At 46.5% G+C, this 243,793-nt stretch overlaps 2 protein-coding genes and 1 long non-coding RNA gene across 17 annotated transcripts; 2 read left to right on the top strand and 1 right to left on the bottom strand.

Moving 5' to 3' along the window:
* The first annotated feature begins 10,374 nt into the window (after positions 1-10,374).
* On the top strand, positions 10,375-163,213 carry FMNL2 (formin like 2). 11 transcript variants are annotated; one of them, XM_037397776.1, is made up of 29 exons: positions 10,375-10,664; positions 91,219-91,302; positions 101,262-101,342; positions 104,742-104,818; positions 106,846-106,929; positions 108,572-108,724; positions 110,152-110,271; positions 119,891-119,999; positions 121,233-121,309; positions 123,680-123,773; positions 137,109-137,183; positions 141,086-141,196; positions 142,439-142,588; positions 144,570-144,671; positions 145,596-145,911; positions 146,354-146,554; positions 147,720-147,740; positions 149,934-150,058; positions 151,301-151,503; positions 152,669-152,903; positions 153,564-153,632; positions 153,803-153,883; positions 154,239-154,368; positions 154,544-154,707; positions 154,975-155,076; positions 155,575-155,673; positions 156,284-156,407; positions 158,124-158,258; positions 161,061-161,168. In XM_037397776.1, exons 1-28 carry the CDS (start codon positions 10,548-10,550, stop codon positions 158,213-158,215), a joined length of 3,396 nt encoding a protein of 1,131 aa, XP_037253673.1. In that variant the 5' UTR covers positions 10,375-10,547; the 3' UTR covers positions 158,216-158,258; positions 161,061-161,168. The 11 variants fall into 11 exon arrangements, with proteins under 11 accessions (XP_037253673.1, XP_037253675.1, XP_037253672.1 ...); XM_037397778.1 differs by lacking the exon at positions 158,124-158,258 and adding an exon at positions 159,579-159,625 and having other exon boundaries at positions 10,407-10,664; positions 161,061-163,213; XM_037397775.1 differs by lacking the exon at positions 158,124-158,258 and adding an exon at positions 159,579-159,672 and having other exon boundaries at positions 10,408-10,664; positions 161,061-161,169.
* A 2,159-nt stretch (positions 163,214-165,372) lies between these two features.
* Positions 165,373-192,163, bottom strand: PRPF40A (pre-mRNA processing factor 40 homolog A). 5 transcript variants are annotated; one of them, XM_037397159.1, is made up of 26 exons: positions 191,553-192,163; positions 190,023-190,160; positions 187,047-187,127; positions 183,903-183,933; positions 183,650-183,672; positions 181,623-181,724; positions 181,408-181,518; positions 180,835-180,955; positions 179,554-179,578; positions 178,879-179,193; positions 177,877-177,985; positions 176,849-176,913; positions 176,050-176,214; positions 175,233-175,341; positions 173,719-173,869; positions 172,857-172,990; positions 172,349-172,463; positions 172,100-172,203; positions 171,809-171,925; positions 171,157-171,294; positions 170,457-170,552; positions 169,416-169,502; positions 169,230-169,326; positions 169,062-169,123; positions 167,799-167,933; positions 165,373-166,603 (listed from the first exon to the last, which is right to left on the bottom strand). In XM_037397159.1, exons 1-26 carry the CDS (start codon positions 191,913-191,915, stop codon positions 166,511-166,513), a joined length of 3,087 nt encoding a protein of 1,028 aa, XP_037253056.1. In that variant the 5' UTR covers positions 191,916-192,163; the 3' UTR covers positions 165,373-166,510. The 5 variants fall into 5 exon arrangements, with proteins under 5 accessions (XP_037253056.1, XP_037253057.1, XP_037253058.1 ...); XM_037397160.1 differs by having other exon boundaries at positions 172,100-172,191; XM_037397161.1 differs by having other exon boundaries at positions 181,623-181,700.
* Positions 192,164-192,306: 143 nt separating this feature from the next.
* Positions 192,307-193,544, top strand: LOC119152218. The gene is made up of 2 exons (XR_005105716.1): positions 192,307-192,416; positions 193,217-193,544. It is a non-coding gene; the product is annotated as an uncharacterized LOC119152218 (long non-coding RNA).
* The last annotated feature ends 50,249 nt before the right edge of the window (positions 193,545-243,793 follow it).

The raw sequence follows: 243,793 nt of genomic DNA, 5'->3' as shown, positions 1-243,793 counted from the left end.
TGGCTGCAGAGACCCAATACCAGAGGGGCTGGCTGCGGGAGGGAGGGAGCGTTTTCTCCCCCACCCTCCAAAAATGTTTTAAGTGCTTAAATCTGGGGCGCTGAGCGCTGTGTGGGGTTCACTGGTGCTGCTGGGACTGAGTTCACCAAGGAGAGAGCTGAGAGCATCTCGATGCAGTTAAGTGATCTGGTACTGAGACTGTGGGTAAAATACCTGATATGCTTCTCCTCTGGCTGCTTTCTGGGGGTGACCAGGCTCAGCAATTGTCAAGATTATAATTTTGAACATGTTAAGAAAATTTCTTCAGCCCACGCCCACAGATTAAGCCACCATCAGAGATGAAAACACCTCATTTTTGGTGGATGTGCACCGAACTGTGAATACCCTGCGCAGGGAGGATGAGTTGCTTTCAGCGCGTGGCATTGCACCACCCTGTCATCCCACTTGATCTGCCATTTCCCAGGTGCAAAATAAGCCTTTTTATGACACCATCTTTTTTTTTTTTTTTTTTTTTTTTAAATCTAAATTAATCATAGGGCAGGGACTGCAGAGTGTAAATCTCACTGCAGCATCGAAGGGGTTATACTGATAAGCCAGCAGCTCCACGTGGAACAAAGCTGGCATTTCAGGGAGAAGACAATGGATTGTATTTTCTGTGTTCATTTTAGTCATCCATTTGGCATTGAGACTGAGGTCACCCACCCAGTCGTGCACTGCAGCATCTCTGTTCTAGCTAGCAAGGAGAAGCAAAACAAAGAGGAGCTGAGTCGGCAGGAATCAGATAGCAATCATGTATGGAAAAGTGCTCCGTTAAACGGCTTTTAGATAACGTTGTTGCAGTCCATTTCAGGACACTGTTTAAAATCCTTCCGAATAAGCATTTTCTCTGACACACATCTTAGCACTTTGCATGGCCACTGGTCACACTCAATTCCCATTTCACATCACAAACAATAATTACTAGCTTGGCCTGGTTTTGTGGCTGAATGGTATGATTTGCAATGCAAGCATTCAAGCACCAGCCAAAAGGATGTAGCGACTGCTATCCATCTGTAAATATTTTCTCTAGCAACAGCTTCATTTCCTTTGAAACATTAAAAAGGTTGTAGTTCTAACATGCATGCATATGCAGGCACGTGCCTTACAAAATAAACAGGCACGCACATACGCACGTCTCGCTTCAGCCTGAGTTTTGTGCCATGCAAAGAAGAGGCTCACTTTTGTCACCCCGTCCTGTTTTCTGGGAAATGTGCTTTTATTATGTGACCAACAACTTGGAAACCTGCATTCTCTGTCATATGGCTTCATCCCCAGGGAGCTGGTGCCTGGAGCTCCTCCGCCTTGTCAGCCGAAAGTGCAGACAGTCAAGGACGAGGTGCAATCCTTCTGGCGGCACAGCTGTGCAGGGAGCAGGGGAGAGCGCGCAATGGGCCCCAGAGCCATGCTTCAGCCTTCGGTCCTTGCTTTGCTCTGACACAGATCGGGTGTGAGCTGCGGGGACTGCTCCATCACCACGCTTTTCCAAGCTCACCGAAGCAGGTGTCTTGGTGCCAGCTGGGTGCAGCCACATGCACAGAGAAGGGCCCTGAGGTAGGGGATGCCCTGAGGCTGTCCCTGAACCCCGGCCAACTGACATGGCAAGCATTTCTCCAGATGCAGGAGGATTTGGGATGCACCTTTCCAAGGCTATGCTGGTACCCCTGGCAGTGCTACCACAGCTGCACAGCTGTAACCATCAGACGTAGCTGTACAATGTGCCAGAAAGTGGTGGGGCTTTGGAAAGTCTGTCAGCTAGTATCTCCAAACCCTCACAGCTGATTTCTTAAAAAAGCTATTAAAGATGCAGCAAGTCTTCTTCACGCTCCCTGCATCTAACATCATTTCACTCATGTCTGGGATCAGCCAAAGCGAGCCTGTCTGCCTTCAGTCCCCTGTTTCGCTGAGGCGGTAAATAATTCAGTGTGAACTCCTGTTATCCTTGTCTTGTAACAGAAATGGAGATGTTTAGAGTTGGCTGGAAAGGGGAAATTTTTGTTCTCTGGGAAGACCTGCCTTGGTGACCTTTTGTTTAATTTCACGTCGGAACAAAACCTGGCACTGTGGGACCTGGAGGGAAACGGACCTGCCCACATCCCAGTCTGTCGTGCCCCTGCCTGCCTGCCAGCCACGGGTCAGGAGCCAAGCAAGAACGTGTCCAAGTGTCCAGCTCCCAGCAAGCTCACCGGGCAGCTGAGCAACTCCACATCTGTGTACCTGAGCTCGCCTGGCAGTGCTTGTTGCTCCCCCGAAGAACTATCAGCTGAGGCTGATCAATCTCAAACCAGTATCCACGGTACAAACAGGCCCTTAGAGGCAAAGACAGTCACGCCAGTTTAGTGCAAATCAGACCTGTGAAGCCTCTGATGCCAGTTATCATCCTAATGACCCTCCACGCACTGTGGGACCAGGTGGGACCTCACAGGACACAGCTACATTCAGACCCCCCGTACCCCATCTCCACGTGGTGGCCTGGTTAGAGCGAGCAGCGGAAACCAGAGCTCACCCCCCACACTGTCCTCCAGCTGTCGGGGACTGTGGACATGGAGGCAGGCACCTCTTTCACTTGGGGAACGCAGAAGGATCCCTAAATTTAAAACCAAAGCAAAAAGAGGGTCACGGTGCCGCTCGGACAACATTGCCCTTGTGTCCGTGGAGCCCCCCGGGTGCCCCGACTACATGGGGAGGAGGGAGCTGAGGTGGGGGCTGGCGAGGGCAGCTCAGTGCTGCTGGGAGCTTCAGCTGCAGGGAGACGTCGATGAAGAGAGAGCTGGTGAGGTTAGAAAATGTGCTTTAAAACACAAGGTCTGGAAAAGGTGTTTCCAGTGACTGCACAACTCCAGCTCTTGCAAATCCTCCCCCTCCCCCTGCCTTGCTGGAAGACAAATGTTATTAATCAGTCCTGTAAATTGAAATCCGTATTTTTCTCATGAGTTCTGAAACCCATTTAAGGCCTCTAAACAGCTTCTATCAGCTGAAAAAATTAAATTAATTTTATTCCTCTTGCCTAACCACCCTCAGGAGTTCTTTGTCAAGAGCTTTTGGTGGAAAAACAAAGGAAACTTGTGCAGCATTTGTGTCCAAAGCCTGCATGGCAGCACACCGAGGTTTTCTCCTGCGCGGGTACAATGGCCGGCATTGTCCTATGGCTGTCGTTGGGAGCGACGAGCCAGCTGAGGGCTGAGGAACCGACTGAGCTACAGCCCCACTGTTCCACACACCGATAACTGCTCCGGGGCAGGGGGGGGAAAGAAAAAGAGAGAGACAAATCTTTTTGCAGTTAATAACGACAGTCCACGAATGTTAGAAAATGCCCCCGTCTTAAAAAATTATTCTGATCCTCCTGTCCTAGCTATGGTTTTGACAGCCAGTTTAAAGCTGAGACAGGCACACATACACATCGAGTCTGGCCTCTGCCTCCGAGTTCGGAAAGTGCTGCTTTACACTCAGATATAAGCTTTATTAAATATTGACTCATTCCCTCCCATTATTTTCTGCTCCATTATCTCAGTTTCATTAGTATTTACAAATCTTTGCCTTTCTGGGAATTCAGAAGTTGTGTTTTGTCTGCTTGCCTTCCTGCCAATAAATCATGAATGAGCTCCCGGCCAGGGTGCATCATCCCAGAAAATAACACTTGTCTTACATTTTCTCGTGAGCGAGATGGCATCAGACCGAACGCTGAGATCCCTCGCCTTGCTCTGGAGCATCACCATCACAGGCTCTTCCCCCAGCCCGGCCTGGGTGGGCACGTGCTGCAAGTGGGGGCTCCCGATGCTGGCCGGGGCGCCGAGGCATGCCGGGAGCCCCCCAGCCCTGGGTGCACGCCTTCGCGGGCCCGTGCTCTGCCTGGGGGAGTCTGCACCCCAGCCTTCGCACCCCGCTTTAAAGTGCGACACTCATTATTTACAGCATGTTGGGAGGAGGTGGGGGGCGAGGAGATGGAGGAGGCAGGGTGTGTGGGTTGTGTGCCAGCTGGGCTCCTCGTGCTCGGCAGACCCCCTGTCTCCTTAACTCAGCTGGGTTGGCTTGCCATGGGCTTTAATGTGAGTGGGTTTGCAGGCTGTGAGCCCCCGGCCAGCATCCAGGCCCCCCCTCAACAGCTCACCCCCTCCATCAGGCAGCCCAGCCCAGCAGCAAACCTCATGGGTGCTGTCTGAGCATCTCCCAGTCACAGCACATCCTGGGACCTTCTCTGATGTACACAGATACATGGTTTTCAGTGCGCAGGAAAATTCAGCCTTAAATTGCATTAATTTCTTGAAGAAGTGTAACAGATGAGCAAGCACCCTGTGTTTGCAAGTGCCTCTCTTGGGGATGTGTTTTAAAAGCAGACACGCTCTGTACTCCATCCCACAGAACAAATGCTCATGCCATTTTCTGTAACCGATTTTTTCTCCAAACAGTAGCAAATCATCCAGACTAGCTGTCCAGAGAAGAAGAATCATCTGAGCTTTGCTGAAAATAAATTGGACTGGGTCCTCAGCAGGTTTGTTCATAGAGCCAGGCAGGTTTGCACTCAGCTGAGAAGAACAATCCCAGTTTTGCTGAAACAGCATGGCCTCACCTTTAAAAATGATCAGGCTCCTGCACTGCCCCGGGGTCATGATCCAGCCGGGGGAGCAGAGTGGCCTGCAGCACCCTCCTGGGCTGCTTGCTTGGAGGCTGAGGGAGCCGGGCTTGCTGGAGGTGTTTTTCCAGGAGCCATTCCAGTGCTGACCTGGGACAGAGAGCTGCTGCTCTGTGCCGGACTATAGACAGGGGAAGGTGGGGGTCCTGTGCGCATCCTTCCCCAAGGTTCACCACCGAGGGCACCTGGGTCCGTGTGCAAGACCCTCAAATGCAGCTCTCAGCCTCTGCAGCCACCGGGTGTTTGCAAAGGGGGAAGGTGCTGTGAGACAGGACTCAAGAAAGAGCTGCTGCAAAAATCAGCCCTTCATCGCTGTCTTGTGATCCTGCACATGCTTTTCCTATGAGGCTTCCCTCCACAGGAGAGGGAAGGGGTCACAGGCTGCTTGCCCCTTCCCTCACACAGGGGAGAAAAGGGAAAAGGAGGAGGGAAGAAGGAAGAAAGAAAAAGAAAGAAAGAAGAAAAAACCCCCAAAAGACCACCCTGCCACTGGCTGACCACTGGTTTTAACAGATGGCAGCAGCTGGGACCAGGACCAGGTGTGAGTGCTTAAGGACAGCATCAGGCCTGAAGCCATCAGTTGACACCTGTGGTCCAAGCCCTACCCTTGAGTCTACCAGGTGGGACGGATGACTCCGCAGCTCTGCCCTCAGCCTAGTTATGGACAGAAACCAGCTGTGGGCCCCACCGAAACGGCAAATGAGTTTGGGGGCCTTACTTCACCTCTTAGAAATCTAGGTCAGTAAACCAGCAGTGGCAGAAACGGGGCTGTTTGGCATTACTGCAGCTTTTCTGCTAAACATATCTGCTCAGCTTCCTCTGAAAATCACACTCCCCGGACTAGCGAGCGCTCTCATTGCTGAGCCCTGACCCGCGCTCCTGGTGCCACGCTGCCCTCGCACACACGGCCCTCGCTTACCAATTAAGCCTATATAATTTTAAGGAACAACTCAAAAGTCAGAAGAAAGGTGCAAAACTGCTGTGCTAAATATTTCCATGTGTTACTTCTCCTCAAAGCTGAGAAAAAGCGTACGTAGGTACTGTCGGGGTTGCACTTAACCCTCTTGCGTGTTGCTGTGTGCCATTGCATGCTCAGTGCTGGGCTCGCACACAGCCTGGCCTCAGGCCCGTCAGTCCAGTACCACGGCCTGGGAGGCGTCCCCACACCTCAGAAAGGAGCAACAAGACTGAAAGGATCGATCGGTCTTGGATTGAGCGGGCGTAACCCTATGCACCCTCTGGCAGGAGATCCAGGCATGATATTTAGTGCTTGCTGCTGGTAGAGGAGTGGTCCTGAGCAGAAACTGGGGCTGATCTCATTGCTGTTGACCTCACAGTTTGCTTTGATGAAGCTGCATCTGATCTGCACAAACAAGTGTTGGAAGTAAGGCCGAGGACATCAGCACAGTTAAACCAGAGCATAACTGCTGCAAGTAAATCAGATTCCAAGTTAACAATTTAATTTCTAGCAGACAGAGAAAAATCAGAGGGCTAATAAGATATGAACCTAATAACTCAATGTACCTGGACTGAGCATTTCCATCTGTTATCACAAGCTCAGATCTCAGCACAAGATGCAGAAACAGCAATTGTGCAATGAGGATGTGGACACAGGCGTGAAAAGCGAGAGGAGGCAGGTGGCCATGCCCACCTGTGTGGTAGAAAGCAGGATCAAAGCTGACAAGGCTTTATGTGCTGATGTACAGGTGGCTGCAGAAAAGATGTCGATATGGCAATTGGTAAGGTCCTTCAGAATGATGGCAAACTTTTCAGGTTCCAGGTGGTTTTTAGATTTGTATTTAATTCTCAAACAAAATACATGCTGTTCTAAGATAACTTACAGTAACACTAATGCCAACAGGCCTGACCATTATTTTGCAACTTATATCCACAATCTGTTGAGGCTAGATAAGGCATGTTTCTTGTATTTGTAGGAAATTGCTATAAATAAAAGACTAACAGGCACTGGAGCAGATAGCAGATACGTTGTACTGGGTAAAACATGATGAAACGAAGTGAAACTGCCTCTTCTTTAACAGTGGATGTGCATGAGGATAAAGACTATCAAGTCTTTATTTCCCATCATCAGGAAATCCCTGCAGAAGCTGATTTTCTTTGAGAAGACTGTTCTCAGAAAGCAGCCTTTCTTTTTTTCTTTTTTTCATTTATTACAGAAAAAAATCCTCTGTAGTCTTCTAGTCAAGGTCAGCTGTTCATGTGCTGCAATCAATAATCTCTTCTTAAGTGTACGCTGCTCAGCTCTCACAATGGAGTTTATGGCTGTGCTACATCTTTATCATGAATGAATACTACCTTTCCACTGCTGAGCTAGGGTCTAGCTAGTTATGAAAGCCTGCTGCTGACCCGCCAGCTTTGAGAGCATTCTATCAGATCACCTGGAACTTCACTGAAATGTCAGCTCAGGGTCTATCTGGAAATGCTGAGCACTGGGGGGAAATGAGGTTTCATAAACCACTCTTCCTTTCCCTTCCAAGTTTCTTCCATGGATAGCTAAGTAGACAATGGTTCGGGGGAATTTAAGAAAGTCTCGGCCCCAAACTTCCAGCTTTGTTTTAAGGTAGAGATTTTGGTGACAAACGGCAGTACCACTTAGCTTCAGTGAGGGCTGGGAAGTATGTGTCTCATTCTCCAGTGACATTCCACACATGACCAGGCACAGAGCCCTTGCCAGGCTGGCATGGCCATTAACCCCGGTGCAGACAATGCCTTCCCTGGTGGCATCACCCATTGTGAATCGCCCAGGTGCCTGGGATCAGCTTCGTAAATTACGCATTGTGTAGCTGGTTATTTAGTTTAAATAAACACATGTAAAAATGAAGGTCTTGTTTATTAATTTTTATCCTGGAGTAATTTCTTTAATTTAAGTGTGAGCCAGCTAAGCAGCTTTTTTATTTAGCAATGCTGCCACGCTGATTTTGACATTTGCAAATGTCGACATCCCAGTTACAGACTACAACAAATTACTCAAAAATTGTCTTGTTCTCCTAAAAGAATTCCTTTGCTTTGCACTTACTGCACTGATGTTAAACAGTCACCCTACGCATGGATGGTTAGTTTCATTACAAATTTTGGAAGTCTGGTTTTAAACTTATAGCACGATTTAGAGCTGCCTTTGGCTTCTTGCCTAAATGTAAGCCAAAGAATCCAGTTTGCCCTGCAATTATCCTAAGCTTTCCCAGGTATGCGTGGCTAGCAGCGGCTCCCAGTCCCCAAATGTCTCCTTTTGTCCAGAGGGATTTTAAAAATGTTAAGATGATTTCCCCGATTCAGAAAACTAAGGCTCTTGAGTGCTTCCATGGTGGGAGTTATCGACTGGGAAAACACTGGGACTCCTGATACTGGCACAAGTTTGTTGTTGTAGGTAATTAACAGCAACACTCAGGCTTATGTGCAAAACTGTGTCATATTCACTTTCCCGTATGCAATATAAGGCAAAAGTAACACTTTCCTACACCACACAACTGCTGTATCCGGGATGCTGAAGCACCGTGTTTTCTGCTGGGTTTGAAAGGGAGCTGAGGGTTCATTTCTGATTTGCAGTGCTCAGCTTCAGGCACCTGGGACCCCTCTGGGGTGTCTGTGAGGTCCTGCTCTGGGACATGAGCCTGGGACTGGTCAGCACCCAGCACAGCTGGCAATCTGCTGCCGGGAGAGTGAAGGATCCTTGGGCAGAGACTGTCTTCAGCATCCTGTACCCTGACCCTCATCTGTTATCTGTGATAGTCTAATGCTCTCTTATCTCACAGCAGTGTTGTGAAGCTTAATTAACTAATTAATCTTTCAAAGAATTGTGATAGTCTTAGATAAAAGACATCAGGCAAAGTATCTCTTACTATTCCTTTCACTATCGACAATAACATTGTTATTAACACCCAAAGAACTGTCTAAGGTTTTAAAACTTTGTTAAGGATACTGCAAAAATTTTAGGCTTTTAATGAGGCAGTTGTACGAAATTCTGACCTGCCTCTCGGGTAACACCCTCCCCGGCGCCCATGGAGCAGAATCCTCACTTTCAGCATTGCTCAGGCTCCCAGACCAAGTCCTGCACTGGCTGATGTTCTGTGGGCAAGGTGCTCTGGTGTGGGGGTGTAAGCCAGGACAGGGCGTGTCGCTCACCATCCCAGTCCTGAATATATGATGTCTTTTTAAGATTAGAATGAGAACATTCAATTAGTAGCGGGTTTAGAGCACACACAGAGAAAAGCTTACTGTCACTTAGACACTGGGTTTTGACAGCAGGATTGTGTATGTCACAGCACATGACTCCCCACGCATTGCTTTTGTGGCAGCTTCGGAGGCCATGCCTCTAGCGCAACTCTCATCCTACATAACGTAAATTAAGACATGCTCATTTTCTAAACAACAATGCCTATTGCTCCCCACCCCCCCAAATTAATCTCCATGTGGACAGTTACCATGTCCTACCAGGCTAAGCCAGAAATACTCCCACATCCCAGCAGATAGGTATGGATGTGGCCAAGTCCCATCGCAGGGCACACCGGTACATTTACCGTGGGCTGCCAGGTAACAGCATCAACAAATTGTCGTGTAGCTTGATTCAAGAGATTTACTGAATTTCTTGAACTAGCTGGCAGCAAAAGGCAGAACTTCACAGATAATCACTGAAAGCCTTTAATGATGTTTGCAATTTTATCTGTAATGGTGAGCTGGCACAACATGGAGCCCCAGAGCGGTGTGTGCACAGCCCTGCGCTGGGGTGCCAAAGCAAGGATGGAGTGAAGGCAGTGATGACCAGGAGGAGAAATGGCAGCAGGAGTGTTGTCGCAAAGGTGATAGCTGAGTGGAACTCCTTCTTTCCTGGAAGGATAATCGAATGTTAAAATAAGACAGTGGGATATGGATCAGCAGGGCTCTTGGGCTGCAGAATAAAAAGAGATGTAAGCATAATACAGCCCAGCCACCAAATGGGTCAATACCTTCTGGAGCCGAGGGAATTGCCCACGATCTGGAGGAGGTGCCGAGGCACCACGCTGCTGGGGCTGGGGTATCCAACACCGTCCCTGCACAGTGGCCCAGGGGAAAGCACGGCCAGGGTCTGGTTTGGCCACCACGATGCCGGAAGGCAGCGCTGGAGAAGACTTGCAGGGAATGATCAAAAGTGGAAAATAACACCTGAAGAGCAGGCAGCTTTGAGGCACTCGGGAGAAGGATGCTCCCTGATTACGGCAAGGCCTCGCCTGTGGATCCGTTCGGGTGGTGTCACCCCGCACCCACGGCCATTTATCGGCCCGCTGCCCCCACCTCAGCGGGTGCAGCCCGGTGGCAGGCGACGCCCCCCGGACCTCTCAGCGGGGCCGGAGGCGCCCCCGCGGGCTCGAAGGCGCCGGGCCCCGACCCGCGGAGGGTCCCGGACAGGCTGCGGCCACCGCCCGAGGCGGCCGGAGCGCCGGGCCCTGCGCCCCACCGCACGCCGGGCCGGGCTGCTCCCGCGGGGGGAGGCGGGGGCCCGGGGCAGGCCGCGGGGGCCGGCGCCGCCCGCTGAGGTAAAATGGACGCCGAGGGGGGTCGCCCCCGCCCCCGCGGGTCGGCGACCGGCCCCGGCCCTCCCTGCCCCGGGCGGCGGCGGGACTACGAGTCCCAGCGCGCCTCGGGCCGGGGGCGGAGCGGGGCTTTGTGCGGGCGGCGGGGCGGCATGCGGGGGAGCCGCCGCCGAGCCGCAGCCGGAGCCGGAGCTGGAGCCGGAGCGAGCCCGCCCCGGGGGGAGGGCGGCGAGCCATGACGGGCGGCGGCGCGGCGTTCCGCCGTCGGTGCTAGAGGGCGACCGCGGGGCGCGGAGCCCGCCTGGCGCGGAGCGCGGAGGCAGCGCGGAGGGGCCGCCGCCGCCGCTGCCGCCGCCGCCATGGGCAACGCGGGGAGCGTGGACTCGCAGCAGACGGAGTTCAGGGCACACAGCGTGCCCCTCAAGCTGCCCATGCCCGAGCCCGGCGAGCTGGAGGAGCGCTTCGCCGTCGTCCTGGTGAGTGCCGGCCCCATTGTCTGTGGGGAGCGGGTCGGGCCGCCGGGGAGGGGGCGCCGCGTTCTGCCCGCCGGCCTGCGCCAAGGGGCCGGGGGAGCTGCGGGGCCCCGCGCCCGGCCGGGGGCGTGCGGGGCGGCGGCGGCCGCGGAAAAGTTGGGAGCGCGGGAGGGAGCTGCCCCGCCGCGCTCCCCCTCGGCGGGGCCGGGCCGGGCCGGCGGCACAGGTGGGCTCGGCGGGGCGGTGCCGCCCGCACCTCGCGGCCCGGCCGGGGTGGCGGGACGGGGCGGCGGAGCGCGGGGAGCGGAGCGCGGGCAGGCGTGTGCGCCGGCTGCGGCTCTTTGTCTCGGGATCCCCCGAAGAGCCGCTTTCGCCCGAGCCCGGGCGGGTCTCCCCCGCCGCGGGGCTGCCCCTCCTGGCGGGCGAACCTGCGAGGAGCCGCCGGTGGCGAGAAGCTGGCGGCGGGAGCCCTGCGGCGGCCCGGCCTCGGCCTGGCGGCTCCCAGGAGCCCGGGCTGGCGCCCCCCGGCCGGCTGTGAGGCGGCGCCCCCCGGGCCCCGGCCGGCGGGTGCGCTGGGCTGGGCCCGGGGCCGGGCTCCGGTTGGTGTCTCGCTCCCGTCCCCTCACCTGAGGAGCGCTCCGTGCTTGGGATCGCCTTCCCGGGAGGACTTCCCAGGGAAGGGCAGCGCTGGGGCAGACAGCCTGCTTCCCTCGGGTGGCCGCGGAGTGCGCGCCGGGCATCGCGACCCCTCCGTTCTTCCGGCTCCCTCTGACTTCTGAGCAACGTTTATGTGAAAACCAGGGGCTCAGGGGGGAGCAGGCGTGAGCCCCATGTGCGTGCCATGCCTGCGGTGCCTGCCGTGCCGTGTGAGAGCCGCGAGGCCAGCCGCTGCTGCCAGAGTAATTCCCGATCGGATACTAGTGCAGCCCCCCCAGTATCTGAAATACTCTTGGTGCTGAGCGAGGATTCGCAAACTGGTGTGTGTTGGGGATTATTTCTGGTTAGACCCAATTAGATTATCATGTCTAAGAAAAGAATAAGCCTATTCAGTCAGGAACCCCCACTGACGAGCCAAATGACAAGTGCGATGTTACGATGATTAGGCAGAATGGAAAAAGCCCGATCGCACATTGCTCTCGTCGGGGAAACCCGTGGTCTCTCTACAGCTGGGAGATATCCCCGCACGCAGCGCGTGGCTCGGAATCGAGTCGTGATTCATCCTAACCTACCAGAAGGGTGCCTGGCTTAATGTGTGCGCGTGGTCAGTGGGAGAAAATCAGTGGTTTTGTGTTAGGACTGATTGATTGGATCAGTACAGGGAAGGGATGTCACTTTGGGAAAGGAGAGCGAGTTAGGTGTGTATAGTGTAAATATGGGAGGTAACAGGGCTGTGCCTGTAGTTTCTTGAGGTGCTTGAAAGGAGGAGGTGGCATCAGTTTTTAGAAGACGGACTTAAATTAAGGGTCAGAGGACGAGTGCTGTAGCTTTGCTGGAGGGAGGAGAGGGTGCCGGATGGTCCGCTCCCATTGGGAGGAGCTGTAAGATGGGGCCCGGAACAGCCCAAAATTGCCTTCAGCCTGTTCTCCAAGCCAGCCGGGGATGGCTGGTGTTTGCTGCAGCTTCCAGGAAATATCTGGCCGGTTTATGACAGAATAAACTCCTAGGCTGTTATTACTTTGTTTTCTCTGTGGCTCTGAGGGGAAGATGACTGTGCCACTGGTCAGACCCCAGAACGGGGTAGGCAGTAGAACAGCAGGGATTAATGAGAAAGGAATGGTGGCTGGGGAAAAAAAAGATGAGGAATGTTTTCTGTAGGGAGAGAGGATTAGTCAGGAGATGGGCATATGAAGGAGGAGATGCTGAAGGTTAAAGGACTAAATCTCACCTTCTTTGCATGCTGTCTTAAGAAATTAGCCTGGCACAAGCATTGCTCACACAGTCTGAGAGCCCTGGTGAGGTCCCGAGGGGCTTTGTTGACAACAGCAATCTTCATATCACTAATGAAGTTTCCAAGACTGTTTTTGGTGTTGATGAACATGCAGCTTGCTTGAGTTGTAGCTGTGTGTGGGGATATACGGTCATCACGCCGAGCGGTTCATTTCTCTTTCTGTATGTAAAGAGTGGGGCTGTGTGGGAAACGTTCCTCCTGTGCAGCCTCACAAAAGTATTTTTTTCTTCTCACCTTGTACAGAACCAGCACAGTGAGCCATAGCCCTCTAAAAGAAGTGCACGTCCGTGAGGAGAGCACAGGTTGCCCACGTTTTTTTCCACAAGTGCCATGACATTGCCTTGTTTTATTTTTTCCACTTCACATGTAGTCTCCTGACCTTCCACAAGATCTTTGTGGTCCCTTCAGCAAGGAGATGGATGAGCAGCGGTGCGCCTGGAGGAGATGCGCATGTGTGCTAGCTCTCATTTGCTGGGTTGTTAGCAGATGTAGTCTTGAGGAAGGTCTCTGGTGAAGTACTTTGTCCACTCCAAACATAGAGTCACCTTGCTGCCTCCTTGGTTAGCCTCGCTCTTTGAGGTCTGAGGTGCATAAATTGCAGGAGATGATGGGAAGTGCTCCAGGTCATGCTTTTTTGGTTAAGCTCTCCAGTGTAACTAATAGGCTCCTCCAGTCTGTAACTGTGCCATTGGCATTACTGAGGATGCGCTGAGCTTGCCTGTGGCAGTGCCTGACTGAGGTGAAGGACAGCAATGCTGGGTCTGTCTGTGTCACACCTCTTGGTCTGCTGGGCAAGTAACATGAGAGGATTTTCCTAGTGGGTCTGTGTCTTCTGGTGCTGGTTTTGGGATTGCTGTAGTAAATGTGCTTCTCTGGCTTGTTTGTTGTATTGAGATTCATATGCGTCTCTGCTAGCGAGGGCTGGGGTCTGTTTGTTTCAGGAAGACATCATATTTGATGGGATAGTCTTTGAGGAGAAAAAGGTGGAGGATAACCCAAGGGAGATCCAGGTTTCTGTCTGCAAGCTAAACATTTTTTTTTCATCCTCTCAAACTGATGTGAGTCCTCCCCTTTTGGTAGGACGTGGGAAATAATTCCCTTGGTTTCAAGTTTATGCAAGAGTGTAAAGTTCAGGGAGGTGGTGGTGTGTTACTGCCACCGAGCTCCCAGTTTGCTGGTGGCGGGTGCTGGATATACCAAGAGGTAGATTCCAGCTCTTGCGCTGACTCGGAGCTTGCCAGCCCTGGCACAGCCCCTCGGCTCGGTTGCCTGTCTGCAGGAACCTCCCACCGTTGTCCTTTCCCCAGCATGCTCACTTTTCCTCCTCAGCTGTGTTGGATTTTTTCCCTGGCTTTATCGTATGGACACATGGGACAAGTGTGCGTGAATTATGAATTCTGGTAACAAACCCTATGTTATTGCATAGGAAACCATTGTTCAGCGTGTGCAAGTGCAGTCACAAACCAAGTGCCCCGAATGGGTCTGTAGACATTATGGCACCGCCATCCAGTGCAGCGAGCTGTGCGTTTGGAGGTGTGGTGGTAAAAGCCAGGCGTCCAGCGCCTGCAGCAGGGTGGTCTTTCTCTGAACTGGTAACGGGGTTGCACGTTTGCAAATGACACGTGGTTTGTAGGAAGCAGCCAGGACAGAGTTGGCAGGGTAAATTGTTGCCTAATGAGCTGTGATTGACATAATTTGACTGCTGGATTACAAATCTGCGGTGAGGTTAACAGGAAATATCCTCTTACCCCCACCAAGTGGTGTTTCATTTTACAAAGGAGTCTTCTGTGCCCGGTCCTGTAGGATGGAGGGAAGGGTCTGAAGGGTGAGGGGAGTGTGGAAGGAGGAGGTCTTTCTGCCATCCCACTCCTGGCCCTGCTGTGCTCCATCCTCAGTTTAACGTGGTAGTACCTGCCTGGAGGCAGGGCATCAGCTCTGCTTCTGTTGAATGAACCCAAGGCTTTGCTAACAGGAACTTCTTCGTTCCGATAGAATATCCTTCTTCACAGTGGATTTTGTCCAAGCATCATTTTCCATACCAGTCAAGGGACTTTTAGTGTCTATTGCTAAAGAATTTGAAAGCTCAGTGTGAAAACTCTCTAACGTTTCCCAGCTGTTTTCCATTCCTCTTCCTGGTCATCTATCAAATATATTATGCATTTTTTTTATAATATATATGGTTTAGAGTCTGCAGATTAAAGAGCTTGATGTGGTTGCAGGAGTTACCTGCGAGGTAGTATTCGTTCCCTCACTTTGGTGGGGCACTGGGGTCCTGGTTGTAATTCCTAAATTTAACAGAACTCTCTTGGGTCTAATTTCAGTTGAGACCCTGTGCTCCCGATAGGCATGACTTGTGTTGGTTTTGTGGAAATAGAAAGCAGTACTGTGGAAGCTGAGAGACACTAGATTAGATTTAGGAACCACCTCAGGGAAAGGAGATTTCAAAAATTCAGATACTGAAAAGTCCTTCTGTGTGTTCTTCAGGCCTCATCTCTGACATGGTTCTGCCACTGGGCTCTTTCCTTGAGGTCTTGTTTAAATGATTCAAGCAATGACACCTTTTGCTTGAAGAAACAATCTAATAAATCATGCTGTTAAATATATATATTTCTGACAGGTTAAATTTATGGAGTGAAGTAGTACTTGGTGGTGACACATCCATCAAGTTGCCTTGTACATCGGTAGATGGCATTTGTAAGTTTTTCCATCTAGATGTTACAGAAGAGTATTTTTGTAAAACTGATTTTTTTTTTTTTTTTTTTTTGTGAGTGGAATACAAGGGTACTGTGGTGGATATTTAGCTAGGAGCTAGTTAGTCACGTTCCTAAAATTAATTTCAGATCCTGCAAACCTGGAAGACTTAAAAAATGGCTAAGCTGATGTAGGTACATGTATTTTTCTGTGTACCATTTTTCCATACAAAATAATCCCCTTAATTTATTGGGCGATAATGATGGAGGTATGAACCCATTCTGTCAAACCGTGTGTGTCACTTGTTCATAAGCTCTGAATAGCCTGAGAGAAAGTGGTGGGCTTTTTGTCACAAGACCCAGGTGACAGGGCTAGCTGTTTGCCCCCAGTGGGGCTGAACCTGCGCCTCGCCTCTGCCTGTCCCGGCGGGGCTGTCCTGGGAAAGGGGTGCTGCGGGGGGTGCTCGGCCGGGCGCCTTGGGTGGGTGTGAAAGCCTGAATGTGCAAACCCAGTTAAGGTAATGATGGCAGAGAGGTTTCCTAATCTGCTTTGTGCTGTGTGCTGTATAAACCCATCATCGTGTCATGTTTCCTTCCAAATTACTCCCTGCTTTTGTCTAAGGTGAATAACAACAGGTCAATCAACTTCTTAAGGTGGAAAACACAGCGGGGTGAGAAATGTACACATCCATGAGCCTGGCAGGATCGTTGTTTTGTTTCGGTTTTTTTCCACTTTAGGTGTGGGCAGTGTTTTTTTGCCGTACAGACCCTGCTTCCCACCCGCAGCTCCTGTGCAGTGCTGGGCTCGGGGAGGACCCCGCAGCCACCGCACATGGTGGCCCACGTCCCATGTTTCTTCTGGGGAGGGGCCGGGCCTCTGCGCAGTGCTGGTGGGGTTAGCTCCTGGTGGGGTAAGGTCCTTGCCATGGCTGTGCCAGTGTCCTGAGACTGTTGGCTTGTCTGCAGCGACCCTTGGGCTCACAGGGAGATGCTCCTGTGGGCACTACGTTCCTCCAGCCGAGCATGAGCTAGCAGACCCCCTGCCCTTACCCTTAACCTGCACCATCATCTTTCCTCCAGTGCCCTGAAGCTTTATTAAGCATCTCTTAACAACTTCCTTAACCTTGTGTGCAAGATAAAGGTGTGGTTTTGTCTTCACAATCAAGGTCACACAGAGCTTGGCCCGAGGTGTTAGATGGTCTTTTCTGTGGTACTGGGTGTAGTGGGTGATGCTAGGGAAAGAATCTGAGAGAGGTGCAAAATGGAATTCAAAGTTTACAAGGTGATCTTAAATAAAACACTAGCTGTTGAGTTGTTTTTTATTGATGATTGAATGACTTAGAGCCACTGGAGTCTGCCTTTAATCTTGAATTGAAAAAAGAAAAAATTGCTTTAGCTTCTCGTGCTGTGTGAAAAGGTGCTAAAGTCTACAGAAACCTTTTCTTTTTTACACACACCCCCAGTAGCAAAACTCAGCAGAAACATGAAAGGAATCAAAACCATTTGATTTCCCCCATGCGTTTGTTTGAAAGTACATGGTGGTACTTGCTATTTTTATTGTATTTTTGCATCATTTGACAAAGATTGTAAATTATTCAGGCAACTTTTTAAAGAGTCCAAATCTTTTTTGAAATAAAGCAGCTATCTCAAGGTATGCATGCTAATTATCAACCCATGTTCTGTGCTTGTATGGCTACTTCAGAAGGGGAGTATTTGTCTCAGGTGGGGTTTTGGGTGCTGGGTGCTCCTTACAGTTGCAAAAGGGACTGGTCTGCTGTTTTGTCGTGGATCAGCACCGCCTCTCTTTTTAACAGGGCCCAGGCAGTCTTTCGTTGTCATTTTGAGCCTGGCATCTGCTGAACACAAGATGTTTTTTTTTCCTAGTTTGTTGGAAAAGGTGTTTTAAATCTGTCATCTTGGTCTGTCAGTTCTGAGCTAAGGGAGTGAAAGACCCTACAGGAATAGCTGGGTTTTCCCCTCATTATTTGTTGCTTGGAATACATCCTAAAGTCAAGCCAAGCTTTGACATTCACTTTCTGATCTTTTGTTTGGTCTCTGGGATGTTACCAAAGGCAAACCTAGTGCCAGTTCCTGCCTTTACCCCCAAATAAATTTTTAATCTTGAGCTTTCAGCATTTCTGCTCATTTTTCAGTGTTGTAGCTGTTCTTCTTCCAACTTGGTAACAGAGAAGTGAGAATGAATACAGCCTACTGTTCATTTTTAGAAGTGGAAAATCCCTGTGATTCATTGCAGTTTTGCTTTTGCTTTTCTTTGCTGACCCAACTACTGGTCTTCCTGCAGCGTGTGACACTTGCTTTTGGGCAGCAACTTCCTGAGCGAGAAGTGGCCAGGGAAGGGTCCTGGGGAAGGGTTTGTCCTCAAGTGGCACCATCGCCACTGACATCCAGATGAAATGGTCCCACATCAGCACTGCCCAGTGCTGACTTGTAGCATGGGGAAGTTAAATCGGTGTCCTGGGTTTTGGTGCAAATTCTGCTGCACAAGTTGTTGTCAGGACTTGAGTGACGACCTCAGTGGAGCTTAGTGCCGTTTTCACCATGGCTCGCTGGTGTGCTCTGGCGTGTGAGGGGATGTGTGTGGCAGATGTCGGCGAGCACATCTGGTTAGGCACAAGTCCGAAGCTTCGTGTGAAAGGGTGTTGTCAACTTTTTGAGCTCCTTTTAAATCAAGGTGCTAACAGGGTACTACCACATAGTGTTCTTAGATAACAGGAACTGCAAATTTAGAATTGTTTAAAAAATGCTAAGATCTTTGTCCTGCTTGTAGTTTTCAAGGGTGGCTTTCCAGGAGAGATGGTGGAACAGGGCTGGCAGTAGCAGCAGCAGCCCTGCAGCCTGGCTTGCAGACCTCCTTCTCAGCTTGATTCGGTCGGGCAGGGAAGGCTGATGCCCGGCTGCTCGGAAGGAGCCATGGAGGAGCACATGCAAATGCTGCCATCATGACCTTGCATGAAGCGGGAACTGGAGAGCTCTCCACAACATGATGAAATGAATTATGCAAAACATGCTAATGCATCAACACTCTTCGGCACCAGCTTATTTTTAAGCATCTGGGCTGCTTCTTGAGTTTGAATTAAGCACATTATGATCACAATCAAAATACTTCCCAGTGCAGGAAGCCATAAAGAAAACCACAAGAGAAGCGGTTGTTTTTGCTGGTCCCTTCTGGGTGCTGTGTCCTCGGGAGGTGTGCGTGAGGGCAGGAGGCATGACTGTATCCGACAGGCTTTGCAGGATGGTGGTTGGTCCCCTGGGAGCGCTTGTGGATGGAGCATGTCCTGCTCAGCAGGGTTATCTCACAACTGGGAGAGGTAAACATGATTTTCTTTGGTATCTAGAATATTAGAAGTTGAAACTAGCTGAGGAGCAAACCGTAAGTTGCCTGTTCTGAGAGGAACAGTTTGAAACGCGCTGCCAGGCAGCAGTGAAGCAGCCGTTCCAACCGCTGGAAGACTTCCGCAGCGAGCAGTGTGCAGCCGCATTTTAGACAAACTGAGCTGAATTATTGTTTGTTTTCTTCTTTGTTTGTTTGAAAGTGTCCATTTGGGAATTTGGTATGGGAAATAAGTGACACCAACTCATTCCATTTGATTTGTGATTATGTTAAAAAAAATTATAAAATCTAGCCTGGGCCTCCAGCAGTTACGAGCTGCAGCATCACTGCAACCAAAGACCGCAGCCTGCTAGTCAGGTAAAAGCACTTTCAGCCGCTGTTGCTTAAAAAGCAGTAATTGCCCATTTATCACATCCTGCTAATTTCAATTCTGAAGGGTCAGCGTAGTAAAACAAGCAGGTTTTTAGTGCTTGGACTTTATATGCTGAAGGGCTGTGCTTTTACCCATGCAGCATCGCTGCTGAGAAATGCCATCTTCCCAATTACTTCTGTAAAGGGCTCCCAGATCTGTGGGTGGCAAAGGTGCGTGATGTGCACCCCTGTTTTAACTAAATATTGTTTCCCTTGCACTGGTTGTTTTGACCTTGATCATCTGCATTGTAGTTCTAATAACTCAAGATGCAGAACATGGTATATGGATCTATTGGAAAACATAAGCTTTAGTTTGTCCCGGGCTTTGTGACTTCCTAAAATAGTGTTGCGCTGCCTTTCACAAGTGTTTTGTTGCATAAAGGCTTGGATAATTTGTAACTTGCTCTACTCTGTTATAACTAACATACTGTAGAAATTTGATGTGTTGGTTTTCAATTTACCATGGGATCTCTAACAAAACAAGTGTTTGTCTTCTGTAACTGGGCAGCGTTAAACATATATTTGGGGAGGATATTCATAGAGCAGCATAATAGACGTATTGTATTGGAAATGAATGGTCCTCAGACGAGTGCTGTGCGATACGTGGACCTCCAGGACTCTGCATTGCAACTCTTGAGAGCAACTGTGTGTACTTGATCATGAGCTGGAAACGTGCCCAGCCGCTTCCCGACTGAAGTGTTGGAGAGGCAAGTGAGGACACCTCCCCATGGACACCCTGCGGCCATTTTCCTGGGAACTGTCCTGCGGTGTGCTGGGACCGCTCGGGTGGTGGCAGCCTCTGCAGCCTGGTCTGTGTCCCAGAGAAAACTCCTGTGTCGGAAGGGTCCTCGGGAAAATCCTTAAGAGATACGACTTCTCTCATTGTGTTGCCTGAACAGCACAGAGAGCACAGTGTTAACTGTGGCTCCTGCCCTTCCAGAAGTTGTGTCCTGGTCCAGCGGGCAGAAGTGCTTAGTGATGGGGGCAGGAGCCTGCAGAGCTGCCCTTGCCTTCTCTGATGTTTGTGGTCTGCTCTGGCCGCTCTCCCCTGTGCGGATGTTGGCTGAGGGCAGAAGTTGCTCCCGGACAGAAGATTCTTGAGGCCTCCCAGAACATTTGAAGAAGTCGTCTTAGGTTTTTTAGTGTGTGTTTGGGTGTTGTGGGAGATATCTTAAAATACAAGAACTAGTGTTTTGTTTTGTGGTTTGGTGTGTGGTGTTTTTTTTTTTTTTTTTTTTTTAAATATACATTATTTGGCCAGAAATCATTTTACTATAAAAGGACTTGGGGTGAATATAGATTGTACATCTGTTACTTGTTTGTCTGCAAAATGACTGTACCGTTGAGGCCAAAAGCGAAGAATAGAGGGTTGCACAAATTGGCAAAGTTTCTGGAGTCTTTCAGAAGCCAGTAATTAAAATGAAGCAGCAAATTGTTCAATCCAGAAATTCTGGTTGTTCATCCATCTAATGCTCTGGCATGTCCCTCTGCTGACTCCTCTTGTCCTGCTTTCCATCTCATCAGAGAGGCAAATGAATAACACTTGTCTACCTCCGGCAGTTTGCAAGCCAGCTGTTGTGGCAGAGGTAGGTGGCACCGTTATCGAAAGGGTCTGTGAAGCAATGGAGATAACTTGGCAGAATTTATACAGTTTTCTGACAAACGTTTCCAATCATTTAGTGTCTTTGGGAGTGCTTCAGAGGGCTTCCTCAGCCTTACAAATACAGAAGATCAAATAAATTAACTATCACAAATATTTAACTTAAAGCATGGTCAAATAGGAGCTTTGATGTTGCATATGTCTATGAGGGCCTCTGTCTATCTGTACGCTCTCACAGATACGTTAGGTCAATGTTTATTTTTGTCTCTTCTCTCAGACATAGTAAGCCTAATACTGCAAATCTAACTAATTGCGTTCCACCGTCATATGCCCGGTAGCATGCCTGCCTCAAAACAAAATATGGCGTACAGAGTTTTACCCTGGGGGAGCTGGTGGTAAGCAAACCATTGCACGGTGTAGTCACAGTGATGAGGGCTGTGGGGTTGCTTGGCATGCCACCCCTAGCGTAGGTCATTTTCTGTTGCATTTCCATAAGGTGCTGCTTGATGGCCAGCCACACTCTTCAGGTAAACTGAGTAAGTCAGTTTGACTTAGTGATAATTATTAAAGTGCACCATGTATTGAGCCAGGAAGTGTTTGGTAATGATTCTAATCCTTTTGTGATAGCATCTAGCTTACTAGGTAACTCTGATGAATGGTTGTGAATCTTGTTTTCTAAAAATTGCAGTTTCTTAAAATAGTCTAGGAGTTGTCATGTCTTCTCAGCGATCCTCTCCCAGCGCACAGGGAGTGTGTCTGCGAAAACGCAGTTCCGCTCTATGTCAAAGCTTCAAGTACAAATACCTGTTCTCTTGATCATGTAAGTGAATATCTAAGTGTGGCAAATGTACAGTATTCTTTTTGGTAAATAAAACAAGAACTTTTGTACTTTTTGCCATTTTTTTATCTATGAATCTTTCACAAGCCTTGCAGTGCTGCAGAGGAAGATGAGGCGTGCGAGTTACACTCATTGCCTTTTGGAAAAGGAAGCCTGAATTGCTGAGCCCCCCAAAACTGAGCAATAGGATAGCGATTAGAAATAAAGTCTCCCAACATCCCAGCATTTGCTGTAACCCCTGGGAAAAGAAAATGGGAATGCTGACTGCCTCCCCCTGTGAACATGTGCTTGACACATTGGGAAGCCTGCTGTGTCTCTCCAGCTAGCGTGGGGATCTGGGACCTGGCAGCTGGCATTTGGCTCTTTGAAGTCACCTTTGCAGATCGATGTCAGCTTTCCTTTAAAGTCTTTCATTTGTCTAGCTCAGTTACACAGAAGCTGAAGAGCAGCATTTTAGTTTATTTTCTGGTGTTTCAGGGCATCTTTTCTCCTTGATGTATTTAAGAAATCTATATTTATATGGGTTTGGGCTGGGACAGAGTTAATAGTTTTGTTTGCTTCTCACCTTGTCTTCTAGTTTTTAATTTTCTATTGTATTCTGGAGGTGAGATGAGGCTTTTGTCCCTCTTTGTGTATGCACATGTGCATCAATTGAAAATCTCTTTATGATGACCAGAAGGTGTATTTCAAAGATAATTGGCCTGTGAGTCCCGATGATGGTGGGAGAGGTGGTATTTATCCACAGATGCTTCAGTCTGAAAAAGCTGGTTGGCCATGCAGTCTGCTCAGCGCGCCCTGCGAAGTTCTGCAGCACCAGTGCCACCCAGAAGACTTTTCTTTTGGAGAAGTAAGGGCAGTATCAAAGCTGTGATGGAGCTTGTTTCAGGAGAAAACAAGGATGAAATAAGGTCATGAGGGTCTGAAGAATCATCTTGATTTGGAAATTAATTCTGTGTTTTCTATCGGTAGAAAAAAGACAAATTTCTTCTTTAATGTAGAGATGTCTGAGCAGATGAATGATGTATACAAAACACTGTGGGAAGATGTGTGTTGTTTTTTTTGTAAATCCTTTTATATGAGAACCTATAATACGTGGAATAGATAGTCAACAGTATTTGCCTTGTGTGTGTTTACCATGCTGAATACATTAATGAAAAGTAAGAGATTCATCTGGCTCGGATCAAATGGCAAAGAATGGGAGAAAGAGGAGTTTACGAAGCCATGTCTCAGACTTCGTACAGATTAAAACGAAATGACATGACTGACCTTTCCTCCTGAGCGAGGCTTCTCTCTCGCATACAGCGAGTCTGCAAAAGCTTTGTACAGCAGATCGTTGGTACCGTATCGTTATCACAGTTGTCCAGCTCTCTGTAGGGTTGCTTGGTATGTGAGCAGCAGAGATGTTTTCCAGGAAAAGCTGTGCCATACGCCTGTAAATCCAGACTGTTTTTCAGACCAGAAGGCAGGTGGGCTTTCTCTGTATTAACGAAGGATTTTGGCAGAAGATTAAGTGCTTCAATTAGAATATGAAAGAAATTGTGCAAGAGTTTACATGAGCCGAATCCTCCCGTGTTCAGCAGCAGCAGGATCCTTCATCAGCAAGTGTGATGCAAATGAATTTGTTGTTTCAAAGAGCAGGGTAGGAAAACCACATCGCAGTTTTCACGTGCTGTTACCACTCCTGCATCCTCAGATACTGCAGTAATTACAGGGGCAGTCAGTGTGTCATGAGCATGCTACATTTTCAGTTACGATGAGGAGATCGGACACCTACAAATGTGAGAGAGGCAAAAATTGATTAAGCATGAAATTCTTCTCTGGCAGTGAATTCTTGGCTGGCTCAGAGATAAAAGGTTGCACAACCGAAAGGGAAAAGGACTTTTACTCAGAAAGCTCAAAGCTATTGTTTGGTTTTGCTAATTTTACTTCTGATGGCAAATCTTTGTTAAAAGTGAATTATTCCTACTGTTTAGCAAGTGGAGTGGAAACTACCCAGATGCACTTGTAAGGCATTCGGTAGATTGTTAAAATTGTTTTTGGTGCTCTGAGGAAGCGGTGTTCCTTGAGGTGTGATAGCCCGTGTAGACCGGAGTATTCCTTGTGTTTCTGGTGCAAAGCATGGTTCTTGTATTGAAATATCCCAGGCAGTATACATAAAGAAGTGTATAGATGCATTAAAACAGAAAAAAGAATACCGGTTGTAAAATATTTTTAAGGTAACCTACAAGCTTATTTGGGTACATTCTCCCAGTTGCTACTGCTGAGCCAAAGCGTATTCCGCATTTGGAATTCTACTTGCAGAAAAGACATCTGAGGAGAAAACCACCTCCTCTTAATGCTGGAGAAGTTCCTATTTGGATTTATTCTGTCTTCAGAAATAGTGTGTTTAGGAATTACTTGTTAAGAAGGTATTTCTCGTGGGACTCTGCTGCATCAGTGATGCACGTGTAGCGTCTGCCCAGTCGTGCCCTTCCCGGTGGGGCTGGTGGGAGAGCCGTGTTTTAACGCGCTGGTGAACCATGAGCACCACAGGTTTACTGCAGCCAGAACTTCTCTCACAGAGGTGCTAGTGGGAAACAGGGCATCTTTTGCTGAGCTGTAAAGCAGCATAGCCAAAACAGTGATGAAGGCCTTGAATGTGGCTGCTGTTATCCTGCTGAGCTTCTAGCGTGGCTGACCTTGTGCTGTGTGATGCCGTGGATGTGTCTGCCCTTCTCTGTGGAAGCTGTATATGCTGACTCTCCAAGGCTCAATAATGACCTAATTTTGGTTTCTAAGTTGCTGCTACTTACTCAAGGTGCTGGGGGCCTGGCTGTGGGCTGCTTCCTCCTCTTTCAATTAGTAGAGGTTTTTAGTTTTCTGCTTATTCCCTTGATGAGCAATTTTTGGATTGAAACTTTCCCTTTCCTCACAGGAGCAGGGATCAGCAGCTATTGCAGCATCTCAGTGTGCTATAATAATAATAAAGGCATTAGACAGTGGTTAAAGGAGAGCAGATCAGTAGATTTATGTTTTTTTCTGGCCAGACGCCATCCTTGGAGATATCTGCGCTCCCACAGGGATTTCTGAGAAGTTGTGCACAGCTGAGAGCAGTTTGGTCCTCAGCGAAGGTGGTAGTTGGCATCGCTGTTCCTGCCACATTAACTGCCAGGGCAGGACAGAGACTTTTAAAAATGATGGAAAACTTATATGTTTGCATCTTGCACTCCAGTTTTACCAGGTGACATCTTCTGGCTACCAAGCAGTGCTGTCTGGTGGGGTGGCCTTCGCTTCTGGTGAACTGCCAGACTTGTGGAGCAGGAGAGACCCTGCAGGGCTCTTGGAGGGGTTGCAAGCATTACTTATTACTCGTGTGGGAACCTTAAAGGCATTTTAGTACTTTCATGAGCGCTGGCCTAAATACAGACTTGGCTTTGGGTTGCTGCGCTTTGTTTGTGGATCCATGCAGTGATGTGGGAAGTGTTGTGGTCTTGCATGGAAAAGTTAGCAGGAGCTGGGCGGCAAGTGGGCACATTTGGTATGTTTATTAGAAAAGCAAAGGGCACCCTAGCTTCATTGCAGGCATAGATTTTTACATCAACAGGACACTTCAAATGCAGCTGAGGAACTAACTTAGAGAGCAGCCTGCTCTGTCTCCCCTCAGTTGTCTTTAGGGCATTTCTAACTTTGTGGGAGGGAATGCGGCTGAAGAAATATCAACATGCCATGAGCAAGTACGCTTCATTAGGGAACACAGTTTAAAATTTTTGGCATTAGTAGGAGGCTGAACTGTGTTGTTTCTGTCTTGTTTTTGTGCTTGGTCATGGATGGAGGGAGGGATCTTGCATACTGTGCATTTGAGCAGCAGGGAACAATTTGACAACATATAATAAAAATTCATCATAATGATAAAGCTTGGGGGTGGGGGGGAAAGCTTGGGTTTGCTGTCCCCTGACTTGCTGAAGCAACTCTCCCTTGCTGGGCACCCTGAGATGCACAGGAGGCTGGTGTGGTGGTGGGAACCATTGCTCCTTTTCAGGGGTTGCCGCAATTTAAGGAAGTGGTGTTTAACTGTGTCTTCACCAATGCAGTTATCCTGTCTGTCAGCTGAGGATGCATGTCCTGTGATAAGTGATGTGATCTATTATATCACGTATTTATCACACTAAGATTATTTTTTGACTCGTCATCCTTGTTTATTTTTGATAGGAGCAGCCTGTAGCTTACAGAACAGCTAAGCTTTTTGAGCGCTGTCTGTGTGTTTTTGTCGTGAGAACCTGATGGTGTTTGCACATTGTCTTCATGGTGTGCGTTAGTGCAGCATACAATTTTGCAAATCTCATGTAACTGTGATGTCTTTTTTTCTACTTTTCATGTCGCATTATGATCTCTGGAAAATGTCATCAAGTGTTTCAGCCAAATAAGAAATCAAAAGACAAGCCATTTTTTTAGGGTAATTGCCTGTCATTGCTGCTCCCTCCCCAGAGAGTAGGAGCATTTGTATGGCTGTGGGCTCTGCCCGGTGCAGGGCTGTATCCCGCAGGCTTATTCAGGTGTTAAAATTGTCCCTCGGGTCCCCTGCAAGTGACCAGACATGTGGATATAGGCTAACGCTGACATGTATTTGTCTTAAAAGCAAGATTTGTGTCTCCTGAATGCTTCCTCCTGCCCTGCTGGGTGCAGGTCTGAGCAGAGGTCGGATGGGGCTGGGTGGTGGTGATCAGGCGGTGTCACATCAGGTGGGGTGCAGGGGAGAGCGGCAAGGAGAGGGGACGGCCTTGGCCTCCAGCAGGGAGGACACCCTTGCCTTCCTGGCTGGCATTGCCACGGATGAGGTCAACTTGCTCAGAGATGATGTTCATCATCTCTGTGCTGATGAGTTGTGTGGTGTGTGTGGTTTTTTTTTTTTTTTTTTTTAAATTGCTGGGGGACTGTATGTATCTGAGCACTCAATGTGTAAACAAGGTCAGACGAAGCAAATGTCATTCCCCTGATCTGATGGTATTTGCCCTCTGAAACGTATGGCTTGTTTGTAACATCTGGTGGATATCGGTTTTAATTTGAATGCCACTGATGTTTCTCAAAGATGCTTTTCAGTACATTCAAGGGCCCTGATTTTGCTCGTGTTAAAGGCTATTGCACTTCCAGAGGGATACATGACCGTGCTGGAGGCATGAAAATTGGGCTCTTGGTTTATTTAAAATTATGCTGTCATGTCTGGTCATGCTGGGAGCAAGGAGCAACAGCAGCAAAAGGCACAAACTTGCCGGAAATCTTTGCGTCTAGGTTGGTGGGGACTGTTGGTGGTTGTGTGCCTGTAGATGCAAATCTAATCTTTTGTCCTAATCTGGCAAATTTAGGAGGAATTGATGGACTCCAGAGGTGGTCTTCTCCTCCTTCTCAGTCAAAAATACAGGCTTCCGTGCAAGTGTGGTAATTATCTACGTTACAAGATGGGACTAACAGTTTTTGTTCTCTTGTCTGGATGCATGAGATGAATTTAATAGCCATGGTTCTTTCGGAGAGCTTTACAGATGCAGCTGAGGGCTGAATTTGGTCTTGTATTTTCTTATTCTTAATCTACAACAGTCTGCATTCCTAAATTAGAGCAGATGTGCACTAGAAATGTATACTAGGAGGATTCGGAAATACCCCAAGCCTGGAGTGGGGAGCAGGGGGTGTCACGGATGGCTGGCTGACAGCCAGCACAAGTCCCTCCATCCCACACAAATGGTGGCAAGCATTGCTGCCCTTCTTGTCTGGTAGGGTCAGGTAAAGGACCAATTCCCCCTTTTTCCCTTTCCTCCTACCGTCAGGTTTTGTCTGAAGGGGTTTATGTCAGGGCTATTCCCTCTGCTATCCCTAAAGCACTCCTAATGTGGATAAAACTGCTCCCGTTTCCTGGCCTGGCTCTTGTAAGAGATGCAAAAGCCTTGGGTTGAACATTCAGCCTGAAACAAACTCAATATAGAGACTTCAATGAACAAGTCATTGCTTGTCACAGTTAAAAGGATCTGGAGATAAGCTGGCAAGAAGGACAGAATAATAAATCATGTTGTTAGCCTAGCAAGATGGACTTGCACAAATTCAATTGGAAATTTAGGAGTGAAACTAACTCCTGGGTTTTTACAATATATCTCCTTACATAATAGGAATAGCACATATTTATTTCTGAATATAGCGTATTATATATGAGCTTCTGTAAAATGAAAAGGTTTTATTTTACTTTAGATAAAACAATAACCATACTTACAAACCTTTATGGACAGACTTCCTTGTATTGCGTTTTCCACTGGATTCTCTTATTTAGAGTCATAGAATGGTTTGGATTGGAAGAGACCTTAAAGATCATCTAGTTCCTTCTTTCTGTTAAATGCTTAAAACCTCAGATTATATGAAAATATAAAATTTTCATTTTAATAGGCAACATCTTTTCCAAAGATTTCCCAGAGTCCGTTGCTTGTGGTAGCACCGTATTGTGCAGAGGTTATGTTACATGAATAACCATTTCACTTAGTCATACACAATTTAGGACCTATAGAGTTTTGTACTGTTCTGTTTTGTACTGGTTAAATCATCTGGAAAACCTGTTTATCCTGTATTTTTTCTGATGCTAAACCAGTCAAAGTTGACATAAGTTTTCTTCAGTGTGTAGCCATGAGTGCTCAGGAATGGTGTCCCACCTCAACAGAGCATCTGTGGTCAGTGTGGGATGTGTCAGAAACAGCATAACTGTTCTAAAAACCTGGTGCACGAATTCCAGATGATGAGAAATTCTCTTTACCCAGTAAGCTTTCAGTGTGCCCTGCCTGAGTGTAGTTGATTTAAGCCTTCTTTCTAAAGACTGTAATATTATAATAATCCAAAGAATAAGCCCACAGCACGGGTTTTTCTCTTTCTTTCTAAACAGATACTGTTACTGAGAACCAGGTAAAAGCAGATATTATTTTAGGGGCATGGAAGTAAAAAAAACAACCCAGCCTTTTATTTTGAAGCTTATGTGCCAGGGAGTATAATTCTACATGGGGATACAGGAGCTCTGTTTCAGTCTTACATGTCCCTTTGCGCTTGGCTCTGCCTTGTGGCTGATTTGCCCTGCTCACAGGTAACGGCGTGTGGGGTTTTGCCCCTGCTTTTCCTCTGCTGTCCTGGAAGGCAGGTGGGGAGTTAGCTGGATGGTGTGCGCAGAAGATGCTAAAAGGCTGCCAGGATGCAGTGACCTTGGTACCAGCTGGTGTTCGGGGTCCGTTTCAGTACCAGTCTGGTACCAAGACAGTCTGGTAACGGTGAATGCAGTTTTTCAGGCTGGGTGTCCTGCCTGTGCAAGCAGTGACAAAGCAGAAACTGTGCTGAGATCATGCAAACACTCTTACTGCTGCCAGCCCGAGCTGTTGCCCTCCTCCGTACTATAGTCCGTGCTGCATCATGAGCCATCGAGGCTTCACTGTGACTTGGTGCCTGTGACTCTTATGCCAAGAACTTGCGTTGATTCATATAAGGGCTGGTGGGTTTGGTAAATTGCAGCATGTTGGTTTTGGTTTTTTCCTCTGTTAGTTCATATTGATAGTGAAATCAGTATTGTATTGCCAGGGCTGTGTGTAGGAGACTGGGCAGGCTAGTGTATGGGAGAGGCACTGGTGGGCCTGGGAATAGCTGACCTGACCTCTGCTGCTGGAGGAGTTTCTGTGCCAGGATGGTGTTTTCTGTTAAAAATAAGGAGTTGAAGCGCATGCACACTCGGTGCATCCCTAACAGCCTCCTGCTTGCTTGTGCTTCCATTTTGATGACGTATGGTATAAATGTCATCGCAGTGTTCTGTAAAGCAGGGGCCAGCTGACTTGGGGTGGAAATGACAGACTTGCCATTCTGGCTTCTCATTGAAGTATGCCGCTGTAATTCATAGAAGCGAAAGCAAAACTGAGGGTCTTTGGAACAAGGGTTCTCACTTCAGAAGCAAATTGACAGGTTGTGTAGCAAGTCCATTGCTGCTCCAATCGTAAGTATTACTGGAATGCTGTGTACAGTGGTCACGCTCTTAGTAAGATTTTATAGTTGGAAAAAAATGTAGGAGAAAATTCTGTGGGAGAGCAGTCTGGGCGCATGGTCCAAGGGCATTTAATACTAAGAAGCAGTTACCAGTAGAAGAGATTTCTAAATAATGGTGAAACCATTTACTTATACAGGAATTTTAGATTAAATTACTTAGAATCAGAGTTTCTGGCCATCTTATTAGAAAAGTTAATGTACTGGCATATACATCATACTGGCGTTCAGTGTAATGGGGGCAGTAACTTGGATTACATGGGTACTTTTTTGCTTTGTGTGTGAACTTCACGTTTCCTCAGGACTGCATTACAGCCGAAGATATGTTGTTATCAGAGTTCACATGCTGAATCCTCAAAAGCTGTTCTTTTAAACATCAAGTATTTTAATTTATGAATCGGGAAACCAGGAAAACCTCAAATGAAATTTAATAAACTCCATTATCAGTATTTATGTGTAAGATGAATTGAGTAATAGAAAAAACAGAGCTTTCTTTGTGTGTTCATTTTCTTCTTGGTATCCTTGAAATGAGTTAGGAGGGTTGAGTGCAATGGAGACGGTACTTCCAACAGAAGATTTTATGCTAATTGACAGCTAATGGATCAGCTGCTTTCCAAATAAAGACTGAGAGCTGGCACTCTAACATTCTGCTAGAGGAAGTTTGATAATCGTTTGGAGTAGAAATCCAGGGAGAAACAAAGCATTGTCCCATTCTAGTTCTACATTTGAATGTAGATGCTAAAAAATGCAGTAAGTTTGTAGGGGTTGGTAATTTGACAGTAACATGCAAGACATTTGGGATGGTCAGAAAATTACACTGCCCCAAGTCAGGCATGTAGCTCACCAGACCAAATGAGATTTTGTCTCTGAAAACTTAAAATTGAGTGAGTTCCAGATTTCCAGGTAGAGTGTTTTTTTCATTTTAACACATGAATATTAGAGCTGGAAGTCCACCAAAGGTGCAGCTAGTTGTTTACATTCGTGAGGGACAGATGCCTGGAAAAAAATGCTGGGTAGTAAATGAAAAGCCTTTATATTAAATGTTGTTTTTTAGAGGAGAGTTCTGCAATCTGTTTTCTAGGAGGTGATCTAGGAAAAGAGGTCTGGTCCTGGGGAAGGAGCTGGGAGTGAAACCAGGCTGTCTTAATACAGGGAGCTAAAGGGAGCTAGGGAAGAGCAAGTCTCATCATCAGGTGCTCTTTACTAGGTTGTGTGCACTTGAAATGCTGCAAAATGTGGGTGAGAGGAACTGCAGGCTGGGTGTAAATGTTACGTGTTGTGCTAGGAAGGACTGGAGAGATTGCTGCTAAATACAGATATGACCAGGTAGTTCTGCATTTTTCATGTGCTTTTGTAATTTAATGGCGTTATTAATTTTCATTAGGATTTTAATATTTAGTCCAGAGAACAAGTGAGCTGTCTTAGCTTCGCTGCGTGCAGGAGCTGGGCTGCAGGTAACCCCACCTTAGGGGTCCAGACCTCTGTGTGGGGTCTGCTCTGGGCTGTGCAGGCAGCGTGCCGCCAGCTGCACCGCTGGCAGGGCGTGCGACCCCCGCCGTGTGCCAGCCTGCCGGGGTGCGGGGGCTCACCCCTGGGCTTCTGGGGCAGGAGCGCTGCGATCGATCGGGGCAGGCAGGGAGATGGGCCGCCACAAAAGCAGGGTGCTGAGCTTCTCAGGACACTGCTGGGTAGATCCCGGCCCAGTGCTTGTTTCTGACCTGAGGTGCTGGCTGAGTCGGTAAGCATCAGCACAGAGGCTGAGAAAATAGGAACAAGCATGGGGCAGCGCTTGTCCTTTGCTAACTGTGCTGGTCCCGGAGGGGCTGAGGGACAGCCCGTCGCCGGCCCTTTCCAGTCCCCAGCTGTGGGCTTATCCCCAGCTCTTGCACTGGGAAATGAATATTCGCTAGCCAGGGGGCAAGGGAGCATTGAGGAACACACTGTGTGTGAGGGAGAAGCTGTTTAATTACATAGCACATTTCTCCGTGAAATTATCCAGTAGTGATTATCATTACCAGTATGAGTGTGCATCAGTGCGGTATCTTTTTCCTCCTTAACTGCTTCTCAGGTTATTCCAAAGCTCTTAAAACCAAGAAAAAAAGGGAATTCAATTGTTTCCAAACCATAAGTAACCTATGAGTAAGTGGACCTACTATGTGTTATTTAATACTCATGTTGTTCATCTCTCACAACAACAACTTTAGCAGTTTATTTTACGTTTGAGAAGCCTAAGAAAGGATTTGCTTTTGTCTGTTCCTTTGGCTGAATTTCTCAGGTATGCTGGTCTTAGGTACATACCCCTTCTTTCGATTTCTTTGGTGATTATGGAAGGGTATCTCCCTCTTCCTTTTCCACCTGGTGTGTCACGGTCCATACCTGCCTTGCCTCTCTCTTGCCAGGAGAACACAGTTTTTCTTAACCTTTTAAAATGAGTAGGACTCCTGAACTGTATGTGTTTTGATGCCGTCTGCCCATCTCTAGCTCTGTAAAATCTTTCCTTGTGATGAAGTAACTTGGTTTTGCCATTGCATTTGGCATCTCTCATCTCTTCATTTTCTACATCCCAACAGTTTTACAGACTTTTGTTCTTCCTTTATGCTTTGCTCAAACTATAGTCTGAGATTTGATGAATTAAACTCCCCAATCTTCAGTCTCATTTGATCTGAGGTGGTTGGTGAGCCCATCACAGTCTCTGAGAATGCTCCTTTATGTTGTATATTCTCTTCCTTTGACTGACTGGCCACCTGCCTTCCAGTGGTCCATTCCCTCTCTACTCCAGACTAGTTTGGCCTGTACTTGTCGCGTCCTTATGCCCAGCTGTGAGGCTCACAGCTTGTTACTCCTTCTGCAGTTTTTTATGTTGCGTCTGACTCCTTTCATCTGGGCAGAGCTAGAAGAGCTAGTTTTTATCTTAATCCTCATCTGTCTCAGTCCAGTTTTTTTGCTCCCAGATAATATTATCCCCTGGTTGTCTCTGTTCAGTATTCTGCAGGTTTACTTGCATGTCCCTTAAGTAGCTTACGTATAAAAATGAAGATGATTTTCTAGTAATTTCCTGGCTTACCCAATTAAAATTTAGTTGTTCCAGTAATTCAGCGTGAGGGTTATTTATAGCACAGTCAGCTGTGGAGTCTTGGAGTAGCCTGGAGCGCTCAGGCTCACTTTGCTCCATGACACCCTGGCCAGGGGAAGGAGCAACCACACATGAAGGGACACTTGTGACTTGCTTGGCTTCTTGCAAGTTTGTCTGGGCAGAAAATGCAATATATTTTATCGGCTTATAGAAATGCCTTAGCCTGTATTTTCATAGCGGAGCGTGTTGCAGAAAGGCATCAGTGGGCTGCAGCATGACTGGCAATGTGTTGGGAGTTAGCAAGGAACAATGCAGCCAGGCAAACTGTTCTCAGCTGCGCCGTTCCCGCTGGATGAAGTGCTGGGGCTGGCTGTCATTCCCCTTTTGCCAAGAGACCTGGTTGGAAACCAACTTAAACACAGCTTAATGTAAAGAAGCGTGGCTCTGGCCCACAGATGTTTAAAATGAATCATGCTGCTTGTCTTTATTTCTCAGCTGGGGTTAACTCCTGGACTATGGAAAATAAAAATGGTCTTTTTATTGCTTTGGAGGCTGCATTGTTGAGCTAATGCCATGGATGCTTGGTGATGAATACTGTAGTACCAAACAGCTGTCTGAGAGCAATACAATTGTGAGGCAATATGCAGTTTACACGTCCAGCGAGATGATACGATTGAATCCCAAATAGATAAACAGTGCTTTGTGTTTTCTCCATGTATTTTCTGAACAGGGGCTTCTCTTCTCCATGATTTCCAAAAGATTAAAACTTTGAGAAATCAGTAATATTTTAGCTAAGCAGCACAACACTCCCAGCAGTACTCTTCCCTGCTAGCTTTCTTACCATAAAACTCCGTAAATTTCTTTGAAGGCAGTAGCATTAATGACATTTGGCAGCTCAAAAGCAGCAATAATAATCTTTCTGGTCATTAATATAGGGCATGGATTAGAAAAGCTTAGGAGTCCTAAAAGCTAGGATGTTTCTAGGCTCTGTCAGCCCTCCCGTTTGTTTGCCTGATGCTTTTGGCTCTTACCCAGGTGTCTAACAACGCCTGGCCTTTCAGGTAGTGTGCTTTGACAGACCTTGACTGATGTAGGGATACAGGCATAAATACAAGCATACATAATTCAGAGTTGATTGACTGGTACTTCTATTATGGCATTAGTTGAGAACACTGGTAGAGGTGGTTAGTTAAGACAATTGAATGGATGTTGTCATGAAAATCGTTTTAGCAAATGTTTTGAATGTAGGCTAAACCATATTAAAATACATTAAATTCATTTTGACATTGCAATTTCTTAAACTTTCTCGACAGCAAACCCAAACCTAGGCTTATCAGTGCAAAATGATCCTTACTGAGAACTGTTTATCGACTCTGCACAGTAATAAATCTTTCTTCGTAATTTTTGGCAGTCATTGCCTAGACTCAGCTGTACAGCAAGGAGTTAGCACCGCAGTCTTGTCTCTGAAAGCAGTTGTTAGGGGAGATGGGACACAAGTGGTTAAGGGCAACTTAAGAAAAATTAGGGGTTGAAGATGGATGAGATGCAGTGAAAAGACATTATTTTAAATGCTACCCACACCTTCACCAATATGAAGCTTTATCTGGTTTGGCCTGTTCGTGGAAATTGCCCGGTGGAGCACAGTGAGAGGGGCTGTACTGAGAGATGCTTATTGTTGTAAGTGGAAGGTGTTAATCAGGAAAATGGGGCGTTCTCGTAAAGTAAATTAATTGCAGTTCAGGTTTTCTGCGCAAAGAGGGACAGTCGAAGTAATTTCACTCAACTGGAGCACAATGTGGGTAGGCATCTTTTTGGTAGGCAGTGTATTAGTGATACTTACTGTGAAAGCACCCTAGTTCAAAGAGTTTCTGTAGTCTGGTGCATATTTTGCTGTGCTTCATCCATTAACACTTTAGGACAAAAATTTCACCCTAATTAGGCCTTATTTCTCACTGGCCATCTGTTCATTGAGCCCTCTCTAAATCTTCCTCTGCTGCAAGCCCTCCTCTGGCTGCACTGAGATCCTGGCTGTCTCTCAGCTGCTTTTGTAAAGCAAAACGGACTGAGCTGAAACAAGTTGGTGTTGAGTCTTCCTACACCAAACCTGTGAGCAACTTGTACTGCAGAAGTGTTTTTGGATGCACTTAATAAATGAGTCTATCTGGACAAAAAGGACCTGAAAGACACACATGACAGCAAGTTAACAAACAGCCATTGAAGACAATGGCCTTTTTCCCCAGCTTCAGACTGCACGTCTCTCTGGCTCCCTTTTTTCTGTGTGAAATGCCAGGGTTCTTTTCTCTCCCTCTGCTGCCTTTTAAAATCTGGTTTTCTCTCCAAAACCTTCATCTAACTCTCATAAGACTAGTGCTTCTGGGACATCTACCACAATATTTTTTGCAGGCGGTGCATGCATAGATTAGTCCGGCTGATCAGCTTTTCCTAAGCGCGGTGGGAAATCTCTCTGGTGTTACTGCTTAACAAAGAGAAATGAGAAATCTGGGAAGGTTTCACCTTCCTAATCTGTGTTTTGTGTGACAGCCCCCTAAGCTGTGCTCTGCTCGGGTGGATAGCCTGTGGTTATATACCGAGGTACAGGTATACTTTCTGCAAATGCCCTGCCTGACCAGGTCTCAGAAACCTTCCTGTCTAGCTAGCATATTAGATCTGAATATGCCTGTAATCTTCTGGCCTCAGGGGGCTTGAGACATATTTAATAATAATTTTTTTTTTTGTAATCTGTGTAGTTCCCTCTGCCATTGTGTGTTTTACGGTGCTAGCATTAATACATTTTAAGGAGTGAATCCTCCCTGCAAAGGCAGGCTGGGCAGTTGTGTATGGTGCTGAGTCTGTCTCTGCTGCTTTGGGGGTGAGTTTTGTGGTAAGCACCCCCTTGTCTTTTAAGGGAGTTACCATAATTTTAAGGCCAGTACCAAACTTGCAGTGAATCTGTGATTCTGCGATTTTTTTTTTCCTTTTTTTTTTTTCTTTCTCCTAGCAGCTTTTTAGTTTCTTTCATAGTTGCTGCAGATGGAAAAGGAGCTGAAAGAACAAAAAAGAAACAGTTGAGTACCAAAAGGTTTGCAGGTTGTTAGGCATAGTGAATAGTAATAGCTGGTGTTACCTTTTCTCATAAAATAGAGCAGAGTGAGGAAATACAGATCTGACAAAGAAAGAAAACCCTAAATAAAGCTTTTTATGACATTGGATTAGAAGGCACGCTTCTGTCTGGTGGTGTTTGTTTTACATGGGCCTTGTTCAGTGGGAGGCAGCAGTCCCGCGGGCAGGGCCAGGCGCACCTTCCTCTCCTCGGGCCTAGGCCGTGCCCCGTGCCAGGCCGCCTTGTGGCTTCCCCTGCGGAGCACAGGGGCCCTCTCTTTCCTGGGCGTGTACACCGTAAGGTTTCGGGATGGTTAGGCCACCCTAGTGGGACTAACAAGGATGGTTAGTTTCCGTGCTGTTAGTCCACCTCCGCACACCGGTGTAGCACATATTTTCTTTTTGTGGCATCCTTGGGTGAAATTTGTGGCTCGTGACCCAAAAGTCCTCTGCAGCCATGTGGGGGCTCTGCATGTCCTCTCTGGGGAAGGGCTTGGACGAGGTGCTGTGCCAGCCCTGTGTCTTTCAAAACCCACGTTACACGGGGAGATTCTCGGGGTCAGTGGTCTAGCTGTCTTCCTGCTGACTTGGTAGAGGGCACCAGCTGGAGCAGCCACCTGCTCTTACCTTGCAGCCAGTTTTGTAATTATCTGCCCTCGATACAGACACATTCCTGGGGCTCCTCGTTCGGTGCCCTGAGGTCCTGCCAGCACTCCAGAGGAGAGGGGCTCTGAAGCAACAGTGACGGTGCAATCCCAGAGCATAAGCAAGCTGCAAAAGAATGAGCTATTTCCAGTTTTCAGGAATAGTAGCGGGGTTTGGTGTCAGTAGGTAATAAAAGCACTTACCCTAAATGAATTTATTATGTCTGACAATGTTTGTAGTCTCAGTTTAGAGTGGTGGCGATTTTTCTCCTTGCTAACAGTCTGTAAGAGAGAGTGAAAGGCACTTGCTGTTTCTGTGAGGTGAATGCGCACCTGGGCTTAGCAATCTCTTATCTGGGAGTAGTTTTACAATAGAGTGAACTGTGCTTTGGTCAGTTTTGCCACCTTTTGTTTGTGATCATCAAGGCATAAATTTACACTGCGCAGGGGGTCCAAGCATGCATTATTATTATTATTGTTTTTGTTTTTTCTTCCAGCAATGGTTTGAGGTTAGCCTTTCTCTTTTCCCAGGCTGTTGCAACATGCTGTCCCATTCTTTAGGACATGATAGATGTTAGCATAAGCATAATACTTTTTTCATAGTATCATTGTGTATCTTATAACTATAAAACTATATAATAAGTTTAGGGATACATATGAAAGGTTTCTATTTTCTAGCCATTGCATAAGAGTTAGATCTGTGTATATGCAATTTATAATTTATTTTCAGGAAGGATGGAAATCTTGTCCCTGTGGTAGCTTCTCTTGAGTAATCAGTTTCATCCTTCGTATTTCCTGTGTTTTCTTTTTTAGCAGAATACGGTCTCTTTAGAAGAGTTCAATTTACATTTAATTCGTGTTCAGTTCTGTATATATTCATGGTCGAATTCTGGTTTTAGTTAACTTATAGACAACTTCATTGACGTCAAGAGAAGCTGGATGCATGTAACAGTATGGCTCTCCATGATTTTATGCATTTATTGCTTTCATTTTGGCTCGCAGATACAGATCTCTGGTGTCTGCCATTACAAAGAACAGATGCCCCTCATTTCAGACCCAAATTTATTCCTGTCCCACACAGATCTGGTTAGTGTTCTTGCCCTGTTATTGTTGTACGCTGTGCAAATGGATTTGAAGTGGGAGGTCAAGGAATCAAGAGTAAACAGTACTGTATGTTTAAATTTTGCAATATTGTAATATTAACAGTTTCTTACTTTGCTCTTTCCACGTTCTTCATTTGGGGTTCTTATGCTTGGGAGAAAGCTAGAGACTTGGTTCACATTCATGTGTTTGTATGTGTGTGTGTATTTGCCCTGTATTTAGTGACATGTTTCTGGGTGCTGGGATACACATCAAATGAAGTGGCTTTAAAAGCACAGGCTAATTTCTGCTCCCTGGCTAGGTGCAGGTTCACAGACTTGCATAGATGTCAGTGAATTTGGAATTGCACCTTTTGTCTTTGCTGCTGTTCTGCTTCTTTGATCCCTTATTTCCGAAGTGGAGTGAGCTGTGAGTGTGCCTGTGTGCCCTGTAGGTACGGCATGTGGGCTGGACAGGGCCAGGGCCAGCGGGACCACCTCTTTGTGTTCGATGTGCAGTCTCCGCACCTGGTGGCACCTGGTGTGGGGGCAAGCTGAAAATGGGCTGTTGGTTCTCCTGATGGGATGCTCTGAACTGTGAAGAGGAAGCCCAAAAGGAATAAGCTCTTCAGCTGGCCTGAGGGTAACACCTTCCAAACAAAGTATGGCTCGACTAAACATCAGCCCTCCAAAATAAATTAATAAATTAAAAAAAAAAAAACCTTTTTAACACTCCAAAAAATTTAAATAATACTTTGCATCTGACTTCCTGAAGAAGTGCAGGAGGGGATTTGCAGAGTCGTGATCTTGTTCCTGTTTGCGCACTGAAAATCTCTCCAAGCTGCCGGGCTCTGTCCTGACTCGACCCTTGCCTGTGTGGGCCATGCCTGATAGATGCGGTGGCTCTTTCAGTTCTTGGCATCTGCAGAAGCTGCTGGCAAAGGTGGCATTAGTGCCGTCTGTCGTGCCGATTTCAGCACAAATGCTCGCAGGCTGCGGTACTGGAGCATGCTGCGTGCGCCCTTGTGGCAGTCGTTGGTGCTGGCACAGGCCTCTTCACCAGTCATGCCGCTTCGTGCCCTTGAAGCACCTCTCTGCTTTTGCCTTTTCATGAGTATAATGGGGATTTTGGAGAAAGCAGCAGAAATCTCGTCTTGGGAGCCATTAGGCGTTAGGATGGGTGTAGGCACTTCAGTCTCACATCCCTTTAGTGTGATGCACATGAAGATTTGGTAAGGCTTCTGCAAGACATGTGGGCTGGGATCTGGGGAAAGCAGCAGAGCCGTAGTACTGGTGGGCTGTGGTGGCGGTGGGATGGCCACGGCACAGCCTGGGCTGCCTACGACTGCCTGATGCTTGTGCCTGTTCTGCTCCGGACATGCGTGCTTGTGAAGGGATCCTGGGAATGGAGGGGGGAGCTGGACCAAGTCAGAAATCGGCTGTCTCCTTCCCTTCTTCTCTTTATTGCTAGGGGTAATTTATAGATGCTGATACAAAAGCTCCCTGTTGAAGCATCACTGAGTTTAATGAAGTGAGTTTGCTGTGCGTGGAAATGAAATAAAACCCCTAACAAGTCAGAAACCTTCAAATGAACAAGAGTGATTAAAATGCTGTATTCTGAACTGCCTGGGATTCTGAGCCATTTATCAGATACACTTACTGATTAACTAGAGTCCTAACTAAAAACTAAGGCTCAGCAAGATTTTATTTAAAAAAAATAGCAATAAAAGAGGATATTGATATTGACAGGGTAACATCTTTCCTGAACCACTTTTCCAGAATCACACCATAAACCTGTTGGTGCTTCCAAGGCAGACCACATGTCTGAACATATACTTTTTGCATTTTTTGCGCTGGGATAGCTGTAAATACCTGCCTGCATTCACAGGAGCTTCTTCCTTCTCTGAAATTACAGCTTCAGCACTAGACTTGCCTAAACATATTCTTGTCCCCAGAGCTGCTCATGCCTTGCTGTGCAGCTGACAGGGGAGCCCCGGTGCCGAGCGTGGGGAAGGAGGGATGCTGGTGGGGGGGTGCTGCCGGGGCTGCCATGGTGTGGTGGCACGGCTTGGCCAAAACCATGGGGGGAACCGAAGAGGTGTGGGTCGGGTTTGGAAATCTGGGCTCTGTATCTGGGTATCTGCTTTGGGAGGTGAACGCTGTAATACCCCGGCCTCAGTTACAGCCGAGAACCTTTAAAGTCTGGAGCATTAACATATTAAGAATTCTCAGCTGTAAAGATAAAAGAAGCTTAACCTTCCCTGATTGCCCTCAAATTGAGAAAATATTGTAGTGCACGTAGCCATCTTAATAAAACATTGAGAGATCTGAGGATGAAAAGTAAGATGTGAGTGCAAAATCATTACTGTAAAGTCTGAGTGCAAAACCTTACTATAAGGTAGGTGTAGTCCTTTAAAAAAATAATTTATTTTGTAGTCCTTTCAAAAAATGATGTATTTTGTGGAGCCATTACAGTGAACTCAGGAATGTTAATTTCTGTATGATTGTCATAGACAAGGGGTATTATCTGTAATAATTATGTGGATTGCACATCCAAACATGCTGGCAAAGAGCAGAAATAATATTAGCCTGGATTCAGCCAAGCACGCTGATTTAACTTGATGAGAATGACATAGTTAGGCCCGATTTCAGACTTTAAATCTTAGTGAAACGGGCAGTTGGGCTCATGCTCAAGTCTCCGCCTGCACCAGAGCTTCCTTAGAGATCGCTAATTCTGCTTTTATTTAAGCTGTGTAAAAATGCATGAAAGCTGGGGGTGTTTTTGAAGAGAGGCAGTGAGTTCTGACCTGGGTGTTTGGCAGAAGCATGAACTGCTTTTACAGATGTAAGAGCATGGAGGACCTCTAAGTAACTTGAAGAAATGTAAACCACTTTGAATTTGAGTGACTTGAAAACAGTTTTGTGAATTCTTCTGTTTCTCCAAAGGACTTTGTATTGCTGGATTTTGGGGTATTTTTAGATGCAGACTGCTTCGCTCCGGTGCTGAGAGGAGGACGCGGCTTTGACGGGCTCTGTGGTTGCACAGGCTTGTGCTCTCGTGTGTGGTTGCATAGGTGTTTCCTCTTCTGGCAGATGAAGTGAAAGGGGGAAGGTGAGCCTGGACTTCTTCAACCCCTCTGGTTTAGAAGAGACGTGTGGTCAGTTTTGTTGTATTTCCTACTGGACACCTGGAAAAAGCCTTTTAAATGTGTTTCTGATTTGTCACTAAGTGTCCCCTTTGTGGAGGGAACCTGTAGGTTACCTGGTGCGGAGGCTCTGGGAGGCGTTGCTTTGGCTCCTGGCCCAAGGCAGTTGATGCGTAATACTGGATCCAAAACCAGTGGGGAGATTTGCAGTGGCAGGCTGGGAAACTAAAAGTGAAAGAAAACCACAAGCCCTTCTGGTCTGTAGACAAAATTCCCCTTTGCGGGGATTGGGGCAGCGAGGGTTTGGGTGGTGAGGGAGCTGGGGGGAGCGCAGGGGAGGAGGCTCTCCTGGGCTTTGTGATCCTTGCAAGTGCTTTAAAAGACCTTGGTCACAGGGTGCGTTGCTGGATGCTCACCTTGGAAAGAAGGTGTATACCAGCCTCACGTTTTCCCCTCCCTTTGGTTGATTATCTGAGGGATTTGGAGGTTGAGGAGGGATTTTTTTCCCTTTGCTCAGCCCCTGCCCTCAGTGAGACTGGGTGGGAGCAGGCTCTGCCGGCTGCTGCCTCCTGTACTGCCCTCCCACCAGCACCCCTGTGCTCTTCTCCCCAGGGCTCGGTGGGTGACAGATGCAGAGTGGCCAAAAAAAGGTAAGGGAGAGGGACAAAAGTCATGAAGGTAGTATTTGCAGATCTTCAGCATCACTAGTGTTTCCCACCATCACTTTTGAGATTCTCATCCAGTTACCTCCAGACAAGGGTAATTTTCACACCAGCGTAATGTTGTGCCAGGAGCCTGCTGACAGCTGATGGACCAGGCACGAGGCTAGAGTCCCTAGACGGGAAGGTGTTCCGCACTGTAGAGGGATTTCAGCTGGTCAAGAAAGGTACTTTTTTGGTGGAAATCTGTTTGCATTTAGAGGCTGCTGCAATGAAAAAGTCCCCCTTGCTGCTGCCCAGAATGACAATTAATGAATGACTAAATTACCTTGCTTGCAGGTTTCATTAAACTCTTTGATGCAGTTGTTATCTGTGTCTTTGCAGCTCACAGTAAACTGGGCTCCCAAGGGAGGGCGGGTGCTCCAGTGAATGTGGAGTGGGTTTGCCACATCCTACAATAACTGAGGGTCAAAATAGCTAATTAAGGAATAATTAACAAAATGGCCAAGGAGCCTTCGTTACTATTGGTGGCAGTAATGTGGTGTCTTCCCAGTTGTTTCTTCTTGTACCTTCAAGTCCCTGCACGATGTGGCTCTGGGTTTTGTCTTCCCCTTGTCTGAAGGCAGGGCAGGGAGACAGTTGAGTGGAGGGTCCTCTCCTGGGATGGGACAGACAGCCCCTGTACTGCCGTGCTAGGTACATGTTGGGTTCCCAACAACATGATGGGCCAAACTCTGGGTTCTGCTCTGCTCCTGCACCCTCGCTGGAGCTAGCAGGAGATGCTGCGGCTGTTGGTGTATCGGCAGACACTGAACCGGCTTCTTGAGTTAACTTGAGGAAGAGGCTGCAAGGGGCCTGTGCGTCTCTGGATGAGATGGAAGGAAGGGAAGGGGCATGAGAACTTCCTTCCCCAGATTTTTCATAAGGCTTCAGTAATGTTTTATGGTCAACCCAGAGCTGCAGTCTGTAGGTGTAACTCCAGTGGCTTCAGGATTGATCCCTGGGGATAGCAGAAAGGGGGTTTCAGTGGGGTGGCTGAGTGGTGTGGGCTCTGTTCCAGAGACACCCCTATGCCCTCATGCTGCAAAACCTCTGACTGGCCGAGTACAACATGGCAGAAGCACGCCTGGATTTTCTTGTTGTTTTAGAGATTATGTTAAGTGTTGCTTAAATGAAAAGGCTTTATTTTTTTACACCCACGTGTGTGTTTACTTCCTTGTCATACCTTTTGGAGTTGAAAGGGCTCTTTCATTAAAAAAAAAAATCCCCTGCAAACCAGCCCTTTTGTTGTGGTTTTGTATGGTGATGGACCAGTGAGTATATGTCTGTGTTTCCAGTAAGAGCTTGGCCAATCCTGGGGTCCATGGGCTCGTTTCTGTCCTTGTGCCACAGAGTCAGCGTGTGCTGGTGACTTGATGACAGTTCCTATGGGAGTGGGTTATGGATCCTTTTAATGAGGGGAGGAGAAGTGGGCAGAGGGATGAGGGCTTCAGCTGAAATATGTCCAGGATTTCGAGGAAAACATGATGGTGCAAGTATTTGAGCAGTTGTTAGTGCTCGTTTGCACTCTGTTGAACATCGCTGCCCCTGTTGTACAGGTTATCACTAATAGCGCTGCTCTTAAGTAAGGTGAGGGTGGGAACAGACAGACGGTGACAATGATGCCAGCTGCTTACTGGGTCTGGTGCAGGCTATAAAATGAGGTGTAACAGACCTTACAGCTTGGTTTCCAGAAGCAGTGTGTAACATGGGAACAGCGTTTCACGTTGTCTGTCGCACCTGTCCTCCTGGGAGCCTGTGCCGTGCTCAGGCTGTGTAAAAACGCCTTGTTACACCCTGACAGTAAGTGCTTCTGTCACCCTGGGGGACTTCGCAAGCAGGCACTACACCTCTTGGGCTGCTCCTGTCAGGGTGTCTTGATTAAATTTTTCTCCCTTCCTTCCTTCCTGAGTGCCTGAGGAGGCACAGGGATGGTGTCTACCACGGGGTCGGAGTGCTTGGTGCCTCATGCTGCCTTGGCATTGCTACATGATCTGTTAGTGTTTTGCTGGACCACCTCCAGCCTGCCTCATCAGGGGACACCTCTCGGTGGCTTCGTAGGTCATGCTTTGGCAAGTGCTTTGGTCCATTTTCATGCAGTTGATTTTTGGCAAATAAGAAGATTGTGACTGTAATAATAAAGATGTAATCCCTTAGAAATACAAGACCCTTCCTGGTAGTACTTGAATGTTTACTTCTGTATTGTTTCAGAGAAATTAAAATAAACTCTGGTCAGTTTGGAGGGTTTGTAGTGAAGGGCCTGTCTCTAAGATTTGCTCCTGGAATTTGTCATTATAAAATGCATGAAAAAACCCAAAAGCATAAAGCATGCATCTGTGCGAGTGCTGCAAATAAATGAGTGTAAGAAAATAAGAGAGAAAGCAGGTTAGTGTTGATACTATTCTGGAGGCAGTTTTGTCGTGTGTGTGTGTGTGTCTCGTGTTTATTATGAACAAGTCTCCTATTGTAAAAATTATGTCAACAAATAAAGGGAAATGTCATTGTCTCAGATTGATGAGGACCAAGTACCCAAACCTCACTGACATCCTGCACATGCTGGATGTTCAGGAGTGTTCAGCGAGGACTGCAACATGCCAATCAGATTTAGCATGGGAGCTGCACAGTTAGGACCCATGCCCAACATGCCTCAAATCACATAGGTAACTTAAGCCCCGATGATGCAGTGAACCCCCTGTGTCCTTGTGCAGCTGGTTCTGGTGGTGTGTAGGAGGATGTGAATTCCAGCCTGTGACATTTGCAGTGTGGTAGGAGACTGGGGGGGGCTCAGGGACTCAGCGACACTGGGGCTGGGAGGGACCTGAGGATGTCCCTGGTCCTCTTGCTCAAAGCAGGGGCAAGGCTATAATCAGACCATGAGATATTATTGAGCGTGAGAAGAACACTGCCTTTGTGCTGCTGCTATGTTTGCTGATATTGAAGAAAGAATGCAAACAGGGAGGGCTTTTCTAAAACTTTATTTTTTTTTTCCACTTTGGCCCAGTTTTTGGGCCTTGGGGATGCTTGTTCTCCTGGGGTTGTGTCTGGGTGGTTTACACTGCTGCAGAACATTGCTTGTATGAAAACCTTTACTGCAAATGAGCCAGCAAACACATTTCCCTTTAAAGATTAAAAGGGGTGGGCGGGTGGGGGTTGGGAATGACGATGATGACGTAAGGAATTTTGGAATTAGCTCCAGTGGACAGAAACTTTCCCCCTCTACCCCATCTTCTGGTTACGTTGCAGGAGTCCCTTTCCCAGAGTGCAGGAGGACCATCAGCCAGTGCAGCCTCTCCTGCTTCATCCTTTGGTTTTACCTGCGGGAGCACCTTACGCATTCCTTTAAAAGGTCTGGTGTTACTGGAGGTGCTAGTCTCATCTCAGTGCTGCGGCTCCATGTGCAGCTGCCCGCAGTTAGTGTGTTACTGGATTAGGCGCACATCTATATCCTTGGCTGGCACTAAGCGCTGCGTTGCAGAGTTTTTAAGATTGTTTTGGATGAGCTGCGTGGCATCATGCCACGTTTTTTCCAGGCCTGCTGTCGCTCAGCGCCGGGAAGCTCTTTCTGAGCACTAATAACTTCCTGCACTACGTGCAGAAGGACCGGGGAGGCATTGGCGGGACAGGGACGCTTCCCTGGGTTCACCTGTGCCCATCCCTTGATACTGCAGCTGCAAATGCAGCACGTGGGCATGGAGGAGTCCAGGCGAGTGTGCTGGAGGTGGCAGGGAGGGCAGAGCGAAAGGCTGTGCAACTGTAAACATTCAAAGAGGGCAAGTTATCAGCCGCCTTGCAGAAAGCTGAAAGAATGCACCAGACATTAATGCTTTTGCTGTTAAATCTTCGGAGTACCTGGGGAGAAGATTTCAGTCTAGCACTTCCCCAAAGTGAGCGATGCCTTTGTTTGGCTACCTCTGTGCCCAAACAGCCCTCTTGGGTTTGTTTGTAAAGGGTTTCTAGATGTCTGCCTGGGAAATGCTTGGCCCTCGAGGGTACAACAGAAAAATGAAGGGTTTTCATTTGAGCTGTATGCCTCTCCTTTCTTGCTTGTAAATTGCTGGCGATGCACTTTCTTATGGCTTTTAAGCCTTTGGGATAAAACGGGAAACAATCAGAGGTCAAGTGAAAAAAGAAATAGTTTTGCTGAAGAAGTAAAGAATGAGGCTGGGATGTAGGTCAGATGCACACAGCACAGGACTTTCAAGGCTATTTTCTGCAGCTAAATTGTACTTAGAGACTTTTTGAAGTTCACATCTGGTGAGCAGATTTAAGGTACAAGCCTCCAGTGTTTGCATTGTAGTTTCTTTGCTTGATTTCTAAAAATATGACCTGGAGACCTCCCTTTTGGTGAAAATGTTGAGAATCTTGCAGGGCTACTCTCCCTTGCAGATTGCAGAAGTGGCTGTGGAGGCTTCAGAAATGCAGCAGGCAGATTAAGGCTTCCTGTTTTCAGATTACCAACCACCTGCCGCTCTGATTTTGCAAGTCCAGGCCTGGACAAGGGGCCAGAGAGCCTCCAGGAGCATCCTTGGAGACCTTCGGCATGTCAGATGGTACAGCGTTATCTCCCTGTGACCCAGCCACCCGGGAGGGGTGTGGAGCTGCCTGTTGGCAGCCTGGGAAACAGGGGAAGGGATGGGGGTAAAGTCTTCAGGAGGAGAGGAGCGCTAGGAGATCATACGCATGGGTTATGCTCGATTCTTCCCTTGCTTCGGTGTTGCTCTTGTGTTTGATCTCGCTGGAGTTGCTCCAGGCTTGCGTCAGAGTAAGCCCCAGCTCTCCTTTCCTCTGACAGAAATCTGGAAGAGCTCTGTTTTAGGCAGCAAAGCAGCAGAAAAATATTTATAGACAGGAAGGGAATCTGGTCTCCCCCCACCCTTTGGCAGAATAACTATCAGTTTCCTTAAGATACATGCTTGGCAGCAGTGAGACGTAGTTCATCCCAGTGAGTGTACTTCTCCTCAGCATTCATCAGATGTGAAATGTCATGGATTTGTCATGTAATTTAATTTCTTCCATTCGGGTATATGTTAGGAATGAAGTCGGCTGAGGAGATTACAAAAGGAGTATTGATGCTGTGGTCCCCACACATATTTCGATGGGAGGAATGAAATGCCAGTCAGCTGGCAGTGCTCACTGCTGTGCAGCCTGGGAAGCGTCTGGGACTTGTGAGTTGGACCAAGAGATGTGATATGGACACCCCAAGACACTGGGAGGTACAGATGTTTCTCCAGCTCTGTGCAGGGCTGTGTATAGGTACAGGGTCTCTCCAGGCAGCCAGGGCAGAGCTGTGTAGAAGCCCCTCTCCATCCCAGCAAGCATCTCTACTTGTAGCCTGCGAACGCTGGTTTAAAAATATGTTAGAGAGAATCAATAAAAGCATTGTATTGGTTTATTGGGTGGGTTTTTTTTTTTTGAAACTGTCACGTTCCTCCTATAAATTGTAGCAGTAGGTTCACGTTTTATTCTGCCTTTGCATTTAAGAGAAGACAGGCTATGACTTGATGGTGGTTCTGTCACCACTTGTAACATTTGAGGAAAAATCCTGCATTGTTTCTTCACATTTAATAGGAATATTATTCACCTTGAAGCAGTGGCAATAACCACTCCTTTCGAAATAGATGAGAACTGCAGTGGCTTTATAGGAAGAATTAGTGCAGTAAAATACTGTTTTATATGTAACAAGGATCTGGTTTGCAAAGAGGGATGCTGTTCCCTTCATGAATAGAAGTTATTGGCCAGATCTGTGGTGCCACGAAGCCTGCAGGGAGCTGGGTGCGGTGTCTTCCATCAGCTGAGATCTGTATGGCGCCAGAGGCAATTTTATCTTTTGGCTGCTGGGACTGGGAAGGAGGCTTTAGTCCCCGCTCCTCCTGCGGCTGGTCTCAGCCTCAGCGAATGCACGGACTACCAGCTCTGCTTCACAGGAGAGCACAAAGGTTTCCCAGCTGCCCAGCAGGAATGTGTGTGGTGTCAGCCCTTGAGGAGCGGGTAGTGCTTCGGAGAACAAGATCTGAGGCGTAAGCGCCCTGGGGAGGAAGGTGCAGAGGAGCAAAGCAGGAGCCAAAGCTGTGATTTGGGTGTATGGTTTGCAGGGAGCCCCGTCCTGCACCAGTGCTGTGGGTGCCAGTACGGCGGTGGGCGCTGGGCTGGCCCTGAGCCTGGGGGTTTCAAAGCAGACCCCAGTGGGCACCGGGGGCTTCCCGGTTGCCTGGGGCCGGTGCCGTGCAGGTCTGGAGGCAGCAGCATGGGGCTGCTCCCCTGCGCTGGCTGCGCTTGGCAGGGCTGGCTTTGTGGGACCCTGCGGGGCAGTGCCATGCGTTCCCGGTGTTCCTGCGGAGGGTGGCTGGGGGCTGGCTGATGCCCTGGAAGCGCCTGTGCCACACTGTGCGTATTCCCTGTGAAACGCTCCATTGATGGCTCTCCAAGGCTGCTGCGGCTGGCCCAGTGGCGTGCGCGTTATCCCGGTGCGGGGAGCCTGGCAGCAGGGGCAGGCTGGGCAGAGCCGGCTTGGCCCCGGAGCTGTGTGCCAGCCCTGGGGGGAAAAAATCAGAAAATACATGATTGAGGGGACAAATACGGGTTAATGTGGACATGTGAGGACGCACTAAGTACTTAGTCATAGCAGGAACAAGTGGTATCTCAGACAGGGATCAACAAGTGTGTAGCATTTTCTATGGAAAACTTGGAGGAAGTTATTTGCTTTCCTGACTCACAGGAGAGGGAACGAAGGTTGTGAAAGCTGGGGTCCCACGCTGGCCGAGGCATGTGACAGCCTTGACAGGCTGGTGCCTGCCAGCCACAAGGCAGAGGATGAGCGAAGGATATGTATCTATTTATTTATGTTTGTAATGCAATTCAATGTTCGGCTTAAAGTTGTGTTTTTATATGAATAGCTTTAGTGGCCTTCACATGAAGGCAGAATCCAATTAATCATTGCAGTCTCCTCCGTGCTCGCTTGCCATTCAACTTTCTTACTTTCTGGACTCACTGCTCCATGAAGCTGGGGGTTGGGCACCGCCTGGATGAGGATTTTTGAAGATGAGAGTGCGCTGCAAAGGTGAAAAGTAGATCCCCCAGTGTGTGTTGTATTTCCTGAGGCAAAATACAGGTTACCCTTCTGGGACAGACCATCATTTGGTGGGAATTGGTGTGGCTGCATTCATTCCAGCACACCATTATCCCTTTACACCAGATAGGGATCTGAGTATGATGGTCACACACTGTGTAGTTAATTGGTGTAGCTGTAGCACTGTAATAGTTAGTTAATTACTAGTTTATGACCCCCTTGAGTTGCCTCAGCTCCTGGCATTGACTCATCATGTTACTGCTCCTGGTGTGGGGTTTTCCTGGTGTTGGGGAACTGCTGGGGCAGCAGCGGGGAAGTGTGGTCGGGGTCACCTTGTGCAGCAGGAGAAGCTCCTGTGCCTGAGTTGCTGCTCAGTGCCCGGAGGAAGCACCTGGTACTTAAGGCAAGAAAAGGGTGACAGGAAAGACCTACTCTTTACAACACTCCCACAGCTGGGTGTTCTTGTAACGGCAACCTCCGCTGAGGGCGGCCGGTGGAGCCTGTCTCGGGGGAAAGTGATTTCAGTGCTGCAGCTCCTGCCAGGTGGATGGTGGTCACTGCTGACAACGGCAGCAGTCTTCCCCAGACAAGTGCACAACCTGCAGTCACAGGCGCCTTTTCACATGCTGGTAGGCTAGTTGTGTGTGTGTGTGTTTCTGTTTGTTTATAGTTTCTTTTTTTTCTGGTTAAAATATGTAGCCATTTTGATGCTGGAGAAAGAGAAAGACACTGAGCATTAATGCAGGTGACCTTGCACAGCTGTGCTGTGGGATCCAGGGCTTACCAGTCCTCCGCAGTCCCTCCTCCCTCCCCCATCCCTGCTTTTTCCTGCACAGTTCTTGGGAAGAGATTTTCATCTGTGCCAGAACATGCAGGGATTTAGTGCTTGGGATGCATATCCCCCTGGGATTAATTTAAGGCTTGTTTTATTAGTGACCTAATCCATATATGCATCCATTTCCCTGGCTGGTGGATGCGCTACCCAGGCCGCCTCATTCAGCTGTGGTTTCTTCTTGCTGCAGCTCTGCTGTAGGAGACTGCTGGACAACTGGCATGACTGTCTGTGACCACCACCAGTGGGTATATGTAGACCTTCTGTTCCCCGTCTGTCAGACGTGACGGGGTGTTGAGGGAATACCATGAGAATGGGGACGAGAAGACTCTTACCCTGCTGCCTATGGTCTAGCTGTGCAATGGCCATGAAATAAGAAAAGTCCCATAGCTACAATGATCGGCTTTCCGCTGTGGGTATGCCCCTTGGCTTTCTTCTTGGGGAGGGTACGTTTTTTGAGCAATGCCATTGTGTGTATCACCAAAGGTAATACTTGCACAATCCTTCCCGGCAAGGGAAGCCGAGTGCAGTTTGCCTGATGGAGCCCAAGTGGAGGAGGTTTATATATTAAATACCTTTTAATTAAAGGTGAGGAAACCAAGATGTGGAGAGATTAAGGACCAGTTTTCTGAAGAAGCTCAGTGGCTAGTCAGGACTGGATTTTCAAAAGAGCTCAGCTCCTATTGAAGTAGCAAATGAACAACCGGATTTTCAAAGCATCCGATCATGTTAGATGCTGAGCCCTTCCAGCTGGACTGTAATTGCCGGTGGGAACTGCCCACCCTGGGCATCAGGAGGGTGTTCCTCTCCTGCTGTAGTCGGTAATGGAGTTGTTTACATCTGAACTAGCCCCTTGTAGCATGGGGAGAGGCAGGCGCTCAGGGCTGTGAGAGCTTTGACTGTATTAGTTTTGCACCGGTGGGGTGGGTACCGGACATGCTTGTTCCACTGCATTGGGCACAAAGGACTGTGACCTGAGGTGCGTGTCTGTGTGGAGAGGCCATGTCCATAGGGCAGGCGAACCCCCAGCCTTCCTATGGTGCTCTGTCCGCTTCACCATCATCTACGCTGAAGTTCCTCAGTGTTGTGTGAGCAAGAGGGCTGTGTGGATACTTGTAAGCAGATGCTTAAACCAAGCCTCTACAAGAGAAGATGTTAAAGTTATTGAAGGCACTGTAATTAGTTTGGTGCCTTTATTAAATCAGTACTGGAAATGTTTTAGGTTTCCCCTGAAAGACATTGGATTCTATGAAAAATAAAAGGATGTGAAATAGTCTGTAAGTGGTATGCCAGATCATTGCTGTTAAAAAATACTGAATCTGAAGAACAGAAAGTGATGGAGACATCACGAAAGCTTTTCTTCCACAGTAATTACCTAGTTTTGAGTGGAGACCCTAGTACAGCAAAACTGCCCAAGGAAGGAAGGAGGAATATGGTGTATATTTCCCCTTTATATTCTAATAAGAAAAATGTGTAGGAAATTGAAGAAAACGTATTTTCCTGTGAAGATGCTTCAGCTCATGCTGTGTATGCGCAAAAGGCTGCTGTAGGAAGCTCCGTGTCAAAGGGGAATGACAAGGAAAAATTTTCCATTATGCTCAGAACTTGCATCCATATCCAGCATTAATTGCAGGGTGGCAGGAGGACAGGTCATCCCTGCTTCTCCCTCACATCCCTTGTCCAGAGCAGCGGCACGTGGCTGCTCTGCCCGAGGTTGGGCTGCTGGTCACGCTGCAGCTCAGGTCACTCTGTGCTGACTTCCCACGCCTTCACCCCTGTGGCCCTTCCCATGGCTCCGCTGTGGACCAACTTGTGGACTCCGCCAGCTGCAGCCATCCTCGCTTGATGTGGCCGCCTTCAGATGGCTTCCATCAGCTCAGCTAATGAACAGCACCGCTGGTTTATTGCAAAGCACATGGAAGGATGCACGTGGAAGTTGCCGCTTTCCCTCTGTGGCCTTTCCTAAAATCATAAAATGAAATCCTGGGTTCTCTGTCATGGCACAGATGCCAGCAGTACTTCTGCTGCACTGCTCCAGTGCATGCGCACACCCAGCGCTTTTGAGAGTGCTTTTTTCTTCTCCCACCACCCCCCCTTTGTTGCCCCCTCTGCCCTTTTTTGGCCCCCTTCCTGCCTTTTTGGGTGAGCCCCCCTCCCCTTTTTGGCCTCCTGTTGCACCCCCCTCTTTTTGTCCTCCCTGTCTTCCCCGCCCCCCACCCTCATCTTTCTTTCTTCCCCTCAGTTCCCCCCACCCCTTCTTTTCCATGTGTACTTCCTAGACGATAAGGAACTGAGGAACGTGCAGCATGGAGGAAGGCTGCGTTAGTCTCCTGGTTTCCATCCTGAGAGCCACCTTGCATGGCACGTCCTGCCCGAGGAGCAGGGCCTGTCCCGCAGCTCTGCCCCATGCCAGCTGCCAGCAGCCCCAGCGCAGCCCCTGCACTGGAAAGGGGTTCCCTGGAGTGGAGCAGGCAGGGTTGTCTCGCTGGCAGCTCGTCCTTTGGCAGGGACGTGGTGCAGTGCTCTGCTCACCTAATTAATGAGGTAAACTGAAGAATGGGGCCACCTCGTTTCATCTTTCATCCTGGTAGCTCCTGGTGCTGCTTTGCACGGGGGGGGGCGGGGGGGGCAGCTGTGAGAAATGCCATCAGCACCCCTCCATTTTCAACCAGGAAGGAAAAGCACATGCTCCTTGTGGAGGGACAGTTTTTGGGGGTTGACAGGACCGCAGCAGAGGCGGGTTGGGTGAAGCAGCATCCGGACATGCCGAGCTCCTCTGGTGGAAAGCCCAGCCATCGGCCATCATGCGCGGCTGGAGGAGAGCTGCGGCGTTTGGCCGTCTCCGGCCAGCTGGAGGCCAGGGAAGCTGAGGTAACCCGCCGCATTGTTTGCCATATGTTTCCAATCAATGTTTTTTTGGCTGCATCTGAGAATTAGCTGTTCTGACCTCACTGCGGTGCGAGGGCCGCGAGGAACACCACCGCCTTCGCCCTGCGGCGCTGGGCGGCTGGGGGCGAGCAGGACATGCCAGCCCCCGTGGTGCCCTGCCCTGCACGGCAGGAACCTCCTTTTCCCTGTATTGCATGATGCACGAAAAAACTCACTGAATCAATTACTGTGTTGTTATAATTTCTGTTTGACTGCCTGGAGGAGACGTGTCTCCCCGAGGCAGTAAGTTACAGCTGGGAGTGTCGGTGGTTTGAGGGGCACGCTACCGTAGGTCACTGCTGCTGAAGGCCCCAGTGCATGGGGCTGGTTTGCTCCCCAGCGGCCATAACCCACTGCTCTGGGCAGTGACAGGGCGAGCTAGGTGGGGATTTTGGCAAATCCGCCAAAGAACAAAGGAGGCAAAGAGAAGAGGAAATTCTCCAACAAATCAGAAGTTAATAGCAAGTTATTGCAGACTTGTCAGAAGCAAGATCAGGAAGGAAAGCCTTTTTCATGTGATCTTTTTTCTTCTCTTAAACTCATAGATGCCAACCTTTTACTTTATGCAGGTGCATAAGCAGCAGGAGCCCAGCACAAAGAGGTAGAAGGGATCTGAACCCGCAGAATGGAGCTAGGCTAAAGAAAACACCAATATGACAATATTTCCCGCTGTATTTAGGGACCAGGTTTTTCTGCAGGGCCAATCTTAAACCGACCTGTGCAGTCACTTGAGCAGGTTCAGCAGTGCGGTACCATTCTGCAAGCTGGGTTAGGAGCTGGGGGGAGCAGAGGACCCGAGGTAGCCCGTGTTCGGTGAGAGATGGCAGCTCGTTGTGGAGGCTGGCTGCCTGAGCCACTGTGGCTGAGCGGCTGCTGGAGTGTGGTGCGTGCTGGTCCCTACTGCGATGAGGTTGCCGTGGGTGAGCAGGGGATGTCCATGTGGGGAGCAGGGTCTGGCATTTCTGAAGGTGGGTGGAAGCCCTGCTGCAGCCAAAAGCTGCTCAGCCCCACAGCCCTGCCTGCAGCATGTGGCGTGGGGCTGTGCTGTTAAACATAATTAATTAACTTCTCCTTAAAGGACTTGTATGCAGAGCGGTACATCTGGAAAACGCTCAAGTGTGTCAGTGGGAAAGGGCGAAAATAGCTTCACTGCTGCCTGCTCTTGCCTTTACGTGAGGAGGGCGAAGGTGGCTTGCTGCTCGTCGGCCGTGTTGGATTCAGTGTCACGGGTGGCAGCTCGTCCCCCGCTAGCTCAGCCCCCTGTGCAGGGCTGCAGCTGTGGGTGCTGCAGCTGGAGGAGAGCTCCTCTGGGATGGTTTCATGCCAGATGTGTTAGCGTGGGCCAAACCAGTCTGACTGGCTGCAGTGCGTAAAGGCAGATCCTGCTCTTGCTCTGTCCCCTTTGCTCTCATTTAGACTAATCCTTCCAGTCCACAGTGCAGGACCAGTACCCACCACCTTTCTGGGCACCCTTTAAGTGATGCAGGTGGCTACCACAGCCTTGTTAACCTCTAATGGCCGCCACAGCTTGTGCTGTCTCTGCAGCATCCCTGGGTCTCCAGCAGCGTACCCGCTCCCATGTACCTGACCCTGCCTTTCTCCATTGCACCGTGACCGGAAGGGGAGCTGTGTACAGCTCTGTGCTTTTTTTTAAAAGTGCTTTTTAGCATGAAACGTTTACCATTTTCTTGTTCTCCAGGGCTAGACACCGTACACAGTCCTCGCCTGTGTGATAGCTGCAGTTACGGAAAGGGTTCTTAGGCTGAACTCATGACCCAAAGCTCTTGTGGGTGTAGGACAAGCTTGTGTGAATTGGAGCGCGCAGCAGCGGCAGCGGCCAGCTTCCTGCTCTCCAGCGGTTATTTGTCTTTGCTTTATATACAATCGCTGGCCGAACGCTCTTTTTCAGGTTTTAAATTGGAGGAGGATTTCTGAAGGTAGTGTGTGTTCTGAAGGCAGAGCTGATGTGTCCAAGAGTTAAATGATGCCTGGAGTACTGAAGCACTGAAAATTTTCCATAGATAATAAAGGAGAAGTTACCACAAAAATAGCTGTTATTAAAACCAGTCACAAAACAAACCATCAGGATATTTTTTTTTTATCTGATAAGGAAAGTAAGTCATGAGATAAAATGTTAGACCCAGGCAGTGATATCTTAGCTTAATTTAAGCTAAGAGGGATTGTTCTCTTTTCTTCTCAATGGCCAGGATTTCAGTTCTCTATTCAGACTTTTTACAGATTTCCAGGCTTGGTTATAATTTAAGGGCCACTTCCCATCTTGTGTAAGACCAGTCATAACTTCATGGAGCAGTTCCTGCCTCTGTGTGAGCTGGATGGCGTCTTGCAGGAAGAGGTCCCATTCAGCGACGAGTCTGACTTAGTCCCACGCAGGGAAAATTCCCAGTGACATCAAAAGGAAGTATATGGGGAGCAGGGAACACGGGATCAAACCCAAGAGATTATAATTTTATATGTAAATCTGTTCTGATGAGTACTGAAACACCTAAAAGCAACAAGCTGGCTAAATAGTCATTTTGCATATTGCATTTATTTATCTTGTAGGTGGTTCACCAGTTTGGAAGGAGGGTTGTGTTTCAAATTAATTTGTATAAGAGCCTAAGGTTGCTTCAGTTGCTCCTTACCCTCTCCTCACCTTTTGTTGTCTTAGATGGCAGTTTAATTGGAACAGGAACAATATTTTTGCCTTAGCTGGGGAAACAATGAGCTCAAGCAGCAACAGCAGCCATAATATAAGAGCCAAATCAATTCCTGATGAGTTCGCATCACTTTTCATCGGTTGTGGTCTGGCAGTTTGGTTCTTGCAGAGCACAAATGACATGTATGGATGAGTAAAGCTGCTCAGCTGCAAGTTGCTTTGGAACTTTCTTAGCCTTGAACTCCTCGGACCGTGAGCATTGCCCGTCCTGCTTGCAGGGTTGTGCCCCTGCTTTACTGGATGCACACAGAGAGGTTTGAGCTCTCTAGATGAAAAATGCTCTTGTGAGTGCCATGTGTTGTGAAAGCCACCACCAGGGCAGCACAGCACCTGGAACAAGATTCGGTGGAGCCAAGGCAGCACGGAAAAGTAAACAGTACCTTGCTGAGAGCTCGGTCTTGTGTCGTGAGTTGAGAGGTGGTGCGGTGCTCGGTGCCGGGAGCAGCTTGGCATCAGGCCTGTGCTTGGCTTCAGCAGGCAGAGAGGACCAGCAGGGTGACCACCTCAGGCTACTCCGTTTCTTTAAATAGCAGTAATACGGCAACAGGATTTTAGGGTTACGTTTATAAAGGATGTAACAGAGGCAGCCTAGTGGGATGTCTTCAGTTGCTACTAGAAAAAGACAATACCTTGCCACTCAAGGGAGTACAAGTGTGTGCTGGGCAGAGCTCGGTGTTCTTATGCAGTGTTCTTAATATTGCAAGAACAGGTTTACTTAAAAAAAAGCTTTTTATTACCTCTTTCTAGTTGTGTTTGGTTTTCATTTCCACGGTAATTCTTTAACCACAGATTTGTATTTTTGCTGCATGAATAGCTAAGCAGAAGGATGCCAAGAGCCTAACTTAAAGTTGTTATTCTGACTTTTGTCCAAAAAGTAATTGTTTACTTTACCATTGCAAATATGTACACATGGCACCAGCAGCTGGCTGAAATTAGTGTGGGCCAGATTCTGCTTTCATTGAAGGAGGTATAATTTCAAAATAGTCCCTTCATCTGGATTCTCATTAGGCAAAGGCTCTGAACCCAGGAGGGTTGTAGGGATATGTGGTGTGCGTGTATACACAACCTTTTTGTCTTAGCCTATGGTAAACCAGCAGAATATTTTGTTCATACTTTAAAATGGGGTTGTCAGCATTTTTCTGATATTTTATGGAAAAACAGAACAAAATAAGAGCCTGTAGTCAGACACAAACTCCTCTCTGTCTTCTCTTCGACCCAGATGCCTGGATCAAAGCTTTTTGGGCTGCCAAGGAGGGTCAGCGAGTTTACAGGATTTATCTAACGGAGCAGCTGGGACGCAGCACACATACTTTGTGTACTCCGCACACACGGCACATGGGAAGTAACTGCGTGAATACTGAAACACTTTTCTTGCACTTCTCCTTAACAGGGTAGTACAAAATGATTGGGGTTAGTTGCGATGGGAAAGAGGAAATGTGTTCGGTGAGTGAAAGCTGATGCTGGATCCGGAGTACTCCAGAGCAGCAGTTTTGCTTTTTTCTGGCTTACTGGGAATACTTTTCTCCTGAGCACATTTACATGCACACCAGGCATTACTCTTAGAACCCAGGTGTATTCCAGAATTACTTGGATAAATGGTGCTGCAGTAGTTGGTATCTGAGGTGAGCTGTGCATGCCACAGCCAGCCAGCAAGTGCTGGTCCCACTGCCTTCAAAGGAGACTGGATTTCTTACAGACCACACGCGTGTATATTTACAGTGCTTAGTGGGTTTTTTTTCTTCTTTTTCCTCAAGGCCCCTACAGTTTTCGTTTATTTTTGTATTGGTGGAGGTGTGGGATGCTGTGGTCAGGTTTTCCAGTGCTGCACTTACAGTTGGGACTGCAGGTGTGGAAACTTCAGCTGCAGCAGAGGCAGTCGGCGCTCATCGACTGGGCTGTGTGTTGGAGCAGCGGTGCTGCGATGCCCGGCTTACACCTCCTAGCATCCCGCAGTGACCCACCGAGCAGAGCCATCCTAACACATTAGCTTTGAAAGCTCTTTTCAGAGCCTTAAGGATTGTTAAACTTTGAAGGCAGCAAAACTGGTGTGGTAATTATGTAAATAGACTTAAGGAGAGGGTCAAACTATGGGAAAGAAATTGAGAGAAAATGCACCTTCCTTGGATGGTGTCGGGGCATGAGGCTGTATTGCAAGTATATCCTGTGTTTTCAGAGTTTTCAACATAAACTTAGGACTTCTTGAAACATCCTACAGAACTTTTGGTGATCCTGAATAACTAAGTAATCTTCAAAGGAACATTTGTGCGTCTCCTCTCAAACTCTGTTTGGCAGAAAGCTCTGCTTGAAGAAATATTAATAAAATGGTGCGTGATTCACATAGGCTTTGTGAACCTTAATTGATTCAGGTTTATAAAGAACTTTGATCCAAGAATGAAAGGCATTTAACAGATGTGAACAATTTCAAGTGACAATTATCCTTTATTTGGAGGTACTCCCTTGTTTTGCTGTAATTAATTTGTATTCTTCATATACAAGCAGTGATGGAGATGATTTTTCCTAGTTCGTAGATGACTCCTGGTTGAGTTCAGGCGCTCGGGATGAGCCTGAAACGAGTGTCTGCCCTTGCTGCACCTCTCTCTACACCCACACGGTCTGCTCGCCTGGGCTCACCGAGCATGTTAAAGCTTGACATCACTGTTCAGTCCCATCCTGATTTCGCAATAATAAAAAGCAGAATTTGGAGAATGAGCTGCCAGTTTTAATAAGCACTGAAACACACCCAGCCAAGTTTACTTTATTGTTCTTTGGGATACACAAAAAAAAATATTGTTTGTACAATAACATATTTTGGAGGGTTTGGCTGACTCCAGCCTTTCCTGCCTCCTCCTTTGTTTTCCGGATGCATCAGCAGATGTCCATGAAAGTGCTAAATCTGCACCCTGCCTGACCTTTACCACTGAGGAAGGTAAATCACTTCTGGCAGGAGGCTTCCCAGAATATCTCCAGAACGATACTATTGCTATTGTAAACAAATCTAATTAAAGAGGAATCTTAAGAAGGTTTGGTTTTGGTGTGGGGTTTTTTTTTTCCTCCCCCTGTTAATATTTTAATTGGTAACCTATATCATCACAGTGTCTACGTGGATTTTTACACTTTGGTGCTTTCTCAAGAGGTGAAAAATTTGCTAATGATTTAAATTTTAGGGAGTTTGGTGGTTGTTTCTTTTAATGACATTTTATTGGGGCCGAAGGTAATGTTGAGATTAGGCCACCACAATGAGAAATTATATTAATAGTATTGAGTCTGCATTTGGCACGTGGTAGTGGTAGACTTCTCTGGGCTCTCCTAACCTGGTTCCTGGCACTTCGGGGCCAAGAGAAATTTTAGCTGGAAGGAGAAGAGGATGAGAGCACTTACTGAAGCACCCAGCCTCAAAGCAGTGGATGTCGTGTCTCTCTCTGAATACTTCTCATCAGATGGATCTTCTGCTATTGCTGTATGTCCACAGGTCATTCTTCTGTCAGTCCTGTCACTAACAATTCGGCTACTACTTCATCAGCAATTAAGAAAGCCTCCTGGGATGTAAAGATAGGTTCATATATCTATATGTGATTACCTAAATAAGTACATTTCCCAGGGGCATGTCTTTAGGTTCTTAAGTACAGATGTGGTCCACAGCTGACTTTGAAAGGATGTCCTGGCCATAGTCCTGACCCTGCAGCATGTTGAAGTGAGCCTTGCAGGGTTCCCCTGAGCAGGAGGGGAAGAGGGGGGGAGCCCCAAGTCCCCAGGTCCTGTCTTCTGCAGGTGTGATCCTGGGAGTGGCTGTGTTGATCTCCAAAAGGATTCATCTGGAATATCTTACAAGTCAAATTTTCCACCGTCTCTGTGATGCAGGTTTACAAAGTCAATTGCAGCTGAGCGAGTTGTTAGATGTCAGAGCAGGGAACGGTGTTTGCCTGAAGTGCTGGTTGGGAAAATGACCCGGATGGCAAAGACTGCCCGCTGGCTTTCCTGGGAGTTCTTGGCATGCACTATTTGCCTGATAGCTCTTGACCCTCAGACATGCCATCAAATTTTTCTACTGCTTTTTAAAAAAAATAAATATAACCCCACTATTTTTAAATTGTGACATGTACTTACTAACAATATGAACCTCAGCATAACTGTAAGACTTTGTACTTTGGCTTATAACAAGTCGTACAGGAAACTATTACTAACGCCCATTTCAACAGGAGTCGTGTGCCAGGAAATCAATATAATGCATTTCCAAATAAGAGCCACATTCTGCATGAGAACTGAGTAATAAAATCATGACTTAACACAGAGATAGTGTTGGAGCCCTTTAAAAGTGTGGATTATTTGCCATGGGGAACAGCAGCGCATGCAGATACATGCACGGAGGGTGCTGAAGGTGATGGGCTTCACATTTGGTCCCCACCTCCCCTGAATGCTGTGTCACATCGCTCCCACAACTGGCATTTCATCTGATTGTGCTATTCCCTGGCCTGGGATGGGGATGGAAGAGTCTTTTGGGAGCTGTGCCTTGGGGAGCATTGGATGTGTCTTCTGCAGACGATCAGGGGCAGAGAACAGTGTTCTTGTTCATCGGAGAAATCGTGCTTAAATATCCACAGGGAGTTGGGTGGCAGTCCTGTTTCCTGGCCCAGGATGGTTGCAGATACCCTCTAGGCTCACCTTTGGCTCAGCACTGCCTAATGCCAGATTTTTGCCATTGCCAGGAGCTCCTGGGCCCTACCGCTGCAGGAACGTTTCCAGGGATGTGAACTCCTGCTTTGGGCTCCCATTAAAGAAGCTGTGCAGTCTTGTCCTTTACCCCGAAGAACAAAAATAGTCCCACTGGATTTTGGGGCTGAAGTGGGGATTCTGGTGCGAGGAAGGTCCATTCCCCCTCTGTGTTTGTAGAAGCTCTAAATCCGTAGGGATGGGACTGAGAAGGCAGGGTCGGTCTGTAAGCGCACGGGTGCTTTGCATGTCCGTTCTCCTGGGCGAGCTTGGCAGTGGCTCTGCAAAGCAGGAGCTCATTGAGCAGCGCAGGATGCGCTTCTGTGAAAGATGAGCTACGTTAGAGGGCTTTGGGGAAAAGCAAGTGAAAGCTTTGAAGTGCAAACTGAAGATGATAAAGATGTTGGGGTGCGGTGTGGTGGTTGGAAATTTGGGGTGCGATAGGTGCCTTGTTTTGGCTTTGCGGGAGGGGGGGCAGTAAGGGGATTGTTTTCCAGGCACGTTGAGGCATCTGCGCGGTTTTGGCTCTGGATTCCCTCTTATGGAGCACCCGCGATGGGGGAGATATGATCGAGATGCTGCGCTTTTTTTTTAGGTCTTAAGACTGGCCAAGTTTATTATGAGAAATATACATGAAATTTGCATAACTGGCAAAAGAAGACTGTTTACTGAATCCTGAGAAAACTGCCTGTCTTTTTATTAGCAATGCATTCTAATGACTTAACACACAGCGGGAGCTCCCTCCGGGTTAGTTTTGGTGTGCAGGATGGGTCCCTGGGATGCGGTCCCTCCCCATGCTGAGCCCCGCTGCGGGGCATCCTCCTTGCGTTACCCTTCTTCTGGAGGCCGGGGATCACAGCGCCGAGCTGCAAAACTCGGGACATCGGAGAGCCTGAAAAATGCAAAGAGTGGCTGGATGTGGATTAAAATGTCATAATGAGGGTTACAGAGCTTGTTTTACTGCTGTGTTTTGAGGTTGCATTTGCACCCTGTTGCTGCTGCTGTTCCTCCGTGTGGAGCTGTGCTGATGGCTGCCTGTGCAGCCACCTGAACGCTGGTGCTGCTTGTGCCCCAGTCACCGGTTGCACCGTTTGTCACCACAGGCACAATGGCTGCTTTGCTGTCGCACCGCTTGGTGTTTTTTTTCACAACTTGTGTGATCAGTGATACTGAAAAACTGGAGACAAAGCTCTCTAATACCCGGTTTGGAGCGTTACAAAGCGGGCTTGCTTTATTTTCAGCACCAGGTGCACAGGGGATAAGTTCCACCCAACGCGCATCCTGACTTTGTTCACTGTTCATCTTTATATGGCTGATCTATACATATTAATGATGTTTCTGAGAAACTATTAGCATATTCATTACAGTTCCATAAACTACTTATCATATCTATACTCTTACTACGCATATGTGGCCTAATGGGTCCTCGGTCCTCGGGTGGTTGTTTGGGACATTTTCATCCTTTCTTTATCCTTTTCCTCCTCCTCCTTCTCTTCTTCTCGTCCTTTTCGTGACCTTCTCCTGGCCCTGTTTCAGCACTCTTGGCTCATGTCTTGGCTTTGGACTGGTTCTTACCTACTTAGTAGCTAAACTGTACAACACAGCGTTCTACTAGTAGCTAAACTACATAATACAGTGACGTACAGCTCGACCATGTCATCAATGCGTAGCTGCAATGTTTATGGTTAAGCACACTGGTGAAATTCCTCCGTTATCATTAGTATCTAGCATGTTTTTTGGACAGAGATTCACGTGATAAATAGGTGCTGTAAGTGCTTGGCTGATGCAGCTTGGGTCAAGACATTAGAGGAGGAGCATGCCGAAATGGATTCCTGTCTTTAGGATACTTTGGATTTGAGGTGGGATGGGTGGCTGTCCCATCTCTACGTACCAATAATGAGTCTGAAAGCTCAGTAAGACTGTCAGACTCCAGTCAGAACAAAAGTAAGCTTAGTACTGGTAAATGTATCCCCCTTAAGACTGTGTTGAAATCAGGTGACGGTAAAGACCAAAAAAATCAGTTTTAAGATCTGCTTGGTACAGCCCTTAGGAGTGTCTCCTGACTTTGGAAGGAGTCGGAGTCCTGCTGTGTCCTGACCTCATTTATATGCTGCACCCCCAAGGACATTTGCCATTTTAGTAATTTTTACTGAGGTACCATTAGAGCATTTAGAAATGGTCCCTAGCATAGCTGGGATGTGGGAGCAAGGAGCATCCCTCGGTCTGGCACATTCACATGCAGAGTAACTGCGGTTGTTCCTTGCACAGGGCAGCAGCATCTGTGGCTGCCAGCATGGAGTCAGACTCCCCAAGCTTGTTATGTTTGACTGAAGAGCGCAGGGTGGGAAGTAGTTATTGTTTTAATAATGGGCAGGATGGTTCCCGTTTTCTGCTATGAAATCGTAACAGGCCTTGAACAATGCTAATATCTTACATCAGTCATAATTCCCTAGTATTCCTCCCTTAAGAGCCTTTGCCAGGCGCCCCACAGGTGTTTGGTACAGGAGCCAGCCATCTCCCTCCCTGGGCAGCTCTGAGGACCCGGAGGTTTTTATACCTCAGAGCAGAAACTGGCAGTGACAGAGCCTTGTGTATGGAAATCAGCAATGGAAGAAAATCCCGGGATGAAACAGGGTAATGCAGTTTGAAACACACCTAAATGGGGAGATGGCGTGTCTTGGATAACAAGGGACTATAATTAATTAAACCCACTTAGGCAGCTTTCACAGGGTTCTGATGACAGTGTTGCAGCCAGGAGAAGAAAGGACACGTGGCTTGAGATGGTATCTGTAAAACCCCGATACGTGTGTCGAACTTTATTAATAGCTTTGCTGTGTTGCGTTGGATGTTTTGATGGATACCATGAGGTCCTAATCGGTAAAACATGTTTTATTACAACAGCCCTCTGCCCTCATGCTTGGCTTTCTGCAGAGACAGTGTTTGTCAGAGAAGATGGGAAGCGCAGGAACGCTGAAATCCCCGCAGGGCTACGCCCGGATTGCACTGGCGTGAGGTTTACATGGGTGTATCTGCGAGGAGCTGAGGTCCAGCTGGACGCTGGGCTGCAGTCCCAGCCAGCCGCCGTGCAGCTTGCCCTGCTTCCTTTGCAAGCCACAGGCTGCCTTAGCTAATAGGCTGTGAAAGCTCCGCTGGCTTTTTCTCACACTTGCGAAGCCGCGTCCTTCGCAGCAGGGCTGGCAGCGCCGGAGGTGCAGCAGGTACCTAGGCAGAGGCTGGAGCGGCGGCGTTTGGCTGCACCAGGAGCTGCCATATCCCTCAAACGCACTAATGGCCTCGTCTCTGCCTGGTGCTGCTTGATGGGCAAAATAGGCGCCTGCCCGGGTACCTGGTGTAACAGCACAGCCGGGGCTCTCTTTGCTCTTTGTATTTTTATAGCGTGTTCTGGAGGTCCTCAGCCTCTTGCCCGTTAGGGATCCCATGGTCACGGTTTCAGTGTGCCGGCAGTCGTGCTGGCTGCTGATGGTCTGTAGGGGGGAAGGGAAAACCATGTCAGATTTAGTTCAAATGCAGTTCTGTTGTTTATGTTATTTCTCGTAAAAGTATTTTTTCTAGTACAGCAGTGGTCTTTATCCTTATAGACATAAGTACACATGGTCCTGCTTTCGGAGCAGTTTGTAGCAGTTTCACAGTCGCTTTGCCTTGGGTGCTTTTTAGCACAGAACTGTTTTCTCAGGTTTTTCTTCCCATGGAAGGTTATCGGAGGGTAGCGTAACTCCCACTGTCAGCTCAGCCCCAGCTTGCTGGGAAACCATGTCTCGCTGGTATAAATATTGTTAAACTGCAGAAAACACTGCACAAGTCTCTCCCCTGTATTTTTTGTTTGTTAGTTTGCGGGTATCTCAGACTGCGTTTGATGAAGATGTCCATCCCTGCCTCCTGCTGCTGGCTTACCCTTTCTCTTTTTAAGTAGTCGAGTGATACTCAGTTTTGGGTGGTTCTGTTTTTCTTCTGACAAATGGTTTTGGACAAAAGCGTGTGTTTCTCAGGGTGGTGGTGAACTCGATTGCACAAGCTGATTAATCACCAGCAGCAGCAGGAGCCCAAAGCGCCAGACCGGGGTGCGGGGCTGCGGCTCTGGGGGAGCTGGCTGCTGGGTCGGGCAGGACCCAGTTCCTGCCTTCCCGTTAGACTGAGCAGTGCTCTGACACTGTGGCTCTTGCAATATGTTTCCAGAAGTGATTTGATCGCTTCATTTCTGGTATCGATAATAAGGATTACCTTTAGCCTGGAAACCCCGAGCACTTGGAGTACCTCACTAATCCGTTTTTAGTGAGAGAGGTGTTCTTGCTGCCCTGTCACAGACGGAGGCGCAAAGGGAGATGCAAGAAATACATTAAAGAACAGCGTTGTATTGTTCTCTTTCACAGATGGTTATTTTTTTGTCCGGCATGACCTTTTGTGTCTGATCCTGTGTGTCTTCTGATATTGCTTTGTCATTTTAGGAATTACAGGCTCTTCTTTTGCATGTAGATATCTTCAGCTGCCAGCACTACTTTTGGACTGCGGGGTGAAAGACTGGAAGCTGTTCTTTCTCAGCATACCTGCTCCAGTTTGCCATGCTGCAGCTAGCAGAAGGAATTTGCAAGTGCAAATGAGCATAGCCACAGATCTGATGATTTTTAGAATGCCCTCAGAAAACTGGGGGTTCCCCCTGCTCAGGAGAGCACTGCCCGGGGATCCCTGCTACTGCTTCAGAAGTCATTTGCTGCAGACTGTTGACCATTAGCTCCCTGATGTCTTGGGAGTGAGTGCGTCTGCCTGGAAGAAGCATTAATTATGATGTTTTGAGTTATGTGATTTGGGAATTGATGATGTTTTCTGACCCTGTACGCTATAATGTATCTGATTGCTTTGTATTTTTCTTGGCAAAGCACTAGGATGGGCATTACCCAGCCAGATCCTGCATTTGCTCCTGTGGAGAGGAATTAAGATGGATGTGGTGTTCAGAGGATTTCACACTGGCTTTATAATATTCTCTTTCTGTCTCATTTTAAACCAACAGCCCGTAATTTTAGCTGGTATTAATTATGTAGCTGAGCAGTAAAACTACTCGTTTTAATGGTACGAATTGCAGTTAATGGGAAATCCTGGCTGTGAAATCACAACGTTTACCTCCAAATGTTTACATTCCCTTTTCCTAATAACCTGGCTAGTCAGCATTTTGGGCAAAGCGGTGGTGAGGAATTCCTCCTTGCCTGGCCCAAGGACGTTCAGGGGTAGCTGGAATGAGCAAATGGCTTGAAATCAGGTCCCTTTCAGGTGAAGGGGTAGTAAGGTTCCATTTGCTTGCAGGGGCTGAGTGATATTCTTGTTTAGCTGCCTGTTGCTTGGTGTCTGCACAGCCCGGTAGCATGGACCCGACACTGCAAGGGAACCGCCACAGCCCACACAGAGGTGAGCGTGCCCTGCAGGTTCAGCCCCGCCGGGAAATAAAGCCAAGGCAAGAAATTGAGAAAAGCGGTGGTTTTCATGGCACTGCCAGTTTTGATGTCATGAGGGCACTGAAGCAGCGATGTGGTTGTTGTTTTGGAGGAACTACCAAGGAAGGAGGGGCTCCTGTGCCCCACTGGTGTTTTTAAGGATGGGTGAAGCTCTGTGCTGGGGGATTGCCACTTCATCGCAGGGGGCCGAGCTTTGCCCCTGCTCATACCTTTCCTGATGATATCCATTCATTTAAGAAATTAATTTAAGATGCTGACCTGGATGCCTGTGAAGAAGTATATGTTTGTCCATGGCCGGTAGTGGTGGGTGTTTAACGGGTGTTGGGTGTTTAGTATCAGTGCACAAATTGGCCTGAAAGTGGGGCAAACCCCATTGGTGCTGATGTCTCACTCTTCCCATACTCTTTTTCCTGCAGAACGGCTTGAAGGAGTACCTGACTTGCACACCTGTTTTAGAGGCTGATTTTTTTTCTTTTTTTTTCTGTTCTCTAACAGGCATTCAGAAAGCAGGATTTCATGTTGTTCTTTACTATTACCGTTTTTCCTGGGACAGTTTTGCCTCTCCTAGCCCTTATGGTGCTGGCCACACTGCTGTCTCTGATGTCAGTGTGGTAACCCTGCATCTTCAAGGTTGTGAAACTTGTCCTTGTTGCCTGGATCCTGGCTGAAAGCTGATGGGCAAGATACGAGCCCAGGAGGGGAATTTATGTCAGGTAAAATTAAATGGAGCCTTATGAGCACTCAGCACATTTTTGTATTCCTACAAATCACAGCAATTCTGTGTTCAGCATTTGTGAAGCGAAGCAAGGCAACCTGCAGCCTGCCCGTGCCGGGGCAGCTCTGCGCCCTTGGCAGCCCTGGGCGCACCTTTGTCCGCGGGGTGAGCCGAGGCTGCCCGGCATCCAGGCACTGGGGACAGTCCTGGCCAGTGCCACCCCACAGCAGCATCCAGGGCCTCGTTCAGGCTTGTTTTGGGAACTGGGGTGGTGTTGGAGACTGCTCCCAGATAAAGCATACCAGGATGAGGAGAAACACAGTGTTTTGGAGACAGTCAAGGTCCTGTACTCCTGGGCGAGTGGATGGCATGGCAGCCAGCGGCATGGGTCACTCGAGGTTTGCCACCATCCTCCGACTGCCCTGGGTGTGATGCCCGAGTGCTGCTGTCACATCGACATGGCCTCCTGCTCCGTGATGGTCCAGTGGAACCATGTGTCCATCTGGGGGGTGGCTGATCCCATCTGCCTCGCAGAGGGTGCTGGCAAAGGCCATGCACAGCACCCACCTGCCGCTGGACCCACACCCTGCGGTTTTGCCCCTCCTTTTTTGCTGTCCAATTTTTTTTTTTTCTTTATCTGTGCTTGTTTTGCTGTCTGTGTTTGGACAGAGGAGCTGTCTCAGCAGCCACTTTTGGCTTTTAACTTGTTTATGTGTTTTGGCATAGGGAACTAGCAGTGCTCGGGTTGTTTGCTTCTCAAGCACTACAAGGGGATCTTCAGCAACAGGTTTTGATGGCCACTTTCTACGAGGAAAAAAATATTTTGAATATTTCTGTTGTTGTTAGGCTTTGCAAACATTTAGAAAAATAACGTTTTGGCCTTGGTCTTCCCTGAAGTGAAACCTCCCGGTCTGGGAGCCCGAAGCAGGGAACATTCCCCCGTCCCTGTCCCAGAGGGATGCTTGTGTTCCTTCTGTGAAGTGTGAGCTGGGGAGGAAGCCGGGAGGCAGGTGAGGAGGCAGAGCAGAGCCTTGGCATGGCCAGAGGTCCTCCAGCAGCCAGGCAGGGGGCCTGTCACCGGCTCTCCTGGGGCGCACATCACTTCGTTCCCCACTGCCCAGCACTTGTGTCAGTGTGAGTGGCTGTGAGTGGTGGCGGAGGGTGGGCACCTAGAAGCAAAAAAGAAACATTCTTCTTTAAATACTAGGTTTGTTTTGATTATTTTGCTGCCTTAAAGAAAAAAGTGGCCAGTTAGGCCTCAGACACTCTGTCTTGATTATGTTATAATTTTACTGGCAAACCCAAAATATCAGAGATCTGCAAAATGAAGGCAGCACTAACTGATGGGAGCACAGGTACCATACACCGAACGCACTCCCTGATGGGTGCTGTGTACAGACCAGCCTGGATTTTTGCTAAGCCCCTAGCAGAGGCAGTATTTTTTTCTTCGATCCATGCAAAATTTCCTCACTTCCTGGTAAAACCATCCTCATTCATACGTTGGCATCGCATGGAATGCCAGCTGCAGGGAGAAATTCCCATGCGGAGGAATGCTGGGGTCCGTGCTCAGACTCCTGCTGCTCCTGTGAGCTGGTATTTCTTTCAGGGGATGTAAATCTTGTTTCTAGGCATGAGCCAAACTCCTGACTAATGACTGTGAGGCATAAACATTGCCTGTGGGCAAGGGCGCCTGACTGCCTTCTGCAGAGTGCCCTGCAATCCCTGCATCCATTCTCCTGGTGCCGGTTCGGTGCGTGTCGGGGCAGGACCTCTAGCAGCCAGAGCCGCAGGGTAACGAAGGGGTTTTCTGGTTTTCGAGGTGGCTGGGTCCTCCTATCACCAGCACTCATGCTGACTTATTTTCTGCTTGCAAATATGAGTTCTGCTCATTTTTTGCCTTGCTGACGGGGAAGTTGGCTGCTTTGTAGTTTGGCAGCTCCTGCTGGTGGTTTCTGCTCCTCTGAGGAGACTGATTAATGCAGGGGTTTTAATTGTGAACCAAGTCCTGTTTCGGTGACCTATTTCCCAGCTGGAGCAGTCCCAGCCACTCTTCTTGTTCCTCTGTGGATCCTTTGTAGACTGACAGCTCTTGTGTCAAGCTAGCATGAATTTGTATTACATCACCGTTTCACTTTTGGGGTTGGATAAAAACTTGCTTTTACAGTAGTTGTGGCAGAGTCCTTTGTACCACTGGTTCACCCGCTTTCCCCGCGCTCTGCCTGGGAGCGTTAGCAGAGTCGGTGTCAGATGAAAGTACAGAAAATTGCATATTCTGGTGTGTGTGATATTTGGGAAGATGAGCCTCTGGTGTAATTTTTAGGACCCTGACTCAACCATTTCCTTAGCTGATTATGTTTAAATCACAGCACTTTAGTTCATTAGAGAAATAAGACATGACCACTGCATTTGAAGATGGCGCTGAACTTCCCGTGTCTAGGTGGCTGTGAGTCTGAGAGTTTTGGCTGGAATTCCTTGAATTCTGTGTAGATTTGAAAGCTAGAGACTTCTGACCATCGCTTGTCAGAATGTGCCACGCTGGTGATTTGAGCTGCTGCCCCCTTCTTCGGTACACCCGCATCCTCAGCAGCAGCACCCACCCATCCCACCAAACTTAGCTGTCTGTGTATATTTTTACTGGAATCTATTGTGTGAATCAGTTTCTGCTGTTTTGCTCAAATTTAAGGATTTGTCATCACCTTGAACTGCGAGGTGTTCCTGACGTAAATCCTTGTCCACCGAATCAACCTTGTACCTTAGCAATGTAAAATAAACTGCTGTTTAAGTCCATGTCAGCCCAGATTCCCCAAACAGCTGCCTGGAGGTATGGGAAAAAGCCGTGTCCTGGTCCTGGCCTAATTCAATAATCATTATTCATGCAAAGTCAGTGTTGATGCTGCATAATTTTAAAAGAAAGTTCAAAGCAAGCCTGTGGAAACCAAGCTTTCTGCGTGCTGCTGATCATTTCGTCTTGCCATCCTGGGTTCCTACTTCTCTAACGTCTGTATGGGTGACCTTTGAAATAAAGGTGCCCTGGGGCTGGCCTTCAACTCTCCTGGTGGGTCTGGGTGATGGTGGCCACCAGTGAAGCAGCTGTGCACTCGTATCATACACACCAGCATGAGCTCCTTTGAAACACACATTTAAGAGGGATTAAAGGTGTGGCTTTGTCTGATATTACTTAGATAGCTAAAATACAGTAAGGGAAACATGGGAATAAAATGGATTGTGCGAAAGCCTATTAGGATTGAGCCACTGGCCTTCTCAAGCTAGCAGAGACCTCACTGACCCAAGGCAATATGAAGATGTTTTTGTTATAAAATTGGCTGCTGCTCTTATGTGAGGTTTGGTTTGTGAAGTTCGGTTTGGCTGTGTTAATAGATTTACTTACCAGTAGCCCCAAATGCCCTCACTGTGTGCCAGCTCAGTTGGGGCATCTTTGTCTGTAGGAAAATCATCTCTGTTGGGCATCCATCCATGCATGGTACAGAAGAAATGATGTCTCTGTTTCAGGCCTTTTAATCCGTGCTGGGGTTAAGTGATCCTCTGTGTATGTAAGGGCAGTACGTTTAATTGCTTTTCATTTCTGTCATCATTTGAAGCATGGAGAGAGAGGTTTACTTCTCTCCCATGTCTGTCTGAGGAGGTGTGAGGACCTGTGCCCTCTCGCCATGCAGGAGAAACTTAGCCCAGTCCTTTACCCAGCCAAGTACATCAAGCAGGGAAAACTTCCACGTCAGGCATCCTGAAATACAGACATCAGAGTGACAGTGCAGTGCTCGTTTTCCACCCTCATTAGCTTAGCAGAAAAGGAAGACTAATTAGCCTGTGCTGTGCTCAGTGTGGGTCTGCTGTGTGCTGTTCCTAGGAGCAAAGCCAGCTTCCCTCGCTGCTGCTGCCCTGCGCTGCGTGGCTGCCTGGGGATGTTCAGGCAGGCTGCCTGCGCACCCATCCTGCGCGGGTGCGGTGCTGCAGCTCCCACTGAGCCTGCTCTCTCTGCTGTGTGGTGGTCTCCACATCTCCCCCCGCCCCGATTTCACCCTGCAGGTAGCCCCCCTGTGCATATACAGAGGCTGGTTGGCGTTGGTGCTTCCCTGGGCAGAGAATGAGCAGCCCAGCGCGATGTAGCAGTCGTGGGGCACTCGAAGGCTCTCTCTGAACTTCTGAATTTCAAGCAGTGTCTGTGGAGCGCATGCGAAGGGCTGCACTGGGGATTAAGAAAGGGTTTTCCTTTACACTTGCCTGTATGACATGCCCCCATACCCTTCTTGCAATGTTAATGAAAATAGTCAAAATACTGAGTGATCTGGTAGGTCTTACTGTTCCTCTTGAGGACCAGGGGTTGTTATCTTTTATAAAAATACACAGTTATTATTTGAAGCATGCTTTATGATGCTTGCTTGAGTTTCCAGTGCCATGCATAATGTGGAAAGTGACTTGACCACAAGAGATAGCAATTCATGTTAGCAATATAGAGCCCAAAGTCATTCCTGTAATGTATGAGTTTCAATTGATGCATAAACAAACATACGCAGTGAATAGGCAGGAGACCGCACGATCAGAAAAGCTGAGGTTCCTTTTGTAGTCATTTCCCCAATGTGTTGGCCTCAGCTTCATTCTTTGCTGATGTTATTTTTGGTAACTTGGTTGATTAAACATTAGGATGGGATTTGTCTCACTTCTCTTTAGTTTTAAACTCAGGTATTTTGTCTCAGCTCTCCATACCTCTGTCCACAGTCAGTGCAGCAAGACAGTCATTAATTACCTGTCCTGTCATGCCTCCGAAAGTTTAGGCCACTAAAACCTGAATTTAGGTGCTTAATTTTAAGTCGGTAAGTTTTTGGAAACTTTCACCCCAGTCTTTCTGTGCCTATTGTGTACTTTTTGTGGCAGAGGTGGGAGGATGCAGATGTCCTGTGGATGTCCCGACGATGCTGTGGCATACTGCGGTGCAGGAACGCCAGCGCCTCTGATCAAACGGGCTGTTTCACACTGGGAGTGTGAAAATCCTGTTTGTGGGACTGCTGCTGGTACTCTTCTGCTTCATCTGCTTTCAAAGCTTACTTCGTGCTTAATGACAGAAGGCTGAGCATATGTTCCGAAGGGCCGTTATTAGGAGCAATTGGTTGCAACCTTGGTAATACTGGGATTTACAGTCTCCCAGTAATCTCTGGTGCCCATTAGGGCTGAGAAGACGCTCCCGAAGGTGGCTGAGGAGCTGGAGCCTTCTGAAAGCTTGTGGCTGGCTGATGCTCAGCCATCTCCGATTGGGGATGGGGCTGCTGGTGGCACCCTGCCGGCTGGGACCTGGCAAAGGGCTGGTGGTGCCACCTCGTCATGGGCTCTCTATCGTACAGAAACACCATCCAAGAGAGCCGTCACCATCCGTGATTGCATTTGTATTTGTTATGATGGCTGTGCCATCACTTCCCCAGTCCTGTGGGATGCTGGCACCCTGCTCCAAATCAGCGGCAGCATGGGCTGGAGGGTGCCGGCCAGACCCGTGGCTCTGCATTTGTTTCTGGTGCTCGCTCTTTTCCTGTGACTTTGTGCTGCAAGGATTAACCTGCAAGTCATTCTGGCCATCCCTTAAGAGGTTCCCAAAGAGCTGGAAGGGCAGGTGAGGAGCATGGGGGAGGCTGAGGAGAAGGGAAGCACCAGGGCGAGATTTCCCAAAGCTCTCTGGGTGCATGCCCTGTGACATTGCATGGGCCCCAAAATTCAGATCCCATAGAAACATTTCAGACAAGGCTTCTAGACACCATCATTTATTTTTAAGAGCTGCAGAAGTCACGGGCCAGTGTAGTATTCAAGCACTGGGGCTGACATGCCACCCCAGTGGAAGCACAGCAGCTCCAGGAAGCGTATGGCTCCCAGGCAAGGATCGTCTCCATCGTGGGCCACGAGCTTTTGTTGGTGGTGGGACCTGTGCCGAGGCTTGGAAAGGGAGCTGACCCGGCTGCTTTCCAGTACGCTCTATAAAGCAAGTATATCTGAACTCAGACATGTGAATTTGACTTTTTTTTGACATTTCTTCCCTGAGGCATCATCAACCGTGGAAGTACGTAGTAGGGACCTGGCTGATACCATCTTCAAGTTTTGGCAGATAAGGATAATGAAGCGTGAGTATGATAAGGATGTATGATTGCTGGGAAGAATATAGTTTTCCTTGCCAACTCCAGCTAAGGGCAAGGGCTGTTTGTGATCTGGAACATGAAACTTCCTCTGGGTCTGTCTGTCAGAGAAAATGTGCTTTGCTGTGGGGTTGGTCCTGCTTCTCCCAGCGCCAGCAGATCCTGTGAATTTTCCCGTGGTGGTTCATGTGAGCCAGTGATGTGCTGAGGTGGTCCCAGCCCTGGTGCAAGGTGGGTTGCACAGGGCTGGGTCCCGCTGGCCTCTGAGGATGGCGGCTGCACAACCTCTCTGGGCAGCCTGTGCCAGCGTTGGAGCGTACTTACTGTATAAAAGGGGTTTTTGTTGTTGTTGTTTTAATGTTTAAGTGGAATTTGAGGTATTTCAGCCTGTACCCACTGCTTCTTGTCCCAACGCCATGTTGGGGGCTGGTTCCTGTCATTGTTGGTACTGGTATGGAGATTAATTCTGCTGGTCATCCCAATCATATGCTGGCTGAGAGCTTTTGCTCGCATGCAGGCTCATTTTCATTCAGTGCCATGCTCTGCTTTGGCATGAGCCTGTGAGCTGTTTAACCTAATTACCATCCCAGGGACCGTCTGAGCTCCCGGCGTGGGAAGCCGAGGAAAGCCGGAGCTCGATTTAACAAAGATATCTTCATTTCAGCACTTCTGAAGAGCTCTGACTGTGGTGTGTGCCCAAATGACTTAGACATTAAAAAAAAAAAAGACTTCCAGCCGTGTGCGCCGTGTATGATGGTGCCCTTGCACCTAGGTGCCACTTGGGGTGTGTAGCAGGCTGTGCAGGTCATAAATAAATGCGCCTCCAGGTGAAGGAATTATGCAGCATGCAACAGTGGGTAAAATGTTACCGGAAAAGAGACTCCTTGGAGAAACAGCTGAAAATAGCGATTTATCTTTCGGTATTTTTAAGTTCAAATCTGTTCTGTTTACTGATTCTGCTGCCAGCCCGCCCTGCTCCTTCTGCCTGGGATCTGCAAGTCAAGGTCCTTGGTTATGTAGTCGAAGACTGAAACGTAACCGCATCCAGCTTCCTCCTCCGTAACCATCCTGACGCTCTCACTCTTAAGTAATTAAGAGTCAGTTTATAGTTAGCAATTAAGGACAGCAACTCTGCCTTAAGGAGGCCAAGGAAGAGCAGGGTAAGTTTCCCATTTCTGCGCTGGGCTGGCTGTGGTGGCACAGGGGTGCCGCTGAGCTGTGCGGCTCTGGTTTCCATGGGACAGTACCGTCCCTGCTCCCTGCCAGTATTCCAGTGAAAGTTAGGAAATCTGCTTCAGCTATTTTAAAAACTGGGACTCTCCATTCAGTAGCCAGATTCACAGGCCGATGGACACAAACCCATACAGCCTCCTCATGTGGAGTGCAGTGTTTAATCTCTTATGGAGTGCCTGGAGGCTTGTTTACTGCTCCCAGTAAGAACTGGGCTGTTAAATGGTGACAGCTAGGCTGGCTTGAGGTCTCTGCTGGTGGATCTCATCCTGGCGGCGCTGTGCTGCATAACTGATTTTAAGGGATGATTTAGGGAGGAAACGCTGGCTCTGTGTTGGAGATAAAGGCAGGAGAGGCATCATCCTGGGTTTGTGTGACTTGTTTGAAGTGAGCTACTGCCGCATAATGATGGCAGCTGTGTTCATGCTGCACAGAAGCTGGTGAGATCTGCTAAAAAGATGGGAAGTATTTTGTTGTGGGTTTTGTTTTTTTTTTTTTTCTTTTTCCTAGAAGTAATGATTTTGGCTGAGTCTGTGTGCTTGGGTGTGTGTTGCATGGGCAGCACATACCTATGGGCTGGAGAGAACTTGCAGACCCCCTTCTCCAAGCCCCTTTTGCAAAGTTCAGTGATGCAGGTAACCTTGGCAGTAACATTGAAGCCTATTTGCATGACGTGCAGGTCTGTAACCGCTCTCTGATGAGGGGCATGGCTGAATGAATGTCCTGTCCTAACGAGGAGGTCTGATTCTGGATGTTAAGCTGTCAAGCTGAAGATGCTAGCTGTGCCCACGTGCAGCAATAAAACCCCGCAGGCATGTTGCTTTGCACTGCCCTGGCAGCTCCTTCTGTGCCCTGTTGCAGTTGTTAGGGTCCACATGTCGGTGTGGTCGCTGCTTCGTAAATCCAAAGCCTGCTATAAAGGAAACAGGCAGTGCTGCTGTTTTTCCAGCCGTTTGCTGAGCCAGCCTAGCGGGTTGGCACTTAAGTGAGAGAGCAAGTGGTCGGGAGGCAGCTGCCCTCTCCATGGGCTGAGGAGCAGGCACAGATCAGCTCCTCGCCCTCCTCCTTCCTTTCCTGTCCTTGGGTTCAGAGACATCTAAAAACTCAGCAAACGGCCTTCTCTTGTTAATGGGGCTTAATCAAAAGAGCATTACCGCTTAATTTGGAGCTCTTAAAGAGCAGCAGAGCTTTCTGGAAAGGCATTAGATAGCTTAGCCTCTTTTTTTTTTTTCTTTTTCATTTCCCCCCCCCTTCTTCTTTTGTTGATATTTACAGTGTCAAGGTCATAAAAAGAGAATTTCAGGAGGGACATGGGAGGGCTGTGTGCCCTGAGCTTTCTTTCACAGGGGTGAGGTATTTGCCATTTGCCTGAGAGTATCTCCCAGGAAACCTGGTCTGGTTCTCCCAGGACATCCTGTCTGGATGGTTGTGCAACAGCCTCCTGCTCGCTGTTACCTGATTTAATTTTTCAGGACAATGACCAAGCATGTAGGGCTTACAGGGCAGCAGGTCAGATTTTCAGCTGGTGTGGACTGATGCTGTCACCTTGCTGGAGCTGAGAGCCAGAGGAGCAGAGCTGTAGTGCTTGCCGGGAGCTTGCAGGGGGAGAACCTTTCCAGGTGACGTTGGGAGCTGGTTGACGTTGCCATGTGCTGTAGGCAGCCCAGACAAAGGTCACCTGCAGCTCCATCCTCATGAGGGGAAGGCGGTTGGTTTGGATCATGGCTGGGGTGGTAGGTGCTGCCTTCGCTGAGCTCCGCACCGAGGGTTTGTGCCAGCCGGGCTGCTCCTTGTGCTCCTGCGCTGGAGCAGGACCACTGACCTGTGTGCCCCTGGTCAGGGTTAAAGCCTGGGCTTTACAGCATCTTCCCGAGTAAATGGAAAATATTCTGGTTAACTTAGAGAGAGACGTTTATGATCAAGTAGCAGGCAGCTTCCAAAGCATAAGCTAGACAGTGATAAAATGTGTGTGTGTTCTTCTGATATCAATGTGGCCTGAGTTTTGTGAACACCCGTGGATTTTCTCCATCTCTTTGACAGTGAGGGAGTCTTTTTAAGCGCCGTGGGTAATCTGCTTGGCGTCCAGCTCCTGCTCCACCAGCGCACAAATCCTGTTTCCAACCTGCCCACCGTGTGCTGGTGCCCTGGGAACTGCAGGATGGCCCTGGAAGGCATCGTCAAAGGGACATCGGTATTGAGGCCATTGAATCCTGTCCTGGACAGCCAGCATCCTTGGTGTGCTCCAGGCAGGAGATGTAGGTGTGCGGCGTGGCTGTGTAATGCTCTGTCATGTTTCCGGTTGCTCTATAATCTATAAACATTCATCAAAGGGATTTTTGATGAAATACAAGTTTTGTCTGTTTACAGTCTTCGAACACCAGGAAAATCATGAGGTGGATATCTTGGAGGGTGAGCAGGTGAAGTACCTCTAAGATGAAAAGATTAAATCAGAAACATATTTGTGGATAAACAAAGGCCATTGTAGTACATGTGTTATCATGAGGTTAGAAATCCTGTGGGAATCAGTAATAAAGATGACCCTGGGAGCATGACAGGAGCTAGAGGGAAATCCACCAGCTGGCACATTGGAGTAAGCCCTTTGGGCAGTGAGTATTCTCCTTGTGTCCTGGCTCATCCTATCCATGAGGAATCAGAGGATAGCTTTTGTCCTGCAGTAAGGAGTGAAGCTAAGAACAGAAAATAATAAAAGAATAATATCCATTGCAGCAGGTGTGCCGTTGGATTTAATTTGCGTGCAGCACCTGCACAGAGTTAAGCCCTGTTTGAATACACAAAGTGGTTTTAGCTGTTTGTACATGGCATGTATAAAGAATTAAGCCTGTATTTCTGTATGTAGGTACCTGTGCATGGCTGGTACAGATGGGAAGTTTCCAGAAATTTGGTATTAATCTCCTTACAGAGAATAAAATAGCATCCGGAATTGCCTCATCATTTTCCAACATACATGTTTAAAGCAAGATAACTTCAGTGCACAAGTCTCTGAATTAACAACACTTTATTCGGTTCCTGTCTGAGCGTGGTGTTAGGTAATGTTTATTGTAGATGAGTCACTGACTTACTGTGAAAGTTTATTAGACGTGAATTAGAAACCATGCAAGGAAAACTGAGGTCTATGAGGTGTCAGTGACTGGCGCGCACTGGGAACTTCAGCATGCTGATCATAAGCAGGAGCCCAGAAAATGCAGTTAGGGCTTTATTTGGAAAAAGTAACTGAGCAGAAACTGTTACGGGAGAGTTCAAGCATTTATCGGTCTAACATCTACCTTTAGGACCGGTTTCGGGATGGCCACAGTAAAAGTGCTTAAAGAATAACCAATGTGTGTTTCCCCGAAGTGGAGCTTTTCCAAGTAGGGTTTCGTCCCATGCCTGGGAGCTCAGCGGGGTTTCCATGAGGCTGTGACCCTCTCAGCGTGGCACGGCCAGCCAGCATGCCAGACTGTGGTTCTTTAATCCCACATTTTGGGGAGGAGAACTGCTGGGATGAGGGGAGTCAGCTGTGTCCACACTTTGTCCTTGATGCTGCTTATATTGAGAAGAGCATCCTGAGGCTTCGGGATTAAAACCCGTGCGGGACGACTGAGGAAAGTTTGTGCTTGTAAAAATTCATTTACTTAAGCAAAGAGCTGGTGGCTTTGTAGCATCTTGGGTTGCTCTGCTTGCCTGCTACGGGAGCTATTAGTGTGGCAATAAATACTTGTAGTGAAAAATGATGGAGACTGACATAATGAAGATTTTGTTTCTAGACAAACATAAATGTCTGAACTCCCAATGCAACTTTGGTTGGTTTAGGACAAAGTACCGTGTACCGGGACCGGGTTGCAATAGTGAATTCTGGTTCTGTGAGAGGCAGGGCAGTGTTTTTGCAACATACATGCACTGTTGTGGTTGCGTTCAGGACAGCGTCGTGTGTGCCCTCGTGCAAGGAGCCGTGCACAGCATGTTGGCGTTTCGGCAAACCTCTGTGCAGCACTTGAGACCATTTCCCCGCTTGCAGCCACTCTTCATTTATATTTCATGCCAAGTTGTCTGGCAGGGCGTGTGCTGCGTAAACACTAATGTATTGTTCAGTTTGACATCTGTAGTGCTGTAAAATGTCTGGAGCAGGGAGGATGAGGAGGAGGGAGGGGGAGCTTGCCGGCAAGGGCTACCCAGGCGAGACACGTTCAAAATTAGGACACAGCAAGGGCAGCCGGTGCCCATCAAGGACGGGTTTTCTAGGAAGGGAACAAAGGGAGCAAAGACAGAGGTGTTTGCTCAGCAGCCACGCATGATCGTTGAGTCAGATCCTGATGCCTCATACTTGGCAAATACTTGGAGCCTAATACTTGAACGCTGAAAGGCAATGAAAAAAATACTTCAAGAAGGTTACATAAAAATGTGACTGGTGAACCAGCAAATATCAGGGCTGATAGTTTGAAGATGCATAACTTTTAGGCACTTAAAATTATTCATATGATATACATGTGTATATGTGCGTGCTTGTGTGTCGTATGTTTTTACTGACTCTTATTGTCAACCCAGGCAGACGTAATGTAAGGGAGCCTTGGGGGTCAGTTATAATGGAGTAAAAGACAAAGCAGTCTTGCTGTATGAAGTATTTCTCATTATGGCTAGAAAGTCACACGTCTGTGGTTTACTTTGGCTTCCCATACACTCTTCTGTCGGGCTGTGGTGGTGCCTGCAGTAGTTAGACCTGTAAATATTTCCAGTATAAACCAAAGTTTATAACCTGCTGTTAAAAACGCACTTGGGGTTGAAGCTTGGCGTATGAGTGCCTTTTCTTGTGTTTACATTTTTACGTGTAACAAACTTTCAGATAAATTCCTTGCACTGTTCATCAGGTACTTGAGTGCAGAAAAGAGACATAAATTATTTGCCATTTTTAAAAAGTGCTTATCACTTATCTACATCCTTCTGGGGAGGGTGAAGCAAGCCGCAGAGACCTGGGCTTGCTGGCGATATGGGAGGACTGTTGGGCAGAGAAGGGAGCTCAGCTGTGTGCAGGGGAAATTAAAAATAGGTACTGAAGGCAGCTGCTGCTGAAGTGAACTCTGAGCACCTGATCAGTGAGTTCACGTCTGCTTCAGAAGCAGAGGAGTTTTGTCTGAGACATGGTTTTGCAAGGAGGGCTCGTGCTGACATCCGTTGGAGACATAAAACCTGGGACCGGGATGGGCTCCAGGCTTTTTATCCCTGAGTTCATTTATTTTTCTTGGTTTATCCAGCCCTTAATATTATTCAAATGAAGATTTTGTTTCTAGACCAACATAAATCAGGGAAGCTGCCAGCCTGCACTGTTTCCTCCCCGTCCTAGGACTAAAACACAGTCGCCCTGAGGGTTTTACATGCTTTTACTTTTTATTCATGGTCCGTTTTAGATGTGCATCAACCTAAGCAGGGGCAGAAGGGTGGGCTGGGACAGACCAGCAGCCTCACTATTGCACGTACGGGTGCCTGTGCGCTCGCCTGTGCGAGGGATGCAGCGCTGGTGCACATCCCGCAGGTGATGGGGAAGCGAAGGAGATGGAGGCAGCTGGGTTCATCACCCCGCCGGAGCAACCGGCCACCCACCCACCTGCCGTGTGAAATAGTCTGTTCTCATGTTTTAAGTGGAATTTCCTGTATTTTTGTGCCCACCGTATGCATTACTGTTTTATTCTGCTTTTGGGAAGCTTTTATGCATATGTTTGTGTGTTGATGGTGTTTGGATTTTGCTGTCTGGTTGTTAGGGTTTTTTCTGTGGGTACTTTAAAATAGAATAGTTAAATTATCAGTATGCATTTGCATAAGAAACTTGCTCTGAATAAATTACATATATTTACATCCATATGTGTATGCATATAGGGGAAAGGGTGCGTTCATATATCTGAAGCTGTTCAAGCTTTCACTGAATTCAAGCTTTTTTAGTTGTGCTACCACACAAATCTAGCAGCACAATTACGCTCTTCAATGTGATATGTGTTCTTAAAATGGTAGGTTGAGAAAGGGAGTGCTTTCTTTTTTTGTCTAATGTACACTAGTGTGAAAAATACAAGTTCTTCTGTGTTTTAGAAACATTCTTACGGATTCCTGAAAGAAATAGCTATGTTTTCCTTCCTATATAGGCCTTTGGCAGAGCGATAACACAAGGGCAGGAGAGGAAAAAGAAAGTGTACATGATAACACAACCCCCGCTTTTTCTTATTTTTGTTGTCTAATTCCAAAGCACTTCTTTCACCGTATTTTTGTGGGGAGGAAGCTTCAGTGATGTCAGAGTCTATTTTTGCCGAACACCTTTAGCACAGGTACAGCACTAAGTTGAAGAGTTTCTGGGCAGCACCTTGCCCTTGGAGGTGTGGGGACAGCGGTACCAAGCTGGACAGTGTGGGCTTTGCCATTTCGCTCGTCTCTGCTGAAAAAGCAGGATTGCTGCTTGCCCTGGCTTTCACCGGGGAAGTTTCCCGCTTGTACGTGTGTGCACGACCAGGGTGATAAGCGCTGGACTGGGGTGCAGCTGAGTGCGGGCACAATTGCTCCTTTTTTTGTTTCCCGTGGTTTCTGGATAAAGGATTTATCCCTCTGTCGCTGCTGAAGTGGCTTATTGCTGCCCTTTGAACCCTATGTACATGACCCATATATTTATGGTGGGAAAAGACTTTTTTTTTTCTATCAAAGAAGTGCATGTAGGATAATTTGTGATCATCCGCTGCTTTTAAAATGGCAGCCAGATGACGTTGAGCTGGGGTTTTGTTACCCAGTGAGGTTGCCTTTGCAGACTGCTGTGACACGCCATCGCTTTAGGTGGTGGGGAAGTCAGGAGTGCTCCGCACGGGAGGGGAGGTCAGAGGTACTGCGTTCCACCAGCCCGCCGCACATCACTTCTTCCATCCTCTGGGACGTCATAAAATGGTGCTCCGGAATGTTCAGGATGTGTAAGGGTAGCATCCTTCTCACATCACTGATGCGTTGATTGGGTCATCACGGCTGGCTCCTGCCCAAGGCATCCCCTCGCCACCCAGGCTTTCCCTGGGACAGGGGCGCAGGGCTGGGGCCGGTGGGAGGCTGGTGGAGATGCACTGCAGGGTCCCTGGGAGCCTCCGTCCCCTCCCCCGTCGCGGGGCTCTAGGAGTGAGCCCGCTGCAGGGTGCCTGGGGCTGACCCTCCGCCTCTGGAAATCAAGGGGCCGTTACGCAGCACCACTTCAACTTGCCGGGGAGGTTTGCACCTTTGGAAAGAATGTGGCCTTTGAACCAGCTGTTCTTTGCAGCTGAGATTCTGTAGTCATCTTGCATTCACAGATGGCAGATGGGTTTTGGCAGCCGATGATAGGTGCTGCTACCCTTAATTTTAATTTTTCTTTTCAACAGAGTGGTTGATGAACAGCAGTATGGTTACACAGGTAGCTCTGCAACGTTTGCTCTTATTTCCGTAGGGTTTGTAGTGAGCAATGTCACAAGGGGGTGGGATCCTCTAATTTACAGTAAAGCTTTTTTTTCAGAGATCTGCATAAAAGTTTAAGAGAACAGCCACAACCTATCAGCCCGTTTGGGATAATTGTCGGGATGCTTAGACTTCATCCCTCTGTACTGCTGTGTGCCAGCGCAAGATTGAAAAAGGTTTTTATATAAAACTGGAATTTTATTTTATAATTTTATAGATTTTATTTATAAAAGAATGGAAACCCTTGTCTTCCACCATCTCCCTGTCCTGCAACACCCAGAGCCAGGGTGAGCACCGGGTGCTGTGGTCGCCTGCCCCGTGGCGAGTACACTTCTCGCCCCAGGTGACTGGGATCACGCAGGCTGACCACAATCTGTGCAAGTCCAAGCACAGCCTTTGGCGTATTTATTTTGGTTCTTGAGAAGACACTTTCTCAGACATTTCACTGAAACTACTTTAATTTTGGATTTTGTGGTTTGCCTTATCAGTATTGAGTGCCTTTGAATGATTTAATAAAGCCCCGGGGCTTGCTTGGAGCAATCTTCCAGGCTGGGTGAGTCAGCGGTGAGTTGGGCTTTGAAGCTTTTGTAGCATGAAACTATTTTTCAGTGGTGAATTAATGAGGTTTCAGCTTTTCCAAAATGTGAAACACATTAGGCCAAGTCTGAATTTTTTTAAAGGAACAAACAGCTCTGTGGCAGCAGCACTCGTCCTCGGCCACCAAAACCTTGGAGAAATTTCCTAGATGAAGTTTCAGGAGCAGCGTCAGAGGCATCGTGACTGCCCAGTTAGACCCTGCTGGCTGTGTGCTTCCACCTAAAAGGGGTTTGTGACCCAGGACACGACTGTGGCCGTGTTCACAGGGGGATGAACCCACAGTGACAGGGGGAAATGCTGGGACTCCAGCTTGCACCTGCAGCTTCGTGTGCAGCAGTCTCTGTGTCTGTGTTTGTACAACACCCAGGCTAGTATTTTTAGCGTGGGGATTAATCTCTGTGAAGAGCTTTGAAGTTAAATGCTAATTTGTTTTGAATATGCAAATGTCAATGCCGATAAAAGAAATCAGAGAAGCAAAGTGAAAGGCGCCGCGTGGAAGCTGCGTGCGGCCAGACGTGGAGGGGCTCAGGATATCCTGGAGAACCACAGTGATGGTAAAACACAGGCATCGAAACAAGAAACAAGCCTCTTGGCATCTGAGTGTCACACTTGCACATGGATGTCGTCCACCGCTGCTGCGTGGGGCAGGGACACCCGGCTCGCTCTGGGAGCATCTCCTGGCCGCGCTCCATCAGGATTCAGGGCTGATGTGCTGCCAGCAGAACTGCTGCTCGCGGGACCCGTTGTCTGTAAACACTCAGGAGGTGACTGACCTCCCAAGAAGTATTTACCCTTCCCTGCTGCTGGATTTCTGGATGGTTTAGTCCTTCCTCATCTGCTGGGGAACCGCAGGTACTCACAGTAGTTTTCTGGATCCCAGCTTTTCCCTTCGATGTGTGAAGTGGACGTTGCTGGATGACCTTCTCAGGCCCACCAAGGTGTACATGGGGAATCATGGAGTTAAAGAATTTCCTATGTTTTTTCCCAGTCGTGTTTCTGAGGATGAGCTCTGTGCAAGTGTCCCCACCACAGCCCCAGGCCATGATGACCCCCTGCACCGTGTCCTCGGAGTGGGGACGCTGCAGCCCTCTGTGGGTCACCCTGGCGAGCCTCATCCTGCTCTTCGTGGTGCTCTCCCTGCGGAGCCAGGGCGTGTTTAGGAGGAGAAGGGACTTGTGCAGTGAAAGCATTGGTATTTTTAGATCAAAGACCAGTTTAATAAAAAAAAACAGAAAAGAAGAAGGAGGATTAGAACAATAAGTACATTTAATTTTAGCCTAGCTTGAATTGCTCATAAAGTCAACGAACTTTGAGATTGCTTCACTTGCCTCTAGCTTTCCTAAATAAACACACCATAGCAGGACTCAAAAGTTAAGTAGCACAGAAAATTGCAAAAAGTTAAATTTTAATATTGTAGAAGAATATTAAGGGCTGTTTTATGGGCCAGGTCCTGGAATTAAATTTTAATACTGTACAAAAATACTGATGGTTGTTTTAGTAGGCAGCTACTGAAGTTAGCAATAGAATTTTTTCTTAAGGGTCAGAGTTAGGGGCAGGGCGAGGGATGGGACGAGGGGGTCTCCTCCTGGGCAGTGCTGTGAGCTGACCTTCTCCAGCGATGGCAGGTCGGGTGAATTTGGGGCCAGGGTCTGGTTTTCCCCCAGGCCAAACAGACCTGATAGCCACCGAGCTCCTGCACTGCAGCGGAGTGATCTGGTCGGTGTGTGTTTCACCAGGGAAGGGTTTTGAGATGAGGAATGCTGTACCAAGGCTTTAGATGTTGGATCTTTAGTAGACCTCAAGTCAGAAATAACTTAGGTGATGGGATGAGTAAGGAGGCCTCACTCATGACGGCTTTGTGGCCCTGAGTCAACATCAAGCAGCCACTGTCTCCTTGGGGTTGGTGATCCCAGCAGAGGACAAGAGCTGAGTAGGAGCGAGTCATCCGTCATAGCGCAGGCTGTACGGGATGAGTACAAGCCCCTGGCTTGCGCTGCTGCCTGTGCATGCTCTGTTCAGTAAAGAAGATGTCTCTTTGTAACTTTATAAACTGTTTTCTTTTCACGCTGACTTAATTTAGGAAATGCGAGGGAATACTTTACAAACTCTGAAATTGTATCTGACGAGGGGTGACAATGTCAGTGTCTTTATGAATACACATGAACAGAGCTGAACTGCCTATTATGTTGCTTTCCATTCTCTTTTTATTATTTTTGGAATTTGGTTACTTTTGGATCCTGGTTTTTGGGAAGATGTAGGCACCTCACAGTGCCAAGAAGTAAACCTGGATCCGTTCAGGAGCTGGTGTTCCGTTCTCAGGCTTGCTCTAGCCAGGGAAGGGGGCTGCTCTGTCTCAGTTTTACAAAGGTGGGAGGTATGGATTTGACTTATGAACCAATTTTGGATCTACTTTGTAAGAGCTCACTAGATGTTAATAAAAGTTTAAAATAGTTCAGGCTGTGCCTTATAACAGCACTGGCTGCAACGCAGAAAAAATTAAGATTGCAGCTTATCATGGTGGAGACGGCGGAGATAAAACGAGGAGAGCTGGGGGCAAAATGCAGTAGACATGGCTGTTATGAAATGTTGTGAGGAGTTGAGAAGTTTAACTGATGGGCTGGAGAATAAGCTCAGATTACGAAATTCCAGGTGGGGATAGGGGGTCCTTGAAGTCTGCAATTGCTGGAGTAACAAGCAGAGCTTTGATGTCGGTATGTAAATCTGAATCTAATTTACAAGGGCCAAGAATATTCTAAATGTATTAAAGCCCTGATCTTTTTCATCAGTGCTGTTGTGAAGCCAAAAGCTACCCGGGTTTGTTTTTCTGTCTCTCTGGTAGTAACACAAGTCAGGAATAACCTCAATCAGAGGAAGGGCGGGAGGAGAAAGTGAGCTGGGAATTAGGTCTCAGGAATATAAGATGCTCTGCTACATCTCATAGAGGAGTGGGTATTAACCTGCACCCTTCCCTGCAACTCTGGAGATAAGGTTTTCTTGGGATGACTTTATTTCGTTTAAAGTTAATAGTGTCATTATGAAAGTGGGAAGTTTAATTCTTCGCTGAAAGGGCTGCCGAATTTTGCCTTCCTCCAGCTCTGAAGTTCACAGCACCGGCTGGCTCGCCTTGCCTTGCCAGGCTGGGCTCCGCTGCTGTACCAGCGCCTGGAGCGACACAGGGCTGGCTTGTTCCATTGCCGTCCGGTGGGTAGGAGTGGGCTGGTGGAAGTGTCTCATATTTTAGGGGTCCACGTGCTCCAGTTCTTATGAAGGCATGCAGGGCTGTTCATGGGAACAAATGGATCAGGAGGACTCCGTTGTGTTTGTTGCTAGCACATTAATGTCATGATTCATAAATAAAAGGCGTGTAGGCTTACAGATGATAAGATTAGTAAGAAAGAGCAACAGCCTAATGCTATTAATTAGGAATGCTTTTGCTTTTGAGTCAGTCAACTTGCTGCTATATTTGTTTTCCAAAACATGGAGCCTTTTAATTCTCATTAAATCAAGGAATAAGTTAGAAAAAATCCAGCCCAGTCGTCCCACCCCCAGCACCTAGCGTGTGGTGCTGGTCCCAGTGCGATCTGGTTTGCAGCTCAGCCCTGTAGTTACAGACTGGTCCTTCTGTTAGTGGAGCACAAATGCTGCTGGATGTGCTGGTATTTCTGTAATGTGAATGAACTCAGCTGGTTGGGTGCTTTATCCCTCTGCAGTGCATGGGCTACCATGTTAGCATTTTCTCTGGATATTGCTGATAATACGTGGTGCTGCAGGAGCGCTCTGTGTCCGAGGCCTGGGGTCACCACCTGTGGCCACCGGCAGCTCCATGGGCTGAGTTGGTGACCTTTTTCTGTGGAAGGTGACGACATGCAGATCCCCCAGGGCCAAGGGCAAAGCCAAGCACCATGGCGATTGTGCCAGACTCTTGCAAAGCAGTCTACAAAACCAGGCTTTAGTACCAAGAAGTGGAAAGGGGGGCTATGCAGTTTCCGTAGTGAATTCAGGTGCTCCGTTGACTCAGAATCTAATTTGAAAACTGTTTTTCTATGGAAAATTCTGGGGGACAGAGGTAAGAAGGTTACAACGGACAAGCCAGCTGGTTACAGTTTGTGGTACAAAATTTCTTTGGCTTTACCAGGGCAGCAAAGTGCAGCCCGCTGCTGTACCCTGAGCTGGGGAGCGGCTGGGCTCTGAGCAGGAACACCGTCCTTCCAGCCGCTGCTGGGGGTGCCAAGCTGAGATCCTGCACCAGCCCTGCTTTCCTCCGCCTGCTCATGGCCAGGAGATAACGCTGCTGTGGGGAAAGAGAGAGCGTTTTCCTGCCCTGTGCTGTACCGCTGCTCTCGCTGTCACACTGAGATGGGTGAAATCATCTCCTCGGGCTGAGGCCGAACTTCGACGTGTCCTGGTACACAGCGCTGTTACCGAGTCATCTGGCCCTGTGCTTCGGAGACGGTCGGGGCTGCCAGTTTGGATGGAGCTGGGCTTTGTTTCATAGGTTAAAAATACATATATTTCCTTGATGCGCTGTTGGTTTTATTTTTAACTCTTAAGCAATTTAATATTTTGTAGGTCTGCTAGTATTTCCCCCAGTTTTCCATCTGCTACTGTGATTAATTTAAGTTCTAGGTTTGTAATGCCAACCCAGAGCAAACGGAATGGAAACCTTACCTATATTATTTGGCACGTAGCAGTAGACATGAATAACTTAGGAATTTGTGGGGAAAAAGAGAAGTTATGTGTTTTTGGAGCCAAAATATGATTGGAAACCAGCCCTCACAGACAGCACAATGCTGGGTAGGATCTAGCTGCAGTTACTTTTGAGTGCAGTGCTCCAGATTTGTGTTTGTAGGTGTTTCTGAGGAGTCGGAAACCTCACTCGGAGGCTGTAAAGTGGCAGTGCACACCAATTTCCTACTGCCTTGCAGACATCGAGGCAGAATGATGTGCCAGAGGTTTGTTGGTTTTTTTTTTTTTTTTTTTTTCCTCTCTTCAGCCCTAGAAGCAGTGTGATGTAATGGAAATCTGGGGTCTGGTGAGGAAGGTAGGACTCATTTCCTAAGTCTGTGAATCTGGCGCGGGGAGGAGTGGAGCAAAGCTGCAGAGCTCACCTGGGCACAGATGCTCAGCCAGGACCAGTGGGCATCGGTGTTTTACACAGGTCTCTGTGACCTGGGGTAGTGATGAGGTGCAACAGGCAAAACCCCAGACGCAGGGAAGTTGTGCCATGGCTACTGCACGGTCCAGCACGGGAGCCATGGCACGGCCCCAGCAGCTTCTCGGTTCGTGCCACTGTGCAGTTTGTCAGACTCATGACACTGACTTGAATTAAAAATAACTTGACCAGAAATGATTATTTTAAGCTCGATCGCATTCAGTACAAGCCATACAGGCATGTGCATGGGGCCAGCCAGGGTGGGGATGCAGAGGGGCACAAGACAGTGGGGCTGCTTCAATTGCTGTTGCCACTAAAAGAAATTTGGTCTTTCACGGCCTGGGATGGGACCCTACTGGAAGGTGAGTACGCAGTGTAAAGGTGCAGCTCTTCCTGAGCTGGGTGAAGTCTGTGCTGCTGGCAGAGGGCCTCCAGCTGTGTAAGTGCTGGTGGTGACACAGGGGACAGTAAGGGACAGCCTGGCTGGGGACACAGGGGGAGAGGAGAGAGTGAGGCCATCCCTTCTGGCAACAGCAGGGATTTAGATCGTATCAGGAGTGGGATAGTTATGCTATCAAAGCCCTTCAAAGCATGAACTCTTAATAAGGGTAAAGATGGAAAGAGAAATTGCAGGTCGTAGACCTGTAGTTCACTAAATAACAGCGGTATGTGTGAAGCCCATAGCTGTTAAGAGCTGGAAGTGGCCAGGAGGCATTTGTGAGTCATTTCACTGATTCACAGAGAACAAGAAATGCAGACTGCTCGTGCTTCTGGTTGGTTATGATTAGACTCAAAACTGTTGCAACTGGTAGGGTCAAGCCAGCCAATTCAGTAGCCGCCTTTGCCATAGCTGCTGATGCAACAGCTAAAGGTTGTGCAATTAGATATAGTACACTTGGATTTCAGAAAGCCAATTGGTATAGTGCCATGCATAAATATAAAGAAAATATATTACTTCCCATTTCAGTAAAAATAACACGTAGTTTTCCAGCAGGGAATGGTTAAGGGTAAGACCGACTGAAGAACAGCATTAGTCCAGGTTTTAGAGAAGGGATGATTTACACCTGTGTTATGTTGTACAAAGAAACAAGGGTTATTTGGTACAGCCCTGATGAAGGTGTTTGCTGAGTGGGGGCTGGTGTCCTGGGGCACCGGCCTCGAGGCTGCAGGAGATCTGAGCCAAAGGACAGGGAGCTCCGGGGGATCACAGACTCACAGGACGATTTGGGCTGGAAGGGACCTTAAAGCCCACCCAGTTCCCAGCCCTGCCCCGGGCAGGGACCTCCCCTAGCCCAGGCTGCTCCCAGCCCCATCCAGCCTGGCCTGGAGCACTGCCAGGGATGGGGCACCCACAGCTGCTCTGGGCAGCCTGGCCCACCGCCTCGCCACCCTCACGGGGGAGAATTTTTTCTAACATCTGATCTACATCTGCCCTGTCAGCTTAAAGCCATTCCCCCGTGTATGGCTGCCTGCCCCTTGCAAACAGTCTCCACGCTCAGGAGATCTGATTCAGCAGATGTCTCATAGATGGGGACAAAGGTGTGTGTGGTGCAGAAATAAGCCTGCACGTTGAGCGGAGAGCCTCAGTTGTGAGTGAGAACGCCTTGCAGTAGTTTCCAGTAAACTAGTGCAATTTGATCCGGTTGCTAAGAAAGCCATTCAAACTGATTTATGTATAAAACATTAAAGTTAATGTCAAACTGACTCTGCCAGCGTGAAAAGCCCTGGTCCAAGTGCATTCCCTCCTGGTCCAAGTGCATTCCCTTCTTACCGCGTGAGAGATGAGGCCAGTGGGGCAGCAGAAGCAGTAGTTTCCTTCGCAGTTCTTTCCAGAAGAGATGAAGGAAGGACTAGAGGGGGTGCTGGGGTGGACCCTCCGTGGCGGGTCCTGTCCATAGCATGGTAATGGGCTTGAGCACAAGCAGGTTTCAAAAGTGCTTTAGATCTCTTACTGAGAAGTGAGTAGGTACAAATCATCCGCTGCTTACATGCAGGCATTTGAACCTGGTTGCACACAATGTATTCATAAATAATTTTACCTGTTGGACGAGGGCAGGGGGCATCCAAAGTGGATTGCAGAAATTGTTGAAATACATGAAATGGTTGTGTGCAGCAAACCGTCGTGGAGTGGAGGAGTTCACATTTTGGAATGAGATCAGATTTAATTCATTTCGAAACAAGATCAGTGGAACCTGCTGCCTGGGTCTTGTTTTCCCTGTTTCAGGCTTTCATCCATACTGAACTCTTGCCATGACTGAATTCTGCAAAGGTTTCCAGGCAGGTTTCTTGTCTGAGCGCCAGCCTGGTTGGGTAAGCTGATTAGCTGTAAGGAGATTAGAGCTTGACAAGGGGTGTATTGCAGGTAAACAGTGAAGCTCTTCCTACAGCTGAGATTTAGCGTAGCTATGAAATATGTTTGCATTCTCAGAGGTAAGGAATGGTGCTTGAAGAAGCCCCAGGAAAAATACCAAGAAGTACATTAAAATGAGGAGTAAAACTGATAAGGCATATGGTGAGAGACTGAGAGGAGAACCAAGCCCAGATACAATCAAAGCCTATAAATACTGTCAGCATGACAGCACAGATGAGCAAAAGGAAGAGCGTTTGTTATCTGATGGAAAACAAGCTTTAGGAAGAGCAGTCATCACAGCAGTAGGGTGGTGGAGGGGATCCCCAGGAGCGGGTGGCGCTCGTCAGCTGGGATGGAGGGAATGAGGTCTTGTGGAATGATAGCAAATACATCTGCGACATGCAGACAGTGAGATCGGCTGGAGACCCGTGCTGTCCTCGCCTCCCTCGGTGGGCATGCACGGACCAGGAGGTACAGCTGCACCAGAGGGGTCCCTCGGGGGTCTGCGGTATTCCTGGTAAGGAGAGACGTTTGCTGTCACACCAACAATGTGGAAGGACAGTGTTCGGGGCATGCATCGCTGTTCCTGCCTGTGCTCCAGTGCTTTTGGTGGTAGCTGCATTGTGCCAGTGCCCCGGGGATGCCCTCAGGTGAGGGGGACCCCTGTGGCAAGCGTCATGCGGGGCTGCTCCCTCCGGGCATGGGGGGGAAGGTAGGTGGCTGCAGCTGGAGCAGCCCCAGCCCCACAGCTGCCTGCTCCCAGGGCTGGGCTGGGAGCCTAGCCTGCCAGTTAGCCAGGCAGCTGGGACGTGAAAGGCCTGGGGAGGTGTGGGGGAAGGTGGTCCTGCGTTATACCCAACTGCTGGAATATGAGCGGGGAAAGTCTTGTCTTTGCGATGGGGATGTAGCGCTCAGCCACAGAAACTGCTGGAAAGCTTTGCTGCTGGTGGCCAGCCGCTGTCTCTCAACCTCTTGGCTCGCCTTCGGAGTCCCCCATCCCCCAAAGCTCGCCTGGTTGTTGTGGTGCCCGTCAGTGCCACACACGCCATCCCTGGCACAGGGGTTGCCCTTGGCTCCTGTGGTCCCTGCCTGGGGACTTGCATTTTGATTTTATAGCGTGCTGTTCAGGGTGAGCAGTCTCAGGTGGCAGCAGGCTGGGCTGATCGTAACAGATGCTCTTGTTGGGGTCTGTGGCAGCTTGGGCTGTCTGCATCCCTACTCTTCCGTTTGTGCAAGGAAGAGGAGGGCTGTGTGAGTCCAGCTGTAGCAGAGCATGGGTCCAGGAGTGTTCCTGAGGATCCCCAGGGCAACCTAAATCTGTAAAACTGCCTGTTGCAGAGCGTGTGAAGACGTGTGCTTCTAGAGCAGAGTTTCGGTTCCTAAACACCAATTTATTGATTACTGCTTCACTGCAGGCTTATTTAGCAGCCTTTGTTCTGGCCTCTTTCTGTGCCTCCCGCAGCTTTTTTAAAACTAAGCGTGGAAGGGTAGTGCCTGCTGGCACAGGAGGTGTGCGCGGCACCAGCCTGGCCCGCTGCGGGGTGCAGTGCTGCAGGGACCGGCCGGCGCTTTGCTCCCATCCCGGCAGCAGTCTGGGATGGGCTGCTGGAGGCCTGCGGTCCTGAAGGGTTAACTGGGAATAACTGGGGCTGCTCTGGGAATGCGGGCCGGAGGGCCCAAGAGGTGCTGGAGACCAAGAGGTGCTCAGCAGGTTTTTCATTCAGCCACTTCACCCTTGCAGGGGTGATAGGGAGGCTCTCCAGGCTTGGTGTTTGTGAAGCTCTTGGCGTTCCTGGGTTCTCCAGGAGTGTAAGCACGACAGTTATGCCATGCATTTAGAGACACGGCTCCTGGGAACACTGCCGAGGGAGCGAGTAGCCAGCCTGTGCTGCCCTACCCCAGGCAACTGCCCATGGAAAGATATCTCAACTGACATCAAAGGAGCCAGCGAACGATAGGCATCGTCTAATTGCTGCCTCTCCCCTGCCTTCTGACTCGTTACTGCAGGTTGTCATTCACAGTCTTGGGATTGTGCTGTTTGCATGTGCAAGTGGGCAGCAGCAATCCTACCTCCGGGATCTGTGGTACCCAGATAAGGTCGCATGGGGTGATATTTAAAAACCCGAATAGTGTCCTGCTGCTGAAATAATATGAAATGGCATTTCAGGGTTGTGTTTGGAGAGAACTGGCTTTCTGTAGTCCCCAGCGTGTGTATGTGTTTCCCTTACGAGTGTGCTCAGGTGGGGGCAGGCAAAGGGAAGAGGGGACGTGGTGCATCACGTCTGGGCTGGACGGTGGCTCCCACGCTGTGGCAGCATGGGGAAGCCCCGTCTTCCGTCCTCTCCTCTGGATGGAGGTGGCTGCTCCTGAGCTCCAGTCGCTCACCTCCTCCTGCATCCCAGCATGGCCCAGCACCGAGCCCTGCCCATCAGTGCCGTGTGATTCACTGGTGCTTTGGGGGCCAAAAGCAACTGTTAAAAGGAATGTTTCTGAATAACCCTGTCAACAGGAATTCACATAAAACAATTAAAGCAACCACAGCCGCGTTGCCTTGGTTTGCTCATGCCTGACTCCGCCGGAGCCTGAGCCCGCTGTGGTCCCTCACGTTTGTTTTTTCTTTCTCCGCAGAATGCGATGAACTTGCCGCCTGACAAAGCCCGGCTGCTGCGGCAATATGACAATGAGAAGAAGTGGGAGCTCATCTGTGACCAGGTAGGGAGGTCCGGAGGGCTTTCGGCAGACATCTCCTTGAGAGCACCAACTGGGTTTCATCAGCACTGTCCCTGGGCTTGGAAAGGGACCTTGCAGAGGACGAGCATTTGAATAGTTTCAGACACTCATGTCTTTGGTCTTATGCTCCGTTATTGGTAACAACTTACAGAAACCTTGCAAAACCCCCTTTTTTGCCACAGAGCGATACTTATTTCCACTCTGATGTTACCATCACCCATGTGCCCGTTTCCTCTGTGTGGTGAATGCTGCTTATTTTGCCCAGCACAGGCTCAAAGAGACTGAGCTTCAGTCACCTCTCAGCAAGTGGTTTGAGTTTGGTCTGTCTTGACCTATGTAACATGAACAAATGGTCTCAATCCAGTGGCTTTCCACATCATGAGCCCTTGTCACAGTTGGTGGTAGCTGTCGCCTTCAGGGAGAGGCGAATGATTCTGCAGCCTGAACTCCTCTTTGTGTCCAGAGGCTGAACAACAACCTCAGATTAAGCAGCACCAGATGCTGGGGCATCTTTTGTGTATGAGCTCTGCTGCGGCATGCAGACTTGGCAGCAATATAGAACAATTGACAGGTTGGCTCTGCTGTGACAAATGAACAGAAATGGCATTATTTAGAGAAAGTGAAGCATGCAAAAGGTATGATGTGCATTTGGGAGCCAACAGCGAAATCAGGTTCTGCCATAAACTTCAAAAGTAATCGCTAAGGAAAGTAATTGATCCAGGACTGAGAAAGTAGGATGTTCCCTTGAAATGTAAACACAGTGGTACCAGGATGAGAGTTTGGCAGAAGGTGCAGTCATGCTGTGAAGTCAGGAGCATCCTGATAAATAGATTTGTGGGACTTTTCCTATTTAGCTATTACAGTGGGTGGAGCCTATGGTAAAATCCATCTACCTTGAAGTAAAGCTGAATAAAGACTTACTTGTTTTTTTTCCACGACTCTTCTGTGCAGAGAATGTAAAGCATTGAGCTATTTAAAGTTTCAGTTTAGTGAGACACTGAACAAATTGCTTAATCTATGGTAAGTGATCTGTTTCATGGATGTTTGCTTAGAGCATGCACACTCCGAGCAGGCACGTGTAAGTGTGAGCTGTGTGCTGGAGCCCGCATGCTGTCTTTGCACCGAGTTGGCAGCAGGGCAGGCAGAAGCACTTTGAACACTGCCTCGATGTGCAGACTCCCGCTGCAGAGCTGATCCACCCTTTGCAACGTGCAGCTGCTGCTGATTCACTCCTGAACTCTGCAGTGAGATAGGAGGGATGAGCAGATGGAAATGCAGGGAAGGAAATTTGCAATCTGGAGTAATCATGGATCTTAATAGCTCCTTGCACAACACTGCGTCCACCCCCGGGTTGGGATGAGTCTGCTTCCCATCGCTTGGAGACGGTAGGCAGAGCAGCAGTGCAGCACTGCGGAGCCCAGCACTGCGAGGATGCCAGAGGGACGGGAGGTGACAGTGTGCCACCCTTCCGGGGTCCCGCCATCCGAGGGGGGATGCTTGGGCAGTAAGGGGCTGTGTGTCTGTGGCAGCTGCCCTGGCATCCCTGGTGGGTGCTTGCCCAGCCTCTCTGAATTAGATCAACCTGAAGCAAGTGTCTGTGAAAGCACCGTAATATTCATACGGGGTGTGAAATATCGATACCTGTCCGCATAATTATGGTGTATGGTTGAAGGTACTTCCAGGAATAGATTTTGTACCGAAGGTATGTTTTTAGTGTGGATGCAAATTATGACTGCTGTTTTCTATTGGTGTCACCCATTACACTGTTTTCACCCATTTTTGCTTAGTGAAGGACTGAAAATATAAATTAATGTAACAGCCTGAGGAAGTTAGCTCTTACCCTTCTGTGCTGGTTTTCAACTTTTGTCTGAGAGGAAGAAGTGTCCAGAGGTTGCTCTTAAATGGTATTTTCTAAGTAGTCTGTAAAGCAGATCCTGGCTGCTTGTCTGTGAAATATTTTGAGAACATTAGTGGAAAGAGTTAAGGCCCCGAAAGGAACTCTCACTTTTGCAGAAGTGGGATTAACAGAAGTGGAGAGCTATCAGTCTCATGATGACGATGGTAATAATAGTAACAACAAGAACATTAATAATAATAATAATAAATAATCTGCCATAAGCAGGATTGTGGATGGTGTAGTGAATCATTGTAAGGGTTGCTGGGCTGGTTGTGGAGGACTCATCCCTCATGGTATTTTCTGCTCCTTTGTCTATAAACCTTGCAAGTCATCTAGGCGTTGCTGCTGGTGGCCTGAAATCTTGCTCCCTACCTCTCTGGCTTGGTGTACGAGGAGGAGGAGGAGAAGAGCAAAGCCGGAAAGCCTGTTGCCCATCCTGTAGATGGCCGAACGGTGGTCATCTGGAGGGTGAGCGTTGGGCAGGATCCAGGCAGGGAAGACGATACCATTTTATGGCATGGCGAGCCACCCTTTTGGTGTGCTCTAGGCCTCTCTGTCCAGCTGTGTGCCATGAGGCTTTACGAAGGGGGCATGGGTGGAGGGAAGAGCTTGGGGACATCTTACAAAGTTCTTCATTGCCCTCTAATGGCAAATTGTGGCAGGGGCATCAGGGTGTCCTCACCTTTGGAGACACTGGAGGTGTGTGTGGGGGGAATAACTAATCCAGAGGCCTAAGGTGAAAGTTGCGTGCTTTACCTCCAAAATACCAGTGCTGAGGTGTTTGTAGAACTCTCCCTTTCCCAATGGATCACCAAGCGGAGGCAGGTGCCAGCTGTTGGTGGAGGCTGGTGGCCAGCGTGGAGCTCACCGGGATGGCGGTGGGTTTCTCCAGCAGGCTGGTGGCCAGCGTGGAGCTCACTGGGATGGCGGTGGGTTTCTTCAGCAGGCTGGTGGCCAGCATGGAGCTCACCGGGATGGCGGTGGGTTTCTTCAGCAGGCTGGTGGCCAGCATGGAGCTCACCGGGATGGCGGTGGGTTTCTTCAGCAGGCTGGTGGCCAGCATGGAGCTCACCGGGATGGCGGTGGGTTTCTCCAGCAGGCTGGTGGCCAGCATGGAGCTCACCGGGATGGCGGTGGGTTTCTCCAGCAGCGTCCCAGCTGGGGGTCCTGTGCCACCCCTCAGCTTTGCTTCCAGGGGGCTCGGGCCCCTCTGTGCCCATGTTGGGGGTAATTTTACCTAAAGCTAGGCCATGTGGGGGGTGTTGGCAGGGCACTGCTTTCCGCTTTAGGGTTTATTTCAACTTGTGACTAAGGAGTGTGCAGATACGGGCCCCGCCGGGTACACAGCCCCAGATGAGAAGGTTGTGCTGTGCTGGTCTCCGAGCCCCCTGGTGCTCTGGGTGAAACCCAGCTCTGCTGAAGAGCCGGGTGGTTGCCCTGGGAGGAGAAGGCTGCCTGGGCACACTGCTTGTCAGCATTGTCGTGGAGCAGGAGCCCCAACACAGAAATGTGGTGGTGTGAGGTTAAGGCTGTCAAAATTAGGCAGCATTCAGGATAACCTGGAGAAGGACAACATCTGAAACAACAGGGGACCCTTGGACTGGTGTCCGCTTATATTTCAGTTCAACAAGCATTGACTTTAGTGGTTAGATCCTCCTCTAAACGAGGCGAAACCATTAATCACTAAGCTCTGTTTAAGAGGTCAGTGCACAACAGTATGTGCCACATGCCTTTTAAGCCAGGCTTGCTTCTGTGCCCCTTCCTCCCCTGCCACTGTTCCTCAAGCTCTGCAAAGGGAAGATGGCATGCAGCCTGCCCCGCCATCCCTCCATAAACCAGGTCTTGGGGAGAAGCAGGTTCTTGATATTGTTATTATTTTTGGGGTTTTTTTCTGAGATTGTGCACTACGGACTGCTTGAGAGCGTAACCGCACGAGCCGCAGCAGTCTGCGCCTGCTGCTTTAAAGTCCAGGGCACCAGGGAGCGCGGCAGATGCCTGCATGTCCTTTGGGCTGGGGATGGGAGTTACTTTAAAGGTGTTGGGGTGCGGGCAGCAGGGGTTGCGGGCAGACCTCCTGCCTGCTGCCCACGGGTCTCGGCAGATGGCTTGTGAAGCAGGGGACAGGCGGTGGCTGCTGGATGGGACTGAGCAAAGGTCAAGGTTTTGGGAGGATGCTGTGCTATTTGTTGTTTGACACCAATATCTCAGGTGAGCCCCAAACCTCTCCTCAGAAACGGGGTGAACAGACGGTGATTGCAAAGTGGCACCTCACGCTGCGTGTTACCATGTGGTGCCGTTGGCCCTTTTGCAGCAGAGAGCTGGATTTTTTTGCCAACACACAACAAAGCATTTCCCTTATCTTTGGACATGCTGCAGTAGCCATTTACACCTCTGCTTTGAGAACCTTTCCATAAAAAAAAATATGTTTTGAATACCAGTGAACCTCCCCTGTTGTTGGTAAAACACAGGCTGGAAAATCCAGTGGTTTACTGAACTCAGGAGCAGTTGAACAGTAGAGACGCTTACGGCTTCATTTCTCTTAACTTGCTGGTGCTGAGAGGTGGCTCACGGAAAATCAGGCAGGGAGTGATGGAGCAGTTGGAGATACAGGTGCAGGGCATGAGGGATCCAAGGCTTAGCGGTGTGAGGCTGGGCAGGGGTCAGCATCTCCAGCCTCGGAGGGACCATCTGCTGCTGTCACGCCTCAGGTCCCTTGCAGAAGTGCTGGTGACCTGGTTTGGCAGAAAATTAGTAGTGGTGGGAATGGATCCCTCTAGCCCCAAGTTTAGCAGAGAGATGAACGCTGCTGTCGTTTCTTTCCATGGTAAGACACAGAAAGTGGCATCCTGTTCTGCTGGTGGGCTGGCTGGCTTGCTGGGGCCGCCTCCAGGTCTGTGTGGGATGGGGCCAGGTGGTGGAAATGCACACCACGTTTGTGTTGTGTTTGTGGCTCGGGAATGAGAAGATGCTGGCCTCCAGTCCTGTTTTGTCTACCTCCTTTCACCAGCATTCACCATGCGTGTGCTTTATGCACTCCTTGCAGTTACTGCCTGCCCACTGGGGCTTCTGACATGCCTGGGTACAAGCTGGATGCACTGTGTGCTTACCTAACATATATGAATCCTAAGAATGAAACAAGTTAGCGAGGGTAATAATAATAATAATAATAACATATGTCACTAATGCAGAAAATGTCCTGAATGTTTTTGAAAGCAAAGTATCTCTGGAAAAGCCACAATTTCCTGGTTACGGAATTAATACGTTTTCCAGATTGGAGTGAACAAGAGATGTGTTGAGTTCTTTGTAGGATCACATGGAAGAGGAAATGCAGAAATCTGGCAGTTCTTGGCTGCTGAAGTAAAGCCCCCCAGCCCCCTTGGTTTTGGTATCCATTAGAAAAGAAAGTGCTAATTTCAGAGACTGCTGGTAAGAGAAGCACAGAGATAGTGTCGTGCTCCCCTGTCCAAGCTTTTTCCCTGAATTCTCATAATTTATTACGCTGAAGGGAGGTGCTGGGGACCAGGTCATCTCACCGCTCTCGCATGCCACTGCCCTGGTCTCCTTGCATGTGCTTCTCTGCGTCACTCCTCAGCATTTTTTCAAGTAAGAAAGAGACTTTTATCATTGGGAAATTAAGTTAGTTTGCTTTCTAGGTGGCTGACAAAGGCAGGGTTGAGTTATTGCTGGTCTGTGCCTTTCTCCTTTTAGGGCTGTAGATAGTGTTGGTGCTTCTGTAAGTCATGTAGTGGAGATAAAATAGGTTTCATTGGGATTTACTAACTTTGTTGTGTCTGGATGGCCCAGTCCTGGGACGACTAGGAGGGGAAGCCACCATGTCCCAATTGTGATGTCACCAACTGGCTTATGGTTTTTGCTCAGCAAAGTTTGGAGGCTCAGATACAAATTTTAAACTCTTATGTGTGTGTGGTAAAAATCCCCAACTTCCTTGTTCAAATAGCATTAACCTTGCCATATAAATTCATATTTTGAAAGCAGATTTGGCCAGTGAACAACTGGGAATTGCCAAAAATGGAGAGGAGGAGCAGACAGGAAGAAGCAATGTTTTTTAACTCGTTATTTACGGTATCTAAGGCAAGTGGATTATGCGTGAACAGCTGTGCCTTGCCATTAACTGGGAAGCATCTTTGTCTCTACAGGGCAGTAAATGCTCTCGCGAAGGTGCAGAGGACCTTGAGAAGGGTGCCGGGCTGGCCACCCTGCACAGGCGCTCGCAGCGCTCGTGGCAAGCAAAGGAACCAGCTGCAGCCATGCCGGGCTGGCCAGTGCTGTGCCTTCCACCCTGCGGGAGCCCTGACCGGGGCTGTGGGAGGATGATAGCCGCAAGCAGGCGATCAGGGTGTCCCGGAGGTGTTGGCGAGCCTCGGGCTGCCGCTGCTGCACAGCACTGAGCCCTGGATCCCGCAGCTTGCGACACATCAGCCTCTAACACGAACCAGTCCAAGCAGGATGAACTGAGACAGTAATCATAGCCAGGAAAGGGCAATTTTAAAGGCTAATCCCTCATGGCTTTCCAAGGCAGAGAAAACACTTTAAGGGGCTATAAAAATGTTTCCAGGACTAGTAGATGTTTACCACAAGTGGTTCTTGGTCACTGCTTAGAGAAGAGCATTGCTGGTATCTCCTGTTCATGGATAATGTTTTTAAATTCCTTCAACCCAAATAATTCCACTAGACAGTAATGAGCAGCATATTTTTTAATGAAGTTGCTGTAGAGATTATTACATAAATACATAATTACAGCTAGGTTTTAAGAAAACAAACAAAACCGTAAGAATATCTGCATCGCAGACTACTAAATGTGCTCACTGAGTCTCTTTAAGCATTTTATTTTGAAGACTCAAGACACTAAAACTGGCAGTTAGGAAAAGCTCCTGTCACTTTAGCAGATGATGGCTGATAAGCTAGTAAGAGAAATAAATCCATAAGAGTAAAATAGCTTCTCTGGAAGATTAAGCTAAACACAGCAGAGCTACGGTCGCATGAAAGAACCCCTGAAAAGGGGAGGAATAAATAGGAGAGCTAATGCGGAGCCTCGTTAGCCTGGGACCGTGCCGTCAGGAGGAGCAGGCTGCTCGGGGCTGCTCTCACGTTGCCCGCTGCTCTTCACCAGCGACCTTCAGCTTGGTGCTCCGCCACTTCGCGCCATCCCTTGAGATGCAAAAACTGATGTTTGGACATGGTTCTCAAGTGGCACAGTGGAAACACTTCTGCCTCCATGGTTTTTTGTAGAGGAAGATGGGGTTATTCAAACGCTGTAATGTCTCTGGAGCTGATCTAAAACTGTTGAGGGGGAAACTGAGAAGCGGTGGTGGTCTCCGAGGCTCAGATACCTCGGTAACTCTTTACTAGTCTACAGTGGGCCAGATTCTCATTTACAGCAGAGTGCTTTTTTGTCTGTCTTCCAGCATAAAGATTTTTTTAAATGGGTTAATGGATGGAAATTACTTCTAAATAACTTATACTTATGCCCACTGTAAAGCCCCAGTATCCTGAGGGGGCCGTAAGCCTGACTGAGAAACTGGCCTAACGGTGTCCTGTAAAAAGTGCAAAAATTAAGCAAGCAGTTAGGGTACCTTCGATACTGACATTCTTGTGACTGATTTATGTGTCTGTATTTTTTAATTTTTCTATTTCCTTTAAAGCCCCTGTCAATACTTGTGGGTGTTCCTGCTCCCATTTTCCAGAGATTTGGATGCTAGGCCTGAACGTTGCGCACCTCTTGGGATGCGACAGGTGGTTTCTGCTTGTGCCGGCGGAGCTGGGTGATGGAGCCCTGGCACATTGTTCCCAAACCCGTCCGTCGCCCCATGCATCTGCCTTGTGCAGCTGTCTTTCCCAGCGTACCAGCAGCAGTTCCAGTTAGCAGCAGATTTAACTACAGGGGCATGAAAGGGACTGTCAGACCCACGGGGGCCAGCGGAGGTGAGATGGTTCCAAGCATCTGTGGCTGCAGAGCTGAGAGGTGGCCATGGCAGTGGGCACGGTGCTGGGGGGGCTGGGGTGGGACAGGCACCGCTGCTGTCGCTGTGGCCAGAGAGCAGCTGGCAGCAAAGACCTTTGCATTTTCTGAGCTGGCTTTTAGCTAAAAAGGAAATGCCAATTCCAGGACTGTGTTTGGCCCATAAATGTGAAGGTGCATGGAAAAAATATCCGGTTGTAAAAGAGGAAAGAAACGTCTGCTCTCTGTCTTACAGAGCTCTCGCCCGGGGCTGATGCACCACAGACTTTTTAGTTCATTTTTTCCTGCTGACCATGATGAATTACTTTTTTTACAGCAAGCACAAGATAATAACAGGAACAACTTTTGGTGCTCCGCAGACAGTACATTCTGGTAACTGGGCAGCGGTGTCCTGTTCATTATGAAATAACTTTCAGATAATGTAGTCAAAATTGCATCCTGACCTAATAAAGGGAGGTTTCACATATCAGTTATAAAATGCAAAATTTCAGGAGGAAATTGTTATGAGATCTTTCCTCAAGGGAAAGGGTAGAATAGTTTAAAATTCTTCCAAGATACAAATAGTATCAGAACTTTTGGTAATGCTCTTAACAGGTTTGGACACAGCGTGCTCCTCGCAGAACAACTCGTGTTTCACAGCAGCTTTTGTAGGATAAATTTCAAGCTGGCCATGCAACTGGTAAAGCAAGCAAAAACCACGCAGCTCTCAGAGTACAAGCAGACCTTGTACTTGTCATCAGAATCTTGAATTCAGTTTTGAATGTGGTTGATGCTGGATTGCAGATCAAGTGTCTGCTGTAAGGTTAGTGTTGGGAAGCCTTCGGTGAGAAATGAGTCTCAGAGGCAGGTAGGAATTTCTTGGCACTGGACTAGCAGCAGGTGAGTGAGATGGGGAAGGGAAATCAGGCACGCTGCTGGTGTATGAGGTAAAGCAGGAAAGCAGGCACGGGTAATGAAATGTTTTACATGGGTAAAGCCCACAATTGCAGGCAACTTGCCTTCCTCTGTGTCCTGAGGTTGATCAGAGTCCAAATTTGGTCCATAATTTCCCTGGTAAGTGGAATGGTGGCCTCGGTGGCATTTGTTGGCTCACTTCCCACCATGCTGGAGATCCCTTAGCTCAGCCCTTGTGTGACAAGGGTGTGGAAGGAAACCCCCGAATTTCTGGGGGCTGTGGGTGCGTGGGACGAGCTCAGCCACTGCCGTGCTCCCCATGCAAGTGGTGCTGGCAGAAATGGTGCGGGGAGCTGATCCCAAGGCACGATGAGTGTGACAGTGCTCAAGCACTGTGTTGACGTAGGAAGCAGGATGCTGCTGTGATTGAGTGTATTTACGTAGAATGAACGAGCCCTCCTGTGTGGTGGCTGGGTAGGGCTGGTGATGAAGTCTGTGTCGTTACTGCCAGGAGAGCTGGCCAGTCTGGTGCATGCTGTGCCCTGGAAATGGGAACCTACAGTAAGGGTTGGGCGAGGAGCTGGTGAGCCACTTACAAAGGCAATCCAGTTTAATATCAGGGAGTTAAAATATTGCTTGTTTATTGCTAACATACTCCTCTTGCATTCGATTTTCTGGAATCTGAACAGTGAAAGGTTGAGACTTCTGCCATGACTAGACCTCACAGGGTGTTTGTAGGCTTGTTCCAAGTGATAAAAAAGGTGTCTTGGCTTTTGCAGTGATGGCTTTCAATCAAACAGAGACACATGTCTGCTCTTCTAACGCTTATCTTTCAGTACTCCTGGCTAGCAGAACCCTGTTATTTCAGATGTGTGTGTTTATGTGTATAACTGAAGTTCAGAAATGTCATTGAATGTGTAAGGTATGTTTTTATGCATCCTATATAAATACAGAATTTCAGACTATCAAGATGCATGTAAATATATTTTATTTGCATGCATATTGTATATGCAAAAATTATATACTTACGAATGTTGTAAGTACATACAAAACTATATTATAAATATATACTGTTTAAATATGTATGCGTTGCATGCATTTTATATATATAGTAAGTAAATAGAGCAGATGGTATAAAATGGCTGATGTTTATTCTTGTCTCCTTTGCAGGAAAGGTTTCAAGTGAAGAATCCTCCACATACATACATCCAGAAGTTGAAGGGCTATCTGGACCCAGCTGTAACCAGGAAGGTGAGGAGTGTCCTGTTTCCTCTCGCCCATCCCTCGTTCCTTGGCGAGGATGGTCCTGGGATCTGAGTTCCTTCCTGCCTTTGTGTAAAAGGCCACATAAAAGTCTCTGAGAAGAATCTCGGAGATATAACAAACGGCAGAGAGGAGCAAAGAGAAATTGGACAGATGCTGCAGTTTTTGCAGCTAAGAAAGGAGAACAGATGTTGCAAAGAAAAGGACCATCTGACACAAACCAACTTGTTTTAATAACTTTAGCATTAGTAAACAGTCTGACAAATTACCACTGAGCTGTACTCTAGGTCTGACTTTTCATGTGGGCAGTGCTGGTGGTGAATAAAAGCTCTGTGGAACGGCCCTTTTCTCACCCGTCTGAAGGGGATGTTGAAGTTTCGAGTCCTTTTCTCTGGGCTTGTGTGTGACAGAAGCTCAGCACAGCTGGCACGGCTCACGTATCGCTTGCAGTCTCATCTGAAGTTTCAGGTCTGTGAAGTAAAGATGTAACCTGGGGTGTATTTACATGGCAGAGCTTCATCCATACTTCCACATATTCTTTTGTCGAAAACAGTTTGATGATCACTCCTGAAAGATTCAGGCACTTTACTTGGCCTTTCATGTGAACTCCGTGCATCCCTGAATGTGGCTTCTGTGCTGGGATCTGTTTGTGGCTGGTTCTGATATCTCTGCACCGCTGTCAGGGGCTTAGTGATAGCCTCCAGGATTTTAGAATAACAGTAAACCTACATCCCATTTAGAGGACCATCGCTGAACCTTTGGTATTTAACCGCCTTGGATATCAGCGTATATCCTGTGTTGATAGTTGTAATAGCCTTTAAAAAAACCCTAAAACCCTCCAAAAAGGCAGCGAGAGCATAGCAGATCCTGCCATTGACTGCCTCTGCCTCGTCCTCAACAATTGCTGCTTTGTGTTGCCATACAATGAGCTGAGGTTGGTGCCCTGCGGTAAAATGCATACATATCCTGGGAGTGGGCTTCCAGGCTGGGGCACCTCCGGCCCCGCAGAAGGTGAGGGGCAAACACTGGGTACCCTGTGCCTGCCGCGTGCCGGCGCTCGCTCCTGTCTTCAAGGCTGCAGTAATGTCTTCTGACAGTGCTTCTCTTGTTGGGGGCTCTGACAAGGGATAGGAAACCATTTAGTAGGAAACCTTTAAATTTGCCTGTAGCTGATTATAGTTTTTTGGTTTTCTTTTTTTTCAAAAAATGGTGAACAGGGTCTTTGTGTTTTTTCTCCTGAAGGGTTTTTGAAATGCGTTTAGTGTTTGGCTTTGCTCTGCGGTTGCTCCGTGGGCACACATTGAAGCCTTTCTTATCCTAATACCACTATGAGTCCCATGACAAATGACAAAACCAAAGGAGCCTAAAAATAACTCCATTGAGTTCCTCTCTTTTGTTGCGTTATTCTGTATCACCAGCAGCCTTTCCTCAGCCTGGGCTGTGAGGTGGAAAGATTTATGCATGGGCTCTGCATGGCCGTGTGGTGTCACGGGGAGAGCTGTTCTTACCGGGATTATTGCTGTAGCTGAGGTGGTGTCAGCGTTTTGGCTGATGGTCCCCGGCACGGCCAAGAGAGTGTGGCTCTAAACGCTGCTGCAACATGCATGTTTCAGCTTGTCATGGGGGTTGCAATGGCTCATCCCGAGAAAACAGTTGCTTTTCATCTGAGCTGAATTTTGAAATGGGAAAATGGAAGTGTTGACATGACACATTTTTAAAGGCATGGCAGTTGGGTGGCTGCTAGAGCCTGGTGCAGCGGGGAGCCGGTTCATAGCTCTCTGCCGTGGCTGCAGAGAGCAGCCTGCCCTTGGTGGGCACGGCAGCCCCGTGTGGGGCACCTGGCAGACTCCTGCCTGTTTCTGCCCTGCCCTCCCACCCCAGTCCCCTGTCTCCCTCTTGCTGCTTGAATATTTTACCTTTACCTCTAGAGAGGTAAGTTTTTATATTGTGTAAACTCTCTCGGGAGAGAAGGCGCTGTGATTTTGTACTCTGAGCTAATTGATGGAGCTCCAGAGAAGCTGTATGTCTGTTCCCAACTAGCTAGTTCAAAGTGGAAATTCGTAGTGCCTTGTGTCTACTAGGACTTTACAGTGAGGCATCTATTTCAGTCTCCCAGAGGCTTTCTGAGCTGGGATTTAGTCTTAGCTCAAGTAAGCCAGTGGTGCTGACTAGCACGCGATGAAACCCTGGTGAAAAGGGTAGCTCTAATTTTCACGTAGGTCAGCAAGGCAAGGTAAATCCTATCCTTTCCTCATCTTCACCTCAATAAATTAACTCGTGAGCATCATTAACTGCCAAGTAGTCCCCTTGGTTTTACTGTGGGTTTATTGTGGTGCACTGAGAACAACCCCTTTTTTCCCTAGTGTTCAGAGCACGGTCCTACTTGCAGCAGTGTGGCTTGTGTCCCAAGCATGTGTGAGCCCCTTCCAAACACATCAGGTCTGTGTGTGATAACTGGTGACCAGCCCAGTTAAGTACTGCAATTCCAGGATGGTCATCATTGTCCATCCACTTCTTTTACCTTGTTTACAAAGGAGGAGTTACCAAAACAACTGCTCCAGAAGAGTTTATCCGTCTGTTTTAGTCCATTTCCATGGGCAGGGGCACCAGGCAGGCTTTCCTGGCTGGGAGAGGCAGCGGCACTGCTGGCTCACTCCCTCGGCACACCGAAGGTGATGGAGAGGAGCTGCTTGACTCAACTCATGACGAGTCAGCGTGCATTTAGAGGTCTTCTGCCGTGCCCCGTGCCTGTTTTGAGCCATGCAGTGCGGCTCTTGCTGCGTTCCACTCAGGTCTTGCCAGGTTGCACTTTCTCCTCCCCTGTGGAGATGGCACAAAACCTCACCTCCTTTCCACGGCAGTGTTTTACTTCTGCCATTTTATGGCCTTTTCCCAGCATCTAATTTTGCAGATACATGTTAGCATGCACAAATTATTAAAGCATGCAGATGGCAGCACATGTGTTTCCCTATTGGCTCACACCCACAGATTTGCTAATTAGACAGAAATTGTGGCAGGTATTTTGGTATGGCTGTAAAGTCACAAAAGCAAGATTAGAGCACCAGCCTGAGACTGAAGCCCAAATGCTGTAGTTTTCAATGGAGAGTTTGATACTAAAACAAAGCTTGTATTGTAAAGAAATGTTTATTTATCTACAGGCTTTTAATTTTCTTAATCCTGGAAAACTCAAAAATGTGCATGGGAGCAGAAGTTATTTTTCTGCGCTTGTTTTTGTTGACTGCTGGACTGTTGTGGCATTCCTCAGGATTTAGAGGGGTTCTCATTTTACCTTAATGTTTTATTTATTCAGTCAGCGCTGTGTGAGATGATATTTTTAAGGCATCACATGAGTCTAATTGTTATTTTTGCCTGCTCCCTCAATTACAGAAATTCAGAAGACGAGTCCAAGAGTCTACTCAAGTACTCCGAGAACTGGAAATTTCTTTAAGAACAAATCACATTGGGTAAGAATTTTTGATGTTTTCTAGTCTAAGATATTTTTTTTTACATCTACTGATGGATGTCTTTGAGAAAATATCTCTTTGCATGTCAAGCAGTGATACCACTTGATTGATTGTTAAAGCCTGAAGGGCTTAGTTAAGGGATAGCTGGGCATCTCAGGAGAATAATTCAGCTTTAATCCTTCCGTGATAGGGTTCATCCACATTTCTGTGAAGGCTGCAAAAAAATTGCAGTCAGCTTCTGCTTCACCCTAAGTCAGTCAAAGCAGGAGTGAGCATGATTGTGTCTAGAATAATAATAGCATTGCAGCTATAAATGCATATATAAAAAAACTCCCATGCTGTTTTATAGCTTTAACATGATGCAGTGCATCATGTGAGTAATGGTACCAGGATTTTACTTTCACAATGCAGAAAATTCCTCTCAAATAGTAAAAGAATCGCCAGATACTTAGTTTTTTATCGAACGTGCTGTTCCCACCTGCGTTTCCACCGGTCTCGCCTCCCTGCCTTGGGTCTTGGGCCCAGAAGGCAGTTCAGCACTGGTGCATCAGCCAGGAAGGTTTCTTCAGCATTTGGTTTCATGATCACACACTGCGTCCAGCTCAGTTACAGTGATTTTACAGGATGTTGCTTTTATTTTGAGGTAAACGAGGGTGTTTTAAACAGTGGGAGGAACAGCTGTACTCTCCCGGTGGGAGCTGGCTGCCCAGCACGGCCTGCATGATGGCAGGGCACCCTCCCGCAAGCTGCATCGGTGCAAGTACTTAACAACAAACTTCTCCCACACCCCTGCTATATTTTGTCTCATTTTCCAACACAAAGGATTCCTCACCAGAGACTGAGGGCATCTGAAGTGTGACGTTCTGCAGATTTATGGTGGCTCGTGGGTGTGCAGAAGGAACCGTAATGCTGCACCAGATAAATAAAAGAGGCTGACAAGACCAGTGTTTGTTTATTTGGTTCACTTAGCTGAAAGATGTGTTTCGAAATGTGTTTTATAAAAATACCAGGCTGTTTATTTTAGCAGGTAAACCGTGAAATATTTCAGGCCTGAAGACTAGAATCACTTGGAGGGAATGAATTCCCGGTCTGCTGAGACCGGGGATCCGTAGCTGCGTGGCCCTGGAGGCAGAGCTCCCTGCCCAGCTCCCCGCTCCATCCAGGGGCACCTAACCCACCCCGGGGGGCTCGGCTGCCCCGGCTGGGGTTCGGAGGAGAGCGTAGCTGGGGCTGTGCTCGGGCTCCTTGCTCACCTGGGTTTGCCCCCAGATAGCTGGATTTTCAAACTTGGCATTTTTGAGTTTCTGAAAGCTTTGGAAGATAACAGACTTTTCTGAACTGCAGATTATTTTGCATAACTCTCGGGAGCCAAAATTCACAGTAAAAGGTTAATGCCTTTTAAAAAGAGAAGGCCATATTACTGTGTATGTCCCGGATGGCAGATGACTCTTTCGCTGGTGTGCTGTCTAGATGCTTTTAAAGACTGCTGCTGATCAGGATGTGATAAAAGATAAACCAGGTCCCTGTGACTCCTGCGTTCAAAGGCAGCTGTAACCCCTGCTTGGTGGTTTGCACAGCAGCGTGTGCCAGAGGGGAGGTGAGCCTGGGTGTCCAGTGAAGCCAGGCGGCAGCTGAGCTCCCCAGTGCATCTGTGGCCCTCTTGCAGCAAGAAGAGGAAAGTGGGGAAGGCACTTGCCAACTCTGGAGCTCCATACTTAGAAAAGCAAGTATCTAGTTGTTTCTGAGCAATGCAGAGCGTGCATATTTTTATGCTTCCCCGCCCCCCGCCATCACAGTGCTGCAAAAAAGCTCATTTCAGTACATGTGTAAAGTCCTCTAAAGGACTGTTTTAAATGTCTCTAAATAATAAAGGGCATTTTAAAAAAGTTCTCTTTTCCTGACAAAGCACAGTTTTGCTGCAGTGCTGCCTTTCCCACGCTGGATCGATCTCTAGTTTATCTGACAAGAATTCCAGTAACTGTGCACAGCCCACGAAATGCTCTGATGTCTAATGATTTTTCTAACAGATGGGTCAGGGAGTTCCTGAATGAAGAAAACAAAGGCCTGGATGTGCTGGTGGAGTACTTGTCGTTTGCACAGTATGCGGTCACGTAAGTAAGACATGCCTGGTCCTCTCTGGGCTTGCGAGGCCGAGCAAGAATCCTGCCACCTCTGCAGAGCAGGAGGGGGAGATGCCAGGGCAGATGCTCGGCTTTTCCTGCAGCAGAGCTTTCCTGCTAGCAGCTTGGTGCAGAACTATGCGTGTACCTTAGAGCAGAGGAGATACTAAAGTCCAAAACTATTGCATTGTAACATTTTTCGGAGGAAGAAAAGCCTAAGTTTAAGCCTTGAGATTATTTATCTCTAAGACTGTACTGACATGATTTTGGCTTTGGCCACTGACCATCTTAGGGGTACAGTGCAAAAAGCATTCCACAAATATCTGGAAGCATGCAGGCTTGCTTAGAAATAGGTTTGCAATAGTGACTAATGCCCTACCCTGAGGCATTATAATACTGCCTACCCTGTTCAAAGCAACTTCCGTACACAAACCACTTCTCACAAGGCTCCTGGCAAGCAACGTTGTTGGCATCCCATGCAGTACATGCACTGCGAGACAACAGTAGGAATTTCGAGGTGATTCTGTGTGTTGCGAAGCTACAAAACAAAGTTTTTCAATTCTTGACATGGGGTTAGTTGGAAATCAGATTTAGTCATTTAGGTAATAAATCATTAAATGTATTTTATTAAAATAAATCAGGAGAAACCCCCAGCTTTCATTAGTAGTTATATCACACAATTTGATGTAGATGCCCAGCTGAGGATCTGGTTTCGTACATCCACTGGCTTTCATTCAAGATATTGTAGCAGTAGATGTTTGTATATGTGTATATGAAAAGAAGGGGTAGGTTAAGAGTAGTGCTGTAATTAGGAAGCCAAGCTGAGTGGAGTTGAGATTCTATTTTTAGAAAAGGTGCCATCAGATGTATATATGTCATTACACAGAAAAAAGATTTTTGGTGACGTTGCAGTAAAATTAATGAAGGAAAATTGTATGGTTTAAAATGTTAGTAATGCTGGAAAAAACTGCACAGCAAAGGGAAGTGTTTGTACAAAGACTTTCTTCCTAAAATTATACAAATGTACGCAAGTTAACTTGCTGGGTTTTTCCCCTCTCTGACATGGTAAACATGAGTAATAACCTCAAAAGCTGTAAAGGGAACAAGCAATTTTGCTTGAAATAGCAGTACGATGGGCAACGAGTCAGAAATTAAAAGAAAATCTGTAACGATCATGGAAATATATTACATACGCTGGGAGACTGATGGGGGCCAACGAGGAGGTGCAAATACTTGGTCACGTATTGATGGAGGAAACTGAATTAGTACTTGCAACACACTGATGAGTTGAAATAAAATGGAGCCAGCTTTAAGCATCCCCACGCTTTCCTTCAAGGCAGGGCAAAGTGGCCAATGTATTTATTTTACACTGAAGTAGAATGCTTAGCTGTTTGGTCCTTCTGAGCTGGTATGCTTGTGTGGTTTGCTGCTGCCTTTGCCCAGGTCTGGATTTGCTGCGCTGTGCGTTTGCTGCTGGCGCTGAGCGAAGGGAGGTTAGCCTGCCTTGCTTTCTTCCTTTCTTTTTGTAATCTTTTGTGACCTACTAAAATCTGCAGGTGTTGGACAGGAAGGAAGATGCTCTGTGTATCTTTTCTGTCTAACCCAGCATTGGAATTTCTATTTTTTTTTCCAGATTTGACTTTGAAAGTTTGGAGAACAATGTGGAAAACTCGATGGATAAGTCCAAACCTTGGAGCAGATCTATTGAGGACCTGCACAGAGGCAGTAATTTACCCTCACCAGTTGGCAACAGCATTTCCCGCTCTGGCAGACACTCGACTTTACGGTAAGGTGCTTAATCGGGCAGTGGGCGACCTGCAAACAGCGAGTGCCCCAGTGAGAAGAGTCAGTCTGGTTTTCCAATTAGGATGTTTTTCATCTTCCCTCTTTTCACAGTGTAGGCTTGGCATATGCAGGAGATGTGTCATTGTACTGATGGTTTTGAGGTGGAAAGAAACACTCAGCTAGTAATGTGGGGCAGCGTTACACAGCAGTTGAGGAAGAGACAAGAATAACTCTGCCTCCCTTTCCAATGGCAGAGTGATCTAAGGATGCGTGATACGTTTCCATCAGGTACAATGTAGCTTGCACAGAGGAAGCAGTACCTCTTCTCCAAAACCTCTCTCAAGGTTTCCATGGCCCCAGCCAGCCTGGGGCTCCGATCTGGTGTCTCGTCCAAAAAGCTCTCTTCTAACAGCACATTCCTTCCATGCTGCTGTGAACAAGATATATATATATTTTTTTTTTTTTTGAAAGGCCACTTCCATTCTTCAAACCTGCTGTTAATTCCAGCACCACCCTAGGCTTGACTATGAAGTATCTCTTTCCAAATACTGGGATTTTTTTATATATGTTTTTTTTTTTAGTTTGTGGAAAAGGCAGGATCACTTCCCAGGACTGAATGGCTGTCAGCTCTGTAACATTCCTTTGATGTTTTGCTATTCTAAAACATACTGAACACTAGCTTCAGACTAGCAGTCCCATTACCCAGGGGCGCAGCTCAGCATTTCAAATGCTTTTTGACTTTTTTGGGGAGCTTTTATGGAGTTTTGTTACATCATACTGTGAGCATAGAAGAGTCCAAAAAAGGTGCAGCCAGTGAGGACCTGCAGCTTTTTCCCACGTCTTCCAGCAAAGGTTCAGCATTGGTTTGCCAGTCAATGGTAATGTTGGCTCTTCACTGATGTTGAGTGCCTTCCACCTACAGCTGGTAGTGGATGTGGTACCTGGGAGACGTAGTACACAGATGCCAGGCAGTGGAGAGGAAGAGTCAGACACACAGTTCTGGTAAAGAAATACAAGCTGTGGAGTGCAACAAAATCACTTGGCCAGTTGATTTTTAAACTTTTGAATGTTGCAAAGGTGTTCTTAGTTGTTTTGGTTTTCTTTGATTACTGTGACAGAGAAATGGTAGAGTCTTGTGCTTGCAGGAGGATGTCTTACTCTGCTCTGTCTTTGGGAAGCATGCTTGTGATTAGTCACACTAGAAGTACGTAAGTCAGGTATACATTACATGTCTCTTACATTTTTTTCTCTTCATTTCCTTCCATCCTTTTTCACATCCCTCTTTATTCCTTACCTTTTTTTATTTTCCATTTCAACGTCCCCTTCCTTGCATCCTTCATTCCCCTCCCTCTTTCAAACGCTCTTTTCCAATTCTCTCTCTCGCATCCTTCCCTCCTCTGCTCTCATCTGCCTTTCGCATACCATCAGATCGGTTTCTCTGCCTGAGCAACTTCAGTTCAAACGCTGCCAGAGCTGCTTTTCAGCCAACTGCCTCTGGAGCAGCTTCACTTTGTGCTCTGCTGATGAGGCTTCGAGCCGGAAAATCTCGTAAGTCCCAGGTGCAAGGTTACACGCAGCACGCGCTATGCGGGGCATGGGAGCTGCGTGGCTAGCACTGTTCCCCATGCCTTATAATCTGGTAACCCTGCGTCTTGGTAAAGCAGCCACCTGAGCATCAGGGGCAGGTTTCAGTCTCCAAGATGCGTGGTTATCACATTATAACTTCAAAGCGTAGTTTGCTTCCGTAGAGTGGGATTTTCTAAAAGAAAATAAGATGTGTTTCACTTTGAAACAAGGTACTAGTTTTCTTTATCATATTGCAAATAATATTATTAGTTTCAGACCTAAGACATGGAGCCCTTAGTCGTTGGCTGTGTTATCCCATCTTTTTTATTATAAATAGAGGCTTCGCTCATATGCAAAACTGGCACAGAAGTGTAACCTAGCACAGCGTTTGTCAGCCAAGTCGTCCCCTCCTGCCCGCAGAGCCGTCTGTGTGCTGGGGCAGCTTGGGCAGAAACTGTCCAACACATGTTGAACTAGCATCTTTAGGTTGTGTTTCTTGGGAAAAAAAAAAAATAAAAAATCTGTGTTTTAAAATCTATTTTTTCAATAGCTGGGGGACTGTGTGTTTTAAAAAAAAGTAAAACCTAAAGGTAGGTGGGAAGTTTTTAAGAGTTTTTTCCTGTAATTAGCAAACACTAGTTAACTGAAGCAGAAGCTTTTCTTGAGAACAGGCTGGGCCCTCGTCAGACGAGGAGGGTTTGCAGGAGGGCATTTCTGGGCAAAACCAGGAGGTTTCTGCCACGGGGCTGGGTAGACGACGTGCCTGGGACATGCAGAGACCTGGGCCGTGTTTTCTTGAGTGTGGAAGCTCCTCTTCTGTCTTCGTTATGAAAACATTCAAATGGAGAGGAAGGAAGAAGCGGTCCTCCCTCTTGGATGAAAAATAGAAGGCTGACAATCTTAACAGGGTAATTTAAAATGCAGGAGCTGGACTCATCCCTGCAATGCCATAGCAGTATGAAAAATGAGAACAGATTTGGCCTGGATTCCTTTTAATTAAAACAGCAAGAAGGTTTGGGGAGACAGTGTTTCGTGCCAGCTTTGACACCGTTTTTGCTCGCTGTTGGTACGTACAGGCGTACAGCAGTGTTGGGGCACCCGTTCTCCTGCCTGTCCTCGGGGTTCAACAACAGCAAAACCTGCTGTAGCCCTCAGAACCCTGTATGGTGGCAGCTGACGTGTGCTGTGCACATTTAATTATAGCAAGAGGAAGAGGAGATAAGCACAAAGCAACACTAGGAAGTACTGGAGGGTTATACCCCTTGTGCACTTGCAAATGATGCGACTGTTGTCGTGAGCAGCTCCCTTGCAGCAGCCAGGGCGAGCTGGCTGCGGTGTGAGCTCGCCCAGCGGTGACGTGGGCATGGAGGCTTTCTGTCTCTTCGTCTACGTGGCTAAGGCTATCCATTTCTAATTGTGACTTTAACCGGCTTCCCGTAGCTCTTTTTAGTGGTGCTAAACCATGCCAATTCCCTGCTCTCTGGGTTTCCTTGGCAACTGAGGTTGTTGGTTTTTTTTAAGAAGAGGCACAGGGATTTGGGAAGCAAACACCAAAATGAGGGCAGGAAGATAAAAAGAGGGATGAACCTTTGGGGATTTTATTGCTGCTTTTTTGGGGGGGAGAAAGAGCATTACTTTCACGTGAGAGTTGTACTCTCCTGTCAGATAAATATTAATGCAGACTTTGTAATGTCCCAGCCCATTAGAAATTCCCTTTCTTCTGAGTCAAATACTTCAGTTTCTATGTGAACTGAACTGAGAAACTTCATTTCTTTCTTGAAAATCTGTGGAGTCCGTAATGAGAGAGGGATGCAGGCAAACATATCTTAATCCATAAATGGGCTTTGAATGCATTCAGCAATTGGACTCATGTTTGACACTGTTTTGCTGCAGTGATTTAATTTGGACTTTGCCATTAACGCTTTCACTGCTCAGGGGCCAGCTGACTTTGTTGTCGTAATTGCTAACTTAACAGCGCATATTTTTGAGCAGCCCATTGTCAAGTTTTGTGGTCCTCCTGGTTTCTCTCCCTGAAGCCCAGGATGGCAGACCTGGGAGAGGCGTTGGTCAGGCAGCGGTGTCCGTGGCAGCTGGGGGTGGCTCCAGCGTGGTGGGTGCCCGTTTCCACGTAGCCTGCTTGTGGTGGGGTGGGTGATTGTCCTGGTCGAACTGGGTGAGAATCCCCGACAGTACCCATCTGTGTTTGTGTACAGAGGGGAAGCAACACGCTTGTTTCCATGCTGGATGTGGGATGTGTGCGGCGTGGCAGAGCTGAGCACTACCTGGGTCTGCATTCACATACAATCACAGGACGGTTGGTGTTGGAAGGGACCTTAAAGCCCACCCAGTTCCCAGCCCTGCCCCGGGCAGGGACCCCCCCCAGCCCAGGCTGCTCCCAGCCCCATCCAGCCTGGCCTGGAGCACTGCCAGGGATGGGGCACCCACAGCTGCTCTGGGCAGCCTGGCCCACCGCCTCGCCACCCTCACAGTACGTTTATATCTGTAGTCATGCGCTGGTTGTGGAGCCTGGGAGGAGGGAGGGAGACCAAAACAGGCTGTTGTGATTTCTTTTCTTGCCTTTTTTAAGCAGCAAATACCTTCTCAACTTTATGGAATAACAATTTTCCCAGATTCTGTTAGATGAAGACAAACACAGCAGCTTCAAGGTCATTTATTTTCTTTGCATCTGTGGCACAGCCCAGCTTTGTGTCGCCCGTGTTGGAAGTTGGCCGCTACCTGCTCTGGCTTCCCTTGCCCGAGCAGAGCTGCTGATTGCACCTCACTGGTGTAAATGTTTATGGGGGCCACCGCTGAGCGCAGGCTTTCCCTTCCCGGGCCTCATCCCTGCAGGGGGGTGCAAGTTCAGAATCCCCATATCCAGGAGACCCAGCTTGTAACTTGCTTTAAGAGGCTGGAGAAATCCAAAGTCAGTAGGAAGCGCCGAGCCCTTCCTCTTCCAAAGCCCCGTTCTGCTGTCAGGAGGACATCCATGACACAAACACCACCACCTCCAAATGCCAACAGCAAAACGGCAGGAGCGCAATCCAAACCCCGCCAAGCGCCGATGCAGAGCAGCAGCCCCAGCCCACACAGAGCTGGGTGAGCGGCAGGGCAGGTGGCAAGGGCCACCCTGGGCTCTGCTGCTCCCCTGGCTCCTGCTCGGGGGGAGCCAGTGCAGGCACGCGATACACTTTAGCAGAGAGTAAGATAAAAATAATAGGAGAAGCCAGCTGTAATCTGTGTTTGTTATTAACATGGTTCATTAGAAGTCTACAGCATTGGAGTGAGCCCATGTCCTCATTTTAAGCCTGGAAGTCCTCCCGTTGCACTTGGTGGAGATGGCAGGATTTTGTATTGAGATCAGTGCTCACCTACCATGGTGGAAAGGGCTTTCATCTACCTGGAGCATCCCATCTTTTTGTGTAGGTGTTTTTATTTTCCGTGTATCTTCAGTGTCAGCGTGAGCTGTTTTGCACCAGGAGATGCCCTTGCTTGTTGCATTTTCTAGGTCTTGGTTGTGCGAAGTGCTGGGTGAGTCCATGCCACGCTGGGCATTCTCAGCAGTTTTGTCTGATACTGGTGACAAAGTAGCGTGGACGTGGAAGCAGAAGTAGTTTAGCATAATTAATTTCCTTGGGCTGGCTGGGTTGAAAGTTCCTTTTCACCTTTCTGTAGGAGGCTGGTGGGCAAAAGCACAGCCTGGTCTCCAGAGGCATCGTGGCAGTGCTTTTACAAGCACTAAATTAACTAAATTGTTAACAAATTGAATAAAAATGACAAATGAGTTATTCTTGAAGAGAAGCGTACTTCTGTTAGATGCAGGCGCAAAAAAAGAACCTTAAACTGTCCTGTGTATTTCAGCCCAGGTTTAGGCTCGGTTTTAAGGGCTTTTGGTTTTCCCACGCGGGTGCAGTGTCCCGGCGGTGGGAATGCCGGATCCTGCGTGCTAACCCCCAGCCGGCGCAGCCAAGGCACGGCGTGGTGGCACAGCTCCCTCCCTGTGTGACACCCTGTGCCCACCGCTGGTGGCTGGCAGGAGGGAAGCGTTACACGCTGCAGGAGCTTGCATGTGGTCAGGTTTTCTGTTTCTGCCTTTTTTCAAAACTAAGGTTTTATAATTCTTCTTTAAAGGAGGGGTGGAGGAAATAAAAGAGGAACCATCTGATTTTAATTACCAGGATAAATATACTCATGGTGACATAATCTTTGACCTGCAGCAGGCAGGAAATCAAAACCAACGATTCATCCAGATGCTCAGATCAGCCTGATGTTTAGTAACAAGAAATGAAATAAAAGCAAAAGAAGATCATCCACCCTGGCTTGGCTCACGTCGCGTAAAGGGAGGTGTCGGAGCTACTGCCAGCTTGCCCTGCCTTTAGGAAGGAAACAAATAATGTCAGGGGTCATTGCAATTGCCACTGATACCGAGAAAGCATCTTGAGCCTTCGTTCCAGTGTGCAGAGTCCTCGTAAAAGAGTTTCTGTGCAAAAAATCCTCATTAATTCTTGGCATTCATGTCTGTGTGAAGAAATTTGCATCTGTTGAAGGGAAGCGATCTAAATCTAGGGCAGAATCCCATCTGTGCTAGAGATATTTTCTCTACACTGCAGCCCTCAATTGCATATTCTGTACCCATTTTTCAGCCTAATTGTAAGCTAACAGGGGTGGAAGGTCTGCGCGCCGGGGGGTGTGGGCTCTCCGTGTCACTGTTGTTATCGCTGAGTTACACATCACCGACGAGGGAGGTGTGGGGTGGTGGGGCAGACAGGAGGACAGCTGTGGGGAGAGCACAGAGCACGGTGTGCAGCCTGGGGCTGGAGCTGTGTACCTGCCCGGGGGCAGGGTCCCCAGGGGTGATGCAGCTGCCTCTGACTTTGCCTGTTTGCTGGTCATGAGAATCATGGAATCATTCAGGTTAGAAAAGATGTTTAAGAACATAGAGTCCAACCATTAGCCCAGCGCTGCCCAGCCCGCCACTAACCCATGTCCCTCAGCACCGCATCTATGTGTCTCTTAAATCCCTCCAGGGATGGTGACCCCACCACCCCCTGGGCAGCCTGTCCCAGTGCCTGACCACCCTTTCCATGAAGAAATGTTCCCCAGTGCCCAGTCTGACCCTGCCCCGGTGCACTTGAGGCCGTTCCCTCTGGTCCTGTCGCTTGTTACCTGGGAGCAGAGCCCGACCCCCCTGGCTGCAGCCCCCTTCCAGGGAGCTGTAGGGAGCGATCAGGGCCCCCCTGAGCCCCCTCCTCTCCAGGCTGAACCCCCCCAGCTCCCCCAGCCACCCCCCATCAGGCTCGTGCCCCAGCCCCTGCCTGGCTCTGTCCCCTCGGTGTCCCTCCTGCAGCGAGGGGCCCAGTGAGCGAGGCCTCCAGGTGAACATCTCAGGCTGCCAAGCGGGTGTTCCTGGCCGCGGGCAGGTGGTGCCGTACGAGATGTCTGCAGCCCTTGGTGGGTTTCTGTGGGTCTTTTCCACCTCTTCAGAAGAGGCGAATATTGTCTTCACCTCAAACCATCTTCTTGGTGCCTGTGTTGCTCTGCAGTGCGGGGTCCTGATTAGGTGCCGGGGAAGCCGTGGAGGTCGGGAGAGGTGCAGAGGGGAGGGAGCACCCCTCAGCCCGTGAAGGCTCCATCTAGGTGGCTGCATCCCAAGCCGAGTTCCCTGGGAGATCATACCCAGTGTGCTCCAGGGTTGCAGAGCATCCTTGCTCCCCAATTCTGTTTATTCTCCCTCCTCAAGCAGCTGGCCATGCCATAGCCTAGCTTTATGGTCATCTTTTATTGCCTTAAGAAGACTTGCTCCCATCTGTTACAGCTGCCAAAACTCTGTCAGATGTTTACAGCCGCTCTGAAGCTGAAGGGGTTGATACGCCAGGCGCTGAGGAAGATTTTTTTTTCTTCTGTCAGTGGCATGATAAAGATCTGATTACCCTGCTTATTTAAAATTTAAAGGAAAATAATGTATGCAGCCTTTAGTAGTTTTAAACTGAGATAAGTTATTGTAGGAAGTATCTCTGTATGACTAGAAATGACTTGTAAATCTTTTTGTTGCAGTGTTTGTCGTATTTAGTGAAATGAATGTATGGAAATACGCTAGTGCGGCGTGGTTACACATTCTCCAGTCAGCGCTGGCAATGCTTCCAGACTTCCCAGTTCAGACTCAAGGTACAGGTCCCAGTTAAAGGTTGCACTGGTCCTCTTTTGTCTCAGGAAGGGAGATCTGGAGAACGACTGCATCCCCGAGCGTGGGGTCTGTGCGCGGGCTGTCAGCCCGGCCGTGGGGACGCAGCAGGATGGAGCGCAGCCCCGGCTGGAGCTCCTTGGCCAGCCCCATTCCTACCAGGAGCAGCCAAAGTGTCCAGAGCCCAGGTGGGAGAGTGGTGCAGCACACCATCCAGGGGGCTGGCAGTGGCCTGAGGCCAGCCCCACAGCGCGGGGAGCAGCCTCGTCCTCCCTGGTCCCCTGGGGCACAGCCTGTGCCCCTCTGCGGGGTCCGCCCCCCGAAACCCGGCTCCCGTGCCTTAACGGCTGGCTGTTCTCCGGCAAAACTAGGTCATGTTTCCCGCGAACCTGAAATCCGTCTGGAGTGCCCTGAGCTGATTTATGCATTCATATATATGGAGGGGAAAAAAAAAAAAAAAAAAAAAGAAGAAAAAGTAGTGCGACTGAATTCTGCTTTGAATTTTGGGGTTTCTTTCATCTTGGCGCTCCTGGAAAATGAAAGCAAAGGGAAGTAATTGCTGGAGCCTGGAGTTGCCAGCTCTCCGTGGGCAGGGTGGTTTGGCACTGGAGCTTGCCGTGCATCCTGCTCGCATCCCACACTGGAGCTGCGGAGCAGGAAGGCTCCCGCAGCTGCACAGGCTGGCACGGCCAGGGTGCTGCTGCGCAGGGGTCACTGCCACCCCCCCGGACACCAGCCCCTCCTAGCAGCTGCCTCCTTCCTTTTGTTTTGTACATTTGCAGTGAGAAAATTAGCAAGTATGTTCTGTGTGTCAGAGTGTGAGCTAGTGAGTCAGAATAAAACAATTCTGTTATTACTTGTTCTTCTATTTGTTATTAATCTTAATTATTATTATTATTAATAATAATTTTAATCACTGAATTTAAAAGCTACACCTTTTTTAGACAAAATGAGTAGCTTGCATTTTTTAGACAAGTACTTTGCATTACTTTAGACAAGTAGCTGTTCACTAGCAGCATCAGCAATAAAGAGAGTAACCCCTCAAATGCACTCAGAATATGCAGAGGAAAGAAAAGAAAGAGGAAAACAGTGAAGTGTGATAACGCCAAAGCTGCTCTGATCCCCCCCTGACATTGCCCAGGGCCAGACGCTTAGCACAGGAGGCACTTGTATGAGCCAGGCGGATGCCCCGTGATGTTCCTCCTGGTACATGCTCCTGCTTCCAGCAGTCTGTAGGTTTAACATCCTGATCTAAGGATTGCGTTTCATGTTTAATAGCTCTTGATGGATTTTTTTTTTTTTCCCCTCTGTGAATTGGTGTAAGTGCTTTTGGAACCTGGGCCAGGCTCTGGGCTCCGCAGCAGTCGTGCTGAAGAACTCCTGCTCTCTGGAACACTGTGTGGAGGAGTGCCTCGAAAATTGCCAGGTTTGCTTTGCTGCTGTCACCTGATAATTATGTCATGCCACATAGTTCCCATGTTACAAGAAATAATGACAGATCCTTCCCCGTTGACTCCTTCCGTGCACTCATAGTTTCTTGGAGTGCTGGGATAGTTCTTGGATGGAAAAGCCTGGTTCTGCATCTCCCCTGAAGCTGTCCTGTTCACCGCCTCACCTCCCTCCCCCTTGGTGTGTGGGTGCCGTTGGGCTTTGAGTCGCTTGTGTACCCACGCTGACCCGTCTAACTCCTGGCTGGGGGCTGTGGTGGGTGCTAAGGATGCTGGAATGCAGAAGCTTTCCCTGCTGCAGTTGTTTTCCCGAACCAAAGAGGAGAGGAGCCTTCCCTTCTCTGTGCTGCAGGCTGCAGAGGTGGCATTGGCAAGTGAGGCCAGCTGCAGTTGCCTGATGGAGCCTTGGTTTTCCTGGAGGTTGTACTTACTCCAGCAGTCAAGTTCATCTACAAATTTCTCTTTCCTCCCCCAGTGGAGTTGCTCTTTGCATAACAAATGGCAGAATTTGCACATTGCTGCACTTGCATGGCATTGTTCTTATTTCTGGCTTCCTATCAGCAGATTTTTATACTTTCTTCCTCCGTTTTCAGGCCCAAGTGTGATAGTTGGCAATGCCAAAGGATTGCTGTGCCTGCCTAGACATTCCATTAGCCAGCGAGCTGGTGCCCTTTTGGGCTCTGCTCTCACTCGCATGGGTGCAAATCAGGAGCAAATCTCAGGATGCTGCAGCCCTGTGACTAACAGAGAACCCGCCTGCACCTTCTCTCTGGGCTGTTTTTATGCTGTAAATTGGGGCAACATGATCAATAATGTGTTTTTCCAACCCCAAACACCGTCGCTGTCAGTGTTACCCGCGGTGCGGCTGGCTGGGGCTGCTCGGGGCAGCCTGCAGAGCATCACAGAGCACCTCCCTGCGCCTGGCCCAGCCGGGGTGGTCCTGCAGACCGCCCCCCCCCCCCCCCCCCCCCCCCCACTTGGGATGGGGTTTGTCCTGCAGTGTGCTGGTCTTGGGGCTGGCTGGGGCAGCGCGGCAGCACCATGGATGCCATCAGCTGATTGCAGCACTTAGTGCATCACTGTCAAAAGAGTTTCTTGACCATAATCATCATCTTCTTGTTGCTTACTTGGTTTCACACATGCAAGAACATGATATGTATTTCATATGGAAGTCCATCTCCTTGTCTCCAATTTCCTGTGCTCAGCTTGTAAAGTGTGTTTTTTCTTTAAGAAAATAAGCAGTATCTCGGGAAGAGCTGAAATGTGGTTTTCATTTGCTATGCCGTAGAAGTAACAGATTCAAAGATTTCCCTTTGTGTTTATTCCATGTACTTATTTAATTGAATTCAAGGTTGATTTACCAGTTAGGGGTTATAATTAAAATAATTAATGCCTCTGTTCTGAGGAAAGTTCCTAAGGGCTGTATTTTCCTCAAATAATTTGGAGGGCTTTCAGCAAGCTCAGCTGCAAAATAGAAGGGAGGCACCATTCTTAAAGGAAATGCAGCGGGAATTAATACGTTTGCTGATGCCTATGAATGTGCAGTTCCATTAGAAGTCTGTGCTGTTGCTCATGCAAAGTAAAAGTGCATGGAAGAAAATCTGGAATACCTCTGCTGGCGGGTGGATCGTTCTGGCCCTGTTGCATGCCGTGAGAGATGGAGGTACCTGCCTTTGGATGAGTCGTGCTGCCGCCGCGTGGGAGGGCTGAGACCGGCAGCTCGTGGCCTGTGCTGGCCCTGGGCTGGGTGGCCAGCAGGCAGCCGCGGAGCCGAGCATCTGGAGCTTTGCCTGCTGCCAATGTAAACAGCCCCTGACCTTTTTTCTGCTCTGTTTGTATGTTGTCCAGTGGTCTTCGGCTCTGCAGAACTGAAAGGGTCTGCGTTTTCACCCAGTGGAGGAATATTTCTGTTCCTTTATTCTTACCACCTAAAACCAGTCTTGTGATTGATGAGAGCTGTTTTTGTTTGCAGGTATAACACCTTGCCAAGCCGAAGAACGTTAAAAAATTCCAGATTAGTGAGTAAAAAAGATGATGTTCATGTCTGCATCATGTGTTTACGGGCCATAATGAATTACCAGGTATTTCCCTTTTTGTTCTTTTGAACCACTTAACTGTTTTATGGTTGAGAAGGGGGCGAGGAAAAGGTTAGGGGTGAATTGTTAAGGTAAAACTGATGAAAAGGTTTAAATTCTGAACTCATTCTTAGGCAGTGTAGCTGGGAAGTGATGTAACACAGTCCGTGTGTACCCATGCAGATGGTGGGGTACAGATGTGGAGACACACGTAGGTAAGTGGGTGCATACTGGGCTGGTTCCTCTGTTCACTGACGGGCTCACTTTGCACTCACTGATGAGGCATGCAGCCACACAACTGAAGTTAGAATTTGGCTCGGAGTTTAGTACTGACGTTTAGGAAATACAAGAATTTTTCAGAAGAGCTATACACTGATGGAAAATCCAAGCTTTCACCCTTGTTAGATATTTATGGCAAGGCAGTTGCAGTAACTGTAAGTCAAGGAATAAACTAGACCAAACCTAATCTTATTTTCATGAGGTTTTTTTCTCTTCATTGGGATGCTGCAGTCATGGCATACCCAGGTAGCTTCAGAGACATGGGTTTTTATGCTAAAACAGTATCGTTGAAAAGTTTTGTGCTTCAGAGAAAGTCTGTGGTGAACACCTTTGCTATGAGCTGTGCAGTTGTACAAGGCGTTTGTAACACCACTGCGTATGTCAGCTCTGCCCTTGGGATACCAGCTCCGTGGGGTTTACAGGGTGCCATACCTCTGATGGGAAGGATGCAAACAGTGCCTGTACATTGATAACCGATACATTATTTTCCAAAGCAATTATTTTTTTGGTTTTGGAGAGGAATGCCAGCAGTACTTGCTCAATAACTGCATGGTGTAGTCACTGTATGGCAGCACGCGTGCTGGAAAAGGAATGATTTTGGCAGCTGAATTGCAAATTCCTCTTTGATGCGCTTGACTGTCAGAATTAAAAAGGGGTTGCAGGGAGAAAGGATGAGCAGAGGGGTTGGCAGTGGTGTAGGATCAGCTCTTGGACCCCTTTTTGATGGCTGACATGGCCAAACCAAGCACTTTTGACGCTGTTAATGGCAGAGCAGTTGTTAGGCACGGTGGGAGATGGAAATGTTCTGACTGACTTGGTAAACTCGACAAGGTTTTGTTTGGCTTACAGGATCGTGAAAGACTGCCGCCAGTTCTGGTCAGAGATATGTAATTTGTTGGATTTTAAAAATAATAATTTCAGTCTCCAAGCTGACACAATATTTTCCCCTTCTCTTTTCAGTATGGATTCAATATGGTCATGTCGCATCCACATGCCGTTAATGAAATTGCACTAAGTTTGAACAACAAGAATCCCAGGTAGGCTGCACTTGCTTTTAGAGTTTTAAGAAGTAGGTAAGTAAGGAGTACTTGGAAAGGGATTTTCAGGGGTACGTTTATGCACGAACCTGTAGCAAAAAACCAGACTTGGTTCTGCATCAGATTAAATCCAGATAATGGTGCAAATGGATGAGCGATCGCCATCTGGGTCTGCTGGGTTCAGAAGCTGCTGCCTCCTCCGCTGCAGGTTTGCTGCCTAAGCACGCCGGCTCTGCTGCACTGAGTCTGCTGATCATGGGCGGCTCAGCGTGGGGTTTTCCTGAAGAGTAAGAAAACCTGCTTTACGAAATTTTGTCTGAAGGGTCCTTATGTTTGAATATCTTTGAGAGAGGGTTTCATTGTGGTTCTGGGTCGGGTTGCTGTTCAGCCACGGCAGTGATGTGGCAGTGGCGCAGTGGAACTGGTGGCTGTGAGGCTGTGTCCCCTCCTCGTCCTGCGCACACTGGTGACCCTGGCAGCCACCTCCAGCAAGCCTGGAGCTGTGAGCCTCTTGCATGTCTAATGAAACCGAATCTGGCACACTGATGTTTGCAAGGAAAGGTAAAACTAGGGGATGAGGCAAAACTAAACAGCATATATCTGTGTATCCATATACATAGCTGTTGCTTAGGCTGTGCGCTTGCCTTACAGTGCACTGCTTGAAATCGTGTCCTGATGGAAGTAGGTGCTGCCTTCCTTTCTTTTATTTAGCCCTAAGTCAGCAAGCCTAGGTACAGGATAAACGGGAAGGATATGGGAAGTTTATTGATTTTAATAATTTTTGGTGTCCTGTGCCTGAAAATCAGGTGATCAAGAGAGAGCCTGAGTTTTCATTTTTGAAAGAAGGGGGTTATTTAGGTTTCTGCTTATAAAAAAATAATGCTTTGAAATATGGCTAAAATAATCTGAAGACAAAACGTAACTTTAGTGCTGTTCAAAACCTAATTTCTCTTTGGTTTAGCCCCATTGTAACTTTTGAAGAAACCAGAGAGCTGAGTGCTTAGGGTCGGCCGAGGTGTGCAAAAAGGGAAGCAGCAGCTCTGAGAGATGCTGCAGAGCTGATCCCATCCCCGGGCTGTGTACACTGCGGAGTGAGGGTGGAGGATGGCTGTAGGGGCTCCTGACTTCTGGCTGTGCCCAGATGGATGCCACAGATGCAGCCGTATCTGTCCTCTCCCCCATCCCCACCCCAGGCGTGTGGGCGCTCCAGGCAGCTCTGGAGACCCGGGCATTCCCCTGGGCTTTCCGCTCGCAGAGGTGGCTCTCCGTGGCTCATAGCCTGCCCGTGGAGGGGATATTACTGAAGATCCGTAGTAAGAGCTCCTTGATCCTGTCTGAAAGAGCTTGGATTTCCTTCTTATGGCAGGAAAAAAAATGCTGAGTAAGAATTGAAAATGATACATTTAAAATTTCCTAGGAAAGTGAACATTTTATCTGGTTTCCAAAGATAACCTTGACACTTTGAAAGCCAAAAGGTATTTCGTTTTCTGTAACATCTGGTTTGAGTCAGTGCTTTAGCATGAGACTAATTTCATATGTGTCTGCATGATTTTACTATCTGCTCAGAGCTCATCTGGCTATAAAGTCCTGTTGGTGCTCTTGCCTTACGTGAACCCTGTAAGAAAGTGATGGGGATTATTTATATTAGGGTTACACTGAGTCTGCTGCATGCTTTTCTTTCAGTTATCTGCTGTGTTCTCTCATTAATATGCCTGTGTTAGCACTGCTGTCAATCAGTTGCCCAGATTTCTGATTCAAGAGGGGGAAGACGTGCTAAGGCATCCTATATTTACTGCAGTGAATCACATCTTTTTTTTTTCTGGGGTTGGGTGTTGGTTGGTGGGGTTTTTTTGTGTGTGGCTATGAATAATACAGATTATCATAGAAAATAATTCAGATTTGTATCTGGAAAAATACAGATTTGAATTATAAGTGTGTTCGTGAACAGCCGGGCTGCTCTGCGGTGACCCTGGCTGGCGTGGAGCTGCCTCCTCTCGGGGTCTGTGTGGGCGAGCGCTGCGGGAGCGCAGGCTGCTGGAGGCTGACCCACGCTGCCCTTACCAGTGTTATGCCACTGCCTTTGGTTTGTTTGAATTTGCCCCAGCGTAATTTGTGATTTAAATTTTTGCATGGTTTGAGAAGCGTTAAAATGGGGGAAGTTACTGCATGATCCTGGGAGAGCCAAAATGCCCTGGATCAGGTGATGCTCAGCATTATGCACCTTGCAGGTTTACTAGTTTCAAAGGATGAAAAATACACGGGATGCAACCTGTGGCTCCCAGCGTCTGTGCATCCGTTTTGCCAGCAGGTAGGGAGAAGGTGGTTCAGCACGTGGTGGTAATTGACTGTCACCATTTCTTTTCTTCACAGGACAAAGGCCCTTGTCTTAGAACTTTTAGCAGCTGTTTGCCTTGTTAGAGGAGGACATGAAATCATTTTATCTGCATTCGATAACTTCAAGGAGGTATGTTTTTACTGCTTCATTAGAATTTGGCGTGCATTTTGATAGTTCTGTCACTATTGGCTGGAGCTTTCTCATTCAGCTAAATTCCCTAGAGTGAGGGTTTTTCATAATCTGCAGGCTTTCCATAAGTCAGCTTGAGCTGCAAAGAAGTAGATGGTGGTGTTGATGCCATCATTTTGTTCGTGTTTGTGTGAAAGAGCCATAATCCCAACAAGCTTAATCCAGACTGTGAATTGCTCCCTTTACCTTTTGGTCAGGCGAGGTGAGCCACTGAAGTGGAAAACTAATGGAGATCTTGAGAGCTTCACTCCGGTTCTTCCGTCTCTGAAACAACCAGGAATGGTTTATTAGATCTTCCATTTTCAGAACCATTTATGCAAACCTTTGAAATGCAAAACTCGTGGTTTTACTATCGGTAGGAATTTTATTTGTGAAGTTACAAAATCAAGTCTCTGTGATGGAACACTGCTGAAATTAATAGAGGTATCCAAGTTGGCTCACATGGGGCAGAGCAGTGTTGTCGGTGGGTGTACGTGTCCAAGTGTATCATACGTTTGCATGCAGGGGTTAGTGGGATTTGAGAATGTTGTATCAAGCTTTGGAAGCAGTAGTGGGGGAACTGAGTCCTAGAAAGCTGCTGTTGTAGTTTATTTTGCAGATGGATGTTTGTGTGGATTTATTATCAAAGAAAAAAGGAATCTAGACTTTCCAGCTCAAAAAACGTTAGACGTGGTGAGTCCCAACTGGACCATGTGTAAACACGTAGCGTGATTATCCTTAATGCTGCTGTTGCTATAAGTAGGTTAATGCAGGTGATCAACAAGCCAAGTTGTTGATTTTTTTACTTTTTGTGTTTGGGGAGTTATTTCTGGGGGGGAGATGCTAATCTCTGATTTACATCCACTGTAATATTTGCATGTCGTAGACAAATAACTGTATTTCTGAGGTGCTCACCGTGGTACAGAGCCAGAGCAAAAGGTCTGAAGGAATCTCCAGTGTGGGCCTGTTGTAGAAGCCTCAGCTTTGAGGGACCAGACCTGTGCTATAATGTGAGCTGTGTTGTGTCTGAGGACACAGGCGATGGGCATGGGACACGGGACGGCTGCTGGCCGGCCGCTGGAGCTGGAAGGGCTGGGTGACCGTGGAGCAAGCCCTGCTGCTGCCTGACCCCAGCAGAGTACGGAGATAAGCGTTCTGCTCCCACCGGGGGAAGGTCTGCGGTCCTTTAATGCAGGCACAGAACTGGAAATTGTAGTTTGGTTCTTCCCTTTATCCATCTGGGCAAGCTGCCGGCCCGTGTCTTTCTTTGCACCTTTGTGGAGTGAAGGAGTCACAGGAGCAAATGCAGATGAGGTTGTTGTGGAGAACAATTGGGTACTAGAAGCGCTTTAAATAGGAAGAGCACTGTAAACATGCAAAGTACAATGTTATTATTCCAGGCTTAATTTCTTCTGGCTTATTACTACTCCATTGTAGAAGGAATGGGACTCGTTAAGGAGGCTGGTGTGAGGGGTTACTGGGGTTACTGGTAAGCTGGGCAAATGGCTACAGCCGAAACACCGCTGGTGGGCCAGCCCGTGCGGCACTGTGCATGTCACAGGGTGGGATGGGTGTCCTCCGGTTTGCTTTCTGCCTTCCTGACATCTTTAGCCGAGGCTTTGCTCCTTCGTTTTCTTCCAGGTGCTCTAGCACCTGTCTTTTCTCCTGCCGGCATTCAAAAATTCCCCTGTAAAGCGCTCAGTTAGACTGCCAGCATGGATTTATGCCATTCCTGCTTGTGTTTCATCATTTGCAATAGCGGAGCTGTCAGATGCAGGTGAAGCGAGCGGCTGAGGAGAGGGGATTTTACCTTTCTCAGTTCTGCATTTTGCTGTTCTTTTCTTTATCCAACTATGTTGCTTATTTCTTGCTCTGTGCTGTTGTTTTCCAGTTTCCTCCTGGGCAAGGTTTCAGTAATGGTTTCAAATTTTTGTGTTCATAACTCATTCAACTGGTATATTAAAAATCTCTGAGTTGCTGACATGTAAAGTACCCAGGGTTAGATTTCTAGCAGTATACTTCCAATTTAAATTGCTGTAAGCTCAATAATACTTGTGTGGCTTCTGTAGCTACGCATTGCAGGGCTGCCACAGCTTCTCTGTGGTTCTTTCATCAGACCCTGTGTGCATATTTAAGACAGATTCGACTCGTCGGACTAGATCTCTGCCACTCTAGCTCCTTGCCATAAAAGAACTTCAAAAGAAACCTGAACTCCTGCCTAACACTCACCCTGTAATAAACTCAGTAGGGAAAACAGGATATTTCGGACCAAATTCTGCTCTCATTTACATCGGGGTGAACATCAAATATTTCATTAGGCTTTGAGCTTTGCCCTGATGTAAATGGGAACCGAGTTTGGTTCTCAGGGTCTGACTGAGCTGGAAAACCGCAGCTGATCTGAATCTCGTCAAGAATTCTTTTGGAAAATGGCTTTTCATTTGAAAATTATTTTACAGACTAATCTTTTTTCTGGCTGGGTGCAGGATGTTCAAAGCGAGGATGGTTTGTTTTGTTGAGCTGCCTCTTGAAAATTGTTCTAGTGGCGTTCCTTCACCTGCAGTCACTGATCCTGTGCCGGGGTGGCCACTCTGTGTGGGGCGCTGGGCTCGGTGCCTTAGGGCAGGGTTAAGGTCACTTCTGCAAAAAGAAACACAGGGCGATTCTGGAGCTGCTGAGAGGTGCAACGAGGAGCCTGAAATGGGGTTGAATGAAGCTGAACTCAACAGGGAAAAAAACAACCCTGGAACTATCGTTGTGGATGGGGAATGGAGGTCAGGAGAGGGAAGGAATAGGTGGGGATGGAGGGGAGGAAAGGCAAGTGTTTCATGCAAAGTTCATTAGAGCTGAGGAAACCACACTCCATGCAGTCGCACTGGTGGTAGGAAAGACGAGCCCCTGTGTCAGGCCAGCAAGTGGCAGAGCAGTTGAATACATTTGTTACTGTTTTTTTTTTCAATTTTGCCAGAAGGCAGGAAGCGGTTACAATGAAATCCTCGTTGGTATTGTAGGGAATGAATCAGGAATTTTAAAGGAGACATCAGCACTAGTTTCTCATCTGTCTTTGCATTTCTCCTGTGTGTTCCCTGTAACGCTGGAGGAGTTTGCACATTGAGTACAGGCAGGGGATGGTTTTGGTCAGTCTGTCGTGGTGCACGAGTCTGCTCTCTGCAGCCTGCTCGGTGCCTCGGGGGCTGCTCAGCACAGACAGAAGGGCTGCTTCCAGCTCTCTGATGGAGAAACGCCCCACACGTGCACGCACCTTGGGCTTGCTCATTCCTCCCAGGCAGGCGCAGGCATCGCTGAATCGTCCTCAGTTTCCAGCCTAAATTCAGCTCATCCATTTTCATGGGGTCTCGATGTGGGTTAAACGGGAAAGAAAGTTCAAATTAAACTGCAAAGGCCCTGTCCCTGCTTGTTCCTGAGCAAGGCGGGTTTGTACACCGTCCCATGGTTCTCTTTTCGAAGATGTTAGTTTCACAGCTCTCATCACTTTTGAAGCCCAGGTGCTGCTTAGCCCCTATGTCAAGACAAGCCCCAGCGGCTCGGCTGGGTTTGTAGTTGCAGGACGGGCACTGTCGGTGTCATCAGGCCTCCAACAGCTTCCGTGATGTCCTGCAGCAGGAGCGTGCAGAGGTGCTGGAGGCAGGAGCAGGGCTTTGCCTTTGTCCAAGCGGCTCCAGGTGTGCTCCGGCCACCTGCGCTCTGCAGCTGGAAAACTCCCTTTCTCTGAGTGATGCTTGACTGAGTTCTGCTGGATATTTATGGGAAACGGTTTGGAGTTACTGTGCCACAGGTAACGCGTGGGAATAGCTGGGGCAATTGACTATTCTGTTATCTTTTTGATGCTTTCTGGCCTGTTGCCGGTTCTGTTTGCAGCCCCCTCTTACTCCCAGCACCTCACGCTGAAGGCAAACGCTGCTTAATGGGATATTGCAGCCTTGGCTGGGTGAGCTCTTCGGCACGGCCGCGACCCTGCCATTACCCACTTGCCAGTGGGCTCCCTTAGCGGTGTTCCCGGCCCTTTGTGCTTGTTTCCATGGATTTGTGAGAACTGGCCACACGGTTTTATCGGAGTTGACTGAGGTTTGTCTTGCAGGATGAGCAAATGCACTCCAGCAGGATGCCAGGGGAGGAAAAGGAGAGCAGAGTTAGCTGCAGGACAGCTTTAGGGGAGCTCCAAGGGTCACCGACCAGCTGCTGAGAGCTTGCTGCATTTAAATTGAAGGAGGCCGAGTGCACTGTTGGAAGAAAAAGATACATTTTCCTAATGCTTATTCAGAGTAGTTAATTCATTTTAATAGTGTGATTGCATGCGGGGTTATGAAGATAATTAGGCTGCTGCCTTTTACTGCCAATAATAAAACTTGGGTTTACTCTTATGTAAGTAAATATTAATTAATAATTTATTTAAAAACCCACCAATAATTAAATAAATATGTAAGTATTTACTCCCCTCACTGTCCCCTGGGAAATGCTGTTTTGAATTTGCAAAGGTGTGTTGCACTGGAGCTTGGGTACATCGGTGTCCTGGTGAGTCTGCACATGGCCATCAGAAATGGTGAGAGCCAGCAAGGTGCAAGCATGCAGCTTCTCACGCACTTCTGCTCGCTTCATGCAGACATGGTGTGGAGATGGTGCTGCTTAAACCACACATAGCCACGTGGTGGTAACTCAGGACCCTAAGCAAGCATCATTCCAAAGCTGCCATTGCTCTCTGGTGTTTCACTGACATCTTGCCACAATCAAAATGCTTGTGTTTGTTGCTGCCTTGCCAAGGAAGGATGTTTTCATGTTGATGAGTTTCTACAGATTGAGAAGATCTTTTAATCATCACTGCCATCGACTGGATACTTCTAATACACTTGTATGCCAAGAGCGAATTGTGTAGGAAATTTTTTGCTTCAGTTGGTACTAGTTAGAGGATGCAGAAGGTTTTACAGAGCTGAGGAAAAGAATATGAGGATAACCAAGCCCTCTGTTCTCATGTCAGGAGTTCTGTGGTGAGATAAAGGTGTCTTCAGCAGGCTGAAAACCCAAGCACCTTCCATCTGAGAGGGCAGCTGTACTTTCACTCAAACTCTGCCAGGTCTTGGTCCAGGAGGCATGAAACAGAGTGTGGGGAAATGTGGCTTTGCACGTGGCTGACATTTTCGACTGGGGGAAAATAAATTTTAGATGTAGCAAAATATTGAAGGGGGCAATTTCAGTGCAGTGAGCTCTGCGCAGATGCGTGTGACCTGATGTCACTTCATCGGTAGGATCACAAATGGCTGATCACTGACCATCCCCCTCTGCCAGGCGGGTGAGGAATCCCCGCAGGCTGGACCACAGCGGCGTGGTTGCCACCTGTGCAGTCACACGTGTTGGGCTGCGGCTCACACCTTGGGAAAGCAATCCCGTGGGTACAAGAGCAGTTTATAACTCGGGGTGCATTTCCCCGTCTCTTTTCTGATCTGAGTACCGAAACCCTGCATTGCTTTGCGTTCCTCTTGAAAGCGCAGTTCGTAAAGGAGTTTCTGCTTTCCCAGCTGACTTGCGTTATGTTCAACTGGAGACTGGTGTAGCATTTAACTGGGGGCAGCTTGCTCCTGGAGCCCCTTCCCAGGGAGCCTGAAGTGAGCATGGATGGGAGCCTGATAATGATGTTATCAGGGGCTGCCCTGATGGAGACCGTGGCTTGGACGCCTCAGGGTCCAGCTCTGAGCTGTGCTGTGGGTTAGGTCTGCTTCATGGTAATGTTTCTTGTGGTTGTGTGTTCCTAGTAAAAATTACATAATGCTTTGCATATTATATGTCTGTATTTGCATACATATGTATATATATGTATACATATATATATAGCCCTTTGACTTTTGGGTTAGTTTTAAGGAGCTGTTGCTTACAGTCAGAACCAGAGTCTCTCAGCCTGTTTCTCTTCAGTTGCAGCAAACATCACTGGCAGAGCCTGGAGGCAAAGGTTTTAGGGCACCATATATCTCCAGAAATACCTGCATTAGCCTAATTGCACCCAGAGCTTGGCCAGCATTGTGGGGCATCCCTGGAAAGCAGGCAGCGAGACCACCACCCGAATGAACTTCTTCCCCAGCTGAAAGACTGCATAGTCAGTTGCAGCTATCACAGCATTACCAAACCTTCACGAGGATTCTTTAGAGCTGAGGCAGAGAAATAATGTGGACAGGTGAACTGCGAGCAAGGTTATGACATTGGGTGAGAACAACCAGAAACAGAAATAACACAAAAGTTCTGGTTCAACAGAATGAAAGCTTGTTGGGGCTGAGGGCAGAAAGCTGTTTTCCAACTCGCTTGTGTCCTTGCTTCAAAAGTGAACATTTTTGTGGTATTTCTAGTTAGCTGTTTTATTTACATAGTGTACATGTTTTTAATTTACTGAAGGCGTAGCAGCCAATAAACGAATAGCTCCAGTAAATTTACAGATTTGTTAAAAAAAATTCACAACCCAACAGTGCTAATATGATTGCATAGTGAAAACAGTTATAAAGAAATTGGGTTGTTTTTTTTTTAACATATTAATTTCCTCAGCTTTAGCGAAGATCTGAAAATGACAGTTCTTGAATATACTTCACAGGACTCTGAATTAAAATTTTAAGGAGCTTAATCTTAAATCCTTCTGCAGCTTTTTGTTAATCTCCATTTTAAACATGGGAGAATTTACTTTAAAAACAATTAAATCTTTCTGGGAAAAGACCAGAGGGACTCTACCCCTCTTTTTTTTTTTTTTTTTTTTTAAATAAGCACAATAGTAGTTTTAAAACAGATCCAAACTGAAGAGGCAAAAGAATTGACTAGGATCTGTAGTGAGACAGAAAGCCAGCCAGGAATAATCCTGGCTCTCCACAGGGAACACTTCCTGACTTTGGCTGTCACCCAGCAGAGCAGTTAAATTGCTTATTATACAAGCATATACCAAAATAACTGAATCTGGTAAGGTGAGTGTATGCTTGTGTGCTTCTCTGTATGGGAAATAATTGTACTATTTAAAAGTAAAACCAAAATTGAGGTGCTTTTCCTAAGATGAACTGTACCTTTTAAGAAACTACCTCATTTTGCTCCAAGAGAAGAAGAAATGCCAAGAAAACAAATCGGAATTCAGATAATCCAGAAGACTTTTGGGAAGCTCAGTGTCTGGTGGTTGTTCCAGGGTCTGAACTTCTCTGCGTGCTGGGGAGAGGAGAGCTGCCCTAACGTGCTGGAGAACAGGGGGCGAGAGAGGCGCGAGGTCTGACCCGCCGACGCGCCCTTTATCATCAGTTTAATTGACTTATGTGTTTGCAGCTCCGAAATATCTGACAGGTGAGAAGAATTGCAATCCCCTCGTGCAGCGCCTGGCTGGGGCTGTTAGTGCTGAGCTTACAGATGCCGGCTCCATCGGAATCACTGGGCAGCGAGCTGAAAGGGCGGGGGCACGGCAATGAACCTCATTGTTCACCTCCATCGGTTTTCACTCCGGCAAAGGGAGACAATATTGTTCAGCCCTTGATTTTCACAATGCTTAATTCAGAGTCAGATTGCTCTGTTTGAATGATGAATGGTGGCACTGAAAACAGCAGTTCTGAATTATTCTTACAGGCCATTATAATAACTCAGTACTAGAAGAAACTGTTTGCAAGTGCTGGAAAATGTAAATGCGTTTGTTGTCTTTCACACTGCAGCAGTATTTTGAGAGTGCCTTAACCCCGCTGGTAGAGAAGTAAAAGGTATTTTAACCTAGTAAGTATTAAATAACTGTTTACTTAACCAGGAACTTAGGGGAAAAGTGATTTTTTTGTTCTTCAGCAAACTGCAAAAATGTCAGCATGATCAGTCCAAACAAAGTGTCCCTGTGGAGTGCTGCTTGCTGGTGGTGGGATCTGCTGATCACAGTGGGCTGTTGTGGGGGAGAGAAAGCCGGCATTGTGCCGCCGGACAAAGGAGCACAGACAGGAGAAAAGGGTCACAAAGGGTCCCATGAATTTTTGGGTTGCATATACATCAGGGTGTTTATAACGCCACATCCAGCATGGGCTGCGTTCGTCGACACGGTGCGTCTTTGCTGTGAGATGGTGCTGCCGCTTCTCCCTCTAATGGAACTCAAGAAGTTACGGAAGGCGGAGGGAGCAGCTTAAAACAGCCTTTGGGCAACACATGGTTAGATGGTCATTTTAATGTTCACACTTACAGAAAATGTCCTGTATTGCAAAGCCTTTCCTAAGGCTTAAGTATTTTAAATTGGGTCCTCCAGAGGATTGTTTGTCCTGCCTCGAGGTCGCTGTTAGCTGCCTTTGCCATGACAGACCATATCCATCCCAAGTGCAGATGCAACCAAAATGATTTCATTTTCTATGTGGAGTTTGGGACCACCAGGCATTACCTGCTCCCCGGCACAGGGACGCTGTGTAACTCCGGGAGCTTTTCTACGAACGTGTACATTGCTGTCTCAGAGCTGTCCTCCTCTGTCCCCTGCTCTGCTGAGACCCACACTCGTGTCAGGGCAGTGGCAGTCGCTGTGGCTGGATGGGGCACTGCGTCTCACACTTAAGAGCATCCATCCTCCAGCTGTGGAGGAGGTAGCAGTCCGGCAGCTGTGTCTCATAGCGTGCTTCTGTACCGTTGGCCCACAAGCTGCAGCTCCAAAGCCTGAGCTACTGCCTGTGCTCACTGCCGTCCCTGTATGCAAGACGCTGTATTTGCTTGTGGTGGGTTTAGTTACGAGCTCCATTCTCTGGCAGAATGAGGTGGTGCTTCGTGTCGTCTGTGGCAGGAGGGTGATGGATGTGCTTTGGTCACCTTCGATTTTCAGTTTTGGCCTGGCACTGCACATGAAAACACCTTCAGTTTTTCCAAAATATCCTCGTTGTCCTTTGCAGTCTGCCCGGGTTGCCTTTCTGCCACATCTTATAGTGATGCGGCCACGTGAGCAGGAGCAACGTGAGCACTGTCGTAGTTGAACTTTGGCTCTTGGGTGGTCTGGATGTGAACTGTATGACTTGAGGGCATTGACAGGTGGACATGGATATAATCGTCGCTATGTTTTTCATAATGAATCCTTTTGCTTCCTTATCGGATTGTATTGTACCTTTGTAACAGATCTGTGATGGGTTTACTTCGTTAGCACCCAAAGCCTTTCCAGAGACAGGACTCTTCGTGGGTGGTTTTCCATAAAGCCACATTGTTCTTCCAGAATGACGTGGGCTTAATGCAACCTAAAAAGTTTTTTTTCACAGCCTAAGTAGAGACAGAGGTTTTTATAGCTGTGGTAACCCGTTTTAATCTTGCTTCTTACACAGAATAATGCTAATAAAAGAAAGATCAGCCTTTCTTAGTCCCAGCCACCCTTCCAAATGACAGACCTTGGAAATTTATTCAAATATAAATGGCAACATATGGTTTTATGTGGTGGGATTTGATTTCAGCATTCGTCTTGGATTTTGGCCAATTTTCAGGCTGTAGGCTTCATCTACAGTTTTACTCTCTTTAATCTTCCAGGATAAATTATATCATTTCATGAAAGGCAGCTCGCTGTCTCTTGAAGCGCACATGTTCCCAGCGCTGACTCATCTGATGATAGTGTGAAATATCTGCGAGCAGCCACCGAAAGCCGCAGGTTGTTGTTGCTTTTCCTCTTGCTATCAGCTGCTGTGTCCCAGCCAGGGCTGCCCGCGTCCCGGCATCAGCAGCTCTCTGCTGGGGTACAGCACTTGGGGTTGCTCCCTAATTTAATTAGCCAGCCATAAATGGCTTGTGGTTGTTTATGTCAGCTTTTCTCATACATGTGGAATGGTTTACATTAGATTTCCCAGAAATCAGTCCTTCTGACTTTTATCGTTGAGTTGATCGTATGCACCATTGCCATGTTTGTTTCCACAATACAAGTTTATTGTTCATGACTTTTTTTTTAAAATCTGCTCCATTTTTTCTGATGTGGGTACAAGAGGGATGCAGTTGTTTAGAGCTCAAAGTTGAGATGAACCTGCTTTTTTTCTTTTTCACATTGACTCTCAACTGTTTTGTGGGGAGGGGAGGGTATGGAGCGCGCTGACAGGATTTGCAGTTGGTTGAAGTGAAATACCAGCCCGTTTACTATGGTAGGGAAAAAATGACTTGGGATAATGACGTAGGGACGGGTGCACCTAAGCAGCCTGTGGTGCAAGTGGAGGAGAGGGTTCCTTGGTTTTGCTTGGATCACGCCCAGAGTATGCCTCCAAAATCAAATTATATTGGTGGGCAGCTGCTGCCTTTGATCCTTACAGTGCCAGTAGGTTCCTGAAACTCAGCCAGATTCTGGTTTTCTCTTTGGCTCTTCCTGATGGAGGCTGGCCTTTCCTTGGCGTTCTGTCTCGTTTCCTCCCGAAGGACACATTGCTCCTGCATGGAAGCCTGTGCATCCCAGGAGTGGTGTATGCCATAGTAGAGCTGCGTGCCTGCAGGCTCCACCCTGCAGGGAGGGCTTTTGGGGGGCTCTCGGTAAGAAGGTGCCTGGTAGGACATTCGTGGTGAGTGCCTGGAATAGGTCACATTGCAGCATGTTCAACGAACTTGAGCTTCTTCATGACAAAACGATTCCTGGTCCTGCAGGTGGAAAGCGGGGGAGCGGGATGGGATGCTGGCACGTGTGGTGCTGTGCTCTGGTGCGGAGATGCTCTGGTCCCCGCCAGACTGCGCTCTCGCTTTTAAATGCACTCTTGTGAAACCAGGAGAGTCATGCCAGAATGTTCCCGACGATCTCCCTGTTTTCCTGAGGGTGCTGCTGGCCATTTGGGGTTTGTTGGGCCATTTGGTGGCTTTGCAGAGCCTGAGGCTGTGCCCCAGTGACGCAGGCTGTGGAGGCTCGCTCCCCTGCCCCCCGTTGTCCTTGGAGCTGCTCTAACCATCAGGAACATCTGTGTGGTCTCTGGGCTTTGCTCCTTCCAAGAGTGGGTCTGTCTGGGCTCTGGTTTACTCCAGCTTAGACCTTAACATGTGTTTTATGGACCCAGGGGACAGCCTGTGTAAAGGCATTTAATGCTTCAAAACCAATTTCAGAGCATAGGCTGCAGAGCGCGCCGAGTCCTTTGGGTTTAAGGTCAGGATAATTTGCTTGACCAGCCAGCGTAATCTGTTTTTTTCATGAGGCTGCATACATTGTTGTTTAAGTGTGTTCATTCCACCTTGTGAGTCTTTTAAGGTTCCGCTGGAAACACTTAAATACAACTTCATCACGTGTTTGTGTGCGACTTCAGTGCCTTGCCTGCCAGAGGCTGTGCGGGTAAGGGTGGCTGAGCCTGCATGGAGCCCATTACTTACAACTTGTGAGATTGTGGCCATGAATATTGATGATAACAATATCAAATAGTTCATTGTAACCGGCATCCCGTCCTCTCAGAGATCCAGGGGCAGAATTCCCATTGACGTCAGGTGCTGACCACAAATATCTGAATAATAACCCAGTTGTGGCAGTTTTGCTCAGGAGTGACAGAAGATGTATCACATACACCACAAGTATGTTTTATTCTGTCATAACCAGCAGCAGAAAGCGTGGCGAGAGGTCACCCAGCGGGCCACTGCTCATGGTGTTCTGCAGATCTCAGGATCAGCTCAGTTTAGGGCCCACTGAAGTCTGTGTGACTTCAGTGAGGTCTACTCGGTGCCTTAATCTTTGTGTAAGTACGTACTCTGAGATACAGTTAGAAAGAGGAAGCTGAGACGGCAATAGTAATGCATACTTTGTGAAGAACTTGCTTTTGGGGAGTATTTAGAAACCCCACTTGGGGATTTGCTCTCCTTGTGGGTGACACAAGCGTAGAAATACCTAGAAAGAATAGGTCCCTGCCCCAGAGAGGTTAGTTTATAAAGAAGCAGTATCCAGTGCTCCCACCAATCCTTAATTACCGCTCGCTGGCTAATTTTACATAACTACTGTGCCATGAGCTGGCTGCTAAGGGAAAGAGCAGCTGATGTCCTGGGGGATGTGCTGCTCAGAGCCTGGCGGACCCTAACAGACGGTCCTGCTGCCGTGTCCCTTGCTCCTCATCGATAGCACCCAGTGCTCCTGGGGCACTGCGTGAAGTCTGGGTAAGGAAGGAGGGAGCCTTTTGGCCTCACCGAGGGTTTTGTTCCTCAGCAGAAGGGAAGTTTCAGTCCTCCAGATGACCGGCCTCTCTTTTTCAGGACCTTTAAGAGCAAACCAGCGTCTTTCAGAGCTGCTTCTCTGCAAACAGCCAGCGTCTGCGGGGGGCGAAGCAGGGAGCAGCATTTAACACTGCGGGTGCGCGGATGTGCCTACGCAGGCATTTACCGCTTTGTTCAGCAGAGCACGCCTGTGCTCTTCCTGAATCCACTGCTCAGTTTGACACCAAAGTCCAGCAAGCGAGAACTCCTGGTGCAGGGTAGGAGAAAGCTCTCAGTGAATCTGGGAACCTGTGGGACACTTTGTCTTGCACCCATCGCCTCCCGCCTGTACTGGGATCGTAGGGCTTACTGGGGCGGCTGTGTGCGAGGCAGCTCCTGCCCCTGCCCCTGCAGCGTGGGTGTTGTTGGGTGTAATCCGTGCATGGAGGGCAGAACAAAATAACCCCGGACGATGCACCACAGAGGGAGGAGTTGCAGTTGCTCAGCTAGGGGAGGATGGGGAAATGGGTGCTCACCTCTGCTCCCTTTGGCTTTCCAACTTACATAGTATTTTGTGATTTGGTGTGGATTACTCTGGATCGTTTGTGTGCTGAGAAAAGTAGGAGTGAGCCAGAGAAGCTACTGGGAAGTTACAAGATTTAAACAATATCCCAAGACCTGCTTTGTCTTAGATTTTACTTCTCCCTGAAGTTGCCTGTGTTTCCTGCCAACACCCCTGTATTATGGCTCTGTAATTCTGACCAGCTGATAGTTACGCTGATGTATTTCATTTCTCGTTCAGCCGGTGATAATTATCTTTTTTTTCCTCCCTGTAATTTGGTCTTCTTCCTAATTACATTATATTACAGTGAAAAGCCAGCTCGGAACTGTGAGAGAGGCTGAGCCTTCCTGTGGCGTAGCCTGGTACAACTCTGTTGCTTATGTCTCTGCCATCAGTGGGTATGATTAAATTTTTAAGGGGAAAAGAGATCCAAAGAACTATGTTACAATTGTACTTGACCCCTTAGACTTGCAGTGCAGGTGTTCACATACGATTATTCAGCTGGATCTCTCATGAAGGAGAATATTTTTAACTAGAGAGGAGCCCTGGACGGAGAGGTTTTGAGCAAGCAGATAAGCTGCTATTTAAATGTTTTTCATGCTCGCCTTCACAAGCTGTAGTTTAACACGCACGTGGTGATTCTTTTGTAGGTGTGTGGAGAGAAGCAGCGCTTTGAGAAGCTGATGGAGCACTTCCGAAATGAAGACAACAATATAGACTTTATGGTGAGTGCAATTTATCATCAGCAAACTTCAGTTTCAGCGTTTAGTGTGCCTGGTCCTGCTGCCGCAGGCAGGGTTGTATCTGCCTTCCAATCCTCGGCCTGGAATTACCGCAGTACCGTTTTTTAATATTCCAAGCTACATAATGTGCATTTCATTTTTAGCTTCCGTTCAATTCATTTATCTTCAAGAAGTGCCTTGTACCTTAGCGAAGGTAAGAGGAAAATGGCCTTTTGGTCACGCGTGCTGTTTCGCTGTGGCAAAGCAGCAGCTTCTGCAATATCAAGATGCGTATTCTGTCCGCGTGCCAGCATCCTTGGGGTCACAGACAGGGAAGTGTGGGAGACACTCACTGCAGCTGCTGTCTGGCCTTAATCTGCTGATAAATATAGCAGTAGTTTGCACCACTTTTGGTTCCTCAATGTGCATATGCATGATTATTCACCAAATCCACTTCCCCTGGAGCACAAGAGGGAACGACGAGTGAGGAAGCTCTGGCTGGCACCCGCAGACACCAGTGCCAGCTTGCATGTTGGCATCACGTGAAAGGCAGAAGCCGTGTCAGTAAGGATGAGCTCGCTGGTTAGGTGTCTGATATCAAAAACACTGCTGTATCCGATTTTTCTATGGCAAGCGAGCGCTCGTGTCAGAAGTGTGTGAAATGTAAGTTCTGTTTTTTAATGAGAAAACAAATGCTGGCATGGTCAGTGCAGTCTCCTTGCGCTGCTCGTGCTGAGGGCCTCGGATCTGATGTGATCCTGTTTTGGGGTGGGAGCAGAGCTGGAGGGCTTCCCATCTGGTCACGCTGGCTGTCTGCTAAGCGTCTGTGACACTTTATATTGTTTTAGTGCTGACCTTCATGTTAAAGACCTCTTTCTGCCAGGAATTAGGTGTTAAAGCACCCGGTGTGGTGTTCCCTACAGGCTTTGAACCCTCCAGTGTCAGTGGCTTGCAGCCCTGATGGCTGAGGCAGGCTTGCACCCTTGAGGGGACAGCAGAATAAAAAGGAGGTGGTGTGAGCAAGACCGGATGGCCTCTTTCTTGTTTGTAAAAAGAAAAAAAAAATATTACAGTGATCCCTGCAATTTTACTCAAGTTAGCAAGCTGCTGTCAGTAACTCTGTGACATGTTACGGTTGGTTTTGTGCCCTGTTACTGCAGTCCCAGTAAGGACGTGTTGGGAGTCACAGTGTACATCAGGTATTCTCAGATGTACATACAATTTAGTCTGTCATTTAACAGAAGGATTTGTCAGTCCTCAATACCTGACTCCTGGCCATTTTTCCCGTGCTTACAGGGAAGGGTAGTCGTATTTGGGAGTGGGAGGGTAGCACCGTGCAGCTTGGAAGCAAGGTGGTGGCAGCAGCCTGTGGCCAGCGCCTCACTGCAAGCTGGGGGATTTGCCCGCTGCTGTAAAAAAGCATCATCCCTCATCTTTATTTAAGATATTAAATAGTATGTTGTAAAGATGTAATAGGGAATATGCATGTGAGTGTGTGTGCGTATGAGCCTGATGAGCTGTGACTGTTCAGCATCCATCTGGATGGCCTGTAGGAAAATTCCCTGCCCCCCTCAGGCCACAGGTTGAAGGTAACACTTGAAAAAGGATAAATACATTTTTTTCAGGACTTGCCCAAATACTAATAAAATCTGCATCTTTGGGCTGCCCCCACCTACTATGGGCTTGACTATATGACAAGCCTAAAGCTAGAAGAGAGAGCTCGTTGCAAACGATTTGGCAGATCCTCTCGTTCTTGTCGCTGCCTGGCCCGAGCACGCTGCCATGAGCCGATGAGCACGCTGCCAGGCGTGGGGGGAGCGTGGCAGCCCCTGCCCACCGGCTCGCTGTGGTGCTGGTGTGGCCGGACCCTGCCGCTCACACCAGTGTGTGCCCAGCGCAGGCGTCGCTCCTGCCCGCAGGGTGGGATAAAACGGGCCCAGGCTCTGGGGTGGAACGTTAAAGCTCAAGTAATTCAAGGAGTTGAAGTGACTCAATGTAAACCAAGAGCTGTTCCTGCAGGACCTGGCTTCCGTGCTCCCTAAATGGAGAAGGCGAGAGCTTCCTGGGAAGCTGGAGGGGCTCCAGTTATTTGCATGAATCGACAAGGAGGGAAGAGCAACAAAAAGACAAAAGCATTTTAGAAAAGGTTCCTGTTGTTGGCATTGACTGACTTAGTTTTAAAAGCAAAAACTTTCTTAGGTTAGTTTTCGTTGACTGGATGAATTCCTTAGTTGTGTATGTAAGGATCTGAGAAAGGAAATGAGAATTTGGCCCTAACGCTGCAAGAGCCAAAGCAAGTACAACGAGAGTGCTTTTGAAACGGGATCTTGGCTCTGGGTGGTAGCACAGCACAGCAGGGTTCAGCTGGCGAGGGGTGGTACCGGCACTAGGAGGAACCATGGATACCGCAGGAATTGCAAAGGGTGCTGCAAAGACTCGAAACCTGCAGTTAGTTTTCCAGCTGTGTGGGTCGGGTTGTTTGGGTAAGAGATGGGTACGCACCAAGATGAGACATCACAGGAGCTCCTGGATGAGTCTTTAGACCATCTTCCTTCCTCTCTTCCTTGGGGCTGTCCCTGTTACCAGTCTTACAACTCTGCATTATCTAGGGTTAAAGTCATTTTGGAAACAGAGTGGTTAAAGCTGCTCAGGTTCTACGTGGGAAGGTGTAGCTGAAAGGTTTTGACTGACCGGTGCGGTGTCCCTGCGGTCCCAGTTCCTCCAGAGCTGGGCTGGTGTGGCTGGGAAAGTTTTTGTAGCAGCTGCTGGGAGCTCCAGCTAGAAGGATCAGCTTGGGACATCCTGGCCAGACCTGTAGGTCCAAGGCCACCATGCAGCACGAGTTCATCTTCTGGGCTCTACAACAGATCGCAGAGAACTGGCCGATTTCCTGTAGCAAATGGGTGATCCGGCGAGTGGCCTTCAGTTCTTTCTTCCCACAAAACGACCCAGGGACGTGGGGTCTCCTGCAGGGAAAGCATCCAAGGAAAATCAGGTTGCTTTGATTTTATCTTTTCAGGTTTGGTCTAGAAGTCTGGGAAGTGTCGCAGTAGATGTTGAGAGGCTGGTGTTGGTGCTGCTGCAGTGTTGCTAGCAGGGTGGAGTTATGCCCTTGAGAAGCCCAGCCAGGGACTGGGCAAACCATCTCTTAAAGCAGCTCGGAGGGTAACAGACGTGATCATCTGTGAGCTGAAAGAGGGCTGGGGGTACTTGTGTGGAGCAGGATTTGGCCATGCCTTACACTCCAGTGAAGGGCAAACCTTTTGGGGTTTGTAGCCTGATTCCTGCCGCGTTGCAGGAGGTTTTCCCCGCTGCTCGTACCGCTTGTGACCCACTTGTCCATCCCTTCACTGTGTCAGGATGTGTTTGGATGCCAGCGCCTATGATCTGGTCCCTCGTTCAGTTACCAAACCACAGCTTTGGAAATACGCTTTCTGCAAACGACAAAGCGCCTTTTGTGAAAGTCCCGTTTCCTAAGCTAGGGGTTCCAGTTGCAAAATTAATCTCACTTTTACAGGCCATTTCAGGAATGGCATTGTTTACTTAAGAGCTTGTGCGGCGCTTGTACAATGTCTGGCCGTGTGCGCTGGCATGGAAAGCGTTTGTGTTCACCGGCACGCAGCAAAGGTAGACTCTGCAGACATGACTTAATTTCTGGAACCCATGCTTCCCTTTATCGCAGCAGACAAACACCCTGTAAGCCCAAATCCAGCACCGGCTTGGAAAAATAAAGCTGCAGAATAGCAGGTCACGGTTTCTCCTTGTAGTAAGCACCAGGATTGGGGTCACTCGCTGTGTCTGACCCCTGGGGCCCCGGGAGAGCCGGCTCTGACCCGGCTCCTGGGGCTTTCGGGGACAGCCAGGGCCGTGCCGCTGCCTCTCACGTGCAGCCCTTCTCCCTGCAGGTGGCCTGCATGCAGTTCATCAACATCGTTGTCCACTCGGTGGAGGACATGAACTTCAGAGTCCACCTGCAGTACGAATTTACGAAGCTTGGTCTGGACGAGTACTTGGACGTGAGTATGGCCCTGGGTCTCCAGCACCTCGCAGCGTGGGTCTGCTCCCCGTGCTGGGGCTGTCTGCCGCCACGGTGGGTCCCCACCATGTCCCCCAGCTCTGCCACTGCCCAGCCTAGCCCTAAACATCCTCAAACCCCCTTACCCAAGCTCTTTTGGGAGGGCGCAGCAGGCTTGTCCCATTGTCTCTGCTAAAAATGCAGCGCCTGGGCTGCTGCCGGGGCTGTGGGCTGGAGCTGCCCCTGCCGAAGGAGAGCGGCTGCAGCTAACTGCAATTACAGACCGGCAGCTAAATTGGTGGCTTTGCCTTATGACAAAGGAAGGATGAACCGCAGCTGTCCTCGCCCGTGCCACGTTGCTGGCCTCCAGCTGCAGGCTGCTGGCCTCGCGTCGGCCCCGGCTCCGGTGCTGCCAGGACCCCCCTGTCCCTGCGTGAAAAATCCTCCTTTGAGCATCCTCCTGACAACGAGGTGTTCTCTGTGTCCTCTGGGAAACGCTGTCTTTCAGAAACAATATTTCCCCTCCTGTATTTTTCTCTCCCTGTCCTTGCCCTTGGGGGCACACAAACAGGGTTGTGGGGTTTTTTTTTCACCAACCTGTGAAAACAGGGTTGGTGTCGGCGGGGATTGATTTGTCCCTGCTGACTTTGCTCAGCAGCAGCCAGGGAGAGGTTTCTTGCTGTCTGCAAGAGGCATTTGTACGTGGTGGTACCGAGCACGGGTCTGTTCAGGGTCCCCAGGTGGCACAGACCCTGCAGTGTCGGGAACAGGCAGAGCTCTGATGTTGTCTTTGGAGATAAAGCCTGCGTTCTGAACACAGCAAACCCAGCGCCGGGTCAGTGAGAGCAATCAGAAGATTTGCTGCAGGCCGCATGGCTGCTTTCAGCCCAAACACAGGCCTCACCTCTGCCTGCTGGCCACTGGGCTGGTGGCCTCCGCGTGCAGCAGCCACCCAGCTCACTGGGCTCGCACCGTCCCCAGCATTCAGAGCTGGCCGTGGGCAAGGAGCAAGCACAGAGGGCAGCAGGCTTAGTGTCCATAGTACCAGCGGGTAAAGGTGCTGCTTGGCTTTAGCTGGAAGCTCTGGATGTTTGGTCTTAGAAAATGACTATCATTTATGACCCCGGCTAACATTAAAGGGCGAGGCTTTTCCTGGGTGAGGGAAGTGGCCTGGGCTCCCAGCACCCTCCCACCCCATTCGCTGCCCTGTGCTGAGCGATGCCTCCTCTGCTTGGGTTCACAGAAACTGAAACACACGGAGAGCGACAAACTGCAGGTGCAGATCCAAGCTTACCTGGATAACGTGTTTGATGTGGGAGCTTTACTGGAGGATGCTGAAACCAAGAATGCAGCCCTGGAAAGAGTTGAAGAACTGGAAGAAAACATTTCCCATGTTAGTACCGCGCTTTGTCACCTTGTCTGTGGGGTAGCTCAGAGCCCCCCCCCCCCCCGGCTCGGGCTTCGCTGCTGCCCGCTTCGGAAGCTGGAAGTGCAGGCGCAGCAGGGCTGCAGTCTTTGGGGTGAGGTTCACTTAGAAAAAGCCTTAGGACAACTGTCCTTCTGTATTGGGGGAATAAGCAGATACTTGGCATACAAAGGAATTTGGGAGATTGCAGGCAGGTAAACTTCCTGGGTGCTTTTATGCTATATTTTGATCTTCATATTCTGCGTGTTCTAATTAACAGTTGCTCCACTTGCTACAAAGATTTGTTCATAAGCTGCTTATTGACCGGATGAGAAAACGTCTTGTTCTGTCATTTTATTTACTCCCCTATCTGACACAACCCCCAGCTTCTTACAAAAGAGCAGCATTGCCTCGTTAACGTGGGGTTTGACGTGCATTTCTGTGTACATCGAGGGATGGTTCGGCCGGTGCTGCGCAGTGCCTGCCCACCCGACTTCTTACATGGCCACCGCTGCAGTGCTTGCACACCTCAATACGAGCAGCCAGTTCATCCCCTGAAAGTTGCGGTGAGCTGGGAGGGGACGCCCCCCCTCCCCCCTGCCCCGTGCTGGGGGCCAGCTGAGCACCCCCAGGCCCCTGGCACGGCAGGTTTGCAGCCTTGGGGGTGTCAGCTTCAGTTCAGCTGTGGTTCCAGGTGGAGTCACTTGGCGAACGGTACCTCTGCACAGAGGTATCTTATGAGCTGGGAAAGCTTATTTACATAGAAACTGCAAATTACCTAGCAATGCAATACCGGTAAATAGAGCAGATAACCATCCCATCTGTGTCTTAAAACACAGTACTGGGCTCGAGAGGGATGCAACTGGAAAATAGTGCTGTGCAGGTATTCGGGGTTCGCTCAGTTCAGTGTTTGCTCTCGGCTTTTCTGTCCTGTACCTTCTTGGTGTCAATTACTTTAGTCCAGAGAACATAACTTGGCTTTTTAAAAATCAAAATATATTTCCATATTTTAAAAAATAATCATTAAAGGGTCATTATGCTTCCCATACTGCCATCCCTTAGGATGAATATGTTCTTAAAACACCTTGCCGTGTAGTATTTGCCCCTTTGAGGGGGCAAATTTTAATTTTTTTATTTTTTATTTGCCTTTTCTGCTAGAGACAAGTGATTCAGTAGAAAGGGCATAGTTTGCTTTGCAGATTTGCTCCTTTTAGCTGGCTAGAAACTTAACAGTTTACTCTGGTAGCAAATTTTTAAGGGCTTGCTTCTGATCCCTTGTTACATAAACTAGGCTCATCCCAGGAGTATGAACATAATTTTCTGTCATGTGTTGACAGAAATACTAATAATAGTATCTCAGAAGTTTTATCTCCAAAACACAGCCACCAGTGCCACCTCTGCAGCCTCTCCTGAGTCGGCATCATTGGTGGTGATGGAAAAAGCCAACAAAAACTGTAGAGCTTTCAGATCTCGGGTTCATGGGGCTGGCAAAAAATAACAATAAATCAAGAGACAATGGAGGAAAAAAAAATAAACTCTTTCATTCATTACTGGTCAAATTAGCCTCATTGTGAGAGGTGACATTTATAGGTTCCGCCATTTCAGCTTCTCGTGGTTTTGCAATAGTGCCATTGTGGTATTCTGGGGGGTTTGGGGGTTTCAGATTGGACTCAGGGTGTATGAATATAGCTGCATTCAAAGTGCTTTATTGTAGAGGGGGCTGTCTTACCTGGACAGGTTCAGCGCTACAGTCCGGCCACGTTCCTGCTGGTCATAGCTGAAGGATAACGTTCATCGTCAGAGGGGACACTTAGTGCAGGAACCCTTCTTTTTCCCAAAGGAGACTTCAGGGTTTAGTAGAATATCAGCGATGTACCACGTACCATTGCTCCAACACACATTCTCAACATTTTGGTTGGGAAAACTACTGTTACCGACATACATAATCTATTTCTTTTTTGAATGATAGTTATCTGAAAAACTCCAAGATACAGAGAATGAAGCCATGGCAAAGATTGTGGAACTGGAAAAACAACTTATGCAAAGAAACAAAGAACTGGATGTGATTCGGGTAAGTGCAATGGGAAAGCTTGGGCTGGATGCCACGTGTCACGGGAGCGATCTCCGGTGTGCTTGGTGCATGGGAGGTAACGGCTCTGGGACAAGTGTCTTCGTTAGCTTCCTAATTTTGAACCTAGGGTAGATTTCAAGTAAAATTACTTGTGTGTGTTCTCAAAGATGGACATAAAACTCTGAACACGCCAGCAAATCAGTGAGTGAGGCTGCTCAGGTCTGTAGCATTTCTGTTGGGAGCTTTGTCCGTGTGGTTGGCCGCAGAGGAGCACTGGAGGTAGACCTGGTGTCCTTCGGGGCAGGAGCAAGTGCGCTGTGTCTGTGCTGTCAGGCACAGCCAGCTTTCTGTGCACAACCCTCACTTGGTACTTCATGGTGTACAAACTTAATAAAAAAAATTAATATTAACTAACTTCAGCCTAAAACATCATCGCAAAGGGTGGCTGCTTTCAGGGTTCCTTTGGAGGGTCTGCTCTGGGTACGTGGAGGTACAGTTTCCCCTCTAGATCAGGAGCTCCGTTCCTGCTTCCCCCTATGGGCCAACGTTTGCTCATAGCCAGAGCCACCAGCGAGGTGTCAGATAATCTGTTGAAATCAAGTAGCGTGCCAACACTACATATTTAAGACCAGTGTAAGAAAAAATAAGAGGCATCATGAAAAAGTGATGATGAGAAGTTCTGCACCCCCAGGTGTCGGTGCCCACAGGTGAGATTGCTCCAAGGACTCAGTACTGTACATGCTGCTGCCTTGGGGATAAAACACGAAATGAATTCTTCCTCACCAATGAAGGCATACAGTTGGCATCAGAGCTCACTGTTATTTAGAGCCTGGTGCAGTGACCAGCCCGTGTCAGGCTCTTCTGTTTCTGGCACTGGTATTCTGTTTCACCAGTGCAAATGCTTTGCTTCTGCTGCATTCTCAGGAAATCTACAAAGATGCAAATACTCAGGTTCACACCTTGAGAAAAATGGTGAAAGAAAAAGAAGAAGCCATCCAACGACAGTCAACGCTGGAGAAAAAGATCCATGAACTGGAGAAACAGGGAACCATTAAGATCCAGAAGAAAGGTGATGGTGACATTGCTATCCTCCCTGTTGCTCTGGCCTCTGGGATGGTACCAGCAGGGTCAGAGGCTGTGTCTGGAACGTGTGTCGCACCGGTTGCTGGAGCTGCATCTTCAGTACCATTGCCACCACCTCCACCACCACTACCCGCCTTAGCAATGGCATCAGAGGCAGGTGAGAAGCGTTCTGTCCCAGAGACTTGGGCTGGCTAGGGCCTGGAGGTGGAGTTTGTTGTGCTGGGGACAGTCACAGCAGCCTGACAAAACTGCCTTCAGTTGTAGTGAGCCTGCAGGTTGTGGCACCTTGCAGCAGCCGAGGGTGCTGAGATCCCCAGCTGTGCTTGCACTCATTCTCTGGGTGGCTCCCATGTTTGTCTGATCCATTCCCGAGCCCTTCAGTTGATAGGAAAATATATTCTCTTCCTTCATCAGGGTAGTTTTCTCCCATGTTAATGCACAGAAGTACTTTGGTGAGGGGTCCAACAAATGCTTGGGCAAATATAGCAGTGGAGAGGTGTATAGTGGGGGTAAGGTGGGTGTTGTGACGTTTCCTGCATGTGCTTGTGATATTTCAGTCCGTGTTCATGGTAATACCTTGTTTTCCCTTGATTTTGTAGTGCAAAATGGTCCTGTTTCCGTGCCGATGCCGCCTCCACCGCCACCGCCACCCCCACCTCCGCCGCCACCGCCGCCTCCTCTCCCAGGCCCATCTTTGGAGATGGCTCCTGCAGCTCCGCTGCCTCCCCCACCGCCGCCGTCGGCACCCCCCCTGCCCGGGACAGCTTCTCCCACCGTGGTGTTCAACTCAGGGCTCGCAGGTAAAACACCCGCGTGTCTCCCAGCTGTGCTGGTCGCTGGCAGGGCAAGCAAAGGCAAGGTCAGGGCACGCCAGCTAGAGCACTGGGCTACCAAGGTGGGACTTCGTTAGTCACCTAAATCACACCCATTAACTCTCACGGGTATTACACCCAGAGGGGCTTATGAAGGGAAAGAGCATTTATCAATCGAATGGTTTTGGTTTGGTCTGGATGAGATGGCTTCTTCAGTGAAACTAAAGCTATTGCCAAAAATATTTTTCAAACGGACCATTTTTGGCTTTAAGCAAACAAAATACGGTTTTGAAAGAAACCATGAAGAAATATCTGTGCAAAGAGAAGGCAAACTTTCTGTAATTTTTTTGGAAGGAAGAAAAATTTACTGACAGCCTTTAATCACAGCTTTATATGCTCTCTGACATGTGCCAAGCATCTCAGGCAACAAGTGAGTGCTAACTGGTATCACATCATGCCCCCTCCCCAGGAAATCTCAAGAGCACATTGAGTCCAGAAAGAGGGACCAAGGAGCTCTGATTAATAGCTTTTTTTTTTTTGAAGACCGATAAAGTATTCCAGCCTTTAAAGTTTCCTCCGGAAGTGCAAAGTATCATGGAACTAGAGGGTTATTACAACAAAAAAAGGCAGAAAAGGCAGGACACAGGCTGGGGCTGATCCCTCACCGTGGGTTTGGCAGGGCAGGCAGGGGTCCTGCAGTGCGTGGTGCGGAGCGGTGGCAGGGCTGGATGTGGCCATGGTGGTGCTTGGAGGGCTGCCGGGGGCAGGGGGGCTGCCGTGAGCCCCAGGGCTTGTGCCCAGACCCCGGTGCCTTGGCCTGGCACCCTGGCAGTGCTCGCTGGGGAGGGGGTGGCGGAGCAAGTCCTGCTTCTGCCCGGGGCAGCGCTGAGCCCACCGACGGCGGGGCAAGTCCCCTGCACTGAGCCCCCTGCACCAGTGCTTGGGAGAGGTGCCCCCAGCCAGCTGGGGTGGGTGTTTCGTTCTTCAGGGGGGTAGGAGAGGGAAAGTGCCTTTTCTTACAGTGGCTGTGCAGAAGGGAGCGTTTCTCAGGGCAGGAACCTGCCGGGTCAGAGGGGAGTCAGTGAAATAACAAATTTTGCTTTTCTGACCGTTGCTAACGTTCTTTTCTCTGTTCTTTCTGCTTCCTGGTAAGATGGGCCAATCAAGCTCTTCTGTAGGTTGCTTTCTGCTAAGTATTCACCTACCTCTCCACGTTTCCCTCTGTGCTGTGCCCCTGTGTGTGCCCGTGGACTTGTGCGGGTGATGGGAGGGCGGTGGGGAGCGGAGGGCTGGTGCAGGGACCTGTGGCTGGAGCATGCTGTAGCTTTGGGGGTGCTGTCAGCCATCGGGATTTGGCACACAGAAGGCCCCGATTCAGCAAAGCACTTCAGCGAGTAATTAAGATCCTGAGCCGTCCTCAAGCCGTGCTCCCGGCGCCGGCTGCACCGAGGAGGGGCTTCTCCCAGTGAGGCCCAGTGCTGAGCTGTGGCAGTTCCTGCCGGCTGCCGGTCCCCTCTGCGGGGTCTGCTGCCAGTGACACGTCCCCACGGGTCTGCTGGCAGTGACATGACTCCCAGGAACGTCACCTTGCCAGGGCTCTGTAATGGAGGAGGAAGGGAAATTCTGAGAGATTTTGATGAGCTACATCAGGAACCGGCCCATGAGACAGTTAGCTTCCTTTCCTATCCTGAAATAACCCAGGAGCAGTAAATAATCTGTTCTCCTCTAGGCACAAATGGGAAAATTCTTTTTCATGGATGTTTCAGATGGAAAAAGCTATTTATTTTGGGAATTATTTTGAAGTAACCAATACAATTCTTAAAATACACAGCTGAATGTTGTGTATGTTCCCTGTTATTCACTTACGGTTCTTTGTTTCAAGCAAATACTCTTGCCAGTAATTTATTCTTTGCGATGTCCCTGCAAAATGAGCGCAAGCCTGAAAGGGGCATGGACACACAACTCGATTCTTGGTTTTTAAAGTGGAATGACAAAGCAAGAGAAATGTTTTTGCCTTCACCCAGCTCCGGTGCACAGCAGGACTGTCCCCTCAAAAAGGTCGTCTCTGTCCTGGCAAAAACATACAGACAGAATCGTTATGGGAAAGTAAAATAATTATTTGCTCAAGTGCTTTGCAACCTGGGAAACCAGCCATCTTCTGAAACGGAGGGGAAAAAAAGTCTAGTATCTCTATAGAGCATTGAATATTTAGGAGGATTGCTCCTGCTACAGATGCAGGGCTGGCAGGAGTCGGGAGTAAACACGGGACAGAATGAAACCAAACGTGATCTGTCCTCGGCTGGGGGAGCAGGGGCTGTCCCCTGCATGCCTTTGCCGCTGACCGCCACTGCAGCCTGCGTGGCTCTTTTTTTCCAGCACTGGAGTGGAAGGACCAGGGTTTCTATTTAATGTTTGCAGCTTGAAAGAAACGATTCATTTTCTAGGTAATTCAGGAGCAAAACGTTGACTGATTGCTTTAACGAACATCCTGAAGTTGTTAGTTGCTACAAAATCGTGTTTACATCAAGATACAAAGAAATGAGACCTGAATTACCGAAATTATTCATGTACCTTCCAGATCTGTTAGGAATAGGAATAGAAATAGAAAAGTGTTTTCTTTGCTCCAGTGTTGCTTTCTTGTACTCTGTTCACAGATTAATGAGAGTAGGACTTGGTCTTCATTTTCAAAGCTTCTCTAAGTTACTAAGTCGTTAACTGCTTCTGCACCGTGCCAGAAGATTAAACCTGTTATTTGCACCACGTTAAAGCTCACGTGTGCTGCAGCCCACCCCCTTTTGCTTTAAAAGACAAGCGTGGTGAGAAGCAGCACTGCCCCACTGCAGCAGGCGGTGGGAGGGGTCGCTCCCCTTGCCAAAACCTTGGGAAAGGGGCTTTTTTTCTTTCTTGTTACCTATTCTGCATTGAGTTTTGTGACACAGACCACAGATCAGCTGTGCATCGGCTCGCACAGGGGTGGGCTCTGCGATGAGCCGGAGAGGGTTAAATTCGACCACTCTCTCCATTTTCTATAACGTTTAAAAATAGCCTGGGCTTTTAAATCAATCCAGACAACATGCGGTAATAAAGTCATAGCACATTTCCTTCAGTGAAGTTTTCACAGCCTCTGGCACTTAGTCCAGTCCTGCGGAGGCTGGGGCTGAAGCAGCGGGGGGTGGATGGCAGCCTCCCAGCACGCCGTGCCTGTTGAGGCAGCAGGATCCTTCCAGGCTTCCCAGTCTGATGATTTAGCTCTGGCCAGTTCTACCTCCAGTGCTGAAATGCCGACTCGAAAGCTGCAGTCTGGGCATGCGGGGTGTTTTGTCAGCGATGGGGGAATTTGTCATTTCCTCTCCTCTGGTGTCTTTAGCTGTGAAAATCAAGAAACCGATCAAGACCAAGTTCCGCATGCCGGTCTTCAACTGGGTCGCCCTCAAACCCAACCAGATCAATGGGACGGTCTTCAACGAAATAGATGACGAAAGGATCCTGGAGGTATGAGTGCTGCTTGCTGCCTTCTGCCTCCCGCTTCTGTCTGTAACACCAGCGCGTGTCGGCCTTCGCAGGGGTAGGGCACAGGCGCTGATGTGGCAAAGGGCTCACCCAGTGGTCCCAGTACCCAGCAGGTTGGTGAGAGTGCCTCGGGTGAGAAGGGGGGGTGGCAGCTGGTAGTATCGGTTGTAAAGGGTTGTCATGGTTTAACCCTGGCCGGCAACCCAGCACCACGCACCGCTCGCTCACTCCCCCTCGCCCAGAGGGATGGGGAGGGGGATCGGAAAGGAATGTCAAACTCGAGGGCTGAGATAAGAACAATTTAATAGGTAAAGCAAAAGCCGCGCACACAAGCACAGCAAAGCAAGGGATTCATTCCCCACTTCCCACGGGCAGGCAGGCGTTCGGCCATCCCAGGGCAGCAGGGCTCCATCACACGGTTACTCGGGAAGACAAACGCCACAGTGCCAGATGTCCCCCCCTTCCTTCTTCCTGCCCCCGTTTATATACTCAGCATGATGCCATATGGTATGGAATACCTCTTTGGGTAGCTTGGGTCCTCTGTCCTGGCCACGTCCCCTCCCAGTTTTCTGTGCCCCTCCATCCCTCTCGCTGGCAGGGCCCAAGGAACTGAGAAGTCCTTGACTTAGTATAAACATCACCCAGAAACAACTAAAAACATCAGCACGTTATCAACACTGTTCTCTCACCAAATCCAAGCCACAGCACTGCACCAGCTACTGAGAAGAAAATGAACTCTTTCCCAGCTGAAACCAGTACAAAAGTATATACCTGTTGTGTGCCTGTCTTTAAAACACATCACCCGAGATGAGGAAGATGCATTTTTCCCAGCCTAAAATCGCTGGTCAGGTCTGCAGGAGTCAGGCGTGGGTGGGCAGCCGCGTGCCAGGGAGCGGCGCCTGGGGCAGCACGGGGCAGAGCTGGGTACGCGGGGCTCGCAGCTCCCTGTGCCCTGGAGGTGCACATGGCTGCGTAAAGCACGAGTGCTAACACGAGTATTTTCCTGAGCTTTTGAGCATGCGTGGGGCTGCGGGGGGTGGAGGCCAGCTTTCCCGATCCCGAGCTCGGGAGCGCCTGGTTGTTGCATCCTGCAGCCCCCGATCAGAGTACTGTGATGTGGCCCTGGCCGCTGCAAGGCTCGTACTGCAGTTCTGGCACAGTCCTAGGCAGCAGAGGTTTTAGTCTTCACTGCGGGAGGGATAAATCATTTTCTTTCCTTTTTAGGATTTAAATGTGGATGAGTTTGAAGAAATATTCAAAACAAAAGCCCAAGGTCCAGCTATTGATCTTACTTCGAGCAAGCAAAAGATAACTCAGAAAGGGTCAAACAAAGTCACATTACTGGATGCCAACAGGGCCAAAAATCTTGCCATTACTTTAAGAAAAGCTGGAAAGACGGCAGATGAAATATGCAAAGCTATTCACGTGTAAGTAAAACACTTGTCAGCAAAGAAATCATGTTCAGGATTTACTGTGTTTTTTGGTAAGTGGAATGGTTTTTTGAATTGGCAGTTGATACAAATGTTTTTGCATCTGGAAAAAATCCAGGAGTAAGGATGGAACCATTTTGAATTCCCAGAAATCAAATTCCCTTGAACTAAAATAAAAACCTTTAGGTTTATGTCACTGGATCACTGTTTAGGCTTAACAATTAAACGCTTCTTTTATTAAAGAAGTCAATTCCTGTATACCCTCAGCATGCCGTCACACGGTGCACCTCTCGTTCTATCTGCGCAGTACTTTCTGGTGCACAGCTCCCTCCGAAGCCAGGAAGATGCGACTATTTGAGTTTGCTCTGTAAAGCACGAGTTTGTCTAAGAGCACTGGAAGGGTTTTGCATAGAATGAGGTTTGTGGGGTGGCCCCAGGCGGTACCGAACCCCGGTGCGATGCAGGAGTGCCCGAGGTGCCTGGCAGACCCTCCCCACGGGAGTGCAGCGAGCGGCTCGACGCGCCATCCCGCGCAGGTACGGACCCTCGCCGGCAGCTCCCGGGGACGGAGCACAGGTGTACCTGCTCCTTGGGGCTCATCCGAACCCATCCCAAAGCACTTGGTGGTACTTGGCGGCCGTGGCAAACATCTCTGTTAAGGAAAATCTTCAAAATCTGGATGCACAAGCCTGATTTGGGTGGGGAGGGGGACCCAGACCCGCTGCAGATGGAGGCAGCTTCAGAAGTTGCGGTTTACGGGGCTCCGGCTCAAATTAAATAAAACTGGCATTTGGTCCTCCCCGCCTATCTTCGCTGATAAAAATGTGTGACCGTGGAGGGCTTGGGGGGAATGACCACGTCTCTGGAAACAGAAACAGGGTGCCCAGCAGCACCGTTGCCATCAGCCGAGCAGCCTTGCTCGCAGCCTCACGTGCAGGGGCTTCGTGTGCAGGACCGTGCCCCCCACCCCAGCCAGGGCAACAAGAGCTGGAGTAGCCACGGCTGCTTCATAGCTTCTCATTGCTTCCCTGGCTCGGGCTCACCTGTAGCCAAGCAGCGCAGGAGGCAGAGCTGCCTTTGGCAGCTTTCTCACATCATTTACATTTCCGTCATTTTGCATAGGGCTCTGTCGTAACACCGCTTGTGGTTCGCTATCGCGCAGGTTTGACCTGAAAACGTTGCCAGTGGATTTTGTGGAATGCCTCATGCGGTTCCTGCCCACTGAGAATGAAGTGAAAGTGCTGCGGCTCTACGAGCGGGAAAGGAAACCCATCGAGAACCTGTCGGACGAAGACCGGTTCATGATGCAGTTCAGCAAGATCGAGAGGCTAATGCAGAAGATGACCATCATGGCCTTCATAGGCAACTTTGCAGAAAGCATCCAGATGCTGACCCCGGTGAGCGAGGGGCTAGCCCCGGAGACAGCAGTGCGATCTGTGGCTGTGCAGGACCAGGGCCAGCATTCCGGGGGGTCCAGCCTCCCCCCAAGAGCTGCAGGGCACGGGCCAGCTTGCAGGGAGCCCTGCAGCCACACGCTGGTGTGGGGCTGTCGGTGGAAAGATGATAGAGGTTTTAATTTTTCTAAGATGGGAGAGAGTGTTTGAAAGTCAGCTGGTGGTTTTACCTTCTCACAGGGACAGAATGAGAAACACACAAATTAAAAAGTGGTTTTCTGGCTATATTTTCATATATCAGTGACTCTGATACCCCAGGTGCTGTTTGTATTGCACCTTGTAGCCTGGACTGCTAGGGAGTGTTAGCAGTGCTGGTCCCTGGGCTCTTTGAAGTGTGTCCCGTCCAGCCTGATGCATCTTCCACAGTCACAAGGATTGAAATGTAAATACGCTTTTACCCAGCCACATCTGAGTGTGGTAAATCCACGGCGCAGATGAACTGTGTGCAATCCTGATGTGTCAGGGCAGGATAACATTTATGCCAGGGCTCATGGTGTGGATGAAAAACAAGAGTTTTTTTTCAGAATGTGAGTGTGTAGAGCTTAATTTTATTCTTGCGTTTGGGCGTGCATTAACTAAAGCTCTTCCTGTGTTTACCTGCAGCAACTTCACGCAATAATAGCTGCATCTGTCTCAATAAAGTCATCCCAAAAACTTAAGAAGATACTGGAGGTAGGTCTGATTTTAGAGAAGTTCGGTATCTCCATCACTCACCGGTGTCCCCCCTTACACACGCCGGAGCTGTACGCCAATGCTGCCCTACTGGCTCTCGTTCCAGAGCTTCCTAAAGTGCCTTGCGTTTGTCCTGAAAATCTGTGCTCTACTCTGTTTCATCCTGGCAGATAATCTTGGCTCTTGGAAACTACATGAACAGCAGTAAACGAGGAGCTGTGTATGGATTTAAGCTACAGAGCTTAGACCTGGTAAGTAAACTGGAGCTGCCTCGTGGGGAGCGGTGGGAATGCGGTTCATGGCCGCGGCGAGGGGCTGCTGGGGCACTCGGTCGGTGCTTTCCAGCCGGTGAAGACGGAGCAGCAGCAGGGAAGGCGCTCACTGCCAGGCAGGATGAGTTTGCTTTGCTTATCTTTTTTTGGGGGAGCTGCTTAGGAGAAGGCACGTGTCTTCAGAAGCTCTGGAGTCCACAGCTCCACACCCACCTGCTAAACAATTAAACAAGCTTTTACAGCCACCCCTCAGCTGGAGAAGCACCAGTCGAGTCGCTTTGCTTAGAGCCTGCTGCCCCTCCACCCAAGCAGCCTCTTTGCCTTTTCTCCCCAGCTCCTAGAAACAAAGTCAACAGACCGAAAGCAGACTCTGCTGCACTATATTTCTAACGTGGTCAAGGAGAAGTACCAGCACGTGTCCCTCTTCTACAACGAGCTTCATTACGTGGAGAAGGCTGCTGCAGGTACTGTGACCCTCCTGTGCCTGGTGAGCGGTGGTGGCACGCATGCCATGCGAAGGACTTCACGGCACACCATGCAGGGGCTGTGGGGGCTCTTCTGGGTGGGGAAATCGTTCAGACTGTGGCTCCGGACACTTGCACAGTGGGAGTGATGCAGCGTTTCTGTTTTATTTCGTAGTGTCTCTTGAAAACGTCCTCTTGGACGTGAAGGAGCTGCAGAGGGGCCTGGACCTGACGAAGCGCGAGTACACCATGCATGACCACAACACGATGCTGAAGGAGTTCATTCAGAACAATGAAGGGAAGCTGAAGAAACTGCAGGACGATGCCAAAATAGCCCAGGTATATTTTTATTCTCAGGGTTTGGCGAGAAGGCGAGTGACACGGTGAGCAGCGTGTCACTGCAAAGGATGTGCACACAGCAAGGAGGAGAGGGGCAGCAGCGCTGTGTGTCTGTTCCCAAGTTCAAGTGCTGATGCAGATGTGCTGCTCTGAGCCAAGGGTGTCATGTGCAGGCAAAAGCTAGACCCTTTACAGTGAATGCTGCAGTGTGGGATGGTGAGCTTCTCTTGAAGTACGTGCAGCGCAGTCAGTCTGTGCCTTTTGCAGGATGCCTTTGATGATGCTGTGAAGTACTTCGGGGAGAATCCCAAGACGACACCCCCTTCGGTCTTTTTCCCAGTGTTTGTCCGGTTTGTGAAGGCCTACAAGGTAACCAGGAGCATCCTCCTCTTCTGTTCTGTCCTTCTGAGCCCAGTCTGGTACCTCTGTGGCTCCAGGCTCCCAAAACTCTGGCTTGTGGCTCCCTGTAGCTCTGGGGCAGCGTGAGCCACCCCAACAGCATAGCACTGAGCCACCCCGACAGCATAGCACCAGCAGTGGGGGCAGCACAGGCAGCTGTTCCGGGGTTATTGTCAGGGCTGAACAGCAGCACAGCTGTTTAAGGCGCTGGAGGGATCCTCAGAAATCATCTGGGTGGCTGAGCTTACACCTTTAACCCTGAATATGTGTCTCCTGGGACTGGGAGAGGATGGTGTGTGTGACCTAGGAGGGTCTTTCCCAGCCCAGTTTTTGCAGACTGCGTTGCAGCACCTCCGCTTGCTTCCTCGGAGAGCCCCGCGGTAGCGGGTGATGGGGTTACTCATTTGTAATGTTTGGGTTCCCTATAGCAGTTGGAAGCTGTAACCTGTGTTTTTTGTGATATAATAGCAAGCAGAAGAAGAGAATGAGTTGAGAAAAAAGCAGGAACAGGCCTTAATGGAAAAACTTATGGAACAAGAAGCATTGATGGAGCAACAGGACCAAAAGGTATGAAACAGATGTGTCTTACAGGCAGGAGCCATCGTGTTCATGTGTTTTTCCTGATAGTTCAGAAACCTCAGCTCTGTATAAGCAGTTTAGTTGCCCAATTTGTAGTTGCCTAGAAATAGTCTCTGGAAGCTTTCTCCTTAGGTGGAGAGAACAGAAATAAGCTGAAAGGGTTATGGTGTATGGTTCTGCTGCTTTTGAAGTCTGCGAAATTAAGAAAAACTGAATATACAGAAAGTCACCTCATCCATGTTGCCATTGGCTAAACTCTCCTCGGAAGGAAAGCCCATTCTCCTTGTTCCCCTAATGCTTTTCAGAGGTAGGAGCTTGGGGCTCCAGTTCCAAGTGCTGAAAAGGCTTGGAAGTGGGTTACATGTGTTAGAAAGAAAAGCAGCTCGGCAGCCGGCTTAGCTTGTGACTGTGCACGTCCTCCCCATGGGACGGGAGCTTATCGCGCACGTGTATCTTCCTCGTCTTACAAAAGTGGGCAGAGAACTGGCAGTCACTGTTTGCTGGTTGCTGCCAGTGGGATCAGCCGACGTTTCACAATCGGGAAGAAACAGGATAGCTGGAGGTCAGTCCTGACAAACCCTCTCCTCTTTGCTTTCAGTCTCCGTCACATAAAACAAAGAGACAGCAGCAAGAGCTGATTGCAGAGCTCAGACGGCGGCAAGTCAAGGATAACAGGCATGTGTACGAAGGGAAGGATGGTGCTATTGAAGATATTATAACAGGTAAACACCTTTTGTTCTGTAATCTTGGAGGCCCTTTCACAAGGGATAGGAATGTGTACCTGCCTAGTAGCTATTGTAAGTGCTTCATGTACTTCTTAAACAAGTGTAACTCGAGCACAGCTTAGGACATTGTTTATATGATATGAAACAAGTATAGAGACTTTTGCTAATGGTACATAACAAACAGACCCCAGCGACCTACCTTTACGTGTCCGCTGCCAACGCTGTGCGCAGACCTTGGACACGTGCTCGGTTTCTTTGCTCTTCTCTGTCGGCATGTGCGGATGGAGTCATTCGCTGAGCGTTAGAGTAGCCAGTCCAGCGCCTGATTGCAGCGGATGCTCCGGTGGGGATATGCATGCTGTGCAGATCTTTCCCAGAAACCTTTTTTCCCCATAAATGGAATGAATGATGGATGCTTAACATTATTAAGAGCCTACATTTTCATTAAAATGTACTAACAGTAATTGCACCACATTATTGCACAGTTACAGCAAATCATTTAGTCAAACCTGAATGATTTATGACCTTAAACTGCTTCTGGTTTTACTACTGCTCAGATCGGTAGGCACAGTCTGCGCTGACCCCAGCTTAGGCCTTTGGGGACAGGGCAGAACCCGCTGTCGTAGTCACACACAGCCAGGAGTTTGGTGCAGATATTTGCTGCTAAAAAGAGCCGCCTTCCAAACTGCATTTTGCTCAGGAGTCAAATAATTTTTAATCTCTACAGCTGCTCTGATTGCAGTACTTCAATTTTACTGCATGTTCTTCACCTGCGGTGTGGAAGGAACACCATTGTAGCGCTTTGATGGCTCTACAGTCATTTGTTTCCATTACACAGAAGCTCAGAAAAGGTCTTTGGGCACGATTTCCTTGGCTCCTGCTCCTGGAAGTTTTTCACATGAGTTTTTCCTGCAGGAGGGTGGAAGAGTTGTTCTACCCCTCACTAAGTGAAGCCCAACTAGATGACAGGGCTGAAACGCTTGAAGCTTTCACAGCTTTTTTTAACCTTGATTAATATCTTCCCAAGATAATGTTCTTTAAAGGGCAGAGTTGCTATAATATCTAATCTGTTACTGCTTCTACTACAACTCCTTCAGACTCCTGGAAGCTTGTTTAATTGGTAAAGTGGTTCTCCTGATCTGTGGGAGAAACAGATGGTGTGGCAGAAGACCATCCACATGCAAAAGACAGTCCAGTGGAGGGAGTGCCAGGCTCAAACATTTCCTGTGGTCTTGTGCCTAGTATTCCCCCCTACGGGGATGCCTCTGTGGGCCTCAAACCACGTCATAATGAAGGTCAAGGCACAGAAAGGCAGGTGGGACTAAGGTTGCTTGAATCTGGCCCGTGGGATCTCTGTCAGTGGTATGGAAATGATCAAAAGTGTCATTTCTAATTGGATAGTGCCTCATCAGGTGCCCAGGGAAGCTCTGCTGATCTGGAGCAGAGCCCTGTCTAACAGCACACCCTTTTCTGGAGCACGTTTAGCAATAGTCTCCCAAACCCGCTGCAAATGATGTAATATAAGTAATACTTACTCAAAGACTTAAAACTGCCTTGTTCCCGACGCCTACCCAGGTGCAGGGCTGTTAGACAGCTGGTCAGAACGTGCGAAACCGTCCCTGGGTGTCCGTAACCGAGCACTAACACTGTACTAATGCGATAGCTCCGCTTCTCACGGCTCTGTTTGTCTGTTTGGCTGTTATTCCCATGCAGTGCTGAAGACTGTGCCCTTTACCGCTCGAACCGCCAAGCGGGGCTCTCGGTTTTTCTGCGAACCTGTTCTCACTGAGGAATTCCATTACTAAAACTATTCCTCTTTCACATCTGATGCTCTTAGAAAAAAGAAAGGTTGCTGTAGATTTTTGACACTTCTCCATTTGTACGGATCTCAGCCAGGATCATGTGAATGTTGAGTGTATAGTAATGTCCAGCGTCCACCTGAAGTTGTTGTATTTATGTCACCTCTGTTGCATGTTCTTGTGTTTCAGTAACTTTTTATTCCATCCCATCAACTTTGCGCTTGATGTTTTTGGCCATCCTTGCGTTTCAAAGGCATCTCTCACCTTCATGACAAATGCCATAGAACAGCAAGTGGTGGAAGTCACAGTAGATTCGGTGCAGATTTCCTGCAGTTCACACGACTGAGGAGATCAAATGCAGTCAAAAAGTGACGGTTCACTTGGCTTTTCTATGTCACCTCTTCTGGCCTACGGATCTTCTCTGTACGCCAGTCATCTGCCTGTGTGAAATGCATGTCAGCTGTATGCCAAAGCAAAATTACGGGCTCGGGCTGCATGAGCTAAGTGGGACTTTCTTGGGGTTTGCTCTCTGCCTTGGAAGGGTCGTCTGTAATAACGTACGTCCTCTGCGAGGAGTGTTGCGCTTTAGCCGTTTTAACCAGCACCTGCATGCTTGCATGTGAGATACAGGATTAAGATGAACAGCCTAAAAATCTTTGCTCATTTGGTCACATCCATATTTAACTTCTTTCAGTTCCATGCCAACTTTATCTAAGTAAAATCAGAAATGTTTACGGAGTGCTAACCAGCTCCAGTTTGCTTGGACTTTGTGCAGCGCTGGGGCTGGGCTCGGTGGCGGCAGCGGCGCAGGAACCAGGCGGGGAGGGGAGAAGGGGCAGCGCTGGGGGAACGCTTCGCTGCGTGCCAGAACCGCAGAAATTGCGACTATGAGAAGCTTGACATGGAACTGAGCAATTTACATCGTGTGGTGTAAAGTCTGAGAAGGGCGTCTTTAACCCAGCATGTCTGTTAACACTGTTGTCTTGGCTTAAGGACTCAGAGGCTTAAGAAGACAACAGTGTTTCACTTTTGCGATATGTATTTTTATATATGCTTCTAATAAAATTGCAAACTATAATCAGCTCAACGGTTATTTGCTCTTTCGAGTTAATTGCTGTTATCTTCCTGGAGCCAATCTTCAAAGCAGCTTGGAATTTGGTTAGCGAGAGGCGAGGGTGGCCCTGCTGTCCTTTCCTCTCCGTGCCTAACCCCCTCTCGTAGCCTTGGCCTCCCCCCTCTTGCTGTTGGCTAACGTGCCTGGGAGTTTTGAACGCTGAGTTGACTTGCTCTTCATTTTCCATCCCATTTTTTTACTTAACCATCATTTTGTGTTTTGTTTTGTTTTGTTTTGTTTTTTTTTTCTGTTTAGCCCTAAAGAAGAATAATATCACTAAATTTCCAAATGTTCACTCGAGGGTAAGGATTTCTTCTAGCACACCGGTGGTGGAGGATACACAGAGCTGGCAAGCATCACTTTTTACTTAGCTTCCTCCTCTCTCTGTATGGCAGGCAGCCTCTTGGTAGTTGTGGCTAAGTGTAATACTGGTGAGAGCCTAAAGGCCAGTGGAGACTGGGGCCATTTATTTTCACCCTCTGTGGCGTAGCGGATCCACAGGCTGTTGGCTGGTGACCGTCTTCACACTCTCTCTGTTTTGGCCCTTCCTCTTCCAAGTTTAGCCCGAGACAGGCAGCCTCGTCCCCCAGTTTTCGGCCCCGTAGTCCCCTGGAGGTCCTGCTGCCCCATCTCAGCCCTGCCACGGCCACTGAGCAGGGCCTGAGAGATGGACACCCGGCAGCTCCCCGTGCCCAGGTGGGCGAGGGCAGCCCCCAGCATGGGCACCGTCTGCTGGGTATGCCGAGAGCTGGGAAGCTGGGGAGCTGTACTTAAACCAGGGCATAAGTCATCTGGGAAATGCGAGGGAGGGTTTGCCCGATCCAGTGCAAATTTGTTGTCCAGGTGAGAAGTATTTTAACTGGAATTAGCCGTCTAGTGTTCCAGTTGTGCCTGTTCTATCGTAGCCACACATGGAACAGCACATGTAACACATGGAACAGCCTTCCATCAACATGTCCATCTCCGGCTTTCTCCATGCTTCCACCCGTCGCACGCTCGGTGTTCCCTCCTCCTCCCTCCCGAGCTCTTGCCTCCCCAGCAGCAGCAGCAGGGCGGGTTGGGCCAGGCTTTGCTGCTGGCGAGGAGGAGGACGGAGGGTTTTGGCCTCTCTGCTGCCTTTGGCTAACGAAGCATCTCTGCAGCCGGGCGAGATGGCGGCAGTGGGGCAGGACGGCCGCAGCGTGCCAGCTGCTTTTTCCCAGGGCACCCTCTTTTAGCTCAGAGGGTGTACAGGGGTCCTAGGGCCGTCCTTGCGCTGCTGAACACTTGCACCATCGTCCCCTGGGTCACACACCTCTAGTGAGCTTCATCCCGCTTCAAAAAATCTTCGGCCCCCGCTAGTGTTTGAGAGGCTGCGTGAGGGAGCAAGGCATACGTCAGGCAAACTGATTTCAGCTGACGTTGCCTTCCTGGCTGACACCCCCGCACACGAGCAGCCCGTGGGCGGGGAGCCGCTCAGACTAACTTGACGGCATAACTCCATTTAGTTTCACCAGCATTTCAGCGCATTTCACCAGTATTACCTGCTGCTTGGGTGCGTAGTAGAAGGGCACGTCAGTATTTGCTCACTTCTGCTCTCGTTGGGGTGAAATCCCTTCTCCTGTTCCTACACAAGCTGCTTTGATTGGCTTCCAGCAGGACTTCTTCCTTGTCTAGACCGCGTGTGTGCGCGTGTGTGTGCGTGGGTGGGCGCGGGCGAGCCCTGCGTGATGACGAACGCCGCTTTCCTCTCCGCAGATCTTAGAAACCAGCCGTACCGACGGGCCGACGCGGTGAGGAGAAGCGTCAGGCGGCGCTTTGATGATCAGAACTTGCGCTCTGCAAACGGTGCTGAAATAACCATGTGAGCTGGAGACCTGCAGGTGTCAAGGAAAGGGGGTGCTCGAGTGATACGGTGTCCGTGTGAACTCTGTGTTCTGCCACTCATTTACAGCCTTGGGGACAGTCAAATTTACCTTCTAAGGGGCTCCGAGACCTAGAAAACACATAGGAATGTCAGCGATGGGCTCTCCACTCAACCGTAGCTAACAAGTGCCTATAATTGAAGTACCTGCTCAAATTAATCAAAGCAATAGGACTTGATTTGATTGGGTATCTTTTTACACCAATACATTATTCAGTATTTTTAACCAAAATGTAAAATACGTGTTGTTTTGGGTGTTTAGTTTGGTTTGATGCTATAAAAGGTTAGTGACTGGTCTCCTGTGGACCTGACCCGCATCCCGACTGGTTGTAAACAGGTAATACTTGGACGTGCTCTGCTTTTAAATGCATTCCTGTGCTGTCCGCCAAGGGGTTAACCTTGGCTTCAGCTGCACTTAGTGGCTTTTTGGGTTGGGGTTGTTTGGGGGTTTTTTGGTTTCTTTTTAAAGATTAAAAAGGAATACATTTAAGGGCTTTCTATATGTAATGTGGAAATAATTCCAAGAAGAGACCCGTACCTTTTCCCACCACACAGACTCCACACCACTGTAGCTGGGATGTGGCACCGTGTCCATCGGTGATCACAAGACGCGTAGCGAACGACCACGCGTCTTCCCCGTGAGGTCGTGCCGAGCGCGGGGTGCCGGGGGGCAAACGCCAGCGCACAAAAGGAGGAGGGTGGCCAAGGCACGTACTATGTTCTTCAGCTAGAGGCAGCTTTTGAATAACAGTGTATTTATTAATTCGCACTAAGGTATTAACATCTCAGTAATCAGTATTAGGATTCCGAGGACCGTTGCAGTTCAGTTACCCGCGCGGAGTCATCCTGTGCCCTGCTCCGTAGGATTAATACCCCGCTCCGGCTCTGAGTTCCTTGGACAATCCAGCTCAGGTTCCCTGCTAAGGATTGTTTGGTTAGCCAAGGGAAGCCCGGCCTGAAAAATCCTGGTAGGTTACAGGTTGTGTCGCATTTGTAAAGCATAAAAAGGGACGCCAGACCCCCTTTAGCAGCATCGTGCCCCCCCCCCCCCCCCCCCCCCGCTGGTTTGCACCAGATCCCAGAGCAGCAAGGCGAAGCCGAGTCCGTGGCGGCAGGGTACACGATCTTCTCAGAAGTGAAGAACTGGATGGACGAGAACTTTGTACTTCCCAAGCTACGTTTTGCTTCCAGCTTACCTTTCCTGGTCTCACTGCATCCATATGTTAATTGTAAAATTTATTGTATAGTATTTAACCACTGAATTTCTTTTTCTTTTATGTTGTGCTTATGTGAACCACTGGTGAAGGTCCCATTTTTTTTTTTTTCCTGGATAATGTGTAGTTATATGATAATCTGTTTTTAAATGTACAGATATTTTGCTACAAAATTGGTGCAGTTTTTTATGGTTTTTACACTTCTCTCTTATTCCCACTTTAGCCTCTGGGTAATATTGTAAATATTGTTTAAAAAAAAAAAAAAAGCATCAGCCTGTGCTATACAATCTGAATGTTATTTTAACTTATAGTTTTTGTTTTTATATTTAACTAAATGGACAGTTTGGGGCTCAAAGTTACCACATTGACCTCTGCTTACCTATTTACAGGAAGTTTAAAAACTGCCACCTCCTTGCATTTACAGCACCGTGTACCTGACATGCTAAAGAGAACATGCCAAACCGCCTCGTTCTTCACTGGAAGTGACAGAAGGGCGTAGTAATCTGTGTAAGAAAATTTGACAATTAATTTAATCAATCATTAGGCAAATGGTTAAAAGCACTAGCTCTCATGTTCTTAAGCTCCAAGGTATTTTTTTAATTGAAGACAAAAAGTAGCATACAACTAGAATATAACACTGGCATGTTCTCTTTAATATTTTTCTAGTAATAGACCTGCTTCTTAGCAATATTAGAAGTGTTTTATAAAAGCAGTTCATGTTACTTCCCTGATCTGTTCCTGGCATAAGATCAAATAAACTATTTACACTACTACACAGTAATCCATATGGGGCTTTTTTTTGTCACTTTTACATTTTTTCCACAAATGGTGATATTTGACAGGTGAGCACCGGGGGCTGGCGGCAGAGCACGAGCCCGGGTGCTGGGGTGGTTTTGGGGTGGTTTTTACCACCACTCGTGCTTTGCTTTTGTCCACGGATCGCTCAGTGACTGTAAATGCACCCTGGGGCTTCCCCCCAGCCCTTTTTTCTATCCTTTGGTGCGTGTCCCCCGCAAAGTGTAATCCTTTGGGGCTGTTGGGGTTGGGGAAGGGAACCTCCGCAGCGCTTCTACCCCCGCCGCAGTCCTCACCCCCCAGCCCAGGCCGCCTTTACAGGGGTCCTGGCATTGACTGCCCGACCTCCGCTGCCAGCCACAAATAATTCCCCAGGTAGTTCGCAGCTTTGGTTTCCCTGAGCTGCAGCAGAGCCGAGAGCAGCGGCTGCAGCAGGAGCTGCTGGGCCAGAGCGTGGCTGCAGCAGATGCCACCCCCTTTGTGGAAAAGGCGGGGCGATCGGCCGTTCCTTGTACACACACCGAAAAAACCCCAAACAGCACAAATATTTAAGTCCTAAACTTAAAGAGAACCACTTCCTACATTCACCAAAATTCAGATTTAATTTTTGAAAGGGTTTAACAGTTGCTGGTGCTCGGGATGGGAGCGGGCACAGAGCTGGGACTGGGACTAAACTCCCACACGGGCTGGGGGGCTGCGTGAAGGCTGTGCAAAGCAAATGTAAGTCAGATTTAAACGCTGCCGTAGACACCATTAAAACTGATAAATAATCGATCTTGCTCAAAATCTGTTCCATTTCACGGTGGAAACAGAGTTTGAGCTCAGGGCGCTGCAGTGCTGGCCAGGCACGAGGCACGGAGGCTCGCTGCTGCCCTGTGCAAGTATGGCACAGCCCTCCCACCAGTGTGCCACCGTGCCAGCAGGGGGGAAAAAAACAGGCAAGGCTATGAAACAGGAGGAAAAAAACCAAACCCCAAACCTTAAACTCATTTCCCTTAAAAAGCGACATTGTGCCTTGCGAGGACTGTTCTGCAAGCAGCTGCATTTTGAGATGCATTTCTTTTGTAAGATCTAATTAAGAAATACAAAAAAAAAAAATCCATTAGAATAATTTACATTTACAGGTTTTTTATTTTTAATGGAAAAATAAAGGCAAACCTTTTAAAAGTAATATTTACTTAGAAACACTCTTTCATTACGCAAATGCAAGGCAATAACAAAATATCATACATAAGTTCTAACGTGTCTGCAAACCGCTGTGAGCTGTCAAACTAAAGCAGTCGAGCGTGCGCTACCTTCCCGCATCCCAGTGCTACATCAGTGTCAAACCCACCTAAGACATGATTTCAGTTTCCCTCATGGTCTCTAAACCCTTTGTTAGTCCATTTTCCACTTGGGCATCACTACCCACTATACTATCTACGCTTTTTAAAATGGAAATCCTGGAAAGTGAATTTACAAAGTTAACAAAAATCCCATTTAAAGTCTCCGCTGATTGTACATTGTTGGCACATCAACTACCGGCCGTCCTGCCATGCTCAGCAAAGCCACTTGCTACTGGGGAGAAACCTGGAACAAAGCTGCTTCTGCTGGCAACGTCCCAGATTATGTTAAACACACTACTAGATACAAGGAACTACCACAAGTCCTGCCTGACCAAACTCAGGGAGGTGCAGGGCCCCCGGAGCCCTAAGGAAAGCAAGTGGGTGAGGAGTCCCCTGACACCACAGGGACACCACCAAAAGTGAGATGCTCTGTACGGAATGTCCTGCAAAGGCCATCTCAGTAGAACAGGCTATGGGTTTTTGTATTTCAAACTAACTTCCATCTCAAAAGAGCATTCTTAAAAAGTCTGAATCATGTAACCACCCTTAGCAAGAAAATTGGACCTTTTGGGTATTTGTGCACTCGTAACAGCTGTCATGTATTAGGAAGAAAAAAAACACCCAACAAAACCCACCAAAAAGGAAGCTGAACTCTTAACTAGTCTTCAAATAGTTCTTCTGAGCACATATGTTGCTCAGATTTAACAATGAGGAAACAGTAATGATTCATCAAAGTTTTACAGAGTATTTGAAACTAGAAATAAATAGTAGTACACGCTAGAAGTTTAAAGCTAGAAATAAATACTAGTACACACTAGAAGACAAGGTTTAATAATAGATTAAAAAAAAATGTACAAAAATATTCTAATCAGAGAAGTTTCCAAATATGTACCACAGCCGCTTGCAGAGCTGGGCTGGCACAACCTTCCTAAAAGCAAACTGACCAGAGACAACCAAAAAGAGGAGACTGGGCTTAACCTTCTTCCTTCTCCCTTCGCAAGGGATCTTCTAGGTGCGGCTACTGTTGAAACACGGTGGTACATTCTTCAGCAGGTTCTTAAGGCAACAACATTGAAGCTCATTTACAATTTCATTTTGTTTAAGTTTTCTTAATGTGAAGATAAACGCTGGAGTAACACCGAGCGCTGTTCCATCGGGTTTTAGGGGAACAGGAGCAGCAGCTGTGAGATGCACACCCTCTGCTGGCCCGTCACCTTCCCATCAACTGCATTTCCAGGACTTTGAAAATTTACCATTTTAAAAAAAAAAAAAAAAAAAAAATCATTCTGAGACAGTACATGGACACAAATCTCAGCCAGGAAGTCAAGTCTTCGTACAAAAGCTCAGCATTGGTTTGGCCAGTGATGCAGTTCCAATATCTGGTATTTTTTTGCAGTAAAGATCGAGAAACAGATTCATTCCTCCCCTTCCATTGCCTTCCCCTTTCCAAAAAAAAATAGTAACAAATCCATGAAACAAATTAAACCACAAGAAACTATATCAAGAATCTCGTTCTAAAAAAATGAAATTTATCTGCCCGCACTGGCCAGGAAAAGCAGCGTTACTACCTTTCTAGGAAGGACCGTAGTTCAGGAATGCTTTGCTAGAAAGGTGCCAACACTTCCCTGGGCCTGCAGACGAGACCCAGCGAGCACCAGACGCCTTCCCTCGCGGCATTCCCCTCGGAGGGCTCCCTGCGCGGTGAGCGGAGCCCCTGTCCTGCCTAGCCGGCCAGGACAGGCACTCAGCTTCACGCTCAGAGTTTTATTCACTGTTCTAGATTTGATGCCAGGCCCATAATAATAGTACTTGAATGTATTTAGGTGGTAAAATTAAACCCCACTGTTACTTCAACAATGGAACTCAGGATATCAGAACCCACATCCTGAATTAGACATTGGTTTCTTTTATTATGCCACAATGTAAACATATTTGGTATAAATAATGTTCTCATTGATCTTCATCCAGTTGTTCCAAAAGAGTCCTCCTCTGTTTTTCCAACTCCCCTTCGCTCAGCTCACTGCCAGAAGTGTCCCAGTTCCCCTGCAGAGAGAAGGGGGGTTAGTGGTACGCACCATGCGCTTCCCAGGCTGCGCTGGCTCCCGGGGGCCTGTACGGCCCGCGCCCCACTGGGACCCTCACAGCCCTCGCTCGGCAGGATACCTGCGGAAGGCCGGGGAGCGGGCGGCACAGAAGGAGCTCGGGAGTCCCGAGAGTGGCGGTGGCAGCAGGAGCAAGAAGCAGGGAAGGCAAAGGGGAAATGGCAAGCTAAGCTGCGTCCGCCTGTACGCTGCGCTGTGTCTGCTTAATCACACCTGAGTTCACGTTCTCAACAGACGATGCCCACATTAGGCCACGTAATTGGGTTTTTCAAAGGCATCTGGAGGCCAAAGCAGCTTATTTTAAGAAGGTAATATAAAAAGCAGACATCTGCCCTCCAGTCTTCTCTCAGAAGGCAGAATGTATGGGGCATTATCCAGGACACCTCCACAATCTACATAACCAGAGCGAGGTAAATAATTCCCCCCAAAGAGACCCCAAAGATGCTGAACCAAAAGAAGTTTCTGTTTTTCATTCAAATACTTTCTCTGAGTCTTTGAAAATACTGTCCTCAACCCCTTCCAAGACAAGTGACACACAGAAGCAGCGCAGCACAGAAGCAGCGCAGCAGAGAGCAGGACTGCAATCATAAGCATGCCCCCACATGATGTCCCAGCTTGAAAATTCCACGAGAATTGCAGAACTTTGTTCCGCTAAGGTTTTCTGCCAGTGTCAGCCTAGTGCCATCCCAGCACTGCAACTACTCAGATTTTAGACTGCAGGTGCCACCCAGTCACTCAAGCATTTAACCAGCTGTGCGGCTCATCTCCTTTGAGAGCGATCTGGTCAACCGGATGGAAAAAAAGAACGCCAGTTCATTCATAAATACTACTTTGTCACAGTACGGACCAAGCTTCTGTCTATAAAATAACATGCCTCATTCACACTTTATGTCAACTCCCAGTGATAAGTAGCATTGAATCAAATAGCAATTTCACACAGTGAATGAGGGCATAGCATATGATCTGTATGATTAAGCTCTGCTTGAACATTTGGTCCTTTTCATATATAAATGGAACTGGAACATAAATAAAGCTTAGCAACTTAAAGTACACCTATAAAGCTTGCATACCATACTATAGCATCCCACTGACACAAAGCCCAAAGCATCATATAAAAAGGAAACAAGAAAGCTTACAGAATCTTTTCCAGGTCGTTTTTTAGTAGGAGATTTATGTTTTGATTCAGATCTTTGTCTAGCTCTATCCTTTTCGCTTTCCCTCTCTCTTTCTTTTTTGTCTTTCTCTCGTTCAATATCTGATTCTGGTGAATCCTGCATAAAGGAAGTGGGAAATATTAAATATATTAGTTTACAGAATAACCACACCTCAAAAGCCTGACTTCATTTCAATATAGACCGTATCAGAAAAACTGCTTAAAGTGGTTACTAATCAAGCACAACCTAGTAACCGCTGCAGAAGTAATGCAAAATAATTACTAAAGTGATCTGGAAAGGAGAGAGGTTTGTTCAATACAGAAGAACTTTCACTGTTTTCAGTGCATGCAAAGATGGAGCATGATGGATGCCAGACAATAAACCTCTCCCGTGTACACATGTCACTCATTCAATAACATCTCTGGACAGGGTGAAATCTGGTAAATGTTTTTCTGTTAAATGGCTGCTCGGCCATTCTTGAGTGCTTTAAAGCTGGTTGGGCTTTTACTGGATATTAACCACGCTGCGAGGGATTAGCTGTTTCCACACCATGTTTCAGCCCAGTGTTGCTAAGCTTACGTGACCCCTGTGTGTTGAAACCCTTTAGCACTAGTATCTTACTTAACGGCTAACAATAGCCACTCTCCTTACGGCCACTGAAGGGCACAGCTAACTGCTCAAAAATTACAGAAACAAAAGAATACATCAGTTTTGTAGAGTTTTGCAGCCAGCATGGGCTCAGAGACCCAAGCTCCTTTCTTTACCTAGGACAGAAAATACTCTTTGGCCTCAACTGATCTAGAACGTTCTTTTTGCTCTTTAGATCCTTTTGATGCTCCAGTACATTTGATATCAGAGCTTCGAATGCAAGCCTGACACTCAAGCAGATGAAAGGAATGATGGTCAGCATAAAGCAAAGGGAAAAGACAGATGGGACTCTTCCCAGCTCTCCATAGTAGAAGGGAACACCAAGACTTGCCATGGTAAACTGCAAATGCCAGGTGCTGCTACGTAAAGGCCTTCACATCTGTGTGTGTGGTTGCAGTTAACCCCCCTAGATTTAGCAAAGAGTTTAATTTTACAGTATTTATGACAGAAGTTATCATGCTGCCAATACTCTCCTCCAGTCTGATCTCACATACGCTCCCTATTACAGCCGGATGATTACAGATACCTAAAAAGGATTGCTGGAACCATAAAGTGTCAAGTTGTCCATTAACCAACTCAAAAGTTAACTGCACTTACAGACTTATGTCTTCTCTTCTTGCTCTTTTTCTTGTGTTTTTTGGACTTCTTGTAACTTCTCTCTGCAGACATAGGAAGCAACAAAAATTCATCAACAGAATTATAAAGACCTGGCAATAAAAAGGTAATGCTCACTTAAAACCAAGAAAACCAAGAAAAACCTCATACCAGATTCAGCACTGGAAGAACGTTCAGAAACTGATCTAGATTCTGAACGCTGCCTCTTCTTCTTTGAATGGCTATCGTCATCCTCAGACTCCGAGCCCTTGACATAAAAAACCAACAGGATTAGCAAGACAACAGCGTTACAAACAGTTACGGAGGTAGATCTTAAGACATCATGAAACACCTTACCGAACGAGAACGTGATCGCTTCCTGTGATGTTTTTTAGACTTTTTAGAATGTTTCTTGTTCTTTGAATGGTGATGCTGACACTCGTGCTAGAGTAACAAGGGAAGGCAAATGTTAGGATACAGAAGAAACTGTAATGGTGTTTCTCACCATCCACAAAAGGCATCTATGGCTAGCAGTGGTTAAAAAAACATAATCAGGCCTTTATTGTGTCAAAACCTATAAACAGCGATCAGTATTGCCCTGTTGAAGTTGTAATAACAAGCATCTAGGAGCAAGGAAACACAACTTTAGGTATGGATGCACACTGCTTGTTACCTGGATCCCTGTTTCAAAGCTTCCGATTTAAAGCCCCTGCTCAAGATGGCCCAGAATACACTGCATGCCTTGCTCTGCCAAATGGGAAGTTCTGACAAGCCATTTTAAGACCTCTTACAAACTCCAGCAGATGAAACAAAAAACTAAGCAGCATGTGCTGCAAAATCAAATCTCACGTTATCTAGGAAAAACCAGCACCTTATTCAACAAGAATGACTTGTCAAAATTTCTGCAGCTTAACCCTTACTGCAGCCCATCCAAAAATTGAGTGAAAATGAACTACATCATCCCTTTTGCACACCAGCAAAAATATTGGCTATAGTAAAAAGAAAGTACATCGCAGAGCTTTAGTATGCAAGTTCCAGATCTGTAGTGAATGAAATACTGCAGAAGTTCTATTTCTAGTTTCATCACACTTTGTATGATACCATGGCAATAAACAATGTGTCCTAAAATAAAGCCAGAATTTCTGATGTGAACTTCTGAAAATTCTTGAGGGGAAGCAGATTAACAGAACAACTATGTATCAGATAATATCAAGTAACTGTAATGTTTCTTCAATTCCTTACTTTCAAGATAAGGTTCTAATACCCATTACTTTTAGGTAATGTACAATGCCCACTGTAACAAAGATCAGTACAGTTCTGTGCCCCCCTTTCCACACAATTTAAGAGCAAATCAATGATGAACTCTAATCAGAGGGAAAAAAGAAAAGTAATAATTACCTCTAGTACATGCATGAAATCTTTAAATATTCTTTTCCTTTCAGACTCCAGAGTGATGTCTTCAAATGCTGGCTCCTTCACAAATCTATCTCTGATCTGTAAGAAAAGCAGCAATGAAATACATGCCATACAGAAATAATAATAATAAAAAAAATCATGATTTTGCCAGCGTACTGTTACAAGGCTGAACTTTTTTTTTATGCCAGCTTCACAACCAGAAGAGTCTTCAGTAAAACTGTAACAGATGGAAGCAGGCAGAGTCAGACTGTTTTTCCCTGCATATGCCATTAAAGACATGCAAGCTTGTAAATGCACGCATTTTTATACAAAGTATACTTTGAGAGGAAAGCTTTTAAAAGGTTATCTTAACCTGAACAAAGTTACAGACTCTTAACTAAGCAAAGTCTTTTATCTCCATATCAATTGTTAGGGGGCTTCCTGTGTTTTGGGGTGGGGTTTTTTTGGGTGGTGGTGGTGGTGGTTGTTTTTGTTTTAAACTATTCAAACAGAGGTATCAAATGAAGTTATTCACATCAAATTTCAAATTTTACTGAAGAAATGACAGGACAAATTTCATGGGTCTAAGTTATATAGAAACATTAACAACTTAGAGAATCAAGGTTTACTTATACAAGCATTAGCATGCTCAGCCGGTTAAATACATTTGGAAAGACTTTCATAATTGACTGACGATACATACATCTTCCCAGACAGCGTCCAGTTCAATGGGAGGAGTAGCTTGCTTCAACATGCTCTTGAAGGCAGACTCTTTCCGCTTCATTTTGCGAGCTTCTTCTTTCTCCCTCTCTCTTTCACGGGCTTCTGCCTTCTCTAGCAGCTGTATCAAAAGCCGTAAGATTCATTTGAAAGATATCAAAATGGAAGACTAATAATTCAGTTTAATGCAATTTCTGGAAAGCCCAATGACAGTTTATCTTTAGCGCTCCCCATTAGTCACTCGGGTATACAGGAAAATTAACCCATTACTTATTTTTAAAGCATGCAACTGCTGTTTCTCAAACAGAATCTAAAATAGTTAATACACCATGCAAGCCAGGACTACAGAAACACACACACACAAAAATCCCTGGTGAGAAAAGTTATAAAAGACAACATTATTTAATTCCCTACCACAGAATTTCTCAAGTTGAAATATTTCATGATTTGAATAAAGATAAACCTCTGCAACCTTTATTTTGCGAACTGGTATCAGGATAAGCAACTCAAAGCACGGCATCTCTCAAATACTATGAAAGTAGTCATAGCATACACAGAAAATAGGTGCCGATTCTTGTTCTTATAAGAAATTTCGTATTACAAGTTTCTGAACATTCCTATATATTAATACTTACACTGTTGAAAGCCAGCTTGATATTTCCTGCATCTAAAGTAGTAGCTCTTTTAGTTGAACTGATGACCGTAACAAAATCTTCAAAAGAAGTATTCACTTCAACCACAAATCCTTTATCCTGTAAGAAAATTGCTTCTTTGGCATCAGGTAAGTCAGGAACCCTCACTTCAGTGCTAATGCACATGACATCAATGCAATGTGAAATCCCATCTCCCAGTAGCAAATTCACTTGAATGATATATTTGGCATTAAAAAAAGAAACCACGTAATAGCACATTTTCCCCCCTCTCACCTTTAAGATATCCTTTATTATCTTCTTCTCATCATGATAACGTGCTTTCAAGTCTTCAACATAGAACTTGAAAAGGTCAAGTGCTGTTGATCCTGATGAAAAAACTAGATAAGTCAAAAGCTAGCTCTAATACAAGAGCTGCATTTTTTTAGACATTTAGAAAATATACAAATAACCCTACTCTATTCTGCCCCAAATCCAAGACCTTTACCTGACTTCCTACAGGGTTGGAAAAGACAGTATTCTTACCAGGCTGACCAAGCATATTAGTGAATCTGATGTCAGAGCTTATGGTTGGGTACAACTCCATCCAAGAGGACATCGAATGTAGTTGTCCATGCTCATGCAGTTCATCTAAAAATAGCTACAAAACACAAATGAAAGGAAGATTTGTAATCACTCATCACACTTTTACTTGGTTAACAGCTAGAATGGATACTCTTTAACAAAAATGGAATTCCAGTTATCAAATGTGATTGAAAAGTAATCGTTTACAACATCATTTCTTCCTGCCTTCCTCCAGCATTTGCAATGTTCCAGCTGCATTTCCTTTCCATTCAAATCTTTTTTCCTCTTACCTTCCTCTACTCCTGCAGCTTTCCGGCAAACAGATGTATTAATACAGCAGACAAAATGCTGCAGTGCTGACAACTGATGCATTATACACACCTGTTAGCCTACCCTAAGAAATAAACAAACCCCCACAGAATATCTAATCACATGACATGTCTAGGACTGAAAAAGAAAGTCCACAAACCTGGAAAGATTCTCTGTTTTTACGCTGCCTCCTTCTTTCTCTAAGCAAGCTTTTCTGTTTTTCTTCTTCCTCTTCTTTTTCCAATGCCCTGATATGTTCCTCAAAACAGATCAGAGCATCTTCTTTATCCATGTCTAGCAAAGGTTACAACAGAGTGGTTAGAAGAAAAATAAGGTATTTCTTCCCACAAACTGTACAAAGTTTCTTACTATGAGGTAATGGTTGCCCCAACCTGGATAAATTATTGCCAACACAGAGCACAGAGACCCTTCTAAGAAAAGTACTGTGGATGAGCACTTGTGCACCTCTCCGCATTACCACAGGCATCCTGAAAGTACAGGACAGAGCTAAGAACACAGGGCATCTTTGTCAATGCTTTAGCAGCTGTGTAAATGCATACACTGCTCTTAAAATACAGGATCAACTCAATGTTAAGAAAAATGTGCTCATAATGGAAAACCTGCCTTCTTACTCTAAAAGAGTAAAACAAATGACTTTCCTAGGAAAGCAAACACAGCAGGACCTCACTCAATGTAGCAGAAGGTAACGTAACTATGTGCAACACAGATTACGTTGTCAAATACTCCTTCAAACTTCAAAGGCTAACAAATACTAAGGCAATTCAATCACCACAAAAAAGGTATCCTTTGCTTTATCATTAAGATTAGTCAGTTCCTGATTTTTGAAGCTGACATCTGTTTCCTAGGAACCAAACAAGTCAGGGTCCTTCACAAAGGCTGCTCAGCAGCTGTCACAGCGGCTCTGGACTGGGAAAGAGCAAGCCATACCCAGGCAAGAGTCCTCACTGCTAAAGACAAATCAATTCCCTCTTCCAAAAGAAACGCACAGACTTTTTACATACTCTGAAGTTCTTCGTCTTCTGCAAATGTAGGATTGTCCATCAGATACTGCTGAGCCTCCGACCAAGTAGTACAGTAGGTGACGTTAGCCATGTTATCTAGTATGTTCTTCAAAGCTTCCCAATTCCTCTTTCGTAACTGTTTGGCTTGTTCCTGAGCCGAAAACACATTGGGGTTTGTTGGGGTTTTTTTGTCAGATTTGAGGTTGTATAGACAAAGATACATGCCCCTCCCCTCCAAAGTCTGTTCTCCAAAATAAACGTTTAATTTACACAAAATTAACCTTTTATCTACACGTAAAGCAATGTAATACAATTTGGATCTACATATAATTTTTGCACACTATTTCTCACATCCACAGATAAACCATTCAGTACTATTATCTCTGATTGTTCCTGATAGATGGCAAAAGCTCGCGCAATGGTGCTCATCTTTTAGAGGTACTGGTAGGGAACTGCCAGTACACTCAGTAGACAGTCAGTGCTGTAACAAGGCACCACAGCCCACTGTGCTGTTGAAAAGCAGATCTAAACCAGGTGTGCTATTCGTAAGCAATTCCATAAGCGGTGCTGTTTGGATGGCTGGCCTCTTTCTGGTTGTTCTGCTTTTGCAGCAAGTGTGGACTTTAACGCTAGTCTCACTTAAAATCAATTTCAGAAACAGTCTCGCTACACAGCATCAAGCACATGATAGTTTCAGTCTTTATTTGGAGGCAGTTCAGTATAAAAGCCATCATGTAACTTATTAAGGTCATACTGAAAAATAAACACATTGCAAAATTAGCAGCAACATCTCAATAAAACCAAAGACTTTTCAAAGAAACTTCTATTTTATCTGCCACAGAGTCAAATCAGGGGTTCATCTTGTCCACCAGCAGACTGCAATGAACTAGGGAAAGATAACAAGAGCTATCTAACTCCTAGCATGCTTGCCCAGTTTCAGACAGGCAGTTTTTTGGGAAATTTTGATCTTCAAAATGTTACCCTGCAGTAAGTTCCACAACTTCAGTTGTGTACTGTGCAGGAACAGAACTTCCAATAGTTTGTATAGGTAAGGATGCATCACCTTCTGCCTGCTAACTCTCCCGAATTCCCCTTACATACTGTATGAGAAATAAGGAAAAACTGTCTCCAAATTCACATCTACAAGATCAGTCACAGTTTTGAAGAGTTCCAACAATGCTTTTTTCCCTGTCCCCTTGCCCCATTACATCTTGCCAAACCGGAGCTCCCTCTCTGTAGTGTCTCATAGTTGATAAATCTTGCCTCTCTTCTGGTCTTTTTTCTCTCTCTCCCTTCAGAGAGAGGGCAAACTGACCTGTAACCTGGAAGCAGTATACAGTTCACATTCATGCAGCGACATGCTCACTTCTCCATGGCTTTCCTCTCCTGCTGTTAGCATTCTGACTGTCCTTGAACAACATTCAGAATTGCCCTGCTTGCAAAGACTTCTTTACTAAGAAGTATAAACTAATTTACAGGTAACAAGTGAAAACAGACATCTGAAAGAAAGTTACCTTCTCTTTTTTAGACAGAAAAAACAAGACATCTTCATAAATTTCAAGACGATCACGCTCAGATATCGCATTCCAGACTTCCATCTCCCCAAACATTTGTTCAGCTTTTCTGCACACAAAAGAAAAAGCATACAGTAATTTATTGACGAACACTGATTTAAACTGCCCAATTGGCTTACAATGATATTAATGAACCGTTACAAGTAGTAATGCTTTTGTACAACAACTCCCCAATTTTCTCTCTTGTGACTTTTTCCATGACACCTGTCTATCTCCTACAAATAAAAAATAGTTAAAAATTAAAGCTGATCCCACTATACACTTCTCTCGACAGAGGTACAAGTTTACCTGCAGTATGTTGCATTAGTGTTTTTATCTGAAGGCTAGCACATGTTCAGGTCACTGTTCTAACAAACACTATGGGAAATCAGATCTACAAAATTTCCAACAACAAGCTTATTAGATGTACGGCCCTTCGAGCATGAGCTTCCATGAACAAGCTATTAGAACTACTTTGCTCTCAATAGGAGATGTAATATAAAACCCCTCTTAGTGTTATCTTTCGTTTCTACTTATCAGAAGCTTAACCAATTATCATCAGCACACCACTCATTTGAGTTGTTTTATGCCTGGATCTTAAATACATTCTGTGAAAATGAGACTATATTTATACGTGTTCCTATAAAAATCTCAGTTATGCACTTTCCCAGGCTGAGCACATACAACGGTTAGCATTCACCAAGAGCAAAGCAGCAAGATTTGATTATTAACTTGGCAAGCTAGTAAAGGCTGGAACTTCATTTAATATTGGTCTTACTTGTATCTTGTTGTAGATGTCATCTTTTCATGGTTTTCGAGAAAACGCTGGAAGGACTCTTTAGCCTCTTTGTATTTTGATCTTGCTTCTTCTTTCTCTTCTTTTTCTGTTTGAACTTTGTAAGCATTAAATGCTTGCTTTTTTTCACTTAATTTTGCCAAAGCACTTCATATCAAAGAGAAAGAAAACAACAATGTCCATTATACAAAAGGGTGGAATTAGATTAGAATAACAAAACCAAAGCACCAAAAGTAACAGATTTGAACAATCCAGATTTTTGAGACAAAATTAATCTAAAAGGCCAGTCACCACCCTGCCTCTCCCTCAGGATTAATGGAAGATCATTTTTGAAAAAGCAATAAAAACAAGCACTTACTAATAAAAGTGGTTAGTAGTAAAACATAAGCTACTATCAGGCCTTCAGGTTGCATTTGTGTGTTTCACATTACAATACTATTTTTATCATAGATATCAACCACTTTTCTGCAAATGTTTATAGCAGCCACTCATTTCAGAAAGTAACCTAGAAAGTTTTCAGCTCTATCACTGTAAATGCATGCTTTTATTCCCAAGGAAAGAACATAAATAGCATAAAATACAAGCAAAAACTGCCACATCATTTCCAAATGAAAAATTAAGCCTAGGACTTCCATTTCTTTATGCAGGAAAGGAACAAAGTTCCCTGACAGTGGTACATGTTCACAAATGCACGAACAGCTATTAAAACAATCCTAAGTTATGTCAGTAAACACCTAAAATAGTATTTGTGTAGAAATTTGAGGAAAGAATCGAGCAGTACCTGTATCTAGGATCATTAATGATCATTTTCATAGCTTGCTCCCAAGAAGCATTGGATGGTACTCGCTGTGAAGACATTAAATCATTCATTAATTAGATTTGTAACCAACATCCAACAATGAGCAGTTCCTTAAAAAATAGCCTTTAGGGGGAGGGAAAAAAAAACCCAAACAACCAAAAAAACCCAACACTACACTTTCAATGTTAAGACAACATTCTTTGTCACAATTTTTTTTTCAAAATTTTATTAACAGTCAACATGGAAAACGAAACAAGGTAATTCTGGGATTATTGCTATTTTTACAATAAATTCTTCTGGAAGTTTATCTACTACACAAATATGTTGACTCTCTATACAAAACACAAACAATACTCTGAGTGAAAACCAAAGCCAGTCTCTTTTTACTCCCACTTCATTTCCATCTTTAAAAAAAGATAAAGAATTGAGAGCTCAGACACTCAGGCAACACTTTTATTAGAAGTGTGCCTCACTGTCAGGCAACAGTATTGGCAACCATAATTTCCACAACACTTTAAATACAGTTTTAGAATTACTATTTCACAGTGGGGAAAAAAAAAGTGTCTTTAAATCAGACTAGCTTATGAAAACACTGAATACGAAATCTAACAGTTTGTTCTTTTTCCATATGGACCTTTACACTGTCTGTCTCTGAAGCTTCTAATGAAGCTGTCCATCAAATCACTCACGATTCTAGTCTGAATTTTAGACAAAGACCAGATTGCAAGTTTGTATTAGCATAGGGATCATGTAAAAGGAAGAAAATAAGAACACACTGAACTGAGAGCCCTGATAAAAATTCAGCACCTCCCCAACTCACCTAAAGAGCTGAAAAAAATTTGTTTAAACTGTGTATTGCTTTCACTGTAGTGTTCTTTTCCCTCACTTCTTGTCTAGTACAGAAGTCCTCTTCCACAACAGTGAAAAATTCTTCACAAAAAGTCTAGCAATTTCTGGCAAATGCAGTTTTTGTAGTTCAATAAAGCATTAAGAATAGTTGACCGAAATACCTTTTCTTTTAACAGTTCTTTAAATGCTTGCTTTGCTTCTTCCTTTGTATTCCACGTATAGGTTTTTTTAACTGGTTGGGCATCATCATCCTCTTTCTTTGAAGCACCACTATACATAAAAATCAGTAATTTTGTTACTTAAGCATTTTTTTCCTAAGTTAGAGCCACCGAAGAGTCATAAACCACCATAATCAGATAGAATGAGTCTCAAAGAGAAATAATATGCTACACGTGATTTGTACAAGACAAATTGTGTACAACACCGCAATTTGTACAAGACTTTTCCTTAAAGACACCATACACAAACTAATCAAAAAAGCAGCAAACTATTTCAGAAAAGTATTAGCACTTATGCAATTGGCTACCTGCTCAAGTTATTTAGAAATTATTCATAAAAATATAATGCTGAAATTTAGCAGGAATATTTCATATATATATATACACACACATATATAAAAAAAATATAAAGGGGTGTGCCTAAAAATATGCCTCTTGCCCTTAATTATCTCCTGCTGGCTATAATGCCCATAGCGTGTTTCCTTTTTGTTTGAATGATAAAAATCATAAGCTATAATTCTCCATTATTAAAAAACAAAGGATCTCATTTTTGCTGGAACAAGCATTTTCATCTAACAACAGCCAATTGCACAGATCTATGGAAGAGGAAACCATACAGGGTAAGCATATAACATTACCCCGGGAAACTCTCACAGCTATTGAAAACTCATGAAATGTTCACATCACTGATGCTCTCTGAAGGGTTTAAGAGCTTTGGGAGAGGGCTGGCAAGGGAAGGCGTTAATTTTTCTAAAAATAGATTTAATACTTCTTTAATTCTTTCTTACTCATAGTTCTTCTCTGCTGCCATTGATTCATGCTCACGTTTCACTGAAGAATCAGCTAACTTTCAAAGAAGCCTGGCCACCTACAATTGAAGATAAACCAGATCCTAGAAGAAATACAAAACTGCAGCAAAGCCACACGCTTTGTAGTTTCACTTACTCTGCTGAGGCCTCCTGCTTGGAAGAGTCGTCTGCTGCATTAGCTGCAGCTTCTGCATTCTGCTCCTGCCCAGCAGGTGCAGATGTTGCTTGTCCCTGTTCCTCAGTTGCTGCCGTGCCAGCACTCTCATTTTCTCCCACAGAAGAAGCTGCAGCAGTTTCTGCTTCAGGGGCTCCTGTTGCTGCAGAAGCAGCAGCGGTGGTAGTAACAGCTGCGGCAGTTTCCCCAGCAGTTGTGGCTGTGCTGGCTGTGCTTGTTGCTTCTGCTGCAGCAGCTGGAGTAGATGTCGCTGGAGTTGATTCTTCAGGCTTTGTGCTACAGGTATCAGAAAACAGAAACAGTCACATACAAGCATGGGACAACATAATTGTTCAGACAAACCCATAGTTTAAATAAGTTAATAAAAGTATGAAATCATAGTTTCAGGTCTAGTTACAAAGACTTACAAGAAGAACACAAAATTTTAGCTCAGAGAAAGTAAATGCTTTATTGAAACTGTTTATGTAGATCAATCATTTTAGTTGAGAAGTAACCTAGAATACATTATTTGAGTTTTTATGTATTAAGCCACTGTTTGGACTAGTTGCAAGAACGTTTTAAGATTCAAGGACTAGACTGTTCTTAAAAAATAGGCAGCATCACGTAAAAAACATTAGCATATCATTAAAAACATACCTGTTTTCTTCAGCTTTAATCATTGCTAGAGGAGAAATGGGAAAAAAACCAATCAAAACAGCTTCAAAAATAGTTATATTTGCATGGTAAAAAGTTACTGTTAACATAATTTAATAGAAGCGTAGCTTCAAGTATTTTTTTTTACTATTAATAATTTTAATACTTGTGCCCTTTAAAGACTGAAATCAATTCAGACTAAACCAAAACTTAGAAATCCCATTAGAGAAAGATTAGGGTATATGAAGAATGATTTCTTGGTTTACAATAATTGTTTCAGCTTTAAAAGACTAGTTTTAAGTACAGTCAGGCTTACTGAAACAGATCTATCTTTCTTTCTTTTCTATTCTCACAATGATTGATGCTTATTCTTTGTAGTACTTTTTAAAACACTCATTTCTTACCCCAGCTGACTTTGTAGATTTTTTGATCACCTTACAATACCAAATAAAAGCATGCTAAAAGCGAAAACTAGTTGCACAGCATCATACAATGTTTGTACAAAAGGGGACACTGCCTTTATAATACAGAAGGGCAGTAAAAAAATTACACGTTTTTGCCACATCACTTCCCTCAAAATAATTATTGTTGAAAATTAAAAGCAAATTGACACCTAAGCAAAAGCCTTACACGCAATTCTGGCTTTCAGCAGACAGGCAGTACTACTTCGAGTATAAAAGATGTTACTGTTTTCAAAATTCTTCCAAGACACCGAAACAAATAGTTCTTACTCAGTTATAAGCTATACAGTATGACAGAACTCCAGCACCCTTTTACTCTGGTTTCCCAAGTGAATGAGGATTAGAACAGCCACCCCTCTGCCTCTCACCTTTCCCCACCAGCCTGAACCCCTTCACAAATTATTAACTTCCTACGAGCTTCCAAAGGATTGGTAGCCAAGTGAGGGCCAAATTCTACAACAGCCCTAAAATAAAGGAAGACTGGAAGTATTACCGGCAGCTAACCCAGAGAGCAATGCACACAGCCCTTAACAAGCCACAGCATGTCACATGCAGATCCCGTTCCTTTTTTAGGGACACAAGGGGGAGCCGATGCGGCTGTCACATAAGGAAGAAGTTGGGGTATAACAGAAAAAAGGATGGTGACGAGGTGGTGAGGACACAGGAGGCAAAACTGCTCCATAGAAATCTCAGACTGCATGAACTCTACTGCATACAGCTCGTTTCAGTAGATTTAATCTCTAACAGAAGTTTGACTGCTAGGCTTTGATACCAAACAGCACGCAACTCACTGCCACCCTTCCTACTAATTTTTGTTAGTTACCTTCAAGATCCTCCAGCTCTTTGGGTTTTGCCCAGCGTGATTCCTTTGTTTGGGAATTGTAATAGTAGGGCTTTCCAGAATCAGATTTATACTCTTTCCAGGGACACTTAGACAACAATTGCTGATGAACAGAAAACAGAAAATTAAACCTATAATGGTGTTCTACAATCAAAAGGATACCTAGGAGGGAACCGCAAACCCTATGCAAATAACTTCAGGATCAATGAATACAAGGCATATACTTGCCAAGGAAAAAACTCCCTAACAATAAACAAACATACTACTTATCTGTAATATAAAAGAATGCCATCTTTTTTAATAAACAAAATTTATCTAAAAATTGAGGAAAACTCGAGCATTCTGTCCATTTTGCAGCCTCGAGTTCTAGCAACATAAAAACATTTTTTGCAGCTTTTCTTATTTGAGGAGTTTGCTCCCATTAGGTAAAAAAAAAAAAAAAAATAAAAATCTACTGGCATGGCCATCCCTCCTGCCATGATAGTTACAATACCAAGTTCTTGCACCCACACAAACTCATAAAGCACAGTAACCTTCATCTGCATTTAGCTTTACCTCAGCAGGAGTTTTGAGATCATCTGGCTTCTCCCACGTAGACTGCTTTGTTTCAGTATTATAGTAATACGTTCTTCCATCAGGTGATTTGTGTTCTGTCCACGTGGATTTCTAGGAAAAATAAAATATACCATTAATGATGAACAATAACTGCCAACAGAGATGCTAGCAAAAGCCACTAAAAAAGCTAAATACAAGTGGAAAGCAAGGGAAACCTGTTTAGAGTGCTCTTCATTAACAGAACTGTTGGTTGTGGCGGTTTGCTGGGCTGCGCAAACTACAGGATGTGTTGTCTGAGGGCGAAACAAAACAGAGCTCTGAAAAGACATTCTGGTTAATATTCGTGTTTCATTTGAACATATATATTAAATACACTTAAGTAATTCAGCAGCAAAGGCAAGACAGCAAGCCAAAATCTAAACACATTTAGGGTAGTATTGTTTTCAAGAAAACACTTTGTGACAAGAACTTTTAGAGTCTCCCGCACCCCCTCCCATTCAGCAATCCAAGGCAGCCAATTGCTATCAGAGGAGAAAGCAAAAGTGAACACGATCAGACCCTAACAACTTCAAGTGAAAGTGCCAGAAGCACTCCCTGTTTTCAAAACTAAAATTTGCTTCAAGATTCTGACTTCAGGAGCTTAGTGTGAACTCAGAGAAGTACCTTCCTACTAGCTTTTCATCAACAGTTTATATAAACTCTGAAATCAGGGCTGGTGGAATACAGCTTTACCAGTCTCCTCTGTTTCAGTTACTGGATATGGCTGAGGAGAAACAACTTCCTTACAAGTCCAATGCCTTGTTCAATTACACAGAATGCACATCTCGCAGAAATCAAAGGACAATTGATATTCACCAATATTAAGCTAGATACAAGGTCCCCAAATTTTGAAGTAACAACCAAAAACTTACAATGGGGTATCTTGGAGGCCACATAACTATTTTTACAGATTCTGCCTCTTGGTTATCTAACCAAACTATTTTCTCCATCTTAAAACTAAATGCCTGGGATAACTTCTAGAAAAGTAATACTGACAAAATTTCAAATAGAAGTCTGAGTGACTGAAAGTTATTTGTAGTCATTCAAGGTGCCACGTGAAAACAGATTTAAAACTCTCTTCCAGATGAGGTGCCTACTTTGATACAAAGTTACACCGATTCATGATTGAAAAGTTTCACTATATATATATATATATACAGCACCAGTTCCATTCCATCAGTGATTTCCCATCTGATGGAAACGTGGAAGATACTGAAAAATCACCTAATGAAACAAGTTCAGCCTGTATGCCACCATCCTCTTTACAAGTTTAAGCTATGTTAAATCACCTTCCATGCAACCTACCCACTATTTATTCTTATTTAAGTACTGAATTATGCTATGTTTCCACAAACGTGGAAGAAGACACTAACAAAAGCAAACTTCAAATAATGTCAAGATGAAGGGGGGTGGGAGATGGGGGGAAAGAGTGTTAAGCTAAATCACCAATGAGCAGCAAAATTATTGATAAAGTGGTGATAACCATTCTTTTGAGGTTAGTACTTTATATTCTTCGAGAATGACAGTGATGTTTTCAAAATTACTATGGGTAACTATATAGGCTACTTTTTTTTTTTATTGCTGAAGTGTCTGGTAACAAAACTCAGTAAACTGACAATGCTAATACAGGTTCCAATAAATCACATGGGACTGAACAATACCAGAACCTTGACCTGGCTTCTCCTGCTAAGCGCAGGTGCATTAAGGAACAGCAAGGAAGACTTAATCTTACCACCTACCAAGTTCTGCTATACATATTAGAACTGGCTAAGCAAAATATTAATTAATATGTAGCAGGCAAAAAGTTACCCAAACTTAAATCTGCTATCTGCTTATAAACTGGTCACTGATATGGAAGGAAAAAAAAAAAAAGGGGGGGGGGGGAGCGACAGAGCAGAGAGGGAAAACAAAGAGAAATAACCTCTTCTACAGTGCAAATAAAACCTCAACTCTATCCTAAGTAACCATCTAGCCTCACACTTGCAAAGATTAATATCTGAAAACATTACGTTACGTTAAAGTAACATAGGTACCTAGCAACATGTGAACTGTAGCCTCACATAGGGCAAAAAGACCCAAAACCATCACAAGAAACATCTCATATTGCTGTCCTGTGTACCAGAAAAACTAGAAACAGATATACATGTATGCACACACCACCACATTGCCCTTACAATCTTAGAGAATTCTGGTTTTGACATACCTGAGTTCCAGGAGGCGTTACACCTAAAATATAAACAAACAAAAAAAAATTTTAAAAAGGTTTGGTTGCTTTGTTTTTCTATATAAACTCTAACTAATCAATGTTTAAAAGAAAAAAATATTTCTGGGAATCAATGAAGAGGTTAATTACTGAAATGCTAAATCACATTTTACAGAAAAGTATGTGGTTTTTTTAATACTTCACCTAATTTTGGTGAAATATCTTGAAGTGGTAACAAATGATCTATACTTACCTACTTGCGCATCCATACTGTTCACCCCTGGCTGTAGAAACAATAAACAGACATCTAAGAACTGAATGCAACTGTGGTTAAATCATCAATAAATACAGTTCATATCCAAAAAAGTGCTTTCAGCAACAAAATGCTCTACTGCCTTAAATATGGACTCCTAACTTCCCATTGCCCACTTACTACTGGTCCTTAAAAAAGTGATTAGGAACATGAAGCAACTTTTCAGAAAAACAATATAAACAATATAACCATAAACTACACCAGTGGGTCGCTTGCCATCCTTCCAGTACCCAACTTTATCTCCCAAATGGTGGTGGTGGGTTAGATTCTGAATTTCTGCTGGAGTAGCTTAGTAGGCTTCTGTTATAACTACATGGCGTAAGCCTTTGAACGTATTACTGTTGCATTCATAAAACTGCTGCTTGCAAATAACCAAAGCTCTTAGATACCCTTTTTGAAATTCTTTCAAAATAAAGAAAAAAATATAAAAATCAGCAGAACTCAAATAGTGCTCTCTATTTCTTTCTTTTTCTGTAGGCAAAAATACAGCTTGCAGGTTTGTCTTTTGCTAGGATTTTTCTTTCAGATCTCTTCTCGAAACTTTATTAACAAAAAACTCCAAGTAAAGCAAAATTTGTTAAAAAAAGAAATCGTATTGGATCAATTATGTTTGATATTATCCAACAGGACTGCACAAGGTGAATCATCAACAAGCTTTAGGTCTTTAAAGTGCATTCTGTGTATTAAGTATTTCAGCTACCCTGTGTGTGCGCCTACTTCTGCAAGCTGCCAGTTGCGTACTGTCACTTAAGCAAGGCCATAGTTACATATGTGTCTCCAGTACATAATCCTTCAAACAATTTTCTTTTCTTGTGCCTATGTTTACTTTTTCAAATTCCATTCTAATTTGCTGTGTATTTAAGAGCACTAATCTGACTGAAACAGTCATTTTTGGAATTACATCGGTTCTAATCAGCTTTCTGGAAGCGAACACTTCTGTAGATCACAAAGCAGACAGTGAACCTGCACAGGAGTGGCTCTGAAAGATCACTGTACTTGGATGAAACAGTCAAGACCAAAGATCCCTGACATCAGTACAAATCATCCAGTTGGCCTCAGTGAGCTTTAGATGACACTTTACACTTAGAGAAGATACCTTCCATCAGACAGCCAAAATTACAAGTTAATAACCTCATGAAGTTTACACCAAGCAAATCATCAGGGCTGCAAAGAAGGTCATGATTTTTTACTCACCTACAAATTATTTTAAATTAGGAGTGGTAAAATCATTCTTTTATTTCTAAAACACTTTCCAGACTGTTTCCTGGCTGGCACACATGTGATAGCAGAGAGGTACAAGAACACTGTCATGACAAACGCCTTCTCACACACATGTGCTAAGGTGCAAGGTCCTGCTATTGCTGCCAAGAGGTTCAAGGGCAAAACGAAAAGCTGGATCCCTCTGCCATGCTACTTCACCTCCTAAACACAAATGTTACTCAATCAAAATTTATTCCTAAACCAGTATTAGAAAACAGAAAAATCTGCCTTCTTGCCAAAATATGTAGAAAATGTAGAGTAAAATTCAAAATTAAGACTGATTTCAGCACTGAACCCTCCCTCCCCTTTTAAGTCTCTTTTGGCCATAGCATTTTAAAGATTTTTATCTGAAGGTCTGAAATCCTTTTAAAATTTTCCATGAGCATCACTTGTCAGAAATTAGTAACAACTTCTGCGTGGCAAGTGGAGGAAAAATCACTAACATCCTTCCTTCCTACTTGGTAGCTTCTAAAATATTTAGTGCGTTAGGAAGTAGCTACATGAGCACAAGAACTAACGAAGCATGGTTCCCAAGAATTTGCCTAACAAATTACTGACTTTAACTTAAATTACACTAAGGTTGAGACATACGCTCTTATGTCATTAAACAGAGACCAGCAGTGAGAAACAAACCTGTAACCAACAGGAAGATTCTCTAGTGTCTGATAGTGCCCAAGCACGAAATTGAAGTTCTTCTCCACTCCCAAGATAATTAACACCCCTTCTCTGGTACGATTTTGCAGCCATCTAGCACATGTCAAGGTGACATTACATCCTTTTCCTAACAGTACCTTCTCTACTTATTTTGCAGAAACTGTATCTTTGTGATCTTTCATTACTCCAGAGGGCGGATGGACTGCTTAACACAATGCATCTGGTTACACACCGCATATTTAGTAGATGAATTAAAGGTCTCTTTCAGCAAATCCTTGATGAAAAAAGGGAGTATTAACTAATTATTTTTTTAAAATAACAACAAAAGTAAAGGTCTTGAGCTTAGCACTATAGAAAATTTCTGAGTTCTACAAGGATGGAATCTGACTTGGGGATGTATCATCTGCATGGTAAGAAAATAAAAACCAATTTATTTCTGAATTTAAGTGGATAGAACTGTTTTTAAGTGGATTTCCTACAATTACTTTAAAACTCAAAAAAAATAAAATCTATGTTAATAGGAAATACATTTAGACTTTCAAACTTCGGAGAGAGACTGCATCTGTAATACCTGTTAACTGTTCCCTCTCCATTTCCACACAAATAACTTAACACCCTTACTGATTTCAGTAAACTTTACTCAAGATCTTGAACGTGCCAAATTTCAGAAGCTTTTTAAAAAAATCAGATATATAGTGGTCAGACAATCAGGCCTCCCTCCAAAGAGCCAGAGTTCACACTGGTTCCTGCCAACCTACAAGCAGGTGAGGGACAAGAGAGGAGGTCAGGGGTGCAGGAAGCATTATGGGAAGCAGAATCCAGAGAGAGAGAAAGGAAAAGCAGACACGGATACAGGCAAGAATTTAAAGACTGATGAAAATCCACAGGACATCAAATATCACTAGCTCTACGGCTCACAGAAATCTTTTTTTTTTTTTACAGTAATTCAAGAACTGGTGGAATAGAGCTTTACCAGTCTCCTCTGTTTCAGTTACTGGATATGGCTGAGGAGAAACAACTTCCTTACAATTAGGAATTGCAACTTCATTGCAATTAGCAATACCTTTTTCATAATCCGATTCAAGAAAACAAAGGCATACACATACTGAAGTGAAGAGAGCAACTGACATAAAAGGCCTTTCAAAAACAGAAAAGTTAAGCTCAACTCACCGGAACCGTAGGCTGCATAGCAGCTTGAGACATGTGAGACATCATCATTCCAGGCATTACTGACTGCATCATTCCAGGCATCTATAATTAAATAGTATTTCAGATACATTTTATAAACAAAATATGAGGATTCTTTTATTAAAAAGCAATTATCTGGTACTAGTTTTATAACTAAAAAAACCCCACCCTTTTAAGCACCTGGCAACAAAAAGTAAGAGTTTGTTGAATTATGATACCTGTGGTTACCCTCCCACAAAACGACATTAGGAATAACATGTCTACAGTATTCCAAAGTCTGATACGAAATGTTAATAAAGACAACCATGTAAACTACAAAATAATAACAGCAAATGTGTGATCTGTTAAAAGCTATGACCAAAATCCTAAGTTAAAGCAGGAAAAATAAGGCTGGGCAAGATTTCTGCAGAATTTCAAGGCCACACAGAATAAACTAAATACAGGAAAGGTAAACTCAGAGTCTAAGATTAGTTCTGCTCACATTTTTTGACAACTTTCAACCTGTTTCCCTTTCTTCTTATCTCTGCAAATAGGAAGAAACACTTTACAGGAACACTAGAAGAATTAATTTCTGCAAAGAACTTCAAGGTGAAGCAAGCTATTAAACATCACAGTTCTAAACCAATTCTGAACATTTTTTTTAAAGGTCTGGAAAAAAACTTAATACAGACACACAATATTAAACTACGGACAGTGTGAACTCTGTAATGGGGACACGTCACGCTGCAGAAATGAAAAGTTTGAGTCCAGACTTGTATCTGAGAATGCTGGGTGGTCTGATTAGACCAAAAACACCCAGGGAACTACTGCTCAGATAAGCTAGCTTTTGCTCAAATCTTTATGCTTACAGTCTCAAAGGGATAGTTACACAGAAGCGATGCATCACTAAAGTGATGCACGAAAAAGATGTTAAAAATGCTACTTAAAAGTGTTTAATACCTTGCCTGTTTCCCATTACTTTTGCTGATCCTGGCTTTTAAGAACTAAAAGCCATAAAAAAGTGGCAAAATTAACAAAACATAATTTAGGTCATTACGAACACAAACTTTTGGCCACTCATCTCAAACAGGTCTGGAGAAGTCAACCCCCTTCAACCTTTCAGTTACACCCCTTTACCTTTATTGTCCTTGGCAGGCTGGCCAAGAGACCCCATCCCCCTGTATCTTCAGGGAGCATCACGTTACCACTCTCCTCATCTTGCATCTCGTGCGGAGAGAGGGATATGTGGTAGGGCTACCGCTCCACCCTCAAATCCACAAGGTTTTCTTGGGAGGGTGAGGGAGGAAGGAAAGACTGGAAGGCGGCCCCTCCTATTTCTCGCCATCCTGTAGAAGCAGGAGAAGAAAGCACTCTTGCCCCACCGCTACTTGTGACTAAGGGGGCTCTGAGCGTGAGAGACTTTTTAAAAGCCCTGGCTCACTCAGGTCCTGAAGAAATCCTGCATGCTGCTCGGTTTCTGCATAATGCTAACCCGAAGTCAGCAAGCAAAAAAAATTGGGAAGGAGAGTGAATTTTTTTCCAGAAGTGCTTCCTCTGAACAATGCTGACAGGAGGCCGTTGCTATTATCTATGTGAAGCATCTGTCCTACAGGGGTTCACCCTCAGAAAGGAGAAAAACAAGCTACAACACACCTCATCCTGCAAAGCCTCACAAATAAACCTCCAATATCTGCTGGAAGAAAGAGCTTGTCATTGAAGGAAACAAGCCAGCATGGGCCGATACTTCCAGCACAATAGTCCTGCTGTGGGAATATCACTGTCCTGTCCTCCTCAAGGCTGTAGGCTAACCAACCCTCTAGTGCTCTCTCTGCTGTGCCATCTCTAGCTTCTTGCTCTACATCTACCAAGAATTCCCAAGTTCTCCATATTGCTCACTAGTATATGAGTGAGAACAGTGGAACAGCAGATACAAAAGAACTGTTAGGTTGAGGAATAAAACAATTGCTACTTGAGTTTCTAATGAACACACACACGAGCTCATGCTATTAGCTATCATGCTAATGGTCAGATCCTCCTCATCTTTTAAAACTGCATTATTTTTACACCAGAAGTTCTAATAGGCTGCAAAACCATGCTGAAGAGATTCCTACCAAGCCTTTCTATACCAGTTACAAACTAAAGACACATGCTCTATCCAAGGTACTGCAAAGGAAGACGCTGAGCTGCCAGCATGACCTGCGGGCTATTCTCAAGGGTTAATCCTCTGTCTGCTCTGGCCTAGTTGATGACACTCAGTTGCTACTTGTGTAAACCATCATCACAAGCAGTATCACTAGAACATTTATTATATCCAGAAAGACAAGTTCAGAATTTAATCAGAAGCCACACAGGAAAGGATCTCTGATTATTGAAAAGAAAAGCTTTAAATTTGTAAAAAGCATGGATGTGATTCTAGCTACTCTACCTGCTGACCCAGGTTCACACCTGTCAATCTAGATGCCCAAGTTTACTTTTCAATCACATGACACTAGCAACAACTGTACACGCACAGAATTAGAAACCACACCTTAGGATTCAAGAAGAGATTTTGCAAAAATTCAAAACATCATTATTTCTTCCCTTGCATCTCCCTATAATTTTAAACTGTGTAGACGTAAGTTAGCCAAGAATTAAAGAAACATAAAGCTCTCTGCTTTTCAAAAGAACCACTACTTTATGTTTCTAGTATGTATTAGTAAGGCAACCTTACTTCATCAAAATCTGAAGAAAACTACCAAAAAGCTTTAATGAAAAACGAATTATGGATTCATACCCACAGCTATTTACAGTTAAAGTTACGCATGAGGCGTATCAATTACCTGTTACAAATGAGAAGAGTTTCTGCATGGGTAGGAACTGCAGCACAAAATACCTCACATTATTGTCCTCACCATTTGCAAGCTAGCACATGAGACTTACCTACCTTAGGGATTACCTGACATCAAGAAAAAGAAAAAAACATTTGTGAAACTGCCTTACCTGCCCCATTGGTGGTCCTCCCATGGGGGGCATCATCTGAGGCATCATACCGTGTGGAACTGGTGGCATATTTGGTGGTCTCTGACCCATAGGGTGCATTCCCATGGGAGGGTAATGTGGCATACCTGGGTGGCCCATCTGAAAGACAGCAACAAATGAGAAAAATCAGCATGAAACCAGCAACCTACATCCCCCACAAAAGCAATAATAACAACGCAGCGCTCAACACTGAACTGAAAATTATTTGGGCAATTTCAGATCGATACTGCAAAAAAGGAAGATCATTCATTGCTCCAGGTCCTCCAGAGCCAATCATAATTAACAAATGCATTTAGAATTTCAAAACCTACATCCAAATGATAAAGAACCACACCATCATCATCTTTCATTTTATGGTTTGTCACAAAAAAATATACGAAATTTAGGAACACAACTATTTCTGCATGCTCTTCCAAACAATTACGATTAATGCAAGCAACCCACGCAGAAGTCAATCAGATAGAGTATCTTCTACTCCTGATGCCCAAGTCTGAAATAGCTTCTACACTGCCTACCACCCCTGTTTCTGTACCTTCCTAAAAGTCTGAATCCTGTTCTGTTCTCATCCTTGGTGTAGCCACACTGTCAGTACAAAAATGGGTAAGAACACTTTTTCCTATTTTCTTTTAACCGACTTACAATGATTTAACACAGTAAGAGCTTTCTATTGCAGACAAAAGCAACAATTCTACAAGTACCTTAAGATAAACTCTGGAAAGCATTTTACTTTTAAGAACTTGTAACTTAAATATGCATATACAGAGATATATGTCAGAAAACAGCATTAGTTTATTAATATGAAAACTATTCTTAAGCAAAGTATCAGTTAAGAAGGGTCCTTCAGAGAAAAAAAAAAAGTAACAACACTTCTTGATGTGTTTAAAACCAATTTTTCTAGGCTTTTTTTTTTGTACCAGAAGGCTCTCTGAAGCCAGGAGCAGGTGGCTCATGCTAAGAAATCACAAACAACTAGGAAGGTTTGAAACTTCTGAATGTAACACCTGACCCCCTGCCACATCCCTGAGTCTCACCAGAGACTCTGTGACAGCGTGCCTGTTCAGTGACTCGCAGATGCTGTCCAGTAACTCAGGGTAGAACAGCAGCGTTTCCTCAAAACCACCTCAGACGCTCCTCCGTGTGTAACAGCACTTTCTTTCCCTTTCTGAGGGACCTGTTAACCAAGCGCCCTCTGCCACCTGCCCGCCCCCCTCCCTGCGGGTCGCTGTGGCAGGGGCTCTCTCGGCGGGACCGGCCCCGTCCCAGCCCGCATTCCCCTCAGCCACCCCCCACTCGCGGGGCTCGCCAGCAAAGCGCCGCCCCCGGAGGCGGCCGCCCGCCAGGGCCCAGCGCCCTCGCAGCTCTGCTTGAACAGCCGACAAAGCCAGGCCCACTACAAAGGGCCGCGGCCAAGGCGCGGGGCACCGCCGAGTGCCGCCAACCCCACCGAGGCCGTGCGGGCGCGGCCCGGCCCACCCGCCGCCCCCCACTCACCATGAGGGAGCCGCGGTCGACGCCGCCGGGCCGCATCGAGGGGCTCAGCAGGCTGCCCCCGCTGCACCTGCCAAGAAGCCGCCCTCTGAGTGGCTGCCGCGACGTGGGGCCAAAGGGCATGAGCGGCTCGGGCTCCCCGCGGGGCGGGAGTAGCGGGGCCAGCAGGCTGACTGGCTTCCCGGCCGGCCAATCCGGGCGGCCCGCCAGTCGGGTGCTCTTCGGCGATTGGTCCGCGGCGGAAGCGACGGGGCGGACGGCGTCCCCCGGCGTCAGCTGCATGAGGGGAGGGGGCTTCGGCAAGGAGAACGGGAGCGGCTGCGGGGAGGCGGTCGCTGCCGCCGCCGCCGAGTCCCCACCTGACATCGTGGCCGCCGGCCCAGCCGCGAGGAGCTCTTTTCCGCCTCCTTTAGCGTCGGCCCCCGGAGCCGCTCGCGGCCAGGCGGATGGAGAGGCCCCGCGCCGGGAAGGCGGCGGGAGCTGCGGAGAGAAGGCGGCTCGCCGGAGTGGACGCGCAGCGGCAGCTCGAAGAGACGCCTCCCAGAGAGAGCGGCCTGCTGCCGGCGAGGGACCGGGCGCAGGCCCCGCGGGCCACGGAGCTGGAGCTGGGGGAAGTGGCTGCGGCGGGGGCCGAGCGGAGGGGATGCTGGGAAAGGGCTCACGTGGGCCGGGGGCGGGGCGCTGGGAGTCGGGCGGCACCAGGAGCGCCTGAAGGACGGGGGGGAGGCGCCCAGCGCCTTCTTCGCCGCCCGTTCAAGCAAACCGGGAGGTGGTGGCCGCTCTCCCCTCCGCCATGCGGCAGGTGGTAGGCGCCCGCCCGGAGGCTCGCCCTCATTGCCCGCCACCCCCCCGCGCCGGTCTGGCTTGGTACGTGCCGAACAGTGCTGCTGAAGGCGCGCGGTTGGGCGGCAACACCCCCCCCCCCCCCCTCTCCCCCGGGCGCGCGGTGGTAGGCGCCTCCTGAGGAGGAAGTGGGCGGCCATGGCGGGGGCGGCCCCTCGGGCGGGAGGAGGCGCCTTAGGGCCTCCCGGCTGCTCTTCCCGCCGTTGAGCCGGGGCCGAGGGCGGGCTGCTCGGCCGGGAGGCAGGCCCGCTGTGCTTGCCGTGGGCCCGCGGGGGAGTTGGGCTCGGCCCGAGGGGCGGGTAACGCTGTCTGAAGGGGGGTTCCTGCGGCCCGCTGGGCTGAGACCCCCACGGGTCGTGGGGGGCCTTGTCACCCTGGAGAAACCCTGCGTGGGCAGCCCTGAAAGGAGCTCAGAGGAGAATGGTGTTCTGCCTTCAGTTATAATTGCTGTTTGCTTAGGGCAAGGCGAGGTGCTGATGCTGGGGTAGGCAGTCGTTACAAATCTTGTTCTCCAACAAGTTTAAGTTGTTTTTTTTTCACTGAAGCCTTTGACCTTTTCCAAGGAGACTTGTGGGAAAATCTGAGAGATTTTATTCTCTTGAAGAATCCCGTTCTGCTGCTCAAATGAGAGTTGAGTAGGAGAGGCTCAATTGGGCAAGGTGTGATCTTGCAAACGTGTGGTGTTTTCATGGGTTCAGTGCAGTGTTTTTATTAAATCCACATTTTATCAGGAAGAAGGTTTAGAAAATACTGTTACGGATTATGTAATGGACATTGATAAGGTTTCAGAGTAATCAATAAAGCCCTCCTTGTGTTTTATTTAGATAAACTGGGCTTGATAGAGCTCGTGTTGAAAGAACAGACTTATCTTAAAACATCAACTTCACACTGCTGCTTTGTGTCTGCTGGCCTACACTCTGCTCTGCTTCAGTTGAGAACCTGCCTTACTACTTCAGTCCAGCAGCAGTAACTGGCTTGGTCCCTTCATAATTTGTGGTCAGATTCAGTGCTGGAAATAGGAAGAGAACAGTGGAAAAAGGCCTGGAAAAGGCAAGCTGAAAATTGACCCAATGTTAAAAACTCACAGTAACTTCAACTGAAATTAAGTGTGAAATGTAACTCTCGGTTTTCAATAAAATGGTAAAAAATGTGCCAAACTGGTGTGGGGTTTTTTTTGTTGTTGTTGTATGTGATACGTAGCTAGCTTTTTACAAGCGTATACACACCTGCTGAAAAGTTTCTGGTGTGGAGGAAGGAGTTAACTTATATCAAGGTAAAAATTGTACAGTATGTGCAATATGTATATATAGTGTCAATGTTTTGTGTCTCAGTAACTTATATGGAGGCGAGCACAACATAAATATTTTTGTAAGTTTTTAAAATCTGTTGTGAATGCGGACCTTCAGATGTACTAGTGTGTGAGGTCATTTTGCTTTGGGGGTTGGTTGGTTGGGTTTTTTTTTTTGATACCGCAGGTAAGATGCTGCCTTCTAAGTGGGATAGCATCATGGTACAGGTGTCTTACTCCTGTCACTTAATAAGTCTGGTTTATAGTAGTCTTAAGTTCTGTATGATGACTAATAGGTTTTATGTAAGTTGTGGTCCTACAAACATGTGAAGTTATGACCTGTGTGACCCTACAATAGGATCATCCTACTTTAGCGATGTGTGTGTGGGAGAACTTGGAATTTGTCGATAGAAACCATTTCTAGTTCTGCCACTGGTTTCCCTCTATACCAAATGTACCTGTCAAGTCAATCATTACCCCTTAATAAGGACCAATGCTTAGATATCAAAGCTTAATTTATTTTGTGTGAAACAGGTTAATTTTAAACTTTGTAAATATGAAATATTATATCCAGGCTGAAAGTATACTTATGTCTAATGTCACTGGGCTTGGGTGACATCATCTGAATAAAGTATTAATAAAGTATTAAATTCGTAACTGGTTGTCCAATAAGAGCTGAAGAGAGCAGAATAGTGTGTGTGGCTCTCGTATTACTGTAGATAAGCATTCTCTTGATGCTTTCAGCTGGCTCTTATAGGTGTATTATAAAAAAGTTACTCCTAGTAAGTGAATTTTCAGATTTGTGTTTTCAAGGAGACAAAAGCATAGGCAAATGATACTTGAACCACATGCCTTCCTTTTAACTTCCAGTGTGTTTTTGATGAGTCTTAGTTATCCTTTTATGAAGAAACATGCTGAATTTGCTCACGTTGATGTTAACTTTTACAGGACTAAAAGAGGAAATCAAAAAACAGGAGTAATAATGCAGAAAGGTAGACTTGTTGATTTGTAACAGTGCTTTTGCTTTACTATGTGTTTTTACCGTGTTGAAGTTTTGTACAGGTGTCACCATGTGATAAAACAGGGCGGCTTGTGGGCAGGATATTAAGATCTGATTTTTGTCATACTAAAGATCAGTTTATCCTCATCAGTTCATAAAATTGGCATCTTTTCCTAAGAGCTTGGCATTTCCTGCTGCATGATTTACGACTTGCTTCTTAGGCTTGAACATGGCTTCAAATGCAAAACTCACCTATTTCAATCGCTATCGCTTCAGCAAACTTAAATTTGAAGTGATTATTTTGGAAACTGCTTGCATTTTCCAAACTGACCAAGATAAGCTTTTCTAGCTGGGTTCTGTGCAAGCAGTGTTTGTGCAGCTTTGTGTTGCAGGACGCGAAGCCAGCGGCAGCAGCACACCGCTTGGCAAGAGGTGTCCTCTGATATCAGTCACGTGAAGGAATCGTCACCATCTGCGAACTCCTGGGTCTTACTGGAGAATTCATCAATCCTGCTCACCTGCATTGTCCGGGTGATTTAAAGGTGAATAAAAGGCTACTTTACTGTGTCAGAAAAGCATTGGAAATGTAGCTTCGTAACTGTTGATAACGAGTATTCTCTCAAAGATGTGCCCAGAGGAAATAAGGTGTCGGTACAGTAAGCTATGGCGAGGAGTGTGGGCTCTGCTGTGGGTGTGACCGTGCTGTTTGTCAGCACTGAGGCTGTCACTACCAAAACAGACGAAACCACCTCCTGCTTTCAACAGGGAAAGCTCCACTGTGTTAATGCACCGTCTTCAGTAAAGAAGGTGTTTGAGTTTAAAGTTCTGGGAAAAACAGTTTCAGAGGTGGTTTCATGATTATAAATCTATTTTTTTAAATGGAGGAGCAAGCAGTGCTGTGAGCACTGGAAACAAAGTTCAGGTTTTACAGATTTGTGTCTGTGAGTGAGTTCCTGGGTGATTTCTCTGTTTTCTAGGAAGGGTTGAACTCATGCTGTACCCTTAGTGAAGGCAACAATTGCCTGTTCTCAATGGTTTTGTGAAAGTTAGAAGAACTCCCTGTAAAAAAACGAACCGGCTTCTACTCAAAATTTACAAGAGGGATGGATGCATATAAGAACTGTGAACAATATCCTAGAGACAATGGAGGTAAGAGTTTTGCCTGGAGTGAAGAATTTACCTAATCTCTTGTTTAAAAACATCTTGCAGAGCTGAGCAGTTTCTTTGGACAGAACCAACTGTGTTACAGCTGTTCTGTGTTCTCATTATTGGCCTCTGCAGAGGGTCAGTGGGTGGATTTCTTCTTTTGCTGTTTACACTGATGCAATATATTCACCAGACAGTTCAATTCGCAAACCACTGAGAAGGGGTCTCGAAAGAAACCAGCCATGTTGATTTGACATAACGTAGAGTTGTCCATCTGGGCTGCCAGAATCACTGGAAGCATTTAGAGAGATTTTTAGTATTATTTTTTCTCTTTTTTTTTTCCCTGAGAGAAATGGAAGGAACTAATGTTGATCTGTATTACAGCAGCAGTAACTGCAGTGTATATGTATGTGTAAGCTGGAAAGTAACTAAATAATTGTTAAAGCCCAGCAGTTAATACATATGGCCATTATTATTATGGTGTCATCGATTTAGGTGCTGTGATTATTGCCAAAATGTATATTGTTTAAAATATGATGGAGTCATTAAATTTAGGCAAAATGCTGTGGTTCTGGAGAAAACAAAAGGAGTCTAGTATGAATTTACAGGTGAAACTGCATATGTAAGAAATCATATCATATGACCTTCATACTAAAATTACTGCCTGTTAATTTAGTCAGCGGGATAGATATTTGAATAGAGTGGGAGTAGGGCTGGAGGGGTGGTAAAGCCAGAAAAATTCCAAATAATTTATAATTTTGTTTTGTGACACTTAATTGCAACACCAAATCTAGCTGTGCTGCAGGTTGTTCGCTGAAGTCTGGCTGTGGAAACAGCTGATGCAGCAGTATTGGGGGAGAGGGCCGTTGAGTCTGACTACTTTATGAGCTAAACTTGAGTTAACAGCATCGTGCTGCTGCAGAACAGGCAAATGCCGTCTTGAAATTCACAGGAGTGTGGTGGAGGAGATCCAGGGAGTAATCTCTGCTGTGCTCGGTGCTGGCATGGCTTTGGTTGATCTGCTTGTGATCTTAAATGATCTGAACGAGTAACATGCTGGTACAGAACTTGTACAGAGTGGTGAGATGCAGCGCTAAAGAAGTGGCTGCTGGACACTTCGCTTTGCAAAGGCAGCAGCTTCTCGGGTTGAATTCTAGTAGTGACACAGCTTAAAAATTAATTTAAAAAATTATCATAAACTCAAGCTGGAGGGCGAGGATTTGAAATTTAAAAACTTGTGCTATTGACGCTGTCATGCATAAAGACTGGTTTTTGTACGCAATTTTAACTGAGATAAAAAATAACTTCTAACATCACTGTTAAATATATAAAAATAATTTTTTAAAACTGCTAAAAAAAGTTAAAATTCAACAGCTGTAGTCAAAAACTTGAGGTAATAACTTCTGGGGAACCTAAAGAAAAAAGCACGCAGACCTGCTCCCTTCGCATTTATTTGTCAGAGTGCTGTCATGTTTATCTTTCTGTTGCTACTAACCACTGTAACTGGAGAGTACTTCCTATAATTGCAAACCTGGCAATTTTTCCTGTTACTAGCATTGCACTGTATATCATGTTATATTGTCTTCCCATTTGAAGAGAGTAGGTAGCCAGGGATGTGGATTTTATTTTTGTGCCTAATATTATCTGATTTCCACCCACCTCCATTATTATCAAACACTATTAATATTGCATTTTGAGGGTACAGACATTGAAACCGCTTTTCTGCAGTCAAACATGAGCTGGTTTAGTGAAGATGCTGAACCAGCGAGCTTCGAGCCCCCCCAGATGGGGAGCTGTGCTCGTTAGCACGGCTCTGACGCTAATAAGAGGCAGGGTGAGCCCGTGCAGTCTTACGGTGCTGTGAGGATGGAAGCAACAGAGTCGTACCCTTTGCCTTTTAATCTTTCTTGGATTGTGGGATCAAGGAAAAGTTCTTTGTGAATATCCACTGGAGTTGCAGATAAGAGATTAAAAATGCAATCATCTTGTCTAATTTCTATTCAACTCTTAGTTTGTGCATGCTGTTGAAGGCAGGCGTGACACATGATTATTACATTGTTCAGTGCATGAAATAAAGATATTCTGATGAGGAATTTATTTGGTATCTCTGATGTCTTAATGTGTTCTGTTGAATTTGGTATTACCCTTCAGTGCTAGAGAAGAAAGCCAGCTTTACCCCATTTGTAGACATTGCTTCAGAAGTGCCTCACATTTGTTAGGAACAGGGTGAAGCTCAGCCAGGCGGTGTAACAATATGAAAACTGAACAGCCGGTGCTTTTGCTGTTCCCAGTGCCGCACCAGGCCAGTTCTGCCACTTCAACGCAGGGATACCAATGTGTGACATAGCTTCTCACTCACTGTTTTACAAAATCCATACGTATCTTGAAATCGGAGTTAAAAGTATAAACCATAATCCTTGCACCTCTGGCAGACTCCACATTAACGGTCTCTAAAGGCGTAGACATTAAAAGACCTTTACTTAATCAGATTTTTCTGCCATGGTGAAACAAAATTTTTAAATATCATGTTTTCTGTCTAGAATTGATGGTGCTACTAAAGCATCACTTTTAATCTGAAACGTTGTCTTACCTAAAGAGGATCTGCTCACCTCTCCTGTTCTAAGTCTGAAAGCAGATGCTTTGCCTTTTCGCGCCTTTGCCCAGCCTTCCCCAGGCCGCTCTTTAGCCTTGTGACTTACAATGGGTTTAGGTGCTGGTTACTATAAGCTGTAGGCACAATTCCTCATTTCTCGGGGATGTCTTCCCTAGTGAGGACACCTGAAATATCTCCTCTTGGGCAAGCGCTCCACCCTCGTTTTGCATGCTTTCGCTTCCCCGAGCCGCGACCCTCTCCCCGTGGCCACCGCAGCCCCTGTCCCCTGGCATTCCCCTCCCTGCCTGGCAGGCTCAGGCTCGGACTTGCATGGCACGAGCACCTCAGTTTGCCGCAGGACCCCCCCTAACCTGGAATGGTTTCAAAACACTGGTTGTTAACTACGGAGCAATGTGGCTGATGTTGTACTTGTGTTCAGAAAAGCTGCATTTCCCAGCGTTTGGTTCCGCACAGGGAGCATAGCTTCAACACGAAGTCAGATTTGTTTGTTATCCGGAACTGTAATTTTGCTATTTACAGTCTCTTTTTTTCTTTTTTTTTTTTTTTTTTAATATTCCTGCCTACAATAAGTCTAAATCAAGTAATTTCTTTCCCCTGAAGTTTTGGACTTTTTGACGTGCCTATGTTTTGAATAGAGTGTGTATCTTTCCCCCTTCCTTCCTTTCTGGCCCTGCAGAAATGTCCCCTGCCAGAAGCACATCTGGATTTTGAAATACAGAATTTGTACGAAGATGGAGAGGTGAGGGAGTGGCTAAGATGCTTTTACAATGGAATAACAGCACTAATTAGTTATGTTTAAATACACAATGGTGTCTTCTTTTTTCTCTTAGAAATGAATTTATGCTTTCTATGTATAAACTAAACACAAAATTACTCTCAAATGTTTTCCAGGCACCTGTCACTTGATGTATGTATGGGTGGTTATTGTTTGAAAACGCAGCGTTTCCAGGGCAGACAGTCTGGGCTGTGGCCAGCAGGGTGAGGGCTTGTACACAGAATATGCCTTAAGACTGGGAATGTAAAAGGAAATATTAATGAAGCTTCCAGCTTGTCTGTCTTGGGATTCAGTTAATAAAACAGAACAGGAGCAGCTCGTTAAGGAAAAAGCATTTGTGAGAGGAGGGTTTTTTTGTTGTTTTTTGTGTTTTGGGGTTGGTTTTTTTTTTTTTTCAGATTTCCAAGTGCCATTTAGAATTCTCTCCTGCTTCATATGCACTGGTAAAATATTTTCAAATGTTGGCATATTAAGCAAAGAGCAAGCAGGTCTAAAAGGCAGTGTTGCCTTAGCAACTGCGGCCTTAGTTTCTGAATAGATTAGAACTACTGGCTTCTAAACATTGAGTTAAAGAAATCTCTCTGGATGTTAAACAAACCACAAAACAAACCAGGTTCATTCTACATGAAGCTGGTTATGGTTTTGGTTTGCTGGTGTGCCTGATGATTTCCCGACAGATGCGCTTTAAGTTATACAGAAGGACTTACCTTTTTTTTCTATTAGAGCTTCATAAGTTAGTCAAGAACTGAACTGATTTTGTTTGTTAAAAATACAGTTTTGATGTTGCAGCAAGTGTGGATTTGGTTTATTTTTTTCTTTACAAGGAGTCCCAGGGATGTCTGACATAGCCAGCACATAATACTAGTCTCTTTTGAAAAGAGCTATAGGGAACTTTGACCCTTGTTCCAAACATATTCTTTGTAGCTTATTTCTTCCTCTGAATAATTTTACTTAATTTTCACTTTTTATGGAAAATTTATTTAAATTTTATGGCAGTGTATTTTGCTTTATAAGCTGTGGGATTGTGTTTTATGCTGCATGCTATATTATCATGGCACATTATCATGATTGTGTTCTGCTTCCACTTGCACTTTCACCATGGGAAAACATCAGACCAAGAGCAGGCTGGATTCAGATCAGTCCGGTGTAGGGAAAAGGAACAAGAGCATGTCTAACACTTTTTCCTGGAAAAAGTTTAAAGCTGAGAATGAATACAGTGTTATTTCTAGGGAGCGCTTCGTGCGACAGCTGTCAGAAGAAAAAGAAGGGGAATGCCTCTGGAAATGCAGTGTCATCTTCGGGGGGACTCAATCTCCCTTCGAGCATCGGTGTCGGGAGGTGTCCCTTCCCGAGACCCTTCTGGGGTGTTCAGGAGCCTGACAAATTCCAGTTCTGGGGAAATCAGTTGAATCCCTACTTCTCTGTCAGCTCAGGAGGGTAAGAGCCGAAGTGTTGGGTGCCGTGAGAAGCAGCACATCCTAAACCCAGTGCCAAAGGAAGGATGCAAGGCAGTTGTAGCAAAGTTATGGTGAAATACAAACAAAAGTATGTGACAGTTCAAGAAAAAAAGAAGAGATCCACCTTGGATAGCTTACGTCTCCGTGTGTGAGTTATGCACAGGGGAATTCTCACTCTGAGATGGATAATTTGTGTGTTTGCAGGTCTTGTATGGTAAATCTTGGACTTTTTCCACTTGATTTGCTTTTTGCTAGAATCCTGGTTAAAATTTGATGCAAGTGAGTAATTACTGACTTTGACAAAGCTAATCAGGGATTTTGTGCTAAATAATTCCATATCCTGCTTTACTGTTTTCATATGCTTGTTTTATTTCATAAAAATCATGCAATGAAACATAGATCAGTAATGCTTGTTGCTTGATCCTACTGCTGTATAGCTGATGAATTCATGGATTTAAGACAAATAATCCGTATTTCATTACTAGCAAGTGCTAGAAATAAAAATGTACTCTGCACTATTGGTTGAAAAACAAATCCTGAAGTCATAAGAGAGGATTAAAGTTGGGAAAAAAATCTCTCAAGAGAAATGTTAAAAAACAAAGAGAGTAATGACATCTGTGTGGTAGCATCCAGCCCTCTCAACCAACAGTTATGAACCTTTGAAGTCTTTAGATATAGGAAATAAAAGTGGGGTGGAGGGGGGTGGGGAGCAAGGTGTGAGAAAAATCAGAAAAAAATAGCAGTCCGAGTTACCTGAAAATTTTATTTTCCACACAGGAAAGCTTTGAAGCCTGTCTGAAATGTGTTCTAAAGAGACTAATGAAGCTAAAGATAACAGCGCAGGGATAAAGCTTAAAGGGCAATAGAGCTACATGTAATTCACAAACAGCGTTAGCAGTAGGAGGGGAAACCTTACAGTGCCTGGGCACGCTCCCTCTTCCCGAAGGTAGTTTCTTTCACTTCGGGGCACCTTTCAGCAGGAAGGGTGTTTTAGCTGAGGAAAAACAAAGACAGCCTTTCAAGTGAATGTCAAGTGTGATGGAAAAGTCAGAACCAGACCCCTGAAATGATATATTTGGAAATAGTTGTGGAAAGGCAGCTTGCTCTGTGCCAAAGTGTGGCCTCTCCTTCAGGAAGGCAAATTAATTCTGTGAGAATCTTCCTGTATACTGAGGATTTGTTTTTTTCTCTCTCTCTCTTCCCCCCACCCCCCTCCCAAATATATTAAGTCTTATGTACCTTAATTTCACTTCTGGAGTTTATTTCTTAGGGAAACTTCGTAATGCATTGAGAAAGGCATCCATTTGTTGTGCTCCAAGGAGTTGTCTCTGCAGGTAACTGGTTTCTGTGAATTTAAGCTTGAAAATCAGGGCCAGTGGAGTTTCGCCACACAGAAGAATGTTGTTCATCAGGCTTCTGATGAAAATATATTTCCTTGTTTCTGATGGTCCTGATTTGAACTTACATGGCTGAACTGAGTATTATCAGCGTAAGAGAATCAATGGTATTATGAACAGTTAAATTTTGGTTTAGTGGGTCACAGAAAGTAGGCTTTACCGTCCATCCGTAATACTGTTGCATAAAAATGAACTTAATCTTATTGTTAGTTTTATTTACTTCCTAGGATGTTGTTTTATTATGACAGTCAATGTCAAAGTCTTTGGTTGTCGCCGAGTCTTTTATGGAAGTTAAGATTTATCACTTAAAGATGTAAAATCAGAGCATCAGTGTTTCAAAAATGGGCTATCACGTACCAGGAAGGTCTGCTTGGGTTGCGTTAGCTTGATCTTCTGGAGTTCCTTTGCCATGAGTCCTGTTCCAAATTCATTGTAAGGCAAGGTCCAAGCTTATTTTGGGAACAAAAGTCCCTGAGAGTACAGATGATTAAATGTTTAAAAGAAAGCATCTGATTTAATGGTGGGCATTTTCTGATCTGCTACGTAGTCTTGCAAATGGGGAGGAACAAAAGAACTAAAATCGATGTGTTCATCTGATGCTGGGCATGAGAAATAAGCTGAATGTGGGCAGAGGTAGAGGCACATGGGAAAAGTAGGCGCCTTCTCTGATCAGGTCCTACACCTGAAAAGAGCCCTGTCCATCTCCAAAGTGATGCTCTCTATAGTCACTCAAAAAAAAGCTTTTTAATTGCAGTAGCATAAGCCTGCAGAATGAAATAATGGGGAAACTTGAAATGTCTCAGTAATCTGTTTGAAACAAGCCAACGCTTCCCCGTTGGCCATCCTGCCATCTTTTTAGTCAGTTTAAAAAGGCTTTTACTAACTTTTTTTAGTGTTTCATTTGACTTTGACTTCAGTGTTTGCTACCCCTACCCCTTGCTGTGGAGGCCTCTTTATAAAGAGAAAATTTCAACCTGCATTGCTGCAAAGTGGTTTTTGCTTATTTTTTTCCATCTTGTTCAAGTGTCCTGGCAATCTGTGTGGTGTGTAATGGAAAATGAAATCGGTTTGACAGTACCAAATGTTATCTGTACACCTGCTTGCGTTTGGCACTGTGCAGCAGCTTTGCTGTTCTTCCTAGTGCACGATGGAAAAGTCTGTTAGAGGCAACTTTTTTAATGATGCCAACAATTAAAAATTTTAGTCAAATTTCCACCTTTTCCTGCTGGTACACTGCTTCCCGCTGGGTGTGCTCACAGCCTGGGCAGCGCGGAGAGCAGAACAGCCTGTCCCACCACCGCTGCCTTCTGCCGGCTGCGCGTTTTCAGGGGGTAGCAGCAACCCACAGGGCCGTCACCTTGTCCAAAATCTGGGTTTGCAGAAGTGTTTGTGGGTGACTCTAAAGGGAGAGGGATTTCTTGGTGACCAGCTGCTTCAGGTGATGGGCAAACCTGACAAATCAAAGGCTGCTGTCGTCATCAAGAAATGTAATTGAGCGTGGTCTTATGCTTATGGAGATAGCCATGATTGGGGTGTGTGGGGGGCTGGGGGTTCTCAAATAATTCTTCATTTTTTTGTAAGTATGTTTAAAGATGTTGGCTATAAGCCAACTTTTTAATTTCTGTGCAAAATGCAAATTAAATATGTCGTGTTTTAATTCTGGCAGTTGTCTACTCTATTGAGCTGCGCCTAAGTTCTGCACTGATGCTGCCCGCTTTTGTTGTTTCCCTCTTGCTTCTTACTCTGTTTCAGAGAGCTATTTACATATTTTCAGAGAGCAATCATATGGTCAGCTGTGTTCATGAACACCCTTGAATCCATTCCTGGGGAAGGAAGGGGGTCCCCAGGGGCCACCTGGTCCGGCCCAGCTCTGTGGTGGGTTTCTCCTTGAAGATCAGACCACGCAGAGGTCCCACTGTGGGACAGTTAGCCACCTTCCTCTGCAAATGCTGTTTGGGGAGCTACTACTGCATTAGCTAATACTTTCTACAAGAGCCGGGTGTTGGGGATATAGCTATGAAATACCATAGTGACGTGAAATGTCACTAGTGGACAGCATGTGGCAATGATATATTTTTTTCTAGTATTTAATAGCATTAGAATAGCTGCTTTGGGTCAGAGCGAAGCTGACAGCAGCAATCTGATAGTGATATGTGGGTTCAGGCGTATGTAGAGTTTGGGACAGGCTTGTCATTGTCATCTTTAATTGTGTCCTGGTTTTTAGCGCTTCTTTTGCACTGGCGTGCTTTTTCTTAAATGAAAAAAGTTTTTGCCACCAGAACTTCCCCCTGCATCCCACAGTGAAGCGTTTGTGGCTTAAATGTGGCTTTTGCAAAGATTTCTTCTGATTTATTGTCATCCTCGGGGCCCCAACAGGTGAGCAGGGCTGATTGTTTATCAGAGCTATTGTCTCTGCTGCGGACTGGGAAGGAGCGGAGAGTGCAAGTATGCGGCGGGACCTTGAGGATAATATCTTCTAAATAAGTATCTAAATTTTGTTACAGCATACGATTGCATGGAAGGTTGGATCCTGACCATATTATATAAAGATTGCTGCTAACGGCTTTTGGCAGCGTAGTCTCTAAATTGGAAAGCCAAAATGATTGCGAATTGTCCATTTCAATATGGATTCTACAGCTGTCTGGAAGACGGTGCAAGGAGACTTTAATTAATGTTTGTTCTTGTCAATGTACTGATCAGGTTTTCATGCAAGGCTCTCTTCTTTTGTGTTTTTTTTGGGTCAAATTTTATTTTAAGTTTGTTTGCTATGCTACACAGCAGCTCCAGCATAAGCATCCATATAAGCATCCACCAACAAGGAGCTTAAATTTAGGGCACATTTTTTTGTTTGGATAAAAATGTTTTCTGTGTTTGCTGCTGCTGCTGCTGCTATGAGATGCTTTAAAACAATAATCCAAGATGTTTGCTTTCCAAAGCATCTCTGTGCCCGTTTGGTCCTTTGTTGGCTCTCCTGGGCTTGGCTGCGCAGTGGGCGGCGATCACGCTTCGGTGGCTGCAGCCAGCAATTCCCCATAAGCTGGAGCAACCCAACTCATTTCTGAACTCCTAATCCTGCCAGGCCTTCAGCTGACAGTTATTTTAACTTGGTTTCTGACACAGTGGGGCTTGTGAGATCACCCTGATCCTGATGAAGTCCAGTGCACACGACTGATGTGGTGGAAATTGATACAGAGCACACCATCAGCACATGCCAATTCATTGGCAGTAATGGGTTGGTCAGACACTGCACCACCAACAGCGGATGGAGCGATTCATCAGCTCCCAGACTACGAAGATAGTGTCTCTACCTCCATCATCTCAGCTGTAGAGAAACTGATCTGCCAGCTTAACAAGAATATGTCCTGCTCTCCACCAATACAGACTCGCATCTCAGCTATCAACCATAGGCACCCTTCTGTTTGGAGGGGAGAATATAGAAAATACACACCACGAGGTACTTTGTGGTTTTATCTGCAAGACCACTGAGAGGACATGAGGAGGTGGGATAGAAAACCTACCTCTGTTTCTCCTCTGTTTCTCCTCTGTTCCCCATCGCCACCCAGAAGAGACCTTTTGGGTGGTGCTGGGCAGCTCCAGTGAGCGTGGAAGGGTAGAGCTTGCAAAGACAAGGGGCTGGCAGAAGAGACAATATTTTTTCCCCAGCTCTAAGGCGAAACTGTTGGGTGATCTCAGCTCTTACTGCAGAACAAAAAAATTCACATGGGAAATATTATGAATGCCCAACCACTGGAAAACATAAAACTTTTCCCTCTGTTACACATATATATGTATATCAGAAGAGCACCTTACGTTACGTTTGCTCGTAGAAAGCTGTAATGCTACACATAGCGGCATGTGTGCTTACTCACGTTACCTGTTAAAGCAGTACTGTCTTCTAGAGACTCAAGGTAGGAGTCTGCCACAGGTAAAGCTTTGGTGTTAATTTGTTGTAACAAATTTTGCTGTTTTAATTAGCATTGTGATTTCCTTCTGCAGGGACCAACAGGATATTCTTTTTCCATATCACTTGTGCCCTGGCAGCCCCAAATATCGATATGAATTTCCATCTGCCCGTGAGGGAGAGCTGCTGTGCCGGGAGGGTGCCGGGCAGCCTGGGGGGGCTCCTCCTGCCCAGCCCCCCCAGCCCAGGCTCTGTGCAGCCTGCCCGAGGGGAGCTGCCGCAGCCGGGGGGGCGGCTGGGGGGGCTCCGCCTGCCCTGCAGCCCCCGCCGGGCTGCGGTGCTGTGAGCAGCGTGGTGGCTGCTTTCCTGCTTTTATGGTACCCGATGCGGCTGGTGTGGTGACTCAGTGACATTTGCTAACGCTTCCTTGAAGAAGCACCCAGAGCCTGCTGGTGGAGTTTGCTGTTTTAAATAACCCTTTAGAGAATGATGGTTCAGGTCTTAAAATATAGTTTGCTGTTCCCTGTGTGTTTCAGATCTATAGAGGGAGCCTTCGGCTTAGTGGGTCTTACGTGTAAGGAAAAAGGAAAGGGGATGCATGCTTACATACAAAATATGACTGTCTTCTAGAAAAACAGACAATGTTTCAAACCCATAAGTTATTTTCTGATTTTTTTTCCTGTAGTAGTGTTTTTGCCTATGCTTCTAGCTGTGCTATAGGGTGCAGGTAAAAAGGAAACAAAACTAATTTGCATTTAAAGATGTAATGAAATCCAGTAACATTTCCCCCCCTCACTGCTCTTGCTGTTGAACTTACACCTGGAAAGAATCAGCAACTTTTAGTTCATATAGTCATGTACTTGGGCTCTCTGATATTTGTACAGCACTGTTTTATTGTCTAAGACTGCAGGGAATAAGTCGGTTACGCATTTTTATTGCATTCAGAGAAAATATGATTTCTTTTGTATCTGATTTTAGAAATTACTCCTTCCTATGTTTTTTATCACCAATCTTGATCTTGTGCGTAAACTACTTGACTGTCTTATTTACTGCGAGGAAGGCAGCTATGTGCTGCCATTATTGAATATGCAAAAAAAATTGCGCTAAGGATATAAGAAGATTTTGACAAAGAGACAAAGGATAAAAACACTGCTGTGTTCTTGTACACTTAAATCTTACATAGATTAGTGTGTTTTAGAATTTGTTTGCAGATATGTTTAGAATCTTACATATAATTAGTGTGTTTTAGAATTTGTTGGCAGATGTACACACGGAAGAACTGCAGAAGGAACTATTAGAGGGGCTTTTGTCTTTAAAGCCATTTTAAATACTTTGTATTTTTCTGCAGTATTTTTCCCATGCTTCGAGAAGATCGGGTTGCCAGTCCTGTGTGGTGTGGTGATAGATGATGGAGCTTGGTTTGTATTACTTGATTTGTTTAATATTATTTATCAGAAAAAATATCTGCTTTAGATAAACGTAAACTGATTGTAGGTTGTAACTAAAATTGTGAAAAAGCATTCACTTCTAATAAATGTATATGATTTCAAAGTCAATAATCTTTAAGAATATTCTTAAGAATGTACAGTCTTGAATTTACAGTCTTAAGAATTTACAGCTGAATTTACAATAGCTGACTACTCTGAAACCTGCTTCTGTTTGAAAGCATGTGTACATGCAATTGAATTTTCCTTATGTAAACCCATACATATAGCTGTCATCAAAAGCCGTGTTTTCCTTTTTTCACTTTTCACTGCACAGGAAATACTGCAGATGAAAATACTATGTTAATAACCTTTATTTTCTTACCTGTGTTGTTGCAGAATGTTGCTGGTCTGTTTGTAAATACTTTTTCAAACACTGTTGGCAGGCAGAATGGTTCAGCTTTTCCACCCTGCGTTCCTTAACCAGGTAAACCTTTCCGTGGTTCAAAATGATTTTGTCTGGAATTATTGAAGCCCGTAATTCCCATGTTCTCTGCTTAGGGTAGAATTGGGGTCTGTGCACGCAGCACTAGTCTAATTGAGGTACTGGTAGTGCTTGTTCTTGGTTATAGAAAGTCTAACATAATTCTCTTCAGCTGGTGCACGTAAAGTGATCTCTTTAAATGGTGTTAGATTGGAAGTGAAATTTCTTAATTAAAATGGCTATATAAAATAAGAAAAATATGTCTGTTATACAGTATGTATGGTAGGTGGGCGGGTCTGGAGGACGCTGTGTTTGTTTTAACGTGTTCTCCTGTGTCCTGTGTCTGATGCAGCTACTGATGGACTAGCTGGCGTGGGTGATTGCCAGGTGCCAGCTCGTGAATGACTTTACAACTAAGTGTAGCAGCTAAAATCCAGGTAGAGTTACAACGTACCCCTTAACTTGCCCACAACTGGGAGTAAGGGCAAGATAAATCACTGTTGCCTCTTCAGATCTGCAAGATAAATCATTGTTACCTCTTCAGATCTGCAAGATAAATCATTGTTACCTCTTCAGATCTGCTTGTCAGCAGCTAAAATGTCTGGTGTACCCAGTTTGGTGTTAAACGTGTAGTAAGAAGATCCTTAAGTTCCCTTCTAAGCCCTTTTGGACGTGGGAGGCATGACCTGCAGGGCACCATACACTTGCACTGGCTGATGCAGGCAGCAAAGGGAGCTTGCTGGCTGCTTTTGGTGTGTCTTGCCCTGTTGCACGTGTAAAAGGAAGACGCAATGTGAGCTCTGGGAAAGGCTTTGACTCTCAGAACCTGTATCTCAGGCCCCCAGACTGCGCAGCATGTGTGGTGCCTGCCCAAAATGCTGATTTGAGCACTGAGGAGGCTTTTGCCGGCAGCTGGCTGGATGTGGTGCAGGCAGCTCTGGTGGGGGCCTTGCCCCCGTTCTGAGCCCAGGCACCTCCCCAGGTCCTGCTGCCCAAAGGATTTCACGCAGAATGGGCACGGACATGCAGTTGCTGAGAGGCAGGCTTTTTCCTTGCCCTGTGAAAAGTTCAGAAGGCAGCGAGGTCTCTCAATGTATTCATACTTCCCTCTTGTACCATCCGCATCCTCCTATTGTTGCATGAAATAGGTGTGATCCTCCCCTTTGTGCCTTCCAGTGTCTTTCTGGATTCCTGTTGTCACAGGCCAGTGAAGCGCGGTTCCTTCGAGGGACGGGCACTTGCGAAGTCTTGGTCGGCAGAGAGAATTTTAGCCAAAAGTTCCCAATTCTCTTGTAGACCAATCCTTTATATGTCTGTACTTTGTTACATGCTGATTTATTACACTTCAACAAAGAAAAATAAAAAGTGCATGGATGAACTGGACTTTATTAGTATCACTTGATCTAGAAAAGGAGCTTTTTTAAAAATGCAGGGTAAATTGCCATGCTGTCAAAAGGGTATGTGGAATTTTTTGCTTTTATTAAAGTGCCTGGGTATGGATGACAGTTGTATCGAGCACAAGCACACTGAAGAGGTGAACTGTCCTTCAGTTAGGCTGGTGGTACCTTTCCCTTGCACCAGATCGCACCGAGAAGGGTGTTGCAGTCGTTCTCCCTGCCTGCCTAACCCACAGCCCCTGCCTGGCTGCCAGCTTGGTGCCCAGCTCGTCACCCAAGTCACCAAGTACTTTGTGCTTTACAGGGCAACCATGAAAATGTGCCCCTCAGAGAAGGGTTCTTCAAAGAAGTGAATAAAAAGCAACGACAGTCACAGCAGGTATTCTATGATTGACAACTCAGATTAAAAATGTACAAAAATACGTTTTTATTAATGCATGCAACGTCTGTGCAATCTTACGCCAAGTTTTTATCCTTGTTATGCAAGGCAGTCAGACAAGGTCTGTCCTGTTCCTCCTCCAGCTGTCAGTGTCGTGGGTGGGAAGCACAAACTGCTACAGATTTCAAGAATTTCAAATAAATAAGTTGTAAAGGCAATATGATTCTGCAGGGTGGGGTTCAATTCTCTCAGTAAATATTTCTATTACATAAAATGCATTTTGAAACTTTGCAGGACTGTTACCAGAGCAGAGTCGTGCTCTGTCAGTGGGGAAAAGCTGAGCTGCCACAGGGAGGATGGGAGGAGGGATGAAGACAAACCTCCTCCCTGTGTGCGTGAGGCCAGCGATGCTGGGGGAGTTACAGCCTGCTGGGGACAGACCTCTGCGTGGCATTTTTCCATCTACTTGTCTCGAAGTACAGAAGTTGAGTGGCTTGGACCCTTCTACAGGGCAGCTCTGAGGATGCTGGGGGGGGTCTGTGGCTGCATTTGGTATAGTGAGCCCATCCCCGCCACGGACCCACACCCTCCTTTCTGATTAGAGTCACATTTTCGCTATAGCTTTAAGATTTCTCTCACCACCCAGCTTTCTGGAAGCAGTCAGTACGGTCCAGTTCCGTGTCACTGAAAGAGTTTTGAGAGTTAATGCCATCGTGCTCAGGTGGCATTATGCCTTCTGGCTTCTTTTTTACGCGTTTGTGGATCAAAATGTGATCTTTCAGCCCCAGCCATTCCACGCAGTGCTGTCCCCCGGGTGCACCTGAAACAGCTTCAGCATTTGTAGCTAATTCGCTATTTCTTCAGCACACGGCGTGTGAAACTGTTCTCTGCACTTCCTACAGCACACGTAACATCCACTGGGGATTTTTTTATAAGTTCATTTTTAGCTTTTCAAAATAATTCACAGATTTGGATTAAATTTCACTCGATGTAGCAATTTAAAACAGTTGGTGTATGCTAAACGTCTGTCGCTGAAAACCGTGACCTACAAAAACTGTGTTATAATATCCTAAGCAATGAATTATTCAGATGCTCACACATACTGTAGATGCAAGAGTGGCTTTGGAAATCCAGACTGAGCTTTTGATCCCACCATTCCCCCCCTTCTGGCACTTGGCCTGTGCTACAGTCAGGGAAGGGGCTACTGGAGGCCATATAAAACCATGTGGGGAAAAAAAAAAAACCCGCACCACGGAAAGAAGACGGAGAAGAGGCAGGAGAGGTAAAATGATTGTCATAAAGGAATGATGCTCAAGGATATTGCATACAGAGTCTCTGCTCTCTGCTGTGGATTATAATGGACATGGGAAAGAGTTTTTGAGAAGGAATAAAAGAATAGCAACTGGGAAAGCAGCTGATGCTGCAGCATTTATATATGCAAGTTTCCAGCCCTGCTACCATGAATACATGAAACAGAATCAAATTTTATGCCTGGGGACCAGTTCTTTACTGGTAAAATATTAATACATGTTACAAAATCGTAGGAGTTGTTAAGTCTACATCTCGGAGTTAGGATTTTGAGGGAGAATGGTTCAGTCTGAGGACACCAGATGAGTGCCTGCATTGGCTTAACATGAGGAAAGAGTTGACATTTCATAGCACTGTTGTCACTGAGGAGCTGGTTTATGTATCTCATAACTGAGGTAAGAGGGAGAATTTTTTCCTCGAGCTTCTTTCATTAATTTTAAAGAAAAACCTGATTAGGAAGAGGAGCTAAGGTTGGTGAGGTGTTTCGGCAGCATCCAGCTAACGTGACACGCCTTGATCAACCCCACCATTAAGAAACGTGGAGCATCCACTGGAGTCCTGTCCCACACTGGCCATGCGTGTGCAGCTGATGGGGACCCCGCTCCTAAGGCAGGGTCACAGATATTCCCAGCCCCTCCCGGAGCAGGGGTTTAACTGTGCTCTGCAGCAGTAGCCAGCAGCAACGCAGGGATTTCCAAAATGTTGCTCCCTGTAGCCGTTGCTTCTGCAGATGCCTGCATTTTGCTCAAGATGCTGAACTGGTACAGCAGTTTGTGTGGACTGTGGGAACCGTGAGCTTAACTGTTGAGAAAATGGCTCACCTAAAAACTTCTGCCGTGGTGCGTCGGCAGTCAGTCTGCTAATGGAGCCTGGGCAAGGAGCTGAGCAAAGTAAAATTGCTTTCTTTAAATAGACTGTTACCTGTTAACGTACTTATTCATTTTGGTCTTGTAGGACTTTTAAATGTTACCTGATATTTTTTTTCCCTGAACTTGTTACTTGGTTTGATTTGCATTTTTTTGTAATTGACTGCACCATGTGAGAACAAGCAAATTGTCCTCAAAAGCTGCAGGTAAAACAAGTGATGCTATTTTATCTAATTTATTCATCAATATAGCTCTGCAAGTTTACTGCAAACTGCATGAGAGTTTCTTCTTCTTTCAGGCATTCGAAACAGGTCTTCGCTGTCCTGCTTTGTCAGCAGTGAAATATTGTGCATGGCGATTTTGAGATGCTTGCTGATTTATTTTTTAAGCAAGAAAAATGCATTATGAAAATACCCAGTGCATCTAGTGCAAAATCTTAAGAACAAAGCAAGAATGTAGCTCTTGATGGGAGAAGGCAGCAGTGCTGGTGGACTGAAAGAAACCTCACCCTGCTCCTGACAGGGTGGTGTGGGTGGCCAGCAGCACGAAGCACCAGCAGAGCCCTGTTGCTCTCTTCCTGCTCTTGCTAGAAAATAAATGGTGCCGCTGCCGTGGTTCCTTGCGAGCAGCACGGACCCACCGGCTGTACCCGTGACCAGCTTGTAGTTGTGAGCCTGCCACTCCTTTCTGTGCCATGCCTAGGGGTGTGTGCGTGTGTGTATACATATAGTAGGAAGACAAAAGGCCTGGGAATACGAGCTGGTGTTACTGGAGCTACCCTTGGCATTAGACACTCAACAGCAGGATTAGCAGCACTGCAAGAAGTGTAGCTGCCCAGTTCTGCCTTGCACCAAAGAAACTACTGCTAGGTCTCATTTTTAAGATACGGATTACACTACACATTTATGTGTACTACACTATGTATTTTCTTCACTCTCGTTGCTGTGAGCAATGTGCCTGCAGTTCGTTGCTCTTCGGTCTGAGCATCAGCTGTAGAGCTGCCACTGCTGATGTCCCCGCAGTTACTGGGGGGGCTGCTGTGGCTGGGGGCAGAGGGCGAATACAGGCTAGGGGAGACTTAGCTTAAATATCCCCCTTTCCCCAGAGACCTTTATTCTTTAGATTTTCTTGCTAGACTACAACATGTAATTCTTTTGCTGAATTTTATTGTATTAACTATAGACTGCTAGTGCAAGTCCGCAGCAGGTATATTATCAGACAGCCTTTTGTCAGTGCTGACTTTGGTCACGTCAGGACCTAGACACAGTCTCTTTGTTGCAATGTTCATTTTCTACTCTTTTACTACTTGGGCAGTAGCACGGAAAGCTGTGTAAAGGAATCATGTGCCTTCAACCACAGCCTGCAGTGGCACTAATCTTGGGGGGTGGGGGTGTTTATTTTATCAAAGATAGCGACTGAATTAATGAGTAAAAAGAGTAAGTAAAATGAGTAAGAAGCCCTACTAAAGGAATTCCTTCTTATCTTTTTAACAACAGCTAAGACAGAATGCTATTATTAATCTGAAATGACTTAAAAACTATCTGTCTCAGTAGCGAAAATGCAATTTGCTGAGTTTTTTATGCTTTTGTTATAAATATATAGAAGCTTCAATTGTTCTAGACTTTTATCTATCTAAATATATTACCATTTTTAATGTGAAAAAGCAATTCATCTGTGCCATTGACATTTAATAAATTCTACTACTGATGCTTGTACAGTAACATTAAGCAGTATTTTGTCTTGAAATTATATATAGGTATTAAATGATTTCCCAAAGGCTGCTCTTCAGTGAATAATATCTTCAAAGCTCTGTGCAAATACAGTGTAATTAGTGGTCACAACAGGCTGGTGAAGTAGCTGATAAGTGCCACCTCCCCCCAGCACGTGGCTGGCAGCCCCCTGTCCCCAGCCCCACTCGCCGGCTGCTGCTGTGCAGGTGGGAGCGAAAACCAAGTGTGTGGTGGCACCAACGGGACTAGCAATTTTCATGGGACATAATTAAGTAAAATGTTTTATTTTTCCTCTGGTCCTGAATGTAGAAACAGAAATAGCTTTTGTAACTGAGGTTAAGAGCGTTGCTTTACAGTGAATCCAAGAATCCAGCAGCCCTTGCTGTGCTGATAAAAATGGTTTTTTTCTTTGGGAATCTGTAAAGGAGGGATGGGAGGAGTGGTTTGTCCAAACAGTGTGGCCATAATCTGATTTCTTAGGAACCTTTGAAAACTTTGGTTTGGGGAGGTCTGTGCAGCATATTCGTGCATGAAAAGGTAAAGTTTGTGGGAGAAGCAGGAGGTGAAGCAAAATACGAAAACACCCTTTTCTCTCCCTTTCTTTTTCTCCCTCTCTGGTTAAACTGCACTGTGTGGGGGAGCGTTTTTTGCTGAGCCCACTGCCTGGTTGGGTGCTGGGGGCCAGTGGCACATGCAGAGCTGAGCGGTGGGGCAGTAGTTCCATTTGGGACATCCCAGGGGAGATGAGGACTGGCAGCGCAGCTGACGACTGCTCTCCAGCGCCGAGCTTCAGTTCAAGAGCCGGCCCCGTGGCGATTTTTGCTAAACACACATGTTGGCTCGCATCTGGACTCTTGCTCCTCAGCCCAGATCTGTGGGCTGGTGCCAGAGCATGGTGAAACCCTTTCCCTTCCCTAGGGCATCATTTGCTGATTGAGCAGCTGAAGTATGACAGAAGGGTTTGCAAGTGCTATAAAACGATTGTGTTCTGCTTTTGACCAGTTGCAAAGTGGCTGAGTCTCATCTGTCAGTTAATGGCTGGTTTTTATCTGAATTCCAGTGGTGCTTCTGCTCCCACCTTACAAGGAACCATTGAAACAGATTAAAATAATGGAAACTAGCAATCTGCATTATAGTGGCATCCATGGCAACAATTTTCCAGTTGCAATTAGGTAGACTCAGGAGACAATAAGAGTGTTTACGATGCTAAAGGAGATAAATGAAGACTAATAGCCACCTTTTTAATAATGCTTCCCCCTTAAGTCTTCTTTTTTTGCTGGATTAATATTCATGATTTATGTCTAGGAACACATTATCTTGCAGATATTTTTTTATTATTATTATTCACATACTCATCTTTTATATCTTTTGGCATCTGGTCAGTGTTATTTCCTAAGCAGAATTTCCTAAGATGTATACCCAAATCTGCTTCGTCTACTTGACTGATAAAGCACTAGCCTCTTTTCAAAAAGTATAAACTGCCTGTCGAATACATGAAGTCAACAGCATAAATTGATATTAATGGTTATTTCTCTCAATTATTTCAAAGCAGACTGTCTCTCACCGACTGAGCTGGGCAGATGTGATTGCCACAATCGCTATACTTGTGAATCCACCTAACACTCCCCCCCCAAAAGGTCGGAATAGCCTGGCAGTGGAGGCTGCTGTGAAGCCCATGCCCTCGCTCCCTCCTCTGCGCTATCCCCTCCCTCCCGCTCCAGCCTCCCCGCACTGACCCAGGGTTGCTGAGCTGGATCCTGCTTGGCTGAGCCCCGGGCCGAGCTGTCATCCGCTAGTGGGGCTTCGTCAAAAACATTTTCCATTTTTTCCCCCCTCCCTTTTTTTTTTTTTTTTTTTCTTTTTTGGAAAGCAGAGGGGCGGGGAGCATCGATACATGGGGATGTCAGCAGCACTTTTTTCCACATTCATTGTTCATTGCTATAAAAATCCCTTTCTTTGCTAAGTGCATCTTAGGTCCAGGATTATCTCTTTTTCCAGACCAGAGAGCTTTCTGCTCTCAGATCAGTAGTAGCGTCCTGATCTGCTCTCTCTGCATCTGGGGCGGGGATGCAGAATGAGGACTGTTAAGGACTCCCACGGGGCAACTCCAAAATTAAGAAATGACAATAAGGCAGAAAAATCAAGAGACCCTCTGCTTTCATTAGCATGTGCACATTGCAGCACGCAGGACGTAAGGATTACATGTATTTTAAATAGCATATCCCACTGTGTACAGCGCCTTGAACTTTCTGAAGACCACCCTTTTTGCAATAGCTCCTCTGCTAATTCCAGGATGCTCATTTCATGAAGTCTTCTTAACATAAATATCACAGAAATGATCCAATATTTTGTGGCAGTGAACTATTTATAACAGATAACTAACACTGCAGTCCTTGTGAACTGTGCTGCTTGATTAAAAGGCTCAGTGTCATCGAAATGATGGAAGTGGATGTTCTCAGTGTTAAGTCCTACAGAGAACAATCAAAAAGCCCAGTTATGATCCCTCAGTTAGCTGCAGGGTTCGCTTCTGATGAAAATGAGGCATTCAAGAGGCCTCAAACTGTGTTTGACAAAGCTTTTTGTAACTAATTGCTCAGTGCCATTGCACGCTAGCGGCGTTCCTGGTTTGCTAAGCTGCAGAGATGGTTGGTACATGTATGCTGGATTTTTTTAAATGGGAGAATATAGGCTCTGGTTATTTTGCCTGTGCTATTGTATCACAAGGAGTATAGACTATCATTGTTAAATAGCAAATATTCATTGTGGAAAATAACAATCACCATTTCTCTCACATGTCTGGAGCTGGGGACAGATGGCAGGCAGGGCTGGGCGTGCTTGTTTGCTGGAGGTGTATTCCATTCAGATACCAGCCCCAAATATGCACAGCTGGGATCTCATCACTCAAAACCCGAGGAAAAGATGCTGTACCGATCCCACAGAGCAGAGGAGGACAAGGGGTAAATATAGAATGCAAAAATAATCTGAGCAGACTGAGGGAGGGCAGAGGTGAGAGCAGCAGCTGTGGGCAGGGGAGCTGCTGAAGGACATGGTTGTGCTTGTGCCACCCCTGATGTGCCAAGGGACGTCTCCAACTTTTCCATCACCTTTGCACCCACTTAAGCCATAGCATGGCAGTTTAGGCAAAGCTGATAACACGGGCATTATGCTTAGCGTATCTCCACAAAACGTACCAGGAATAGTGTTACACTGTCCAGCCGGCACGACCAAAAGGCAAAGTGTGACAGCAGGAGATCTGTGCAAGGTAATTATGCCCTGTCTTAATAAACTGGCTGTAATGGAAACATTAATATTGGGCTTGGATTGCTACGTTTAACACGGGAGTTCAAAAGTACCCTGAGAAAATGGCTCTGAGCACGGTCAGGTTTGATGGCTCCTAATGTACAACATTACTGACAGCCGCCTAACCCAGCGGAGATTTGTGAATTTCTTGGGGAAAAAAAAATATTAAGAAACTACTGGCAAAAGAAAAAAGTGTTACAGCTGTTGAAATGCCTGGGGATTTTGCTGTTGTTTTGAACGGTATGAGGGTGCTGCCCATGACACTACTAAGAGCCTTAAAAATACATCACACCATTTGCGAAGTTAGGTTTAGGGTTAGGGGTTAGTGTTAGGGTTAAGGTTAGGGTTTTGGTTTAAGTATTAGGTTAGGGGTAGAGTTAAAGTTAGGTTTCGGATTCGTAATAAGTGTAGGGCTACAGCTGGGGGTTAGGGTTAGGGTTAGCATTAGAACCATGGTTTTTTCTTATTGCGCAGCTGCTATAGGTGTACAATAATTGCATTTCAAATCAAGCTCCACAAGGATTCCAGTTAGGAGCTGTTGGACTTTTTTCATATGTGCAGCATGTTTTTGGCCTGTGGAGAATGTAAAGAATCCAAAATAATTCTCACTTTACAGGCACGATGCCTATCTTATTGTGTCCATAAATCACTATAACAATGTCAAATTACTAGAGCATGCCCAAGCACTTGTTCGTGGGAAAAATTACTGTTAGGAGAGGTGACCATCAGAAGTTTTCAATACCTTTGCTTTACACAGTCAATAACAGAAGGTAACAAAATAATAAGCAGATTTTCTCGTTATTCCTTACGCCTGTTACTGTAAATACCAGCAGCAAACAATGCAGGTTTATTTTTGAGAAATTTTGTGATCAGACTTAGCTATGTTCCTTGGCAAAGAAACTGTACATCTGTGTCTTTTCATTTTATCTATCTCAGCTATAAAGGTCCTAGTATTTAATTATTCATATAAAACTTGCTGTTAATCTTCATGAAATTTCTCCAGTAAAGTCTAAACAAAAGGAAATTAAAAAGCCATAAGTAAAACACCATCAGTATATCCAATTGTCAAATAAACCGTAAAATATATTTGTAGGTAACAGAACAAAACCAAAAGCAGAAAATGGGAAGTGAAAAGACTCAAGGCACAGCTGGATGTGCTGTCCTCCTAAAATGCAGTTTCTTTAAAAAAAGTGGCTAATCATTAGTAAAAGCAGAGATTTTATTTTATCCAAGTATTACTGTGTTTTAAGTTTCCAAATCAGCTAAAAAAAACGTTTAACAACTGGAGAGAGTTACTTTGAGATGGGGATCATTCTCCCACCACTGTGAGCATCTCCTGCACTTCTTATGCTGCCCAGGTTCATAACCTGGGCTGAAACTAAAATGGTATCTTAAACATTGATGATGGTGGAGGAAAGTGGCCCATTTTAATTAGACATCAGAAGCAGTCTGCGTTAGACTTCTTGATGTGAAAGGTAAGGACTTTTCTGTGGCAAACGCCACCGATGTTTTTTCACACCCAGATAGCTTAGTGACAATTGTTTGCTGGGTTTCAGTCATTACAGAATTCAACACATAAATGGAATTTATGCTGGAAATGAATAATTTAAAAATAAGAATGGTTTTTAAAGCTCCTCCTAGACTTGTTTTCTAACAAATAATATGTAACCATCATTACAATTACATAAGGCATGAAGTTTATTATGTTTCAAAACTTCTAGGTGCTTTCCATTGCCCCTTAGGCTCCTGGTGCTTGAGGACTATGTCTGTGGAGCTTCAGAGTTGGGCTGAGAATTTGGAGTGCACCCATCAGAGCAGACCACTGACCACTGGTAAAAACAACTGACAGCAACAGGAAGATCCATTATGGCAGGATTTAAGAGGACCAGAGTGGAGATTTCCGAATCTTGACTTGTGGTAGATAGAAATGCAGGAATTCCCACATCCCAGAGAGTTTGGGGGTAGGGAGTCTGCCTGTCCTTGTTAGGATTTTTTTGTCTGATTTGACTTGTAAGGAGAAATTTACAGCCTGGAGGTGACGGATGCTGCAAGAGCTGGTTCAGACCTCTGAGTAATATTTGTTTCTATGAAGTACTACTGTACGAGAAGAAGTGACAGTGAGAAGGTCCCCCAGGTTCACTCCACAGACTGGTGTTTAGGGCACCTTGCTGTGATGGGGAACAGCTCCATTTACATCCCTGCAGAAGGGGGCTTAGAAATGGGGAATGCAGAGTGCATGTGGGTGCTCGAGCAACACGATAAGGGCTTGGGTCCAGGTTTCTCTCTTTTTGTTAGAGTATCTTGGTGTACACCAGTGAGTAAGGATTTGGGTGCTGGGTCATGGCAGAAGAACTCAGCCTGTCATCTTTCTTAGAAAACATTTGTCATGGAGGCATTTATTTTCCCCTGCCCTCTTGCATATTTTTCTTTTTCATCTTCTTCCAAGCTGTCAGGAAGATCCTCTGCATGACCTTCAAGAGAGGTGGATCAACAGCATCCTGTCATCTCCCTTATTACAATGGATGGGCTGGAGATTTTTACCCATGCTGCTCTTAAAGCTGTTGGTGATTCAGTCTGAACTGCAAATGGTTATAGGGAAAAATGTAGAGATAATCCATTTGCTGATTATTATCCCTCAGAAAGTAGTTTACCTACAAATTAAAAGCCTATGCTGCAAAGTGAGAGCACTCTCTCAGTCAAATTGGGGCTTTATTTGAAGATTATCTAAAGAATAAAACAGATTCTCCATTGCCTGTGTTTAACAGTTCACCTCTGGAGCAGCTGAGCTGGCTGAAGAGCGGTGCTGTGGTTCATAGCACTCATTACTGTGCATCATTTCTTAGCCAGAACCTGTGTTATGCCCTAATTTAAACCGCTAACAGCAATTCACATCTTCAAGGACAGTTGTGATGCTGGGGATGGGTTTTGTGTCACTTTGCTAGTTTTCACGTCAAAGGGGTCAGAAGGCGCAGCAAGTCAACCAGCAGAGCATCTGGTGCACCACGAGTTGTGGCTTCCTCTGCTTTTGCTGCTTATTCAGCTTTGTTTGTCACCCACAGTCTGGTACGAATACACATTCAGAGCCACTGAATTTTCCAAGTTTGTGTCAGCCATGCTGTCAGCTTTACAAGCAAGGAAATGAATTAAAATAGTGTCAGGTGCCAGCTTTATTAGTTAGGATTTGCACACTGTATAGATATGCAGGTGTGTGAGCACAAAGGCAAAGAGCCTGGGCTTGCTGCATCCCTGTGTGGTACCCAGGAGCAGCGGGGCGGAGTGCATGGCCACTGGCTTCCAGCTGGTCATCACCATCTTGCATCACCAGCACTTGTGTCAGAGGGAATCCTGAGGGGGATATAAAACATTGTATCTGGAGAGCAGCTTTAATGCTGCTTTTTATTACAATGGCAAGAAAGCAAAAAAACCACTGGTGACGCAACCATTTTGTTTATCTCTGGCTTTTCCACACTGAGTTTAAATTCTTGACTGATTGGAAACTCTTGGAATGAGATCCAGAAAATGCAATTTGGCTGGAGTTTACATAGCTGAATTAAAGAGTGTGATCCAAGAAATTCGGCTAATGATGCGTAGATGCCATAGGGGAGTTTCTGATAAACATGTTGTTGGGCACCTCCAAGTTCTTCTGTTGTATGTAGCCGGACTGTCTGAACATTTAGGCTCATATATTCCCTGGTGGTGCTTGGCATCCAGAAAACTAATGGCCCTACACACCAGGCCCCCTGCAAGACCCATTCACAAGGTGTGATTTGATCGTGCCAGCACATGCAGCCTGTGTTGAATTTGGCTTCAGGGGATGGTGGTTGTAATGACTGTTTGTCGATCACCAGCCTAAGTTGACTCTTTGGTCAAAGCCAAGAGCGCCCACGGTAGGGCCAGCTCCCTGGCATGGAGCAGGCTGTGGTCCCAGTCCCCTCTGGCCACCCTGGCCCCAGACAGCATTGCCTGGAGAGTGAGTGGCAAAGCTGGTGCTCTTTGTTAGTCCTCAGGAGGGTGTTTCTGAATTAAGGTCTTCGCTGGTGTCCCACCCTTCACTTTTTGTCTGCTTGGTCCTTGCCCCTGTCTGTGGCAGGTTTCTATGCGCTCCCCGCGTCCCACGGTTTCTGTGTGTGTCCTAGGGCAGCAGAACAAATCATTTCCAGATGTGCAGCATCTGCAGTGGCCAAGGACTCGCTTTGCCTGGGCAGAGATTTCAGCTCCCACCAGATGTTGATGCTACCACATATGAGAGACAAATAAATGCAGTGCTGGCAATTGCCTGCCCTTAGACAAGCTGAGGATCCAGCTCTGGGGGCTGTTTCTGGCAGAAGAGGGGGTTTGGGGCTCTTTGCATCCCTGCTTTGGAGGAGGACAAACATCCTGGGCAACATTTGCTCTTGGATTAGCACTGGGAGATTGATTGCCAGTGAAGTGCTCATGGCTGAACATACACTGCGGTGCTGCACTCGAGTCTGGAGGAGCGATCTGAAGGAGCAGGGTGGGCTGAGGCAGCCCCTGCCCCCCTGGATGGGCTGAGGCAGCCCCTGCTCCCCCAGGCAGCTGACACACTCCCCAAGCCCACCCAGGAACACGTGTGGGGATGCACCAGCCAAGCCCGGTGGCCAGCTTTGCCAGAGCTCAGTAGCTCCGCTTTCCTTCCTTGGAGCATGCACGGGGCAAAGCATCGTGTGGATCTATTTTTAAATACTTAAGGAATTTCTGGCTGTTGCTTTCAGCACAACTAGCCTGTTTTTTTCAGTCTTCTTCAATGCAGGTGGTTTCTGTGCATTCTGGTACACCCCAACGTGATCTCTCTGCACCCGCGGCGGTGCAGGTCGGGATGTCCGGGTGGCTGGGCTGCCTTCCCCATGCTCCTTAGACCCCCGGCCCCAAGACTTTGTGCTGAAAAACCTGCCTGCAACAGGCCACCGCTTTCCCAAGTACTGCCAGAGTCCGCCTTTGTAAGCACGCTGACTTGCCTTTTCCCAAATTCCAGTGAAAACATGGGGAAAGATCTTACGCATGTAACAAAAATGCCTTTAAAGTGCTTTAGCACCCAAATCGCTGAACCTTGTAGGGCAGGAGAAACCCGTCCTGGGGAGCAGGTGGGCTCGGGGGGAGGCTGGGCTGTGCCCGTGGTGCGGAGCCCCACTCCTGGGCAGGGGCGGGGGGGGTGTTTGGCTCGGAGCGGAGCTAGCTCAGCTGGTGGGAGCAGTAAGAAAAGGGGCCGGGATGGCTACGCTGGTGTTCCCTTCCCTGCTATTCCTTTCTCCCATCCCTCAGTCCAAGGAACGCTCTCTGCATGCTTTCTGCAGCCCAGCACGCTGCTGTCGGTGAGACAGCAAAACCGAGTGGGGAAAAAAAATCAAAAATCATTGCTCAGTGCTCTTTTGTGGTGGGTAAGCTGATCTCCAGCTGGGAGAGGAAGGAGCCTTCAGCAGTAACACATCCTGCTCAGAAAGAGGAGATATCCAAGTCTTTTAAACACAGAAAGAAACTGCTCCTTGTGCCGTGACTCACCTGCCTCGAAATGCAAATTTTTGGTAATAGCACTTTCTTTCATCAGTTCCCGTAGCACTTAATGCATGTCTCCCCAGCCATCTCCCAGAAGCTGTGGTGTGCCATGCCTGCAGCTCCAGGACAAAAAGAAATGAAGAAATAAACAAATCCCAGCAAGGGAAAAGCCTGATTCCTGCTGAAAGTGAAGCTGGCTGCGCCAGCTGCTTGGGAGGTGCTGGCTCGCTGCTTCCCCTGCTGCCCTCAGCATCTCTGCCATCCCCCTCCTGCCTCCCTCGTCACCTGCAGGAGCACAGGACCCTGCTCCATGTGGTGTTTGGGTCTGAAGAGGCGCATCAAACCAGAGAAACTTTGAAAATTGGCAGAACAAATATTTCAGGCCACTTCCTCTTGGCTGACTGATTCAATTAGTGTTTGGCTGTGAAAATATCTTATTGTAGGCAGGCTATTTGTCGGGCATGAAATTACCTAAGTGCTTGCCCTGCTTTCACAATCATTTCCATTCAGAGCACTATTATCGTTATGTTTTATTATTAGTGGGTGTAATGTGTTCCCGTGCGCCTTTATACAGCCTGGCTCTTGCTTACGTTGCCAGCTGACTTACTGGTGAAAACAAACGCTTAAGTTAATTTTAGCACGTGCTTGTACTTTTAAAAGCTTTCAACTTGGTATGAACAATTTAATAGTTACATGAATATACGTTTATAAAAGAGTGCAATATAGACACGGTATATGTAAATATCATAATATATGATACACAATACAGCTGCATGACTATGACAGTTTGCATTAAGTTCTTCCTTTAGATGTGAAACTCAAATCTCTCTGCAATCAATAAATGTTGGGGAACAGCCTGAGAAATATGATCCCCCTGTCTGGATCGTGCTCTTGTGTGCCTCTTATAAACCATGGGAAACGCCACGGGGAGCGGAGCTGACGGCAAACCCACCTCGCGGCACCCCAAGCCGGTGCTGGCACGGCATGGCTGCCAAACCGGGCATGGCATGGGGTGTTTGTCCCCATCTCAGTGCCCAGTTCCCCGTAGCCAGACTGGGAAGCCATGCCCGAAGCCTGCTGCAATAGGGACATCAGCCACAGGGGCTGCGTTGGGTGCTGGGGGGAAGAAGGTGAATGTTTGGTTTGGCTTCAGCAGGTCACGGGAACAAAGCGAGTCAGAACGATTTACCGAAAAAGTTTTGCCAAAGTTACGTAAGAATATCCGTGATCCCAGAAAGTAGCTTTACAGTTTGGATCAGCTTACAACTACTTATTTTCCATCTGTAGTCTTTTTCACTGCTGGCTTTTAACAATCTGTTTGGTCTGGGTTTCATTTTGACTTTCATACCCGATTGGAAAGCTTTGAACATATTGACATCAGCACAAAAATACAGTATTACTTTCAATTAGTTATTAAAGTTATTAAAGACATTGGGAATTGACACTGCCTTGTAGTTCTGCCTGCCCACGTTTCTTGAGGGCTGTCTCTGTGGGCTTTGGGCTATCAAATACAAATTACTAGTCTTGATCAAAGTCCAAACCGGTTCTTAATGAATTATTGAGTTCTTGGGAAAGCTGCGTGCCATTTAGAGGCACAGAGAACTTGAAATCTGAGACAAAACTTCAGAAAAGGGCATGAAATGACTTACAAGTTTGGTATTCTGAATATTCTGAATTCTCATTTTAATAGCAGAGAGCGTGGCTTTGGATTATGATTCAATTTTTTCTCTCTCTTGCAGCTCCTGTACTAAATTGAAAGAATAAAATCTGGAGAGCTGTCTTGGCATCTGCCGGAGATGTGATTGCTCAAGAAACTGAATAATGTATTACTGCTTTCCTGACTGATGTCCTTAATATCAACTTCCTTACTCTCAAGCATGCTGCAGCATCTCTTTTTAGATGTGATATTGCAAGGCCAAGTGTATTAGGGCACAATATCCTGGCTGGGAGTCTGGAGATCGTTCCAGCTGCCTGCTGGGTCTCTGTGGTACCTTAACACGGCTGCTTGACCTCACTCTTGCTTCCCCATCTGTGCCACGGGGCAGTAAGGTACTGGCCATCCTGCAGGGCACTTTGGGACCCTGAGATGAGAAGTGTTAAGCATCGATATTAACCTTTCAATACCCGGTGCTAGCGGTTGCAATGTTTTTCTTGTATGCCGGGCAGTGTTTTCTAGGGATAGAACCTTTTGTCAAGTGTGTGTCACAGCACTGGTGGTTATAACAGTGTGCCCACGAGCTGGGGGTACATACGCTTTACTAATGAGCCTTCCTTGTAGAGGCTGTATGTTACTAGCACATGGGAATCATCTCCGCTTGGTTTGTTTCCATGAGTTACTGATAATATATGTATTAATATTCAGTACTCTTCAGCTCTGTATATAGATTCCTATCTGTATGATCTCTTGGTGACAGGCAGCTGATACTATTAAGTTACTCACACCTCCCTCTTGAAAATGTCTTCACACATAAATAAATCCAACAAAGTAAACAATAAAGATATAAAATAACCTAGGAGGAAATATTAAGACATAAAATAATCCAGGACCTAAACCCTCTATATCTGATGTACCCTGTGTAACTGTTGTGTTGTCATCAGTTGGTGTAAAGGGATGCCAATTTACACCAGCTGGGGAAACCCTCTTGGGAAAGTCACTCTGGGTCAGACTTTTTTTACTTCTAGGACTACATCACTTTGACATCTGCTCAGGGATGAGTTGATCCACTTGGGTTTGAAGTCGATGCTAAGGGATGATTTAGCTAGGCTTGCTGGTGAGGTACGGAGCATCTCCCTTCCTTCTGGCACAGCAAGGGCCTCCTCGTGCCTGCCACAGCAAGGGGCTCCACAGGACACCGGTGCCCAGGCTCTCCCACAGCACACCGAGCCCTCTCCCAGTTAGTTTAGCATCTGGGCTCCGGCCCGGGACGGGCCATGGGACCAGCCAGCTATTTCCAGACCACTGCCAGTTGCCCTGCGGATCAGTTTGGATAAGGGATTTGGGCCAGCAGCCGGGAAGGATGGAGACAAGTAGTCAGAAAGGAATACAGAGAGAAAGGCTGCTCTCCTTAATGAGTGCAATAAAACAATAAAAGTGCAATTATGCAGTAAAACTATTGTCATTCTGGGTTTAGAAGATAATGTACTAGGCGCTAGTGCTCATTTTAGCCTGTGTTTTCAGGCATCTTTTAGCCTCTGACATTACAATTACGTACTACTATCTCATTCCTGCATCTCTTCATTTTTATGGGTACTGGAGGGTTGCATCAGAATAATGTCAGATCCTATAATTCTGTGCACTCACGTGGGGCCTTAACTTTGTTTTGCTTTGCTGGGTTGTGATGATGCCTTGAAATGCAGTCTCTTTGTCTGTCACATTTGCCGAGTAATATGATAGCACCGAGAGAAATAATTGCAGCTGAAGTGCAAAATGTATTCCCCATGCTGAACGCAGTGTATCTAATTTCTCTTGCACATGAAATCTAGAAATTGTGCATGATATAATCTTTATCGGCTTCCTCCATGCTTCATATTAATAGCAAGATCTTATAGATGCTATAAATTACGGTTTCTGTTTGATTGTGAAAAATATCCTAATTCCTGCAGTTACATTTTGACAAACTCCAAATAACCTGCCTTATTGGTGCTTTGTTTTTCTTTTTGGCAACTATTATTAGCCTTCCCTCTGCCTCCCTGGTTTCCATCAGTTATTTCAGCAATCAGCTTGACAGTGGACTATTAAAACAAAAGGGTGAAAATAAACCTGTGCTGTTTGTGTGCATTTATACTTAATGCATCTTAGTATGACCCCTTGGCTTTAGGCAGTTATTTCTTGTGCACTGTTACATCTTATTGTTGTGAAGTTTTTAAGCTGTGTTAGGCTCAGCTGAGCGAAGGGATTCTTGCTTTGGGGTGGTCTAAAATGGTCACCTGGGAGTTTGGCCAAGCTTCTTCCTTGGGTGCTAAAACCAAACATTACTATTTACATTGACCATTTAAACTTAAGGTTATATTTGCATGACAATGTAACACCAGAGGGAAGTCCTACTTTAACTGTGGCTTTAGGGTTGTTGCAGTGATATCATCATCATCATTATCTGTCCTTCAGTAAACCACCATCCTTCAATTTTTAATTGCCTTGAGTCTTATTCTTAACAGTGGTTCATCTTGAACACTGGGATGTAGTCAGTGCTTTTCTAAAGGTTAATATAAGTCTGTAATGAATGGTACAGATTAAACACCAGTGACATTCTGTTTTTCCATCTTGTATAGATAAAATATTTACACTTTCGCGGAGATCAATTTAGAAAGCAGGTGCAGCTTTGATGTTTACTTCTTTTAATCAGCAACCTTAATTAACAAGTTGTTTGCTAATGACTAATCACCTGCACAAATACCATGTGGATTTGTCAATTTTGAAGTTATAGGCATCTTGGATGCTGGATTTTTTCACCTTAAGATGAAAAAAATGACACCAGATGACGATGGTCATGTCCTTTCAGGTGCTGGAGCTGGGGAGATAAAGAAGCGGGACCAGGTATTTTCCAAATACAAAATAGGAAAGCCTGGCCAAAGGGGTGAAAGGTAGCTGCAGAAACACAGATGTTACCTATCAGGCTTTGGTAATTGCTGTAATGTTTTCAGTATCGTCTTCCCAGATGCAGTTTGGCAGGGAGGAGGTTGGGGGTAATCATTTTCTACACCTGTTAGTAGCTCCTCTGCATATAAGTTAGGTTGGTTATGGTGGTTATTGGCTATGAGGGCTGTGGCTGAATTTTAGAATTGGTTTTCAAAATTAGGCTCTGATAAAGGTTTGTTTTGCTTCCGTTTTTTTTTGGTTTTGGTTTTTTTTTTTTTGAGGGGGGGGAGCTTGGAGAATGATGATATCTAGATATGGAAAATTATCAGGTTAGGACATATGCTGGATAAGAAGTTAAGAAAGCAGGATGGAAAGAAGGCATCAAGTTGTTGTGTGTTTTTTTTTCTGGGTATAAATGTGTTTTAGTAATCAAACTCTTGGGATATGCCCAATTCATTCCATTATTAGATGCTCTTTTCCCAGGTAATGCTGCCCTGTGGCTCCCTCTCTTTGCTTCTGAGTTTTCAAACTCTCCATCAAGGTTTGACAGCATTTTGAATTTCCTAATGACAATTAGAGTGTGAGGTAGGCTGGTATTGTTCTTCTGACTAGTTCAGCGTGAATTTAGTGACCTTTCCTAGCTCAGGGGCCTTCTCTTGGCCTTGGTCCTGTTGTGTTTTTGTTGTACAGAGCTAAGCCTTTTTTGCATGAGAAAAGATTGTGTTGGTGACCTGAAAGCTGCTGGAAGCAGCGAGATCAGGATGTTTGCCACAAGAACTTGGGGCTTATTACTTTTTTGCAGCATCCCTGGCAGGCAGTGGGGGCATCTCTCTTTCACAGAGCAAAACCTGCAAATTTTCCTGTTGATGACAAATTTCTGGGCAAACTCAATAAAAATAAACTCTCAGCTGTATAGCTTGTAATGATTTATTTTTGTTAAGCGATATTGTGCTTTCTGGTAACACAGGCAGAGGTTGGAAGTTGCTACTGTTACAGTGGTGTCGCTAAGTTTAAATTCACTGCTTCATGTTATGGAGTGGTTTGTGGCTTCGTTTAATTGTATGAAGATTTTTGGTGAAGGTGGCAAAGCCTGTGTCCTAGATAGGCTTCGTGGGCACTCCATGTACAGCTTGTGTGCTGTTAATAACCAGGTCATTTGCGGTGGTCTGTTAACTCACCTGTTACTGGTTTGTGGCTCTTAGAGCTGACCCCTTGAGTGATGAGGAGGTGTTGAGATTATTTGTATCTGTTCTGCTGTTTTACATTACTGTGCCTCCCGTGGAATGAATTATAATGCTGAATCGCCGAGGAAATAAGATTTAAGTGAGGTTTTGTGAAATGAGTGCAATATTTCAGAAAATGTAATTAGGGATTATTTAGAAGAACAAGACCCTTAATAACTGTCTTCAGTAGAGAACTGAGAGTATCTGGATCCCCTTGAAGGCCAGGGAACGACAGCTCGGCAGCACAGTCCTCCCGTGGAGCCCATCTCCGTGGAGAGAAGCGCTCAGCATCTCACCTCGCGCAGCGGAGATGTGGAATCGACCCTGGCGTGTGCAGAGCTCCTGTGCTCCACTTCACCTGCAGCAGCTCTCAGATGCCAGAACAAGAGCTGCTGCTTCTGAAAATGAACTTTTATTTGCCTGACAGACCGATAGCAGCTGAATTTGCAAACAGTTTAAGGATTGCTGGAAATGTGGTATTTAAGAGTACACCCTGCACTGCAGATGCATGCGTCCTCAGTAGTGTCGTCAGCATCTGACAGTGGGTGAGGGGGAACTGGGGAGTTAATGCTGGTTATTTTTTAATTATTCTATCACCAGTACGTATCTTGGCTAATTACAGCTAATGCGGTATTTCTAGACTCATGAAAAATAACCGCCTACTGTGTTCCTATGCTATGAGCTAGGGAGTTAATGATGCTGTCCCCCCAGCACCTCAAAGTACCAGGTGTTGCTGCCAGCACACAACTATGAACTCACATTTCAGAAATGCAGGCTGCAGCCTGTACTGGTTTCCCGTGGTGGGTGCAGGAGCCTGTGGGTTACAAGTGGTCTTAAACCCAATGCTGTTGCAAGTTTTTGTCCTTCATGCCACAGCAAGGAATGCTTCTGTGTATCAGTGGGGATAAGTCATCACTGAGATGTGCTTGCCCAGATAATTCTGCTGGCCTAAAACTTTGGCCATCGAGGAGGTAACTTTGTGCAGTAAGCAAGGGACTTGGGCACTTGGCAGAGCTATGAGTGGAGAAGGCTGTTAGCCAGCTGGGTCACACCATCATATCTGCAAATACCACTTGGTGTGTCCTCCCAGAAAGGTCTGGGTAAAAAGCGGTTGTGCTTTCTCTTGTGCAAGCTCAGTTTGAGAGGGGCAAGTGCACACCCACAACTAGTCTTTTGTTGTGGGTGGGGTTTTTTGTTGTTGTTTGGTTTTGGTTTTTTTGTCCTAGTAGTGTGGCTGATGGGAAGCTGTTTAAAAATGGAGTTGGAGCAACCCAGAGGTTTTTAGCTATGGCATGATGTAAAGGACATGACAGCTTGGGGGGGACATGTGCAGAGAAGACATAAATGTGTGTCTCTGTGCTGTTATCGTTTCTGCACCTCTGCTCCCCAGCTGCCCCCTCCAAAGCAAAGCTCGAGTTTCTTGCTCCATCATGGAGATGGTCACAGCCTAGGGTGCTTTATTTTAGGTAAAGCAAAGGTATGTGATGTGGTGACACCGCCAGCAGCAGAATCTGAACTGGATGCTGAGTATCCGTTGGCTCTAAGCCCCGTTGTAAAGGACAAACTGGCTGCTGGAATGGGTGAGCAGCGCTAATCCCACGACTGCGGGCTGCATGCTAACCAGCCTGGCTCAATTGTGCCAGCGAAGATGCAGGTCCATGATAACTGATGCTTTAGTCCCCTGGTCTGAGCTGTCTGCGGGGGAAGGGATTGCTTTTGGAGCACTTTCTTAGCTGAATCTAAACAGTCCGTGACAGCTTTGCTGCAGGGATGGTCAGGTGCACAAGAGGGATCAAAGCCTTCGTGCAGCCTGCAATTCCCTGCGTTTAACGGCAGCCTTCGCCACGGTGCGCGGTATTGTTCCTGACCGATGCTGTGACTTCTGTGCATGAGCATGTGGCCTGTTTTAAGAGGTCACATGTAAATATTAATTGTTTTTACAGCAAAGGCTCACATGGCATTTACAATGTGCTCCTTAGCTGGTGTGTTAATTTTTTTCTACTCATCTGCAATAATTTAAAGATTGATGCCTAGCAATTAAGTGTAGCTTACAATGAGGCAAGACTTTAAAAAATGCACACTAAACTCTCTTCACTAAAAGTACACTTAGATGGATCTCTTGATACAGAGTTCCTCTTTATTTCTGCTCTTTAACTGTCAATGAAATATCGCTTTGTCTTGCTGTTGCTGACTTTCTTCACAAACTGTTATGCCTCCGTAATAGACTGAGTCTGTAAAATGAGATTTGATGTTCCAAAAGATAAAACCGGAGGCTAATTTAGCACACATTTCTCCAAAATAAGGTGTCCTTATGCAATAGTTCACTAGGGAGTATAAAGTATTTTTTTGGAAAATCAAAGTTTGTTATGAGAAATAGAAACTTTATATCCGAGTGCGCTGCCAACTTACATTTACAGAAGTGTTATTTAAATAACAGCATGTCCAAGTTTAACATGTTTTATTAGATACCAAATTAACTGTACAGGGTAGCTGCATTTCTGTCTGTGAAAGTGATATTTGGGTGGTTCCCCCCATTCTGTAAGGCTTGTCAAGATTTTCATGTTTCTTTTTTCATGCTTGGAAGAGATTGAGATCTGTTGGATTCCGATACCAGAATAGTAAATAGAGAAATGCAGAGGTAGCAAATGCTTTGGCTGGTGGTGAGGGCATTGGCTTCAATCAGCACCGTGACCTTCCAGTCAAGATGAACTTTCTTCTACAAGGACCCACATGAGCAGTATTCTTCTTCTGTCTCACCAACTGCGTCGGCATCTGCCCTGCTGCATTCCTCACTCAGGCTACAACTCTCCGGTACCATTCCTGGACACCAGGCACATGTAAATAAGATGTGTCATTTTGTTCTTTATTCATTATAACCAACTTTCACGCCCATAGGAGTTTCTAAAAATCCTTTCCCCTGTGGCTCCAATGGCAGCAGAACTTGGCTGACTAGCACACAAGGGCTTTTCACTGGGTGACCTGAGGACGCAGACACGGCGGTGCTGCCTTGCTGCTTCTCTCTGTGCAGAGCAAAAGGTCTTCTGAGACTTCCTTGTGTTTCTTTGCTCTGTTTCAGTTGCTGAGTACTTCCTCCCTCTAACAGTAATACTTGCATGATGGCCCCTATCCAGGCAGGAGGACTCAGGCTTTATCTGAGCAGTGCTTTTAAAAACCCTGAAGTCTCCAACATTTACATACTTCCTTTTTATGATGAGGGAAGACTAATCTTGATTCTGTTTGGTTCCCTGGACCTCTGCACATTGCCAGACTTTAGATTAAATAATTGTATGACTGATCTGAAGTTTCCGCTGCTCTTGATACTTCCCATCAGTATACTGCAAGTTCCGTGCCTGGGGCACAGAATTAATTTCTGTAGTAACCAGCTGTGATATCACAGGGAGTGGTGGCTTCAAATGGAGAATGAACAGAGGGAACATATCAAGGCTCGAACTGGAACCTGCATTTCATGCAAATGACCTTTAGAACAAAGGACCTGCTTGTACCTTTTTTTGTGACGTGGAAGAAACACCAGGAATCTCCAGGCTAGATGATGGGAAATGCATGCATTTCTGCACGTCTCAAATGTTTGGTTTAATGTCTACAAATGGCAATAATTGAAATGTTTCACAAACATTAAGCATTTTCAGCACCTTAATGAGAAAGAAAACATCAAAGGAAGTGGCCATCTCCAGAGTTAATTGGCAATTCTTATCCAAAGTGTATCGTGACCATTATTCCCTTATTGGCAGTATGTGGAAGAACATAGTCATTTATCTTGTAGAGGGGTTGTTTGTTTTTTTTCCCCCTAAGCATTGAGGGATTGCTGCTGCTTGCTGTGAGGGAGGACAGATAATTTAATGCTGAATGGCAAAATGCTGTAAGAGGCTGCCTGTGATGAGGGGGTGGGTTGTCTATGACTAAACTGACAGATGACATCAACAGAAGAGCTCAGGAAGGAATCTGCTTTGCTTTTGCCTTCAACAGCACAACCCTGAGGGAATGTTCAAAAAGGGGATCCTTTTCCTGCAGAAATTGCTGTCCAAGTAGTTCCTGGTGAATCAGTAACATTGTGATGAAAATGCAGAAGTGGGTTTGGAGGAGAGGGGTGTTGGGTGAGTTGCTGAGGAACATCCTCTCCGTTGCTGTTGGAATACTTGAGTTGTATCTCAGGGTGCAGTGCTCTTGTGCTTCTGCAGACCAGCAGATGGACTGCTGCTCTAGGGACAAAAGGGAATATAGTAATTTTGTTTTGATCCAAGTGTTTGATTAACTTCGGAAATTAAAAAAAAATTGAGATAGCTAGTATATTTGCATGTCAAAGATGTTTGATTAACTTCTCTTCAGCCTGCATGGGGAAAGGGAAGAGATAGATAGAGGGAAACCTGCTTTTTAATGAAGGCAAAATATTGCAAAACTTTCTTACAACAAAGTTGTGCTGAAAATTTGATTAACGCTAAAATTCCAAATGAAAAGAGTAGATTAAGATTAGATGTTAGAAAAAACTCTCCCCGTGAGGGCGGCGAGGTGGTGGGCCAGGCTGCCCAGAGCAGCTGTGGGTGCCCCATCCCTGGCAGTGCTCCAGGCCAGGCCGGATGGGGCTGGGAGCAGCCTGGGCTGGGGGGGGTCCCTGCCCAGGGCAGGAGTGGGAACTGGGTGGGCTTTAAGGTCCCTCCCAACCCAAACCATTCTATGATACAAGCAACTCATAGACATGTATGACCAACAGGCAGTTGGTGGTGGTTTTTTGTTCTAGGTACTATCTTGATTAAAGAGAAGATAACACCATGGAAGCTGAAATACAGAGGAAAACAGCCTTCTGTAAGTTACTGCTTTATTTCTCATTCATTGCTCAGGGGGACAGCATAGGCAGATTATCATTGTTTTAATGGCATCTGGATAACTTTTTTTTTCAGATTAGGACTGATGTGAATCCCATTAAACCTGCTGGTGATTATTTGATTCACTTCATGGCTTTTCTCACTTAGCCCTGTAAGAGGTCAGCACTCTTCATTGCTGTTATTGTTTATTACTAATTATTATTGTTTGCTATGCCCCTGGGTCTGCTCTCCCAGTTATTCCAATATCCGTATTGCTGAGGCACAGAGATTTGGCAAGCGGCTGTACCTTACAGCCAGCCAGGAACACGGTGGGGCTGGAGGCGCTGGGTGTCTGTACAGCTGTAACACCCTTGTGTACACTAGCTATGTGCAATTTGCATGATGTAGTGGGCAAATTATTGTTTTTTAATCAGAAACACATGGCCAAATCTTTATCTGATGTAGTTCTCCTGAAGATGATGAAGCAGTACATCTTTAGTCCAGCCAAGGCATGGGTCACTGCATTTGCTACTAGCTGGGGGGAGTGTAGGTGAAGGGCAGGAGTCTACACCAGCACACAATATGAGTGCTTCCCCGTCCCTCACCTGATGTTCAGCAGTTTGATCCATGTTTCTTTATTCCTAGAGCAGGAAGGCTGGTCTGTGTCCCAAAGTGCGGACTGAAGGGCTGTGCTTCAAGTGCTCTTCTCTCTTCTGCTCCCTGGCACTGCTCTGGGCACAGCTGGCACCAGCAGCCTGGCAGCACGTCCCCCACAGTGTACCTTGCCACGTGGACCAGTGCCTTGACCAGCTGTCACCTGTGGGGACAAATATTATTTCTGTTTCTTGAAAGGTCTCTGGACTTGTATGGAATCTTATTTTCTATGTTGAATGAACAGAAACACCTGAGAACTTGCAGATACCTGAAATAACTGCAGAAAAGAAGTTTGCTTTGATATGTCGTCATTGTCAGTGACTCTTACCCTGGCCCTAACCTCAGAGCGGGAGCAGCGATCAGATCCATGTCAGTTGTATGTATCCATTTCCAGCAATGACCAATAAGCAGTGAATTAGGAGCAGAATTTCATTCGTCATCCTTACAGTAATGTTATCATGCTGAAGCATGAGATACGACTTTTTTTTTTTAATTAATTGCATTTTAGCATGTCTAAATAGCACTTTGCATGCTTCATTATTATCTGTAAAATTAGCTTGCCTGTCCTTAATATCTGGCTGCTGCGCTTGACTCCAGCCTGCTGTGGTAAATCACTCCACATAGCACTTGGTTGTGCTAAACACCTCTGCTTTGAGTTTACAAGGTGAGACAAGACTTATTTTCCCTTTTACTTTGTGTTAGGAGAGCTGCAGAGAACTGGCAAGTTGGCGGTGGTGAGCTAACTGCTCATTGCTGGGTATGCTCATTGTTAGAGATGTGCAATTTGTATTTGCTTCTGATTTAAAAAATTGTGTTCACCTCAATTTGTGATGCTCCTTACTGTCCAGAAACACAAGTGTCAAGTTAGCATGGACTGACAGAGCTGTTTAGAAATAAGCTCAAGAGGAGACGCTTGTATTGGTCTTGGTGGAAATTGTTTAAAACCTGCAAGGATCTTAAAAGTCAGAGAGCTCTTGAAATGTCTTTCCCCCTGAATAGATTTGTGATTTCAGGTCTGCAGATGATGAGCTGATGGATATAAAACTGTGCCTGATGTTCTGCTCTTGTCGTAAACCCTACAGCTTAATGGCCAGCGGTGCTGGGGGTCTGCCTTAGGTCATGCATGACTCCTGCAGACGGCGGGTCATGCATCTGGGGATGCTTTCCAAGTTGAATATCCCAGAAGTCATGTGGTGGTGTGAAATGGCAGTGACTGAAAGTATGAAAAGGTTACACAGCAGTGCCAAGCAGCACAGCTGATCTCTATGGTGCTTTTTCCGCAGCTAGGAAAAAGAAAACATTCCTTCTGGGTAGAGCAGACCATTGTGGGGGATGAATGGTTAATTGCATCCATCCAAATCACCAAGTTCTATTTACTGTTTCACTTCCATCCAAGAAAAAATTAATATTGCTATCATTTGAGCCACTTACACAGACATCGTTCTTGATATTAAGTTAATACCGTCTTCGGGTGTGCTAACCCTTGTGAGATTGATGGCTATGCCCATTTTGATCCAGTGAAAACTGGGGCAGAGTGAGACTGAGCTGTTTGATCAGAGTTGCGAATCAAGCTGGTGGTGGAAAACTTCCCAGTTTTGTTTTATTCATAGAACTAAAGGTTTTTCGGAGTTCCTGAAATTATACCAGCCTACTTCCTGCTGCACGGAAGTCACTGCTTAATGTTATTTTCCATTATCTGCCACACAAAATGAACTCTCGGCACTTTTCCTTGCTATGCCTGTAACAAAAAGCAACCATACCTCAAAAACAAGGGGCAGAGGGAGGAGGTGGCAGGAGCTGTTAGGGGTGTGTGTGTTAAAGGGTCTGTAAGAGTGGTTTGTGCCTACAGGGAAGGGTAAAACTTGGGTTGGGTTGGGTTTGCTGATGTGGTTTTACAGCGACTACCTAGTTTTTAAAATCTTTCTTTGCGTGTAAGAATGAAAATAGAACCTCCTAAGCCCCTTTAAAACAGATTTGTGTCAAAATTGTCATTCTTGCTCAAAGACTGGGTTTATCTTTAGAACAGGGCTGCTTATAAATTATACCTGAGACATCAGGAATGTTCCTGTTGGCACCTATGGAGATCTGCAAATGTCCCACTTGTGGCAAAAGCCGCATCAAAAATGAGTAGCTTGGTGGGGAAGGCTTGGCAGAAGACCAATTGCCTGCCATGTGTGCTGAGGATAAAGGCTGGCCAGGAACCTGTGGAGGTCAATGGGGTGCACAGAGGCACTGGTGGGACTGGTGAGCTGTGGTGTGCTTTGCAAGACCCCACCATGAGCTCAGTAACCACACAATTCCCCCTGCAGACCCTGTTGGTGTTTTAGTGCTTATTTCTAGTTTCACTGGTGTGCTAGCCAAGATGTTTCAATAACCCACAGGGAGGATTTTGTAGTTTTTTTGGTACTTTGCTGGCTGGTGGCTCAGCAGAATGGGCACTTTGATTCCTCCAACGCTGCTCCTTCAGTGCCAGCAAAGATCACTGCAACTACCCCGAGAATGTGCTTTGGCTTAAAACACAGGTTGCCTCACCAAAGGGGAGATGGTGGAGCAGGTGAACAGAGGGCATGAAAGACACAATCCATCTGAGAAATGTCAGCCTTGTGACAAAAGGGGAGGGAAAGCTGGAGAGCTGTGTTATTTTTCAAACACAGCTATAAGTGACCTTTAAATGTTCATAGCAGTCCTAAGAAAAGCAAAAGGAAGGTGAAGAAGATTGTTTGTTTAGCTAACTCTAGGTCGCAGAGGACAGCCAAAATGATGAATTGTGTGAAATAAAGGTTCCTTCCTCATAGGCAAAAGTTAAAAAAATAAATAAATAAATAAAAATGGTCACAGGGGCTTTGCACTGCAAGATTTCATTTAGTCTAATGTATTAGAGGTTGTTGCTTGGTTGCAAGCAGGAGGAAGAGCTAAGTGCATCACAGAAAATACCAGTTTAAGGATGAGTTTTTCTTCAATAAAGCCTGAGTATATAAAATCCTGTGTCATCTATCTATTTCACCCTCCTTGAGTTATCTCAAGTTACCATTTCTTTATCATTTTGGTATGTAAGCAATGAAGCCTCTGCCTTCACCTGCTTTGATTTCAAGCATTAGCTCTCACCTGCTGTGAGCTAAATTATTTTAAGACATGAATGTAAAATTTTCAGCTAGATTTAATTCACATGTTCACTGTAACTCATATCCTTAATTATATCCTAAGTGAATTTGCTGTGACTTGAGGACCAAGTGTTTCACTCGGCATCTTTTTGTACTAGTTCTGGCTGAGATGGGCCAAAACAAAGGTTTTGGGGATCCCTTGCTTCCCAGGTCCGTTGCAAATGAGTGGGCTTTGCCTTCAGCTGTGTGAGTGCCAGGGCTGGTGTGAAGGCTTCTCCCTCTGGTTAGCCAGGAAACCAGGATTCAATGAGTTATGGAGTACCGGGAAGGTAAAATAAGACTGATGTACCCAACCTCTGCTTAGAAAAACCCAGTGAAGTACTTAACCATGTTCATACAGTAGTCAGTATTATTTAGGCAATAATAACAAAAATTTTCCAGACACACTGGTGCTCCCTGAACAGCTTTCCCTGGTGCAAGCAGGTGGGGCTGGTGACTAGTTTGAGCATCAGGTGTGTCAATAAAAAGGCACTGGAAACTCCTCGTCTTTGTTCACTTGTCCTCTGTCAACTACTGCATCCTGGAAGAGCCAGGAATTGAAGAAACTTGAGTGAACATCATGGCATCATCAATTAGCCAGTAAATTTGTCTTTTTGTTACCCAAAATACCATTGTCTCCAGGGAAATACATACAAATGTTTACAATAATGAAGTATGTGGAGGAAAAAAAATAAATCTGTCCTCTTTCAGGGATTCAGTTAAATGACTACAACGCGGTGACACTTCATCTGCTTCCCTGCCAAACCATCGTTCCAAGGCTGAGCCTCCCTCCCTCTGCATCTTACTTGGTGTGGCCTGTTGTGGGACACCTGCATCTGTCTGGTGAGCGGGAGTGGACTTCTCTAATGATCTTATACCAGAAACAGCCTCTGGTTTTAGTGGTGTCACATGTGATGAATGGGGCTTATCTTATTTACAGTACTGTTGATAAATAAAATATGCTTCTGAATCTGAGACTGAGTATTTGCATGGGGAAAAATCGTTAGGTTTCTCCTGGAAAGATGAATGTGTAGTTTTGAGGAACTCTATCTGTGTCCCAGAATATTTGGCAGCTGCTGTAATAATTCTGAGGTTACCGAGAAAGTGATAGGCTTTCCGCGGTTTGTTTTGGTAGGAGTCCAAGAAAGAAGAAAATTGGGCTTCAGGCATCACATTAGTCACTGAGGCTGGAAATGAAGGGCAGTCGGTGCAGCCCTGAAGATCTTCCTCCACAGCAGGAAGAAGCCTTGCAAGTGCCAGTCTTGCTCCCACCAAAATGGGAAAAGGAGTCCTAGGTCAGAGAAACAACCTGAGCTGGTGACATCTATTAAAGACAGTATGGGCTTTTTTGGAATAGCTGTGGATTGACATGTGCTCCTCTGCACTGGTTCATGTAGATCTTCCTCTTATGTGCTGTTTTCCTGGAATGATAAAGCAGAAGATCCCTGTTCTTAGAGTGAAACAGGGAGTGAGAATGGTCACAGCCTCCTTAAAGCTTGTTCTGCCTATAGCACTGATGTCCCTGGGCTGGATAAGTGTTCCTATTCTTCAGATGGAGTCCATTCATTCTAGAACAGTACGCCGATCCCTCCTATACCTGAACAAAATAAATTACTTTTTCACCTAGAAATAGACTAACTGGAAGAAATGGAGCATAAAATACTGCACAGCAGGTGGCAATGGTGAAATGATAAAAAGAAATGGAAGATAACTGTATAGTTGCTTCTTTTCTTTCCCAGAAGGGAAAATGATTCACAAAGTAGTTTGAGCTGGATGCTTTGAATCTTAGCAGTGTCAGTTTTCCATGACTGAGGGGATATAGTGCTTAATGTACCTATTTGGTCTGTGTGGGTAACAAGCATCTCTTATTTTTATATTTTAATGAGCGTGTGTAAGTCATACCAGGTTTCCAGACAAGCCTGAATCCTAGGAATATTCCCAGAAGCTTTGCCACCCCCTCTAAACACCCTACCCAAAACAAGAGGAGGGGAGCAGTGGAGCTGGTGACGGGCATCTCTGTGCAGGGATTCTGAATTTTGCACTGTGCTTGGGAATGCCTGCACCCCGGCGGGCAGTGAAATGGGGTGGGAGAGAAACTGTGGGTGCCCTGTATCTTTATAATCAAGTGGAACTTGTAATCGGCCATGTCCTTCATGGCTAGGTTCCTTTGTCCGATGTTCCTGCTGCCCGCCCGGCAGCAGAGCAGCTCTGGGATGTGCCCTGGCAGGGACTGGGCGCTGCGGTGTGCCTTCTGAGGAGCAGGGGGGAACATACCGAGCACCTGGATGCAGGGGAGGAAGATGAGGTTATTCGTCATCTCAGGACTACAAAGTCTTCTAGGATGGAGCACGTATGTTGCGAAGTAAATTGATCCTTGCATGAATTAATCCTAACACAGAAGCTCTACCTGATGTAATTTGACTTTGACCCTGAATTTTGTGGGCCAACAGCTTTAGCCAAAACCTGCCGAGTTTTCAAATGTGGGTAATTTTGTGCGTGACTTCTTTAGTACTCCCCTGAAGTCCTGGGTATTAATGTCGGTAAGGAAGATGTTACTAAAGGAGATAAACTGCTGCTTTTTACTCTTCCCCGTGAGGGCAGCGAGGCGGTGGGCCAGGCTGCCCAGAGCAGCTGTGGGTGCCCCATCCCTGGCAGTGCTCCAGGCCAGGCTGGATGGGGCTGGGAGCAGCCTGGGCTGGGGGGGGTCCCTGCCTGGGGCAGGGGTGAGAACTGGGTGGGCTTCAAGGTCCCTTCCAGCTCAGACCATTCTATGATGATTCTAACCCACATTTTGTATAATGTTAGAAGCTGTGAATTAATTTGCCTTGGTTAAAGTATCCTTCACTGTGTCCACTGGCACTTTTGTACTTGGAAAAACCCAAGGATAAATGGACCGTGGAAACAATCTATCTGTGTACTGAATAGAGCTTTCTCTGTTAAAAACCTGGAGGAAAGCTGCATTCTTCAATTCCCTCTGCATGTTTCTGTTCCAGGACGAGGCAGCACTCTTGTGTCTTCTTAGGAATCCATTTGGCATTTCTTGTGAGCAATAAAATCAAATCTGAATCAAAGGGAAAAGCAAGCATGAATAAGAACAGCCTGTTATTCTGGTGTCAGACCAAAGCCGGTCATAAGAATTCTGGCTGAAACAGGCTTTTATTAGAATTTGGTCAGTCAATGTAAAAACATGCTGCAGGATGTCTCTGTTTTGAAGTCCCTGTTGAAAGCAGCAGGACTTGGGTGGAAGCGAGCTTGGCCATGGAGCACCTGGGACATTATAGGCTTGGGTTGTGTACAGTGGCAGAGAAACCTCTCTGGAAAATACCAGAAACAAGATTATTTGTGTAAATCTGCTTTGGGGCCGTATATATGTGCCTTTACAGCAATTTTAGGATGATGTATTGCATTCTTCATGCACTTTGAGGAGGCTTTTCTTAGTCATATGGCTATATATGCATTTGTTTGAATATTTTCAGTCTTCTATTCGATCATCTCTAATGACAGCAAATTTCACAGGCTGAAATTGAATTCTTCAGCAGTTTTTTGTTTTTTCCCAGGAAAAATACATAATCTCATACATTTCCCCTGAAGATGCAAAGCTTTGAAATGTATTTGAGTCTAACGTGGAATTTATTTTATGACAGAACAGAAGATACTTACAGATGAAAAATAAATACCAAGAATAAGCCATGCATTTTTCATCTTGAGTCTGAGGGCAGAGAGCAGAGTAGTCTAAATATTTAAGATAAGCCCTCTGGTACCTAGAAGAGTATGGGTGTGTGCTGGGTGACGGCTATAACATCACAATGGATCACAAGGGATCTGTGCTGGTTGATGAGTTAGCTTTGAGGCGGAGGGTCCTGCAAGGCTGGAGCTCCTCTGCCCTGAGGATGCCTCGTTTGACTCGTGGAGACGTGGGGATTGGCTGGGACATCCTCTGTCCATCTGGAATGGCTCTTTGCAGGGATGAGAAGAGACCAATCTGTGTGCTGTGTGTTGTGCTGGACCCCCAAAGCACCTTATTTACCCTAAGCAATGTACTATGTAGGTGAAATTCTCATTGCGAAGGCTATTTTGACTATCAACTGTTAGCAAAAATTAAGTGGAATTTTTTGTAGGGCATTAGGATCAAAGTGGTTCAAGATGGGAAAAGGTGAGGGGAAAAAAGTAAACCACTGATCCTCAGATAATTCCTTTGTAAGATAGAAGAATATAATGTTTTTCCAGTCCACTTTTTTTTTTTTTTTTTAACATCCTTAATGAAACAGTTTCTTATACTTACTTATGGGAAAGCTCTAATGTGTCTTAGTTTGCTGCAGCTGAACTTTTTCAGCTTAGTGATCAAGGTTATTTGCTCTCCATTGGGAGTAATGATGACCTACACCATGTGATCCTCCAAAAAACGTGTATTGCTCTTCAGGAAAGCCATGCAATGCGCTAACGTGCATAGGTGTCCCAGGCAGCACATCACTGAGCTGCGCTAATGGCTCTTTACCTGGCTGCAGATTGGCACCTCTGAACGGGTGTCTGGCTTCAGCTTCACTGCATGGGCATCATTCATTTGGGTGCCTCTGTTGGCAGGTGGAGCTGCTACCGTCAGCTCCAAGTTGATGTTAAACAAAGGATATGGCAGGAATAACATATTTTTCAGAGATGAGCAAGATCCGTGCAGTTGTCAGTGTAGTGAATTTGCATTTTGTCTTCATCTGTTTCCAGATGCAGTTGTTTTTTCCCACTACTCTCATCCTTTGGTTTTATTGAGCTTGCTTCCTTTGGCCGATAACATTTGATCCATTTGAAGAGCCTACAGGTTACCAGACTTTCACTATCATGCTTCTCCTTACTTCCCACTCTTGTGGAAAGCTTGCCATTTTACAAATTGTTCTTCATCAGAGGTGATGTATCTCTCTGAAATGGAAGAGCTTTTCCCTTTACTTGTTCCCAGAGAGTGGCCAAAACACCTGTAGATGCTGACGGGTTTTAAAAAAGGAAAATCAAATGTTTTCTCAGCCAGAAGGCTGTTCAATTAACTTTTCCTGCTGGGAATTTTTAGACATGAGGCTGTGCTGTTGGGAGGGATCATAGCATCGATGCTAAATGAATTAGAACTTTGTTGGTAATAGAAGAACTTATCAGAACATGAGAGGCAACAGCAAAGCACCAAAAGTTTAAATAAACATTGGATGGAGTTTGCTTTTGGAACACCGTGATGTTCTGCTGTGAAAAGTACATTTAAATGAGAACGTGTGAAATGCAGAAGTTATCAAATACATTAACATTTGCTATAGGAATGCCAACAAAAACACTGTTTTAAAAGCAGCATTTTTTTATGTTTGCTTATTTTATTTTTTAAAAAGTTACCTCTTCCTTAACACAAAATCTCTGAGTCCTTCTCTTAAACTGCTTGGCTCAGCCCATCCCTGGATATTGGGCAAGCGGCTCCTGTTAGGGCGGGATGACTTTCCATGGTGCTCACATCCCTTTTTTAAGGGCTCTGTGGACCACTGGTCAACAGCAGAGCCTGCTGTACCCAAGCACTCATTGGTATCTTGGTGTTCAGGTGAGCACTTGAACTTGCTTCGGTAGCTAAACTCTGACATTTGGAATACAAAATGCTTGAAGAACATAAAAAACCCCAAAACACAGGGGGTTATATTTCAATTCTACACCCATGTAACGTTTTTAGAAACATTACTGTGGGCTGAACTCCAAACTCTTCTCTCACAGAAACTACTAAACATATCATCAGACCCTTATGTGTCTTATTTGGATCTTTGACAAAATTGTGAGCAAATTGTGTTTATTGGAGCCTAATTGTGTTTTTAAACAGAAATAATTGCTTACTTTTTCTTTCTTTTTTTTTTTTTTTTTTTGTTTTGTTTGTTTTTAACCAACGCTCTTCCAGTAAACTCTTTACATCAATTTTAACTGAGGGATGTATCTGGCATTGTCTGATTTCAATTCATGACCAGAATGTCAGCCTTATTTCATGATCACCTGCCACAGTCCCCATCAAATTCTTGAAATAAATAGCTGGGGTTGCCCTGTACTTGCTCTTCCTTTGACCCCTTTGCTTCAGAAGTTATGGGCTGATGTTGGCAGAGCTGATCATGAGTAGGAGGCAGCTCTGTATTGCTATTAGGTATCTCCCTCTCCCAGCACTGCTAAGGCAGAGGTGGGTCTGGGGTGATGCTTGCATGGTAGATAGCACGTCCTGCCCACTCCTACGCCTGTGCGTGGGGCTGGGCACAGCTTTTCCAGCATGCTTTAATGACAGTTATAAGCAGCAGAATTTGAACACTTCTCAAAATGCGCAACAGGAATATGCTGTAATCTATTATGCATTGCCTATAAGCCCTTTCAATTTAATTTTCCTTTTTTGCTTTAATAGGTCACTTGCTTTTATGCAGAGCTTTCCTTCTTGGTGCCTAACTTTAACTTCTTTCTTTCAGACCTGCTTAAAATTCAGTATTTCCTTGCTTTCCAGATCTTCCCCTCTTTGGTTTCTTTTGACTGCGATTTGATTTTACTCAAGTCACTTTCTAGCACTCTGAAAACTAAGTGCAGCAGCAGCAGCACCTATAAATGAGCATGAGATCCCAAGGGCAGCAGCGTGCAGGGGCAGAGGAGCTGGAGCCTGCTGGCGGTGAAGCCTGCTGGGGATTGGGAACCCAGGCTGTCCTACCCATCTCCTCCACCTGTGGTAACTCACCTTGCTGTAAAGGGGATTCTTGTGATGTCAGTCAGTGTTGTAGTGTGGTGACACTCAATCAGCTGGATCTATTTCTTCATGAAGAGCAATGGGTTTTGCTGTGTCTCACTTCAGAGCAAGGGATCCCATTTCCATGCGTGGCTTTGGAGCTGTTTTTGAGAAGCAGAGGTGTGCTGGTGGCTGGGGGGCGGGACTTCAGTTCCCGGGGAAAACAAAGGCTGGGCTTGGTGAGTACAAAATGGCACATGGCAGAACCCCATCCATGCTGGGTGCGACGTGGCATCTCAGCATCCATCATCCAG

Source organism: Falco rusticolus, chromosome 8, assembly GCF_015220075.1.
Source record: "Falco rusticolus isolate bFalRus1 chromosome 8, bFalRus1.pri, whole genome shotgun sequence".
NCBI classification, from domain to species: domain Eukaryota; kingdom Metazoa; phylum Chordata; class Aves; order Falconiformes; family Falconidae; genus Falco; species Falco rusticolus.
This window is presented reverse-complemented; position numbering and strand designations above follow the sequence as displayed.

Bases quoted from the DNA above. Each gene is read 5' to 3' on its own strand.
- FMNL2 (XM_037397774.1), top strand. From the start codon at position 10,548: ATGGGCAACGCGGGGAGCGTGGACTCGCAGCAGACGGAGTTCAGGGCA. The intron at 151,504-152,668 runs GTAAGTAAAACA...GCTATCGCGCAG, and splicing joins ATATGCAAAGCTATTCACGT to GTTTGACCTGAAAACGTTGC. The intron at 154,369-154,543 runs GTACTGTGACCC...TTTATTTCGTAG, and splicing joins CGTGGAGAAGGCTGCTGCAG to TGTCTCTTGAAAACGTCCTC.
- PRPF40A (XM_037397159.1), bottom strand. From the start codon at position 191,915: ATGTCAGGTGGGGACTCGGCGGCGGCGGCAGCGACCGCCTCCCCGCAG. The intron at 173,870-175,232 runs GTAACTTTCTTT...TTTTCGGCTCAG, and splicing joins TTCTGTCTAAAAAAGAGAAG to GAACAAGCCAAACAGTTACG. The intron at 169,503-170,456 runs GTAATTATTACT...TTGTTACTCTAG, and splicing joins ATTTCATGCATGTACTAGAG to CACGAGTGTCAGCATCACCA.